Source organism: Onychostoma macrolepis, chromosome 14 (genome assembly GCF_012432095.1).
Source record: "Onychostoma macrolepis isolate SWU-2019 chromosome 14, ASM1243209v1, whole genome shotgun sequence".
NCBI lineage: Eukaryota > Metazoa > Chordata > Actinopteri > Cypriniformes > Cyprinidae > Onychostoma > Onychostoma macrolepis.
In genome coordinates, this window is record NC_081168.1 from 15,253,054 (window position 1) to 15,493,676 (window position 240,623).

Sequence of the window (240,623 nt, forward strand, 5' to 3'; positions counted from 1 at the left end):
AAATAACACTCTTCAGCTCAAGTACCAAACTACGATGTTGACTCTTTAAGACAGAAAAAAGGCTGACTACATCACTAATTTTCAAAACACTTCTTACAACATTACCGCAGAGGAGGTTTGAAGGAGGACCCCACCATGGCTGGCTCGACAGATTTGATTCAGTTCATCTTAGTCGAAGTTAAGTGGGAGAAATGTATGTCCCCTATACCTCACACAGTCCTGTGAAGACATCTGCAACTCTAGTGTGATAAATTACACCTGCATCCTTTAATGCCTTCTTGTGTCTTGATTTATTTATTTATTTATTTTACTTCAGGAGGCAGGATGCATGCCGGCCTACCTGCACATCCCTCATGGTGAGCTGCATTAGCATAAATCCATTATGCAAGCAAGGTGGTGTGGTTGGGAGTGCATCATAAGAGAGGAGCCCTATTTATCTATTTATAGCATGTACATGGCATCTGTTCGACCAGCCTGATCGCTGTCTGCCAATTAACACAGTAGTGAAGTCCGACTGCAGTTGCGGTGGAGTACAGAGTGCGTCCTACAAGGTAAAAGCGAGTTCTGAACTGCTTGAAGTGCTAATGACAAGTGCCTTCGCAGCCATTACTGATGTACATACTAAAAGTGGATGTACTCTGTCCATGCAGAAATGGGAGCTCCTGGTCACCATCAACCTTTAGTGCGTGGAAGACAGCAGTGTGAATCAAAACGTCCACTGAAAAAAGAAAGTCATATGGGTTTGTGGAAGCATGAGGGTGAGTAAATGACAGCAGAATTCAGTTCAGCCCCTCTATTCAAAGACCTTGAAAATGCATTTGATATTGGCTTTTTCAGTTTACTTTCCAGACTATATATGTTGAAAATTCAGTTCGTAAAATGGCACAGATTTCATATACTGTATATGTAAAGTATCTTTTTAACTAAAACAAATCAGTCAATTGAGCTTTTTTAATGATAGAACAAATTTTTAGTAATTAGAACTAAAACCTGGCACCCATGTGTGAATGCATATTTGTCATATTTAACAGGACTTAAAGAATTATGAACTGGTGGTACTTGAGGCATTATTGGTCATGCAGTGTTTCTGTAAAAAAAAAAAAACTAACAATAATACTGAAAAGATAATAATACTTCTACTATTAAAAATATAAAGTGCTTCAGAATACACTGCACATCCATGAATAGTTCACTGTAAAGATGGACTGTGAAACTCTCAAGTGCTCGGTGTTCAGGTGCAGGTGAAATATCTGTGCTAAACTTATTCTTAACCTCTAACTCAAACACTGGTGAGTGAAATCTAACAATTTAGTAGTCAATGGACGATAATAGACATTATTTAGTTGACTAGCACAACATTTTGTTGCAATTTAAAGGGTTGCCTTGGTAATTTCACGTTTTTACTGGTATTATCTAGTGCCGTTTCAAAGTGTTCAAAATGTTAAGTCAAGAGAAATTAAACAGAATACAAATAATACATTTTTCAGCTACTTAGACAAAAACTCAACCTCTGTGAAATGTGTTGTGGTTAATCGTAGGGGGAAAAAACAAATCACAGTCACCCATTTAATCATATGAGGACAATGAAGAGAAATAGCAATTTGGCTAAACATTCCAATTTTTTGCTACGCTTTAAAAAAAACAAGAAATGATTAAGAATTTCAAAATAAGACTGTATTGTACGGAAGCTATTCAGCAAACATTATGGGTGCAGAAAATGCTAAATGCATGTGCTGTGAAAACAACCAAAACAATGAGGTTGATTAAACCACAAATCAGAGAATCTGTGGCTAATCTCTAGCTAATGCTGGTCAGTCGGTGAACTGGCAGACAAACCATGGTAGAGGAAAATTAAAATCAGACTCGTAGTTGCTGTGTCCGTTTCATTGCATTCATTGGTTATTAAATTGATTGTCACAGTTAACAGAAGGTTGCTAGGCACTATTGTTGTGCTTTCCTTCACTGTTAATTTGAAACATTAGCTAATTATGCAGAAATAATGAATGCTCATAACTCAATAACTGTTGCTATATTCACTTGTCATGTTTAGTGAGCTTTTGACAGTTTGTGTTCATTAGATTGGGCTGAAAAAAAATATTATTTATTTATTTAGCTGAAATATATAAATTAAAAGTAATAAAATGTTTGATGATGATTTTGATGAAAATCTGATAATGAAAATATTTTTAGATTTTGCATTTTAAAAAGCCATGAAAAAATGTGTAACAGATCAATAATATTTTTTTAAAAATACAATTGAAATAAATCAGAATAATTTGTGTCACTGAATTTTGAGTTGCCCATCACAACACTAACTTGACTCAAACTTATTTACTGGAAAGGAAGAAGAAGAGGAAGTGGCATCATTTGTGTTTTCAGAGGAGCAAAAGATAAATTTAGTACTGCACTAATTAATTATTTGTTGCTTTTTCACATTTGATGAGATGCACAAAACTTAACATATCTACGCTGTCACATAGTTGATAGAGGAAAAAAGCAGTTTTAACATTTTTATTTTTTTTTACTATTTATAGAACAGTCAATATGGTGACTCTTAAATGCTAATGATAACAGAGCAGCAGCTATTTTGAAATATTTCACTTAAAATTTCAGCATATCTCAACAATAATTTTTATGAATTTCTTTTGAGATGTTAAAATGCAATTGAACGGCACTCAAAGACATTCCTTTTTATGTTTGCATGTGCTTTTATGATTTTCATATTTAAAATCACAGAGAAATGTACTTTAAAAACATGGAAAAGGAGCTCATTTATTGAATAACTCCTATGCGTTTTTTCGAGAAAAGTAGAGGGGCACAATGCATTCTCTCCAGAGGCCAGGGTACATTTGGCTTGCTCTACTGGTGACATTGGGACACTGGGCCTGGTGCACTCATTACATGCAGCGTGTGGTGTGCTCCACATCCTACTGAATATCCTTCTTTGCAATTTCAGGGGCGTCAGACAAGCTTTCCTGCATAAAGCAGAAGCAGCCTTTGACTGACGTTATCTGAGGCTAACACTGTTCCGCACTCTGCAAACCGCTATTGAATTCCAACACCACTCGGTACTCCTTGCCATTTCGTCTGGTTTGATGATGTATAGCCAGTGTTGTGGTGGCATTTGTAATCTTGAGCAAACAAACAATATCTCAGGTAATTGCATTTGGTGAGTTGTGGAAATTTTGTACTCGTATACCCAGAGGCGCAGTAGCCAGCTTATGACTATTTGCATAAAAGTGAGACATACGTTTGTTTCAGTTAGGTTTCTCTGTGCTCAAAGTGGTGTACAAGAGCAAACTGATATCTATCTGCATGATGGATTACTCTGTATGCCTGTGGTTAAGCTCCAGGAGCCAATGCCCGAGCGTTTGAGTGAAAGATCAGATAGGCACTTCAGCCGTCTAGTAATGGGAAGTCTGATTGAATGTGTAAAGTTTTTGGAAGTGACCAGTGATGGAAGGGAGTGGCAAAATGTGTCTTAGTGGAACTGGAAGTTCTAAAGCAGTAGTTGTAGACTGGTTTTACATTGGACATCACAAGTGGCAACCCAATATTAAAATAATTTACTGTGTAAAATGAAGATTTTTTTATGTTTTTAAAAGGAGTCTTTCATGCTCAACAAGGCTGAATTTATTTGATCAAAATACTGTAAAAATAGTAATACTGTGAAATATTACAATTTAAAAACGTTACTTTATATTTTAATATATTTTTTATTTATTCCTGTGATGGTAAAGCTGAATTTTCAGCAGCCATTGTCTTCAGTGTAACATGGTCCATCGGAAATCATTTTAATGTGCTGATTTGATGCTCAAGAACCTCATTATTAACATTGGTTGTGCTGCTTAATATATTTCATATTTTTAAATATATTTTCCTCTTTAAGAATTCTTAAATTAATAGAAAGTTCAAAAGAACAGCATTTATTTGCAATCTTTTGTAACATTATATGTCTTTACTGTGATCCATTTGCTTGCTGAATAAAAGTATTAATTTCTTAAAAAAAACAAAAAAACACTCACTATTTACCCCAAATGTTTGATTCCATGCACCCAAAATACGATGATCCCCTTTCATGCGACCCCTATAATAAAATATGAAGATCATATTTTATAGTTTTTACAATATATTATAGTATAGCATTGTACCCATTTACTGTATACTGTGGTATTATGAAAATTAAATAATTGGCTTTTATACTGTTACTGTACTGAAACCAAAACAAACTATTAAAATATTGTCTGTAAACATTTGAAATTAAGTGTTAATTGATTTAGGTTCTTTCTACATACTTTTATAAAATATTCAGTAATAAAATATTGCTCCAAAGTGTTGACCATCCTAAAAATACATTTTGTAAACCTTTTTTACCCTTTTTTCCCCACAGATCTCCAGAAGTCCAGTTTCCGTAATTTTTTTTGTGTGTTTATTTTATTAAATACACAAACTTTAATGATCTAAATTAAGCATCAGAAAGGTAAAGCATTTTATTCCGCGTTTTAAAACGATATATTTTTTCTACCCTAACCACACACAATTATATATTTCCATTTATCATTGCTTTTCCCTGCTGTCCAAGATCCTATTAAAAAATACCTCCGGCCCATTTTGGGTCACAACCCACCGGTTGTGAAACTATTCTCAAAGATTGCAAACGACCCTCGGGTGCTCTCACAGGAGCAGGCTTCCATTATCCATTTAATTCCAGATACAGAAAATGCTTCATGAATGTCTAAACTAATAAATAAACAATGTCAACCTATGCAGTTTTACTTGATACTCCATCCCTTATATTCGTTTGCATAATTGGGTTGTGTGACTGCGATATGCTCGCTGGAGGCTCAACTTCTATACATCCACATCAATATTATGCTGTTTAGCTTCATTTTTAACTGAAATTCACACAACTAGCACAACGGAATAAGAATCCAGCATGTAATGTGGCATTCTGTTCCCTGATGCCACCAAACATTCTGTTTGTAATTAAAGTCTAAATGGATGGCACTGCGGAACAACAAAGTCCTCATTTAAATCCTAACTAATGACATTGCAGTTAAGTGGACCCAGAGCCCCAAAGGTATCACAGCGGAAAAACCTCATTTTAAAAACGCATATACTTCTGATGCTCTTTTTCTGGCGCTCGCCATTGAAATGCTTCTTATCTTCCGCTGTGGTTGTAAGTGCATGCGGGGAACGGCAGACACACGTTTCGGAGACAAAGCACAGCAGGTGCATCTGCAGGGCTATGCAAATCGTTCCACAACAATGTGAAGACGAAAGAAGCGAGTTTACACACAAATGTGTGCATGTGCTGTTGGCTTTGAGGTATGAGCACTAAGCAGGCATCCTTTTGAGAATCCAATTACAGCTGAGACACTTAATGGCTTTCGGTAGTTAAAAGTAAACATCAGATTCTGTCTGAATCTTTGAGGCGTTGGGCATTTTATTACACACTGTGCTTCTCTTACACTGTTAGACATTTCTGTAATTTCCACAGTTATGGAGTACATCTGTACGTCAGAAATATACCGGGGCATCAGTTTACTGTCTGCATTCACTGTAGATAATTTATATAATGGGCTCTATATTGTTGTCTGTTGTTGAGTCGCGCCGTGCCACTCGCGTCCGAGGAAGACACGGAAGTAGCTAATGTAGTTAATGTTGGCCAGTAGCCTATTGAGAAAATAAAATCGTATGTTAGCTAGGTTAAACTAGTTTTATGGCTAGCTGCCTTTCAAGTTTCAGAATTAGTTTGTTATAGTTTTTAATGGAATTTAAGATTTACTGCATTTTTTGTATTTGTGTTTTAAAGGCATCTGCAATGAAGCATCAAGAAAGACATGAGCAGGCCAGCCACCCTGAGACTGATAATTCATGGTAAGAGAACAGCTATGGTTTTGAGAGATTTGTGTATTCTATATGAGGTTTGCCTTTTGAAAGTGTACTATTTCTACTTCTTGTTTTTCAGAGAGTGGATGGTGAGCAAAGATGGCCACGTTTTGGAGCAGCACCTGGGTTTTGCAGATGGCTATGTATTCTTTGGCTGATGGTCTTTTTTTCCCCATTATGTTTCTGTTGCCTAAAGATTCTTTGTGAGGATAAGTCCAGAGGACACAACATAATGCACTGCAAAACGTCCTAAGACAGATGCACTGTTCCAGCATTGGAAGTCTGTATTTTTAAGTGTTATACATGCAATATTTTAAATAAAGAATTTGATATTTTGTAATTATTGTGTCTGTTTTAATTGAATGCCAGTAGTACCTATGTAGAGTAAAAATAAAATGAATTCTATATAAAAATTATAAAATCTAATGAAATCTATATTAAAATGAATTACAGTAGTATACTGATTAATTGGATTTTACAGTTTTTTTTACAGTTTGTAACTGTAAATCAAATACAGTTTGCTACTGTAAATCTTAATTACAGTAACTTATTACAACAAAGTTACTGTAAAAACCCTTTGAAATGTCTAACAGTGTAGTACTAACTACGAATAATGAAACTGAGGCTGGTGTGGTTTTGAAGGGAGGAATTTTATCTTGTTTTTGTCTCTCCCATCCATAGTCTATAATTCATGAGTGAAATAAATGATTTATCGGGGTGGTCTGAAAATTTTTGTTTCAGCAGGGGCCAAACATTGATCCTTGGCATTGATCTTGCACCAAAGCTGTCCAATTCAATAGGGGGGATTCAGGCAGATGTCAGCTGGATTTTGCTCTCTGAACAGAAGTCTCTCATGAATGTAAAGTAATTGTTTTTTTAGACATTTACAACTGAACAGGGCTGTTTGAGGCCTGTTTAGCTTAATCACATGGGTTAATTTTGCTGCCAAAACAGAGTTATGGACTGAAATCAAGTCTTCTAGTAATACTTAAAACCAAAGCAGTGTCCAAACACTAGGCCTTTTGGGACATATTCACATTCTGAATTCTGAATGTTTGCTACACCAACAGTTCAGCTGTCTGTCGGCTATGTCTTCCCCATATAGGCAGCTTTTTTTCCCCCAGCTGGTCCAGGTTAGTCCAAGCTGGTGATGGACTAGCTAATAAACAAGCAAGAAAAACCAAGAAAATAAAGATGATCAACTAGCATTGTCTTCGTTTGGAAGTTAGCTGTCCAAGGGTAGCCTGCTAGATAAGCTAGATAAGAAGCCTGGTATGGTCACCAGCATCCAAAACCCAGCAATGCAACAATTCATGACAAATCACACTTTATGTTATTTAATATTTTAATACTTTTCCAGTGTATTGTGTACTGGCTTTTCTACTGAAGATCTTGTAGGATATCTATCTCTATTCCTCTCTCTGTTCTTTAGCACTTCTTTAACATTAACAAGGTGCTAAATAATAAATCAAATGCTGACTGAAGGGCTCAAAAGGAGATCCAGGCCAGAACTAATCGAACAGAGTTCATGTTCATGAAGCTTCACTGGAAGTGCATCAGGTTTGTTGTTGGACCCTGGAGGTTAAATTAGTTTATGTTTCAGTTAATGTCAACTATGACTTAGTGAATTTTCACAACCAGTGGCATCTTCATGAATAAACTGAATCATGTTTCTGTGCATTGCGCCAACAGAGCTGTATGATCTGTTGGGCCTTGAAATTACCATAAAGTTTGTCAATTTACAGAGAAATTGTGTGCATAATATTTAGTTGTGACAATTTCTAAGCCATAATCTAAATGGGATGCAAGGTTAGAGCAGCACTAAGATTAATGCAGAGTTCACTTTTTTCAAGGCCATACATCTATCTCGTGTAGTTTCACATTCAACTGTGATCTCAACCAAAATACTCCATTAATTACTACAAAGCCTATTAATATACCTGAAAAAGATGCACATCTTTCTATTAGCTTTCTCCGTGCTAAAACAAACATACAGGGCTGCATTTTCCACAATATAAATATGGTAAATGTAGAAATGGTCTCTACACTACGCTTAGGCTTTCATGACCAATGATTCATGAACATATTACTTTTATCAGTCAGTTATTCTTTTAACACACAGTTTAAACAGTCAGTCTCGTATTATTTACCGCATTATTAGAAAGATAATTTCTTTCTTTTTGTAAGAACATGGACATTATTGAAATATCTAAATAACCCAGAATCTAATCAAATGGAGTGCTTATTAATCAAATCGAATCGTGACAGGGAGGCCAGAGTGAATCATCAGAATAAATCATTTGATCTTGAATTGGGTACTATTTATAGCCACATATAAGCAGATTTTTATAGTCTAGAATACTTTGGATCAAAATTGCTTTAAGTCTTTCGCTTTAAACATATTATAAACGAACCAATTCACTTTAATAACTCAGCCCAGAAAATTATTTGGAATCATTAGTGAAATGTTGCCTTTGTTTGCATGTTGATCTGGCTTTGAGCTTCAGTTTCAGGCATCAATGGCGGTCATTTCGTGGAGTGGAAGTCTCAGTGTCGCTTGTGCTTGTGCTGATAATAATGTCATTAGCTTCTCTAACACACGCTGGAATAGCTTGTTGTATCATCTCCCCACTTCATGCCCATTCTAATATGTTTTTCTAAGAAAAGTGCTGATAGTCGGTCTTATTACAGCCATTCTTCTGATGTGACTGAATGGATGTCAGCACTCCCTCATCACAGCAGCCAGACAGACGTGCTTATTTTCCCAACACTCGAGGCGGAGGATGGCGAGTCTGTCCACGCTAGTCCAGAGGTATTAATGGCGTTCATTTTGTGACTGGTTGCGTACATGACAGTTCATTTTCTGCATGGGCTCACAAAAGTCGATACGATCTTGTAAAGACAAATACCAGATAGCACCTTCTCTAACTGATGCGGTTTTCAGAAGAAACATTAATCAAAGAGGTTGGATGTGGAGGTGCGCAGCCCGCCAAGTAAGTCTTTACGCATTAATAAAGGAAGCAGATGATCTATGAATGAATTCATAGCAGGTGCTGCCTTCATTATTGTTGCATGCTGCCAAGCGCCACAAGTGCCGGAGATGAAGGGGGAAACTCTGCTGAACCACTGTGGAGCTTATTCCTTTGGAGAATTCCTACTGGTCAGAGTAATAGCCCACCGCAGTGTTAATCTACAGTCACGCTCGCTCTTAAAATGGATGTGCTTTTCATTTTCTGTACTTGCGAATTCATTTGAAATCCTGCAAATTTAACGGCTAGAAGAAATACCTGACGTGTAGAATGGATAATCATTTTTACAGGGCAAAATACCTCTCTACAATTTAGACAGCCTCCATCTGTCTCGACTTGTATGGCTGTAGAAAGGCTAAATGAGATTTCCTATTTCAGGTAATCAACAACATGACATAGTTACTAATGACTAATGTTACACATCAAGATACGCTGTCTCCAAAACCTTAAGGCAGCATCCTAACTGAAATATCTCATTAATGACTGATTCAAGCATTGCTCTACATAGCCTGATTTGTGTGAGGAGCACTATTTGCATGATGGTGCTAAATGGTGCTAAAGTAATGATGTCTAAATATGCAGAAAAACACATAGTACAGTTACATATTGGGTAAACTGGTCAATTTAGAATAAGACTATTCTATTTCGATTACTTCATTTTCCATTGTTTGTTTATTTCTATCGATCTATCCATCCATTCATCCATCATCTGTTTGCATGTCTGTCGATTTGTCTATTGTATTGTTCCATCTATTGTTGAACAAGGTTGTTATATTACATTGTTTAAGGCAAAAATGTTTTGATGTAATTCCATTTTTGTACATTAGTTGAAACATGAGGCTCTTTAGGTAGCATATGTGCAAACTTTTTGTGCCGTGCCATGATGTAAACGTGTTACTAATGGTTTTTGTGTATCAGAACTTTAATTAATAACTAACAGAACTTACTAATTAATAGTTACACTACTATAAATTCCCTTGTTTTGGTTTTGGAAAACTGTTTTGTTTTGCTTCTGTAGTTCTGGAGATCTAGTTGTATGAACTTAAATTCAGAGTTTCTGGTAGATGTTTTTAAAGAACTGCATGTACAAAACAGCTTCGTACAAAACGTTTTATTAATGGAGAACACCATTAATAAAACGTTTTATTAATGGAGAACACCTCTCCTACATCTCTAGCATAACCTTTTGAAGCTGACATTCTCTTTTGTATTTGACTATCTACTGCACAATAGAGAAGAAACTGAACTAGAAAACAGACAGTGGATGTAAGTTCATATGGAGAAACATTTGCTGTGGTTTCATTCAAGCTCTACATGAAAACGTCATTAAACTATATCTAAGATTCTGCAGAGCAACTGACAGTCAAACGTACAATGTGGTAATCTTTGACACTTAAGTGTGATCCTCAACCAAGCTGGACACGAGGATTTAGCCAAACAGGATTGTAATAATTGTAATACTATTTTTTTTACATTTTACTGTAGTTTTGATCAAATCAGTGCAGCCTTGGTGAGCATAAGAGACTTATCCCAAACTTTTAACAGTGGTGTATGTGGATGTGAAAAAAAAAAAATGAAAGGCACTTGTTTTTGAATAAAAATCACCTGCTAACCGTTAACCAAATTGCATCTGTACATGCACACAAACACAAATCTTTCTCAAAGGCAAAATTGCAGCACCTTTCATAGTGTTGGTTGAAATGAAGTGAAAATGAAGATCCAGGTGAGAGGGGGGGGAAATATAGAGCTTTTCCAGGAGAAAAGCAGAGCTACAATAGAACTTTGATATTCTGGATCGATAGCTTGAAACAAGCTGGCATCTCAGCACCACTCTCGGCTAAAGCATAATGGGCAATTTAAGGATTTGTTATTTTTTAGTCTTCCTGTTTTTCTTGCCTTAAGTAAAAAGTATTTTTTCCCTGTGTAAAATGTCCGACATTATGTAGCTGTTTTCCTTGCTAAAGTTTTGAGTATGCTAATTTAAAGAAGATTCTTTTTTGATTTCCTGGAAATGGACAAAGACAGCTGCAGACATAGCATAAAAGAGACGTCGTTAACAGCATATGCACTGATCTACAATAACTGACAGGCACTTCATTTTCCACATCATCCATATACTCAAATACACTGACTATAACTAATGCAGCATCTGTTATTTACAAGCACATATTTTGTATTGCTAGCCAGCGAGTCAAATAAGAGAAAGATAGTGTGGTTTAATTTGTCTGTCATGCAGACGGTAATTCTTTGGGTCTTTCATCCTTACGATTAGTGTCTTGGCAATCTGCAAAGTAACAATCTTCCCGGGGTTCTGTAGAACAAGGACGTTTGAAAATGTCTATGATATGAATGAGTTTGAGCACACAGGAATGCATTCTGAATACTTACATTACCATGGCAATATAAAAGACATGCATATGCGTCTTTAGATCTTTCAAGAAGCCCACTGAGCAAAAAAGCTACGTATGACAGTATTATGATGACGATGAGTCATCAAAAGATTTAAAAGATGTCTGAGGACGTACTTTAAAGAAAGTAGAAGGTGACATCAAACAGCTTCGTAATCACCATTTTATTGAGCTTATTTGTCATCAAGACTGTCACTGATGTTTTCGCTTTGTGATAAGAATTGGTATTATAGTCTTAATGATTATTTTAAGTGGTATTACTGAAGTAAAAACTGAAGAATGTTTTTCAAACATCAAAAATCTAAACATTCTTTTCCATTTGAAAGTCTAAAATCCGAAATTTTCACAGGATATAGGACTTGCTTGCTTGAGGAAAAGAGTAACTTTGAATCTTGGCTAGAAAAAGCAGATGAATGGATAGATGGATGTCAATGGACAGAAGACGTCTCATCTCTACTGTATATGACCTATCCTGCTAAAGACAAACAATGCACAATACTCCTCCGACTATAATTGCTGTTGACGTGATACCCTCGGTGAACCAGCATCCGTGCCATTGAGTGACCAATCTCGCAGCTCTAACCTTATCACTCTGATAACCTGTAGTGTATCAGATCCAACCCCAGGCCACTATCTGTCCACAGCCATGGCCTAATATTACACGGCCCAATCTGTTATCCTGCAGCCGCTGACCGGGAGGCCTGATTTGGAACATAATGAAAAAGTGATAACAGTTCTTTATTATATCTCCACTGGCTGTTACCACTCAAAAGAGCCCTGGCATAATTAATGACAAGAGGAGAGATGAAAAAGAGGGGCAAGGAAAGGGAAAAAGAGAGTTTATCGGAAAGATGAGTATAGTTTTGCTAATCTTCCACAAACTGACAGTGAGTCACAATTGGCCTATCACCGAGAAAAGGGCGTAATCAGGAGACAGACAGCTTAATGTGTCGTGTCATTATTCTTTAGTTTTCTCCAATTTTCCTCTTGTGTACATGCTTGGCTTAGTTGATGATAGATCTTAGATTAAAGGAATGTTGCAGATTTGGTTTAAATTAAGCTCAATCGACAGCATTTGTGGCATAATGTTGATTACCACAAAAAATATAATTTAGACTCGTTCTGCTTTTTTCTTAAAAAAGCAAAATGTGACGCACTTACAATGGAAGTAAATGAGGCAAATTAGAGATTTAAAAGCAGAAATGTGAAGTATGTAATTTTATAAAAGCACTTTAATTCTTCCGATAAAATTTGTGTATTATTTGAAGCCGTTTAAAGAATCATTTTTACAGTTATTTTAGAGTTTATAGCCCTCCACTGTTGTGACAAAGTTGTCAAATTGAATAACTTCACACCTATAAGGTTAATTATTTTTTCCAAACTAAAATCATATTAACGTGCATATTGTTTGCGTCTTGTGGCTATACTATTGAAACTATTAGAAATAGTCCCCATTCATTTAAATTGTGAGTGCATCGCTGTTCCCAGACCTTTGCTTCTTTTAAGGAGAAGGAAGGGCATGTTGAAGTAAATTTTTGTGGTAATCAACATTATCCCATAAATGCTGTAGATTGAATTTAACTTGTACTAAACCCAGAATATTCCTATGAAAGAGAGGGCTAATACTGTCTTTTTTGTGTTAGTGTGTCGCTTTTAAGTGTCAAGTGGAATATTCTGTGGCACAATGAGAGCAAAATTTAGAGACAGCTGTCAGGAGAAAGCATTGTGCAAGCAGGAATTTTTTCTCAAATCTTTTGGGAGCTGTTTGAATATGACAGTTAGCCACAGGGCACGGCAAAACCTTACCCAAACCCTACAGAGAAGTAAACGCACACTAGTCACACCATGTTGTTTCCTCTCGTGATATTTTTGCATAAACATGTCCGCAGGCTGCTGGCTCTTTCAGAAGCCTGTGTTGATTCATACAACCGGTTATCATGACCCCTATCTTCCTCCTGTCCAGGCATGGGCATTTATATGGAGCCAGGTTAGCGTGTGACCAAGGACTTTTTGAACCCTCTGTTGACATGGCTCATATAGTCTTATCATCACTGAAGGGACTTAATGTCTGAATTATGGCTTATTGAGGGTGAAAATGTCTTCCCTGGGGAAAATTTCCACAAGGCCTCGCAAGATACTCACACAATCATGCAGAAAGTATCTCTTTTTGTGTCACACGCACCTTTGGGAAGCCTTTGGATACGTGTGATAACCGTTATCATATGCGACAAGCTGCCTCAAATGTGCTAGGAATACAAGTGAATCTTTACAAACCAGTTCTGGGGAGTATCAAAACAAACTTATAGCAACGGTAGTTGCTTAAAACCTTTTTTTTTTCTCTGTAATGTGATAATAGTTGTGCTATTTTTCAATGCACATTGTAATGCACATGCACATTTACAATTCAGTAAACGGAGGCAATAAACTGGCATTCTTCTCTCTTATATGTTCCACTAATAAGTCTGATTCATTCTAGTGAATGAGATGGTTCATGTAAACTAATTTATCTGTTTAGATTTTCACCTTAATTAAGATTAATGTTAAAAATAATATATATGTCGGTGCCAATAGCTCGTGGCTCGTGGTCCTTTGCCAATCCCGCTCCCCTCTCTGTTCACCCAATGCTTTCCTGTCTACTCTACACTGTCCTGTCCAAATAAAGGCATACAAAAGCCCATAAGTAAATCTTTAAAAAATAAAATAAATTATATATATATATATATATATATATATATATATATATATACACTCACACACACACACATATATATACACACTATCCTTCAAAGGTTTGGGGTCAGTATGTGTTTATGTTGTTATTCATGTATTAAATTGATCAAAAGTGACAGTAAAAACATTTATAATGTGTTACAAACAAATAATTGTTCTTTTAAACTTTCTATTAATGAAAAACATATAACAGTTTCTGCAAAAATATTAAAAAGCAACTGTTTTCACCAAATCAGCATATAAGAATGATTTCTGAAGGATCATGTGACACTGTTTAAATTGTGGTAATATTTCACAAAAGTACCTTTTTTTTTTTTTTTTATTCAGTAAATACAGCCATGGTGAGCATATGAGATTTGTTTCAAAAACATTAAAAAATCTTACAGACCCCACAATTTTGAACAGTAATTTGTACATAAAGTTAATGTAGTTGCGTTTTATTAGCTGTTTTTAGTGTAACTAACAATTTTTTTCAAAAGAGCAATTGAAAAGCTAGTGCTGTTTCAAAGTAAAGACTTCCTGTACAGTACAGTAATTATATGTCTAGATTAGCCCCACCCCTTTGCCCTTTCATTCCCAACCATATTCATCATCCCCTACCATCCAGCTCTTACCGTGTAGCAATCCATTCCCTGGCTAATGCACTGACTGGTTAAAAGATTCTGACTGTGACAGGATTTTCAGCAGGTGGCAGTTACACTGCATTTGTGCAGCAGTGCATGGAGGAGCTGCAGGGTCTTGGATAATGGCTGATGGCGAGTGCCAAACACTGCTAGTCTGGCACAGACGCGGTACCGGTGTGATCTCAATCATAGCACAGGACAGCTGGCTCTGACTAGACAAGCACAGATGCCTGTAAGCACTGATCTGATGTCACATCAGACTGAAGCTCTTACAGCTGGCCTCTGCATCGATGTGGAGCTCATTTCGGGCATTACCTCAACCTCATAACACCTCCATCATAGACAGGATAGACTTTTTATGATAGAAGTTTTATGTTGTCTCCATCAACTCCTGTGTGACATGCCAAATAAAACCTGCTTGCTAAATTAAAAGGTGATGTGTTAAAGGGTTAAAGTACCTTCTTGATATGCAGAGACAATTATATGCCATCTGTATGTTGATTTCCCAAAGTGTAAACACTGTGGCTTTATTTGTTTGATAATCCCGACCAACCTGACATAACAACACCGCCTCAGCCAATGGGGTGAGTTTTGGGCGGGGCTATCTGTTTGTCTAACCAATGGCAGAGGGAGGAATATTCAGCAATCAAGTTCGTCATTGCATGGCGAAAATGTTACAGGAGTACAGACAGATCTTTTAGATTATAATATCATTCACAGAAATATATTTAAAGTTGAATATAGTACATCCAACTTTACGTAAGTATATACTTAGGTATAGCTATATATACTAAATAGCAAATCATATACCAATCTATATATTTATCACACAGCTCTATATATAAAGTTGGATATATAAATATAACCAGCTTTATATGCATATAGCATACCCATGTAAAACAATATATCCTGTTTAGAAAATCGCCAGGGGCGGATCTACCGGGGTGGCACGGGGTGGCAACTGCCACCCTAAGAAAAAGCTGTGCCACCCCAGAATTATCACAGAATAAAAATATAAATGTAAGCAGTGTTTCATGTGCTACTATTCTGCCGCGGCGATAACAGCGTAACGGAAAATAATGGGGGACAAGTCTTTAACTAAACTGTGCATGTTGGTTGCACGCGCACGCAGCGCGCCCAGTGTAGTCAGCTTCATTAACAAAATGTCTATTATCAACCAGTTCTTTTTGAGACAAAACCACAAAGCGCAGCCTGTTCACTAACGAATTGTTTTTACATTTGTTCGTGAATCAGATACTGCTTCTCGGTTTATTCAGAAATCCTGATCCTGTCCGGATATGTCTGAGATTCATCCCGTAATTGTTTGGTGATCCGATTCTCCGACCGCTCGCTCCACTTTCATCATGGATATAGAGGCCTTTCTGCATATCGGACGAAACAATAACATGAAATCAATAAGAAGATGCCGATCACGAAAACTAATAGCAGAGTTAGGTAAGAATCTTGTATTGCAGTTATTTGTAATATAACTGATTTTAGTCGGCCCATTTTCCCAAATCTTTAATTCAGTTCTCAAAACAAAGACACATTTCTCAAAAAGTTTAACAATAAGTTAAACATTAGGTAGCAAAACTGATGACACCAATCAGAATCTCTGCATCCTAACAACAGAGAGAGGAGAGAGTTGAGCGAATAATATACATGGGTTTTATGCTTACAGTATAATTACAGTACAGTACCAGTACAGTAGATGACGGAGATTTCACTATTCTATACAGTAAACTGTAGCACATGTTGTACACCTTCAAACGCGTGACTGTCCAATTTTATTTGTAACCATTTTTTATGTGTACTGCATGTTTGCAGAACTGAGAAATGACTGCCTAGAGACATAGTCTTGTGTCAGGAGACCAGGAAACTGCTATAGTACTGTACACTGTAATGAAATTTGACCAAATGTGCAGAGGATGCGGAATTTACTTTTTTTTTTTTTTTTTTTTTAACTGTACTGTATTGTGGTGCATAAGTTCATACAATTCTTTGGTATTTGAACTTTTCTAGTGTTTTTCATCTACTGCAAGATTACTTTACAGTAGTAAAATGAAAAATGATCTGTTCCCAAAAGTTCACTGCGGAATTATTATTATTATCTGTAATTTAATTTATGTTGTATACTGTAATAGACACTGAGCTGCAAAAATAATTCCTGAATCCTAATAAGAGTTAAGTGTTTGTTAAGTGTTATTGATCTCATGAGTGTTCACTGGGCAGGAAAGTCATCGGTGTATTTGAATTGTAAGCATTTAAGAATACCTGTAATAACTAGATTGAAAAGTTTGAAAGACAATTTTATGCTGGCTTGTCTTAAAGTCTTGTTTAAGAAACATAAATAGTTTGGTCAGTTAGATGCTCTAGATGTTTGTAAAGTGTTGCTAGTTGGTTTCTAGGATATTCTGAGTGGTTGCTAGGCTCTTGCTATGCAGTTGCTGGGGTGTTGCTAGACTATTGATAGTGTTCTGGGTGATTACAGACATTCCCACCTCTGGAAAATGAAACATTGTTTTCAAAACTGATCCAGTTTCAATGCTTTGATATTATTGTCTTTTTTTCTTGATTTATACCATCTAAGTAGCCTATGTAATATTAATAGAACCACATGTCTTCTTTAATGATACAAGCTCAGAAACATTTATAACCTGTTGAAGTTTTTTATGTAGTATTGACTTGGTGCCGTGATGGATATTGAAATGTTGTTATTTATTTATTTATTATAACAGTATAGATGATTACTTAATGGTAAGGCAATATTTGTGAACACAACTGTGCATGTCAGACAATAAATCCCCAAAAACTATGCATGGGGGCTTGCTTTGGTGTTGCCACCCCTCGTAGACCCCATGCCACCCCTTTGCCACCCTAAAAATTATTTTCTAGATCCGCCCCTGATCCCAACTGATTGCTTGCTTGTATTGTTGTAAATGTAAACTGTATTTTCACCCAATTCTGCTAAATGTGACTAAAAAATTATAAACATTAACATTATAATTTTCTGTAAAGCCTCTTTGAAAGCATCATGTGTATTTTTTTTAAAGGTATACAAATAAAACTGACTTGAAATTGAAATTACTTTACATTTTCCATATTGTGAGTGATGAATAATATGCGAGTGAAACGGATTATTGGAAGTTGAAAAAAACTGGGTGAGAACTTTAGATGGAAGCAGATCTGAATGTGAGTTGTAGTTGGAAAAAAGGGTTTATCCGGAGTAAATGATTGAAGATAATTGAAAATTGATTGATGATTGAAAAATGTAATTTAAAAAGCGCATTTAATTGTTTTTAACATTAAACACATGCACGCTTGAATCGCACACAATAAGGTGTGAACTTATGAGAATATATAATGTTTTTATTCAATGCTAACTTTACAGTAGAGTATTACAGTACACTAGTAAGCAGAGCTGGGTAGAAACTTAATTACATGTAATCTGGACGTAATCAGATTCCAAAAATTAAGCTTCAACTACTGATGAAAACATTAATTTTTATTTGAATTATCACTCAGTTGTTATTTAACCATGTATTATTAACTTTGTATTATTAACAAAAGCTTTGGAAGGCTTTTGTCATTCACACATTAAAATGCACAAATCGAGGGGTGAGAACCAGAAGGGCGTAAGTGATATTTTTGGTGAAATGGAGATATATATATATCAAATGAAAGCTCTTAATGAGCTCTTTCTAATGGCAAAAGTACTGTCATCCATGAGTGTACAAATTTTTATTATAAACAACTGAAATCAGTACACAAAGTCAAGTAAGTGAAATATCACTTACGCCTTTCTGGTTCTCACCCCTCAAATTTCATGTTACATGTAACGCGTAATGCAGGCATTCCCATAATGTTTTGACATCTGAACATCTTTCACCAAATATATTTACTTGTTTTAAAAAAATATTTTAATAATATTACATTTGCATGCTCACAGTTTCTGTTGGTTAATGGTCACATGGCATGCAGGTAAACTAAATTTTTTTTTTTTAATAAGTTTTTTTATTTGGTAACACTTTATTTTGATAGTCTACTTTAAACATTCTACTAACAGTAAGTAACTTTGCAACTACATGCATAGCCGCGGGAACATATTTTATCTGGGGTGCTGAGGGGGGGCTTGATGAGGCAGGGCGGGGCCTTTGACAAAATCCTATAAACAGCCAAAACTCTTATAGATTAACATACAAATTAAGATGTAGCCTATATGCGAACCAATGTATTTGTGCTTTTGTGATTTTTATTTCAAGAATTTTTTCTTTAATATTTCTATTATTTAAAGGGATTTTATTAAATATTAACATCTCTGATATGCAAAAGTTTTGGTCAGTGCACTTTATCGAATTCTCTCATCAGAAACGCAGATGTAGCCTACCTACCTGCGATGTAAGAGATTAATTCATCATACACTGCAGACAACATCACTGATTATAGCTTATAGTTTTTATTTTTTTATTTTTTTAAAAGTGCTTACACTCAAGCTTCAGTATTCTTTGACAATGTAAATGTTCTTTGTTCGCTGTATCTGTTCGTTGTTTGAATAATAGTGGACATGCGCGTTATAATTAAACTTAAAATGTCTTTTTATTAAACTTGATCAGGTTAAATTCAAATTCAGTCTTATTAAAATATTTTGTCATAATATGGATAGCCTACTTGCCTAAAACGTTATGATGTGCGTAGTTAATAGATTACATTAGGCTACAGATTAGACTACAGTGGTTGAGCGCGTTTGACCAGAGACTAGAGCGCAATTAAAGAGCAGTGCTTATTGACGGTGGCCGTTTTGAGAAGCGAGAAAGCTTCGGAAAACAGCTAATAAAGGGAGAGATGTAGGGACGCGCGTCGCGAGGCGCGCAAGAAAAATACAGCTGCACTAGGCTATATATTTCTGGTCAGTTTAATAAATAATCACAACAATTAAGTATCTTGGGGATGATCGAGGGGCAAAAGGAAAATCTCAGACCCGGCCCTGCGGCGGGGGGTGCTGCAGCACCCTCAGCACCCCTAGTTCCCGCGGCCATGACTACATGTCAACTAGCAGTCATTAGAGTATTAGAAAACTGTCTGCTTAAAGGGGTCATATGATGTTGCTAAAAAGAACATTATTTGGTGTATTTGGTGTAATGCAATGTGTTTACGTGGTTCGAGGTTCAAAAAACACATTATTTTAAACACACTGTACATTATTGTTGCTCCTCTATGCTCCGCCTTTCTGAAACGCGCCACATAGTTGAGAAGCCAGGTGTGCTCTGATTGGTCAGCTATCCAGTGCGTTGTGAAGAATACCTTAAGTCCCTTACCATATTGTGATGGCGTGTCCCGTTGTTACAATAGGCCCTTTCGCACCGCAGGAACCTTTTCATAGTACCCGAACTAATTGTGGAACTACCCACTTTTTGGCGTGTTTGCACCGCGGGAACTAGGAACTGTTTTAGTTTCCGGAACTCCGTTTGGAGGAACTAAATTAGCTCCTACTTCAGAGTAGGGTCTAAAACAGTTCCATAGGAACTATCGTGACGTAAGTGTACACTGATTGGCTAAACACGTACGAGAACGCCCTCACCCGCCATGATTTAAAACACCGTGTAAACACATACTGTGAACATTTTGCATCAACTTATATTTCGCAAAAATGGAGACCAGCGATAGTTATCCTGATGAATATTCACGTTAGCGCCACCCAGTGGAACCAAATATGTCAGAAACTGAATATATTGTAACACCGTCACTTAGGCATGTGGGGGCGTGTTTAAATGAGCCGTTTTTGGAAGGAGTGTCAGAGTCTTAACTTTTATAAACAATATCTCTTTGTGTTTGAGACTTTAATCTTTGCAACTTTACAGACCTTATGCACAAACAGCTTGTAACACTCCAAAGACAAAGCAAAATATGAAATCGCATCATATGACCCCTATCTTCTAACACTTTATTTTGATGGGTCCACAACATACAACATACTGACTATGAGAAACTTTGCAAGTATATGTCAACTTATTCTACTAACCCTAAACCTACCCTAACAGTCTACTCTGAGAGTTAGTAGACATGTAGTTGCTAATTAATCAGAATTAATTGACATGTATTTGCAAAGTTACTTAGTTAGAATGTCTAAAGTGGACTATCAAAATAAAGTGTAATCTTTTATTTTGACTGATGTTATTGTTAAATGACTTATTTTAATTTTACATTTTTATGATTTAATTAATTATTAGCTTTTTATTAAACTCACGAACCCCAGTTTGGGAAACCTTGACGTAACGTAATGTTTAATGCACTTCATGTTAAGTACAACGAATGGAATATATTTAGTATATTTAGTCTTTGTATTTTTATATCAGTATGGTACATGATTATCCTATTTAAATCAATGTGACAAATGACTTATTTCAAAAGCAATCTAAAAGTAATCAGAAAGTAGTCTGATTACATTACCTAAAATGTGTAATGCAATGGATTCCATTGCTAACTACAATTTTGGTCATGTAATTTGGAATCAGTAATGGACTACAATTTCTAAGTAATGTACCCAGCTCTGCTAGTAAGAGAATCTGAATTCAGCTATTTAACCTTTAAATTACATGTTTGTGGCCTGAAGTAACACGTTCATATGACTACCATAAGTTTTAGTTCATACACTCCTTTTTATCACTGAGTTCAGGTTAAGGACAAAAAAAAATACAGAAATTGTTAGTATTCCCTTATGTGCAACCAAGTGCGAGCCCGCATTCTGAGAAACCATAAACGCATAATAGACGTATAAGCCATTATCATAATAATTGCCATTATCGCAATAGCAATATCCTCTTTAATGGAGTATTAGCTGGATAAATAGGCAGAGTTAAATTCAAAATGATTTACATCTTGATTTAACTAAACATATACCCACATCGAATGTTTAAGTGCAAAATCGTAGTTTGGTTGGTGACCACGTAGAAGCTTTTGAAATGAGCAAATCTCATCCCCACTAAACATGCTGACTCACTCTCTCAGGCGGTGATAAAGAGCTCATTTTCTCATCACCACACCAGCACTCGGTATCTGTCAGAGCCAACCAGGCCTCATTTAATCAGATTCTCAGTTAGAAAGGAAGAAACTCAGGGTTATGGCTGTCCAATGCCCCTCACCAGCTGAAACAGAGGATGAGAGAGCTCTAGCTGTCTATGACAGAAAGCTAAATGCTCTATCCTCACAGGAGGCACACAGGTGTCTGCTGTCTTTAATGAAGCGTGCGTACTACTTTAGTCCCACCTGAGAGGAGTTAGGGGCTGGAAAAAAATACCCTTTTTTGTGCTGGGTTTCAGTAGGGGAGTAGATATCCCCAACTTTTTGGTAGATATATAAAAGTGAAGTAAAATAAAAATTAGGTCAAGCTTGATAACATTAGATATACTTGTGTGGAGAGTTTCCTCTCAGAGACAATAACAACAACAAACAGGTGAAGGTGGTTTTTTTTTGTCTTTTATTTATATAGTGCAGTGTGTACTACAGGGTGCAAGGTGTCATACATGTGGTTTGATATCCAGACTTTGAATTTCATGTTTATATTAACCGCTGTGTTAAAGCATCATGGGAGATGGCTTGTGTTACGCTGCAGTCTAGTGTTCAAAGAGATGAACTACACCTGTTTAGACCATAATGTAAATCCAACTATCGTGAAAGCTTTTAAATTTGCATGTGTAAACACTACTCCCATTTTCTTTAGAAAATGTACAAATCTGGTTAATGTACTAGATAAAAAAATTATTATTTACATTATTTATAAATTATTTTTCTTAATATTACCTAGAATAATTATTACGTTAAATTGTTATGACAACAATGACATATAGAACATGCATTGACGGACATTTTAGATTGAATGGGTGATTGAAAGCCATTGTCAGTTCTATATCAAATAAAAATTCAACTTATTGACAAAGATTACAATTCCACTTAAAGTACATCTTAATTTTTAGCATTAATGGTGCTAAAATAGTGCACTATGTTCTTAGCTCCTAAAAGTAACAAATCAGTTAGACTGGTGCCAATAAGGTCCCTTTGCACCAAATTGCAAGTGAATCTTGGCTGCCAGCTGTGTTTATAACCCCTCTGTGAGCCATAATAACTGAAACACTCACCATCAGCCAGCTGCTTTTAACACGAATAGAGTTACTGTACTCTCAAAATTACCATTAAAGCTGAGCTGTTCTGCTAAAAGACTAATTTAAAACATTAATAGCCATTGTATGCACTGTATAATTTGATATAACGCAATTTTGAATGCCATTTTGAGTAATGAAGACTTAATTTACTTCTTTTTGAAAAAGGAATAATGGCTTATAATCTGTCTTGCATAAGATATTACCTCATGGAAAGTCATGAAGAACAAATAAATTGCAACCAGTTTCTCCACTCAATCTTATTTCTCCAGTCTGACAGCAGGCCTCTGACTCACAGGATCTACGTAATGAATGATCTATGGAGAGCTACCCGCTGAGACTGATGGAGGAGGGCGAGTGTGAACAGCCTTTAGACTGAACTGAAGTCTATACTTGAGCAAACTTTACCAAGGGCGAGCAATTTTGAGAGTAACGGAAGAATGATATTAGCCTCTTGCCCTTTCCAATTTCCAATTCAATTTTGTAACATTGCACCATTTTTAGATGCATAAACAGTGGGAGATGAGAAGGGAAGGGATACAGAGGAAGAATAGGACCAGAAAATGATTCACAATGGACTTAAAGGAATAGCTCACCAAAAATGGAAATTCACTTAAAATGTATTCACCCTCAGGCCATTCAAGATGAGTAAGTGGAGTTTGTTTCTTCATTGGAACAGATTTGGAGAAATTTAGTATTAAATCACTTGCTCACCAGTGGATCCTTTGCAATACATGGGTGCTGTCAGAACTAGAATCCAAACAGCTGAAAAAAACATTACAATAATACACAACATGACATGTAAAGGGAAAAGCTGTGTGTTTGTGAGAAACATCCATTATTAAGGGGTTCTAACTTTAAACTGTCACTTCCGGCCAAAATACCAGTCCGTAATCCATAATAACACTTCCTCCAGTGCTATTTTGGCTTGCAATCAGTGCTTGATCTGTGCTTATTTCTCTGCTGATTCAAAAGAGATGAGTTTTTCATTGGAGAAAGCAATATTATGGATAAAGAACACATATTTTAGTCGGAAGCAATGGTGTTTGAAGTTAAAAATGTCTTTTTGATGAATTTGTTTCTTACAAACACACAGCTTTAATTAAATGATGAACTGGAGTTATGTGGATTACTTGTGGATTGTTACATTTTTATCAAATTTTTTAACTCTCATTCTAACGGCACCCATTCACTGCAGATCAGCCATTGGTGAGCAAGTGATGGAATGCTAAATTTCTCCAAATCTGTTCTGATGAAGAAACAAACACATTTACATGCTTCACAAAATGTCAACAAAATTCGTTGTTAAAGAAACAGCAACAGATTGAATGGATTTACAGTTATTAGTCTTCCATTTTATTGTAAAAAAGAAAATATATAAAAAGTCACTAAAAGCAAAGCTTAACACATACAACAGCAACGTAGCAGTACAAACATTTTTAGAGTACAAATATAGTGCACAAAATCAGCAACAAGCTTGACAGGCATCTAAAATACAGTATTTTCATGTCATGTTTTGGTTCACAGCAATAACTGAGGCTGCGGGATCGCTTACAATAGTGTTTGTCATGCAAAACAAATCAGTATCCACATTTATGGAACATAATAACACTGCTTAACTATACACTTTTTAGATATCAAACATGGCTGATATCATTCATCGTTGACTCACTGTGAAAGTGCTGTAACAGCACAGAACAGAAATACACTGATGTGTCAAAGGCACAGCGGATCTTCAACTGATATCACAATATGTAAAATAATGTTTGTAACAAAGACATTGTAACAAGGAAGTGAAATGACTAGGCAACACTAAATAAAATAGTTTAGATGGCACTGTGTACTCAGAATCCTCAGAGACAATCAAGAGTGCTGATAACTTCCTGGAACACCTACAGAATAAACATGGAAAATACACATTTATGATAAGAAGACACAAACTGCCATACTTTAATGCATAGACAATTTTTTTATATATATTATTAAACAGTAAACTCACTTGTTCGTTTGTGAACAAGTAAGAAAGTGCAATGAAAAGCTTTCGCTCACGTTCACTATATCGCCAGCAATGGATCACTTGACCTGCATAATCAAAAATAGATTCCCTTATTAGTAGTTTTAATTACCCGATTACTAGAAAAGATGTCCGCAGGTAATGTAGACTTGAAATAACCAGGCTAATACTAATTCAAACCATCATATTGTTCAAACAAACTAATAAGGCCTACCTTGGACTTTCTGTTGAAATCCACCTGCTGCATTGCCAATGCAGAAGCAGCCCTGCTCAAAGCTGATCTGATCATATTTTTCGATGTTGGCTAACAAAGAGCCATTTACAGGCAGGTATAAAGTGCTGCCATTGGGCTCCCAGCTCTCAGAGTAGAACACACCTCTCTGGCCATCAATCAAGACAAAGCCACCTAGAAGTAATTCACAAGAGTCTAATGAATTACAATTTTGTCCTAATACAAATGGTAGCAATATAGTAAATACCCAAATCCTAACATCTTAATGTTTAACATTGTAGCCATAAACAAGGCAACTGGAACTGCTAAATGACAGTTTGGTTTAGGTTAATAATTGAAAATACTTCATGCATATTGTATTAGCAATTGTAGAAGATCAAAATGAGATTCATTGCAAGGTATACACAAACTATTAATTACACACAAGGAATTTGTTTTAGCTTCTGTGTAGCTTCTAGTACCCAGGAAAATTTTAAATAATACAAAAAGAAAATGAATATATAACAACACAATTATTGATAAAATGTTATGTATACAGATACAGTACAGCACGGAATGTGTATAAGAACAGAACAGGATATATTGAATTGTTGTCAATTTGTATTGTGTTTTTTGTTATTATTAGTAGTAGTAGTAGTACATTTACAAAATTTGATTTGTATTAAATCCTTCAACCTATTCTATGTCCCGAACCAAGTACCATACTTACGTTTCCTCAAACTCTCTTTGGAGGGAAACCCCTTCGGACCATCCTCTTCGTGGCCATTTGCAGTATTCACATCATTTCGTTTACGTTTACTGGGTAAACAGATAGGCGACGTCTCTGTGAATCCATTAACCCATTTCAGATGTGTCTGACAAGCGTTATTGGACAGCAGTCCATTGTGCTCCATGATTCACTAAATATACTAATGTGGACTTTTTTGTAGGTAAATTACATGCAGCTACAATATTTGTGCCTTTGAATAGGATTCAGTGCCACGGGATACTAAATAAACGCCAGGATAATGTCTGTATAAAATAATTAAAACCAATAAAGGTATTAGTTTTGTAGCCTATACACAGGTATTCATAACAAGCGCGCACCAAAAATCAAAACAATGAGCTGTGACACGAAGTGTTGTTTTTCATATTGCCTGACTAAAATGACACATTTCAAATGTATTTTTTCTAAAAATGTATATTAAAAACTCGTAGTATATATGCACCTTGAAATATCTTAATGTTATTAGGAACGCATTATTTTTAATTATGTATTGATCGTGATAATACCCGACTTAATATCAGGCGCCATGTAGTAGGCTAACAGCGTGGGTCCTAGAAGCAGGTCCAACGTGACGTATTTCTCTTCTCGCATGCCTTTTGGATTGAATGTGGCTTGGAGGAATCGTTTGAGGCACATATAATCCTTGATTCCATCTTAAACATGTTTAAAATCGAGGGACTTGGGCCGAAGATGGACCCGGAGGAGATGAAGAAAAAAATGCGCGAGGATGTCATTACATCTGTTCGCAACTTTTTGATTTATGTTGCGCTTCTGCGAGTCAGTGAGTATCCAGGCGCTTCATGCATGCAGTAGGTTAGATGATATGTGCACGTGTGATTGTTTTAAAATTGAAATTATCTCCGTTTTTTTAATTCGTTTCTCATGGCACATTGTGAGGTGTGTTCATTGATAATCTATTCAGTCTCTTATCATTTCAGTGGAGTTTCTATTGCTATAAACGATAGAGGTCACCTTTGAAGTACATTATAGTCAAACAACGTATAGTCAGAGCTTATTCAACTGTGTGTCAAACAGAGCAACGTTTCTTAATGTCAGTCAAACAGTTTATGATGGTTGAAATAAGTGGCTATTTGTTTTGCAGCTCCATATGTTTTGAAGAAGCTTGACAGCATATGAAACTTCACCAGATTCAGAAACATTCCCTGAGAGAAGAGCATGCAGGACCAGGATGATGCTGCACAGCGGTTAAAGAAGAGCTGGTGTAACTTTGTCATTTATTTTATTTAATACTTTTTACTGGATGCAGCGGAGTGCTTGATTTGTTTTCTTCCAATCTCAATTGAAAACTATGGCAAAGCAGAGATGTCTAACAGAATGTTATAACAATGGTCTAAGCAATAAATCTTTCATCAGTTACTCCCACTGAGTTGTCAAGACTTAAACTTGGATTGGATTCATAACATTTACTTTGCTTTAATGTAAACCAGTAGTTCCCATTTATACATTTGGATTCGTTATAAACTTGTTATTAGGGTAAAAACTAAACATGCTATGGACATTTCAAGTTTTCAACAAAATCAATGTAATGGCCATGTCATTTTACGTTACATTCAAATCCTAATGTTTAGAAAACGTTCATTTATTTCCCTACTATAAGCTGTGCTTCTCCAAGAGATGTCAAATACACAAGTTTCAATAAATCCTTTATTGTTACAAATTTAATACTTATAACATTGATTCTACTTTAGCTTGGAGGACATTTGAGTGTTGACTTTGAATGTGCAATATCACAGTAGAACAAATGTGCATGTTTAGCATATGAAATCGTGGCATCTTGTTCCATTCATGATTAAGATTATCCATGTGAGATGATTCTAATACATAATTTATCCCTTCTAATCTCATGTAGTTAATGCAGTGCATTTAATGGTTAGATTAACCCTACTGACTTTTCCATTCATATAAAATGGCATCTACATTTCAAAGCATTACAGTTTCAGCTCACTGGGCATTTCAGAGCCTGTCAGGCCTGTCAGCAAGTTGTTTGCTGTCAGTTCACTCATGATACCGCGTGTGGAGTAGGTGGCACTGCCGATATGAGGAAGAACCACTGTAAGAAAGAAAGACCGAGTTAGACAAGGTTTTTCTACTAATACATGGCAAAAATAACAGAATTGAAGTGGATTTACAAGAGCACTCACCACAGTTTTTAAGGGTCAGCAGTGGGTGGTTGGTGGGCAGAGGTTCAGGGGTTGTAACATCAAGCCCAGCTGCTGCAATCTGACCACTGCTGAGGGCTTTAAACAAGTCCTCTTGATTCACAACCGCCCCTCTAGAGAAGAGAGAAAACTGTATTTTTCAGTTTAGTACTGATTTGAGGAGAAATTGCTAACTGTAAAGTAGTTTAAAAGAAAAAGAGAAGAGCCAGTCTACAGAAGAACTGCAAATATAGAGGTAAAGAATCAAACATGTTCCACTGCCGCTCTGCTTTTACTAGTGTGTTTTACCTGCTGGTGTTGATAAAGATTGATGTTTTCTTCATCTTGCTGAAGAAGTTATTATTACAAAGGCCCTGAGTGTCAGGAGTCAAAGAACAGGACACCACCACAAAATCACTCTCTCTCACCAGAGTGTCTAAAGGCACTGAGTGAAGATAAAAGAAAAAAAGAGGCCATCGTACAATCTTCTCAACCCCTCTAAATATTTTTTTTTTTTCCCCATTTGTATTCATACATGGAATTGCAACAAGCATTTTCTTGTCTTGTTCTTACCATATTCCCCATCAACCTCTTGGGCCTGAGGTTTGGGTTGTCTGCCTGTATACAGCAGTCTCTTCACTCCAAAAGGCTTTAGTCGCCTTGCAATAGCCAAACCTACAAATTGACAATTAAACAAATCTATTTAGGCCTCGTTTACACTGTCAGTTAAATTTGACCCAATTCTGATTTTTTTTTTTGCTCATATGTGACCAAGATCAGAGGTGTTCTATGACCGTGTAAACAGGGAAAAAAACACATGCATTTGGACATTTCGAGATGGGTTTCAGACCTCATTCATATTTGGAAATAAATCAGATTTAAATCAGATATGTGCCAATGTGACTCATGTAAACAGGCAGATCGGACTTTGAGGCATTGTGTTCTGTACTTCATTAAAACTGTGACAATTTGGTACTTTAATGATGTGATATTAATCTCAGGAAGAAGCACGTGTGGAGATGGTAAATCACAACATCACAGGAAATATGGAAGAGATATGGCAAGTGTAAACGCATTTGAATACAATTGAAAGAACGTGTAAACGGACGGTAAAAAAAAAAGAAAACGGATATAGGCAACAAATCAAAATTAGGCATCAAGACCTGCAGTGTAAACGAGGCATTCAAGTTAATGTAACTCTCAGACTCAACTTTGTTCCGTAGGGAAACTAAGATTGCAGCAAAGTGCCAATACACTAACCATATCCATGCACACATAACCATTACCCCCATAAAAGCATACAATGTACATATACAATTTCCCAAACATTAAAATTCAACCAAGCGTTACTCAAGTTCATAAATTTTGGGTACCAATACATTCTCCTCCCCACCAGACTTATTCAATAAACAAATCAATCTTTAGTTATTTTCGTCCTGAAAACAGGAACTCTAAAATGACGGCCAGATGGCAACATCTGAAACTCAGTATGTAGTGGGTGGTCAATAGTACAGAGAATGACCTGAGCTTTCTTAACATCAGAATTTTGGTAAATTTCAGTAGGCACAGTTTGATTAACACCAATAATCTTGCCTGCCACCTTCACAAGGCTACCCAACCTATTCTTATTTGACAGACTCAAGTTACCATACCATGCTACAATGCAAAAGGAAAGGACAGATTCAATAAATTGTTTGGAAAACAGTGACATCGTAGAAGAGCAAACACTAAAAGATTTTAATTTCCTCAGAAATTTTCTGACAGTCAAGGAGTTGGGTTGGAAAGTCAACTTATAATCTATAACTACCCCCAAATATTTGTGTGCATCAACAATTTCAATGTCCAAACCTTTAATTGTTGTCATCCAGAGGCTAGGAGAAAACCTCCTGTAATCAATCACCATATCCTTTGTTTTATTAACATTCAACTGAAGAGAAAATTGGTCACACCACGAAATGAAGTCCTTCACGACAGGACCATGCCCCAAATCCTGTTCGTGGAGAAGACTCACAATCACTGAATCATCAGTGTATTTTATGATATTGCTATTCTCATGCATGCTCCGACAATCATTTGTATACATAATCAACAAGAGAGGTGAAAGACAACAGCCTTGAGGGGACCCAGTAGAACAGTACTGAAAGAACACCATTGACTCTAACACACTGAAGACGTCCTACTAAAAAAAATCCAAAATCCATCCAGAAATATTAAGATCCAAATTAAAATTCTCCCTATAATGATAAAGTCTGACGTATTCACCTTCATTGTTTCAACAACATAAACTGGGCAACATCTTCAATTATCCAGAGAGATCACACTACATGTGGTAACAAGCTGCTTAGGTGTAAAGTGACTTGTTTTCACTATGATTGTCACTGAATTTGTCACTGCATTAAAAGAACAGATGGTGTACATAATAGAGCAGATGCATAGGTAGCTTATTTTATGGTAGAGAGAGAAAAAAATGAATAATTCATACGGTACCTATGCGGCCCAAACCAATCACCCCAACAGTACTGCCTGAAAGACCGTAACCACACAACCACAGAGGCTTCCATGTACTCCAGCCACCACTGAGAGAGATGGAAAATATGCCAAAAAAAAAAAAACTGGGATATTACAGGGGTACTGACTTGTTTTTTTAAATCATGCTTTTTAAACATTAAAGGGGTAGTCCACCCAAAATTTTTATTTCTGGCATCATTTACTCGCCCTCATGTCTTTTTTTTCTTCTGAGGATCACCAAAGATGATATTTCAAGTAACATTGGCAACCAATCAGTTTTAGTTTCCATTGACTTTGTCCATATTTTGTCCAAACAATGGAAGTCAAGGGGAACCAAAACGGTTTAGTTACCAACATACTTCAGAATATCTTCTTCTGTGTAGGAGAAAGTGTACAAATGATCACAGAATTTTCCATTTTTGGATGGACTATCCCTTTAAGACTGCTGAACATTTGGAACTGTACACTACAAAGCTGTGATAGATGACAATGTATTAGAAAAGGTGTTGGACTGACTTTTTCACTTCCTCTACACCCTCGGGAAGACGTCGGGCGGTGGCCAAGAGCAGAGCCACCGTCAGCTCAGCAGTAGCATCCGTCAAAACATCAGGCGTGTAGCCTACTCGTATCCCTCTGGGGCGAAGAAAGATAGTACATGCGTTTAAATTGTATAAACACAGTTACTGTGATCCATCATCATCGATCCACTGTCCATTTTCAAATCTAATGGCTTACAGAAACACGAACTTACCGTTTCTTTATCTCATCTATAGCAAGATGGTCAAATCCCACAGAGAGAGTGCTGATCACTTTTAAGTTGGGTCCTGAGAGTATTTAATGTGTGTTATCAGTATTACCAGATCAGAATTTTCACCTGCAGTTGTTCTAAAGTGTAACTAGAGGTTTGTCTTACCAGCCGCATCCAAGACCTCAGCATCAATTTTGTCTGAGAGTAAACAGAGAAGCCCATGAGCACCTGCCACCCCCTTCAGGAGCTCTGCCCGGGGCACAGGCTCATCAGAGTCCCATACTGACAAATTACACCTGCACATAATGCATAACAACAATAAACTGCTCATATAACTTGCTCAAGTTGTTTCCAATCATTTAATCAAAGCATGCAATAAGGCACGTGTCCTAACAGTGTGACATTCACAATTAGATTGTAAGCATGCTACAAGGTCACTGGTGAAACTTTAAATGCAGGACTGAAGCCAAACTTATCTTCGGTTCACACATGCTGTTAATGAACACCGTGGCCACCATAGTTTTGACACGAGCTACTTCATCTCATTAAAACTGCAGGGAAAGCATCTCAGACATTTTATGTAAACTAAATTCGCATATAATGCATGCGTAAAAGATCAAATAAAGATTCGTACATCCCGGCTTTTTGGAGTATTTTCATGCCCTCCTGCGGAATGCGTCTCGTGACGAACACTTTCAGCATCTGCTGCGCGCTCATCCTGCACAGTTAAAGGCTAAACGGATATGTTCACTATGAAAATGATGAAGAACAGAACACCACGGACGCTTCCCTATTTACATGTGCTGGGCAGCACTAAAAAAGTACGTGACTGTGCACTGGCTAAAGTACCTCTTTCTGCAGGCTTTCGCGCCATCTAGTGGAGCGGATGGACAGCGCCACTGCGGTTGCGAACTTTTCTGAGGGCCTTTCAGACGAAGCTGACTGTTATTGGGATTGGAAATGTACTGTAAATTACGACAGGTACATTCAACATTGTGTTTTTAAAATCCCTAATGTGTTTTGTTTGTTTTATTTAAAGTTTATTATTCAGGGTTTACTTAGCTGTATTTGCGTTTGTCACCTAACGTTACTGAATTGACTATATGTCGCTCGCATGATTGTTTTGAACTTTATTTAACTGCAGGTTTTGAGGTGTTTATTGGCTTTAGTTCGTCTGGAGTGTGGTGAGTGTAAACGGTCAGGAGGTCTGATGGTTGTCATGCGAGCGCTGTCTGAATCTCCCGCGATTTTAACCGGTAACGTTAACGTTAAAACACAAACAAACTAAACTAATGCTGATTTACTCACTATTTAATTCTGTAAGCTTGATAAATGACTGACTCATTGCTTTGTGCATTTACAGTATCTGCTGCTGGTGCTTGGTGTAAGAAAATTTCTAAGTCTGCTTTGAAAGGTGAGTGTGTACTAGCCTAAAAACTATTGATTGTAAGTGTAAATATGTTCAGATTCACGTTGTTTCTTTTGTTTTTCTTTTTCAGAGGCTATAGACAGTCTTTCTTTAGAGGCCCCACCTTGTGAGTGTATTCATCAGGAAGAACTTAAGGGGTTTACTGACAATTTTGGATCTTTGTTTTTTACCTATTCTTTCCATGTGAGTGCCTCCTGACTGAATAATATACCAGGAAATTTGTGTTTGACAATTCTGATATTCTGCTAATATATTTAGTATGTTTTCACATATTTTGTATAATTTGTTTTATCTTCATTCCTTAAAGGTCATATGTGTTTAATTCTGATATCGTGATTATATATTTTGTATGTTTTCACATATTAATTATTAATTGTTATCTTAATTTCTAAAAGGTTGAAAAGGCTACTAGTCAGTCAGTGGATGCTGAACTGTCAAAGATCCAACAATTTCTGCACAGACTCGGTCTGGTTCATGCACAGGTGAGACCAGTGCAGTACATTCAAACTATTGTAACAACATTAATCATTTCCTGCAATTACATTGAAATGAACCAAAACATTTACCCTTAAGGTGATTTATGCAAATATGTATATTTGCAATAAAAAGGTTGCTTATTTAGAATTTTTAATTAACTGTGAGTTGAAGGTATTATTCTCTCTCCTCAATTGAAGGTCTGGTTCTGCCTTTTTATCTATTACAGGTGAAAATCATATCGGAGATTAGGACAGATTCAACGACACACAAGCAAATGTTCAGGTTGTTTAAAAAAAAAAATGTATTCAAATGTTTTGGGAAATTAATACTTCTATTCAGAAAGAATACCTTAAATTGTTAGGACATTTACAAAGCTACAAAAGATTGCTATTTCAAATAAATACTGTTCCTTTAGACCAGTGGTCTCAAACTCAATTCCTGGAGGGCCACAGCTCTGCAGAGTTTAGCTCCAACCAGCCCCAAATCACACCTGGGGCCCGTTCTTCGTATGTCGCTTACTCAGTTAGCTGGATTTGATTGTTGCCGATTTCACTTGATCTTGGATCATTTGGTTCTTCGAAGCTCATCCAGGGGCCCGTTCTTCGTATGTTGCTTATTACATCCGAGATCAAATGACACATCCAAGACGATATCGTAACGCTAATCGTGATCTGGCTAATTCGGTTCTTCGATCGTACCTGTTTTTGATGATTAGTATGGCTGGATTGAGTTATCCATAGATAACTGCATGTTCATGGGTTGGTTTAAAAGGGGCTATGTATCGATACTTGAAACCACGATCAGCAATGCAGCGATTGGCTGGCGGCAAGACAGCTACGTAATGACATCATATAATTAAAAAATGACACCTGATGAAAAACTTCACAAATTTCTGGACTTTTATAAGGAAACAGCCAAGCGAACAAAACTAAATAAGTGTCATAATAGATCAATAAAATGTGCACTGTTTTTATTTTATTTGTAATTTTTTTACATGATTCCCAATTATTTATATTCACGATTTCTGGTGTTTGTTCAGGCTTTACGTTTTATTTCAATGTTGTAATTAGCAATTCATTTAATTTTATCTTTGAAACAGATTTGTTACGTGACAGCATTAATTAAAGTTTCTTAAGGGTCAAGATCAAGTTATCTGCATCTCCTGCGCTCCATCAAGCCACTCCCATAACATCTGTCACCACTCAAATTAATGCACAGCTCAGATTAACTGTATAGCATGTGTGTAAGACTCCAATACAATTATAAAGTAATTATTTCATCACTAATAAATCTTTCGATGAGTAAAACTGGCTATGTCTATAGTATTATAGACTGCATTATTATATTATTTTAAATTATTGTCCCTGGATCAGTAGGGTACTCTTGTAATAAAGTAGTTTTCTGCTTAAAAAGATGCAATCTAATCCTGTTTACATGAAATAAGCCTGCTCCCGAGCAGGTTTAAGCTTACAGACAGCAAGCTATGACAGCAAGTCCAGGATGAGCTTCAAAGAACCAAATGATCCAAGAGGTCCGTAAGCTTAAACCTGCTCGGGAGCAGGTTTATTTCATGTAAACAGGATTAGATTGCATCTTTTTAAGCAGAATTGATACTTAAAATCTGCCCCAGCCACCGTTACTTTATTACAAGCCTACCCTACTGGTCCAGGGACAATTATTTAAAATGATAATTAAAAAAATAATTTGAAAATAATATAATAATGTTGTGTAGTCTATAATACTATAGACACAGCCAGTTTTACTCATTGAAAGATTTATTAGTGATGAAATAATTACTTTATAATTGTATTGGAGTCTTACACACATGCAGTACAGTTAATCTGAGCTGTGCATTAATTTGAGTGGTGACAGATATTACAGGAGTGGCTTGATGGAGCGCAGGAGATGCAGATAACTGGATCTCTAAGAAACTTTAATTAATGCTGTCACGTAACAAAAAAAGATAAAATTAAATGAATTGCTAATTACAACATTGAAATAAAAATGTAAAGCCTGTACAAATACTATAAATCATGAATATAAATAATTGGCAATCATGTAAAAAAAAATACAAATAAATTAAAAACAGTTCACATTTCATTTATCTATTTACATCCCATTTATCTATTTATATCTATATACATTTATGTAGTTTTGTTCGCTTGGCTGTTTCCTTACAAAAGTCCAGAAATTTGTCAAATTTTTCATCAGGTGTCTTTTTTAATTATATGATGTCATTACATTGCTGTCTTGCTGCCAGCCAATCGCTGCATTGCTGATCGTGGTTTCGAGGATCGATACATCTGCCCTTTTCGGGGAGCACGAGAACACAGTAATCTTAGACAACTCAATCGATATAATTTTAATCTAATATGCAAATTCGTTTGAAGAACCAAATTAGCCAGAGATCAGTTATCAGGATTAGAAGATCTGGCATCTTTCAAATCATCTCAGATGTATTAAGCGAGGTACGAAGAATTGACCCCAGCTTGGAAGTTTCTAGTGATCCTAAAGACCTTGATTAGCTGGATCAGGTGTGTTTGATTAGGGTTGTAGCTAAACTGTGCAGAGCTGTGGCCCTCCAGGAATTGAGTTTGAGACCAATGCTTTAGACGTTATGTTCATCAAAGAATCCTGAAATTTTTTTTATCATGGTTTCCACAAAAATATTAAGCAGCCAGAGGTGTAAAGAGTACCTGAAAATCATACTTGAGTAAAAGTACAGATACCTTACAGTGAAAATTACTCCACTACAGGTTACAAGTCACCAATTCCAAAACAACTTGAGTAAAAGTCTTAGAGTATCTGATTTTAACAGTACTTAAGTATTTTACTTATACTAAATATAGGCTCAAAGATGCACTAGTCAAAGAGACACTGCCAATGCCATATATCAGAGCACAAGAATATGTCTCATCATGTTAAACTTTGACATTTAAATATTCATCCCCCATATCTAAATCTGTCTTCATTGTTTATGCAAGATAGTATTTGCTAAGCATTTTCTAGTTATGTGACATTTCACATAAGAATATAAAATTAACATTATCCTACAAATATATATAGTCTTAAAAAAGTACACGTTAAAGGTGACCTTTGGTAAATGCATTGGTAATTGGTAGTGTCACAGGCTTGGATATTCAATTTTTTTTTTTTTCATGTCACTGAGAATTTCTCCTCCTGTGTGTGGTTCTTTAGTGTAGCTCTTGGTTTATATGTAATATTGTGTAACTGCAACACTCATTTCAAATGTAGTGGAGTAAAGAGTACAGATACTCATTCAAAAATGCAGTGATGTAGAGAGTGAAAGTTGCTAATGTCTTTGATACTCAGTAAAACTACAAAGTATCCGAAAAGATAAAGTACAGTAATTAGTTACATTTACTCAAGTACTTTACACCTCTGTAAGCAGCACAACTGTTTTTAACATTGATAACAGTAAGAAATGGTTCTTGAGCAGCAAATCAGCACATTAGAAGGATTTCTGCAGGATCACGTGACACTGAAGTAATTACTTATTTTCAAATTATATTTGAAAATATATTGTCCAAAATATAATAATATTTAGCAATATTACTGTTTTTACAGTATTTTTTTAATCAAATAAATGCAGACTTTGTGAGAATAAGAGACGTCTTTCAAAAGCATTACAAATCTAACTGACTCAAAACTTGTGTGTAGATGATAATAATAAAAAAGCTTGTTTTTATGCTTTTGTTGCTCTTATTCTTCTCTACAAGTGATGATGTGTTACATGACCTACTAATTAAACCCACTCTTTTTTTATTTTTAAAAACGTTTTGGGCGTAATTGTCCTTATTTGCCTTTTCATAGTGGAGGAGAGAAAGGAAGTAAAGTTTCAGCGATGGATCATCGCATTACTATGGACACTGCCGCATACGGACAGTCAGTTCCTGCTATTTTTTATTAAATAGAACAACTTACTAGCAAGCAGAATGAACACCTCAGACTGATCATTGAGTTTTAACATCCTAAAAATCTCTACTTGCATTTTGTTTGTCCTTGCACATTTTATTTCTATGATTTTATTTTGAAGGAGTCCATTCTCTGTACGTTGTCTCCCGTCCTGTTCACAAATGCACCCAGTATTTGGAAATACACTGAGCTGTGTGCTTCCCACTGACATGATAGAGGCTGGACTGTGTGGGGAAATGAGCATGGCTACCATGGCAACACTTGCTCCCTGTATGGCTCTGTATTCCAATTGGCCCGCTCGTCTCTCATGCATACGGATATCCTTTGTAATGTGCACATAAATATTGTTATTCAAATTTAAGAGTGTGCATATGATTTTAGTCTGCCTATCTATTCTTATTCATATTTATGAACAAAAAGATATATATATATATATATTTAAATAATGTTTTCCTTGACATTCATTGCACATGTTAGTGTACAGTCCATGCGGCATGCCTTTAATGCACACACAGACAAGTTTCCTCCAGAGTTTGGCTACTTCACTTTCTTGGGCAGATCTCGGCCTTTCTAGAGTCTGTTGTATGGAAACACAAAACATCCAGGGTAAATTACAGGCCTAAATGGGGAGAAATCGGGGATACTGAGATACTGAGTCCATAATTTTATGGACGGAAGCCTCGCTGCAAAGCATAAAAAGCACTGTGCTACAAATCACTGTTGGCTTTGAGGCTAGAGTTGTTCAGACAGTTTTCCAGCATGTCTATATATTATTAATTCTGTCTTTTCTCTTTATAGGATCTCTGTGTTCTGATGTAGAATTCTCTGTTGAGACTGACTACAGCCAGGAAACAAGATATAGTAGTGCTGTACAGCAGAACATTGAGTCAGAATGGAGCCGTGCTGTAGAACAGACTCTGACTGTCTTCATTTTCACTCAATACACTGACCCCTTCCGCTCCCAGATGTCCGACTTCATAAGTGAGTCACATTTGCTCTCCCTATCACAGACATATTGAGATGGGTCATAATATTTATAAATTCTGCTTTTAAATGTGTCAGGCAGTGAGGAGGTTTTTGAGAAACACTTGGATGCAGTTCTTTGGTACAACGGAGATAATGTGAGGGCGACGCTGCAAACTACCATGAAAAACACACTGAAAGGATTTCAGCAAAAATCTGCTGTAAGATTTATCTGTGAAGTTTATTTTTAAAGGAAGTTTACTTAAATTAGCATTCAAAAGTTTAGGAGTCAGTAAGATTGTTTTAATATATTTTTTTTATGCAGGACACATTAAACATGTGGTAGTTTGCAGCTTTCCTGTAGCTCAAATAGTAGAGCATGGCGCTAGCAACGCCAAGATCATGGGTTCGATTCCCAGGAAAGCAAGAGCTGATAAAATGTAAAAACTGTAACTTGAATGCAATGTAAGTCGCTTTGGATAAAAGCGTCTGCTAAATGCATAAATGTAAATGTAAATGTAAATGTAAACACAGTGAAGACTTTTACAGTGTTACAAAAGATTTCTATTTCAAATAGATGGTGATCTTTTGACTTTTCTATTCAGCAAAGAAATCTGAAAAAAATTGAAAAATCTTGTTTTTGTTTTCTTCAGATTTTGTTTTCAGCATTGATAATAATAAAAAATGTGCCTTGAGCACCAAATCAGCATATTAGAATGATTACTGAAGGATCGTGTGACACTGAAGAGTAATGGCTCCTGAAATTCAGTTTTGCCACCACAGGTATAAATTACATTTTAGAAATGAATTAAAAATATTAAAATACAAAAGAGTTATTTTACATTATAATAAAAGGTAACCAAACTTACTGTATCAAATAAAGGCAGCCTTGGTGAACATAAGAGACGTCTTTCAAAAACATTTAAAAAAAATCTTACCGACCCCAAACTTTTGAACACTCATATACATGAAACAATAATGACAGTATAGCTATTAGTCATTGTTTAGAGACCACCGAACCATACATCTTTTCTGTGTGTACTTCAGGCCAGGCAGAGGTTGGATTCTGCCATACCCACTGTGTTGAGCTCAATGAACAGTATAATTGCCAGCAGCAGCAGTGGAGAGTTTCGAAGAGCGTGTTTTGATAGCATGAAGGTATAATATATGGCTATAATTTATACTGGCTCTCAAAACTCCCTATTTTATGTGTCATTTCAGTTGTTCTTAAGAACAGTGCTTTCTAACTTGTGAAAGTTGTATAAAATGTTTTAAAACTGGGTTTGTTTTAGGTCAAGAGCACCAGCGAGTTACATGCCTCACTAAAGCAGTCTCTTCAAAGCATTGTGGATGGGCGCTTTACTCCAAGGCGCAGGTGTAATAAGGAAAAGGTGCTTTTGCAAAGCTTCTTTTAGATTATTTCATTTCTGCTTTCATGATTTTGCCTTTGAACGTTTGCGATTTTAATGTCCTCACAAGGTGGTGGAGGCTGTTAGTGCTGAACAGAGTAGTCTTGACGGCTGGGAGGAAGGCAAGTTTTTGAGTGAGGTTAATAGTCTTCATACAATACTACCTAGAATGTTGTCATTATAATTGTTCTCATTTCATGTCTTTTGGGGGTTATTGACTTTGAAGCGCCACAGAAATCATTAATAGATTTGGCTGAGATTGTTATATTTTGAAATGTCCTTTTTTTTTTTAGAGTTTGAAAATCCACCAGAACTGTCTTCAAAGAGGATTCACTCTGAACTTCAATACTCAAGCTTTACCCCTAAGAAGAGACAATGTTCAGAGATGATCTCTGAGAATTCAGACACCTTCATGAACAATGTCTTTGAGGCAGCAAACATCCAGAGAAATTCCCTGTCCACAATACAGCTTCCTCAAAGTCAGAAAACTAAAATGATCGTAGACAAACCCTCAGTGCTGAGCCTGACTAAACTGCAAAATGAACAGGTGGATAATTCTAAAATGATTGGAAATACTGTATGCCACTTCAAACCGATATGTAGACACAAAAAGATGTCTATACAGTACAGTTCATATCCTAACTGTTTTGTTATCTCTCTTTGTGAAGGTGGAGAAGCAGTGGCTTCAAGAGCTTGAAAACTTTTCTGAATGGGACTGAGGAAAATACAAATAATCTTTTCTGTCGTTATTTTGCTCATGTCATTCAAGACATGGTGAAACATATTTTTCCTTTATGTCTTTGTATTTTCAAATACTACTTTGTAAGTTTCCAAGATACAGTCCTTGTTGTAATTTAATAGTGTGTATTTTATTTATTAATTATTTTTATTCATAAATTTATTAATTAATTATTTTGTAGGCTACATTAAAATTTACAATGAATGTATCCTAATTTTTGTGTTAAATGTATATTCTGGACATTATTATATATGTTTCTCATCTTAAAACGTTTTGTTCTTGTACTTAAGTGTTTAAAAGGTTTAGAATTATTATTATTATTATTATAAAATATAAGTTGGGCTGACATGAACTTCCAAAACCAATTTTTTCATTTCCTATTTTTAAAGAATGATTTAGGCCAACCAGCAGAGGCTGTATAATTTTGTTAGTTTAAAACTTAACAAATTAAGAAAGTGATCAATTGTGACCCTGGACCACAAAACCAGTCATAAGTAGCACGGGTATATTTGTAGCAATAGCCAACAATACATTGTATAGGTTAAAATTATAAATTTTTCTTTTATGCCAAAAATCATTAGGATATTAAGTAAATTTCCTACCTTAAATATATCAAAACTTAATTTTTGATTAGTAATATGCATTGCTAAGAACTTAATTTGGACAACTTTAAAGGTGATTTTCTTAATATTTAGGTTTTTTTTGCACCTCAGATTCCAGATTTTCAAATAGTTGTATCTCAGCCAAATATTGTACTATCCTAACAAACTGTACATCGATGGAAAGTTTATTTATTCAGCTTTTAGATGATGTGTAAATCTCAATTTAAAAAAACTGACACTTGTGACTGGTTTTGTGGTCCAGGGTCACAATTATGGTTCTTTATAGATTTCTTAACAGCACTGCTCCCGTGACAGGCTCCTCCACTGTTAGACCTCTCTGCGAGACTGCAGCCGCAGTTTCAATACTAACGCTCTCTCGTTCAATGACTCACGATCTCGCGAGCTCTCCGTCTTCACTGCTTTCTGTGTTGGTACTAGTTTGTTATGGAGTGTGTTGAGTTAGCCGCCCACCACTGGTAAATAATGGACTGAGCTATATAAAGGTAAATAATACATAACGGGGTGTCTATTATTTCAGCTTCTGTGTGTAATATGTCTATAATTACCTCAGCAACTGTAGCACTTTGCTAAGATGCAGCTGTCATGCTAAGCTAACTGAAAGGCTCCGGCTGCAGTCAGGTTCAGTTAGCAGTGTGTATCGTTGTCAGAGCGGCAGTCTTCACTTAATCTGAAATTAAAGCAGTCGCACGTTCAGACATCTGCTGTTTGGCTCAGGGACGCGTTGAAGGGATATCTAGCCCGATACTGATATCATTGAGTGGTAATTCTAAGCTTATGCTGATCTAGAAAAGCATGCAAGTGTTAATACTAGCTTTAAATGTTTCCGAATTTTGACTTTTACTGAATTGAAAAGGTTTTATGTAACTATGGAAAAGTTCTCTTGGAAATCACTGTCACATTTAGCTAATTAGCTGACGTAGCGTTCAAGATGATAGATATAACTGTCGATATGATTGTGGACAGCATTTATTTATACAGGTTCTATTAAAATCCTGTGTAATGAGTTTTGTGCATAGAGATTTCATGTGGATGGTCACATGATCAATCACGTTGCTTTAATAGGCTTAATCTGATGTTTGTAGACAAGTCTACACTTCCCTTTTTTCTATATATGCTTCAGTGTTGTCAGATTATCACATACATCCAGAGATTTGTATTTACTAACATAACTTAATGTCAGTGTCCAGCAGGATTCAGCGTGTGTCTCCTGGACTTCCCACAGAGAGGATGTTCCCCTGCTTGGCCCACAGACCATGGCAAGTCCTCTGCCGGGTCTACCTGCAACAACGAGCCCCTTTATCTCAGAGACCCTCTAAAATAGCAAAGCCATGTTTTGGTAAGAGCATCACCACACAGTGTCATTTTCATTGTCAGTATAAGGACTGAGAGAGGATGTTTATTTAAATCTGTTTCTTATCTTGTCATTCAGCATTGGTAGTTCTAATAATTCTAGACTAGATCCAGAAATTATTCCGATTATGCAACTTGTGATTCTCTGTAGGTTGGAAAATTGGAGGAGGGGTGAACAAACTCTGGTTTAGCTTTCCTGATTCCAGAGTCACATCCTTAACGTGGACACGGGTCCAGTACTGTTCCACATCAGGCAGTGATAAAGACGGATCTCCAGCAGGTCCTGTAGAGCCAAAGGCCACTGAGAAAGAACAAGCTGCACAGTCCTCTGCAAAAACAGCTGGTAATGATTCTGCATTATTTTGTATTTGTTCACAGGCTTTTGAATTATGTCTAAAGTGTGTTACTTTATGCTCATTTCTATAAACCATTTGTTTCTTAGGTTTTTGTGAGTAAATATAAGCATATAGTGTTTTACATATTATGCATATTTATATATTATAAAATGTATGTTTAGTAACTATGATTTATTCTAACTTGTTTAGTTTTATTCAATTTGTATTTATTTTTATTTTTTATTTTTTTTTTGCATTTGAGGTTCCAAACCTCAAGGTCTGACGAAAGCAGAGAGCATTCAAGTGAAAGGTATTACAGCCTTGTTTTACGCACAGACACCTTTTGGTCCAATCAGAATGTATATCACAATTCTATTAATTTTAACTACCTTGCTTGTTTTTTTTGTGTTTTCAGTACGGGCTGTCCTGAAAAAAAGGGAATATGGCACCAAATACACCCAGAATAATTTCATTACTGCAGTTAGAGCTATGAACGAGTTCTGCCTCAAACCCAGGTACCTTTAGGAAGTGGAGCGTTGTAGTTTACTTTGTTGTAATCCAGTTTGCTACCATGTTCGCATGTGAATCTATGCATTTTTGTGTGTTCAAAGTGACCTTGAGCAGCTTAGGAAAATCCGTCGACGTAGTCCCCATGACGACACAGAAGCCTTCACCGTCTTCCTGCGATCAGATGTGGAGGCAAAGTATGTACAACTGTTACACTACCATATACAGTACTGCTTGAAAGTTTGTGAACCCCTTGCAGAAAATGTGAGTAATTTTAACAAAATGCATGTTATTTTTTCTTTAGTACTGTCCTGAGTAAGATATTTTACATAAAAGATGTTTACCTTTAGTCCACAAGACAAAACATAGCTGAATTTATTAAAATAACCCCATTCAAAAGTTTGGGAACCCTTGGTTCTTAATACTGTGTGTGGTTACCTGGATGATCCACGACTGTTTTTTGTTTTGTGATGGTTGTTCATGAGTTCCTTGTTTGTTTTGAACAGTTAAACTGCGCACTGTTCTTCAGAAAAATCCTCCATGTCCTGCGGAATCCTCAGTTCCCTTTCAAGCTTTCACGAGTCATCACGGAGAAATTCTCCGTTATGGGAACTCCTTCCCTTCCAACCTTTCCTGAAGTCCTATTGGCTCATGCCAGTCCAAATGACTGGCCAATTGTCGTGAAGTATGCAAATCACATGCAAATACTGACAAGCTGAGAGGTGATCTTCTCCTTCACTTTGCTGAACAACCTAGATTATGGCTTATAACTATTACAGCTCACAGTTGAGGTTCGCTCATCAGAGGGCGGTGCCTGTAGGGCCGCTTCTCTGCAGCGTTCAGGTGAGTATGACATTTTTCTTCAGATGAGTCCGTCTGCCCTCTATCAGTGGTGGACCTTAAGGATTCTGGTGATGAGCTCATGCCGACTAAATGTCCGCATTCCTCTCACCCATCGAACCTGCAGGACATCAGCCCGGCTTCTCACGTCCCCCTTCCATGGCGGAGTGGAGAGCTGAGTGCAGATACTGGAGCTAAGGGTGCCCATGTCGCCGCAGATGCTGTGCGGCCCACTGTCTAAGCATGCAGCCCCCGCCTCAGAGCAGCGTTCTGCCGTGTGTAAAGCACAATCGCTTGGCTCCTCACTCATTCACATGATACCAGTCCCACATCAGCGGCTGCCATGTTTGGAAGACACTGGTCTCTTATTCACACGGTACCAGCCCCGCATCAGCGGCTGCCGTGTGTAGAGGACTCGCTCTCTCACTCATTCAAGGCGATATGGAGCCCCTGCTTCAGTGCGGTGACCTGCTATGAAGCGCTTCAGTCGCTCACCCACTCGCTAGCAGTAAAGCTGCCCCTGCCTCAGAGCAGCAGTGAGTCACATTATGCCCCAATCAGAGGTTGCGTTAGACTTTAATATTATCTGTCATTTTGACGGACAGGGTTGTAAAAATTCTGTCATAATCTAATATTACCCGTCATTTTAATTTTCGTATTTTAATTATAATAACCCATTTAATTGCTTTTATTTTTGTTCACGTTTTCATTTTTAATAATGAACCTAAAGGACGAGCATATTGGCTTATGCATTTATTTCTTAATGAAGAGAACAGATGAACAGAGACTGCGTCAGTGACTTAAAACAACTTAAAACAACAAAATATGCTAGTGCTGGATAAAAAAATAAAATAAAACCGATTTCTCTGTTTTAATAGATTCTTATTTTTATGAACCAATATCGTTTCTTAACTCCCAATCGATGCTGTTTTCATTTGATGAATGCACAGTAACGTTAGAAAATCGGCTAAACTTTGTGCGTTGTTACTTTTGATATGAAATGCAGTCTCAGTTTCAAATTCTGTCCATTTTATTAGGAAATTCAAGCAATAAATACCGTTTTGGCTTTAATGTGGCGTGATAGATCGCTGTAGACACCTCAGATCAAGCGATTCGCTTTACTATACTCGCCTGTGAGTAATCAAAGACACAGCAAAAGACCTTTATTTTTGTTCTGGAGACGATCGCGCGCTCTGCTGCCTCACTGGAGCGCACTCGCCACCAACTGGACAGGGCTGGGAATTACAGTTATAAATTACAATAGATCACCCTCAGTGTGTGCAATCTGCCAAAGTGACGGACGGCCTTCAGATTTTTCCGTCACTGCTAAAAAAATTCCGTCAATGACGGAGAATTTTCGGTTAACGCGACCTCTGGCCCCAATGCATGAAGGTGAGGAGTCAGCTGTCTCAAATTGTTCAAATTGGTGTGATAGTGTATGTTCATTAAAATGCATACATTTGCGCAAAAGAGCTCTTTCCTCCTCACTCAGTCAATACAGCGCCGCTCGCCCTGCCTCAGAGCAGTACAGAGCCGCTGCCCACACGGGTTATAGCCGCACAGCACTCGCCGGCGCATCGACCGAGCCGCTAAAGCCGCTATGTCAGTTCCTGAGCACGTGGAAAACTATTCCGAGAATCCCATATGTGGGATATGCGTTCTCAATTATTTGGATGACTGGCTGATCTTAGCTCAGTCACGGGACACGCCAGCCAGCCATTTAGACAAACTGCTTCGTCACTTGGAATTCTTGAGGCTATGTGTGGATATGTGTAAGAGCATTCTCGGCCTGAGTCAGTCTATAATGTATCTGGGAGTGTGCTTTGACTAAAAGCGGTGGAGATGCGCGCTCGCCTCTCTCGGGAGCCTCCATTTTGTCTTCCCTGCGCCATTTCAGACTGGGCAGTTTGCTACATATGCGCCAGCTGCAGTTTTGGCTGAAATCTCGAGTTCCTTGGATGGAGTGGACTTCGGGCTGTTTGGTCTCCCGCAGGCGCATCGAAGCTCTGAGACTGTGGCACAAAGATCGCTTCAGCCGGGAGGTTCCCTTGGGCTTTGTGTCGTGGTCACGACGGACACATTGACTTGAAGCCGGGGAGCAGTGTGCGAGGTCATGCCGACTTCAGGGCTGTGGTCAGAACCTCAAGAGCCGGTGGCACATAAACAGCTTGGAGCTGGAAGCAGTGCTCTTAGCTCTAAAGGATTTTTGGCCGCAGCTGTAACATCGGCATGTACTGATTCGCACTGACAACATGTCTGTGGTTTCGTATATAAATCACCCAAGGAGGCGTATGATCCAAGGCTCTGTACAAGCATGCAGCGAATCTCCTGCTATGGGTGGACCATCACTTTCTCCCCATTAGAGCAGCGCACGTCCCCGGTCTCCTGAACTTGGGGCGGACATGCTTTTGAGGAAGGGTATTCCTCAAGGAGAGTGGAGGTTGCACCCCGAGTTGGTTTGGATGATTGAACTCGCCAAGGGAGAGCGGAGGTGGATCTGTTCACTACGAGTGAGAATGCGCATTGCCTGCTGTTCTTCTCCCAGTCTCACTCTCCGCTGAAGGGAGACGCGCTGACATCGCACTGGCCAGCAGCCAGGCTGTATGTGTTTCCTCCAATCAGTAGATTGCCACTGGTGTTATGCAAGATCAGGGAGGAGGGGGCTTCGGTGATACTCATCGCCCCAAACTGGCCGAACCATCTTTGGTTCCCGGACCTGACAGAGCTGCTGGTGGCGCCGCCCTGGCCGATCACTGTTAGGGAGGATCTGCTATCTCAGGTGAGCGGCTCGGTCTGGCACCCAAACCCGGAGTTGTGGAGCCTTCATTTGGCTGCTTCGGGGATATCAGAGGAGTCGAGCGCCCTGCATTCTCGTGTGTTTAACACGCTCTCGGAGGCGCGGGCACCCTCTACGAGGCATTTGTATGCTCTGAAATGGGGAGTGTTTGTGAAATGGTGCCATGATGTTCATATCAACCTGGGTGCTTGCTCCGTGTCAGATGTTCTCTGTTTTCTACAATACAGGCTGGATAGTGGATCTCTACCATCAACACTGAAAGTCTATGTGGCCGCGATTGCCTTGTTTCGTTCCCCGCTGGGCGGGCAATCGATCGGTAGGCACGCACTGGTGGTGAGTTTTCTTAAGGGAGCGAGGAGATTGTATCCCACGCCCGCCTTCAGCCCCACTCTGGGACCTAGAGGTGGTGTTTAGAGCTTTTTCACAGCTACCACTCAAGCCTTTAGTATCTGTTGATATGAAGGAGCTGTCTCTCAAAAGTGCACTTCTTCTTGCCTTCGCTTCGGCTAAGCGCATAGGGGATTTACACGCTTTCTGTGGACAGCAACTGTATTTGCTTCGGACCCGGTGACTGCGGCATCACTCTCCGACCGAGACCGGGTTACATGCCTAATCACTATTTACCCCCTTCAGAACGCAGACTGTTTCGCTGTCTGCCCTGTCTTCTGAGTCATCGTCCTCGCATGATGCGGATGCTCAGATTTCGGTGTGATTTGACCAGCTTTTCGTGTGCTACGGTGGTTGTGCGAAGGGCCGGGCCGTATCAAAACAGGGGCTTTCCCACTCTATCATGGCTGCTTATACGAGCCAAGGTTTGGAATGCCCCTTTCACATTAGGGCCCACTCAACAAGGGCTATCGCCGCCTCTTGGGCATGGTCGAGAGGTTTGTCTATTCAGGAAACTATATGCTTTGCAGCCGGCTGGTCTTCTTCCGAATACTTCGCCAGGTTTTACAAGCTGGACGTTCAGTCCTTGGCCTCCTAAGTGCCATCGGTGAGTGACTGATTCACGTTTATGCTACCTCTATTCATGTGAGTTTGCTGCCTCACACAGTAATTACTCTGCGCAGCCCTTTATGATATTGTTGTTGTTGTCTGCCCTGTACAGTTATTCAATGTCTAATTCGCTTGGTGTACCATCATGTTATGTGTTTTCTGCTGCTTAAGTTATCTCTATGCAGCCCCTCACAATGCTGTATTGTTTTGCTTCTGCCCTGTTTCTCAGCACAGCATACGTTATCACTGACCAGATATGCACATTTCGTATACCTGGGCTTTAGACGCTCATTGGCTTATCTCCACCTATCAGCTGCGAGCCCGCCTTCAAGCGTTGCTATTGGTGGGAATTGTGTGTGTTTGTGTGTTCTATCTTCGCTGAGTGGGTAACTTGTACAGGCTACTCGTAGCCTCTCTCACGGGATTGAATATCATTCCCATAATGGAGAATTTCTCCGTGATGTCTCGTGAAAGCTCTCCGGTTACTATCGTAAACTCGGTTCCCTGAGAGCGGGAACGAGACATCATGGAGGTCGCCGTGTTCGCTGCTCGAACAGCTAAGCGGCGTTCAGTATCCGATTCTGACGTAATTGCCATGTGCACCGCATTTTATACTGCCTCTCAGCTTGTCAGTAATTGCATGTGATTTGCATATTTCGCGACAATTTGCCAGTCATTTGGACTGGCGTGAGCCAATAGGACTTCAGGAAAGGTTGGAAGGGAAGGAGTTCCCATAACGGAGAATTTCTCCGTGATGTCTCGTTCCCGCTCTCAGGGAACCGAGGTTACGATAGTAACCGGAGACGTTTTCCAGCATCTTTTGCATATTTGAACCCTTTCCAGCAGTGACTATATGATTTTGAGATCCATCTTTTCACACCGAGGACAATTGAGGGACTCGAACACAACTATTAAAAAAAGGTTCAAACATTCACTGATGCTCCAGAAGAAAATAAGATGCATTAAGATCTGGGAGGTGAAAACGTTTTGAATTTGAAGATCAAGGTAAATTGTACTTAATTTGTCTTCCGGGAAACATGCAAGTAGCTTCCCTTCGGAAGCAACAGCAGTACTAAATGGAATTAAAATTATATTAAGATAATTATATAATAATAATAATAATTAATTATATTAATTATATAAATAAGAAAAAACTGGACATCTTCATCTTAATGCATTGTGTTTCCTTATGGAGCATCAGTGAATGTTTGAACCTTTTTTTTAATAGCTGTGTTTGAGTCCCCCAATTGTCCTTGGTGTGAAAAGATGGATATCAAAATCATACAGTCACTGCTGGAAAGGGTTCAAATATGCAAAAGATGCTGGAAAACTGAAGATTCCGCAGGACATGGAGGATTTTTCTGAAGAACAGTACACAGTTTAACTGTTCAGAACAAACAAGGGACTCATAAACAACCATCACGTGGATCATCCAGGTAACCACACACAGTATTAAGAACCAAGGGTTCCCAAACTTTTGAATGGGGTTATTTTAATAATTTCAGCTATATATATTTTTTTGTCTTGTCGACTAAATGTAAATATCTTTTATGTAAAATATCTTGCTCAGGTCAGTACTAAATAAAAAAAATAAAAATAACATGCATTTTGTATGATCTCTCTTATTTTGTTAAAATTACTCACATTTTCACAGATTCTGCAAGGGGTTCACAAACTTTCAAGCAGCATTGTATACTAAATATAAAAGTTTAGGTCAGTAAAATTCAGTTACATTTACACTTACAGTTATTACTAAGAATTAAAGAACAAAAATTGCTGATCCTTTCCACAAAAAATATTAAGCAAGAAATATTTTGCTGAATTTTTGATCAAATAATCGCAGCCTTAATGAGCATAAACAGTATAAAATCTTACTGACCTCAACCTTTTAAACTGCAGTGTACTGTATATACTTAATTTAGGCATCAGGTACAAGGATCTGAAATTATGAGTAGAAAGATCAATTGTCTTTATTTAGAGCGCTGGATGTATGGGGAAGTCAAGAGGCACTTGCTAGAGAGCGGAATCTCAGGAAAGAGGTGGAAAGGGAGTACCAAGAAAGTATGTCATTCTCTCCTCATTTACTGCATTCTACTGTTTTCATGTCATCTACTGTCTAAATAACCATTAGTCTTTCTCTTTCTCACCCATAAGACATATTTAGAAATCAGAAGCTGTTGAAGGAGTACAAAGACTTCTGGGGGAACACAAAGGTAAAAGTTCAAGTTCAAGCCTGTCACTATAATTTTATGATTTTATGTTTTGGTAGTACTGACTGATGCTTCTGTCTCTTTCTTCCATTGTCTCTTTCTTGACATTTTTTCAAACTCATACTGCTCCTCATTTAACCTCAAAGCAGAGCATATCGATGAGTACAGTACGTTTTTAGCTAACTGTTTTGGATTATTTTTGACTCCTATAGCCTCGGTCTAGGAAGAGAGCGACATTTCTACAAGGACCGGGAAAAGTGGTGATGGTGGCTATATGCATGTAAGCTTTACCAACCCCATGCTATCTAGTTATTAGATTAAGGATATTGAGTTAAAAGACATGTGCTTACACATGAGGTATGACCCACACTGACTGTTAGCTTTAAAACAACCAGATCTGTGTCTAGTACATTATACAACAAGCCAAATTATGTAATTATGTGTTGATTGAGGAATCGGTTACATTAAGACGTTGTTGTTTTTTTTCTGTGAACATTGCACTATTTATTTATTTTTTTCCCCTTAAGAAGTCTCTTATGCTTAACCAGGCTGCATTCATTTGATAAAAACAAACAAAACAAAACAAAAAAAACAGTGAAATAATTGAATAATATTGTGAAATACTGTTTTCTATTGTAATATGTTTTAAAATGTAATTTATTCCTGTGATGGCAAAGCTGAATTTTCAGCATCCGTTACTTCAGTCTTAAGTGTCACATAAGCTTAAGAAACATTTCTTATTATATTAAAAACAGTTGTGTTGCTTAATATTTTTTTAGTATTTACTATGATACACTTTTTTCAGGTTTCTTTGAATAAAAAGTTCACAAGAACAGCATTTATTTGAAATCCACTTTCAGAATCACTTTTGATCAGTTTAATGCACCCTTGCTGAATAAAAGTATTACCGTTTTGAACATCATTGTATTTGTGTATCAAGTGGAGATATAAATGTTTAATTTCACTTTTGTAATTTGCAGAAATGGACTGAACTTTTTCTTCAAGCTGCTGGCGTGGGTTTATACAGGATCTGCCAGTATGTTTTCAGAAGCCATCCACTCACTGGCTGATACCTGCAATCAGGTACGTTGGCATTCATGTCTGTATTACCACCTTTGACCTCCAGGACATGCCTACAAAAGATGGTGTATGATTTAAAAATAAATTACACTTGTTAATTCTTTCTATTCATCTCTTATACTCACTCTTTGACAGGCTCTTCTTGCACTAGGCATCAGCCAGTCTGTCCGGAACCCAGATGCCGTCCATCCGTACGTACAGCTCATATAGTCTGATTCGTCTGTTGTCCTCTGGTCATGTGGTCACATCTAAGCCAACTGTTCTCTGTTATTAAAGGTATGGCTTCTCCAACATGCGTTACATCGCCTCTCTCATCAGCGGAGTCGGCATCTTCATGATGGGCGCTGGCTTGTCCTGGTATCACGGCATTATGGGACTCCTGCACCCTCAGCCAATAGAATCACTGCTCTGGGTTAGAACTTGTAGATGTACAAAATTATATGAAGTCTGTGATGTCACATTACCTTTCGAAAGTTTGGTGTTTTTAAGATTTTTAAGGCTGAATTTATTTCATCAAAGATACAGGAAATCTTAATATTTTGAAACATTACAATTTTATACTGTTTCTATTTGAATGTATTTTAAGATCTAATTTAATCCTGTGAAGGCAAAGTTGAATTTTCAGCAACCATTACTCCAGTCTTCAGTGACACATGATCCGTCAGAAATCATTTTAATATGCTATTTTGTTGCTTAATAAACACCTTATTATCATTGTTGAAAACAGCTGTTCTGGTTGATATTTTTGTGGAAAGTATGCTACATCTTTTTAGGATTATTTGATGAATAGGAATTTAAAAGTAGCAGCATTTATTTGAAATGGAAATTTTTGTAGTATTATAAATGCCTTTAGTGTCACTTTTGATCAGTTCAAGCTGTCCTTGCTGAATAAAAATGGATTAAAAAAAAATCTTACTGACCTCAAAATTTGAACAATAGTGAATATAGCTGTTTTTTTAATTGTCTTTTGCAGGCTTATTGCATTTTAGCAGGATCTCTGGTATCTGAAGGAGGTGAGATGTGGTTTCCTCTTCCGTATTTTCATTAACATTCAGTAAGGCCTGACAGTAATTTTAATATCATCTGTCTGCTGATTCCCCATAAAGCTACACTATTGGTGGCCATTAACGAGATCAAGAGGAGTGCACATGAACAAAGCTTGTCCTTTTATGAGTACGGTGTGTACCTTTTAGTTAACTCTTCTATTATCCTTGTATGTTATGTGATTGTAATTGTAGTTTTGACACAGTTTGGAGATGATCAGTTTGATAATTCTTGTTTGTTTGTGTACGCAAAGTGATGCAAAGTCGAGACCCCAGCACTAACGTGGTCCTGTTGGAGGACGCTGCTGCTGTGATCGGGGTGGTGCTGGCAGCTGGATGTATGGGACTAACGTCTCTCACAGGTATTTCAAATAAACACAAGAATAGTGCCTGACCCTCCTGTTTCATGCTAACTGTGGTCTCTACCACAGGGTCAGGGTTAATAAGCACATGGGCCTGAGCTTTATCTCCTTTGTAAAGAGCAGTTGATGTTCTTTTAAGCTTTGTAAATCCAGCTCTAAATGCACTTCTGTGCGCACACAAAGTCAACACCTACGGCTGCCCAGAAGCTTGTTCCTCTTGCCCTGTGGTTTTCATGGCTTTGTGGAAAATTTGTGTAGAGATCTGGATAATGCTCTATTCAGTAAACCTGCTTTCATGCTTGAGAACAGCCCTGATGGCAGTTTCAGCTCAGTTTATTATCTGGCGCTTGCTACAGTTGTATGTTATTGAAGTGTAATCAACCATGAAACTAGCAATTTTATTTTACATAGCAGGGCTTTAAAAGGAAAAAAAAATAGCACTTTTCTTTGTACCACTAGAGGTCTCTATTGTGGCATTAAAGACTGCTGCATACATTTCATGTACACTATAGTTCATAAGTTAGCGGTCAGTAAGGTTTTTTCTTTTGAAATAAGAGTCTTATTGATATTTATTAAGTAAAAACAGTACAATTGTGAAATATTACAGTTTAAAAGAACTGTTTTCTGTTATACATTTACACATACGTTACTTAACCTTTATATGCATAAATGTAAAAATTTGCCATTTAGTTGCCATTTAGATATTGCTAATATTACACACACAACTCTCTTTTTATAATTCAGTGGGTTGTGGGTAACCTTATTCATGGTAGATGCTATATTCATTTGTCAGAATGTCATCCTGCACCATTGATGTGGATTGCCTCGCATATTATGAACTGTACATGACATTTAATGCATTTAATGCCTCTCTCTTTCTCCCCCTTCATAGGTAACCCCTACTATGACAGTCTGGGTTCTCTGGGTGTGGGCACCTTGTTAGGGGCGGTATCTGCATTCCTCATCTACACTAACACAGAGGCTCTGCTGGGTCGCTCCATCCAGGCCGAGCATGTGCAGAAGCTCACAGAGTTTCTGGAAAATGACCCTGCTGTCAGGTCAGTCCTCCATCCCTGCCTCTCTCCACTGTATGTGTCCACTACATGTACCCACAGTCTGCATAATAAGAGCTTTATCAGCACACAAGCTGCCACCTTACAGTTCATTACAGAACTTTAACAAGGAGGCAGAAGCAACCTGCTTCAAATGCTTTTCAAATTCAGGCAAGCATCACATTCTGAAATGTAAGCCTGCTCAGACAGAGTTACATCAGTGTACGTTCGTGCATTGATGAAATTAGATTTGATGTCCTCACTTCAGGTCATTTTGTCTCCAGGGCGATTCATGATGTCAAAGCCACAGATATAGGGCTGAGCAAAGTGCGCTTCAAGGCGGAGGTGGACTTTGATGGGCGGGTGGTGACACGCTCATACCTGGAGAAGCAAGACATTGAACAGATCCTCAACGTACGTGCTAAGAGACAAGGCTTCTGCTGTGATGTAGATCATCTGACATGACTTTAGCGTTTGTTTCAAGTCTATCCATGGTTTCATAGAAGTTACTTAACTATTAGCGCTCGAACAAATTCATGGTATTTTTGCTAAAGAATCATCTTTTTGTGAGCTCTGCATATTAATAGTGTAACTGTGTGTGCTTAACTGTGTGTGTTTGGCCTGCAGGAAATTCAGCAGGTGAAGACTCCAGAGGAGCTGGAGAACTTTATGTTGAAGCATGGGGAGAACATTATTGACACCTTAGGAGCAGAGGTGGACCGTCTAGAGAAAGAACTTAAGGTATCTGAGAAGACCACAAGTTCTTAATTGGCATCTATGGTTCTATGAAGAACCTATTGTACAAAAGGTTTTTAATAGTGGAAAAATATTCTTTTAAATATTTTCTACACTAAGAAAACAATGTTTTCTTAAGAACTGTTCACTGATAGGTTCTTTAGCAAACCATAAATGGTTCTTCTTTGGCAGTGCGGTGAAAAGCCCTTTTTGGAGCCTTTATTTTTAAAAATGTATGATTCAGATCCTTCAGTAAAATTGACCTACATGATGTATGGCTAGCTGTCAGAATAATTCAGCATTACATTCAGCAGACACCACACTCATTATTGCTCATAAAGGAAATCAGTTCAGCTATTTGGCCACCACTATTCAAATAACTTCCAGTTTCACTCTCCAGTGTTTCATTTTGGGAAAGGAAAATCAGATTTGATGTTTCACAGAGAACAACACTGTAATTGCTTTTTCACACTGTATATGACGTATTGGCAGATAGCGAGAAAGTTCAATGCAAATATTTGTGTGAAAATTGTGATTTTTCTTTTTGCTTTTCAATTTATTTATTTACGTTTTTTTATGTTCTGATATTTCTGAATTTACAAAAAGGAGATTTAATTCAAAATCAAATATGAATATTTAAAGATTTTAGCTTAAAAGATTTTTATGCATTTATTATTATCAACATTTAAAACAGTTGTTGCTGCTTAATATTTTGTGAAAACCGTGATACATTTTTTCAGGATTCTTTGGTGAAGAGAGTTTAAAATAGCAGCATTTTTTAAATACACTTTTGATCAATTTCTTTCTGAATAAAAGTGTCCATTTTTTTCTTTCTTTTAAAAAAAACAAACAAAAAAAAAAATCACTTTTGGATGGTAATGTTGAATCAAATGTTTTTAGAATGAGTTGGTACTTGCTAGTTCTCATTTTTCCTTGACTGACTCCTCCTCTGTATCTCCGACAGCAACGTAATCCTGAGGTGCGGCATGTGGATCTGGAGATTTTATAATGTCATGACACACTGCAGAATGGAGCGAAGGGACAACTAATCAAACCTTAAGCGACCATGAGCGCCCCATTCTCTCCAACCAGCCAATCAGCTGAGGTCTTATGTTACATCTGTCCCACATCAACCAAGCACTAACCTGTACATGGTTTCAGTAGCTGATAATATAGCAAAACCATAGCCAATACAGAGAGGACTCCAGCTGGATAGAGACAAGGCTAATAAATTATTATTTTACAGTCATTAGCTTTCAGAACTGTGGTAGATCGTACCATCAGAGCTTTGAAATCATGTCCATGGATTGTAAAAGGACCAGTCTTACTTAATTTCACAATTTCTATGCAAAGCAGCATAAACACTCATATTTTACAACAGTTCTCTCATAACTCCAAAGTATTAGTAAACAGGATATAACCTAGCCTGAAGGGTAAAGCGTCCATTCTGCTGTATGAAAGCACTGATTTAAATTATATGTAAAAATATATGGCATGTTCAATCGATGCCATTGTCTTTGAATGAAGTAAGCTGATTTATTGAATATTCCTGAGTGAGTTACAAAATTGAAGAGTAATTGTAATCTGCTTTTTTTAATCCAGTTTAAATTGATGTTTAAATCAGTTAAAAAAAAAAAATAAAATGTCAGATTCCTTCATAAATTACTTATTTAAAATAGTACTAATAACAGATGGAGAAAGTGTGTTCTAAACCATATTATATCCACATTTATCAGTAATGAGAGGACTATAGAACCAAATTTAATACAACGGGTATCCATGGCCTACCTCAGGCCCCTGAAGTGATGAAGACTACTCAGATCTTCACATCCTTCCTATACTAAAAGTACTAATGTCATTATGCTGCTTTCGGGACTATTCATCAGTTTACGCTGTAATTTAGTGTGACCGAATGAAGAAAGAAATTGTAGATGTCCAAAAACAGCTCTGTTTCTAAAGTCATTGGTGGCATTGTTGTGTTACCAACCTAGTTTTGAACACTAGCGCATGTGTTTTTCCATTGTAAATAATTCCTGACTGTGAAAATGCTACACTCTTATTTTGAAGCATTCAGTCCATTTACCCTCAAATACCCTCAGTACACATACAAACAGTATATTTTGTGGTAGTTACCTGCTCTCTTGCGTTGAAGTCTATGTAATGTTTTTAAACATTGTAAAATTTCCCCTTAGGAACAGTCAGACGTCTAATGCAGGTTGAATGAACACATTCAAGGTTAGCAAGGATGAAGTTAAAAAGTAGTTATGAAAAGGCTTTAAGACTATATATATTTTAAATATGTTTATTTGACAGATTACTATTTGGTTAGATCTTTGAGCTGTTTGGAACTACTGAAGAAAGAGGATGAATAAATTGCAATTAATTTATTAAACCACTGAATATTTGTTTTACTGTTTTGTTTTATGAAGAAAAAAATCTGAAAGATTCTTTTCCGTTTTTAAAGGAATTAATTATTTTATTGCACAAATGATGCATTAATCAAAAGTTACATAAAATACATTTAGAATGTTAAAATTATTATTGTAGTTATTATAATATTTTTTTAAAAATATTGTTTTACAGTATTTTTGGTCAAATAAATGCAGCCTTATTGAGCATAAGATACTTTCTCAAACACATTGTAAAAAAAAATATTTTCTATTCATATATACATTATGACGGCTCTTATTTAACATCGCTCTTCAAAAATGTCAATGTCATTGGCTAGTACACTTATCAGTAATCTTAGCCTTTCATGTTGATTGGCTCGGATGTATTTCTGGATATTTGAGCTGCAGCCTACAAATATAAAAGGCTTTCTCAAAATAATAGAACCATATAGATTTCGCATATCTAATATGCAGCATCATATAGGATTCTATATGGTCAATGGCAGCCGTGATTTCAGTTTGCGGTGTACAGGATGCATCTACAGCAGCAGGGACATTGTATATAGGCTGTGGCTCCAATTCTAGTGAGCAGCCTACCTAGACGACATTTGTGAGCGCGTTGTAGCATTCGACTGGATTGCGTCCGACGCGTCTCAAAACGCCGTCCGAGTAGGAAGCACATTGGGGTTTGAGACACCGCCGCGGAGGGACATGAGAAACGTGTGGCGCATCTGTGATGGTGATCATGAAGAAAGGTACGTTAGAGACGCCGCGGCTGAACATCGGATTTCTTCCCACGACTGAGGGTTTGATCTCTCTGTGAAGGTAAAGTGTGTTTTTCTTTTGATCTGATGACTAATATTTACTCGACAGATTGTAAAGAAATTGATATTTTCGTTGAGATGCTTATATATCAAAATAAATCACTGATTCATTTAAATCGGTCGATTTTATACATCGCGCGCTTTTTTAAATTAGCTATTTGTTTGTAAAAAGTCAAACACACGATAAATTTGTGTTTTGTTCACAATATATCAGATTTTTAATATCGGATTTTATCTAAAATGACTAAATATTGTATTAGTGTTGCTTTATTGCTGGAGTTTAACCGTAATATATACTTATATCCCCAGTCTGCATGCTAACGTTAGCCCGTTTGGATTGTTTATTGACTGTCGATATTTGATATTCGTGTGAATTTTCCTATTGTTATTGATGTTTGTCATAGCAAACACACCAATAGGGGGCGCTATCGGCCTTGTCTTGAATGCCACGTCCTCCAGCTCTATTAATTCAGCGATAATGGAAGCATTACGCTATATTTATCTGTTAATTTACCTTTCAGTGTTGTCATTTATCTAACCTTAATGTGACACTGGCTGCGTCTGGAAAACCTAACGAGCTGCCTAAGCATTATGAGGCATCTTACAATGATGTCCAAAAATGCTGCTGCTGCTCACTAGATTTTCAGAGACAGCCAGTGGTTTATTATGTACCCTCAGTAGACATCATGCACAGATGATTTACTCTGAGCTTTGAGCCTCTTTACAATGCTGCCTTGTAGACCCAGAATCAAGCAGCATTGTACAGGGCTATGAAAGCACAGAGACGCACTTCCATATCAGCCCGGCTGTTTGTGAAGGATTTCTGTCAACCTCAAGTATATTTATGTGGTTATTTTGTATCATTGCTATGCACTTGATTTACACCTCTTTTAATTATTAATAGATTTGACGCTTTGTTTAATCAACCCTGTAACTAAACTGAAAAGCGATATCATTTGTATACAGACATTAGGTCATCTTCTTTCAATGTCAAGCAATTTGATTCCTGCGAAAGTTTGAATAATTGAATATAGCGTACGTAACTATATCCCTAACTGGCTGGAAAATAATTAAACTTATATTTATTTATTTAATAATATTTAATTATTGTTTAATTTATTATATTAAAAATGACAACAATAATATTAAGTATTATTATTATAATTCTTAACTTGTTTGGGGTTTTGTCCTTTGTTTGTTTGTTTGTTTGTTTTTTCTGGGGGGGGGGGTCTCGGTAGGTCACCTGTTTTGATGTTCATCAGATAATGCTTTGAATTTTTTCTCATACTTTTCTCATAGGGTTCAGAAAGATGATATGTCTCTCTGAGCTACTAGTTAATTTACTTAATTACTATATTTATTTACAGTGACCGACAGTATCCATGCTGTCCGATTAGGTCATGTTGCCAGACATCTTTTGGCATGTTACAAAAAAAGCCTCATGCTGTAATAATTAATCATCAAATAGCAAATATGGTAAAAACTACATCTGTAGACATGTAATTGAGTTTTCTAAAAAAAAAAAAACGGTTTATTCACAAATAGCAGTTCTTTCTGCATCTCTTGTTTTATACATGGCTTATGGGGGTGGAGGTGGTGCTGGGAAGGGTTTTGCAGGCACTTGAAGAGGACCTTAGTGAGAACAGCTGGAGCAGGGCTGGAGACCGTTCTCGTTGCACGCTGTGCACTTCAGGGCTTTGAAGGAGTCGGTGAAGCAGTTGCGAAACACAGACATTTTGCTGCCATGGCACATAGGGCACGGGACAAAGGCAAATCCCCCACACGTCTGGCATGTGTTGGGGTGCTGAACCCTCTACCATCAGACAGAGAAACAGAGAGAAAAATGTCAGTGGATTTGAATGAAATACCTGACCCGTGTGTACATTCTCTTGGAGATACAATCTGAGTGATGCTTTATTTATTTAATAAAATAAGTCAAATGCAAGCTTGACTTTATATATATGTGACCCTGGACCACAAAACCAGTCATAAGTGTCAGTTTTTCGAAATTGAATAAATAAGCGTTCCATTGATGTACGGTTTGTTAGGATTGGACAATATTTGGCCGAGATACAACTGTTTGAAAATCTGGAATCTGAGGGTGCAAAAAAATCGAAATATTGAGAAAATTGCCTTTAAAGTTGTCCAAATGAATTCTTAGCAATGCATATTACTAATCAAAAACTACGTTTTGATATATTTACAGTAATAAATTTACAAAATATCTTCATGGAATATGGTCTTTACTTAATATACTAATGATTTTTGGCATAAAAGAAAAATCAATCATTTTGACCCAAACAGTGTATTTTTGGCTATTGCTACAAATATACCCCAGCGACTTAAGACTGGTTTTGTGGTCCAGGGTCACATATTATTTTGGGCTGTTCATTATGTAAATGCACAATAATATTTGCTATTGTTAGTACTTTTTATTTTAGACTTTATTTTATTTTTGAAAGCATTTGCAACTATTGATGGGACCCAATCTATAAATTATCAACCCAATCTCACAGGAAGATGTAACTATTTTACATAGTAGCGATTTCACATGAATGTATACAATGTGAATCATTGAAAAATGGACGATTTTTAGAAAAAAGTAAGCTTGAAGGTCCACTCCTAAACGGTATGAGATGGCATAAATTCATATGAGTTGTAGAATAGTTACAAATTTGCCACGAGATTGTGTTGAAATTGTTGACATTCACTATGTTTGAGAAACCACTGTATAATAAATTGTGCCTGCCAAATGCATAAATGTAATGTGAATAATATGAATCACTGATATATAATGTAGTCTATGTTTAAAGAGCTATAATGAACTGTAATAATAAACCTTTCTTGTCATAAGTGGTTCTGTTTTCTTTTACAGAATAAACTATGACAATAAGCCAGATTTGACTTTGACTTTACTTGAGCAATTGGAACGTTCTTTATTGACATTTATAGTTCCATGAAGAAACTTTAACATCCATGGAACCTTTTCAATCCACAAAAAGTTATTTTAGTGGAAAAGGGTTCTTATTATTAAAATGTTCTTCACACTAAGAAAAAAAAGTTCACCCAAAATGGTTCTTCTTTGGCATTGCTGCAAAAAGCCCCTTATGAAACCTTTATTTTAGTGGAAAATATCAATATTTACCTCTATTTTGGTGAGGAGATCCTGAAGCTCCCCTAATTCATTCATTGCAAGTATTTTCTCTGCACCCTGAATGTGCAAAACATATGCAAATCATTATTAGTAGTTCAAACATTAGCATAATGCCATTAAATATGGCGTGAATTTTGAAACAGGTGTGGAGCATGAGTGTGAACACTGACCCCTAGGTAGTGTCCATCAATGAAGACCACAGGCAGTGAGGGAGGTTCACCCACTCGCTTACAACGTGTCTCCAGTTCCTTCCCATATTCACTGTCCAAAGCGATGTTCTTCTCTATGAACTTCACCCTGTGGTTCTGAAAGATCTTTCGGACCAGCTCGCATCGCTCAAACGTAGTCCTGACCACTCGAAAACTGGTGGTGTAGATTACAATTCGCCCGAACTCTAGAGTCAGTTCTGGCTGAGAGAGCCAAAGAAAACATAGAAGTCTGGTGTTAGATGAGAGAGGCTCTCTTTCACAGTATTCAATCTAATCATGACACTTCTCACTTGTGTTCAAGAGTAAGCAAATGAATTTGCAACAAAACCTTCAGAAATAAGAACAAATCGGTTTAATATACTGCATGGTAACTGAAAATCATAAATATGTTTTGTTTTCTAAGTCTGTACAAGTCTTGCAGCAGCATTTGCAGGTAACATAAGGCAGCAGGCAGCATCTATTGATTTTGTGAGTCACTGTTCTTTAGATTGACCTTCAACATCCTTTCTTAGAAGAACAGCTCTCATGAAGTGTGAAGGTGTTTTTCTTAGCAAAGAACAAAAATAGACTCAAACTTCACACATTTTGAAGTGAGAGAGGATAGACTTGAAACTTTCTAATGCAACTGTAGCATTTAGTTACTACATTATGGTTTGGTTGATGTGGTATTACAAGCAACTTTGGGTCACACTTTATATTAGGTGGTCTTAACTGCTATGTACTTACATCAAAAACTAAGTACAATGTGCTTATTGTGTATATGTTGTATTGCAAAACACTTTTGCTGCTATTGAGGTGGGATATGGGTAAGGTTAGGAACAGGTTTGGTGGTATGGGTAGGTTTAAGGGTGGGTCAACAGTGTAATTATAAATGTAATTACAGAAATTAATTACAGATGTAACTAAATATAGGTATTTAAAAAAAATATATATATATATATATATATATATATATATATATATATATATACAGTGAGGAAAATAAGTATTTGAACACCCTGCTATTTTGCAAGTTCTCCCACTTAGAAATCATGGAGGGGTCTGAAATTGTCATCGTAGGTGCATGTCCACTGTGAGAGACATAATCTAAAAAAAAAAATCCAGAAATCACAATGTATGATTTTTTAACTATTTATTTGTATGATACAGCTGCAAATAAGTATTTGAACACCTGAGAAAATCAATGTTAATATTTGGTACAGTAGCCTTTGTTTGCAATTACAGAGGTCAAACGTTTCCTGTAGTTTTTCACCAGGTTTGCACACACTGCAGGAGGGATTTTGGCCCACTCCTCCACACAGATCTTCTCTAGATCAGTCAGGTTTCTGGCCTGTCGCTGAGAAACACGGAGTTTGAGCTCCTCCAAAGATTCTCTATTGGGTTTAGGTCTGAGACTGGCTAGGCCACGCCAGAACCTTGATATGCTTCTTACAGAGCCACTCCTTGGTTATCCTGGCTGTGTGCTTCGGTCATTGTCATGTTGGAAGACCCAGCCTCGACCCATCTTCAATGCTCTAACTGAGGGAAGGAGGTTGTTCCCCAAAATCTCGCAATACATGGCCCCGGTCATCCTCTCCTTAATACAGTGCAGTCGCCCTGTCCCATGTGCAGAAAAACACCCCAAAGCATGATGCTACCACCCCATGCTTCACAGTAGGGATGGTGTTCTTGGGATGGTACTCATCATTCTTCTTCCTCCAAACACGTTTAGTGGAATTATGACCAAAAGTTCTATTTTGGTCTCATCTGACCACATGACTTTCTCCCATGACTCCTCTGGATCATCCAAATGGTCATTGGCAAACTTAAGTCGGGCCTGGACATGTGCTGGTTTAAGCAGGGGAACCTTCCGTGCCATGCATGATTTCAAACCATGACGCCTTAGTGTATTACCAACAGTAACCTTGGAAACGGTGGTCCCAGCTCTTTTCAGGTCATTGACCAGCTCCTCCCGTGTAGTTCTGGGCTGATTTCTCACCTTTCTTAGGATCATTGAGACCCCACGAGGTGAGATCTTGCATGGAGCCCCAGTCCGAGGGAGATTGACAGTCATGTTTAGCTTCTTCCATTTTCTAATGATTGCTCCAACAGTGGACCTTTTTTCACCAAGCTGCTTGGCAATTTCCCGTAGCCCTTTCCAGCCTTGTGGAGGTGTACAATTTTGTCTCTAGTGTCTTTGGACAGCTCTTTGGTCTTGGCCATGTTAGTAGTTGGATTCTTACTGATTGTATGGGGTGGACAGGTGTCTTTATGCAGCTAACGACCTCAAACAGGTGCATCTAATTTAGGATAATAAATGGAGTGGAGGTGGACATTTTAAAGGCAGACTAACAGGTCTTTGAGGGTCAGAATTCTAGCTGATAGACAGGTGTTCAAATACTTATTTGCAGCTGTATCATACAAATAAATAGTTAAAAATCATACATTGTGATTTCTGGATTTTTTTTTTAGATTATGTCTCTCACAGTGGACATGCACCTACGATGACAATTTCAGACCCTCCATGATTTCTAAGTGGGAGAACTTGCAAAATAGCAGGGTGTTCAAATACTTATTTTCCTCACTGTATATATATATATATATATATATATATATATATATATATATATATATATATATATATATATAAAGTACAATGTAAAAACATGCATGTACACAATAAGTGCATTGTGTCAAATGATTAATTTAAATGTAAGTACATCGTAGTTAAGGCCACCTAATATAAAGTGGGACCAAAGATTGTACTAATCCTCAAATTCCAATAAGAACACAACTGCAAGCCTAGTGCAAATGCTGTAGCATTGTAACTTAAGCCAAGCATTAACATGAGTCAGCTGTTAAGATTAAAGTATGAAGTGCCAATAAACCTGCAGTAATGCAATTATTGTGCACTTATTGTCTGACTAATGATTCTCACCATCCTTATCTGACATCAAATAGCAGTTCATAAAAAGTTATAACTTGCTATATCGACATGCTGACAAAGATGGTGATGGCATTTCCTGTTTAGCCATCTTGGATAAAAAAATAAGTCAGTGTTGTGGGAGCAGAAAATACAGTGCTTTGGACAAAATATCAAACTAAAAGTGTCATCTCCAAAAGAATAATGCTAATAAACTCCTCTCAGAACTGACATTTGTGCAGCTACCCAGCTAACAGGTAATGGTGATTGCATTGACAGAACGTTGACTAACATTCAACATTGTTCATTCAACATGTTATGAACTAAGATTCTTTCAGTAACGTTAATAAAACGTTTGATCAAAGTTTTCTGGTCTTTAATAATTTCTCAAAATGTTAGCACAAAAAAATAATTCTATAATCATTCATGTAACGTTTTTTTTGTTTGTTTTTTTTTTCCTGAAATGTTTCATTTGGATGTTTGTCTAATGATGTTTCAAAGTTACTACTTGTTTCAGAACATTCAGAAAACGTTCATCAGTAACATTCCCATAATGTTTGCAAAATAATAAAATGGTATATTCCTTTAACGTTTGTATAATCAAGAAAAACTTTAAAAAAACTTCCAAAAAATGGAAATTCTGTCATTAATTATTCACCCTCATGTTGTTCCAAACCCGTAAGACCTTCGTTCATCTTCAGAAAACAAATTAAGATATTTTTGATGAAATCCAAGAGCTCTCTGACCCTCCATAGACAGCAAAGCAACTGAAATGTTCCCAGACCCAGAAAGATAGGACATCATTAAAATTGTCCATATCAGTGGTTCATCTGTAATTTTATGAAGCTACAAGAATACTTTTTGTGCACAAAGAAAACAAAAACAACAACTTTATTCAACAATTCTTCTTCTCCTCGTCCTGTCTACTGACCTTATTGAGAGTAACTTACCACGACGCATGCGCTTGCTTTTCTCTGCTCGTAAACAAGGCGATTACAGTTACCACTGATATCAGGTGGACTATTTTAACTAATGCTGCCTTCACGTGCTATCGGAATTATCGTAAATAAGAATTTCCTAATCGGATATTGGACATGAACGGCCTCTCAAGTCGTATTTACTGCTGGGAAATTCGGAAATAATTTTGATACCAGAGTTTCCGAGTTGGGCGGGTCATAAACTTTAAACATGGTGAAGGGGAAAACCATTGCCGCTGTCAATGCTGTTCTCACAACAACTACATTCCTTTGTCTTGTCGCTAAAGTAGTGTAATTATAGGCTAGATATGAACGATCATTTGAAGCATATTGTATGTTTTATAAGCAGTGAAATAAGCATGTATTTGACCAAAATTCCAGAATTGTCAGCAAACTGCATGTATAGCACGGTGAATGTTTATTTGATTGTCAACCAATGGGATGCTACATTTCATACTTTCCGACATTAAAGCATTTGAATACACGAGCTCGTAATCACGACTTCATAAGTGGGAAATAGGAAATTTCCAATAGCACGTGAAGGCAGCATATGTTTCTGGGCCTGGGAACATTTCAGTTGCATTGCTCTCTATGCAGGGTCTGAAAGGTCTCGGTTTCATCAAAAATATTTTAATTTGTGTTCCAAAGATGAACGAAGGTCTTACAGGTTTGGAACGACATAAAGGTGAGTAATTAATTTTTTATGAAAATTAACCCTTTAAAACTTTTTTTTTTTTTTAAAGGGGTGGTTGACTTTTTTATTTTTATTTATTTTTTAATTTTTTTTTCTAAGCTTGATTGTGTTTATGGGGTGCAATCTAACATTTGTTAATGCCTCGTTTAAAAAAAAAATGCATTATTTTTCACATAATTTACCTTTATACTACACCTCTCTGACCCTTCTCCTCTAAACGCACCGATCATTTCCTGCTTTTATGAAACCACTCCCTCAGAAATACAATGGACTCTGATTGGTTAGCTAATCCAGTGTGTTGTGATTGGCTAAACCGCCTCTAGTGCGCGTCTAAATGTCCCGCCCCTCAGCTCAGCAGCATGTGCTCTGGTTGTATTGTAAACAATGGCGTCCTCTAAATTGCTTATCAGTTTGAAGCGGCAGTCACACTAGACTTTGAGCATGCGAAATTCCCTAGGATGCTGCAACGGTCGTGATATGACGTCATGCTCTGCAGCATCTTTTTAAAAAAGTTAAATTCAACACATGACACACAATAATATATCAAATGTGAAAACATACAATCTACTACACTTTCCTGCCGTTTTAATTTTATGTTCTTTTAATTTAGCTACAAGGTCATGCTGTGACTTTAAATTGGGCTTTATCGATCTGCTGTTGGTCACACGGTGTCACGTGATGCGAATTCGCATGGCAGAATGAACTTGAATTTTGGAACGCAGCGAAATGCGAACTTTTCGCAGGGGCTTGCGTTTCCAGTCTGACGCATTCGCATGCGTATGAATGGAAGTCAATGGAACGAAAAGTGCAGTGTGACTGCCCCTTGAGACGCAGAGAACATTAGTGAAGAGGACCGCGCAGAACCTGTGCAAGTGCGGCGCTTAATGTTTTGTTTTTGTCTGATACTTTTAGATACTCTGTTATTTGTAAATGCTACTGCTTCTGTGAGCTTTTAATATACGGTTTTATCTTAATTAAAGCTTTAATACAGAATGGCAACGACACACGCTGTGTGAAAATAAGTGTATAAATGGAACAGTTCTTTGAGCTGAGCTGGTGATCTGATTGAGAGCGAGTGAGAGAGAGAGAGATGCAGAGCAGGGGGATGCTAGGAACAGTATTAAGAACCGCTGCTTTAGAACATTGGTTTTGAAACTTGTGAATCCATTAGAATCGTTAGAAGACTCGCGATTCATATATGAATAGATTTTTACGTGCACCCCTAGTTTTCTCTTCCTCTTCTCTAAAGCAGCACAACATGGCCTCGTCCCCTTCGTTACATATTCCCGGGGGCGGGACTTATCTGGGTTTGTGACGTATCAGACCCGGGAAGTAGCTCTTTTAGTCCCTATGAGTCTTTTTTGTAGGCATTAAGCTGCCAGAATTTTAAAAGACGATATCTCCGTTTGCATTGAACTTTCAGCGCTGCAACTTTGCAGATATTGTTTATGCTCAAACAGCATCATTACACACTAACTAACATTAAAAAAGTGAAATCGCAATCAACCACCCCTTTAAACTTGACTTTTTAAATGTTCAGAGAACATCAGAAATGATATTTTCACATACATTAGTAAAACGTATCTTTGTTTGCTGGGAAGAAACTTTGCATTTGCAAGTTTTGTGAGTGAACACAAAAGCATTGAAGTATAATTATTCTTCCTATCTCAGTCTCCTTGCCCCTTATGGGCTCTGTAGCCTAGTTGTTTGATAGACTGACATGTATTACATTATTTAAATAATGACCTTACATGTAGTAGTTTTTATTGGTCTGTCTAATCCCCTATTTACCCTCTGTTAAAAAAGATATAGAATTACATCTGATATCAGACAAAAGCTGTCAGCAACTTTTTCAGTGCTCAACTACAAAGCAGAGGCCCTGAGAATACATTAAGATGATTAGCTTAGCCAAAACACTTAAAGAAATGCATCATTAATCTTTAATCGTACAGTGATCTTGCTCAGCGGGACAGCTCGTTTGTCTGGCCAAAGCCTGAGAGAAGAGAACATGTTCTGTAACCAATAGCGGCTGAGGAAAGAGGCTCTGACCCTGTTAAGGACACACAGCAGCTGTCAATATTAAAGAAAGTCTAGTAATATTAATGTCAGTTTTTCATCAGAGCTAATGTGTACTGACATCCACTGTCAAGATTTTAGATGGAAAAACTGACCCTCAATGACTTACCCCATTGTTTTTAGCCAAGTTATCAAAGAGTATTTGGCCAGCATTGACTTTGTGCTTGACTCCCCGAACGGTCCCATTTTTGCTGAGGATATTCACTCGTTTGGTACTCAACACTTTGTCTCTTCCTCCTGCAAACATCAGCAAGTCATCAGGCTCGCTTCCACTGTCATCCAACTCCGACCCCAAGAATCCACACAGGTGGGCGTTCACCTCCCCGCTGGTGGATGGAGTGCTGGCCCGGTCCGCCTCGGAGCTGCTGGTGCAGTCTGAATCCAGGGAATCTGACGGCCCGTCATCCTTAAACATCTCTTTTAAAACCCGCCCGCTGTTCCCTGAGGCCACCCGGAATCTCACCCTCTTCTGCCTCTTTCCATCCTCCGGTGTCAACAAAGCCTCCTCCATTGCGTCGGCTTACATGGTCCACAAAGAAAAGGTGATTTTAATCCCTCAGCTTCATTGGTGGATGGAAATAATTATCCCCTGTTTTGCTCCATGATTCCCCTGGAGTCCAGACACAGTGAACAGACTCGGAAAGAGGTTGATCTGTGAGTTACCATAAGCCCCACCACCAGTGTTCCTGTACATGTTAATAATGCATGTGGCCTTGCCATGGTTACTGAGAAAACCAACCATGAAGAAACTGATAGTCTTTTTAATAATTCACCATGCCATAGATTTTTCTTTTTTTTCCTGTGAATAGCCTTGACTCATAGACAGAAAGTTTGTAAATGAAAGTTCTTATGTTTAAAAAAGAAAAAAAAAGACATTTCAGTCATCGTTCATTTATACTCGTTTTCCAAAACTGTATGAATAAAACATTATTGGCTTTCATTGTGTGGACAAATAATACACACAAAGTTTCTCAGGGTTAGTAAATAACTTTTTTTTGTGAACTGCCCCTTCAACATGTTAGTTAGCTAAGAGAGCATTTTACATATGCATATGATTTGAGAGGGACATTGATTTGCCCTGTAGAGCAGCTAGAAATTCTGGTAAATCTTTTATGATTTCTTGTCAGTAAGATGGAGAGACCTTTTCTATTTAATTAGCTGCTGTGGTTCACAATGTATCTTAGAACTTCTTAATGCACTGCAGTTTCATGCCACTTAGAAGATTGCGCTAGGTCTGCATGCATTCACCTGCTGTGCTTGAGCATGAGGGGAAATGGAGCTCTTCCGTCATTGGCTGGTATTTGCACCCATCTGCCCTCCAGTGGGGCTGCAGGTAGCACTGCAGCTGCTCTGTTACTACAATGGTACTGCAGAAGTGGACCGACCCATATTGTGTGCTGGCGAGCTCAATAGGCCGATACTCACATCTTGCATCACAGTTAATGGAAATGGAATACATTATACATTAACTGGAACAAAGCCATTTATAGGCATATTGTCACTTTCTGTCTGCACAGTCTGTACTAGAAAAGGGAAGTCTTTTTTTAAGTACAGAAAACTAAAATGACAGATATATTTCCCCTTTACAAAGATTTTGAAATATTTTTTTTGTTTTGTGTGTTTTCGTGCATGTTTGGTAGCTACGAATTCATATTTGTTAGTGTATGTGTCACGTGTATGTTCTGTTTAGTTGCCCTTATTTGGTCTTCCTGTTCCTGTCCTCATTATAGTTCATTAGTTTCCACCTGTGTTTGTTAATTATCCCATTAGTTCCTTTTGTTTGGTTCAATACTTATAGCTATAGCCCTGTCTTTCCCCTGTTTCTTTGTCCTGTCTTACGTTGTGTTTGCTTTTTCTGTGTGGATTTATTAAAAGACTGTTCATTTGACGACCTGACTCCTTCATGCTCCATTGAGCTTCTTGCCACAACAACCCGTGACAGTATGTTGACAAAAATTATTTATTTTACTTGCTACATAGAGGTAGACTACCATCAAAAGTCTGGGGTTGTTCCGATTTTTAAAAGTCTCTTATTCTCACCAAAGTTGTATTTATACAGTAAAAATAATATAAAATATTACAATTTAAAATAACTTTTCTATTTTAATATATTTTATAATTTAATTTATTCCTGTGATGGCAAAGCTGATTTCTTCAGTGTCACAAGATCCTTTAGAAATCATTTTAATATGCTGACTCTAATTGAAATGCTGTCACTTTTAATTAATTTAATGCTGAAAAGTATTCTTTAAAAAAAAAAAAAAAACTCTTACTGACCCCAGACTTTTGAAAAGTAGTGTTTGCGTGCAACTGACTAAATTATACGTGATGTATAAGGCTACTTCAAAGACAAAACATCCCACCCAAACTTACTCTTTCATCATGAAATACAACAACACAGGAAAGAAAACCGCACTCATGGATCTTAAGTGCTGATTACAGTTTTTTAATGCCATGTTCTTTCAGAAGCATCACTAGCACAAAATGACAAAATTTTGGCAAATAACAGACAAACAAACCTCTGGCGATAGCCTCTTTTGCCCTCTCATTTATCATGCTGATCTGTTGGTTCTTCTCTCTGCCACTCCCCTGAAGGAGTTATCTGAGTTACACACACAGTCACATCAGATGCTCTTTGCATTTCAAACAGTAGCATGAGAAGAACCAAACGGTTTAACACAAAGACTCAGCATAATTTTGAGGCTGTGAGTTGCTGCCTCTATATGCATCCAGTGATTTGCTGGAGCCTGATGAATATTGGACTACATTTCACTTTGAAGTCCAACAAATCATCCGTTTCCAGCCACATGCCGATATACCCATCTATTTAATTCCGGGACTTTTTCAATTTCCTCAAGATCACAAGACTGTGGTGAACCATGACCTGGAGAGCTCATCTAAAGCAGCTCTGCCAGTGATAATTTAAATCCACCCTCATAAATGCTATAATGTGTCTCTTATCGTTTTCATTTCAGGGTTTTTAAATCACACCCCTGCTTCTCTGTAAAGTCGGTGCCAGTTTTGAGTGCTCCGGCTGTCAGGCGGGTCTTTCACTAAATGATAGCACGTCAGAGCTTGTGAGTGTCAGTGTCAGTGATCGGTGCTCAAGGCTGATCGTATCTATTCTTAATGTTTCTGGATCAACATCCTTGTTGGCATGAAACAACTATGCAAATGAACCAGTCAGGCTGGTTATGGTTAGCATTCAGGTTTGCCATTATTATTACAAGATTATTTGATAGACTGACATAAGAACAAATACTTGACAAAATCATTTAGTTTCTAGTAAGGTGTCTTATTTATGGAAGATTCTTCAAATAGGGGAACTTTTTTCCTGAAAAACTGCTTTTATTTCATTTCTACATTTTTTGTGTGTGTGTCTCTTTAATTGTTTGAGAATGTGGAAGAGTTCACTTTGAGCTTTTACCTTTTTAAAACTCTCCTCTACAATATCTAAGTGTTGAAATGAAGGAAATTTCACTTTGCACATTTTCTAAAAATGCAAAATATGTCCGTTAATTTGGTAATTATGTCTACAATTTCTTAAATTCAGTTTTTTATAATGGTCTTTGTTATCTCCAAGAAAGCAATGTTTATATTAAGCCAAGGATCACCATGAGTCACGGAGATGATTGACCCAACCATCCCATCATATAAAGAACAATGCAGATTAATATAATTCCATGTTGTTTACAGTGACTTAAGGAATCAATTTGGCTTAAATCCCATAAATGGAGTATTTCAGGTGATTTATACTTATGGTTCAATGAATTAAATAAATGAACTTCAGCGCTTAACAGTGAAATTCATTACCTGTGGCTCGGCAATTTATAAGAGGATTATGGAGAATTGTATGACTGATAAAGAAGTGGTAAATATGGTTTAATATTATTTGTGTTCTCAGGCAATTCAAAATGCGAGGGTTTCACTGATAGTCCAACTCCAGCAGGGGGCAGAGTCTGATCTTACTGATCAATGAATTGCACCAATCCACAGATCAGGTTGTTTCTTCATTTAAAAGAGCACTTTTTTTCTCATAAAACGTTTTTGCACATAAATAAATCCATAATGCTTTGTAAAAATGCATTTTATAATCATGTAAAGTCACGTAAAATGAAACATCCATTTATATAGTCTAATAAACTGATTTAGTTAATATGATGCTTGGTTGATTCAATACATGGCATCTAAATTAAGTCAAAATGATTATTTAACATAACTGAATCAACCTAAATACACAACACTATGCTTAATCTTTTAAGGTAGAAATAGCTCTAGTAATTGCAGGTTACCACTTTTTTTTTTTATATATATATATATACAGGTATTCAGTTTAAGTCAGTAATATTGCCTAGGACATAAGCAATTTGATGACTGTACATTTATTATATAAATTATAATTATTTGCTTTATTTTATCCAGACAATCTCTTTAGGGCCCAAAAATTTTCATGTGCAATATATCTGTGTTCAGACAAACAGAGTTTATGAGTAAAATGAGCGTGCAGGGTGTCTCTACGCTTTAATTATATTCCTCAGTCAATATCTGTTAAGCCCGCTGTTTTTTTTTTACCCATGCTTTAGTATCCCAGAATCCTCAGCTATTGTTAGCAGATCCATCAATGCCTTTCTGATCGTATCGGCTGATAGGCTGGCAGCGCTGCCCAGGACAGATGGTGCCATCCGACTGTTGACTGACAGGTGTTGCTGTTGATACTCTTCATGACCCTTTCTGGCTGAGTCTTTCTGAAGCTCAACATCTTATTTTATTCTAGTCCAGTCCATTTTGAACTCATATTGATGTCATTGTTTAAACCTATAATCTTGTTCTCAGCACAAAAGAATCAACATACTATTTATAAATACATGCATGGGCACTGTTGAATATTTCATGGTCCCAACCACATGCAGTCTAATCTGTCAATAAGCGTAGATCACACTCATAGCCTGCAGTGAGTGCAGGTCTTATGTGACCTGAGAGTTCTTTTTTTTTTTTATTACGATTTATTTATTGAATTTTCAAAACAGCAAGACAGACAGAAAGTAATAAACACACAAACATTAAAGGAATAGAAGGAACAAACAAACCAACAAACAATTAAATTAGGTTAAAAAAATAAAAAAACGATTTGTATATAATAAATAAATAGCTTAATTACAAACATGTGCTACTAACATGGCAATACAAGTGCACAAACAGGATAAATGGAGTAATAATAGTACAGTGTAGATAATTAATCAAGAGAGACTGCATCCAGCTGCAGAGTTCTAACATGCTCAAGGAAGGGTAACCAAATTTTTGAGAATTTGACTATGCAGCCACGAAGACTGTGTTTAATTTTTTCTAATTTAATAAAAAATAAAGCATATTTTATCCACCGAGTGTGAGAGGGGGCATGAGGACCTTTCCAATGCATTAGAATACAACGTCTTGCTAGTAAAGTGAGAAAAGCTACCAGCTCAATGAAATGTGACCTGAGAGTTCTGATGGAGCGACCGGCTCAATTATCACAAAGATTCTAGGCCCTCTTTAGTGGAGAGTGATTTATTTATTTTTTTAATTGAATTACATGTACATAAAATATATATAACCACATATCGAGGGGTGAGAACCAGAAGGGCGTAAGTGACATTTCACCAACTTTACAGGAGAGCCAAAACAAAACTTCTACCATAGTTTGTGTACTATTTCAATTGTTTATAATACAAATTTGCACACTCATGGATGACAGTACTTGTGCCAGTAGAAAGAGCTTTCATTTGATGTACATATCTCCAATTCACCAAAAATGTCACTTACATGTCTGGTTCTCACCCCTCGATATATCGTTTTTAATTAATTAATTAATTAATTATTTTAACAAAAATAAGTAAATACATTTGCAAGGGGAATTAAAAAATAACAAACGCATTATTATTTAAGATTTAGTTTTGGCATTTTTTGCCTTTAATATGATAGGACGGATCAGACCTGACAGGAAGCGAAGTGGGAGAGAGAGGAGGGCGGGATCAGGTCAGGAAAGGTCTTGGAGTTCGGACTCGAACTCGGGATGCCCGTTGCTGTTTGTCGGCACATTGCCCTCAAGCCTACTTTATAGGCTATATCCCATAACTGTCCTACTGTTTAGCCTGAAGAATGTGTCACTCCAAAATGAATATTCTGTCATCGTTTACTCAAAAAGGATGTAAAATCATTCCAAATGTAAGTAATAAGAGTCGTATTCAGGTTAATTTTCAGGTGTAATATTAATTTAAAAAGAGAAATTTTGGGAAATTGCATTTGTTTTATTTTATATAATTTATATACATGTGCAGTGTTAATATACATTTTAGATATGCTATATTATATGCAGCGTTTATACCAAATGTTCATCTAATCAGCACAGATGGAGGGTGGGAACAAGGTCGGACGTCCATGTGTGTTGATACAGAATTCATATAAAAAGCTTGATCTATTTTTATCTGTCTGTGAATGAGAGAGCGCGTGTCTGTGTGTGTATTGAGAGGATGAGTCATTATTTAGACTGATATGTGCTCAAAGATAAAACCGCCGCGCATATAATCAAAGAGGCAGGCATCTTGTCACTGTTGCTAGGCAACCTCAGGAGCAATAGACCCAAATCCCTGTGCAGGCGGGTGGATGCCGACTAGATTGAGGAAAAAAAAAAAAAAACCTTTGGAAATAAGGCGTGTTATTATTTGTGGCTTGCAATTTCATAGATTTTATATTATTAGTACAATACAATGAAATATGTACAAAATTGATGTGTGCCTTATTCAATCTGTTACATAATAAAGGAAAATATGCCAATATGTTTATGAAAAAATTAAACTAATCATATGAGTGCTTTTCTTTGTTTGTTAATTAATTTTATCCGTTTGTCTAATTATGATAACAGTAATACTAATAGCAGTTGGCCAGAAGAAGAAGATGAAGAACGTGAAACTGGAATGGAGACTTCCGTCCATCAACATGTGGCTTGTTGAGAGCAAACCCTCAGCATATCAGCGAAGCCATAATGTTTTCCGGCTGAAGGGTAATATGAGAGGCAATTGCAGAGTCGTGATTGCTTCAGGGCCTAAAATAAAGAAATAGTTGGCTGTCATAGTCTCTGCAATCCCCTTCGAAACAATGAGAGTAACTGCAGCGAGGGAATCTCCAGCAGACCTTTTTAACACTGAGATCATATTAGGAGAAAATATTTTGGTTTAGTTTTTATTTAGCTCAGTACAAATCATAATTTGTATATCTTAAGACCTGGTTTTATTTTAGACTTAAATAGATACCGTTTCTATAAGAAATTGATGTTTTTCAGAGTGTGAATGATCACTCTATGCGATATATTGCGACTAGACCCCCCTCTGCGCTCTTAGTTGGTACGCTCCAATTTGTGAAGCGGCAGAGCTCGCTCACATTCAGTGTTTCAACCGTTTATCGATTCTTGCGCGTGCTGGAGAGATTTGGCGTTCAGCTCCGTGCGCTGATGCTGGAGTGTGTTGTTGAGGGCGGAACTGTCGGTGTTCATCATCATCAACAACATGAATCCTAACACAAAATAAATGGTTACCGGTCACGGGAGTCGGGGAAAGCTACTTTGGTGACGGTCACCGTCGCTTAAAATCTCTAGACGGGTGAAGAGAGAAACGCGACGCGGAGTTTTATGCGTTCAGTTGACAGGTGGACCGATGCCGCCCGTTCAGAGAAATATGTCGGATCTCCGGACCCGAGCTGAAGGTAAGGCACGTTTTTAGCGCGGATCTGTGTCAGTCTGTACCTGTCATCTTGAGTTTCGTGACATGTGTACATTTCTTGTGCTCGACAACTGTTGCGATTTGCGAGAGCACTTAAAGCAGATTGCATTGAGCTTCATTGCGTGATTCCTGCTTGCAAATAAGTTGTTTCAACAATTGCTTTCAAAGACTGTGGGCAGGATTTGATATTTATATGTGGGCATTTGTAAAGGTGAGATGCATAATGGTCCCATAGGACACTCATATAGTTAATTTCATATTAGGACCGTCATCAGCTTTCATTATTTATTCGCTTGTTACGTTTTTATTGACCACTTCCCCTCCTTAATGTCGAGAAGGAGGTGTTGAGGAAAAGTGAAAGCAGAAGGTGTGTGTGTAATTATGAAGTTATTATATTATGTAACGGTTTATTGTTTGTGTTTTATTTAGTCATAAGAAGTAGGCCAGGGCTCGTTTGTAACTAAACACTGCAGTGTTTCCATGTCGAATTAGGTTTTTTTTTTTTCTATTGCTGTCATGAAATTTCCTTGCTCTCCTAGTCATATAAACATAATTCACAAATAAATGTTAATAGCTCATATGCCTTTAAATAACAGGTGGTGGTGGTGGTGGGTTGAATTTTGATTCTTCTGAATGTTTCGAGTCTTTCGAGTCCTTAACTAAAAAGATTCATTCCGCTGATTCGATGCTTTTTTATCTCTTGTGACTCTTTCTGCAGGTTACGAACTGTTTTGTATAATGATCTGTATAATAGTCTTTATGTAAATCTGTGGGTTACGTCACGCCAGTAGATGGAGTTAAAGTTATGCTTTTGTGTATTGTAAGTGACTCACTGAATCATTCACTCAACCGATTTGTTATAAAACACAGACTGTTCACAAGCAACTCTTATTGTCATTTGCGTAAAATGTCATGCATATACATGTACTAAATCTGACTACAGAAATAGTGTTTATGCATCTCTACAAATGACAAAAAAAACACATCTATATTCTCCCTCCATTTTGACATGCTATTTATATTTTTATGTAGCTATACAAAATGCATCCATTATAAAATACGCGTTGTATGTAGCTCCGAGTCTTGTTCAGATACAAAACACCGTTCATTGAGGGGGCGTGTTCGTTCGGTAGCTCCTACCAATGAAATGCACATTCACAGCTTGCGCTCGAATGCTATTGGTTCGTGTTTTAACCCGTCTTTCGAGGCAGGACAGCGGTCTTTCACTTCGAAAGGGAAAGACTGAAGTGGACGGAATATGAATCGGCATCAGCAAGTTGCTTGCTCCGATGTGCTTCACCTGCAGTATTTGGGTATGGTGGGGACTTTCTCTCATGTATTTGTTTAATTTGTTTATTTAATTTTGTTTATTTATTTATTTTTTAAAATGTGTATAGATGTGTAAGGGCGTCTGCTCTGAGTCTGATGGATATTAATCAGACTTGCTCTGTCTCTCATGTTTGTCTGTATGCATCCTGGATAAAATGTCATGCTTCCAGTGACCTTCCTTGTTAAGAATCAGACTGTGTGCATGTATTTGAGTTTGATTTGCAGTCAAAAGGCTGACCAGAAATAGTTTTGACTGACTGAAATGTCAGCATATTTGAACAATTTTACTTCCTTGTGCCATTGACTTGTTGATACTGGAGGAAAATTAGGTTGGGAAAGAGTATGCATTTCTCTAATGCAGCCTGTGATGCGTCATAGTCACTATAGTTTGAAGGAGATTAAATGGAGGCCATACGTTTGACTTTAATAATTTAAGAGGCTCTAGCAACGGCCGGTTGCACTCATTTCACAAGCGCTTGTCCGTAAGACAGTAACCAGCTCTGTCGGCCCCGAGTCCTGCTCTCATCTTGCTGTTTTTCAGTTGAAAATGCGTCTGGCTGGTTTTAACCTTGGTTTTGGAGCACGCCATGCCTCCTGCCACCACATTTACCGTGTTTGTAAAGTATCCTGTTCGTCAGAGCAAGCACTTCCCAGCACTGAGCGATCAATAATTCTGCATGTACGATCAGGCCCATGACCTACACTGTACCAGTTTGAATGAAAGCAAGAGACCTGTTTTGAAATGCAGTATTTATTGCTGCTTGCACCGGTTTTACTTTCTGCACAGACCTTGGTGTGTGGCACAATGTGTTGTCTTTTTGCAATCCCTGCAATGCATCGTGGCAGGGCAGGGTGGGACCTTGGCAGAGTGTCAGCCTAATCCACTCATACCCTGTCTAACAACTTCCAGCTTCACCCTACCACCTACTCCAGCTTCAACTCCTCTTCAGTCCCCACGTGTCTCTTTGCTTTGGGTACGTTAGAACGCTCGCCAGGCCAGGCTGGGGTGGTTGCCAAAGCAGCCTTATCTGCGTGGCGGTTGGTAAGCGGAGGTGGCACGGTTCTCGGTTTGGAGGCAAAGATCACAGAGTGAAGCCCACACCATTGGGAGTGGGCAGGCCTGCTGGAGACCTCAGGGAAAAAAAAAAAAAACCTCTTTCCAGATAACTTTTTTTTTTTTTATGGTCCAACTCACAACCCAGCCAGTATCTGCAATGCAGCTGTAAATTTTTTTTTTTTTTTTCTCTTTTTCTTCTAGCTAGGCAAGTATGTAGCTAATTTCTTTGTCTCTATTAACACCAAATGGTTTTGGTAAGATTATGATCTCTTTCATGGAGCAGTTTCCAGAACAATCCCCTGATCTTCAGTTGATTGAACTTAGGCCATTAGTTCAGCTAATGTTATGTCATGCTGTTTTAACCCCTTAACTGCCACTCACAGTTTTGAACATAGACATCTAAACTTACATTTTTATAATTCATGAACGAAAACATTTTGTAAGATGATTTTGATGTACCATTTCCATGGTAAAAGTTTATCATGGCTGCTGGAAGTGCAGTCTTCAAGTATCAATTCAGCCGCATCTTCTTCTAATATGTTAAGGTAAATTCTTACTGCTTCTTACTGGATTTCTGCTTACTAAATGATTTGTATATATGCTTGCCTTTCTACACGGCCTGAAATTTGGTGTGAGGTTGCGGGTATTGCATACAGTGTTAACTCCCGCAAGTGGCAAGTTCCGTAAATTCCCACTCACTTATGAGACGCGCGATCTCAAAGTCTCTTTAAGACTTTTTTTTTTATATTCAATAGTCTTTGGCGATCTGCGCTGCCTTTCTCAAATTCAAATTCAAATGAGCTTTATTGGCATGACTTGCACAGTATTGCCAAAGCATTGTCCATTACATGAATAAGGAACAAACAATTATATAATACATAGAACAAGAATAGATCTGTAAAATAATTAAGTAAATACCGTATTGACCTGAATAAAAGACAACCCCCCCTTTTTTTTTTTAATTCTCTCTCTCTCTCTCTCTCTGTAATCACATTTTTTCTTATTTTCATATTGCATATTTTTCCTATTTAAATTTTTTTGTAAGCATGGTAAATACTGGTAAAATGTACCAACAATGACATTGAAAAATATACACTTTTTGATATACCATAAAAATAACAGGTAGCCCATCTGAATTATATAACATTTAGGCTATCCATCTCATAGTAGCCTACCAAAATTTAATTAACCGTAGAAGTGAAATCTTATTGTAGTCTTCAAATCTGGGTACTGGCTTATGTTTTAAAATCACTTACAGAGAAAGTTTGGTCCCATCAGGCTAACATGACAGTCACGACTCATGCCGCTGTAAGCTTTTCTTTTTCTTTTGTTTTCACTCGCGATCTTTACTACACATTACATTACATATTTCATGGCACAGTTATTTTAAGCATGTTTGGCACTACCTATTGTTGTGGGTGTATTATTGACATGTCAAAGTCTAGACCCTGAATATAAGACGTAAAAAAACATCGTCTTATATTCGGGTCAATACGGTATGTCATCTTTGTTAATTATTGTGTGTTCGGGGAGGACTTATAGACCAGAATATCAGCCTGATCTTGCATTATTACCTTATCACTTCTCATGTGCGTTTGGCTGTAGTTTTTTGGGCCAGACAAAGATGTCGGCGATTCTTCCTATTGTAAAGTCATCAGCGTGAAACCTCCTGTCGCCGCTTCATTGTGCAATGTGAACGCAGCAGCGACTGAATGCTACCCCAGATAATCGTGCAGTGTGAAAACAACGGTGATCTGATGACTTTGAAAATCGTGCAGTGTGAACTCGGCATTAGTGGAGCTATTAGTGTGATTCACAGTATTGTTATTGAACAACTATATTGACATACTCATAACACGCTCTCGTTCAAAAATTTTCGATACCGATACCTTGAGTTCGATATTGGTTCCTGAACGATACTTTTTTTCGATACCAATTTTATGAAATCAGTTTTAACAAGATTACATTATCTCAAAAAACTGGTTTTATTTTTTTCAGCTTGTTGACATTTATACAGACTCAAAGCCTCATCTCCTGAGCCACTGCACAAAGGAACAAAATATATCCAACACAATAAATCAGTGCAAATAGTTTTAATAAAGTTCAAATAGTTTTCAGTTTACACATGTTAGGCTACGTTTACACTAGTGCGTGTTCGTTTTAAAACGCATAACTCAGACAGAATCATCATTTCTATTCATTTATTCCAGGTTGTTATAAACTTCAAGAAATTAAAAATCTTTATCCACTTTCATAAGTGGGTGTAGGGGTGGGCGATATGGAAAAAAATATCATATCACGTTTTTTTTTTTTAGAAATATCACGATTCACGATTTTATCACGATTCTTTGTCATGTTGGTTTTACTATTTTGCAAGTTGTCTGAGCATTACAGCCAAACTAATTTCCCTATTATAAAGACAAAGCCTTTCAAGGTAACAACAACAAAAAAAAGAATGGCAGATATTTAGGCCAAAGTGGGTGAAGATAAAAATCTTTTGTCATTGTTCTTATTTTTTAATAAGAAAGATAAAATAAAGATACAAATAAAACAAACAGTGCTTTATTTTCAGGTACAATAGGTTATTTAGAGTGAATGAGCAAATATAAAAATAAAACGCTATGTAGACTGATTCCTAAAGCAACTGTAAAGTTTTTCAGTCAAGAGTAGTGAGTGATTTTTCTCTTTGCATTTTGTTGTTTTCCCTGCTAAAAAAACAATAGAAGCCAATAGAAACCATCACAGAAATTCCAGTGGTTTCCAATAAAATACCATTAGCTTTTTCCAATAAAACCATTACAAAATTCATTTTTGTAGTGTGTTTTCGGCATTTTTCCAATTTAATTTAACATCCCATCTAGTGCTGGACGGTATACCGGTTCATACCGAATACCGGTGTTTAATTTTCTTATGATATGAATTTTTAAAATACCGCAATACCGGTGTCATTTAAATAACGTTCAGAACGCGACACTGTTTGATAGGGGTCTCTTTTCACTATTGCATTGTGGCGAGGACACAGCTGTGTGTGTTACTAAGCGTGAAAGTTCTGAAGCTGTAGAACTAGTAGAACGTCGTGACACAGAAGAACTCATCCACAATATCCACCGCCCGCTGCAATCAGCTCCCGCGTCTCACACACGAGCGCGACTTTAGCACTATATTTAGCAACTTTCAAACCCTTTTAGAGGCTTTTTTCCATAGAATATACAAACTGACAAACCTAGCGACTTTTTTGGATAAACCTTAGCTATGGTTCAGTTGGAAGATGTCGCCAGTGCTGCCCCGCGAGCGTGAGATCTGACTCTCCCGGCGCAGTGTCGCGTCTCTCTGCGTCTGTTCTGTGCAGCGAGCGGCAGAGAAGCACCGCATTCAGCTGGCCGTACCACAGCAGACTCGTCAGTAAATGAGTACAAAACAGCGTTTCCAAGCACTTGCCGCTAACTGACTGTTTGGAATTATAAATAATGAGCATAGTTCGTCTGTTAATATTATGCACTTTTTTTTATTTTTATTTTTTTATTTAGTTTGTTACTCAGACGCAGGCAGTGCGCTGCATGAGACAAAAAAGTAATATAGCCAAAACCACAGCATAGCCGCTCTTTAGTGTAACGTTAGATGCATGTTGATTTTATCAGACGATGTCGTGATTATAAATGAGAGTGACTCCTGGTTAACATGTATTAATGAGTCGTGTTTAGTCACTATTTAGTGTGGAATTTTTGTACAATATTAGCACATCATGACAGTAAAATAGGGCATTCTAAGTCAATCTACTGCAGTTTTCTCTCTCAATCAGTAGAAAATGTGGTTAACACCCGGTCATGCATGAAAAAAATAAATACCGTCATATACCGTGAAACCGGTATAATTTTGAAAAATACCGTGATATAAATTTTTGGTCATACCGCCCAGCACTAATCCCACCAAAATAGAATCCATCACATACCAGTAGACACCATTATAGTTTCCATTAAAACCAATGCAATTCCCATTAAATCCATTACATTTTCCATTGTGTTTTGGGCAGGGTTCTATTGTTTTTTTCAGCAGGATTATTAACGTTAAAGGAATAGTTCACCCAAAAATAAAAATTCTGTCATCTGTCTGTCAATTCTGTCATAGTGTTTTATTTTTATACAATCATTTACTGAGTTTCTTTCTTCTGCTGAACATAAATGCTATTTTGAAGAACGTGGAAAACCAAACAGTTGCTGGTCCACAGTGACTTACATAGTATTTTTTCCTACTATCAAATTCAATGTGGACCAGCAACTGTTTGGTTACCCACATTCTTAGGGTGAACTATCCCTTTAATGACAGTCGGCTGCATGTTTAATACTGTCCCTTTAAGACCTGCACGCATCTAATATACAGGCACGCATCCGATTCTCTCTCATGTGTTTACTTTCATTTTAGACATAACCAACTGAGTCTATATGTAAATAGAAAAAGCAGATGCCAGACCAGCGCGTGAATGAAACGCTTTTTCCTCAGAAATTCTGTGTTCTGTATCTGGTTTTCAAATGAAGGCATAAAACATTAATTTCATTTATCTTTAAATGATTGAAAATCAAACTTTATTTAGGCAAACAAATGGGGTTCACTATTAAAATTAAAACATGGAAGAAATGTTGTGTGATCATTACTTAACAAAAAAAAATTAAGTTTTAATAATTTTAATAGTAGCCTAGTAGTAGCATTCTGCTGAACAATAGTAATATATTTCTGCCGCAGTGTCTTCCAAGTTAAACCGAACTTTTATTTTGACGGGTTGAATACCTTTACAGTTCTGTGTATATGATATGAAGCTAGTTTTACTCAAATCAAACGGTAAAATGCTAATGAAGTGACTCTCAGAGCAGTTCTGGAGATGTTTATGTCCTTATTTAGTGAGTCGGCAGACGCTGAAATCACCGTGAGCGTCAGTCGGTGTGTAGTAAACAAAACCGCGCGAGAGCAGACTGTACGCTTTCTGAATCGCTCTCGTGGATGTCAAACACTGATCGATCTGCGCCGTGTCGCTTCTAGTCGAACACACCTAATGCTGCAGGTAGGGGTGTGCGAAATGACGATTTTTGATCATGGACGATAAAAATGTCTCCACGATCTGCTTTTGAAGAAATATCGTAGTATCGTGCTACAGCGCACATTCTATCAGCTGCAGTTCTTATTCCTCCGTCTCAATATACTGTACATTATTCGGATCTGCTTTAAAGCCTTGCCGGTTAAATGTTTTATCACGCGTTGGTCTGACGTAGGGCTGGGCGATAAAACGATAACGATATGTATCGCGATAGACACGTGATCGATATCAATAAAAAATGTGTTCGATATTTTTTTATTCTTTGTCGGAAGAAAACAGAGGTTGCATTAACAAAGGCACTGCTCTCTGGTAACCTAGCAACGTAGGGATCGAGTGACACGCTAACAGCCAATCATGTAACAGTATCAGTTTGGTTGCGCCATATCGTTGTCTCGTGCTGGTCTGCTGGATTCCTTTTCATAAGCAGAAAATGAGTGCCGCAGCGGCGAGGAAATTGTAAATAAAGAGGAAAAGTCAGCTCGCCAGTATGGCAGTTTTTGGATATTATAAGTCTGACCGTAGTCAGACCAATGTAAATCTGCAAATTATGCAAGACCGTCGTCCCCGCCAAGACTGGTAATACCACGAACTTGATGTACCACCTTAGCCGTGCTCACCCTTTGGAGCACAGCCGTATTCAACCAACAACATCTGTAGCTGCAACACCGCACAAGCAGCAGACCACCAACTTCAAATATGATTAGTGTAAGAATAACTTGGAGTTACTTTTTCATATTTCTGCAGGTTTTATATTTCAAACAATGTTACTGTACTGTATCAGGTTTGTTTTTTTATATTACAGATGTATCTCAGTTTACCTCAGTTTTATTTATGTTTACAAAACACTGCACATATTTTAAAACACTTTATTCACCAGAAGGTGAATAGCTAGTGAACTTCCTAGCACTAAACTTGGGACAAAATTCTCAGGTTTCTCTGTTTATATTTAACACTTTGCACTATTTTATTACACTTTATTAAACATTTCTTACATTTTCTTTCATTTTGCACCTTAAATGTTAAGAGATAATTGTTAAGTGTTCATTGTGACTTTAGACTTATGTTTACATTTTAATTATTTGTTTTCCATGGTTGTTTACATTTCTGTCTTAATAACTGAGGGGATTATGATCAGAGGAAGGTTAAGTTTAAAATAAAAATGTTTCAATGTAATATATCTTTTTCCTGGTCCTTATTTATAAATATTTTATGACCCATTATTTTAAATGGGTCATAAAAAATATCAATAATTATCGATATCGACCGATATGAAACACTGATATCGTGATACAGTTTTCAGCCATATCCCCAGCCCTAGTCTGACGTGCGCTTTTTCTGAGCCCGTACACCTGAAGCGTGCGTGCTAAAGCCTGTCAAAAAGCACCTGATTACTGAACTAAGTTATCTTGTGCACTAATACTGTCAAAACACACAAGGTTTATGTATAGACTCCGTTGCTTATGTCTAAAATGAGTAAGTAAACAGCTGAGAGAAAACGGATGCTTGCAGGTCTTAAAGGGGCAGTACTGAACATGCTGCCGACTGTCATTAAAGGGATAGTTCACCTTAAAATACAAACCTGTATAAATTTTTTTCTTGTGCTGAACACAAAAGAAGATATTTTGAAGAATGTGGGTAACCAAATAGTATCTGGTCCATATTGACTTTTGATAGAAGGAAAAAAAAATACTATGGAATAAGTCACTGGGGACCAGCAACTGTTTGGTTTTCCATGTTCCTCAAAATAGCATTTATGTTTGGCAGAAGAAACTCATTCAGGTTTAAAGAAACTTTTGAGTGAGTAAATTATGGTATAAATATAAAACACTTTTTAATTTGGGGTTAATTATTCCTTCAATGTTAATAAAACGCCAAAACACAAAGAGAAAAATCACTCACTACTCTTGACTGAAAAACGTTAATACAGTTGATTTAATAGGAATCAATCTATATAGTGTTTTATTTTTATATTTGTTGATTCAATTTCTCGAATGCTCCTGCTAAATACACCTATTGTACCTGAAAATAAAACACTGTTTTATTTGTATAGTATGTGTATTTGTAATGTGTATCTTTGTTCTCATTTTTTTAATAACAAAGATAAAATAATGACAAAGATTTTTATCTTCACCCACTTTGGCCTAAATATCCGCCATTCTTTTTAAATATTTTTGTTACCTTGAAAGGTTTTGTCTTTTATAATAGGGAAATTAGTTTGGCTGTAATGCTCAGACAACTTGCAAAATAGTAAAACCAACATGACAAAGAATCGTGATTAAAACCGTGAATCGTGATTTTTCGTAAAAATATCGTGATATTACATTTTTGCCATATCGCCCACCCCTAGCTGCAGGCTTATTGACTCACTGACGTTGATGAGATTAATCCCTTAGGTATTTTGGTAATTTGGTACCAAATGACAAGACGTTTTTCGATACTCGATGGTATCGAGGCAATTCGGTCGGTGCCTAAAATATCAAACTTGATACCCAGCCCTATTCAAATGTAATAACTGCTCTTTTTTTTCTAATTTGAATGACCAGGTTTTTCATGACTATTTTTAAAAGATTTTTAAAAAATTTCTTCTGTCCCAGATTGATGCAATGACAAGCTGCAGAGATTACGCACTTTGCTTTTTATAATGATGCAAACATATGAAGATTGTTGAAACACAGCCTCTTTAGGCTTTGTGCTCATCATTTGTGATAATGGCTGTAGAGTTGGTGTCAGACAGTCTCATCTTCCACGCCCTGCAGACAGAGTGTTTCACGATGCCGCTGGTTTGCTATTTTTACCCTGACACTTTTGAAGATGGATGTGTCAGATCTGTCAGAACCTCTAGTGATTCTTCGTTCGAGAGGCCTGCAATAGCCACAGCGTATTGACAATTTACACTCGGCGTAATGAAAGCCGTCTGTCACCGTGTTTGAAATGGGCACACACTGTGATCACTGACTTAGTTGTCTCAAATGTGATGGCTTAATGGGCTTGCAAATCATTGGGGAGGATGCAGTGTTAAGTTTTTGTTAGCCACAGTTGGGTTGGTGCTGTGATGAACTGTGACGTAATGGAGAAGTTGGAAGTCACAATTAAGCCTGCGTACATTGCCAGTCGTGAGGTGTGTTAACCATTACCACCTACTGTGCTTTGACTTTCAAAAACAGTTGAAACGTAAAAACATATATTTTTTTAATAGGCCTATTTATTTTTTACATTTTCTTGTGCTGATTTTGTGGTAAATTATGTGGGATGGATTTAAATGTGGTAAGCCCACATATTGGCAAGAATAATCAAATTGGCTGAAATATTTATTAAATGAACTTGCAAATCTGTAGAGCTTTGATTATTTGTTAAATAATTTATTATTGGAAATGTATTACGATTATTTACTTAAATTTGGGGTGTTCAAATTAATAATGGCTAAGAGTGGAAGAGTCAGTTGGGATTGTCTGTGTGCACACACAATCCAGTCTATTGGGTTTTTATTTATGAACAAATCATACACATGGTGCATGAAATCTGCTTCATCATTCATGAATCCGTCCTAGTGTTTTTCCCTCTCTCTTTACTGATCACCCTGTTAATCCTTCATTTTTCCACCCCTCCTCCCGTCCCTCAGACGGTCCTAGTTAGTTTCAGCTCAGCCTCAAGGGAACAGAGAGAGCGAGGAGAGGGATTCTGGGTCTTAATCATTAGTTCGCCGCCTTGCTCTCGCTGGTCTAGGATGTATGTACAGTAGAAGCTGCATCTTCATTTCTGTTTTGACCCTAGTTAATTCAGCTGTGGATGCTCCTAATAGCGGTTACTATCTGATGTCGTCATATTATCCACTCTCTGTTCATGGAAGAGTTAAATCCTTTCAAGATGAGGTTGTGGCTTCATGAATACATATATAGTGTGTACTGAAATATTAATCCACCCTAGATGAATGATGCATGTGGTGGGAGATGCCTTATTTGAATCCGTCATATGAATTTAAATTTAATAATGTTATTAATGCTTAAAGTATGCACACACATGCACCTACTCATACCTATGACTTTTTAACCTATTCATCCACACATTGAGCAGAATACATCAAGACAGATTTGGAACTAATGCACATGGCTGGACCAAATGTCACTCATCGGGACTCATTAAAGCATCCCTGTTTCTTAGGAAAACACATCACAGTCTTTTTAACTAATTAAGCAGCCCTCAGTGTCCTCTACTCCGATTAACTTAAAGCCAGGGGCACCCCGGTATTACCAGGCATTAGCCGCGTATCTGCACTTCAACCCAGTGTTCAGTATAAGGACTGTTCCACCTGGTGTCCTGCTGCTCACCAATCTTTGAACATTACTGAAGCAGACCAGAAGATTAAAGGCTTCATACCAAGTCCAATGTGACTAAGGCCACGTACACACTACAGCTCAATATAGCCGTCACTCCTCTTCTGGGTGTTTACCTAAATGGCTTATTTAAAGTAGTGACAACCACATTTTACAACCAAATTCACTTTCTTAATAATGTTTTAAAATGCACAATAATTCAAAAGTTTTGGGTCAGTAATTGGTTTTACTTTTCTTTTTTTTTTAATGAACTCGAATTCAGCAAGGATGCATTAAATTTGTCAAAAGTGGCAGTAATGACTTTCACATTAATATAAAAAAATATATAATTGTATAAAATGCTTTTCCTTTGAACTTTCTATTCAAAGAATCCTAAAAATATTAAGCAACAGTTGTTTGTAAAATGTGTACAAAATGTTGCTTTGAACACCAAATCAAAATATTAGTTTGATTTCTGAAGTATCATGTGATGCTGAAGACTGGTGTAATAGCTGCTGAAAATTCAGCTTTGCCAGAATAAGGATTAATGTTAAACAATGTCAAACTTTGCATAAAGCATAAATATCAAAAACATAAAAACTGACACCCAAACTTTTGAATAGAAATGGATCTGGTGGCTCATATTTCTTGTCAAAATACAGACGGATTAAACGGTTGGTGTTCATGTTTCTTATTTAAAGCTAAATAATATTAGTACTTTGCCAATCATTCTAATTTTGAGTGACTCTATTTTGCACATAAATTAGATTGTCACCCCCATAATTTTGTAGTGTGCTAAATTTCTTTGTTTTCTGCAAAACCTCTCTGAAATACCCAAGTGTGGTGATGAAAGTTAAGAGTTCGGAGGCTAGGTCAATATTTTAATTTATTCAAATGAATTGCAAATCGTTTAAAGAATGTTTTAAATAAACAGTGAAATTTAAAACTTGAATTGGAATCAATAAACTGGAACTTGTTCTTGCACTTATGTCCAGTATGATGCCTGGAAGAAGTTTTGAAATGCCTGTTTGATAGTTTATTATTTGTTTATTTAGATGACTTGCCACTTTATATGTAATTCTGTGAATGGGTAAAAAAAAAAAAAAAAAGAATCATCATTTGTGAATTGATTATATGTTAGAATTGACACAGAATCAGACTTGGTAAAAATAAGCCTGTCATTTTGGAGGTTTGGCATGTCACATGATAGTAATCATTAAGACAGTAAGGCATTGTAGTTCTTTACCAGCTGAAAAACCCTTCAGTGCTGGTGTTCTGGGTGTATTTGTGATCTAGTAGCCCAATTTCAGAGCTGGTTACAAAAGCCCCTGAGACACAAAGCAGTGATTTCAGCCCATCACCCTTGAGAACTCAATCAATACATGCTGCCTTGCATCGAACCACTGACATCAAGCCATGGATTTGCTATTTTCCCCTCTGTCTCTCTTTCACTCTCATGTCAGTGTGTTTATGTGCAGGATGAGACGTGGCCTTGTGTCATTCATTTCAACAGATGCTGCCTCACCTCCCTGTCAGCTCCCTGGCCTGCCAGGATATGTCTTTTTTTATGCATTGAGTGATTAGAACGCCAAACTGGACATGTATGATAATGGCATTCTCTGTTGTTTCTGTCATAATGCCACTGCGTCCATTTAATATCACTAGTGGTGACAGCAACGCCTCTGTAATCCTTCAAAAGTCAACCCCCCTCTCCACAGACACATGCAAACAAGAGTCAAAGTTGCGATACTCTGTCGTAAATCCAAAGAGAGGCCTGAAGCAGTATGGAAGATACATTGAAATAGTGACTTATTATGAATCATTTTTAGAGACTGCTTTGTCTAAACAGCAATTGAGGTTGATGGTGGTCAGCGGATATGTATTAGGCCTACAAGAGAAATCTTTGCTCTCTAATTGCTCTATGCTTGAGTTAATCATGCCTGGACTACTTGAAAATCAGCTTTCATTGCAAGTCTATATGTTTCCATCACCCTCTTTATGTGCATTTTGAATTTTGAATATCGAATATCGCATCAGAAACGAGTGATGGAAATGCCAAATTTCGAAAAGAAATCCCTTAACTAGTAAAAAAGTTTTACGCTCGCTTGAGGTGGTTTTTGACTTGTGCGGAAAAGGGTTAATGCGAATAATGGGAGATGGAAATGCATTTTGCGAATAAATCCGCAAAATAAATGTAATAAATTAATGAAAGGAAACGGTGCTTATTCGTAAATGTTTTATGCGATATTCCAACTTTGCGCAAAAGTTGGGAATTTTTGGGTGAACTTTGCCTTTTAGAACATGATATTCACGTTTTGTATATTCATCTGAGAGTCAATTGCAAATGACCGTTTTCAGTAACGTTGTCATGTGGCAAACATGTGCCAATATCTAAATGCAGTATTTCATAAGAGTTTTGAAATCATTTGTGACAGATTGTCAAAATAAGGCATTGCCGTCAGGAAGTGATGCGATCAACATAATGTCTCCCTTTTGGAGAGAAATGTCTCCGTGTGCCAAAGGAAGAATGACACGCATTTTGTCTCCCTTTTGCCATCTTTCGTTCCCACTGCATTTGGCCAGTCTCTTACATGCACAAACAGTCTTTCAGGCCGTATCAGTGACTGCCAAGTCAAGAATAGGGCCTCTATGCCCCTCTTCCTCCAGCGGGCACCCCTCTGGATTGTGTGACCCCCGTGCCATTGTTCTGGCTGCCTGTCTGTTGGCTGACACAAGCAATAATCCTGAAATCTGGCCTCCCTCCAACCTCATTACAGCTCCTGCCACCATTGATCCTGCCCCCAGAGGCTTCCCCTCTGGTGACACTTCCCTCTCGCTCTCTCTTTTAACTCACTCTCTCTCTATTCCTCCCCATAAGCTTCCTTTTTCACTTGCTATTACTCTGTGTCTTTCACAGTTTTTTTTGTCATCTCTCTCTTTCTCCTGTTGTTTCTCCTTCCCTTTTCTTTCAGAGAAAGGTGACTCTCAGTCGGCACACCTGTTCTCATTCCCTCTTCCCTTTTGGATAAGTTCATGGCGTCCATAGGCTGTGACCTTCAAAGCAGACCTGTTTGTCAGTAGGCTGATGTAGGGGTAGATTATATAATGAATACTCATAATAATATCCATATTGATTTCATTGGTGATGTTGCACAACATTGTGCAAGTATTGTGGTGGTTAATTTTTAATTTTTTTTGGACATTAATTTTCCTAAAGAAGATAAGTTTCGTAATCCTTACATTGCAACTCAAGTTTGAGAGTGTTTTGATAGTATATGTGACCTGCCTGGACCACAAAACCAGTCTTAAGTAGCACGGGTATATTTGTAGCAATAGCCAACAATACATAAGGAAAAAACCATTATAAGTACATACCATGTTCCTTGAAGATATTTTGTAAATTTCCTACTGTAAATATATCAAAACTTAATTTCTGATTAGTAATATGCATTGCTAAGGACTTCATTTGGACAACTTTAAAGGCGATTTTCTCAGTATTTTGAAAGGTTTTAATTTTTAAAAAACAATTTATTTTTCGCCCGCAGATTCCAGATTGTCAAATTAGGTGTATCTCGGCCAAATATTGCCCTATCCATACATGCATCAATGGAAAGGGTATTTATTCAGCTTTCAGATGATGTATAAATCTCAATTTCTAAAATGTACTCTTATGACTGGTTTTGTGGTCCAGGGTCACATATGATTTAAACTTAAAACTTAAAAAAGCTGTTTATTTCAATAATTGAGAAGATTTTTTTTTTTTTCTCGCATTTTCACTCGTTCTTAGAAGATCCCTTGTGGTGGTAGTGTTTAAGCATTTACTATTTTAATTTTGTACATTTAAGTGATAAAATCTTTTTTTTTTCATTTACTGAAAATAGTGTGGAAATTGAAAACATGAAATATTAATGAAAGACAAAAATATGAAGAAACAATATGAAGGTCAAAGAGCAGAGAGGGTGACATGGAAAGCAAGGAAATTCAGTAAAACAAGAAGAAATGGCTAAAACAGGAAGAGTAAGAGGCATCAGGAGACTGATCTGGAGCTTGTTCATGTGTCTGTCTGGCTGACTGTTTGTTGGCATCTGTGTAGCCGAGGCGTGACTAGCCTGCGCTTAATGAAATTAGTGCAGAGGGAGGCAGTGCGTCAACGAGGGAATACTACGAGAAGATCACGTACAGAAATGTGTGTCAGACACTGAGCTTGAACGTCACTTTCTCTACAGGGAAAAAGATGAAAAATGGAAGGAGCACAATACAATGAAAGCCACTCTGCAATGTGAAATGCAAGATTACTTCAGATATAATAGGAAACTACTCTCTTGGAACCTGAGTAAGGGTTTCAACAAAAAGATTTTGATTCTGCTCAGTTGTGATTACTGTGCAGTATTAATAATACACAGATACAGAAAATTGCCAGTTTTTCCCCAATATGGCAGTTTTATTATTTTGTTTTGTATTACACAAGCAGATTTACAGCCAAAAAGCTGATGCCGAAAACATGCTTTCCTATAATGTCTAGGGTTGTTCCGATCCCGATACTAGTATCGGAAATTCCACCGATACCACAAAATATTCTGGCATCGGTATCGGCGAGTACTTGAACCCATGTACCGATCCGATACCATTTTCTTAGACAAGACCTATAGTTATGCGCGCTAGCTTTGCTTAACACTGCAAATAGGAAATCAATTCTTCGCTGCTCAGAATGCAAATACAGGAAGCTGTGCTGTGTTGCCACAAGCAACCACTATTTAGAGCAGCGAAGAAGTACAAACGTGCTAGCACATTGCCAGTAAATCACTTGCATATGCGACTAAATCTTCACCCTGGGCGACTAAATGATGTCTAATATTAGCCACTGGCTGATAAATAATCAGATTTTACACGCCAGTGTGTGAGTTGGAGGCTATGTATAAGTTTAGCACAGATATATTGTAACTCGCTGAACACTGACTGAGCGCTTCAGAGTTTCGCTCTCTGTCAAGCTATCTATTTTTCAGATCATCTGAATGAATGCACAGCGCACCTGTATTTGATGTACCGTAAGCTCTAGTGTGAAGCGGACAACTCGCCGTCACTTTGCTTTTTTTCTCACACGAGAGAGAGTCTTTTACATGTAGCGCGTCAATTCCAATGGTATGTAAACTATATTCTTTGTTGTATTTTTCTGTCAAAATAACGGAGCTCCTTTGGAATTCTTCAGTTTTACTGCCGGGTTCTCCAGTAGTAGGCGGAGCTAATGCGCAAACGACAATCTCATTGGCTGGCGCTCACCTATTATCATCCCTGTTTTGATTTCAGCAAATCAGTTCGAGCCAATGCAGACAACGTGATTAATATTCATGAATCCAGCAGCTCGTTAATCCTTAGTGCGTTTATATTGTTCTTAGCAGAATTCATAGTATGATTATTATCTTATCAGTATTATTGATAGTTTTTTCCCCATTTTTACAGAAACACTGAATGACCAAAAAAACACCACCACCAGTCCTAAGTTCAGTTAAAATGACTAATATGCATTCATACATGGTTACCAAGTTTTAATTCTAATTGCTAAAGTTCTATCAATAATACTTGATTATCATAATATATTTATAATGCTTGACTGACTGATGTTAACAGTGTACTTTTTTCCAAACATTATATATTATATTTTTTGTTTACTCGCCAGACTATCTATCTATGGTGAAGCGCACCATAAAATAATTGTATCAATTCATACAGGGCTAGTAAGTATAGCTGTATAACCAGATACACAGTATCGGATCAGTACTCGGTATCGGCCGATACCCTGAGTCTAGGTATTGGAATCGGTATCGGGAAGGGAAAAAGGGTATCGGAACATCTCTAATAATGTCCTCTTATATGTAGATATAGGATTGAAAGGGTTCAGAGCTAGGAAATGATCACTATTTCCACTTTGTTCTAGACTTAATGAACACTGTAGAATAATGTATCCCATAACACAATACACTGTAACATGTTAATAAATTGCACGCAAGACCTCAATCAACATTTTTGAGTGATAACAAACAAATTGAGTTTTGAGTTTCTTAAAACTCATCAAATGTGTAGAAATGTTTGCATTGTGTTGCAAATCTTTGACTTCTTACACCATTGAATTTACAACATCCTCTTTCAATTTTTGTTAAAGAGGAAGGATTTCTGGCTTATGAGAAAATAACTGCTGCACTGAGGTGCTTGGGCTTATTTAGGTTCATTTTAGTGGTGCATCCATGACATCATTGTCCTTTATTCATTCTCCAGTTTGTTTCTCAGTAGGGGTGTGAAAAACGGAGTACCGCATCAGTCTCTGTCTCCTCACTCTGAGCCTATGACCCTCCTTTCTGCCAGCTCCTACTGCAGTCATTAATTATCCAAGTTCTTGTCCTTAATGTGGTAGAGCATTGAATCAGACGGGAAGCCCACTTAATCTGCAGATTTTGGTGTTGGTTTTCCAGGCAAAGATGTTGAAATCCTCTTTAAATTTGTTCTGATCCTCTGTTTTAAAAAAAAATCAGGTCCATAATTACCCTGGACAAGAAACTTGTCAATCAATTTAAAGGTGACATAACACACAGTTTTTAATCTTGAGTAACTATATTGCATCCTTGACATCTTCGAACAGCTTTTAGTTTGATCACATTTATAAAAGAAAGATACAGCTTTACGATTCTCTCCAAAAACAACAGAGCTCCTGGAGGCGTGCCATGGGCGGAGCTAAAGAGTAGGGGTTTGCTATATCATACCGTCTGCGATTTAATACTGGTATAAATTTTTACATGATAAAGTGTCATATCACGATATCAATGATATAGCGACTTGATGACGTATTTACTAGGGATGCACCGATTGTTCGGCAGCCGAAATTATAAAAATGCTCTTTCGGTGTTCGGCCGAATAAGCAAAAAGACTGAATAAATTATACTGAACAATGACATGACACGATCAAACAGAGCAAATATTCTTGAAATATCATGATATAATTTTGAGGCTATATCGCCCACCCCTACTAAAGAGTCACGAGCCCTTGAGCACCAAATGCCAACAAAACATAGCAATTTGATGCAGTTTTACTTGCCGCCTGTGTTTCCGAATCATGACCAGGATCTTTTATCGCTGGGGCTGTTTTATCTTACAGTATCAAATGATGTGTAAATCCAAAATCAAACTGGGCCTTGTTTGTAAAACATTCGTCACTGAAATGGTGGGGGAAAAAATGAACACACCTTTGAAAAACTGCCCAGAAAAACAAACTGCATCCGCATACGTAACGCTGGGTTCTTTGGGAAGCTGAACAAGGAAATCTTTCCCTTACAACTAGTGCTGGGCGGTGTAGGGTAAACGTACCTATTAAGCTCACCAAAATCTACATTTGAGTAATTTTTAGTGCACAAAATATTAGTTTCAGTACAAGAAGTTATGTTAAAATAAAATATTAATCTCTCACACAAAAATATTTAACTTTTATTTTAAATGACAAAAGCATTTCAATTAAGATATACATCATTAAATGCAAAAGTCTGGCTGTGCTTAATGGGTACGTTTTTGTACCCTTTAAGCACACCCATGTTCCCATTAAGCTCACATCATGTTTTATTAAAAATTCTTGTTTATTTTAAACCTTTTTAAAGAATATTTGAAGAAAAAAAAAAAAATTATTTGTAGGTACGAAGTAGTGTTGTCAAAAGACCCGGTACTTCGGTACCAAGTCGGTACTAAAAAAGTGAAAACGTCACGGTACCAGGTTTTTTTTAAGTACCGGTGGTACCGTGTACCCGGTCAACCCGGTTCTTGACGCGTACGGCCCTATGATTCCCACGATGCAGAAAACGCGGACGGAATCTCGGAATCCAGTTATAAAAACGGAATTTACAGTTTAGCACGGAATGTCACGGAATTTGTCAAAGTTTGGATGAATTAATCAAAAGTAGGTCATTGCACTTAAATCAAATCGCGACGTGGACTAGTATCTGTAAATATTAAGCTGCAAAAGTCGATTCAAATATGAATCCCGCATGTTCTGCGAGTCTCTGTGTGAGTGAATGAATGGCAGAGACGCGCGGTTTTTTCTTTTTTTTTTTTACTACATACACTGAAGCGCGCCTGATGCTCGCGGTGATTCATCATCTGCCGTCTCAATGAGGACATAAATACATAAACAACATCTACAGAACTGCTCTGAGAGTCCCCTCGAGAGCATTTTACCGTTTCATTGAGTAAAACCAGCGTCATCATATAGCTACACACAGAAATGTAAAGGTATTCACGGCAACTCGTCAAAATAAAAGTTTATCTTAAAGACATTGTGCCAGAAATATAATTATATATATTATATTAATATGTACAACTATTATTAACAATATCTATGAAATTATACTTTTTCTTATTGATTTCACACTGAAGCTGTGTGATTTTCATAGTAGTTTACCCTTTAAGCTCACCTTACAATTATAGGAAATCTTTAAAGATTACAGCACTGTAAAACGACAGACCAGCAATAAACTGTCAAGTTATAATATTATGGATGTAAAAGTACAAGCCAGTAATGCCTGTGAAGTAATATATTAGCGTAGCACACAATCTTCTACAGCTAGTCAGCTAACTGCTCTGTAGCATCTGCGCTATGTTGCTAAAACTATTGTTTGGATCTCATGTAATTATTTCCAACATCCAAGTTCCAGGTTATAATATGCAAAAGTCGAAATATTAATCTCTTAATTTTACTGTAAGTAGTGAAACTTACCCAAAAATAAAGGCTTAAACATCTAAAAATGCACATTTTAAAGGGCTCCTGTTTTGGCAAAAGTTTTCAGACAGCTTTCAAAATGGCCGCCAGACAGTGTGAACACATGGATCATATCTCAGTGTGCAATGATCTGATTGACTTGAAATTACAGGAGGTATATAGTAACAAACACATCAATTGGTTAGGACGTCAAGTAGGAAAATAAATTATTTTTTTCTTTTATAATCTGAGCTCAAAAATGGAAGTGAGCTTAATGGGTATGTTTACCCTACCGGTTCATACCGATTACGGTGTTCATTTTTCTTATATGAATTTTTAAAATACAGCAATAAACAATAAACTCTGTCATTTAAACAACGTTTGGAACACGACACTGTTTGAGAGGGGTCTCTTTTGCACTGTGTTGAGGGAACAGCTATATGTGTTACCGAGCATGAAAGTTCTGAAACTGAAGCCACAAATATTCACCACTCGCTGCCATCAGCTCCCACGTCTCTCACACACGAGCGCAACTTTAGCAACTTTCAGACCCTTTTAGCGGCTTTTTTCCATAGAATATTCATACTGACAAACTTAGCGACTTTTTGGGATAAACCTTAGCTATGGTTCAGTTGGAAAATGTCGCCAGTGCTGCCCCGCGAGCGTGAGGTCTGACTCTCCCAGCGCAGTGTTGCCTATTTCGGCATCTCTCCTGTGCAGTGAGCGGCAGAGAAGCATCGCTTTCAGTTGACCGTACTGCAGCAGTACGTGCTGCATGAGATGAAAAAGTGATATAGCCAAAACCACCACATAGCCGCTCTTTATTGTAGATGCTAGGGCTGGGAATTGTGGGTACCTCACAATACGATATAATCATGATACATGGCTCACGATAACGATAATATCACGATACAGCGATTCTGCAATAATCAATATATTTCTAGAAAATCCTATAATGATACATCACGATATCTGATTAAAACAAAATGCCTGTGAAAAGATTAAGTGCAAGTTCTTTCTTTATTCAAGTACAAACTGTTAGAAAACAACAACAACAACAAAAAGTTATTTTTAAAAAAATTTAACGTTGAGTAGGCTAAATTAATCATTTTATTCTTGGACTTATTAAAAGCTTACACTTTTCTTTTTCTCTGTGTGTAAACAAACACATTTAACTGCTTATCAAACAGAAAATAATTCTTATAAATTGATATAATATAAACCTGGTACATTTCAAAATGTACCTGGAGTGCTTTCACAACCTTTCTACTCCTCTCATCATAAAAACGGAGCCCCACACGAAGAAATAGCCGTTCACATTGCGTCTTTTGCGCACTCAGGTTCGTTATATCAAATGTAGAGGCACGGCTATATAATAAATAAATACATACATACATACATACATACATACATACATACATACATATCAAAATTTCAGTATTCGGTACCGATACCAGTGAAAATCTACGGTTCTCGGTACCAATTTCGGTACCACATGCTAATTTAAAAAACACTTTATTTTTGTTTGACTTTATTATTAAAAATAGTATGTACAAAAATCAATGTCATTCTTTATACCTATTTAAATTGTTTCAAGTTTTTCCGCAAGTAATAAAAGTATGAAAAACAGTAAACAAGTTTCACCCAAATTTAATTTGTGAAGTGAAGTGACTCTCAGAGTTGTTCTGGAGACGTTGTTTATGTATTTATGTCCTCATTGAGACAGCAGATGATGAAATCACCGCGAGCGTCAGGCGCGCTTCAGTGTATGTAGTTAAAAAAAAAAAAAAAAAAACACGCGTCTCTGCCATTCACACAGAGACTCGCAGAACATGCGGGATTCATAGTTGAATCGACTTTTGTGGCTTAATATTTGCAGATATTGATTTACAGATTTGATTTAAGTGCTATGACCTACTTTTGGGTAATTCATCCAAACTTTGACAAATCCCGTGACATTCCATACTAAACTGTAAATTCCGTTTTTATAACTGGATTCCGGTCTGGATTCTGATTCTGGTCTGCGTTTTCTGCGTCGCGGAAATCATAGGGCCAAACACGTCAAGAACCGGGTTAACCGTACTCTGTACCACCGGTACTTAAAAAAAAACCTGCTACCGTGACGTTTTCATTTTTTTAGTACCGACTTGGTACCAAAGTACTGGGTCTTTTGACAACACTACTTGGTGTTACACAAATTAGTGCTGTAGAAACGTATAATATGTGTATAAGAATAAACTATAAGTGCTTCTTTTAGTATTTATTTATTTACTTATTTATTTACAATTATCGGTAAGCCCCGCCCCCCTTAGTTACTGTTGCTCCCTCGGACAAACAAACTGAGTTGCTCACTGTCTTACAATGACGGCTGCAGTGTGAAAACCTTGTCCCACAATGTGTTTGCACAATTTTGGACACAGAAGGCCACCGAATGGGAATTAAATATTCCATGGAGGGATTTATAAAATATTTAAAAATAAATATGGTGGGTAACTCGAAGCGAGGGTTTATAGATCACAATGCAAGCGGGAGAAGTCTCATATTACGGTCGGTCATCACGATCGCGGATGACAACATGCAGGATCAACACTGTTCATGTGTCGCAGGGTACGATTAAATTAATGTACATTAAACCAGTTTAATATGGAGAGGCACTGAAATGTAGACCTTCGTTTGTGTGTTTTTGACCTACACTGTACAAGATGCGAGAACAGTCCGCTATTTAGGTTTGTACGTTAGCATGGACTCACTAACTTTAACATTAGCTAGTTTTAGCCAGAGATACCTTGCTAAAGCGCAAGATAACATTAACGTTCTGCTTGAGCAGATGAAAATTGTAACTTAATGAGTGTATGACAACCAGAAAATGAATGTTTTTGTCTTCATTTGTATTGGGGTTGAATACTTGGGGATATTTTACTCTGTTTTGTTTGAATTCAGGAAATGTAAAAATAAACGATATTGCCCATCCTCTCAGGATACCTGGAATCCGTGTTTCAAGTACCACAGGCACATCGTTTTTCCATTTTTGAAGCATAAACCACATAAAACCGATGCAAGCTTCGGATCTTCCAATGTTTCTCTATGGCGCTGAAACCTAAAGATGTCCGAGTTCCGCTTCCCGTGCAACTGATACTCGACTGCCATTGGCTAGTCTGCATTCGAGGGGAGGGGCTTAATTGAATAGGTCAATTATGTCCCATGACGTGATGATTGCCCCCAGCACGCCGTTGTCGTGCCCTTCGTCTCACCTCCGGGTCCTGCTGTAGTATTTCCCCGGCCAGCTGTCTCTGCTTGGGTTCAGGCTGGGTCTTGACCCCAGCCGCTCTGCTCCTGCCAAGAGATGCCAAACATTTCCAGCTTATACATTTCCTCTGCACTGCATTAGCTTTCAGTTTTCTGCCTACGCAAACAAGGATGGCGATTGAAGTTTTTACTTTAATGATTGGACCTAATTTACACCCCTGCAGCACCTCATGGCTTATTTACAACTCGCATTGCCAAGAATAGACGGTAAAACAGGGGAAGCCCTTAAGACTTGCACGCAGATTCAGAGGACACCTGTTGAAGATGCCTGTGAAATTTATACAAGCCGTTGTAATGTTTGCTGTTATTGTTGTCATGGTGTCCATTAACTGTAGCCTTAATAGCAACAGTGTGTATCATTTGGTCCCGTTTCATTCCCACGGTTGGATTACATTAGCACTGTTGGAGCTAGCATCTGCTGCTGTTTACTGGCCAGTCATGCCTCATATAACCAGCACCTCTAGAGCACTAGCAGGATTAGCACCGGTATCACGCCAGATGAAGTTCAGGCTCCAGCTGGGTTACCTATATAAGCCTGTGCTATTGGAAAGTTCCTCCTGAGCCTCAGGGAATCCAATAAGCCTCTCATGTTGCGCCATCATTTGGGTGGCCCGTTGTGTAACTTGCCTGGGATGGCTGGACATGTAACGTGGTGGCTTGTTGATCAAAACATTTAAGGGGGAGGTTAGGAGAACTAATTTTAGTAACCTTCATCTTTAGCTGAGAACTAGCAAAAGGATAGTGTGACAGGAAGTGAGGAATACGAGCAGTGAAATAGGATGATTACATGAATTTTGACAGGGAAATTTGGGGGTATTTGCATATAATTAATTTTACCTTTAGAAAAGATATTCTGGTCAAGGAAAAATTAGTGAGGGGGTGGATGAAAGGGTCCCACAACATAACAGCTGGGCTATTTCTATGCTGGGTTCCTCTTAAAGCTTCTTGTGACACAGTTTTTTTTCTTGTTGTGGTTTTAATTACACAGCCACCCTGCCAGTGCTTTCCTGTTTTAGCATGGAGCTTCCTCTTGGTAATGTTTAGTCTGATTATTTCAATTTAATTTTAGTTTAACTTTTTTTTTTGTTTTGTTTTGTTTTTGTTTTTTTTTGGCTTTTGTGCCTTTTTTGTTTTGTTTTAAATCTTTCTATTTTGCTTTATTTTTGATTTCACTTTTAGTAATTTTAGTGCTTCAATTTAAACTCATTTTATTTCAATTAATTGTCAAGGCAATATTTCTAATTAGTTCTAGGTTTACATCTAATATTCATTTCTTTACTTAAAAATAACACTAACACTCAGCTGGGAAAAAAGATTCTTATCAAATTTCCATCTTTAGATTCTGCAATTAAGATGCAGGACAGTTGTTTCCTAACTGAACTGTACCACTGCAATATCTCGAGGTTGTGTTTGTGTAATATGAGAATTACATTTTCCGCTAGGGTAGGGCTGCTCGATTATGACACGCATCATAATCACGATTATTTTGTTCAATATCACTATTATGTAAAACGATTATTATTGGGCCATATGACCAAAACTTTATATGAAAGATTTATTTAAAGATTGTGATATATTACACTGTTACACATGTATTTTCATTCTCAACTCTTTAACGTTCATTTATTACATAACCGATGAGGGTTTACGTGAATAATCACAAAGTGCCGCATTTTGACACAGTTTTGCATGTATTTGACCGTTTAGGCACTAAAAGATGACTTTACATGTCCGTGTTGTGTTCCGTCTCTGAGTGCAAACACGGTAATCTTCCAGAGGAAGCGCAAGTTCTCTTTCACGCTTTTAAAAACATAAATATAATCAACTTAAATCAAGCACGTCCCATTTTGCAAAAGTCTCGTTACAGGATTTTACTGATTTGCACGTGAAATTGGGCTTTTATGGCAGTATGTAAGTGCACCGCTGGAAAGGGGGCAGAATGGGGCGCAATAATAATTTTATCTCGACTACTGTATTTTCATAATCGTTGGAGATCGAAACTGAATTTCGATTAATTGCACTAGGGTATGAGTGCCAAAGTACTCTGATAGAAATACAGGTGCATCTCAATAAATTAGAATGTCGTGGAAAAGTTAACGTTACGTCCCCTGGCGATATTAAGGGGTATAGGGAATAACATTAATTGCTGAGGTCTGGTCTCGACCCGATACCAGTGTAAGCAATAAAAACCAAAGCGCTAAAGGCAACAAACCAATGTTTAAAAACTACTTTTGCTTTAATTACTGCCTCAATTCGGCGTGGCATGGAGGTGATCAGTTTGTGGCACTGCTGAGGTGGTATGGAAGCCCAGGTTTCTTTGACAGTGGCCTTCAGCTCATCTGCATTTTTTTGGTCTCTTGTTTCTCATTTTCCTCTTGACAAAACGTTCAGGTCTGGTGAGTTTGCTGGCCAGTCAAGCACACCAACACCATGGTCATTTAACCAACTTTTGGTGCTTTTGGCAGTGTGGGCAGGTGCCAAATCCTGCTGGAAAATGAAATCAGCATCTTTAAAAAGCTGGTCAGCAGAAGGAAGCATGAAGTGCTCCAAAATTTCTTGGTAAACGGGTGCAGTGACTTTGGTTTCCAAAAAACACAATGGACCAACACCAGCAGATGACATTGCACCCCAAATCATCACAGACTGTGGAAACTTAACACTGGACTTCAAGCAACTTGGGCTATGAGCTTCTCCACCCTTCCTCCAGACTCTAGGACCTTGGTTTCCAAATGAAATACAGAACTTGCTCTCATCTGAAAAGAGGACTTTGGACCACTGGGCAACAGTCCAGTTCTTCTTCTCCTTAGCCCAGGTAAGACGCCTCTGACGTTGTCTGTGGTTCAGGAGTGGCTTAACAAAAGGAATACGACAACTGTAGCCAAATTCCTTGACACGTCTGTGTGTGTGTGACCCCAGCCTCAGTCCATTCCTTGTGAAGTTCACCCAAATTCTTGAATCGATTTTGCTTGACAATCCTCATAAGGCTGCGGTTCTCTCGGTTGGTTGTGCATCTTTTTCTTCCACACTTTTTCCTTCCACTCAACTTTCTGTTAACATGCTTGGATACAGCACTCTGTGAACAGCCAGCCTATTTGGCAATGAGTGTTTGTGGCTTAGCCTCCTTGTGAAGGGTGTCAATGATTTGTCTTCTGGACAACTGTCAGATCAGCAGTCTTCCCCATGATTGTGTAGCCTAGTGAACCAAACTGAGAGACCATTTTGAAGGCTCAGGAAACCTTTTCAGGTGTTTTGAGTTGATTAGCTGATTGGCATTTCACCATATTCTAATTTGTTGAGAGAGTGAATTGGTGGGTTTTTGTTAAATGTGAGCCAAGTTTCTGAAATTACTGAAATGAACTTTTCCACGACATTCTAATTTGAGATGCACCTGTATATCAGTAATATTTCAGCTTTAAAAAAAGATTATGTAAACACAATTTTCAACGTTTCAGTTTTTTTAATTTGGGGATTAATTGATTGCATATCTTGTGGGTGGGTTGATTGGATTGAATCAGATGTTGAATCAGTAACCATTCTGACAGATTCAAGGGTTTAGTAAATTTAGTCAGGGCAGGATTCTTAAGACTCATTTAAACCAGTGTGCATGAATTTGTCTTTTTAAATCATTGTAAATTTCCTGTGGTGAAAAATTCCCCACACATTTCAGTTGCGTTCAAGTTGGTCACATGAATTTGCCACGTTGACCAACAGAAAGCTGTTTAGTTTGAATGTTAATACTGTAGCCGATGTATGAAGCTCACAGAATTCACTAAGGACCTTTATTTGGACTAATTTTGACTTATTTTCTGTTAATGTGTCTGCATCTTAAGAGTCATTTAGTCATTTGATGTGAACTACCGTATTGCCCCCAATATAAGACGACCCTGATTATAAGACGACCCCCTTTTTCCAGATGTACCTTTTGGAAAAAGGCTTTTTGAAAACCAAATCTTGTTTTGTTTTTTGTTTTTCTGTAAAATAAATTTTTTCTTAAATTTATTTTCATATTGCATATTTTTCCCATTTTAATTTTTTGTTTTGAAAGCATGGTAAATACTGGTAAAATGTACCAACAATGACATTGAAAAATATACACTTTTTGATATACCATAAAAATAATAGGTAGCCCATCTGAATTATATAACTTTTAGGCTATCCATCTCATAATAGCCTACCAAAATTTTATTAACAGTAGAAGTGAAATCTTATTGTAGTCTTCAAATCTGGGTACTGTTTTATGTTTTAAAATCACTTACAGAGAAAGTTTGGTCCCATCAGGCTAACATGACAGTCACGACTCATGCCGCTGTAAGCATTTTCTTTTTCTTTTGTTTTCACTCGCGATCTTTACTACACATTACATTACATATTTCATGGCACACTTGTTTTATGGGTTTTTGGCGCCACCTATTGTATTATTGACATGTCAAAGTCTAGACCCTGAATATAAGACGACCGCGTTTTTTCAGATGCATTTCCAAGAAAAAAACATTGTCTTATATTCGGGTCAATACGGTAGTTGCACTGTCTTTAAGAGTGGCATGCAAGTATGTCTTCGAAGAACTTTCTTTTGCCACTATTTTGCAGTGCAGATTCATTAGTGGGTCAAGTATTTTTTAAATTGAACTCCCTCACAATGATAGTTTTTGCATGCAAAAAAATCCAGACATAATAGTGTGAATTCTTGCCCTTATTCTCTAATTGTCAGTTTGACCAAAATGTGCATCCTCTCACATTCTCTTAGACTTGGGCCTCCCTCCTCACTTAACTCTGTAACATCAACCTCCAAATGTTGAGATCAGAGCCTCTGGTCACCCGTTAGCCTCCTGACTCATAGCCCACGTGTGTCCGTGCCATCCGGAATTCCTCTTTTCACGTTTTCCTCTCTGCCGCTGTGTGTCATGTATCTCCTCAGCTCTCCATCCTTTCCGCCCCACTGCCCACTGTACTACGCCTACAGAGAGCACCCTTCGTCTCAGCAGGGAAATCCCTCCTGTTTGAACCGGACTCTTTCAGCCCTAAAGAGCAAACAGTTTTTTTTAAACTCATGTTTATAATCCCTTAAGTACTCGCGCTTAATTGAAAACCCTCGGTCTTGATCACTACAGCCTCCCCCCTCAGCTGCTGCCCTCAGCACACGTCATTACACATATTGTGAATCACGGCTCTTAGATTAATGATTCATGTCTGTTTTTTTTTTTTTTTTCTCTCGCTCTCTTACTATCTGTGTTATTTTTATTCATCACCACGGCTAGATAGATGACAGAAAGGAGTGGATGTAACAGTTGACTCACATCGCAGAACAACAAGGGATGCGCAAAAGCATGTGGATGAATGTTTTCGTATCATTTGAGTCTTGCATGTCTCTACTAAACAGGGTAAACGTGTGCAGTAACCCCCCCAAAAGCATGTCTCTAGGAGTCCGCATGACACGGTTGCATTTTTTTGTGGTTGTTTATTTCTGTGGCGCCTGCTGCCCTTGTTGTCTGAGCAGCCATGAGGGCGGTGCCGGTGAGCCGATTGATCTCTGCTGTTTTCAGTCTGGAGCTCAGCCAAAGTGACCCAAATTTACAGCTCGATTAGAATGATGTGCTGTTAGGGCTGGGGCAGCTGTAGCTTTCCAAAACCACAATGGATTCATTCTTTTAAAAGTAAAAAAAAAAAAAAAAAGTGAGAATGTCACAGAATTTACCAAATTTTGGATGAATAAATGCAAAGTTGGGTTGCACAGTAAGTCAAATTGCTTGTCTTTTGCTCTGACAGTTCACTTACCATTTTACAGTAGAATGTAATTATCAAAGTAACAACAAAAACAATACAACTTATTAAAATGTTTTTAAAGAATATCGCAATTTTCCATCCATGTTTTGGCATCACATTGGAATTATTACAAGAAATTATTAAATTGTACATTTAAAAGTTTAGTTAAATTGTTAAAGATTTATAAATTGATTTGATTACCATAATTTTTGCTAATACATTTGTGTATGGCATTACACTTTTTATTTTTTTTTTACAGTCTGTGTGTACTCCATGACAGTAAAATAAGCCACTATAAACCTATATTACAAGTCTAGTTATGCAAAGAAAAAATATACTGTGAAATCATTATCTTAAATACTGTGAATTTTAGGATTTTTGGTCATTACACATGTAAAGGAGAACTGATGTTAACTAGTGGAGAATTCAAACCACCATGACTGTTTTGTGGGTACACTTGTTCCTGAAAACTTGTTTTGTTTTGTCTTGTCATGTGTCTCTTTTTGTGCATGCTTACTTCTTGTAACGTCTCATCAGCTGCACTGCATCACTGCACATGGTTGCACACAACAACACAAACTTGTTTTCCAAAAGACAAGTATTTTCTGCACCAATAGCATCAACATGAAATTGCAAACATTTTTCTTCTAACACTCACCTTGTATTGCATTGCTTGGTCAAACAGAGTCCCGTGACTCTCACACCATTGATTGAGCCAGGATGCTCAAACAAACAGAGCAATATTTTGCCTATAAAGGGAGTGAAGGTTAACTCCCCAAATTCATTAAATTGCACACTGATGATGAACATGCGCTCATGTCACACCTCCGGCTGTTAAAAACAAACAGTGCATTCATGATTTTGGGTTCTGCATCCACAGGCTTGTAAATTGGATTTAGGTTGAACAACAGTGTTTTCTGGTCATGTTTGATTTTAATTGAGGTCAAGAGGTCAGAAGTAAAGTGTGGTATGACAGCACACCATTTTCTGTTTGGTGCTCCAGGTCAAATGTGTTTAATCTTATGTTGCTCTCATTCTCATATTGCTTCCCGCTGTTGTTTTAATAACCGTGATCCTCAGATGAGCATAGCCAATTTACTGGGTGCCATCTGCATTATTTATCAGTGCAACTATTAATTATTTATTGAGCACTGTCATGAATGGGGCTGTTGTGTTTACACACGGAGAGTCGTTTCACTGAGAAGGGCATTGTGTGGTTCTTGATGCAGTCAAGAACCACACAAGATTTTCATATCAAAAATAGTTTCACAAATAGCTCTGTAAACCCACCCGCTATCACACATACAGCTACGCTTGCAGGTCTCACTTCCTCAGTGTGTCTTCATGACTTAGCTTAGACGTTTTATAAATTATTATTAAATGGTCTATTGTCTACATCTTACTTCCTCTTTCACTTTTTTTTTGCTCCATCACACACAAACAAACACCTTCGAAAATGTTCAAGCATTTAGCCTTAACCTCTTAGTCTAGTTGTCTGTTGTCAAGCTATGTTTTGACTTTACACGCCCTTCATTGATGAGGATTTTACACGATGTACTCACCTTGCCCAGATTGTTCTGATAAAACAAGCAGGTATAAGGGCGTTTCTGCTGTGTTGGTTTTTCTTGTCTCTGCCATTGCTGGTAAAATGGATCCACAATTTTTTTATTAATTTTCCAAATTGTTGGACTATCGACTTTTTCCAGTCATGGTTATTAAACGGTTAGTTCACCCAAAAATGAAAATTAGTCCATGTTTTATTCGCCCTCAAGTCATCCTAGGTGTATATGACTTTCAGACAAATCTAGTCGGAGTTATATTAAAAAAAACTCTCTTGCTCTTCCAAGCTTTATAATGGCTTGGGCGGGTGTTTTTGTTCAACAGTCCAAAAGTAGTCAAATAAAGTGCATCCATCCATAATAAAACGTGCCTCACGCGGCTCCGGGGGTGAATAAAGGCCTCCTGTAGCAAATCTAAGTGTTTTTAAGAAAAATATCCATATTTAAAATGATATAAACATCTTTTTCTCACTTCTCCTAACTGTTGTGGGTGGAAGCCATTCTGGCGGATGACGTAGGTGTAGCGCACGCACCGGTGATTAATGACGAACACGGAAGCACAACGGAGAAGGAAGAAAACTAAATACCGGTCATGAATTAGAAGTACAAATGAGGATTTGTAAAGGAAAAATGTGGATTTTGATAAAAGCCAAGAGGAGACTGGTTTTCCTGTGGTAAAGTAAGGAAATGATGCTTCCTTTGCTCCTGTAAACAAACATTGGTTTTCGCGAGGTTCACACTCGCATGTGCTACACCTACGTCTGGTGGCATCCGCCAGAAAGGCAGTCTATCGTGAACGTGTATGACAGTTACACAAAACTGTTAATATCGTTTAAATATGGATTGATTTTATTTTTATTTTTTTTAAACAAAAACTCATCGATTTTCTACAGGAGGCCTTTTTTCACACCCATAGCCGTGAGAGGCATGTTTTAATATGGATTGATGCGCTTTATTTGACCACTTTTGGACTGTTGAACAAGAACACCCGTCCATGCCATTATAAAGCTTGGAAGAGCGAGGACAATCTTTAATATAACTGATTGGATTTGTCTGAAAGAAGAAAGTCATATACACCTAGGATGCCTTGCGGGTGAGTAAACCATGGACTAATTTTCATTTTTGGGTGAACTAACCTTTTAACTTTGACTCATTTGATATGAATAAGAATTTGGTGAACGTTTGTAAGTTGTATTGGCACCATGAAAGTTTTATTTTTTCTTCCATGCTCTAAATTAATTGCAAACTGTATTAACTTAAGCCAGTTAAAGTGTGGCCTTTAATAGACTGAGCTAGTATTATCACTGCTCTGTCTGTGTGTGTGTGTGTGTTGGGGGTGTGAGTGTGGATGCCTGCAGGCGAGTCTGTTTGAACTGCCCTTCTTTCACTCATCTGTTCCCTTGGGCTCAGTGTGCCTGTAATATCTCACATTCCTTTTTCCAATGGCTGTCACCACACCAGCCCTAATAATGACTTAATCTATCTGGAGATCTGAATTCTAGAGACCAGGACATATAATCATTTATATTCACAAGATTTATGTGTTTTATTTACGTAGTAAAATACATATTTTTTTATTTAGTTATACATTGTTTATTTATAAATGTATTTAATTGTTTATCTTTATTTTGAGTGATTTAGGACCCTCTTAATGTCATCAGCTAAGCTACTCTATAGGAGTCACACGCTGCAGAAAAGCTTCTAGCGGTTATAGGTCAAGTCTTTAGCTCCTCGGAGTCTGACACTTGTTAAAGATGTAATGTTGTTAAAGGTGATTTGTTTTCAGTGGCTGGGAGATCTGATCTGTTATGGTATAAATAGCCATTACTTTAAAAAAACAAAGGCTGATATTTCCTAGTAGCTAAATGCTCCTTTTTGCATGCTTTTATATTACATTTTGTTTTATTCCTCTCTGTCTCTCTCTTTTTTTCTTGCCTCAGGTTATGAAAAGACAGAAGACACGTCAGAAAAGACTTCTTTAGCAGACAAGGAAGATTCCAGACTAATTTTTATCAATCAGCCCCAGTTTACCAAGTTCTGCAGTAATCGTGTCAGGTACGTGTGCTTCCATGTGTATTGTGCAAACATCGGTTTCCTCAAACAAATGCTGAACAGGCCTTCATAGTGACCACGGGGGTTGATGAACTTGATGATGATATTATTATTATTATTAGTATTATTTTGCAGTTTTGCTATTTTTATCAAACAATTGCAGCTTTGGTGAGCAGAGACTTCTTTCATAAAAACTTTTTTTTTTTTTTTTTAAATCTTGCTGTACCCAAACTTTTTGACCAGTTGTGTAGGCAGCGAGGCAACTCAGTTGATTTCAGAACAGAACTCATATCTAATGTCACTAAAACAAAAGTGTTGAACAGACCGTACTGCCATGAATGGATGGGTGGATGAAGATGGTTTTGAAAAAGATTTGACTGGGAAGGAACTGTACGAATAAAGTGCCACATTAAAACTAGTGAGCTGCTATTTGACAGACAAAAAAAAAAAGCGTTGCTGTGTTCAAGCCGCCACGGTGGCTCTCAGTGTCCAAGTTACATATAGACTCATAGTGATGTATGGCAGGCAGAGAGAAGGTAAGAGCAGGTGCTGCGGTTAACATCTGATATCTGCTCAATCACACTCTGAATTACCTTTTTAAGGAGCAGTTCATCAAAAAATAAAAATTGTGTAATTATTTACTCACCCTCAAAAGATCAGCCTGAGTCAGTGAAATGAACTAATGTGAAATGACAAATATTTCAGAATTTGTGACGTGTAAGATGCTTTGGTTTTTTCTTCCACCCTGCAGTGAGAGAGAGCATTCATCCAGACGTCATGTCACTCAGACTGCAGACCTTCAATATTGAAACCCAAAAGCATCTATTTGATAGTTCCATCTAGTGATCATAACGGCCACTGCAGTCTGACAAGAGCATAATTGCTCTCTAATAATGCCATACTTTGATTAACGCAGTGAAGAACAATTTGTTGTCTCATGTCTGGACTGTTTATCTGTGCTTTTAGGTATATAGAGAGAGAGCTGACTCTCGTGCAACAGATAAATCAGTAGTTTTAAACGGTCTGCTCCTCTGTCAGACCAGGTTAATGTTTGCAATGCATTCCTACAGTTTGAGAGACTAGGGAGTGATGCTTGCTTATGTGTATGTATTTTATGTAAACTGCCGTGAGAAGAAAACAGGCTTTAGTTGTAATGGGTTACTGTCACATTTTGCTGACAATCAGTAGGTGCTCATTTAGAAAGATCACACGCTAGGGTCAAGATATAATTTTCATTTCCTTGTGCATTTGTTCTCCTAGAAACAGTAACACTTAATATAGCATACAAATGTTTGTTGTGTTCCTTAAGTAAAACAAGAAGTCAGAAATTCAAAACAAACTGTATTTTGTATTTTCATAGCTTTTTTTTTATTTTTATTTTTTTTTATGAATCTCCATTCCGATTCTAAAGTTAAAGTTTATTGCATCAAAAATCTATTTATTTATATTTGTACGAGAATTTCCCACCCTCTGTCTGACTCCTTTTGCTAGACATCTGTATGTAAATTACCTCCTTTGTGGCTGGATAACCTCCACATACTGCATTACTTGACATTTGTCATTCACCAGGCCTATATGGTTAATACCAACTGCAACGGTGACCACCTATTTCTCTGTAGCCTTGCATCTGGAAGTTTTTCAATTTCATTTTTTTCGTAAGGCATTTAGAAATGATGATTAAAAAGCCTTGAACCAGAGCATACAGCTTCAGAATGAATCCCTACATTACAACATTTGACTCAAAAAAAGAAAAAAAATTGAAATAGAAAAACTGGAAAAATAAATTCTGTAAACTTGGAAGTATTTACTCATCCATAAAGACACACTACTATTCAAAAGTTTGGGTTAGTAAAGTGTGTTTTTTTTTTTTTTCTCCCAGCAAGGGCACATTCAATTGAACATGACAGTGTAGACATATGTAATCAAATTAATGCTGTTCTTTTGAACTTTCTATCAGCGTGTTCAGAGAACAGCTTTTTTGGGAACTTGATTGTATTCAAATATATTATATAAGTAGGAGAGAAGCAAATATGACACAATAATGATGGCATGAATATGCTTATTAACTATGGATCATGTGAAAAGTTCAGCTTTGCCTTTTCAGGAATACATTTCTCTTTAAAATATATTAAAAACAGAAATATTGCAATTAACAATAACTGTTTTATGTCAAATAAATGCAACTTTGGTGAGAATATAAAACGTCTTTCAAAAACTTATTGCAATGGTTACAGTGGTAAAAGTCACCACTGTTATGGACACTACATGCTGTTGTGGTATTGATATGTAAACATCAGTTGTACTGGAAGTTCATGTGCTTATGGTTGTGACATTAAGCAGCCAAAACAGGTCACCAGCATCGACTGTAGTTTTCATAAGTGTCCTGGCTTTGTGTAATGAATGCTAATGTCTACATTGTCCATTTAACTTGTTTATTGCAAAAGAGTACTTTGTCATTGACCACTTTGAGAGCTGTGTTTGCTAGATTAAGCCTTTATATACATAGTACATTGCGTGGCTGATGTGAACTGTAGGTCAAGTTCAGGTTGTTAGCCTCAGTAGATCTTTACTATCAGAGCTGATCGGCCAAACTGCTACCCATAGCGTTCATGTTCAGGGCTCGCAAAATTTTTAAATCCCTGGTAGCCCTTCAGGCAGGTACTCTTCAGATTTTGGTAGCCCGAAAATTAATTTAACTAGCCCGAATTAAAAAAATTACTTTTTTATTTTTTTTAAATATAGAAAATCAGATAGGAGTTTAAATGTCAATCAAAAATATTTTCAATACACAAATATCAACAAATATGAAGGAAGGAATTTTATTTAACTATTTACAGGGTATCTGCAGAATTTTTAAAAATATATTTAAGGCAATTTATGACCCATTTTAAAGGGTTAGTTCGCCCATTTAAGACATGAAGTTGTATGCAATCCTTACCAGCACTATAGTGTAGAGGTCTGCACGGGACTGTTTTTTAAGTCCCGCTCCCGCGAGGTTATATCCCGCACCCGCCCGCTCCCGCGATATATTTACTCTTTGTTCACCCGCTGTCCGCTTTGAATAATTTTCTTCCCGACCCGACCGTTCCCGCTAAATTTAGATCTCGTTTCCAGAATCACACATTTAAATTTCCTCTACTGAAAGAAAGACAAATAGGCTAACAAATAAAAGTGTAGTCTGCACAAAATTGTATTTGTTATTTTATTCGTCGTCAAGAGTCTTTTATTGACAGCACGAAAGACATGAAATTCGTTTAACATTTTGCTGCCAACACAGTAGGGAAAAAAAGTGTCACAGAGAAAATAAAAATGTACAAAAATTGTATTCCTTATTTTTATTCGTCTTGTCAAGATACAGTTCGTTTAACCTTTACAACAGGAACAAGTGTCGCATTTAAAAAAAATGTAGGTTGTACAAAAATGGCCTATTATAATTTTATTCGTCTTGTCAAAATACTAAATTAGTTTAACATCTTGCTGTACACACAGTAGCTAGCCTAGGAAAAGTGCCGCGGAAGAAAAATAAATAAATTGGACATGTGTCATTTAAAATTATAGGCTAAGCAAAATATAAACAAAACCGAGTTGAGCGTTCTTCAAGGAGAGCGCATCCACACTTTGCTCCATCTTTATTCTGCTCTGTCACTCATCGACAACCTGCCTGTTCTGTCTGTGGGCCGTATATTCACTGGTAGGCTACAGCCTGCTCTGAGCATCGTTATACACATGCTGCGCACAGACACTCGCAAATAAAACGAAGCACTGTTTCATGCATGCTGCGCATGCATAACAGTCCCGTGCAGGCTGTACCGGTGCTTGAATAAAGCGCAGATATGTTGTTCTGAAAAGACGTCGGGAACGGCATATTGTTAGACCGCCCGCTCCTGTTCAAATTGCACCAGAGTTACCGACCGCAACCGCGTTTTATTCTGGAATTTAATCCCGCGTCGCAAGAAATCTGGTCGGGTCCCGCGGTTCCCGCGGGAATGCAGACCTCTACTATAGTGCATACACACTGACCCACCCTTTAGTCACCTCCCTGGTCAGAGTTCTGGCCGCTGGAAGTTTTTCAAGATAGTACTCCCGGTTAGTTTCCGGGGCCTCAAAACTGTGCGTTTTTACGTGAAAAAATTATTTGCGTTTCAAAGCTTGATTAATTTACATCACAAAAAACACGCCTGACAAAATTCATACCTCAGTTTTAATCGGCACTATTTTCTTTCCATTTCTATCAATCCGCGCTGCTGTCAACGTCAACAGTGCGCACGTTCAGATCAGCTGTTGATAGCGCGACTCGCTGACAACATGTCTGACTACGAAACTTCTGATGACGAAACCAATTTTAGCACAATGTCAGACGGAACAGATGATGATGAAAGTAATTTTCAGCTTGTTTACCGTACAGTTTAGACATTGGATCATAAAGTTAGTAAATAGAGCTTACCCGTGGTACTGGTACAGCAAAACTCTTTAAAATCATTTTTTTTCTTTTTCCTCCTTGGTTGGGGATGTAATCGTCTTCGCTGAAGTGAGCACTGCACACACAGAAATCCTTGATTCTCGATATTTTAGCTCCCGCAGAATAGCCGATGGCAACCAGCCAAAGCTGTCTCGTAGCTATATCCGAAACTGGAAAACGATGGAATCTGAACGGTGATCCCGGCACATTCTTGTGAGATCTGTATTTAAGGAGCCCGTCGGGCAGGCGGTGATGCATTTTGGTAGCCCGACTGGAAAACACAATAGCCCCGGGACGTCGGGCTAGCGATTTTGCGAGCCCTGATGTTGTACTGTACAATCAAGACTAGCAAACCAGTCTACAAGGAAGAGGGATCACATTGCATTTCTCTTGAACAAAATACTAACATAAGCTTTACCTAAACAAACACGGCATTCTGGAGTTGGGAATAGAGTGCATTCTAAGCTGTATTAAATTACACAATTTGACACCTCAAACATTATTAACATTAGGGCTGCACGATTATGACAAATCATAATTGTCGATTTATTCCCTTGATTGTAATTGCGATTTATTAATAACGATTATTTTGAACAGATTTGTTTTACCTTTTTATATTTTAAAAAAGGCTGACAACACTCTTCCAGAACTTTTATTGTTTTTCTATAACATTGAGCCTCAAATGTCAACTATTCATTGGTTTGGTTTCTTTAAACAAAAAAAGGTAAAATTATGCATGGTATAATAATGTTATACTAAAACTAAAAGAAAAAAGAAAAAATGGTTTACTAAAGCAATGTATTTCATTTACAATTAAACAGACGAAATATCAAATTACAGTAACATTTTACAGTACAATTTATATTATCAGGGCTCCAGACTAACATTCGAGAGCAGTGGCACCAGCACCTGATTTGGTAGCACTGAACATGTAACAATAATATTACAAGTTTTGTCTCTTAGAAATGCACGTTAGAAGAGGAACTTGAGTTCAGCGTAGCAGGAGCTTGAGTTGGGATGCAGATGTACATTTAACAGTACCATTGTGAAAACTGTAACAGCCTCATATTTTATAACCAAAAGTACAGCATCTCATTACCATGGTAAAAAAGTAGCCTAACTATATGGTTTCTATGGGGTTTGCATTGAAAAACAGTAGCCTAAAGACATTGTTAATTACAAATCCACATCAACTAGAATAATTAACAAAATAATGCAATTATATTCCATTACTCCTTTAACATATTTAGTATATTAATAATATAATAATACTCAATATGAATATCCCACTTTTCTGCCACCGTACCATTGTTCCCGTTAGTGTTACTACAGTAAAACTATGGTAAATGTGGATGATTTGTGGATTGAAACGTCTTCTAACTGGATCGTTGTTGCACTGTTTCTGCTGCTTTCTGCATCAGTGTTGATGAATAACAGCTCCGATTTATTTGGCTTTAAACTAGTTTAAATTAAAGAGACGTGATTTGTACTGGAGAACTCTGCGCTGAACTCGAGTGCTTCTTACTGGATTTCACAGCGTTGTTTAGTGCGTGATCGCGATGGTCACTGTAATAAACGCATACGCTCTAAGCTCGGGCTGTGCTGTTTTCTTTTGAGGTGAGCGGATAAAAGGACAGTGTGGTGCGCAGTTCAAACGAATACCGCTATTTTGTTCAGCTTTTGACACATTTGGCGTTTAACATATCTATCATGCACAACAGAGTGACAACGACTGTCAGCTAGACAAAATGTCTTTTATCCAGTGTGTTTGAGTTTGTTAAACCCTGCGCTGCAAACACCTCTTAAGCACACAGAATAATGCAAGTGGGCATGAACGATTGAACGATTAACGGTGTAATCGTGGCATCCGTAATCGTAATCACGATTAGAAATTCGATTAATTGTGCAGCCCTAATTAACATATCTCCTGACACTAAAACCAAAAAAGTATGATTGCTCCTCACACTATAGACAAAACGGCTGTTGATGCATTTGTAAATACACCACCGCCAACAATGCCACGATCTTCTCTCCGTTAAAATGATTAACAGCACGTGGTTAAACCCTGAGGTGCATCTTGATGTGCGGTTACACTAGTCACCCCAGTGACTGCCTGATGAGCCAGCATCCCGAAGCCCTCGTGTGCGATACATGTTTGTTTAAAAGCATGATGACGCTAAGTAGTGCTAAACAAGCAGAGCGTGTGGGTTAAGCAGCCGGCTGAGGTCTAGAAGCAGACCTAGATCTGGTTTCTGGGGTCGTGTAGAGGAAATGGGAGGAGAGACGCAGGTCAGCTCTCTCTGCAACGCCGTGAGAAAGCTGTCTGCTAAAACGTCATGTTGAGTTCACAGTGTCCATCATTATTATTGTTAAATTAACTTTGCATTAGCAACCACTTTTGATAAAATGTTTAAAATGTTCTGAAGAGCTTCATATATTGTTTGGCGGTTATTCATTTGATTTTGCAATAGTAACTATAGCCAATATTTAAATAATATTTATTACATTTCTCACTTAGATATTCTTTTTTTGTAAAGATGTTTTTTGCACCCATTTTATTGAATTTTAGTAAAAAGGTCTAATATGTGCTAAACGATGATTATGAGGACAGATGGAGATGTCATTTTCCCCTCTTGCTCTCCTCCATGAATTTGAGTTGCCCAGCCACATGGAAATGTGTTTCTTTATCTGAAGAACAGTAAGAGCAGCTGCTAGCTGCTGTTAGCCACCTGACGTAGCTACACTGAGCAAAAGCTGAAAACTAGCCAAGAGAAAGTGGAGAAAAGAGAGAACGACAGGCCCCTGACAGAACTTTCCATCTCGTATGGTGCTGCTAATTGCTGTGCTACGGTGTGCCATGTGCCGTGGTCTGATAAGGATCTCTGTGAAGACTGGATCAGTGAAACGTTGAGACAGTGAGAGGACTTGTATCGCTTTCCATGTTAGAAACATTCACTGTCTCAGTCTCTCCAATGTGGCTGTATTGTTTTAAATTACAGTCATTAATAAATAGCAAAATGCTAATATTCTGATTGAAAAGTATGTCTTGGTGGGCTGACAACTTTTTGGTGGTTGTTGTTTATTATTATTATTATTATTATTATTATTATTATTATTATTATTATTATATTTTTTATTTTATTATTCTGGTTGAAATGCTTTTAGGTGGCTGAGAATATTGAATTGTATTTTTAATTTTTTATTGTATACAGTATTATCTTATCTTTATTATATTATATGAAACATTAATAATAATTCTGACTGTTTCTTGGTGGACTGAGAATATTTTTTTTTTTATTATTATTTACATTATTTTTTTAAGGTATTGTATCAGTTTGTATTATATTACTTTGTATATGTATTTTATTTTATTACATTTTACCCTGGTGGAATAACCTTCCCAACTCAATCCGAGCAGCTGAGTCCTTAGCCATCTTTAAGAATAGACTAAAAACACATCTCTTCCATCTTTATTTGACCCTCTAACTCTAGCACTCTTTATCCTAATTCTATTCTTGCCCCCTTATTTTGCACTTGCACTCTATTCATTTACTAACTGCTGGTTTTCTTTAAAATAACTAACACTAGCTTCTCTATTCGTTTTGCATTCTGTCGGTTTTCTTTTTATTTATTATATAATTTAAAAAAAAACCTTGCTACGTGTATTGCGTTGGGCTAACTGAGACTTGTCATAACACTTGCATATTGCTCTTTTGTTGATTTTGATTGCTTCCATTGTCCTCATTTGTAAGTCACATGGATAAGTGTCTGCTAAATGACTAAATGTAAATGTAATATGAATCACAGAAATACTGTATTTTATTGTATTTTGTATTTTATCTTTTTATGTTTCATATTGTTTTATATTTTATTATATGAATCATTTGTGAATAAAAAAAAAATACATAGGACCTAAATACCAGCATTCTTATTGAAACAAGTGTTTTTTTTGGTTGGCTGTTCTTTTGGTAAGTGGGTGGATAAAGAGGCAGGTGTCAGGGTTCAGAGTGGGATGTTTATCTCAGTCTAAAGTGGCCTCGCTGTCTTGGGCCTAATGTGAGCGTAAATCAGTCAGCAGTCTGAGAGATGGAGGCTCTGGCAAGCTCCAACCGTAGTTCACTCAAATTCAGAGATCTTTACAGCCCATTCTCTCTCCTCCTCAAACTTAGCCATTCTTTATGGTCATTAATTGCCTCTCTAAATCACTCACTGTGTGTTTGTGCTCATGTCTCAGGCTGGCACTGAAACTGACACTGAGTGTGGCAAAGGGGAGAGAGTTTGATTCATGATGGGGGGTCATGGTTATGAGTCCTGTTTAATCAATATCACTTTTTTGGTATAATAGTGACCAACCAATAATTGCAAACTGTGAGAAATTAATGAATAATAAACAAACTGTCAGCCCAGTCTGCAGATGCTGTCAGGTGGTTTTCATACTGTGATCATTGTTAGGATGTAACCACATTTCTAACATCCTCTCTTCTTTTTTCTCCAGCACTGCAAAGTACAATGTCCTCACATTCCTGCCTCGGTTCCTGTACTCTCAGTTCAGAAGAGCAGCAAACTCCTTTTTCCTGTTCATCGCACTTCTGCAGGTAAGACTTCAGTGTTAGTCTTCAACTTTCCTCCGCCAGGGCAGGAATACTGATGACAAGCTGGAGAGATTAAGGCTGTCAGCTCTCACGGTCACAGATAAACATCTGTCTGCGGATTCCCTGACCCTCTGTGATCAGATACCGTGTTTCTTAAGTAAACAGGACTGATTGAACAGCAGGGTGGAATCGAACTCTGGTTCAGACCGATCAATCAAACCAAGTGTGAAAACCTCAGTGATATAGTGCATTACATTACAACGTCCTCAAAACATAATCTCCACAAGTATGTGAACATAGAAGTTACTTTGCTACACAAGGTCAGTTGCGTTGGGAGTTTTCAGATTTCAGTTCATAATGCCCTGCCTGCCACAAGGGGCGCTCCTGTCATGGCTGAGTATCTGCTTAAAGAGAATCTTATGGCTCGTTTCCACTGAGCGGTACGGTTCGGTACAGTGCGGTACGGTATGCAATTATTTCCATTTCCACTGTCAGAAGTTGTGAATGGTACCAAAATAGCGTACCGTACCACTTTTTTGGTTCCCTTCCGTTGGGGTACCTAGCACAGCAAAGGGTACCAAAAGGGTGGAGCTAAACTCACTGCAGAACATTGATTTGTTGACTAGAATCGTCACTTTTGCTTTTCGCTTGTCCGCTTGTCCGGGACAAGTGAATGTTTTGGACGGGCAAGTGAATACTACAAATATCAGTATTCAACGTTTTATGTATCAAAACATTATTTATTCATTTGTAACTGCAGGTTAAAGCATTCCATGTCCCTCAGAGCTGCATTAAACAGTGGGTAAATACAGTGGGTAGGAAAAGTATTCAGACCCCCTTAAATTTTTCACTCTGTTATATTGCAGCCATTTGCTAAAATCATTTAAGTTCATTTTTTTTCCCTCAATGTACACACAGCACCCCATATTGACAGAAAAACACAGAATTGTTGACATTTTTGCAGATTTATTAAAAAAGAAAAACTGAAATATCACATGGTCCTAAGTATTCAGACCCTTTGCTCAGTATTTAGTAGAAGCACCCTTTTGATCTAATACAGCCATGAGTCTTTTTGGGAAAGATGCAACAAGTTTTTCACACCTGGATTTGGGGATCCTCTGCCTTTCCTCCTTGCAGATCCTCTCCAGTTCTGTCAGGTTGGATGGTAAACGTTGGTGGACAGCCATTTTTAGGTCTCTCCAGAGATGCTCAATTGGGTTTAAGTCAGGGCTCTGGCTGGGCCATTCAAGAACAGTCACAGAGTTGTTGTGAAGCCACTGCTTCGTTATTTTAGCGGTGTGCTTAGGGTCATTGTCTTGTTGGAAGGTAAACCTTCGGCCCAGTCTGAGGTCCTGAGCACTCTGGAGAAGGTTTTCGTCCAGGATATCCCTGTACTTGGCCGCATTCATCTTTCCCTCGATTGCAACCAGTCGTCCTGTCCCTGCAGCTGAAAAACACCCCACAGCATGATGCTGCCACCACCATGCTTCACTGTTGGGACTGTATTGGACAGGTGATGAGCAGTGCCTGGTTTTCCACACATACCGCTTAGAATTAAGGCCAAAAAGTTCTATCTTGGTCTCATCAGACCAGAAAATCTTATTCAGGTGTTTTTTAGCAAACTCCATGCGGGCTTTCATGTGTCTTGCACTGAAGAGAGGCTTCCGTCGGGCCACTCTGCCATAAAGCCCCGACTGGTGGAGGGCTGCAGTGATGGTTGACTTTCTACAACTTTCTCCCGTCTCCCGACTGCATCTCTGGAGCTCAGCCACAGTGATCTTTGGGTTCTTCTTTACCTCTCTCACCAAGGCTCTTCTCCCCCGATAGCTCAGTTTGGCCGGACGGCCAGCTCTAGGAAGGGTTCTTTGACCTCATGATTCTCATTTGCTCTGACATGCACTGTGAGCTGTAAGGTCTTATATAGACAGGTGTGTGGCTTTCCTAATCAAGTCCAATCAGTATAATCAAACACAGCTGGACTCAAATGAAGGTGTAGAACCATCTCAAGGATGATCAGAAGAAATGGACAGCACCTGAGTTAAATATATAAGTGTCACAGCAAAGGGTCTGAATACTTAGGACCATGTGATATTTCAGTTTTTCTTTTTTAATAAATCTGCAAAAATGTCAACAATTCTGTGTTTTTCTGTCAATATGGGGTGCTGTGTGTACATTGAGGAAAAAAAATGAACTTTTAGCAAATGGCTGCAATATAACAAAGAGTGAAAAATTTAAGGGGGTCTGAATACTTTCCGTACCCACTGTATATCCCACTTCAGATGCAGCTTCTGTTTCTTCTGCATTGCAAAGATGAATTTTGTTGATACTGATTTCATTTGTTTGGTAACAGCCCAAATGTCTTATTATACTAATTGACTGATTAAATTTAACTAATTAAAACTTTTTAAATTTAAGTTTGAAAATGATATAAATTTTATATATATGTTAGTGGTGGGCCGTTATCGGCGTTAACGTGCTGCGTTAACGTGAGACTCTTATCGGGCGATTAAAAAAATATATCGCCGTTAATCTATTCTCAAAGTTGGGTTGGGAGCTGGGTCTATACTACGCAAGCTATGAAGACTTTCACCTCGATATTTTAGCGCGGATGTATACCTAGCGAATTGCACTGTAGGGGCGAGCAGGTCTTGAACCTGTGTGTATATGTGCTAACATGGTTGCAGCTATAAAGCCGCCGGGTTTGCTTCAGGGAAAATTTATTTTTAAGAAGCTTCCCAATGGAAATCGGCAAGTCATTTCTGTCTCTACGTTACATGGTCGCGCTCTCTGTATCGCGTTCCGCCCCGGTTCGCACACACACACACACACACAAACAAACGTAAGCGCACACACAAGTGAGCACACTCCCACTCCTATTTGTAAATATTAAGCCGCAAAACGTCTATTTAAATATGACTTCTGTGTGTCTCTGTGTTAATGTATGGCGCAGATGCACGGGTTTGTTCACTACTCATACAGAAGCGCGCGACGCTTGCGGCGATATTAACGTCTGTCGTCTCACTATGAACATCTCCAGAACTGCTCTGAGAGTCACTTCATGAGTATTCGAGCGTTTCATTTGAGAAAAACTATCCTCACGGCGACCCGTCAAAATAAAAGTTCGCTTTCACTTGAAGACATTGGGCAGAACGTAATAGGCTACTACTACTAAAACTATTAAAACCTTATCTTTAAGGAATAATCATACAATGTCTTCAATATTATTATCAATTTTAAATTCTTGATGACTGCTAGTTGTTTACTACTAGTAGTAAACTTATTCTGATCTAGTTGGCAGAATTCAAATGAGCCATTTTAATCTAGATTTAAAAAATTAATCTATGCCCACCACTAATATATATATATATATATATATATATATATAGTAAATATTCGCATTTTATCTTTAGGTTTACTATAAAATAATTGTATTTGTATTTAATTCTAACTTTTTATTTTAAAATATAATAGTATTATCACACTTTATTTTGTTCATTATTTCATTTAAAAAGAAAAATCTAAATAAACTAAATGTGTTTTGTATAACTACGATAAGTGTACTGTACCGTACCACTCAGTGGAAACGAGCCATTACTGACTGTTGAAAAATTAAAGGGATAGTTCACCCAAAAATGTTTGTCATTAATTACTCGCTCTCGTGTCGTTCCAAACCCATTAGACTTTCGTTCATCTTCAAAACACAAATTAAGATATTTTGATTAAATTCGAGAGCTTTCTGACTTTGCATAGATAGCAATGCAGCTAAAATTTTCTCAGGCCCAGAAAGGTAACAAGGACATTGTTAAAATAGGCCATGTAATATCAGTGGTTCAACCATAAATTTACGAAGCTACGAGAATACTTTTTGTGCGCAAAGAGAACAAAAATAAAGACTTTATTCAACAATTCTTCTGCGTCAGTGCCCTCCGCCATTCACAAAAGTACCACAACACGTGTGAATTTCTCTGCTTGTAAACAAGGCATGAATGTCATGAGGGTGAGTTATTAATGACAAAATTTTATTTTTTTAGTGAAATATGCCTTTAATTGCTAGTTACCTGAATTACAACATGTCTGTTTAGATGGCACATCCATTTAAAGGTAATTATATTGCTCCTTGAGTACTGAAGTTTCAAAGGTTTGGAGTCTTTTGAAAGAAATGAATGCTTTTTAAACTAAGGATGGATTAAATTGATCAAAATGGGCAGTGAAGACATTAATGTTACAAAAGATTTCTATTTCCAATAAATGCTGTTCTTTTGAACTTTATTCATCAAAGTATCCTGGAAAATGTATCATGGTTTCCACAAAAATGTTAAGCAGCATAACGGTTTTCAACAATATTAATAAGACATGAATTCTGAAGGATCATTTGACGCCGAAGACTGAAGGAATGGCAGTTGAAAATTCAGCTTTGCCATCACAGGAATAAATTATATTTGATTAATGTTAAAATAGAAATAGTCATTTTAAATTACAATAATATTCCACAGTATTTCTGTCTTTGTTCAAATAAATGCAGCCTTTGTGAGCTTAAGAGGCTTCTTTCAGAAATATTTAAAAAATCTTACTGACTCCAAACTTTTGAACAGTTGTGTATTGTATATATTGGTTTTGAAACCTAAACAGATTTTGGCTGCAACTGCTTCAGCAACTGTGTAATTACCAGACGCTGCAGTCACCGAGAGCTCCAGAGTGCTATAAACATGCTGTTCTTTTAGAGACAGGAGGTATGATGAATCCACCATCGAGCAACCTGGCATGACCCTGTGGATGCGTTGCACATTAAATTAGAGCCTCTGTTTTAATGTAGCTCAATCGATGACTGGGGGAAGAGAGATGAAGAAAGAAAAGAAACTGTGAGTTACAAGAGGAAAACCGAGGGAGTCAGGTGGCTTCGAAGCACAGGTTCTGTGTATCTTCATTACACCGCTGTCAATGCAGTGACCTTGAAATGCACAGGCATGTTGTGAATGAGAAAAACAGGAGGGATGGGTTTGCTGAGGCAACAAGGGGGCCAAGGCGACCATCTGATTTTTATAGATGCTGTTTCATTTAAAACCGCTCAAAAACTGCTTCTGGACATGCCATCATAATCAACAAAATATTTTGATCCTGACACCTAGGTTCCACGATGATCGACTGCTCTGGTTTTCTACGCCACTGTGGTCTGGTTGTGAGCGTACTCTCCTGTTTAAGTGAAACGTAACACAGAAGGGAAAGTGTTGGCATCAGGTTAAAAGGAATCTGTTTCAGGTTTCCAATTGTATGTCTTTGCATTGTTGGCCTCTGTCTGAACCTGTCACAGCTCTGACACTTTATCTGATAGGGACACGTTCCAAAGACGATCCACTTCTTGATATTATGTAAGCTCTGTGAGTTTTGCCAGAATCAGGAGAGAAACTGTAGAAGTTTAATCAAGTTCTAATGGTGTGAATTATATATAAGCTTGAGGGCACTTTCCCAACTGCCTAACCAGCCTAGACCAGTCTGAAAATTTATGCTAGTCTAAGCTGATCTCTTCAGCAGGGTAGACAGATATGTCACATGGTGACTTCTAAACATCCATCAGAGTCGCTGCTGCTGCCATGCTGATGGTTATTGCCATTCCCTTAGGTTGCTTGCTTGACCTCCTGGTGATAAATACTAACACCACCAGGGACGTAGACCCTCAGGCTGTGTTATGATTGCTGGGAAACAAAATGGAGCAGTTTATCATTCCCCCCTGAGTGTTTTTCATGAGGTCATACATTTAAATTCTCTGCTGGACTTTAATTAGTGTTTGTATGCATGCCCTGTAGGTGAAGAGGTTAGTGTGCCGTTTGGATGTTCATGTTTTGATTTTGCTCATGTGGCCATTTTTTTTTTCTTTTTTTCAACAGCAAATCCCTGATGTGTCACCAACAGGGAGGTGGACAACGCTGGTGCCGTTACTCTTCATTCTGGTGGTGGCAGCAGTGAAGGAGTTTATAGAAGACCTGGTGAGAGCATTCAATTATATTTGTGATTTTAGTTAAGTAGCTTACTGAATAAATTAGTGTTGCACAATATACCAGTACTAAAAAGGTATTGCAATACCCTGCTTTTAAAAATGGTATGATTCCTCATTATACTAGTACTGGTACTTTAAAAATGTGTTTTATTAAGAGCCATATTTCCTGAGTTGCGTCCACAGGCGACAGCAGGACAGTGTGCGTGCAGCACTCTGCGGCATGAACACTGGCCTTGCCACACTTTATATAACCTCACAGCGCAGGACTGTTTAAACATTTTAAGCCATTTAAGAGTGGATAAGAAACAGGCATGAATGAGAAAGTTAAGCGCGGGAGAAGATGTTAAAATGAGTTAAGCGCAATAAACCTTGAAAAAGAAATTGTGCGTTACTCACACACCCAATGTGCATGCACTGAAAGCACATCGAGAAAGCGCGTGATTGCAAATTCAGATCTCTTTCACATGTTATTGCACTTCTACAGTCAAATACGCACACAATTACATTAGAATGGTCATTTCGTCTTATGATTTAAGTGAATGTAAAAAGATGAGAAAGAAAACGTGTGTATCAATAAATTGGATCCGCAGCTCTTAAAGTGACAGCAGCCTAACATTCTTGCTGCTGTCTGTATCTATAATGTTAATTAAACAACAAAAGAAAAATCACTCGCTGATCTTGACTAACTTTAGTAGCTTTAATAAGGATCAATGTATTTAATTCATAGTTAAGACTATGCAGTACTATATTTTTACATTTTAGTTACTTTATTCAATTTCTGTAACTCTTGCTTTTATACTGCTGTCAAATAGACCTACTTGGACTAAAACACTGTTTATTTAATTTGTGTCTTTGTTTTATTGTATTTATCCTTTTGTTTGGTTCTAGCCTCTATATTATTATTATTATTATTATTATTATTAATAATCTTTTAATTCCATCTTTTAACAACCGTCTAATTTGGCTTTATCCTTTTAGCTAACTTACCAATGTTGCAAAGATATAAATACCTGTAGGCTCGGTACCTTAGTCCTGTGTAGTGACACTAGCATGTGATTTTTTTTATTTTTTTATTTATTTATTTATTTATTTATTTTAAAGAGGGATGAAATGCTTGAAAAGCAGGGCAGGCACACACTGGTCAAGTAAAATATTCATATTTTTAAATTAATAGATAAAATAACTATAAGCTCCATGTGAATCATCTACTATTCAATTACCTTTCCTGTTGTTTTATGTTTTTGGCGTAGTATCGGTTCAGTAGTAGTATCAAGAGATTTTAGACAAGTTAAAATTTTGGTATCGTGAGTGACAACACTAGAGTAAATGCATGTGAACTTTATGCAGATAGCTCACTTTTTCAGTGTAGCTTAATCACTTTATCATTGGCAGTTGGAATGATTTGGTTAATGAGTGGTTAATGAAGGAGAAACTGTGCACTTCTTGGTGTCTGGAGTGCAGTCGTGCTTGCTGTGGGTTTTATTCTCTCTTGCCCTTCACAGCTGTTATATTATCTGAGTCAGTTTTTAGGCTGCGTTCACGTTTACCTCTTTTACGCTTCCTGATAATTCAATCTCACTCTCTGGTGATCACGTACACGGCAGAATGCATATCACTCCCATTAGCCAACACTTTTTTTCCTGACCTGAACTATCGTCTTATTTGCCATGTAAATGAATTCCAAGACCTTTTTTACATAGAAATTTACATAGAGGAGTGAACACTGAGATAAAACCACCAGCCCAAGTGGATCCACCATAGTGCTGTGACCCTGAAATCAGAGCCTGCTCTCCTGGATCCCTCTGGACAGCCATCCGATCACATCACGCTGGATGCTGTGGTTGGAATGACCGGCTCAGCACTTTATATGGGTTTCTGATGTGTGAGAGGTCAAAACTAGCTCTGGATGTGAAGGTCATATGATAAATTCACCTCCCCGCTGTCATGTACTGCTCTGCTGTGAGTGTAGGTCACATGGCCTTTGCTTTCATAAGGCGAGAGAAAGGCTTCTCTTGCTACTTTGAGTGCTAGCTTTTGTTTGTTAGACTTGGATGGCTTGTTTTTGTATTTAAAGAAATAGTTTACCAGAAAAATAACTCCTTTAATTAACTTTCTCAAACTCATGTTGTTCCAAACCTCAAGGACTGGCTCTTGAACACAAAAGAAGATATTTTGCTGTGAATTTAGTTTTTTAAACTGGGGGGGAATTCCCCCCTTACATGGGTCACATGGGAGGGTGATGAATTGACATCGGGGCTAAATTAATCGTCTTCATTTATTTATGTCTACAAATTTTAATGTATGGTTTTTAAAACAGCTTAGCAAGTTTTGATGCTCTCCTCCAAATTGACATTAGGAACTGTTTTAAAACTATTTATGAATGCCTTTCAGAATCAGTGTATTTCATATATTCCAGTTCAATTACTTCTTACAGTTTTTTTTTTTTTTTTTTTTTTTAATTCTTTTTTAAATTTTTATTTTATTTTATACAAAACACATGATCTCCTTCAAACTGACATTAAGAACTCAACTAATATATGTCACTTAATGTTTCATTATTTTGAGTTGCTTTCAGTTTTATGCCTTCTGAATGAAGGAATGTCTCAGCTTTCTAAGATATGGGCTAATTATTTTTTTCTAATGTTTAATCAAAAATTACGATCAAAAATTAGCCATCCCATTACAGGGTGATATTTGACTCCTTAAAGTGATTTACAGGGGAATTTTATTTTTATGGCATTTTTCTAACTTTATTAAAAGTATGTCATCTTTTTTGTTAAATTTTTAAAAATACATATTTATAAGCTTTTAAAATTTCTAATTAGAATAAGACTAATAAGATATCAATCAAATTAATCAGTATTAACAAAATTAATTTGTACAGAGGTGGAGCAGAAAAACACAAAAGTGGCTTGTAGGTGTATTTTCAGACGTTTAATGAGCCTCAGAGTTGGTATGAGTGCAATTAAATTTATAAATTCATGTTGAGATTAATATTTTAAATATACAATTTGAATAGGTTATAGAAATATTAAATTATTTGAATAACTGAAAGATACGTCAAAATTTAAACAAACTGCCAGCAGGTGGCGACAAGTCACTGGTTTGATCACTGAATCATTCATTAAATTGATTCGTTCGAACAGCTGATTCATTCAGTAATCAAGGAAGTGACTGTCTTTATAAATGGGTAATTGAATCATTGACTCACTAGATTCGTTTAAAAACGCCTGTTCATTCATAAAGGAGACGCCGCTGTGTTTTAATGGAGATGCGCAGCGGCTCAGCTGTGGCTATGATTCAAACTATTTTCATCGAGGAAATAGAGCAAAATCAGGCAACAGTGTTATAGTCAGACAATGTAAGTCACTTAATATTAACTTCTTGTTTACTGAACTGTTGTATTAAATCAATATCACATTTACAAATTCCCTACCTAATCATTAAATCGGTCACTCTCCTTAGTTCATCGCGATCTCACAAAGTTCCATTATAATCAACGAAGCTCTCTACACTGCATAATGAATCTCTTATTTACATTGTGTCTACTTTCTTCGTTTATGAAAGGATTCATGAGATATGTCTGTGACATTACTCAACTCTGCAAATCTAAAATAAATATTTTTTTCATAGTCGCACGCAGTAGTTTTCAGTCGCATTTGCGTGCGGCTCAGAATATAAGAGCGCGTCACACAGCCTTGTGTGAATAAGATCAGAGCGACGCAGGCCGCGGAGAGCACGCCGATGCTGCAGGACTCAGCCACAGTCAGAGAACACCGGTGCAGCGCTGTTTGTGGAATTAAATTCTAAATTATAGACGGACTGTTTGAACCGGTGATTTCTTTTTTCGCTGCTGTGGATGTATTTCATAATTTGATCTGAGATTAAGCAAATATTGTGCAGGAATTTCTCGCATTATAAAAGTTAAATTTGCGGGAATGGTTTAAATTATGCGCAATCCCGCGCCGAAGTTCAAAGCATTATGAATGTCTTTACTGTCACTTAAATCATTTTAATGCATCCTTGCTGAATAAAAATATTAATATTTAAAAAAAAATTTAAATCTTACTGACCCCAAACATTTGAACAGTTGTGTGGTTTAGAATCACACTTTTTGTTTGTTGCGTTCTTACTGTGTCTTCATATACGAGTTTCAAAAGAAGCCAGCAGGCTCTGTATAATCCATAACTCGTCATAATCCGGCATCTCTAACAAAGACCGAGTCTAACAAAGAGGTGACGCGCCAGTGCTTTCCACACAGTGGCCTGCTTATCAGCTGCACCCCACTGTACTCCACTAATCCTTCTGGGATTTGGTGCTGCATCTTACCACAAGCCCAAACCACTGTCTCCTCTTCCCTTTGGGGCCCTCTTGTATTGTTAAATATCCTCTTGCTCCCATGTTCACTGCAGACAAGCCATCAGTTAGATTAGATGCGTAATCAAATCATCACTTCCCTCCGCAGAGCCTGATCTATGCTCCATGTTGAGCTGAAGGAAAATGTGAGGGAAATGGAAACAGAGGAGATAGGAGAGAGTAAGGAGAAAGAGAGAGAATGAGTTATCCAACACTGCACCAGAGCTGATTTGGATGATAAATGGGATCTGAGACCAGTCTAACTTTTTCCTTCCCCTGCAGAGGTCATGTGACATGGGCTGCTCAGTAATCTCTCCAGTAATATGAACGTTGCTGTTTGTCACAGTTAATGTTATTTTAATATAATATCAGTTTTTGAGAGATGGGGAGGAAGGGAAGTAAAATATAGAAAGGCTGTCTGCAATTATTTATCTATGCATTTATTTATTTATTTATTTTTTGATGCGGAGTATATACAGAAAGCAACAGAGATTTTTTAACTGTGTATTATATTTTGATAAATTGTCTCTATATAAACAAATTTCATTTGGACATTTTCTTAGTAGTCAGTAGTAGCTTTACACTAAACTTTGTCAGAGAAGGTTTTGGAAACAAAGGAATGGCTTCATTTTATAGAAATGATCTGCATTTACGTAACTGGCGCTCGTGGAACTTTAAAGGGATAGTTCACCCAAAAATGAAAATTCTGTCATTTACTCACCCTGAAGTAGTTCCAAACCTGTATGAATGTCTTTGTTCTGCTGAACACAAAGGAAGATATTCTGAAGAATGTGGGAAACAGAGCAGTTCTGGGGCACCATTGACTTCCATGGTATTCCATGGTATTTTTTTTTCCTACTATGGAAGTCAATGGTGCCCCAAAACAGCCTGGTTACAAACTTTCTTAAAAATATCTTCCTTTGTGTTCGGCAGAACAAAGAAATTCATACAGGTTTGGAAATACTTGAGGGTGAGTAAATGATGACAGAATTTTCATTTTTGGGTGAACTATCCCTTTAAGCATAATACCATCATTTTAACTTATTCAGGTTTCTCTCATGTTGTCTTCCTAACAGCATAAACCAGTCGTCCTGCTTCATCCAGTTTACCAGTGTTAACCAGGAGGATAATTAGGCAGTCAGACAGCATTGGAGGCAAGAGCACAAATGTATATGTAGAGCTTTCAGAGGCTAATCAGTGTTTTCAGATCACTCTGGCTCATTCACATTCGCTCTCTGAGATAGAAAAGCTCAAAGTGGTTCTCGATTAGAGCAGATCAAACGGCTCTTGTAATCTGGGACAGAAAAGAGTGCTTCAATGGACACAGATCTCTCCACTTCTTGATTAGCAGTTTTATTGATCACTAAACATGTAAAACATCACTCTTTCTCTCTCTATAAAGAATGTTTGTTTTATCTTCTAAGAGTTTTAGTCTTTTCTAAATACTTTGTGTTGAATGCATGCTGTATTTATATGTCTGTAATAATTATGTGTGGATATCTGTCCTATATTCTTTTATAGTGCAGAAGAAAGTAATAAAATCTATAAAATGAAGTCTGTCCATCTAAAAGTATTAGAAGCTTTGATTTGGCTCATTTGATTAATAACTTTTTCTTTTTTTCTCAGAAACGCCATAATGCTGATAGTGTTGTTAACAAGAAAGAGACACAAGGTAAGACATTTGTTTGCTCAACGTTTGTCTTTAAATACCCCATACATCTGCCTAATTAGAGCAGTTTTCCTCCCTGTTTTGGAGTATTTTCTATTGAAACAGTTTATGTGGGACGTAAATGACAACAAATGACAACCCTTCTAATGAGAAATTAGATTGGCCAAAAAATTTGACACAGACATACAGGATGAGTCAGCATTTAGTAATTAGAAATGTTCATCTCTTTTTCCTACAAGAAGACGACAGTCAACTTAAAGTGTGTGTGTGTATAAATGCATGTTTATATCATCTGTGTTAGGGATCTTTTTTTTTTTACTTTTCTTTTATGGTGATCTTTCTTTCTCTTTCTCTCTCTTTTGTAGTATTGAGGAACGGCGCTTGGGAGATTGTACATTGGGAGAAGGTACTGCAGCAGATGGTGTTTCTCATGCCACTTGCCTCACTGAGTTCCAGCTTGAAAATTAGTTGACATACTCTTAGAAACAAAGTGAGAAATGAGTATGCATATAAAGCTGCCCGATGGTGTAAACCAGAGCAGGTTTGGTTTGAAAACAGATACTTTGGTGTTTTCTGAAAAGGGTACTTCCCTCTCTGCTCTTTTTCTTTTGTTCATCTTGAGCTAAAGAGTCGAGAATCCAGGAGTAGACTCTAACCAGGCCACAGCTTACGTGCGGTCTCTATAGAGATCCTAATGTAGCCAGACACAGAGCAGCTTTTCAATGTGTTAATAGAGAGTCAAGCTAATTACCCTGACAGAAACGCACAGTCCATAATTATAAGGTGAAAGCAAAAGGAAATGGCTGGAGATATAATTACCTGAGGACTGGCCATTCATTACTGTTTGCTATATTAGTGCACATCTATGAGAGTGCATTAACTTGTGCCCTGGTGACCTCACTGTGGCACAGAATAGAATGTGATGTCAGCTATGACTGCTTACAGTTGTTTCATTTTAGTATAATATTTTTTGAAGCTGCAATTCTGCTAAGTGCTGCTAGAATGGACAGTGAAGTACAATTTGATTCTGCTTCAGCTCATTAAACCTAGTTTTATTTTTATTGCCATCTCATCAATATTCAGTTTTGTGGAGCCAGGCTTCTTGTCGGCCATCCTTTTATTAAGCTACACTGTGACACACTTTGAATTACAGTGCAAAGTATGAATAATGTATTTTTAATATAGGCCTACTTCTAAATCGTATATCAACTCATGCATATTTAAGTAGCTCTCCACTTTGATTCAAAATACAGTAGCAGCTATGAGGCAACGTACCCCACTTCTACTGGATTATGGCTAATAAGATGATGATAAATGCATATCCGAAAAAAATTAATTGTTTATTTGTGCATTTTACAGAGAATATTTTTGATTAAATGGCCTCATTTTAAATGCTAGTCTCAAGTGAAGGCTTATGTTTGGATCTAAGTACCTCCTGAATGAAACAAGTGAAATGAATGCTTCTTATTTCTTTACTCCCGCCAGTGGCTGCTAGTTTGCTATAAAGTTTTTGAATTGATAACTAGTTTGTGTTTTACAGGTTGTGGTTGGAGACATAGTTAAAGTTAATGGCAAAGATTTCGTACCAGCAGATGCTATACTGCTGTCGTCCAGGTAGACGAGTCTACGTCATCAGAAAGGAACTTGTCCATCCTTATGCCCCTGTCTCACACTCAACATCCAAAGGAAGTGATGATTAACAGGCTAATAACAAATAACCCTTAGACAAAGCAGTGTCATTACATATGGTATCAGTTGATGGTAACATAACATAATAACATAAATATAATATATTATCCACAAAGGATGAAGGGTTAAATGACTAGTTCACCCAAAATTGAAAATTCTGCCATTGTTTACTTGCTAAGTTTACATTGTTAACTAAACCGTTTATTAAGAACTGAGGGGCACAAATGGCAGAGTTTTATTTTTAGCGGAGTTATTCTTTAATAAAATGAGTGAAAAGTTAAAATCAACACTTCCTTTAGTGGATGTTTGCTAATTGATTAATACTGACTTGATGAAGTTGTCCTCTTCACTGTCAAAATCCATTTGTCAGCCAGGCCTTAAGTTGTCCCAAAGTTCTGGAGTGTTAGACATTTATATCAGCCACAGATAACAGTAAAATAAAAGTTGTTCTCCCACTTTACTAGTGGTTTAGCCTGGCCTGGGTGGGTTTTGAGCAGTGGACATTGTGTTTTTTCCTCTGTGAAGATTAAATGTGTGTGTTTGTGTCTCTCTCCCTGTCTTATGTGTGCTCTTCCTCCTCTCCCCATCTTATGTCCTTTCCCTCCTCTCATCTCCACCTTTCACCCTCCCCTCTCAACCTCATGTGATGAACAACCTTCTCCTGACTTCACTTGCGTCATTCCCCTTGCGCCGGGGCTGCTGGGTAAATTAAGGTGTCGGTAGGGGAGGTAGTCCGAGCAGCCAATGGAGATCACCTCCCGGCCGACCTCATCATTCTGTCGTCCAGGTCAGGAACAGCTCCGGTTTGCATGCGGGCTGGGTGGGAAGGGAGCAGGGGGTGCACAGGTGGAGAGAATCTGTTACCTTTAATATTTCTCTCTTTCCAAATTTTTTTTCTTTTTTTCTTCTTTTTTTCTTCTTTTGGCCTGATGGTGTTTTGTCAGCTTTTAATGCTATTCTTGGTTATGCCATTTTTATTTATTTTTATTTTTATTTTGTATTTTTTTTTAACCAATGATCTGATTTGATATTGCTGGGTACCGCTGGGTGGTATACATTTTTCTGTATGCATTCAAAAATTATATTATTATAATATTAAACAATAAGGTTATAATATATAGATGTAAAGACCGTCAGATATATTTTTAGCAGATTTTAGAGTATTTTGGGAATATAACCTTCATTTGTTTTTACTAAAAGAAAAATGCATGTTTTGAAACTGATTCAGTGAAACACAAATTTTAAATTGAGTTTAAATCAGTGATGAAATCAAACCTAAAGGCTCATACTTAAAAATAGTTTCCAGAAACTTTGTCTGAATAAAGTGCATTAAAATTATTAATTTATTCTCAGTGGTGTTTTATTTCGTCACCAGCTATATGGTCCTAAATATACCTTGTTTTATATTCAATATATTTCTCAGCCACACTGTGTTTGATAATTGTGCAATTAAAGGGCCTATTGGCTATCACGACTCAATATCACAACTCACACCTTCCCATGCATCATTGTTGGACCTTTTGTCGTGAGATTCTTAAATTTAAGCACCAAAAATGGGCTGACTAGGCGCACATTTCTCAGAGGAAGACTGTTCAACTCCCAGCAGAAAATACTGATGAAGCCCTGTCCATAACCGTAGAGACGTGGATTACAGATCTCTGCTTTGTGCTGAAGATGCTTAAGCATGTGCACACAGGAAAAACAAAGCGCTTCTCTAACACAACTGGAGAAAAGACCCATTGAGTGACTGTAAATGTCACAGCTGTTGGCACAATGCGTGGCTTCAGCAGGAGCTCCGACTCTGATGTGACTCTCTGCATGCGGTCACATCACCACAATGTACAGTATTGTCATGAGCCTTTATGGTAAACTAAATTGTCCGTATACTGAATCTACAGAAGAAATGAGTAATGACATCTATTTTTGTTTTATACAGACCCAAAGCAGAGCAAACTTTTCTGATAACTTTTCATTTTAAGCATGAGGACCATCTTTTCTGTTCACGCCTGCTATCATTTATTAAAGGAGAGATGTGTAACAGCTTTGGCCCTGTGTACTCGCTATCCTGCTTTTGCTCTTCTCAGTATTAACACTGAATGTTCATTTGTCTGGTGTGCTGCATCTTTCCTTTGTTGCATGTGGAGGATGTAACTAAAAATAAAAACAGCACAATGCATGGCCATAAACAAAGATGCATCGAGTGAAAGTTTCCTAATGGCTGAGTACAAAATGAAGGATTTGGATCTAAGGGAGTCCCATTAGAGCGATATGCTTTCATTTTCAGTCCAAGTACTAAAATGCCTTGTGCAGTTTGGGGAAAATATGCTGCCCAGTGGACTTTCCTTATTGAAATGAATAATATCATTTTAACAGAAAACTGTACTAGCTCTGGAAAACAAGGCATCTTTGATTATGGGGGTTCATTTTGCTCTGTGGTTTTGATTGATGTGAACAACACTTCTTTAGTTATTAATTATATATGAAATAGTTACATATTTTAGCCAATGCCATTTAGCTGTTTTACGTGATATTTTGATATTTTATTAAAATAGCTAGGCTGTACCAATTTCTTTTAAGATACACTATTGTTCAAAAGTTTGGGCTTAGTACCACTTTTTTTAATGTTTTTAAAAGTTTCTTGTACTCGCCATTGGGCTGCATTTATTTAATCAAAAATATAGTCCAAATAGTAATATCAATATTACAACTCAAAATAACTTTTTTATATATTTTAAAATATATTTCAAAATGTAAGTTATTCCTGTGATGGCAAAGCTGAATTTTCAGCAGGCATTACTCCAGTCTTTAGTGTCACATGATCTTTCAGAAATCATTCTAATCTGCTGCTCAATAAACATGTATTATCACTAGGGATGCACGATATGAAAAATTTTATCCAATACTGATAACCGATAATTAAGTCCTTCTCATGGCCGATACCGATAAGTTCACATTTTTATATTATAATTTTCATGTAATCTGCAGTTTGTGAACCAAGGAGAATACAAAATCTAAGATGAACTGATGAAACTGATATTTTAGTAGCTCTGGCCTAACTATAATAGCAAACATCAGTCCTGACTCTTCAAATGTTTTTGAAAACAGTTGTGCTTCTTGATATTTTTGTAAAAACCTTGGTATATTTTTTCAGAATACTTTGAATAGAGAATAGCATTTATTTGAAATGGAAATCTTTTGTAGTGTTATTAATGCCTTTACTGTCACATTTGATCAGTTTATTAGGTCCTTGCTCAATTGTTAAAAGCAAAAATCTTACTGACCCCAAACCTTTGAACATTATAAATGTAATATTATTGTATTTATTACATATTTCAGTAAACTGCAAAGTATTCTACTGGTGTCACCATATATCTTCACGATGTATTAAAAATGTATATATTTTTTTCATAATGGTGCTGTTCATTGTAGTGAACCTCAAGGAATGTGCTACATTGAGACCTCTAATCTAGATGGAGAAACAAATCTTAAGATCAGACAGGTGATTCCCCCTTCCCCCCACCCATATATCATACCTACTGTTATTTATTAATACTGTACAATTCAGCTAATTGTTTACTGGTGTGAATTGTATTACTTAGTGTTTTTCGTTATACTCAGGGTCTGCAGATCACTGCAGACATCAAGGACATTGACAGTCTAATGCGTATCTCTGGACGGATGGAATGTGAGAGTCCCAACAGACACCTGTATGAGTTTGTGGGCAATATTCGCCTGGATGGACACAGGTATGAGAAAATCGACAGACAGAGTGTGAGTGATGAAAGGTACAATTTGGCTTGAGGTGAATGAAAGAAAAACAGAAGGCTGCCATTTCATTAGTCTGAGTGTGAGAGCATCAAGTTAATTTCAGCAAGAAGGGTTCGATCGAATTTGAAGAATGAAAATGTCTCACTGATACTCGAAGGCAGGTTTAATTGCGTATTGATATCTAGGAAGGAACAAATCTATACTTTATAAAATACCAAATTTGTTGTGTTTTCTCTAAACTTTTTTTTTGTTTTGTTTTTTGTTATCTAAAATCTACTGAGCCCCTAAAGGGAACTGTATTTAACGAAAATAAAGGCATTTATTTATCAAGAAAGAAAGAAAAATGTCAAAGAAATAAAAAACAAAAATGAAACGAAACTAACAGCAGTTACTGAAAACCAAACTGAAGTAATAATTATAAAAAATACATAATCGCTTTCGATTTATATACATATTTGACTGGCTTTTAAAGTTTTGTGTGGGACAATAGGCTATTGCCGTATTAAAATCTAAAATTTGAGCTTTTATACTGTAGCTACCAATCCTTCTAGACCTCAAAATGCGTTTTAAATGTCAGAATCAGAAAGAGCTTTATTGTCAAGTAAAGTTTTGTTTACACACAAAAACACAAGAAATTTGTCTTGGTGACAGGAGCATGCATATAATTTAAGGTAATAGAATGAAATATAAGTCTAATAATAAACAGAATAGACAATGCATTAAAAAACAATAACTATGGTAATAAAAATATAGATCAAATAGAATTATAAATGTGCAAATGTTTTAGGAGGTTATGTACAACATATAGAGAAAATAGAAAGAATTATGAATGTGCTATTTTACAGATGAAAAGTTTTGAGAAGTTATGTACAGATGGACAGTTTCTCGTGCACACGCGAAAGTCTTCTTTTTTTTTTTTTTTTTGCCAATGTCCCTTTAGGGGCTCCATAAAAAATCACATTCTCCTGCTGTTATGCTTTATTTTTTTGGTAGGGATTTATTTTTTTAAATGTTCATCAATTGTTGGGTTTGCTCCATATTTAGCACTGTACCACTCGGTCCTGATCAGATCTTGCTGAGAGGAGCACAACTCAGGAACACACAGTGGATCCACGGTATCGTGGTCTACACAGGACACGACACCAAACTCATGCAGGTAATTCATCTGCTTCAGTCCACTTCAGTCGTATCCCAAATCCAGCTTCAATCTGAGAAATCTGAGTTTTGTGTCTCCAGAACTCTACGTCCCCTCCTCTGAAGCTTTCCAACGTGGAGCGCATCACCAACTTTCAGATCCTTGTGCTTTTTGGCTGTCTCTTGGCTATTTCATTGGTCTGCTCCATAGGCCAGACCATCTGGAAGTACCAGTACGGCAATGAGGCCTGGTACATGGACCTCAACTGTAAGAACCAGACACCCTTTCCTTCTGTCATGCTAGACCGCTTGCGTGTCTATGTGTGCTTTCATTTTTTTTTTATTTTTTTTTTTTTTATCGTCAGTAATTTTCGTCTTCCCTCTATGTAAACAAATATGCATTGCATATGTGAATATTTGTCAATAAAAAGGGAAAGGAGAACTTTTCCCTTTTAGTTGTAATATGCATAGACACATGAATGTATAAATGGTTGAATATCACGAACGCTGCTGTACTTCTTTTTTCGTTCGTTTTGTTATCAGCTTCCTTTCTAACATTCTGTTTGGTTTGTGTTTTTTGTTTCTTTGTTGTTGTCATTTTCTTAACAGCTCCAGGTAACAACCATTTAAAACCCTTGGCCATCTGTGAATGACCCCTCCTTACTAACCCCTAACTGAAGCTCAGCTTTTGCTGAGCTACCGAAGCCACTTATATGGTTGCCCTACTTTGAGAGGGTAATTGCAGAGGACCGCACACACACCAGGAATCCAGTGATAGGTTTTTCCCTTCCAGCTCTACACTGTGTAGACCCTCTTAATGCCTGATGTCAAAAACGTGCCTTCCCTTTCTTTATTTTGGTGACACGTTAAACACTTCGCAAGCTCTGGCTTCGGCCATGCCAGCGTCCTTTCGCTTGTGCCTAACAAATGAGCCACGACAGTAAGCCTTGGACCCAAAGAAACACACGTGGAGAGGAGCGAGTTGCCCACGGGCGCTGTCAGAGCAAGAGTTAGAAACGTGTTCCTGTGCAGAAGCAGAAGACCCTGGAGGTCAAACCGTGGCATTTTCTAAATGCCCCCCTTTTCCTCTCACCCACCTCCTCGTTCAGCTGTGTTTGTTATACTGGTGCTGACAGACGAGGTAGAAAAGGCCCAGCTCTGGAGAAGATGAGCAAATCCATGCTATTAGGCTTAATGCTTGGGTTGTAAAAGTACGATATTAAGAACTACAACGCTGCCTTTCATTTTTAATGAGCCGTGATGGGGAGCACATCTGTTGCGTGCCTTGAGCATTGCAGGTAATTGAAAAAGAGAAAAATAAACAATTTTGTGCACCAACAAGAGGCGAAAATGTATTAAATTTGTGGCAGGAGATGCTTGCAAATTGATTAACGTGTCACCACCATCATTACTCTTGATTTAAATAGGAGGGGCTGTTTGTGTCCAAATCGATCGCAGCTTGTTTTATGGCCTACACAGTTCCCTTCTTGGTATGCTCTGAGAGTTCATTGAAAATGTCGTCAAATCCTGAGATGCACCACCATGAATGCTGGGTTCCATCTGTAATCATTCACATCCAGCGCAGTCATTTGGAAAGGAAATAACAGTGGTGTTGGGTGCCATGTGAGGGAACAGTGAGGTTATAAAGCAGGTATCCATCATGAAATTGATTATTCCTCTAAAGGAGGGAGACTCTGTCTCATGTTTGTTGTTTGCCCTCCTAGTGGAGCTGTAAAAGAGAGACGTGGCATTGATTTGTCGTTTACATGCTTTTGTAGGTTATACTTACTTTATAAACCAAGGACACTTCCTGCTTTTTCAGTCAGTGGTATAATCATATAATCAAGGATTCATGATAAAACAATTAGGGTTAATAATACCTGGAGGGAGCTACATTACCATTCAGACTTTTATTATTTTTAAAATAAAGTAATACTTACATTTAGTAAGGATGTATTGAAAGTAAAGAGACTTGTAATTGTAATGTTACAAAAGATTTCTATTTCAAATAAACACTTTCTATTAATAAAACATATTTTTTTTAAAGTATCACGTTTCCACAGAAATATTGCGCAGAAACTGTTTATAAATAAAATTAAAACATTTTAAAATAACTGTTTTCCATTTTAATTGTAATATGGAACAATATTAATGTTAATGTAAATCTGGAACAATATGTGCAATATTAATGTAATGTGGATCAATATTACTGATTTTAATTATGTACATATGTATTTATGCAAGTAATTTTTTTTTTTTTTTTTTTAACAAATAAATGCAGCCTTGATGAGCATAAGAGACTTCTTTCAAAAACACTCTTAATGACACCCAATTTTTTAATGGTATTGTAACCGTTTTGCATTTCTATTCATTGAAATAGCAGTTGCACAAGAACAGAATTTGAAAACTTTAATTAGTCAGAATACAGACTTCATCTGAATGGCTGTCAACGGAGAAAAATGCAACCAGATGGTGTAGTTATGACATCTGCAAGCTAACTGGGTCACGCTAACCAGCCGACTCGTGACCTCTTGGGCATTATTGGATCTATTTGGTTTTGTGCTGCTGGATGTCAGATTATGATTCATCCCCACAGATAAAAACAATGCAATAGCTGTGCTTGAAGGTTTCCAGATTGGGTTAGCAGGAGTACGCTGAGGGCGACGGATACACACCTTCCACTCATTAGTCTGAGCGTTGCACACTTCAGGCAGATGAGTAATTATTCATCATAAATAATTCATTTGACTTTGAACCCCTGTGATATTTTACTCTGCTTCTGTCCCAGTATATATCCAAACAAACGCATGTGCTTCTATGCAGATGGGCCTCCAGAGCACTTGAGCAGCAGTCATTTGTTATGCATTCATGCCACCTGCAACAACAGTCACCCATGTTGAACTCCTGACCATGAAATAACAGGTAGCAGGTTTTGTGCTGCACATATGCTGACGGGTGTCTTGAGAAGTGCTGACCCTGCAGCGCGACTCCTTGCTGCACTGATGTCAGTGGACCTGCAGTAGCTGAAAGAGATGGTGCTGCATCTTCCTGCATGCTTCAGAATGTCATGCGAGCATGTGCAGGGTTAGCGATTAGAGATGCATTTGTTTACTGTAGCTTGTTGAATGCAGAGAAGTTGTCTTTATTGCCAACTTGGTGTTTGTTGGGTGTAGTTTTTTAACTAGACTATTCAATAGTCAGGAAATAAGTTTTAAGTAGTTTCCGATGCAGCCAAAAATCTTCCACCAGGAAAGGTCTTCTTCAGCCGACATGCAAGAGACAGTCAAGCTGTGTTCAGTATTACTTGTACCATGTTTCGGATCTTCCAAATAATTGAAATATCTCTAAATGTCACATCTCTCTGTTTGGCTCCATGTGATGGGAAGGTACTTTAGACTGGTCTCCCTCCTTTACACTGAAACATCCAAACTGATTGTCTTCCTTCCCACCACTAGCTAAATCCTCTTCCTCTCTCCGTGAGTCAGTTCCAATAGCGGTTGTATGATTGCCCAGCCTCTCTAGTTCTATGACTCTGTATGAGAAAAGCGCTCCCTCTCCTAACTGCTCAGAAAAAGAATTATTGCATTCTGCGGATCCCCAGGTAAAGCTTTTTATTCATGCTTAAAGTCAACATGAAGTCAAAAAGAACCCATTTACTTAAAAAACGTTCTTGGTCTCGCTGTGAAAAGTTCTTTTGTGTTTAATGTTAACAGACTTGGGTAAAATACAATTTATGGCTCATATATTATATTATATTATATTAGAATTAGATTTTTTTTTTTTTTTTAAGGCTACTGTAATGTTTTTTTTTTTTTTTATCTTGCTAATCGTAATGCTGTAATTTTAATGTATTTCTCTCTTTAAATATCCTTTTAAACATGGTCATGTCAAAGTAAAATGGGTTGTGAATATTGTTTCATGTTGATTTTAACACTATGTGTGAGCTGTCTTGTGTCTGTGGTCTTATTTTTATTGATTTACATTTTTCTTTCTCTTTGTGCTGCTCTCTCTGTTAAATTTGGTGTTTGATTAAGATTGGAAATCATGATTACCCACCCCCAGTGCATTGTGGGATAATGTGTTGCTTTGAATCTTGCCCATATTGCCAAGGCTGCCGCTATGATGTCAAAGAATTTTTGAGTTTAGCTACTAATTAATGGAGACATAATTAAAGAATTAAATGTGAATTTGTAGTTTAGAGGCTTACTGGAGAGATTGAGTGGAAGAGTTTTATAGTGTTTGCACAACGCTCACACAGCGCTAGTGGAGCATTGTGGAAACGTTGCAAGTTAGATCAGATGAGCTTGTGGCATTATTATCCTTCCATCATTTCTCCTCAGTCCACCCCATCCCATCATGCCTTTCATAGCTCAGAAAACCTTGTCAGCTTACTACCTCTCTCTCCTTCCTCCCCTCGCTCTTCTTTTTCCAGATGGTGGAGCAGCCAACTTCGGCCTGAACTTCCTCACCTTCATCATCCTCTTCAACAACCTGATTCCCATCAGTCTTCTGGTGACTCTAGAGGTCATCAAGTTCGTCCAGGCTTTCTTCATCAACTGGGTGAGTGTGAGGCTCAGCTGCGGGAGCTCTGTCTGTGTGATGAATCTGCTGTCTTTGAAATGGAGACTGCCTAAACCTCCAGGGCCAATCCCAGAAAACTTCACAGCCCAAACGAAAGTGGAGCTTTATCAAAATAACCCATTTGAAGATGCCAAAATTGGATTTGGGGCAAGGCGCTTACAGCAAACAAGACACCGCTTTTAGATGCAGTGGAGTTTTGTGAATTCCCATCGAGTGTCAAGACTTTTGAGCGGTTGTTTCATTCCTTATGTTTTGATTGACAGAGTATGAAATGAGCGGCATATGTTTTGGAGTCCAGATGGCAAGGTATTAATAGAAAATTGTGATTTATTAATTCTGCCTGGTGATTTTAGGACACTGACATGCTGTATGAAGTCACCAACACACCAGCTATGGCCCGGACATCAAACCTGAATGAGGAGTTGGGACAGGTACTGCTTGCCCTTGTGTTCAGAAATGAGCAAAATAATGATCAAAAATGAAAAAAAAAAATTACATTTGATTTATATTTGTAAACAATAATTTAGTGCAGTTATGCATAATATATATACTGCTGTTCAGATGAAATTAATATTTTTATTCAGCAGTGTTTCTTGAGCGCCAAGTCAGCATATTAGAATGATTTTTGAGACTAAGCCTGGAGAAATGGCTGCTTTAAAAATTTATTAAACTAGAAAACAGTTCTTATATATTGTTGTAATATTTTGCAGTATTACTATTTTTTTTTTTTTTTTGTGTGTGTGTGTTTTTCATCAACAAAATTGTCTTTGCTGGTATAATCGTATTGACCACAAACGTTTGAACTGTACCATAGTGTATTGATTCCATATGATTTACAATTTTATTTATCAAATATTGGATAGTTAATTGTTCTATTTTAATTTTCCCTGTTTTTGTCTTGTAGATCACCTTTGCTATCATGTAATGCTCATTTTATTTAAATTCATCTTTGAGAACACTGATCAAATAACACTGTTGAATGTAATCTGTAGCAGATCACAACATTTTTATTTATTTATTTTTTATTTTTTATTTATAGATTTTTAATATCAGCCATTCATCAACTATCAGCCATAACACAATTTATCAGTTTAGCTGTAATGCTTAGAATTTTATTAGGGAATACAGCCTAATGCCAGTTAATATAATAAAGGCCCACTTTTCACAATCTAGTTTATTCCTGATGCATTAAATCAAGTCCCTCCTTGCGTTTTTGTGTAAAATATTCTGTTTCGTGCAGAATAAGTTGCATTACGGAAGTAAAATGGGTTGAAAAATATTTACCTTATGTGAAACTACTTCATTAACACTAGTTTATTGCTCTCTCTTGAAACCAGGTGAAGTACATCTTTTCGGACAAGACAGGCACCCTGACCTGCAACGTCATGCAGTTTAAGAAGTGCACAATTGCAGGCATGGCCTACGGGTAAGGCTCCGTTTCACATTGCTTTCATAATCAGTAGAGTGTACATCTGGCTCTAGCTGTCTTGTCCTCAGCTCCCTTGTTAGCAGCTGCCTCGACGCTTCCCTGCACAGCCAGAGCGATTCTATAAATATCAGAAAAGGGGACTCGCAGATTTTCTTCCTTTTTTTTTTTATTTAATTTTTTTTACATGCTTTGATAGGAACACTCTGTTTCTGGTTGCCTATTTGTCTAACTTTGGACAATTTTATGGGGTATGCGCATATATATATATATATATATATATATATATATATTCACTGTGCTGCAGCTGATACCATGTGAGTGTGTTTTTGAAGAAATGTTCATCAGCGTGCTCAGCATGTGGCAGATGAGACAATGTAAGATGGCATAGCTCTTCCGTATCCGTTTTCCCTTCTCACTGGATAGATTTTATGACCACAGTGATGTTTATGGTAAGCAGTCTACGAAAAATGAGGCATATTGGACGAGTTCGCGTCGAGGCCATGGCTATTTATTGGTGTCTCTTTATGTTCTGCATTTGGAGAATAAAGCACATGGCGGAAATATCAGAGCTGGATCTAAATGATCTTTTCTCCTGCATTAGGAGCAACATTAATCCTATTAGCTCAATTAAAACTCTTCTGAGATGAGGAGATTCAAGAGGCATTTCCTCTGTGACACTTAAAGGAAGACACTCACTGGAAATGTTAAAGTCATTATGTTGAACAAGATTTGCATTTCCAATGCTAGTGCTTCCAAGGCAGCAAAATAATAGCGTTAAAGTTTGGCTAGTCGTTTGTTTTTTGGAAGGGGTGGCTGTATTACACCCGCCTCAGGTCACATTAGAGTTTGAGCTTGCACTAAAGGATCCAGCTGAATTCAGTTGATATTCTTTGAGACGAGATCAGTCTTTGATGTTTTTTCCTCCGTTAGTAATATGTCATTTGCTTTGTGAATTCACAGGTTATACTTCACCAAGCATGACCTTTTGGTACCGAGTAAAACACAAGACAAACTTGTGAGCTGTGTATGAGAATCAACATGCAAACAGTTATACTTCATAATTTATACTGCCATTCATCACATATCACTACTATTGATATTTTAACTGTAAGATATTTTAAAGGGGTCATCGGATGCAAAATTCACTTTACAAGTTGTTTGAACATTAATGTGTGTTTGAAGTGTGTGTACACATCCATCCTATAATGATAATCCACCCAGTGTTTTTTTTTGTTTGTTTTTTTAAATCCCTATTTTAAAATCAGGCTGTTCTGAGATTCCTGTCAGAATGACGTAGTTCTGTACAGGCCGCTCCCACGATAGTTGATTAACAAGGCTGTCTTACCTGCCCTGAGTGAGCTGAGAGCTGTCCGCCATTGTGTCGACTCCGGCACAGGGGAAGACAAGATGTCTCCGATTAAACGATTGAGGCGTTTTGTTGTTGGATGTAATAATGAATATAGCAGTCGTCATTTACTCCCGACATCTGAGCAGCTGAAGATGCAGAGGATTAACGTTACTTTCGTTTTGAAGGGAATGCAACGATCCCTGATCTGCCTAAATGCGTTTATGTTCACGCGAATCATTCATGATCCAGCTTCATCTACAGAAGAAGTGAGTATAAAGGTTTTTTATGAATCTTTGCAAATCGCCTTTCCTTAAAACGTGCTAGTTAGCCAGTTTCACAGCTAAAATAAACGGTACTGCTCGTCACCCCACGGAAGAGGGGCGGGGTCAGCAGAGCTCATTAGCATTTAAAGCAACATGGACTAGAATGGCTTGATGAAAACAGATCTAATTTACACTACCATTGAGAAATTTTAACTAAAGAATGTTATAGACTTTTCAGACCCTAAAGAATCATATCAACTTATATCAAATGGGCATCCGATGACCCCTTTAAAAAAAATTTTTTAAATTAAAAAAAATGAATGGTAGCGTACAAATTAAGTATGGATGGAATCTGTACATTAAGAAGTTTAAACTGAATTAAGAAAATAAAGATAGGGATGAAGGTCAGAGTTTTTATTTTTTTTCCTTTGTTTTTTTCCAAGACCCTCTGTGTTCCACCACAGAGAATATAACCAGCAAATCAAAGCAAGATCATATGAAGCTCTTACATTTTTACTCTCTAATCCTATAGCCTTGACTTTTACACCAGCTAAATTACAAAGCTGACGCCTTCTGAGTAGGGTTGCCAAGTCCTTGGTTTTACAGTGGAATTGGGATACTTTTACGCTGTTGCCGCAGGTTGTTTTTTAGTCCACGGGTTAAAGCAACCCCCCACCCACCCACCCGGAACATGATTTTGACAGAGCAGACCCCTAACAGAGAGAAAAACTGCAGAAAAAATGTGATTGAGCTAGTTTTGAATAGCAGTTGGGATGGTTTTGTTTCGCAAACCTGGCAACCTGCTTCTGGGCCAGCATTATGGCAGCTCAATTCAGTTCCTCAAGACTTTTCTTTGTGTCTATGTAGAGGAGGAATCCCTCATTTGGTCAAGTCAGCGCAGTACCTGTTTAATCTCTCACAATTATGTCCATGGCTCTTTGATGCTTGCAAACTGGCCTGTATTTCAGAAGCAAATCCTTGTCCTCCACCTCATGAATATGAATGCCATCTTTTATCAGCTTCAAATAAACTTGGTCCTGTTTGATGATGCATCCCTCTTCCTTTCCTCTCTCTGGGAGTCGGAGCGAGTACAGCCACCGCACCAAGTTATTGATGTTTTGAAGCGTGACATCTTTTCTTACAGTGAGTGGGGAAACTTGGTGCAAGCCCAAAGGAAGAGTTTGATGTGAAATATAGCCTAGTTTTTTGACTTGACATGTTTGTTGGACTGGAAAAACCAACATGCTGCTAGTGTAGCATGCTGGAGTCCTGGTGTTAATGCTGAGACGAGCTGACGTCTTTCCACTAGACCTTGTCTTTTACGTCTTTCTTTTGTGTTATGTCGGAGTTGAATTTCTTGAAGCTCTTCGATTTTATTTCCACATGTCTTAATTTTAAGTTCTCTTCACTGACCCAAATAAAACTCGAGGCATCTCCTAAATCCACAGCGACTACTGTAGACTCCAGCACATCATTTATTTATTTATTTATTTATTTATTTTTTCAAACTTTCAAATCTTGTCAACTCTTGTAAACAAAGGAGTGGGGTTATTTTAGTATCATTTATATGTTATTATAGTAATTATTAATATTTTTATTTGGCTTCCATATTTTTATTTTATTAATTTACTTTTTGGTAATTTAGTTAATTAGTAATACTTGTTTGTTTTCTTCTAAAATGTATGTTTTATTTTTTTCACTTTTGTTTCAATTAACAAAGATTTTAATAGTTTTAGTTTAAATCATCAATAACAATGCCGTACAATGGACTTGAATGCTGTACAATGGACTGTTTTCTGTCCTCATAGTCTTAATTTCAGACATTTATAGCCATATGTCTAATGTAAAACAAAGATCTGAAATTCTCAAAAAAGGGTGTGATGTGTTTTGTTTTCCTTGACCTGCTCTGCCATGTCTTTTGTCCCCTCCACTTGTGTTACGTTGCACAGCTAATTAAATAGAACAGTAGTTAATGAAAAAAACCCTTTGGGTGAAGATGTTAATTAATTTGATGAGCTTTCATGGAGACACGATGGCCAAAGTGCTCTTTAGCCATCAGCACTAGAGAAATTATTGTGTCTGATCATATGTTTTCCTTATTTCTTTTGCTTTTAGTATTAAAAGTTTTGGACTGTGCATGGCTTGTGAAGCTGTGCAGTTTTTTATGGATGGTAATTTGTGCTTCCTTTTCTTTGCCAAATCCTCATCTTTTGCTCAGCTTATTTTTAGGCCTACATCAGGGTCTCCACTGGCCCCATCTCCTTTACAACTTGTTAAAAACACACAAACGTGTGTAGCTTGGATCTAGCTTGGCATACTACTCAACATCGTGTATAGTCTCAGGCAGAACCATTGGGTGATTGACAAACAAGATGATTATGTGGTGCAGCAAGAGTGCTGTTTACGCCGTTTTTGTTGCTTGTTTGTCAATTATTGTGTGTAAATGTCCAGCTGTACTCACTCCACCCCCAAATGTCTCATGGGTTAGATGTGGTCTCATCTGTGCACATGGTACAGTAGCTAATGAATGTGATAAACATTACCTATTTAGGTCAGCTGGTAGTTGGGGGGTCTGATTCCATATTGTCAGAATTCCTGTGAACTATTTGCATGCAAGACTATTTCATAAGATTATACTATTGAGTTGCCAGGTAGTCATTTGGCACTTTTCTCCAAAATGACTTAAAGTATAAAGAAAATAAAGTACGCATGTTTTTCTGAAGCAAATTGTGATTTAAACCAGAGTTAATGCCCTTGGTCTGTCTCAATACTTTTTAAATGAAGTATTAATTTGAAATGCTGCAATAATTTAAGCATTTTCATTATTTCAGTTATTAACCCTGTAAAACTTGACATATGAAATGATATGCAGTATGTTAGAGTATTGGAGGTCATAGACATTAAAAAAAAAAAAAAACACCCCAGTTTTATTCAGACCTATGAAACGGTGTAAAATATATGCAATTTGGTGCAGATATTTATATGATATTTATTTGACCGTAACCTAAGATATAATTCTGATAGCTTGTGTGGGTCAAAACATGCAATGTAAAATGATGGTTGAAAAGACAAAGATATAGAAGTTATGGAAACTTATGGAGCTAGATATAGGCTTCAAGATATCTATTTTGGGTCTGGTCTTGACTCCAACTCTGCAACTTATTTAAATCTTCAGCATGAACAGCCATGATCTTTACCAACTAGGCTGCACCACCCTTTTAACAAGTACTTTTGAGAGTGTCTCTTTGAAGTGAGCTGAGGTAGTGCAGTTCTGCAGGGATCCTTTCATGCAAGTGTCTCAGGAGCCCTACTGCGATTTCTCTTCTTTTCTCTCTCTACCTTGTTGCTCAAAGCTCTTTTTCTCGGTAACAACCCACAGGGCCTGACACGGCTAGCATTTGTCGTTTTTAAAACATGTTTGTTTTAAAAGACCAAGTACCACCCGTCTGCAGAAATCTTTTTTGTTTGGATGGTGAAGAAGTCATAGAGTCTAATACCTGCAGGACTTGTGTTGGCCTATATTAGCGTAAATGCACTGTTCCCCCCTGCTGAAATGCAGTTCTTTTGTTTCGGCGTACTAAACAATTCTCTTCCCCCTGAGGCTGATGGTACAGAGTCAGATATGTGCATGGCCAGTCAACCTGCCTTTTGTTTTTTTTTTAGTTTCTCTCAAGTCATAATTTGGATTTGAAATACTCCACGTGAAGCAATAGCAATGTTTTGAAGCAAAAGCAATGTAAGATCATGTCACATTGGACATTATATAGATTTCTCTCTTTTATTTTTCCTATTGCTTTTTTTCTGTTTTTATTTTTATTTTCCTTGCCTCCTTCCTTCCTTCCAAATATTTTCTACAGATATTTTGTTTCAACTTGTATGCCAAACCCTATTCAAAAAGTACTATGGCTGTGCCATGATAGTGATGGTATACCGTATATTTTGTGTATACCATGACATTGAATGATTTCCACATTGATGTACCATGGTATTTTCATGTAAAGGGGAATTCAAAGAATGGTTGTGTCATGTGCTCAATGCTTTTTCAAAATGCTTTCTACAATACTTCATGTAGTGCTCTTTTATTCTCCCTTTGTGTCATAATATACACATTGCTTATTCTGTATAACTCCTTCTCTCACCAGTGTCTGGTCCTTAAACACTCGGTCAGGCCAGTGTCCACTCGTATTACAATTAACAAAGCCCTCAACGCCCAAATCTGTTGACCGGAGCAAAGACGCGAGAATAATTTGCTGCTGTCAAGCCGGCAGCAGTGGCTGTGTTGCCATATCCCAGCAGACAGAGTTTAGCAGCCAACAGTTCATCCTCTGCCCCTATGCTAACACTGGCTTGTCTCACTAGTCTTTATATTGGCTAGTAGATAATGTAGCTATTTGCCTGATTATTTGTCTTAGAGTACCTTGGATTTGTGCTATTTAATTAGATATAATCATGCTGTTTATTGACTGATCATACTCCCTACCCTTCAAGCTCATGTGTGAAATTTGTTGTATAAAATCTGCTACACTGTTGGATGATTACTATATGGATAAATATTCACATAGCTTTTCCTTACAGTGAATGCATTTTTAATTACTTCATTTGGATCAGCACTCTTACATCACTCAAAAATCCCTTTCTTATTTTCTACTTTCCTTAACATGTTTGCCTCTGCAGAATTTTAGATTGGATTTTTTGAGTTCCATCTCTTCATGTTTATTATTTAAGAATTAAATAATAAATATTAGGCCTGTATAGATATCATAATAAATTAGTACCACTTCCTATTCAAAGTATATTGGTGTAAACCGGTTTCTATATATCTGATTGACTTGCAGTGGCAGACATGCAGGGTAAAGATGGTCATTTCTGTTTTGTTCTGTATGTAACTCTCTTCACTCCACCCAACAGTCATGCAGCTGAAGTTGAGGATGGTAGTTTTGCGGAGGAGGACTGGTAAGGAACAACACCATTGGCTGTTTGTCTTATGTTTCTGTGATTGTGTTCTTGCCGTGACGCCTTGTGAGAAATGTGGTTTGAGCCCTTTTCTTGTGATGTGGTTGTGTTTAGTGGAAACCCTAAACTGGCGTGAAGGCAGATGAATGTTGAATGTGAATTAATGATGAGCCGTTGTCTTCCGTGCTGTGCTTGTTTGATTAAATCTGATTAATCTCTTTCCGTCTGTTGTTTTGGGCTGTACTGTATGGAACAGCATCAGGTTTATTCATTATTTTCTGTTGTAGAGAGAGGCCAGATGCAGTTTCCCTTTGATTTCTCAGCACAAACTTGTTTACTGTATATTAAAGTAATTTTCATATAATTTAGCACAATTTTAGCAGACTTTTTCAGATTTTTCAGATTTCAGTCTACTGCTAGTTGCAGGGCAAGTCCCTCTGTGTAACCTGAAGTTAAAAGTTTGTGGTGATTCAAGTGTATTTGTGATCAGCCTCCAACTCATGAGTCAGTTTTGCATGGGATTGAACCAAAGACTATAGAAATACAAATACAGTTCACTCCTATATTTATGAATGGGAGAGAGTGCAGTGTGCAATGTGGCGGGATAGTCCCGCCTTCTAAATGAAAGAGCCAATTGTTGATTGGTAAAGTCATTGCATCACTGTTAAAAGCTCCAGTTCCCATAGAAAGATTTTTTGAGATTTCAGGATTCCCCCATTCATTTAGATAGGACTTGGTCTCGTCTGAGCTGCCCGGAGGCATTGCCGAGTGAAACGACTTTTCTTAAAAGGGACTTTGATTGAACTTACAGGCTTTGAGCAGCCGAGATCCTGAACCATTAAGCTACAACACCATCTGTGTCATGTCATGACACACTTCACAATTTGTAACTAGAACAGCCAAACTTAAGACACATTAATTTTAGACAACACTAATAAATGATGAATGGGACACCAACTTGAAAGTTTGACTTCCCACTTGGATATTACTGAAGTATTTCTGAGAGCAGATGTTATCCCCAGAGTATATGAGAGGTGGAAACTCTTACTGATATCTGGGTGAATCTGTCTGGATCAAATTTCACTCCAAATAAGAAGCTAATTGATATAAATTAGAAGCTAATAGATGATAATTAAAATGTATTGTGCTGCAGTACTGTTTTACTGAAATATTATACAATTATTGCAGTAATGTAGTAATGAGTAGTGTCAGTTAAAAAAATGAATAATGCTAAAATAGGTTTAATTTTCTTAATGCTAAATATATTTCCTTTTTTAAAGGTGCACCAAGCAAATTTTGCTAAACGATGTTGATATACAGGTGCTGGTCATATAATTAGAATATCATCAAAAAGTTGATTTATTTCACTAATTCCATTCAAAAAGTGAAACTTGTATATTATATTATATTCATTCATTACACACAGACTGATATATTTCAAATGTTTATTTCTTTTAATTTTGATGATTATAACTGACAACTAAGGAAAATCCCAAATTCAGTATCTCAGAAAATTAGAATATTGTGAAAAGGTTCAATATTGAAGACACCTGGTGCCACACTCTAATCAGCTAATTAACTCAAAACACCTGCAAAGACCTCCCTTAAATGGTCTCTCAGTCTAGTTCTGTAGGCTACGCAATCATGGGGAAGACTGCTGACTTGACAGTTGTCCAAAAGATGACCATTTACACGTTGCACAAGGAGGGCAAGACACAAAAGGTCATTGCAAAAGAGGCTGGCTGTTCACAGAGCTCTGTGTCCAAGCACGTTAATAGAGAGGCGAAGGGAAGGAAAAGATGTGGTAGAAAAGTGTACAAGCAATAGGGATAACCGCACCCTGGAGAGGATTGTGAAACAAAACCCATTCAAAAATGTGGGGGAGATTCACAAAGAGTGGACTGCAGCTGGAGTCAGTGCTTCAAGAACCACTACGCACAGACGTATGCAAGACATGGGTTTCAGCTGTCGCATTCCTTGTGTCTCGCCTGGGCTAAATACAAAAAGGACTGGACTGCTGCTGAGTGGTCCAAAGTTATGTTCTCTGATGAAAGTAAATTTTGCATTTCCTTTGGAAATCAGGGTCCCAGAGTCTGGAGGAAGAGAGGAGAGGCACACAATACACGTTGCTTGAGGTCCAGTGTAAAGTTTCCACAGTCAGTGATGGTTTGGGGTGCCATGTCATCTGCTGGTGTTGGTTCACTGTGTTTTCTGAGGTCCAGAGCAAGTTTTAGAGCACTTCATGCTTCCTGCTGCTGACCAACTTTATGGAGATGCAGATTTAATTTTCCAACAGGACTTGGCACCTGCACACAGTGCCAAAGCAACCAGTATCTGGTTTAAGGACCATGGTATCCCTGTTCTTAATTGGCCAGCAAACTCACCTCACCTGACCTTAACCTGACCTTTGTGAAGAGGAAGATGAGAGACACCAGACCCAACAATGCAGATGAGCTGAAGGCCACTATCAGAGCAACCTGGGTTCTCATAACACCTGAGCAGTGCCACAGACTGATCGACTCCATGCCACGCCGCATTGCTGCAGTAATTCAGGCAAAAGGAGCCCCAACTACGTATTGAGTGCTGTGCATGCTCATACTTTTCATGTTCATACTTTTCAGTTGGCGACGATTTCTAAAAATCCTTTCTTTTGTATTGGTCTTAAGTAATATTCTAATTTTCTGAGATGCTGAATTTGGGATTTTCCTTAGTTGTCAGTTATAATCATCAAAATTAAAAGAAATAAACATTTGAAATATATCAGTCTGTGTGTAATGAATGAATATAATATACAGGTTTCACTTTTTGAATGGAATTAGTGAAATAAATCAACTTTTTGATGATATTCTAATTATATGACCAGCACTTGTATGAAAGCACCAAAACAAAACACGCCCATACCCCAACAGGACCTTTTTGACCCCATTTTGAAATCTCCGTCCCACACTTACGTACACAACCATGGCAATGACGATCGCGGAAACAAGTGAAGATGACACACAAGCATATTCAAACAAAAGCCAACATAAGTTGTGTGAAACAAAGCAAAATTAACGTTACTCACCAATCAAGAAGAAACAACGCAACCTCGGTGTCCGTTTCCAGGCCTTCCTGCTCCTTGAGTTCTCTCCACCGCTGGGAAGCTACTCCGATATTTACACAGGTCCTACCTCTTGCCTGATCGTAACCCTTCTTTTTAATGTTTTGTTCCTCTGATATTTTCCTTTTTTTTTTTTTCTTCTTTTTTTTTATCTGCCATCTCTCTCTATCTATAGTCAATCTGCTAATATCCGTCCTGTGCACTCAAATTGAGCGTTCTCTTCTCTCTCTATCATTACAAGACATGCCCTCTTACTGCTGATTGGTCCGACACTGGTCAAAAGCATTTTTCAAATATTGCTTAGCGCACCTTTAAATTTGTCCTGTCCTTGTGAGATCTGTTGAATATATATGTAAAATACATGAATTATTAGCTTTTGTATTACGTTGTTGTTGTTGTTGTTGTTGTTGTTGTTGTTGTTGTTGTTGTTGTTGTTGTTTTTCTAGCAATGGTTTACTGGGCTGTTTATCTTTTTTTTTTTTTTTTTTAATTCTTTATGCTCAGAAATGTTCTAAAAATTCTGCTTTTAAAATTACATTATTTCCAAAGGAGGTCCATTATTAATTAAATCAATCTTTTACATGGACCCCATGAGAACAGACGTGGTCTCAATTTGCACTCTGTGAAGAGGGGCTCGCTTGAGATCTCTGGTGTCTCTAGAGGAGCAGGATTCCTGTTGAGAGAATGGAGAATCTCAGTGGTGTCCATTTAGATTGAATATCTTCATACCTCAAATACATTTAATAAGCCCATCTGATATTGATAGTAAAATCTATCTTTATAAGTCTGTCAAGCTTATTTAATAAGGCCAAGTAGGGATTTTGTTAAACTCAAAATATAACCTAATTCAGGATAGTGGTTCCACAAATTGGAAATGGGTTTTTGTAAAAATTAAATTAAACTGTGAATTTTAACCCAGATACTTTCTCAATAAAATTTTACATGTGGAAGTTACCCAAAAGAATCTCTTAAGAGTCAAAGACAGTTCACCCAAAATGAAAAATTTCACCTTTTGTCGTTCCAAACCTGTAGGACTGATGATGGGGCAAATTCATTTTCATTGTATGGACACTTGACGAAAAAACAACACATTTTTGCAAAATATCTTTTTGTGTTTGCAGAAGTCACACACAAATTGAAAGTGACATTTTTCATTTTGGTGAAAATCATCCCTGTGAATATTAGTGAGCAGTACATGAATGCTATGTTAACTGCAAGAAATTATGTGTGAAAAAATTATCTGAATGCAGATGGTTTAAGTAAACTTAGGTTTTGCAAATTTATATGAATTGCAGTTTTGATTGAACTGCATATGCTATGCAGTTTTGATTTAAAACATTTTATGAGTGTAAGCAGAAGTTGTGTGTGTCAAGCAAGAATAAAAGCATACATAATGATTGCCGGAAGGACTGGGTTCCTTGTTATGACAAAATATGAGAACTATTGTCTGTTATTTCCAGATAAAAGCTTTCTGAAAATATCATCATTAACGAATGCACTGAAAAATATATGCAGTTGCTGTCTTTGTCTGAGCTGTGAGCATTGAGTCCTCAGGACAGGATTGTAACTTCATTTGAGCAGTGGAGCTTCATGTGCAGGGGAACAATGGAAACGTGTGTGTTGTGTAAGCAACACACTGACATATGCCTCCTGCCCCTCCACCTCTGCTGTTTACTCTGTTTAATCCCCCTCATAAACATGCACACATTTAAACAATGGCGAACTGCTTGCCTCTCAGTGGAGCTGTAATAGGATATGCTGCAATGGCCATTGTGGTGTGCGTGATCGAGAGAGAAATAATGTTGTTTATCTGTTATAGACCATTATAGTTCAATACTGCAGTAGATTGTGGGAGGGATATGAATGAATGAGCAAAATCGGGCCATCAAGGTCCAATAACTACAGTGCCGCATTCTGTTTCCATGGAGACGATTGCCCCGCTGGTCTTTCGATCACCAATAACAGGCTGTGTTTAGAATGGAATACTAGCGTGCTGCTTACTGCGCATTATACACTGAATACTGCTTACTGTTTCTATAAATAGCATGTGAAGCAATGTTCCTTATGCAGCGTTAACAACCTCATTGCTACATGACCTTATTGCTTACACATTTAACTCAGCCAGAGGTCTCTCTGAAATAAATTTGTTCTTAATTTTGTTTTTGTTTTTTGTTCTGCATTTATTTATTTTTTTCATAATTATATGCAATTTTTGTTTTAAAAGGCTTATGTTTTTTGTTCTGTATTTTTTGTTTTTCCCATAATTATATGCTAATTTTGTTTTAAAAGGCTTACAAGTTGGCGATCATATTTAAAAAAAAAAAAAAAGAGTAAAGATGTTAAAAACTGCATTTAGTTGTTTATTATTGTGGTTCATTCAGGTTCACTACCGTTCAAAGGTTTACGGTAGAAGATTTAAAAAAAAAAAAAAAAAAAAAAGGTTTTAAGTGACATCTCTTATGCTCACCAAGGCTGCAAAAAAAAAAATTAAACTGTTTTTTGTTTTAGAAACTGTTTTTAAATATATTTTAAAATGCAGTTTATTACTGTGATGGCAAAGCTGAATTTTCAGCAGTCATTACTCCAGTCTTCAGAGTCACATGATCCTTCATAAATCATTCTAATTTGCTGATTTGTTGTTCATTTGTTGTTAATAATAATAATAATATTATCATTATTAACATTGATGAAAAAAGGATCTGATTAATATTTTTGTAGAAACACTCAAAATAATAGTTTTATATAGAAATCATTTGTAACGTTACTTTTGATCAGTTCAATGCATCTTGTTGAATAAAAGTAAGAATTTCTTTAAAAAAAACAAAACAAAGTTCTAATATGAAAAGCTGTAAAGATGTGCATTTATTTATTGATGATAATTGGTAAATGTGCTGTATCACTATATCTCTGTATATGCAACCTAGCATTTGCTTGAAGTGCTCTGTCAGCACGGCAGCAGTGATCCGAGTGTTCATGTTGCATGAAACGCTGCTTTTTTGCGTTCGGAAGCTTCCTTTTCTGCTTGTTGCACATTGAAACTAATGTTCGACCAGTGCATTTTAACGTGTTTATAAACCTGTATCTTTGTGTGAGTGAGAGGAGCATGTCTGCACGTATCCCTGCACGTATTGAGGTGCTGAGAGACAGGAAATTGGATTTTGCTGGTGCCGGCAGAGTTTCATAATGCGCCCCTCTTAGTGTGATAGATTTGATTTTCATCCTCCTCCTTTCCCCGTCTGTGATTTTTGTCCTTACCTCAACATGACATCCTCAGTCTTAAGAGACAAATCTCACCAACCACTGTTTGAATAAGCTGCGACATGTTAAATGCAACAGTGAGGCGAACAATGCTGTGACGAAACCCTGAAATTTCCCCCCCGCACTCCCTTGCCAGAAGCCTAAAAACTACACTAACCTTTTCATTGTCAGATTTATATGGTGCTGATTTCTGAGATTGCTGCTGCAGTGAGATGCTCTGATCAAGTTTTCCAAACAGGCTTGGCGCAGTGCTTGCATATAGTATTTAGATTGGTTCTTTAAAAATGTCATGTTCAGCATACGACCATAGATATGTCCACTACTGTGCTGTTGATTGGCCCATATATCACAGAGCTGCTAATCAATATCCTTCCTAAAAGTGCTGTAGTCTGCAAGGTGTAAATTCAGTGTACCTCTCTATTGGAGAAAGTGTCAATGGGCGGTCACATGATGCTTGTATCTACTCTAAAGCAATGCATCATGAATAGTAAGAGGAGATGATTTTTTTTTTATGTATAATGCAAGAGTGTCTGGTAATGTGGTTCTACTGTGGAAGTAGGATTTGGGGTGCTTTGGGTCAAAGTAGGGCTGGGCGATATGAGCAAAAATTCATATCTCTGTATTTTTTGGCTGATGTGCGGTGTACGGTATATATCTCGGTATTTTGTATTTGGATTAAACAAATAAAGTGAATGTAAGCATGAAGGCATATATTATGTGCAAAAAGGGTTCAAATCATATTACATTCTAACATCGCAATCTAAAAACAAAAATAATGTTTTTAAAGCAGAAGTTAAATTTACTAAACTAAAATTTAAAATAATAGAAAATCACAGACTAATTGAGTAAAAAGGCTATTTTGATTACCCCATTACACTTTACAGTTAGTGCTATCATACAAATACACTTACTTGTCGGTTTAAAATTCTACATGTCATTTATTTTCCAACTACAAAAATTTCAGCAAAATGTATATTTTAGTCAGAGTTATTGCACTCCTATTTTATTATTATTGCGCTCTGTCTGTTTGTCGCGCATGCGCGCGGTGGCGGCGCTCGTTCTAAATGAAGTCTGTGAAGTTTAGCGGAGAATCGCAAAGCAAAAGCTCACGCACTTCTGACTGCAAAATGGAAATATTTCCATGGCTTTCTAACATTTACAGATGGAGAATATACCTGTGAAATGTAAGTTATGCGTTAAGGAAAACAGCACGCAGCCTTTCTGTCAGAGCCGCTTTAAACTGAAACTATAAACTATAGGCTAATATATCTTACGAAGCCTGGTACACGTAGAACAAATTGTATTATGCACTTTCTCTGCAGCAATTCAGTCTGTGTCCTCCCTAGATATTTTTTCAGATGCGCTCGTATCAAACTATTTATATCGATATTAACAGTATTGCTTCATACCGTATCGCTTATAAAGAAAATATTGATATATCGTACAAACTCGATATACCGCCCAGTCCTAGGTCAAAGGTAAGGAGCATGACATGAGAGGGAATTAATATTAATGTTTTGCAATGATGAGGTTTCCCTGATGAAGGGGCTCTTTTGCATAATGTTAATATTGCTGAGACCTTTTTGGGTCACCTCTTGTGGTTACTTTGCCTTAAGTTTGATTAATAGCAAAACATTATTCTCTTAATGATGAAAATAAATAACTGCCCTTGCCATTTTTTTTAGAATTGGATATTATTGTTGTTCCAGTTAATTTTTTAATGAATGTTATGTAACATTTCTAGTTTGATTTTTAAATTGCAATTCCATTATAAGTAAACATACATTTTCGTAAATAATAATTAATCATTTGCTATACTTGTTAATTAAAATGTTATGTACATGCATGAAACTCTTTAACTTCTTAATTGTGGCTTTTGTTAGCATTAATTTGGTTTAATATATGATTGATTTTCTTTTTTTCCTGAAAGTTGAAATCAAACAATGACAGACCCCCTACAGTGCCACTGGAGACCCCCTAGGGCTCAAATGTGTAAATGGAACTTTATGAACAAACAGACTGATGCTTAGCGATTCAAGACGGACTGTTTTCCACAGTTTCATTACAGATGGAGAATTCTTTTTTGTTTTTTTCAGTAAAGGGAGAAAAATGTCCCTTTTGTTTATAAATGAGAGCACCTGTTTGTGTATTTATCTCTGTCTTCCTTCATATCTCTCTCTCTGTATGCAGTCACAGCTCTCAGTCCACAGAGGAAACTGGATTTAATGACCCCAGCTTACTGGAAAACCTCCAAAGTAATCATGTAAGTACTGTAATGGCATCACAGCTGCTCAGTCATGCCCAGCCAGCCAGAAATTTACACACAGGCCCTGATATCCACACGCTCACACCTCCTTTCTTCCCTCACGGCTCTTTTTTGGCTCATATTAGCTCTGTTCTGCCCACCCGGCTGTTTATGAATAGTCTACAGTCACAAAACGTATTCTCTAATGACATGAGACTTTTACCCGTTTTTTTATATAAAAATAAGACCCCATATGCAGGTACTCAAGATTAAGATATTTATTTGAACATTGTTGGTTTGTATGCGTGCGTTTTATTGATTCTTTCAGCCTGGTGACTCAAGAATTTGTGTCCGTCAGTCACAAGCGTTGACAGGGGTTAGTCAGAGAACCTCAGCAGAATGCTTTCGTTTCTCTGTCACTCTGAATCAGACATGAACTCAGGGGTTGCTTTCGTGACGGCATTGTACAGCTCCTCATGGCCACCTGAGCTTCTCTTGCCTTTCCAACCAAACAGGCTTCGATTCCACACTTCATGAGGCATTTGTTCTCTCGCATGAGTTCATCAATGAAAAATCTAATCATATTCAATCATTGCTCATTCAAATAATTAATTACGAGGCTTTTCTGAGCAGATTCACAGTGCAAAAACTTTTAAGTGTGTGAATATATATTTGAGCTTATGTCTCGGTTTATACTTTGAAGTAGTGCTGTCAAACCATTAATCGCATCCAAAATAAGTTTTTTGTTTACATGATGTGTGTGTACTGTTTATATTTATGTATATAAATACACACACATGCATGTACATATTTAAGAATAAATGTTATGTTTATATATTGAATATATCATATATGCATATATAATATAAATTATATGGATATAAATATGCATATAAATATTTTCAAAATATATACTGCATGTATGTATTTGTATATACATAATAAATAAATAAATACACACAGTACACACACACACATTATGTAAACAAAAACTTTTTTGGATGCAATTAATTGCAATTAATAATTTGACAGGACTACTTTGAAGGAAATATAAATCCACATGATGCATGGATGTTGTGGGTCGTTGCTATGCAAAAGCAATACAGCATTCTGAGATTGGTTCTTTAAGGCTGCCAGGGTGAAAATTACAAGTTTGATCGGTTCGAAAACTAACCACAGACGACATCTCAACCAGTTGCATGATTTGAGGTGTCATGTTTTTTTATACTTTGTCTTACGTTTGTTTTTTCCACACAGCCCACTGCTTCGGTCATCCAGGAATTCATGACCATGATGGCTATCTGTCACACGGCCGTTCCTGAGCACACTGACAACAAGATCACCTACCAGGCTGCATCCCCAGGTCAGCAATAAATGTTCACATTAGGTTTACTTTGAGAGCCTTTATCATTACACAACCCTTCAAAAGTTCAGTTTTTTTTTAATTTTTTTGTACCTTTTTTAAATGACTTTAATCAGCCAGGATGCACATAATATGAATCAAAAATGCTAGTAAAGAAATGTCTTGAAAAATCCTTTTCTGTTCATCAAAACGACCATCACAGGAATAAATTACATTTTAAAATATATTAAAATACAAAACAGTTATTTTAAATTAGCATGTTTGCAACATTACTGTTTTAGTGCTTTTGTACCAAATAATGCAGCTTTTATAAGCATAAGAGACTTCTTTCAGCAACATTAAAAAAATCTTTTGGACAGTAGTGTATGTATTCAGTAGATAAAGCTATAAATACATCAGTTAAATCTATAGATGTAGTTCTACAAACAGGTGCACAAATAGATCATTGAACTAATTTTAGCATTCCACACATCAGGTAAACAGGCTCTCAGACAAGATAGGCAGCTGGTTGAGTTTGAAAAGGGGGCACAGGAAGTGAAGAGGGAAGTCACAGCATGCACTGAATTTCCTGTTCCTCTTTCTATTGGTTCTGAAACTCTAATAGACATCAGTGTTGAGCTGAGACTGAGAGCAGTGGATCTGTTTGAATGCATTTAATCAATTTGCCTCAGATATGATTTGTTTGTGTAAGACAAGTGAAATAATGCAGATGAAGAAACAGATGAGTTAATGCTGGTTCACTCTCTGCTATTTTGCATTTGACACTTCATGGTTATGCATAATCTATCTTTTTAGCATTTGTCAGAAGTTATCCCCGGCTTTGAGGCTTAGCGAGATGGGTTTATGCGACCCATTTTAATTTCACATCAGTGCAGCGGTGCATTGAATATTAGCAAGACCTGTGGTTGAGAAAATTGGAAGGCTAGGGCAGCGTAATGTGATAAGTGATGATTGTAGAGACAGATCGGAGGACAAAAGCTAGCAGCAGGTTTTAATAGTGCCACCTCATCGCAAACAGTTTGTCTACTTAGTGTCGTGAACAAGTAGTCATATACCAGACGCTTTTATCCAATGCAACTTAACCGCCACCTGCCCTGACCACATGCTGTCTTGTTCCACAGATGAAGGTGCTCTGGTTCGGGCGGCACAAAACCTGGGCTTCGTGTTCTCTGGGAGAACTCCAGACTGTGTTATTGTGGAGTCGGTAAGTAGAGACGTCCTGGGAATAGATGATGAGTTGCACTGGGAACATGACTCACCCTCTGTCATGCTGCATAGCTCACTCACACTTTACACTCTGGAGAACTATTACAAGCAATTTGTACGGCACAGTCCCACTTCAACAGATCCATTATTTCCTTATTATAGTGTATGATAGAGAGGAAGCCATCATGGACCTGTGGCAACTTCATTTCATATACTGAGTCAATGAGTAGTGAACATTCTTTCTTTCTGAAACAAGTAACTTCTGACGATCGGTAATAGTGTTTTCTGCACTGCTATTCAGCAGTGACGCTGTTGAAACTTCACAGCAAAAATTCATGAATGAATTAGTAACGAGTTACAATAAAATTAAATTTGTTAATTAGTAATTGCATTAGGTGTCGTGAACAATCATTTTTACTAATTTTTTTTGCTAATTCATTCAACTTATACACTACCGCTTAAAAGTTAATACTTTTATTAAGCATGGATGCATTAAATTGAAAAAGAGACACTAAAGACATTTACATTGCTACAAAAAATATACTTCCAATAAATTCTGGCCTTTTTAACTTTCCATTCATCAAAGATTCCTGAAGAAAAAAAAAAAAGTTTATTAACTAGATTAATAAACTTAGTAATTTAGAATTTAACGTAATGGCTGCTGAAAATAGCTTTACCATTACAGAAATAAATTACATTTTTTAAACAGTAGTCTATTAGTAAATTGTTGTCTATTAGTAAAGTTGTAAGTTTGCAGACTGAATTGAATCTGATTAACAAAGAAGCTATTATTATGAGTTGGTTCTTTTACTGAAATGCCCCAGATTGCTCATAATATCCCTTTAAATCAGACTAACAAATTTTTAAGAATTTTAAATGGGGGGGAAATATCATTATGAAATGTTTTTCTCTAACACACATTGGCCACAATTAATGGCACCCTTTTATTCAATACTTTTTGAAGCCTCCATTTGCCAGTTTAACCGCTCTAAATGTTCTCCTATAATGCCTGATGAGGTTAGAGAACACCTGACAAGAGATCAGAGACCATTCCTTCATCCAGAATCACTCCAGACCCTTTAGATTCACAGCTCCATGTTAGTGCTTCTTCTCTTCAGTTCACCCCACTCATTTTCTGCAAGGTTCATGTCAGAGGACTGGAATGGCCAGCAGAAGCTTGGTTTTGTGCTCAGTCACCTATTTTTGTGTTTGTTTTTGGATTATTGTACGGTTGGAAGATCCAAACATGGCCCATTAGAAGATTTCTAACAGTCAGTCACTTATTGATTTTTATTTTTTTTAATCTGTTGGTATTTGATAGAATCAGTGATGCCATGCGTATAAACAAGATGTCCAGGACCTCCAGCAGAAATATAGGCCCACATCAAATACAGCAGTATATCTCATTGTACGCATGGGGTCCCTGTGTTCACCAAACCCATCTTGAGTGTTTGCTGCTAAAAAGCTTATTTTTTAGTTTCATCTGACCATAGAAGCCAGTCCCATTTGAAGTTCCAGTCGTGTCTGATAACTGAATATGCTGGAGATTGTTTTTGGATGAGAGCATTTTCTTTTCTTTTCTTTTTTTCTTTTATATATTTTTTTTCTTGAAACCCTCCCAGACAACATGTGGTGATGTAGTTGTTGTTTGATATATTTTTTTAGGTTTTATAGGTTTTCTGATCCTGAGACTCAACTATTTTCTGCAATTCTCCAGCTGTGGTCATTGGAGAGTCTTTAGCCACTCAAACTCTCCTGCTCACCGTGCATTAGGACGATATAGAGACACGTCCTCTTCCAGGCAGTTTCATAATATTTTATGTTAATTGGAAATTCTTAATTATTGCCCTGATGGTGGAAATGGGGATTTTCACTGCTCTAGCTTTTTTCTTAAAGCCACTTTCTAATTTGTGAAGCTCAATTATCTTTTGCTGCACATCAGAAATATATTATTTGTTTTTTCTCATTGTGATGGATGATTAAGGGAATTTGGCCTTTGTTTTCCCTTCTATTTATATTCCTGTGAAACAGGAAGCCATGGTTGGATAATTTCATGTTCATAATCACTCTGTTGTGCTCAATTATAAATATGAATGGGAATATACCTCAAGAATTTCTAGGGGTGCCAATAATTGTGCCCAACGTGTATTTGAGAAAAACATTTATTTTCTTAATGAGATTTTCTCCCATTTTCAATTGTTTTAGTTCAATGAAAGGTTTGATTTTTGTGATTTGTTTTAAATAAAAGATCAAAAGGATTAATAATGCAGGTTTATTTTCAAAACCTTCTTTTGATCCTATTTACCATGGGTACCAACAGTTCTGACCACGTGTGTGTGTGTGTGTGTGTGTGTGTACACTGTAAAAAGTGATGTCGACTTAACTTAAAAAAAATTGAGGAAACCCGTTGCCTTAATTTTTAAGTAAATGATAATTAAAAAAATAAGTTAATTGAATTGTCAAGTTCACTTAACTTTTTTTTTTAAATGATGTACTTAAAAAAATTGAGGAAACCTGTTGCCTTAAAATTATTAAGTTTCACTTTTTACAGTGTATATTAGTGCTGTCAATAGATTCAGAAAAAAATTGTGATTAATTAGTTAATTTTTTTTAAATTAATCACGATTACGATTAATCCCACCTAACATTTAAAGTTTTTAAATTTACTTTCATATTGCAACAATTTCACATTAAATCTTTAAATTAATGTATAAACAACATAAAGGTATAAACATATTTTTAATATTTGTTTAATGGAATCTTTTTTTATGACTCAATTTTAACATTTATTAGACTTTAAAAAAATTACTTCTAATTTAAGTGAATTTAAAACAATCTTCACATAAACCCATTAAAATAAATGACATATTTACTTGTGCCCTTCAGCAGAAATATACAGAAATTGAAGTTATCAAACACTAAATTCTAAATTACATATAGGGTAAACGTACCTATTAAGCTCACCAAAATGTACATTGAGACATTTTTAGTGCACAAGATAATGGTTTCGTTATGTTAAAGTTATGTTAAAATAAAATATTAATCTCTCTCACAAAAAATATTAAATTTTATTTTAAATGACAAAAGCATTTCAATTAAGATATACATCATTAAATTCAAAAAGTCTGGCTGAGCTTAATGGGTACATTTTTTTTGTACCCTTTAGGCATACCCCTGTTCCCAATAAGCTCACATCATGTTTTATTAAAAATTCTTGTTTATTTGAAGGAATTTTTTTTTTAAGAATAATTGTTTAAAAAAAAAAAAAAAAATATATATATATATATATATATAGCAGCAACAATTTTTAATACATTTCATGTAATATTTATTAAAATGACAGGATTTGTGCTAAATAGTCCAGTGGTTCTCAACCGGTGGGACACGCCCCCCCCCAGTAGGCTATAGGATGGGAGGGAAAAAAACCTGAAAAAAAAAATAATTTGCAAATTTTTTTTTATCACTAAACTACTGTCATAAAAAGTTATAGTTTTGTATATATATAACTCCTGAATAAAAATTAAAATGTGTTTGGACTGATTAAAAAAAAAAAAAAAAAAGAGTTTTGAACAAATTTGATTGGTTTGTCGATAGTGAGCGCAAATGCAGGTGATAAGCGGTTTTGTTAAGCAAGTCACTGAGTCGTTCATTCAAACGATTCGTTCAAACGGCCGATTCATCAAGAATGAGATGTTTGTGCATGGGTCATTGAATCTTTGACTCAACCGATTCGTTCAAAACACTGAATCATTCAAAACACGATTGAGTGTTGCTGTGAGATGCACTATGCTGTGATCTTTGTTTGGATTCAACGGATCTATTTTCGCTGCTAAAATAGACCAAAACAGTCATTATTTCGTCTAAAATGTAAGTGACTTAATATTATTAACTTGTTTGTTGGACTGTCATATGAAATCAGTGTCACATTTTCAATCGTGAGGTGATGGTGAATTAAGTGATGGTCAATTGTCAGCTCTCTTGGTCGTCAGGTCGTGTGACGTATGTTGCTGAACTGTATTCAAATGTTATAAATATAAAAACACCACATTTTGAAATTTAACTGCAGTATGTCAATTTAGTTTATTTGTGTGTGCTGCGCTCATAGACTTTAGAAAACGGCGCTCATTTGTTTGATTTCTCCTCGAGAAGCTGCGCAAGCCTCAAAGGTTTAAGGTCCTTGCACCCTGACTGAGTCCGAAACTGTCGTATTCGTTTTTTCATATTCGTCATTTGGTGGCTCTCAATTGTCATAAACACCCCTCAAAATATTTGCTACGGATGCGAAAAATCCGTGAAAATGGTTTGGCTTGGGACCGATGCGTTGGCCTATGCACGGATGGTGCGCAGGCAATGACGGGGCGTGAGCGTGGCCTAGCTGCTCGCGTTCAGCAAGTAGCTCCACTTGTGAAATGGACACATTGCATGGTCCATCGCGAAGCACTAGCTCAGGGGTGGGCAAACTTTTTGACTCGTGGGCCACATCAAGTTTTCCGCACCAAGTGAGGGGCCGCATTATATGTTTGACAAATGAAGCTTTGATTTTTTTTATTTTTTTTTTTTTATTAAATTGACACTCACTACTGTACTGTATGTATACTTTTACATATATGGCAGTTCTATTCTTGTACCATCTCTGCCTTTTTTATGAGCACTTTGACACAGATAAGTTGCATTGGGGTACAAGTCGATTGATGTGTAAGACACATTTTATCATTTCATTCATAAATAATGTAAAATAAACTAAACGTTTACAAACATTAGAAACATGTATTTATATTCCCTTCATTCCAAAAAAAATCCTGTAAATTTAGCAGTGTTAATAACAGAAAACGGAATGAAAATAAGTAAAAAACAAACACAAATTACAGTGGCATTCACTATAAACATTTATTATAAATGCCCAGACTGAAACTAGCGGCGTGGTAGTTACAGTTCCCTTGAGCAGGAGGCAACACTGGCATTTCTTCTCCTACTGGAAAGTGGGTTGTTGTCCCCCTCCGTACAGATCACGTTCCGGTAGAATCCCCCTCGGTCGAAATCGCGATCGCGTTATACTGTTTCAGCTATTAAAATAGTTCAGTTTTGTATGTAATGGCGAATTTTCGAAATTTTGTTTGGTTTTTTTAAGTTAATTTGGAAAAACGTTTGGAGCATTTTTTTTGTTCGTTAGATAAGTTTATTCTTTCTTAAAGTAACGACCAAGTGGCCAGCGGCAGACCAGCAGGCTGATCATAGCCATGTTTGATCAATTTAGCCTTCTCAAATCATCACGACTTGCCTAAAATACAATCTATAGATATACTAAAACAGTTCAAGCATATAACAATGTTTAAACGTTAAACCTAGATAAATGCGCGCTGCATCCAGTAGTTTGTGCGGAAAGTGCAAGCTAAAGTGCAGGACATGGAGGCGCCAGCGCAATCAATTGCATTTTTTTCAATGAAAACAACTTACACCGTAATTTTTGCTCATAAAGGTAAGAGTAATACATCATTCGGAATTGTAAAGGGTCTACTTTTATTTGTGTGCACTCACAATATTAAAAAAACCTTTTTATAAAAAAAACAAAACAACGATGCTCCTTCTCGTCTTGAACAGGAGCGCTTCGCAAAAATGAACCGAAAGTCAGCGAATACATGCCTCACATGCATGATAAATATATCTATAGAAAGCTTTAAATTACCACTTAACGAAATAAATCAAATCTATAACAAAAACTTTCATTATAATCAGTGAAGATTCACTTCTCTCTAAAGGCGCGTCTAATGAGGAGATGGCGAGTCAGGATCTTCATCTTTGCGACACTGACACAGAAAACACTAGTTTATTAGTAAATAATTCAAATATCTCCTTACTATTTCCCCCCTGACGCATTCATGGTAATTACTTTTGCTGGGGCTTTGCAGCAAGCTTCAGCCTATTGCATGTATTTGAAGCAGAACTCTCCAACTGCAATGAACCAGCTTTGGGGGGGCCCAGCTTGCAAAAGGTTGAGAACCCCTGGTCTAGGTCATGTATTAAGTTCATACATATTTTAATATGAACAACTATTGTTAACAATATCTATTAAATTATACTTTTTCTTATTGATGTCACACTGAAGCTGTGTGATTTTCATAGTAGTGCACCCTTTAAGATCAACATAAAATGTTGAGTTCATCATGGGTCTCAAACATGAAATCTTTAAAAATTACAGCAATGTAAAACGACAGACCAGCAATAAACTGTCAATTTATAATATTATGGATGTAAAAGTACAAGCCAGTAATGCCTGTGAAGTAATATATTAGCGTAGCACACAATCTTATACAGCTAGTCAGCTAACTGCTCTGTAGCATCTGCGCTATGTTGCTAAAACTATTTTTTGGATCTAATGTAATTATTTCCCACATCCAAGTTCCAGGTTATAATATGCAAAAGTCTGAACATTAATCTCTTAATTTTACAATAAGTAGTGAAACTTACCCAAAATAAAGGCTTAAACATCCAAAAAATGCACATTTAATGGGCTTCTCTTTTGGTGAAAGTTTTCAGACAGCTTTCAAAATGGCCGCCGGACAGTGTGAACACATGGAGACTCATGTGCAATGATCTGATATATATCATATCATATATCATATCATAGGGATGCGCGGTATACTGGAAAATACCGGTGTGTATATACATTTCAAACGGCACGATATCATTTTGCTCAATTCAGTATTTCATATGCTGCTGTTGCGAAGTGCACCTGTAGGTGGCAGTGCTTCCCAAATTGCTGCACAATCTGTAAATGTGTCAACAGAACAACGCTATTTTATTTTATTTTATTTTAATAAAATTGTTTTCAATTCACTTATCTTTTGAGGCTGGATATTTGTCACCTATGGTATCGATTTAGTATCGATACCGAGGTATTACATTCTGGTATCATACCGAAGCCAAAATTATGGTATCAAGCCATCCCTAATAAAAATTTTTTAAAAGATAGATAGGTAGATAGGTAGATAGATAGATAGATAGATAGATATGTAGATCGATAGATAGATATGTAGATCGATAGATAGATATGTAGATCGATAGATAGATAGATAAATAGATAGATAGATATAGTGCAATAGCTTCCCACATAATTATAATTTTGCAGTATATAATGAGTCCTAAATGCATACTAAAGCCATTCGTTCTTTGTATAAGTGTGTGTGCTTGCTTGCGTGCATGCATACACACACACACACACACACACACACACACACACACTTATTAAGAGCTGGCTTTAGTATGTATTTAGGACTCATTATATACTGCAAAATTAGAATTATGTGGGAAGCTGCTGTACTATATCATTAAAGCTCAGCTTGTCTTCAGATTCTTTTTTTATTAAAAATTAGTGCTTCTGTTGATTTTAAAATAAGGAAGAGTTCACTTAGGAGAGATGCTGTATAGATATTTCAGGCTGGGTTTCACAGTATCGGATGTGATTTTTCTCACCCTACATAATGTCTCAATGGAGAAGTGCTGGGGAACGTGATGGTTTGATGCAGTTTCATGCAGTGCCTCCCCCCACCCCTCTGTTTCTCACTCTTTCTTTAGTTGCAAAGAAAAAAAGTGAGAAATTTTGCAGCACTGGAGGGGATAGTGAGAGATCTGGCCGATGTGCTGCAGATATCTGCACAGAGCTCTTAATAGAAACTTGCTGAGTGAAGATTAGAGAAAATTTAATTAGTGAGACAGAAAGCGCTGCTGTTTTCTTAGACCTGGGAGCCAGGAGTCACACTCTGCAGCTGTAATTGGTTAATCTGATGGCAGCGCCAGGGGAAGAGAGCGAGTCTTGTGCTCCCCGGCCTGTAACGCACTCTAATTTTGGCCCTTCAGTGCAAGACATCTCCCACCATTTGCCCCATCATCATACTCGCTCGCTTCTAAAAGTCACGGGGGCCAAAAAAAGCAATTAAAAGTTTTAATTTCCTGCTCCCTGGTGTCAAGATGAGTTCAGTCTTTCAAAATAAGCTTAGAGAACATTAGAGATCTTAAACTCTGGGCTAATACAGTGTCCTAACCAAGTGTGACGTGACGAGATTTCAGTGACAAGTCATTTTGTTGTAATCATGCCTGAAGCAACAAAGCCACTGCCAATCAGTGCGTTTCCTGGTGAAATTTGACACATTTCCAATTATTCTCAGGTTCCATAGCAGTTTCTCTTAATCCATGATGGCATTAATATACATTAGTAAATGTATTCATAGAATGATGTAATATATTATCAAATCTATTATGTTTCTATGTTTCAGTAGGCATTTGGTATTTATTAGTATTAACTATATATTACAAATAAATCATTTTATATGCGTGTATGTGTGTGTGATTTTTGTATACGTTTCATGTAGGTTATACAGCACAAACAATAGTAAAACATCTATTATAATATAGTAAACATGTTTTCTTACAGCATGGAGAGGAGGAGAAATATGAATTGCTGCATGTTTTGGAGTTCACAAGGTAAATTTTTGCAGCACAAGTAGATTTTTCTTTTTCTTTTCTATTTTCATTGTCATTTGTTCAACTCTGCCCGTTCTTTTTGCTGGAGAGAAAACAAAAAGAACTTGATGGTGTTGCTGTATTACAGCACCATATTTACTCATAGTGGTGAAGATGATGATGATGATGTCAGTGATTACGGTAGTAATGATGATGGATGATGGTGTTGTTCTGTGTTCCCCCCTTCCCCCACCCAACAGCGCCAGGAAGAGGATGTCAGTCATCATGCGCACTCCATCAGGAAAGATCCGCCTTTATTGCAAAGGAGCTGTGAGTATCTGTCTGTTGCTATGGAAACTGAGCCATCAGACGCTTGCAACTAAAGCCTCACCACTCTAGAGTGTTCTCTTTTGTGAACAAGTGAAAAACCAGACAAATACACAAAGCACACTGCCTTTGTGCAGAATGTATTTTTTTGGTAACTGAGTAATCTTATACAAATGTAAATGTAGGCTGTTTTTTATATATATATATATATATATATATATGTATATATATGTGTGTGTGTGTGTGTGTGTGTATATATAATGTATGTACTGTGTATATATATCTACAAGACATCAGTTTATATATCAATTAGTCATTTTAGTCATGTTGTACAGTAATCTTGAGTGTGCATATACTGTAAGAAATGTTAGTGTATGTAATATAAGCTGGCAGCGCTCTTTAGTGCTCAGACAGAGAATGATGGGAAAGAGATGTTTTTCCTCCCATATCACATAAATAAAATATTATATTATTAACGCGATAAAATATTAACAGGTTACTATAAATGTGTTCTGAGAAGGAAAGAAAGAATGTAGAGTTAGTCAAACATATGTTATGTCTCTATTGTCCTCCGTGTTGACTTAATGGATCGCACAAAATGCAGAGTAGCAAAATTACACCCCATGTTTTTTTGTCTCCCAGGACACAGCGATCTATGAGCGATTAGCAGACAGCTCCAGATTCAAGGACATCACCCTGAAACACCTGGAACAGTTTGCCACAGAGGGTGAGAGACACACACACCTGCTTAGTATCTGCTGTCTCTCTTCTGTTCATCCGTAATCAAATGTTAGTCTGTTCTGCACCCACAAGCCAATCAAATCACTGTAGGTGTTGATGATGGTTGCCAGATCCTCTCCTAGCGAGAATGAGAACAGAGTATTAGGAGAGACTGATGTGGAATGTTTGTGCTTGAATGGACTGGCATACTGCAGTACTTCACTCTCTTGAGGATAGCGCCCCCTGGTGGAAAAACATGGATATATCGGCCTAACAGGACCCTCAAGCAATCAATTGCTTTGTCTTTTAAACATCCTGCATGAATAATTCATATTGAGCAGAGATCATCCACTCAGCTGTATTAGCATCAGTCTAAAAACAGATGATGGCTTTCTTCTTGAAGGAGATTAGGAGAAAGGGTTTTTTTGAGAATTAGCATATCTTAGAGAAGCTTGTGTATTCATCTTTGTGCATTTTTGCAGGACTCCGCACATTGTGTTTTGCTGTGGTGGACATCTCAGAGTCATCCTATCAGCAGTGGCTGGAGGTTTATCATCGTGCTTCGACATCTCTCCAAAACAGGGCACTCAAGATGGAAGAAAGCTATGAACTGATTGAAAAGGTGAGGCATCCTGATAGCTTTTCTAGTGTGCACAAATGAGGTGGTCTGCATCCAAGGATCACAGAACCTACCAGAACAGTATATGTTCTCCTTGCTGCACCAAAACTAAGCCCCAGAGTAACTGCAAGGGAAGGCAATATATCATCTTGTTTATTATTTTGCTGTGTATATATAACATTATTTTTGTTTGTTTTTTTTACAAAAACAAAAAGTACCACAAGGTATCATGGTGTTACCATCAACAGTATCATCATGTGACTCTGAAGACTGGAGTAATGGCTGCTGAAAACTCAGCTTTGCAATCACAACAATAAATTGCAAAAAAACTACAAGAAAAAAAATAACAAGACAACTTTTTTTTTAATTGTAATATTTCACAATAATATTTAGCATCATGGGTCTCAATGAGCAAAAGAGACTTTCAAAAAGCATAGAAAAATATCACCAACCCCAGACTTTTGGATGGTTATATATATATATATATATATATATATATACCTTCTTGAATGTGGTTATTATTCAGTACCATGGTATTACCACAATTGTCCTCCTACAAAAATCTGTAACAAAGTCCATGTTATGTTAAGTTGGACTTCTCATCCTCAGATTTCATAAGGTAATTTGTCTTCATGAGAGGGAGGGTGTGAGGAAACGTCAACACAGCCATATTTCACAAATGACATGTGCTTCTGAGAGCGCTCGGGATTTTGAGGACAGTCTGCAGGTTATACAGCAGTCCCTCTTCTCCTGTAGGAAGTTTACTTTGGCGAGTCCCAGAACAGTTCCATAGCTTCGGTTTGATCATTGAGTGCTGGGTTTTCTCTGCGCACATGGCATCCGAAAAAGTATAAACGATTAGGCTCAAACCGCAAGGAAAGCACAGTGGTGGACCTGTGGATAGCTGGGCTCTGGAAGTGTTCGTCAAACATGGCCGACCACCATCGTTAATCACTGGCTGAAGCAGCCCTGCCAACTTTTCTGAGAAAATGGATCTAATCAATCATTTCACATAAAAGCTGCTCGTTTGACAGATGTAATTACAACACTCTATCAGCAGGGGGCAACGGTGGCACCTGATGTTCCAGCAACCTAGTGTATCCAAGTAGGAATAGTAGTTAAACTTCAGAAATATCTCATTTCTGCTCTGAGCATAATCAGAAATGTTTTACATGATTGAAGTAATACTATTGAAATTTAATTTTTTGTTATTAAGGTAATAGGTAAAATATTAGGTTAAAAAAAAACAACAAAAAACATTGCCTTGTAGGGCACATCAAATGTTAAAAGAAACTCCTTATTAATAGGCGATTGGATTACATATTCACTGCAAACTCTAAATATTTGGTTTAATGTTTTTAAGTAAGTTTCTTATGCTCTCGAAGTCTGCATTTATTTGATCAAAAATACAGTAAAAACAAATAAATTATGAAATATTATTACAGTTTTAGTCATTTTAAATGTGTATTAAAATAGAAATAGTTGTTCAATTTATATTTTTATTTAATGTTATGCCAAAGCTGAATTTTCATCAGTCATTATTCCAGTCTTCAGTGTCACATGATCCTTCAAAAATCATTGTAATATGCTGATTTGTTGCTCAAGAAACATGTCTTCTTATTGTTAGTGTTGAAAACAGTTTTGCTTACTTTTTAATATTTTGTGGAAACCATGATACACCCCCCCCCCAGGATTCTTTGATGAAAAGACAATTCAAACGAACAGCATTCATTCAAAACAGAAATATTCTGCATTTTGCATAACATTGATCAAAAGTGAAAGTTAAAACCTTTACAATTTAATCCATCCTTGCTGAATAAAAGTAATAATTTTTCAAAAATAACAAAATTTTGATCTCTAATTCTCCTTGAATTCACATCTGTAATAAAATTATTTTAAAGATGTTGGAGGGTCTTGAACTAACAATAATTTAGTTTTTGAGTATAACGAAGCGCACAGAATCCTGTAGAAAATTTTGTAGAGTTTTTGGTCATTATTCCCAAAATTCTGCACTTGTCTTGCCCTTTAAATCATTAATTAATTATTCAGATTCATGTGATGTTTTCAATTACAAAAAAAAGTGTCAGTTCTCATTTTACATTAAATTCTGTCAGATTTTTCAGATTTGTGCCTTTAAAAGATAAAGAAATTACGCATGATTTTAAGTAAAGGTTGTATCACACCCGAGCCCCTGCTCACCACATTACTGATCAGCTTACAGGAGGCCATTTGCTCTCACTCGCTCTTTTTTTTTTTTTTTTTTTTTTAATTTATTATTTTCTTTTTTTCTCTCTCTCTTTGGTGCAGCTGACTTTCCTCTACGGGGTCCTGTCATAATCCTGTCCGCTCCAAATAGGATCATGGCTGGTCAAAGGGCCAGGGGCTTCCTGAGAAAAACACATTAACAGTCCACGCGCTCGCTCTTTCTCTCTGTCTCCTCTCTCTTTCTCATACACGCATAACTGAGTCTTTGTAATCCAAGAATGAGATGGTTTTTCTCAAATGCTCCTCTGGTCCTGCATTAGCATCTAACTGTAAGGGTAGTCAACTGACTAGGAAAACACCAGCAAGAATTACTAATGCAGCAGTGCAGCACACTTATTTTTTAATGTATAGTTTCATGTATAATAGAATATAAGGGATTGCCTAGAGCTGTATTAGTCCCCCTGTATCACTTCAAAGCCTTTCTCAGCTCACTGTTTGAAATATATGTATATTAACAGTTTCGTGCTCATATGTGTTTATTTGTGAAAAGTAGCTGTAAAGAAAGGAATACTGTAAAATCAGCTGATCATTATCCCAAAATAAACCCCAAAAGGGAGATACAAGATCCTGATCACCACGTCTAGCTGTTTATACGTTATATCTTTCTTTAATCTGCTTACAAACAGGAATCACTTGGGGAAAAGACTGTCCTCATTTATCAGTGCTTTCTAATTTATTTATTTATTTTTTATTAGTAATATATTTTTTGTTTGTTTCTCTGCAGAACTTGCAGTTGCTGGGGGCCACAGCAATTGAAGACAAACTTCAAGACAAAGTGCCCGAAACCATCGAGACCCTCATGAAAGCCGACATTAAGATCTGGATCCTGACTGGAGACAAACAGGAGACCGCCATCAACATAGGTGAGAGTTAAACATATGCAGGTTGTTTGTATGAACACGCACTTTGATTGACAGTTGAGACCGGACAGGAAATGATGTGGAGATGAAGGGGAAGTGGTCAGATTGTGGACATCCACATGAGCGACGTATAAGAACGTGGTCATGTTATTGAATTTTTACCTTCATTTTTCTAACTTTAGTGATATTTAGTTCTTACAGATTAGATGCATCAGGTTTTTTTCCTTATATATTGACATTAACCAGTGAGAATTTCTCTGACTAATTTAAATGATCAAAAATATACACAATCCTTCCCCAGACCTCTCTCGCTCTTTCACTCAAACGAACATAGCTCTTCCTGACCGACTGTCGCACAAGTATAAGGTGTTTGGTTTCTTTCCTCATCCAAAAGCTGATGTAACACGCGTGTCCTCGACCTGCTCGGTAATCTGTCCCTGCAACCACCACCAGCTCTCAAAACAGACCGCGGGCCCCCTCCTATTTCCCTGTGATGTGGCGTCTCGTATTAGTCCGACAGCTGCGCGACTACCAATGTGGCCTTCGAACAGGCCTCGTGTTAAATGCTACGGTCAGAAAAACAGATCCTAACAGAGCACAGTCTGTGGCCACCTACCAACACTGATCCTGAATCAGCCCATTGTGCCCACCGACCAGCTGTGCCACGGCTTGAAAACGTACACGCTCAGAGAGGAAGGGATTTTTACTGGACCTCCACTTGGCTGGCATGCACTCTAAAATAAAGACACCCATGTCTGTGTTTACTTTGTATTTTTTTGCTTTTTGTAATTCATCATTTGAAGAGTTGGAGGATGACAAGAGACAAGAGTCTTCCAGCTAGTATAGGTTCCCAGAATCCTTTGCCAGTATGGTTAAAAGGTGTCTGAGGTGATATGACCTGCTGTTTTCAAACTTAAATTAAAGACAGTATGAGGAAAAAATAAGTATTTAATGAGAGAAATATTTCTCAAATTATTTAAATATTAAAATGCGATATATACAATATAGTATGTAGACTACAAAATTGAATAATTGTTTCTGAACTTAATTGACTAACTTTATCATTGTACTTAATCAAATTTGTTTAAATGTCTGGAAAGCATTAACCTTTTATTAAGGTTATGTGTATCCTAGATTTAACTCTTTTTTTTTTTTTTTTCTTCTTTTTTTTTAATTGAACAAAATTGGAAAAAAAAAATCAATTAAATGTAGTTTCATTTAATGCATGCACTTTACCAGCCTTAAAAACACATTTTAATAATATATTTATTATTATCATACTATATTTATTAAGGACCCCTGGACTAGACAGCACTTAACTATGTAATTCTCAAATTGAATTAAAGTTTTACATTTATAGAATGTGAATGTAAAAAAAAAAAAAAAATCTTATTTTATTTATTTGTTTATTTATTTTTATCACAGGCTTGAATTGCAGTTTGAAATCCCCTGAGCTAGACAGTACTTCAGTATGCCATTTCTCTTTCCATTTTTTACCGCTTATACCATTTTTTAAAACGGTAACATAAAGGAAACTAATGAAGGTTTTTTTATCACTTGAAAACATGCGTGCATGTATCTAAACCACGACGTGCTTAAAAATTCAAGATTCTCCATTTCCCACACTTGCACTCTACAAAAACATGAAAAACTCTCAGAAGTGAAGTGAACCCCAGGACTGTGAAGTCAAGCGCAGTTTAATCTTGGGTTAGCGGGCACTTAGAGCTGTTTGGCCGCCTGTTGCACATAGTACATGAAACCGTTCCAGTTCTTCTATCCACACTAGCCCTCTGACGGCCTTATTAATGTATCAGACCATTAAGCAGAGAGTTGGAGCGAGGACAGGTGAGCTATCCACACTGTGCTGCTACCGCTGAGATGTTGCTCCTGGCCACTGGGTGCCACTGTAAAGCCTCAGAGATTAAAGCCCAAACAAACAGCATGTGGCCAACGCAAGCAACTCAACATGCCCTCTTCTAACCCACAGCCTCTGCCAATGGTCCAATTGAAAACCCACCCTGCAGTAGCACGGAGCCAATGCAACCGCTGAGTGTAACCTCAATGCCTCCTTTCCAGATTCATACAGAATTATGCTGCGTCATGCAGGTGTCTCAATGTAAATCTATCGTTTCTACCAAAGGTGTTTTAGTTTAACCATGTTGAAGAGGGATGAGGTGACATTACTGCCAGTGGTCAGGATGAAGCTCGGAAATATGTCAAGGTTTGAGTCACTGTCAGGAAACCAAATCTGTTTTCCACACAGACAGGATATTTTGTTGAATATGCAAGTTTGAAATCAACAGAAACACTCTAAACAGCAATGACAGGACAGGACACCGGCATCCAAATACATACTCATTCATGCTCTTGTTGAATTTGGTCACAGTTTTGTAAATGCACAGTCACATTTCCTTAAAGGTGAAGTGCGTCATCTTGTTTTAGATGTCATCTTGTTTTTTTCAGTTAGCTACAAGGCTACTATTCATAAGTTCCCGATTGGTCCTTCTACTAGCTCAGCCAAGTGCTTGAATTTGGGACCTTAGGGTTTAAGAAACCTGTTTTGGAAATGATTACTTTTGCAATATTGTATGATGCATTATCCTTTTATACTAACTATTGTTATTGGATCTAATGAGAATGAGTATATAATTATAATTTATTTCTTTTTAATTGATTTATTTAAAAAATATATATATTTTTATCGCGATTAATCACATGATTGTCATAAGTTAATCGCACATTTATATTTGTTCTAAATGTACCTTAAATTTTTATACTTTTAATACTCTAATCAACTTGGGCATGGACACAATATGGATGCTTTATGCAAATATGTTTATTATTATTGAAACCATAGTCAACATAGAGCATGAAGACTAGACATGTTTCAAAGGTCATAGATGTTTTTCAAAGAGCTTGTTCATGTCTATTAGACACATGAAGAAATAAATTCCAGGTTCCCATTACTTCTCTTTCTTTGCACTGAACAATTTACTTGCACAAACCTGTTTACATTTTTGCAGGACAGGGCAGCTCACTTCTTCTGAACATGCAAAATGTACATTTACTATTTATTATTAGATTAGTTTGCATCTCTGTGCCCACATACTGTATTTTGATGCGGCTAAATTCTCAATAAAACTGTTTTCATTGGTATATTTTACTGTTTCTGTTGACAGACAACGGAATGAATATGAAATAGTGACTGAAACGTGATCCATTAAGACTAGGCTACATAACCAGCTCTCCTTTCCAAGATGTTAATCTGCACAAAAATCCTGATAATCGAGCTGTCGTCTGATAAGTCGCTCAAGGGGTCTGCAAAGTCGCTAATTTGGCAACACTGTGCATCTCCATTTCTCCAACTACGGGTTAGGCCACAGGTCAAACAGAAAATGTGCGCTGCGTTAATCGCACGTTAATAAAATTAGTGCTGTTAAAATGAATTTGTATATATGTATGTATACGAGACGAGAGAGCAACAATATACAGGTGCATCTCAATAAATTAGAATGTCGTGAAAAAGTTCATTTTTTTCTCGTAAGTTATTTCAAAAAGTGAAACTTTCATATTTTAGATTCATTGCATGTAAAGTAAAACATTTCAAAAGTGTTTGTTTTAATTTTGATGATTAGAGCTTACAGCTCATGAAAGTCAAAAATCAGTATCTCAAAATATTAGAATATTTACATTTGAGTTTCAATTAATGACCATCCCTACAGTATAAATTCCGAGTATCTCTTGTTCTTTGAAACCACAATAATGGAGAAGACCGCTGACTTGGCAATGATCCAGAAGATGAATATTGACGCCCTCCACAAAGAGGGTAAGTCACAGAGGGTCATTACTGAAAGGTGTGGCTGTTTACAGAGTGCTGTATCAAAGCATATTAAATGCAAAGTTGACTAGAAGGAAGAATTTGGGTAGGAAAAGGTGCACAAGCAACAGGGATGACTGCAAGCTTGAAAATACTGTCAAGCAAAGCTGATTCAAACACTTGTGAGAGCTTCACAAGGAGAGAACTGAAGCTGGAGTCAGTGCATCAAGAGTCACCACGCTCAGACGTCTTTAGGAAAAGGGCTACCAAGCCACTTCTGAACCAGAGACAACGTCAGAAGCATCTTACCTGGGCTGTGGAGAAAAAGAACTGGACTGTTGCTCAGTGGTCCAAAGTCCTCTTTTCAGATGAAAGTAAATTTTACATTTCATTTGGAAATCAAGGTCCCAGAGTCTGGAGGAAGAGTGGAGAGGCACAGAATCCATGTTGCTTGGAGTCCAGTGTGAAGTTTCCACAGTCAGTGATGATTTGGGCTGCCATGTCATCTGCTGGTGTTGGTTTTCTGATGTCCACAGTCAACGCAGCCATCTACCTTAATTTTTTTTTTTTTTTTTTTATCTTTACTTATTCCTTCCTTTGGTAGTTTGTATTTATTTGAACAATGTCTGAGACTTGGTGTTGCAAGCACTTCGTATGTCTGATTGCCTCTTCAAGATTAATCGCTCGATGTATTCCCCAATTGTAAGTCGCTTTGGATAAAAGCGTCTGCTAAATGACTAAATGTAAAATGTAAATGTACCAGGACATTTTAGAGCACTTCATGCTTCCTTCTGCTGACAAGCTTTATGGAGATGCTGATTTCATTTTACAGCAGGACTTGGCACCTGCCCACACTGCCAAAGGTACCAAAAACTGGTTCAATGACCATGGTGTTACTGTGCTTGATTGGCCAGCAAACTCGCCTGACCTGTATTGTCAAGAGGAAGATGAGACACCAGACCCAACAATGCAGATGACCTGAAGGCCGCTATCAAAGCAACCTGGGCTTCCATACCACCTCAGCAGTGCCACAAACTGATCACCTCCATGCCACGCCGAATTGAGGCAGTAATTAAAGCAAAAGGAGCCCCTACCAAGTATTGAGTACATATACAGTACATATACAGTTTATTGGTCTTATGAAGAATTATAATTTGTTGAGATAGTGAATTGGTGGGTTTTTGTTAAATGTGAGCCTAAGACTTAAACTACTTCAGTCTGTGTGCATTGAATTCATTTAATACACGAGTTTCACAATTTGAGTTGAATTACTGAAATAAATGAACTTTTCCATGACATTCTAATTTGAGATGCACCTGTACAGTACTGTACAAGTGCTATGACAAGTCACACTTAGTCTAGCACAGTGCACATAGCAAGGATTTAGTTTTTTATAAATTAGACCAAAACGAATAGAATAGAAGTGCTAGTTTTAATTGGTCAGGTGATGGGGGGGAAAAGATGCTTATTATTATTATTATTATTATTATTATTATTATTATTATTATTATTATTATTATTATTTATTTTTATTCAATAACAGTAGTTAGTATAAAAGGATAATAATTTACACTTTAATGTATAGCTTATGGTTAGGGACCCATGATTTTTACAATGTGTGATGCAGAATCCAGTCATAAAAATGGAATTTACTGTATAACTCGGAATGTCATGGAATTTGCCAATTTTTGGATTAATAAATCAAAAGTAGGTCAGTACACTTGAATCAAAACGCGATATGGACAAGTGACTGAATATTAAGCCGCAAAAAGACCATTTATTTAGCAGAAAATGTAACAACACAGTATTTCTGGGAAAACAAATAAATAAAAAAGTCAATTCATGCTTTTGATTATGAAAATCTAAATAAACCATTAAAATGCAATCCAGAAAAGCACTGGAAAACAGAATTTGGTAAAAATAAATTAGAGGGGGGGAACATTTTATAAGGCCTTAATGTAATTTTTGTAAAAATTTTAATAAATTGCTGTTAAATTGTGTAAGTCCGTTGCATTTTTTTCCCCAAATTCCAACCCCTCCCCCCATAAAAGCTCCAACAATTATAGATGTTTGAAATATTGTTGCTAGGATAAATATAGCAGGTCTATCTTTTGGGCAATTCTTATCCTTTACAGTAACTTTTATTTAAAACTAGTGTCCAATTGATTCTTTCCAGCACACACACACGCACAAACTGTTCCCCACGGACATCACTCCTCAAATACTGAGGTGTCGGTAACCTATTAAACAGCAAATGGACTTGTTCCACCCTTTATGTTGTTTAGACACATCCTGATGGATGATGGGATGTCGTGCTTTTTTTATCGGGTTGAGAGAGAGCCCGCTGTCAAGCTTCCAGTTGTGATCTCATATGAACACTGGAAATGCACGTTAAAACCAATGCGGCGTGGGAGTTTTAAACTCAGGTCTGCTGTAAACTTTAATCACAAAATGTGCTTTTCACTCCTCAATTAGTCATTTCTTTCATCCGTTGCTGTGGTTACACGAAGCATATCTTTGTAATGTTGATCTATTGCTAAAATACTAAGTTGCAGCAAACCATTCGTCATTTGTTCAAATGCCAAGAAAGGTGTTTTTTTCCACACAAATATACCATATGTTTTCAGGCTTAATAGTGATAGGTTTAAGTAATGAGTTTTCTTTTTTTCCCTGAAGGACACTCCTGCAAACTGCTCACAAAGAACATGGGCCTGCTGGTGATAAACGAGGACACCCTGGATGTGAGTATTGAGATGGAGGTGTATGTTTATTTGAAAAACCAGTTACATGTCATCATTTGTAATGCAAGCTCAGAGAAGAGATGAAAAGACACGACAACTGACGAATCACTTCAGCCCCCCCGATACATGAAAGCATGTGACATAATTCCCAATGTGACTGTCTTCCAGAACAGATATAGGTTTTGTTTTGTGTTTTCATCCAAACCATTCCCCTCTGGTTTCTCTCATATTTCTTTGAACGCAAGCAATAAAGTGGTACAGTGGGGCCCAAAAATAATTATTAAAAAGTTTCTATTTTGTATTTTTTTATAATTCAACTATTTTATTATTATTATTATTATTATTATTAAATATTTATTGTTTGATGTTACACTACTGTTCAAAAGTTAGGGTCGGTAGCTTTTTTTTTTTTTTTTTTTTTTTAAAGAAATTGATTATTTTCTTTGGTAAGAAAGAACAGATTAAATTGATCAAATATGACCGTAATGAATGTTGAGAAAAATTCTCAGTTTCCACAACATTAAGCAACACAACTGTTTTCAACATTGCTAATAAATTACAAAATTGGTTTCTCAATGATTATATAGAAAATGACAAACATCAGGTGATCATAAAATGTTCTTAATAAACATTGTATCCACAAAAAAGTTGCTGAAAATTCTATCAAATTCCTTTGCTATCGAAAGAATAAAATGCATTAAAAAAGAAAGAAAAACAGACATATAGAAAATATTATGAAATATTACAATTTAAAATAACTTTTACAATTTTATTTATATATATATATATATATATATATATATATATATATATATATATATATATATATATATATATATATATATATATATATATATATATATATATATATATATATATATATATATATACATATATATATATATATACATATATATATATATACATATATATATATACACACACACACACATATGTGTATAAAATTTTAAAAGTTATTTTAAATTGTAATATTTCATAATATTTTCACTTAAATAACTGCAGCCTTGGTAAACATAACAGACTTATAAAAACATTAAAAATCCTACCCACCACAAACCTTTGAAAAGTAGTGTGTGTGTATATATACATAAATAAAAGAACAACAAAAAAAAGTAAAAATATGAATTAAAATATTAACATCATTTATATTTTTTAGTACTGGATTTGTCCCCATTTTGCTTTAATGTTTCCAGCATGAATTGAGATGATCCAAAGTGTGTCTTGATCGTCAATGGAAGCAGGAACATCTGATCATCTATACAAAAGAGTCGCATGTCTTTCCTTTTTTTTTTTTTTTTGATAAGTGGCCTAGAAATACTGCAGAATCTTTCAAATTGATTTTATATCATACATATATCGATACCTTTCTTTGTTTTGAAATGTTCAGCTTTCTGAAACATTGTTTATTTCCAGGTCATGTAAATCATGTATTTTGAAATGTGGTCTCAGACTTTGGGATCCCACTGTATGTGTTGGTCAAATAGAGCTTATAGGAAAGAGAGGATGTGGTTGCACCGCATGGAGCCGTTTAAAAGACTGGAAGGGGTTGTGGACTTAGAACAGGGGTTTAGGACCCTATTTCATATACACACATGCACCAAGGTACAGGCCAATAACTCCCTGATGGGAGAATCTATTCTGTTGACGATGAAACTGAAAGCCATCCGCTTTCAAAGAAGGAAACCATTTGAAACGTGCGCACACACACAGCCTACAGGTCAGCTGGCCCCTGCAGGGAGGGTCTTGTCTGTTGTCTGTGGAAGTTAAGGGCTCTAGAAACCATTTTGCGCAGCTTGTGCACATGCAGCGGAAGCCCTGGTCGGGTGGGGCCCGTCCTGTTGTGAAGGGGGTGGGGTTTAGGCGATGAAGGACGGCTCTCAGTCTGTCAAACAGTCGTTTAGCGTGATAGATGGAGCCAAAGAAAAAGAGGAGAGAAATAAGAGGAGCGTTCCATAAAGCAGACAGCCGCCATTTGAAATGTCAGCGCCTGGTCTCCCATGCATATGCACATGCTTAAACAACACGAGAAAAGAAAACAAGGAGGAATTCTCTGGGCGCTCTGAGGTCCGGCAGTGGTGGGATTTGCCGTGCTCTCACATTGCAGGAGAAAACACTGGAACAGTGCGCCTCCCTTCCCCTCGGTCCTTCTCTTGTTTTTTGCGTTTAACACATTCAGCGTATTAAGGAAAACAAGATGGATGAAGGAGCCCACTCATCCGGCCTGGAGAGAGGGGTTGAGGTCTTCACCGGACGTCTGAGGGGGTTTCATTATCTCAGTGGAGGAAAATGCAAGGCTCTGTGGGACGGGTCAGAGAACAGTAACTCAATAATCACATTAAATATGTGGCGGACCGCAGTGCCTTCTGCTGCTCGCAGATGAAAAAGAGCTATAGTGTTCACATAAGCTGAGAGAATGGAGAGATTGTGGAAGAGTACAAAGGAGGAAAGAAATGGGGCCAAAAATAGAGATTCTGCAAAGCACAGAGCGCTCTGTCTTTTAATTTAATTTTGTTTTCTTGACTGTAGCATTTATTTTTTTCCCCTTGAGGTCCATTTTGTAATGTTAGTGAGTTTCATTAACAAATACAGTTTGTAATTTAGAATGCTATAGGTTGAAAGCAGTATTTTTCTGTTTTTGATTTTCTTTCATTCTTGGCACTATAAAAGTTGTTCGAAAATCGAAGAATTTTCATTTAAAATTTAAAAACGTTTTTCTCGAACATAAATGTGTTCTCAGTGATTTTGTTAACATAACTAAAGTTGGTCTTGAGATCTTCATTTTCATTTTTCTCAAGAGCACAAGAAAATTGAGTTGAATGAAGAAAAAAAAAAAAAACTTTGTTTTCTTGTGATCACAACATCATAAAAGTTTTCTTGTTATCTGAACATAAGTTGTTTTCTCAAAATCATTCTTGTGATCTTGACAAGGTTTTGTTTCTTAAGATTTCAAATTAAAAGTTGTTTCTAGTATTTTATTTATTTTTTTCTTTTCTGTTTTTCAAAAGCTGTTGATAGGCATTTGTTTGTTGTTAGTGACAGCCTAAAGCCTCGTTCAGACTGTCAGCCCAAATCCGATTTTGTGCATATCCGGATGGAATCTGATTTAAATAACAGACTATCCACGCAGTGTATAGCAACTGTTCCTATCCGATTTGTGTGTCCATGAGCGCTCTTTCGTTTTTACTGAATGTGCATTGGTTTCTAATGTCGTTGTTATGCCTACGCTAAAAACAACAGTAACAGCAATTGCAATACAGATGTTGTCTTGGCATCTTGTGAGGCAGTGGCAGAAACGCAGGAAGCTTGAATATGCGACTTTATTCTGTGCTGCCATCTCCGCTACTTAGCCTTTTTTTTTTTTTTTTTTGTCTCCGCTACTTTCAAAACACGAAGATGTATGTATACCAGTATATTGTTGTTGTTTTTTTCCCGCTTGACTTACACTTCACAAAGACACAAGCTTGCTTCTGCAAGATGTTCAGGATGTTTTCTGCAAAAACGTCTGAAGTGTTTACGTTTTACGTGGCGTGAGGACGTGAAAAAGCTACGCTAAATCCGATCTGCCAGTTCAGACTGAAACTGATTTCCAGAAATGCGATTTGAATAGGATTCCAAATCACATACGAATGTAGCTCGAAACGTAGTTGCACAAATTGGATTTCATGTAGTCCGTTGCCATTCAGACTATCTAAATATGATCGGATTTCAATCAGATTTGCACAAAAATTGGATTTGGGCTGACAGTTTGAACGAGGCTTTATACTGATTTTGGAGGTGATTTATGTTGTGATCAATTTAAAGCAATACAAAAAAAATAATAAAATGCATGGCATCCTCTTAGCCATGAGTAATAGGGCTGGGTAAAGATAAATTTCTCAATTTTAATTGATTCAAATTTTTACGAAACAATATTGATTCTTAAATTCCAAGAATCAATTAGTCTAGCCTGTTTTCAGTTAATGAACGCAACATTTTAGCGCACATCCCATCCACTAAATCGCAATAAGCTTTGTGCTTTGATACTTTTGAAGTCTCAAATTTCAAAGTCTTACCGTTTTATGACCGTATTCAAACAATAAATGCTGTTTTGGCACCGTTTCATGAGGGGGGACAAATCGCTGTAGCGCCTCAGTTCAAGAGAAGCGCCAACGCATGTGAACCGATCATTTCCTCCGCTTTAATACCAGTTTCAGCATGAAATAAACATGTGAAGGTATGTTAAAAGAAAGATTACAACTTACCAAAATCCGTATCCTGTCTCTCGTAATCGTTCAATCAGTGTTTCAACTGTGCAAAGATGTTACGTGACATGGTTAACAATCTGTTGTATTGACGTCACATTTACTCCAGAAAAAACATATTCGGTCAGCTAGAGAAATGAACACTAGAGAAGAGCATTTTGCTAGATATATAGCACCATGTAACACATTCATTATCATTTTTATTTATTTCATTTTTTATTTTTTACTGTTCTTCAATATTTAATTTATGCTTAAATAAATCCATCAAGTTTTTATTACAGCCAACATTTAAATGTTTATATTTCAAAACACTGATTGGAGTAGAAATATAATTAGCCTGTGTAATTGTAACTTTATTATTATAAAAACTTAATTGAGTGTAATTTAAGCATTTGTATACAAATCAGTTCATTTTAACCTTCAACATTCAACAACAATGTAGCACTAACTGACTCTCATTTATATTTTACAGCATTAGTTGAGATTTTGTTCCTTGAGAAAATTTGTCATGTACTGTACCTAATATGCATCCAAAATAATCGATATTGAATCGAATCGGCAAACGAATTGAATCGAAAACTGAGTCAGAATCAAATCGAGTTGTGAAATTTGTGTTAAAACCCATCTAATAAGCAAAGCCATAACTGATTCCTCGATTCCCAGTTTCTGCTATTTGTGTTCCTTTGATTTGTTAGTTTTTTCCTATATATGTTGCATGAAAAGAGTTGACCAACAATTGAGTTTCTTGTTTGTATGAAATAACCATATTCTCTCTTTCTTTCATAGCCAGTTGATTCTGTCAGGCAGTAGTGTGCAAGTGGGTGTCCGTCTAGGCATATTTATATACATTTGTGAGTGTATGTATGCACTTGCAGGCTTCTATCTGTCATTACTTCATTGCATGACACATGTAACCTGGCCTTTATGTCCTTCCGCTCCTTGATAATGTCCGATATCACATGCTTGAGTCCAGGCATCTCAGTAAAAGGATTTCCAAAGCGCCTAAATCAGCCGTTATCTGCTGGATCTTGGCCATGTGTGGAAGCGCTGATGTACTGTATATCCCACTGATGCCTTCTGCCCACTTGCAAAGCAAACACTTTTGAGTCATCACGGTCCGGTTTGCTCGCACAGCCATAACACAGAGGCCTGTTTGGACGACTGAGAGTGTTTGAGCCGAGCTTCCTAAATGGAGACTGGGAAATGGCGATGACTTGTGAGGAAATGGAGACATTGTCCTCTCATTAGTCTTCATAAGCAGTCTTATCATCTGATCTTATACTGTCTGTGGTAGACTTGTGTATTATATACACCTATTACACGCGTGGACACCTACAGAATGGACTCCACATATTAGAGAAGCTCTTACAGCTGCACTTCTCTCTCTTTCTCTGAAACCTGAGGCTTCTCTCTCTAAATATTTCCTTTGAGCTTGGGTTTCAGAGTCTGTTGTGCCAGGAGAATGTTGGTTGGTCCCCAAGGTGTAATCTCACTACCCTTAGGCATCTGCCTTCCTCAACACACACACACACACACACACACACACACACACACACACACACATATTCAGTATCAGATTTAGTAGTGATCATCTGCATAGATCTCATTGAAGCTTTTTGGTGTAAGACAGCTGTAATGATTATAATGTGCCATGTAACTTTTTTTTTTTCTTTCTTTTTTGGGTTAGGTTTTTTTTTTTTTACTTTTCTTATTGTTTTTTTTATTTTGTCCATTGTCATGTATCGGCTGATATAAGGTTTAGATCATTGGCATTGGACCACTTTAAAAATGTAGCAATTTGTTTTTGACAAATGTAATTAACTTGTTTAAAACAAGTTGTATTTATTTAGTATGTATGTATGTGTGTGTGTGTATGTATATGTGTATATGTGGGCTTGTTTAGCTATACTTGTGAGGACCAGATGTCCCCACAAGGATAGTAAAACCTAACATTTTTGACTTTGTGAGGACATTTGGCCGGTCCTCACAAGGGAAATAAATTATTAAAAATACTGAATGAAGTTTATCTCAAAATGTAAAAATGCAAAAAGATTTCTGTAAGGGGTAGGTTTAGGGGTAGGGTTGGTGTAGGGCAATAGAAAATATTGTTAGGTCAGTATAAAAACAATAGAAGTCTATGAAAGTCCTCACAAGTATAGAAAAACAAATGTGTGTGTGTGTGTGTATATATATATATATATATATATGTGTATATGTGTTTATGTGTGTGTGTATGTATGTGTGTGTGTGTGTGTATGTATGTTGCTGTTTTGTTTCAATGATGATACTAATAGTTAAAACATTAAAAACAGCAATAACTATGGATTAATAATTAAAACAATATCATAACTTTGTATTATTCTTATTACATAGGATATTATATTATATTCTCAGCTTATTGGTATTGGTCAGATTTTTGGCAAATTTATTAAATGTCTATTGTTAAGCAAAATGATGTTATTTATATAGCTAGGTTTAAAAAATGTCAACAGTTTAATTAACGTTAACACACTTGTTGAGAGATTCTCTTTTAGTATTTTTTTTCTCCACTATGAGAGTAGTTGACCTAAAAGAGAAATCTAACCGTAAAAGGCCCTAACGCTGACAGTTCTGCTGTTTTTGAGACATTTTGAATACTTTGGAATTCTTCAGCGTTCGATCCTGTCTGCTCTGCATAAACTTGCTTTTATTAGTCATTATTTCACTCCTCGGATATAGAAGGGCTTGTTTGTGTCATGGTCTTCACCATGTTGGAATGTGAAGCCAAGAACATGCTGGACAGCTGCGGAACATGAGCTGCAGATAGAGACATGCACTGGTTTGTTTACCCACAATGCTCAGGGATTTAAAGCTATGAAGACCAGCTTCTTTGAGGAAAGAGGAATTTCTGTGATGATTCACATTCACTCTCAGACCTATTGAGAGGTTATGTAGTGAGACCACTGACTCTCTTTCTTATGATTATTTTTTTAAATTTATTTTTTTTAAGTAGTTGTTTGCAGAACCGTGAGCTGGTGTGTGGTGTTTCCTCTACTACCAAGATTTGGATCATTTTATGAGCAGGAGCTGTGTGATTTTTATAGGAAACTTTTATGGAGTACAGCAGCATTCCTAATCCAAACACAGAAGCATCCTCCCACACGTCCCAAATTCTTACAATAACAGCCTCTTATTACGAGGTGCATTTTCTGCTGAAAGTACAGTTTTCACCATTAAACTCAGTTTAAAACAACAGTCAGGTTAAGTCAAAGATCCCAATTTTTCTCTGGCCCAGTCAGTGTTGATTAAGTTCTTACAGGTTTAATCAACACACAGAAATATTCCTGGCTCCCGGTTTAAGCCCATACAGCTGGGACAGGACATTCCTCCGAAATAACCCATAAACCCAGACGTATGCTCACTCCGATTGTGTGAACACAATGAGAGAGGGAGAAGACTGAGGTCTGCAGCTTTTCTAGTGCTCAGGGTAAATTCCCATGCCTTTGTGTTTCCTGGTCAGGGCCATTGAAAGGCCTTGTTCTAACAAACGAACCATCACACCCAGCTTCGGCTTTGCACTCTCTGTAATGAAGCGTGCCATATGTATGTTCTCACTTTGATGCTCTGTGCATTGACAATAAACAGACGTAAACCCCATGTGCAAAAGTGTCTGGTGCTCTGCATGTGAAATCCTATGTTATTCTTGGGACTGATTGCATTGGCATTGAAGGAAAAGGGGGAAATTATCCCGGTGTTCATGTGTGGTGTCTCATCAGACGTCTGTGAACAGTTTTATGATTTATTGCATTACAAATCCCTATCATAATGAATTCAGTCTTTTGAGTTGCACGTTTCTCAAAGAAATATCTACATACCAGCTGATTTAGTCTGTTACGCAACTGTAATAATGTAATTTTGTATGAAATGTTTATCAATATCTTAGGTTATTCTATACATGTTTGTGTGCAGGGTACCAGGGAGATGCTCAGCCATCACTGCGGCTTGCTGGGAGAAGCTCTGCACAAGGAGAACGACTTCGCTCTCATCATAGATGGAAAGACACTGAAGTATGCCCTCACTTTCGGGGCACGCCAGTATTTCCTGGACTTGGCTCTTTCCTGCAAGGCTGTGATATGCTGCAGGTATGTAACTATTTGCTGAATTTGCTGAAAATCAGAGAGAGTAACTTAACAACAGTAACATAAACCCTTACAAAGTATTACAACAAAGATTCACAGTATCAGGGGTTTTTAAAATGTGTCACAAGGGGGCATTTGAAAGTAAATATTATCCAGATAATATTTCAGTTTATTTTGGCTGTAGTACAAAGACAACTAAGTCAATCATTTAATTTGGGAGACAAAAAGGATGACGATTTTTTTTTTTTTTTTTTTTTTTTTTTTTTTTTAATGGTTAATTTTCACACACAATCCAAATTGGTCTGTCAGCATGAAAATATCAAACTGAAACTTTATGAAGAGAGACCATCACAAGGGAATCATCGTATTTGGTGGTCTTTTGCCATCAGAAAGTTTAAAAAACCCACAATAATTAAAAGAAAGTTTCCAGTTTTCAATTGCTACAAATTAGGGGTGGGAAATATGACCAATATTTTATATAAGCCATTTTATTTCACGGTATGATGTATATCACAATATAGTTTAGACGTCACATTTTTTATGTAACCGTGGTAGAGACGATAGTCAAAAATTTCTACTGGTTGACAAATCCGATATATCGCACACCCCTACTAAAAATGAAGTGTCTTTTTTTTTTTTTCTTCTTCTTTTTTTTTTCTTCTCAGTGTCCAGGCCTGGGATGTTTGTTTTTTCAATGAGAATAAAAGAGTCCAATTATTACAAATTGTCACTGTAATCAGGTGCAGTTTTAAATTTATTTCTGTTGTTAAACCAAAGTACACGGGAAGTTGTACTGTCATGCTCTGCTTAAATGTTTACTGTTTCACAGGTGGATGTAAATATGTCTTTGCGGGTTAATAACCCTTTTTGCCCTCCAGGGAACTGACGCCATCAGTGGACATTTTTCTGCACTCACAAAAACATCAAGTGACTGGCAGACAATTACAGGGAAATGCCGCTGTGCTGTTTAAAGAACAAATGACCTTCCCTGTAGGTCGCAACCCTCCAAATAAACATAATTATACTAGCTCTCAAAGCAGTAATTTACTAATGAGTGTTATTTTTTATAATAGTAGATTGTAGTCAGAATGTCTGTCAGTTATACACAAAGTTAAACTGTGTTAGCAGACTAGTGTGTACCGTTCCAAAAAATGCTACACAGCGAAAGAAACATATGAGGAACCAATTGAGCGTGACAAGGAACTGCCAAAAATCAGTGTCAATTTCCAGAAACAACGCACACCACAGGTGCCACAGCCATTATGCAATGCTTGATGTAATCTATCCGATCTGCTTTCGCTCGCTACACACACACACACATACGAACAGCCACACGGTGTCCTGAGGAGAGCAGCTTTGTGCCTGCAGATGAGTAAATGTTAAACTGACTCTAGAGGTCTCCTGCTATATCGGCAGCAATCTCCGGTTCACTGGAGAGCCTTACATCACTCTACGTCCATTGCTTACAGGATGACCTGTGAACGTTAAACCGGGGTTAAACCCCAGAGGAGTTTTTCTAGCCGAAAGCGAGACCTTAATTTCATTTGCTGACACAGATGATGCAGTACTGTAATGTGCTGCAAGCTTTTGTATATGTTTTTTTAAAGGTCAGGGATCCTGGGCTCAGGTCGGGCTTCATCAGGAACACAAATTTGCCCGGTTCTAAATGTAATGGGTTTCCAACATTCGTGAAAAACCATTGAACTTTCTGTAGTAAATTATATATTTGTCAGGTTTGGTTTGGTGGTGTTTTTCGCTTTTTTCAGAACTTGTGTAAAACTGGCTTGCCAGCTGCAGTGATGCTTCAGCGATTTGTCAGCCATTTATTCTTTTGAGTTTTTTTTTTTTTTTTTTAATGAATCAGTCGAACAAGTTCACAAAATGATCAGTAATAAATTGAATCGGTGTCAATCAGAGTGATATTTTTAAACATCTATACTCATTACTCATAATTAACTAATAGGACATATAATAACATATTTACTTGAGAGATATATATATATATTTTTTTTTTTTAATAAAATTTTGCATCCTTGCTGAATAAGTCTATTTCAAATAAAAGTTTCTTTTGAGCTTTAAATTCATCAAAGATTCCTGAAAAATGTATTGTTTCCACAAAAGTAGCACAACTGTTTTTAACACTGATAATAAAAGGAAATGTTTCTTGAGCAGCAAGTCAGCATATTAGATTGATTTCTGAAGTATCATGTGACATTTAAGACAGGATAAAGTACTGCTGAAAATTCAGCTTTGCCGTTACAGAAATATCTTTGATTAAAATGTGTGTGTGTGTGTGTGCGTATATATGTATATATAAATTGTAATAATATTTCACAATATTCTTATGTAAATTTTGCCATGGTGAGTCTTATTTGAAAAACATTAAGAAAAATGACTGTTCCCAAAACTGAACAGTTTTTAGTTTTAGTTTTTAGATGTTATTTGGTGATGAATTTGGTGGTGAAGACACAATTATAGATAAGTTTCTAAATGGTAATTAGAAGCAATAGTTAAAGGTGCCAGTAATTTAAATTTTTTCTATTTGAGCAGTGAATTTCTGTGTGAGAGTTTGAAGTCCTCTTTTAACCTCTCTTTTTGAAGAGACACATTCATCATGTGAAGCTGAGATGTGACCGCAGCTGTTGAGGTCACAACAGACGGCCAAGAAATCAAATGGTTGTCAACACTAATAATTGGCAACAAGAAAAATAGCCTCAGATCCCTCTATAAAGGTGCCATTGCAAATCTGCAATTATGTTGTAAATCTCTAATCTCTTTCCTTGAGGAAAGAAATGAAATGTCAGTTTCAAACGTGGAGTTTCAACAGTGTTCCACATCAGAGATATTACTTGTCAAATTGTAATATTTATTTATTTTCCAGGGTTTCACCTCTGCAGAAGTCTGAGGTGGTTGAGATGGTGAAAAAGCAGGTGAAAGTGATCACACTGGCCATTGGCGATGGAGCCAACGATGTGGGCATGATCCAGACTGCCCATGTGGGTGTTGGTATCTCTGGCAATGAAGGGCTGCAGGCTGCCAACTCATCAGACTACTCTATTGCACAGGTGAGAAACTATCAAATTGCACATGCCTGCAGGAAGAAAGAATAAGTTAAGTTATCTATTATAATGACATGGGGAAATTTAAATTAATGAAAAATCATGCATTATTATACAAATAAAATGTAATCTCTGCTTCTAAACCTGAAGCACATATCAGTTCCCAATGTAAACTAACACTTTTGTCTTGTCACTACAGTGTGACTCCCAGAAAATAAATCTGGTTCTAGATTATGTATCTAGGGTGAAGGGTTAAAATCTGTTGCTCATAGATTCTGCAGTCTGAGATATCAAAACGGGTCGGTCAGGTCAGTTTACACAGCTTGAGTGTTCACTTACTCAAACCCCTGCTGATGGTGAAACTGGATCTGTCCCTCTTATGTAAACTTAATTAAGATGTTGTTTTGTAATTCACAGATTTTGATATAGCATAATCTTCATTGTGTGTTTTAACAAAAGAAGAGCTCAAGTGTCGCTGATCGCTGTCAACATTGCTCTCCATCTCTGTCCCAAGTTTCTTTTCACCTTTCATGCAGTTCGTGGAAACATCCCTCTTCACACTTGTTTTTCTATACTGCCTCAAGCAGTCTGTTCACTGGCCTCATGCATCAGATTACCCAAGAAAGCATCTTGTCTTTTCTTAAGTGCCCTCATCGTATTGTAGGTGGAGGCGGGTGGAGGTGGCAGGGAATGCAGGCAGGTTCATAGAAAGTCACCCAAACTGCCTTCTAGCAAAATGGCTTGTATGATATGTGCTGGATCAGACGGCAAACTTCAATGTGCAGTGCTGGCAGCTAGTATGCATTCATCATCCTGAACCAGTGTCATGTTGATTTGTACTATAAGGCTTCTCATCAACTGTTAAACTAGATGAAAATGTTATACATACTGTATGATTCCATATATTAGTATTAAATTAACTAAAACTCTATAATATGTAACTCTTTTTATATATATATATATATATATATATATATATATATATATATATATATATATATATATATATATATATATATATATATATATATATATATATATATATATATATATAGGAGATGTTACCACAGTTCTTCTGGATTTAGTCTGTCTCGGTTTGTTTCTTCATGTCATTACAGACAGATTGGATGATGATGAGATCAGATTTCTGTGTGGAGCTGGCTGTTGTCAGGCTCCTTGTGCAAATATAAATCTCACTGAATTATTAAAATTAATGGCAAAATGTTTAGAAATGTAAACTGATATTTCCTACTGGCACACTACTGCAAAAGATAGAAATAACTGACTTTAAAAGCATTTTTTAGCTGTGAAAATACTAGTGTTGTACTAATTTTGGCCACCACTGTAATTATACAATGTATAATAAATATATTATTATATATTGGGAGATACTTAGTAATGTTAGTCTGATATACTGTCATAAAGGCCATACAAGCTGTCAGAATTTCATCTTTTTTGGCCATAGACATATCAACAACTGCACCAAATTGCATATTTTTGCTGAGTTTTTGCCTAGTATGAACACTATATTATCCTTAAGAGCCATTAACGTTTGATGCGTGAAATATGATACTCACCAAATTTTAGATTTTCTTGTTTTGTCTAAAGATTTAATAAACTGTTCCATTCCATCAGGTTTTACAGGGTTAAAGCACATCCATATAATATATAATATTAAGTGATGGTACAGTATATTAGTTATAATTTTATATTTGTTAATAATTATATATTTAATTCTAAATTAGTATGCGTTACTGTTGGTAGCAGATCTTATGGTATAGCATTTTGTGTGTGTGTGTGTGTGTGTGTGTGTGTGTGTGTGGCTAGATGTATCTGACCCATGTGCTGCCCAAGTGTGAAATTCATTTAAAGCTAATCTCACAACAGGGCTCTCACAGAATGCTGTTAATTTGTGTTAAACCCAGGGTCTTTAGTTTTGTTTGGGGCCTGTTTTGAAGATGTGATTAAATTGTTTACGTGAAGGGATAAATCAGTGTGAGCTGGAATGCTGCTGTGCCTCAGCCTCACACTAGGTCCTCCACAGATCAGCAGATTTTAAGACGGGGGCTCCATATCCAGACTCCACTCTAGTCTCTCTGTCATCAACTCGCTCTCCTCACATCCAGAGGTCAAACAGCCCCTGAGCCCCTCAAAGGCCTTCCGTACCCCTTACATCCCACCCTGCTGTTCTTGCCTTCATAGAAGTGACTGGCTGTTTGTTTTAGAGGAATGATGTTTATAACGCTGTCACATTGAGGGTGCTCTGTAGGAAATAAAACATGGCATCCCTAAATCATCCTTTGACCATGTTTACATATAACACACATTACTTGTTTACACTGTCATGGAGGGTCACTGTAAGCCACTAATCTTGAGCACCTGTACAAGTTCAGCTGTTAGCATATTATATTTATTTCAGCGGCCATATAAATGGGTTACAGTGAAACAAACAACTTGCATCTGTTTTGCTTTGTAACCAATAACATGTAAGGTCATGTCAGTTGTATTTTCTTTAGTTTAATTTCATAAACTGTTTAAAGAAAACAATCCATGTAGATTTATCTCTGGTATCCTGATTTTGATCTGCACGTAAACACCTTCATCAGCATTTTGGGGCTTATTTAGTGCGCAAAGCACATCTCTGTTTACATTTTGATGTCTAAGCCAGACGAAAACACAATTTTATGAATTATCAGCGAATTGTTGTGCATGTGAAATCACTCAAGTGTTCACTCGGTCCGCCTAAGTGTTGTAAATCAGAAGTAGAGTTCTGGTGCTGAGCCTGTTTTTGATGTGTAGTGTGCTGAACTCGGCAGAAAATATGGTGAAAATATTTAGTAAATATATTTATCTACTCAATCTTTTGTAATATACATGTGTATGAAGCAACATAATAAATTGGAGTGAACTACTCATCGACTGTTTGAAAAAAGACATCTGTCTGACTTGATGAAGGTTAAACACACAGTGACAGCGGCACAAACAGCACTTTATATTCAGTAAATCTGACAGAATCCAGATGATTCAAGCAGTTTATATCTACAGTTTGGGTGTTGAGTGAGTAGATTTAAGTACCATTTGGATCTAAATCATATTTTAGGACAATCAGGTTTAAACTAATTCTAAGTGACCAACTGATAAACCTGATAAACTTTTCATAATATAAGGCAGTTGTTAAAAGCCAAACTTAATGTGTTAACCAAAAAATGACTTTATTGTTTTTGCACAGCTGCAAAAAGTTTCTTCCCTTCCTCTGCTTTTCAACAAAATAAGATAGATTGTAGCTGGAATTCTCAGGAATATGGGTGAGACAGTGTTTGTCTTGTCCCTGCAACTCCGGGCTTCCTGTTGCCCAGAATGGATAAGATTGTCTCTTTATTTTCAAATCCAAAACCGCTTTCTGTGTTGGCTGGGGAACTGTAGATCTTGTGTAAACGATAGGCTTTAATGAACTTATCTCTGTCCTCCCTTCTCTCTCACAGTTCAAGTACTTGAAGAATCTTCTGTTGGTTCACGGCGCTTGGAATTACAACCGTGTTGCCAAGTGCATCCTGTATTGCTTCTACAAGAACATTGTGCTTTACATTATTGAGGTAAGAAAGTCTACTCACGGTCATGTCTTATCAAACTCATGGGACGTACGAAATGGATGACGGGGCACCAAGCCTTTTATCGCATTAACTATTAATGGCCTTTTCACGGAGATTGAATGACCACTCCTTAACGAAATTAACTGGCATTGCATGCATGTCTCCATCCTGCTGTAGGAATGCAGGTCTGTCGACGTGAAGCCCACAAGCCATCCATCTGTGATGGTATTTGACAGTTTCCAGGCCTGGTGCTGATAGTCGGTTCAGAGACCTGACCTGACAAGTTAAAGGGCTGCTATCAGCACCAGCTTTATCATGAGGGGCGTTTGGTCGTTTTGATCTGCAGCACGCTTGGTTTAGGAGACGTTACACCTCGGGGACAAGCTTTAGGTTTCCTCGAGAGCTGAAAGAAGAGTTAGTAGCAGACTAATGGTCCGAAAGCAACATTAAGCCATTATAAGTCTCTTTATTTAACGTCTAAGGTCTTTGAAATCCATGAAATGGACCTTTGGTCACACTAGCCTTATAGTGTAAAGTATGTGTCCAAATGTAAACATAATATGTTGCGTATTTCGGTGATGTTTTGATTTATTGTTATTTGGAAATCATAATTACGATGTAATTTTGGTTTATAATGGACTCTTTTTCACTTCCTGACAAAGACAAGAAGCCTTTTAATCTCTAATGCATCCAAGTAAGCATGCACATTAGCTTGGTAATTCATGTTGTATCCATTTTATCTCTCCTGTGTAAAATGCTCCCTCTGTATGCAGCTCACTACGATTTGAAACAGACCAACACCAGTATTCATGAGCTGTACAACCCCAGCAGAAACATGAGCACTTCAAAAATCCATCTTTTTTCCCCTCGGCCCTCTTGCTCTTGTGTGCCACTTGACCCGTGAACTCTTTTTTTTTTTTTTTTTTTCCTTCATCTTGATTTTGTTTTATGTGCTGTGGTAAATCTCTGAAAAGCCCCTTAGATTTCCCTCTGTTGGCATCCAGTGCTGCAGTAGATTGTGAGAGCAAGGATAAGGAGATGAATCAGGACTTCAAATGACCGTTGTTTTCTTCTGCCCTCACTAAATGTACAGCATGGCTTGGTTTGTGAGTTAGTTCGGCCCATTTCATGGACATTTCTGTTTACATGCTTCTGTGCTGTTTAGATGTGGGAAGGTGCTGTGGTCGTGTTCGTAAATGTAGTGAAGTCATGATGATTTTTTCCCCTCTGTTTTAAAATTCAGTAGATTAAATCCATGGGAATCTCAGAGCCCTGTAGCTGTGAGCAATTATCGCTCAATGAATTTGATATTTTAAACATTTTCGGTACTATGCCGGGTGGCTTTCATGTTTTGTTTTTTTTCTTTTGGATTTTGCCGTGGGGTTGTCGTATTTTGTTCCACAGTGAAAGTTCCCCTTCAATACAAACATTTCTGACTGTGATCACATTTCACACTTTCTCATCAATCAAGGAACAAGCATCTCTCCTTTTTTTTCCTCCTCCTTTTGCATAAGAGGTGGCACTGGAACAACTACGTCCAGTAAATGGCCTTACCCGAACACGCCCTCCGAATATTTCTAGCCACTTTTCATTTTTGTCCTTTTCTCTTTAAGCTCTGCTTTTGAATCTCCAAGAGAACAGAAAGCACCCAGCGCACCCCAGTTCCTAGAGGTGAATGTATCTGCTCCTCTGCCCATCTTTTGTTATGAGCAGAAAATGAATTCCCCCTTTCTGTTAGGGGCCTTTCGAATATAATAGGGCAAAGCTTTACTGTTTCCTTGCCTCACACCAAAAACACCTCTGTTTTGTAAAAGCTTGACATTCGAGACACTTGCTTCCCAAGGGTCGGTTAAAGGGATACATTTGTCGCCCTAATAGGTTTACCTTTGAGTCCGTGAAGGCTTTTCTTCATCTCATTTTTCCAGACATTAACCTCAAGGAAGTGGAATAAGGATGTTAGTGGCCGTTTTAGTCTTCTCAGCGTGTGGTTAGCAATGGATATGTGCACATCTTAGACCAGTGTTGTATCCTGTATATCATAGTAGCTTTAGAGTGGTTTCTATTGTTTCAGACTTTTTTTCCAGTTTTAACCACACAATAGCACATGATCTTCCATACATTGTGAGACAAATAAGTTTGGGTTAACCTAAACATTTGTCATGCTGGTTTATTTAGTCTTTGGTTTGTGGTCTTGCATTCTTTTGACATGAGCAAAAATTAACCGGGGAAAAAGAACTTTTCAGAAACTTAGTTGGATTAGCTGCTTTGAGACATGCAGAAAGCCCCTCTTACAACCAAATTGCTGTGCTTGCTGTCATTATCCTGCTGGGCTCTTGAGAGCTTGATTGACAGCTCTTCAGCAGGCACCAGAAGGGCTGACGGACGAGTAGCATTTCTGAGGTAATTACAAGGGCCTCATTCAGACAGAGCAGCAGGCTTAAAGAAAGACTGCAGGCCTGAGTGGAGGCCCTGGGCCCTGCAGTCTCTCTGGTGCCATCATTTGAAAAACACTCAACTAGTTCTTTTGGTTCTTCTCCCACTCACACTTGCAATTCAAAGGCCCTGCCTTATTGTCTTGCCAGCATTTTGTAGGTTTTCTGGATATTTGGGTTTTACAGTACTGTTAAACATTGTAGGGTTTATATAATATTTATATATATCATAATTTTTTTTTGAAAGCCGCCACTAGTGCTCACCGAGGCTGCATTAATCTAAAATAACAGTAATGTTGTGAAATATTATTGCATTTTAAAATAACTTTTTCTATTTTAATATACTTTAAAATATAATTTATTCCTGTGATGGCAAAGCTGAATTTCAGCAGCCTCTACACCAGTCTTCATTGTCACATGATCCTTCAGAAATCATGTTAGAAAGAAGCATTTCTTATTATTATCAAGGTTAAAAACAGTTGTGCTGCTTAACATTTTTGTAGAAATCATAAAGCATCTTTTCTGGGTTCTTTGTTGAATAGAATATAATATTAAAAATAAAATGTCAAATCCCAACCCTTTGAACAGTAGTGTACATGACAAAAAAAAAGTGCAAAATGTGTAGTCAAAATTAACATGCTCTTACATTCAGTGATTTTGATATTGCCATTTTTTTTATTTAACTTTTAAAAGACAGATATTATGTATTTTTTTGTGATTTTATTTTTATTTTATTTCAAAATTTGTAGGGTGTTTTTCTCGTTTTTTCCCCACAAATTTACTATGTTTTCCAAATAACAGTTTGCTTTACATCAGTTGCAATATATTGTATATGCTTTTTTTTTACTTTGGTGGAAGCAGTGATTTAATTTTGTTGTCTTTTTATAATAAACATATTGTATACAAATATACTTTTTAAAAAAAGTAAATATAAAAATAATACATATTTTCCTTGCACTGTATGAAATGTTTCTATTTAGAAATATGTAGCTGCCTTTTATATTTCACAAAGCTTTGATTTGAATTATTGGAGTTGGTTTCTAGCCTGTTGGACTAACAGCTAGTGTGGATTTGGGTGAGCTACCAGACCATCCCGATCAAGGACCCTACTGGAAAAATGAAATAATACCAGTTTAAGGTGGTCAAGCTGTTTTTTACGACTAGTTTAGTAGCTAGTTTATTGCTGTTCCAAGGTCAGCCAGATTTTGACCAGTTGGCCACATAAAGTAGCTTGGACCAGCTGCCATCTTCTAGTACACAGCTAAGCTAGTTGTAAATTCTAAAGCAGAGACATAGAGCAAAGATGTGCCGTCTTTCTATTTTTCTCTTTCCCTTTGGGTCCTTCCCACCCAACATGGAGACAGAGGATGGAGGTGGAATCACAGATTTCAAAATTCTCTGAAAATACGCTAAGAGCCCCCAGGACGAGTCTGATGGGGACACACTCTCGCTCTCTCTCACACACACACACACACTCCTCGCTTTTTCAGATTGTGCAGCGGAGGGTAGAGGGCAGTCACACCTCCACGCCGAACGGCTCTGAATGAGCCAGAAGAGGAGAAGAAAGAGAGAGCCCTCCACACTATGTCCTCAGTCCCTAATGAGCAAATCAATGAATCTGTCTCATTGAAGGAAGCGGGAGAGAGGGGCACTCACAGGACCCAGAGGACCAGGCCAAAACGCTCTCTCATATGCATGTACTGCTGCTCATGAATAGAGGCTTTATTTTGACTTAGCACAACAATATCCTGCAGCCCGTAGCCCCTCAATGAGGCAGACTCGCATTAATTCAGCTCTGACCCACCTGTTTGACTACCAGCATGCCGCTGGCCACGACTATTCGTTTTTTTTTATGGGGCTTTTGATCAAAATGTGGTCATAAGGGAATTCTCTGAGTCTGGAATTTGTTTGCAAGGAAGAAAACAACATAACATGTGATGTGAAATTGGTAATTTATTCATGTTTGTGTGCGAATGTGTTTCAGAACCAGCAGACCTCTTTTAAAAACAATATCACGGTAGAGTGCACCTGATGCAAAAGAAAATGGGAGTTGGAACGGGTGGGCGTGGCTGCGGGGGGGGGGCATCGGGGGAGTGCGGCCAATCCTCCTCGCTTTCTTTCTTTCTCTATGGCGAGGCCAGAGGGGAGGGGTGACAGACATTTGTTTTGGGAACATTTTCACGCATTGGCTTGCTCTATTGAATGAGAGGTGCTGGTGGATGTGCTCTGTGTGTGTGTGTGTGTGTGAGAGAGAGGACTGGCGGGGGCCGTAGTCAGAGGGGGTTCTGTCAAAACCCCAAAAATTTGTAGCAATTCACGCTTTCATAATGGAGTTAAATGAAGCAAGGAAATGTTCGCCTGGCCATGGCACTGCACAGTAACCTGGGCGCTGCTTAACAGTCGAGCCTCTCACATACACGCATACTCGAGACTGGTTGAACTTCTCAGACGTTTTCACTATAATTGTGGTCGAAATACAGCATTTGAGTCTAGCAAAAATTTACCAGCCCTGAACTTTGACTCCAAGTATGTGTTATTCAAGAAATTGTTTCATTGATTACTCAGTCATATTATTCCAAACCTGTTTTTTTTTTTGTTTTGTTTTTTGTGTTTTTGTCCATAGACCACAAAAAAGATGTTTGGTTGTATGTTCTCACTGCCCTTTTCTATACAGTCTAAGTGAACAGTGACCAGGGGCTCACAAGTTGCATAAAAAGCACTATAAAAGTATTGTAAAAATTGCTCCATATGACTTGTGCACTGTATTCCATCTGAAGCTGTGTGATCAAATTGTGAGGGAGGAAAAATAGTCATTGTTCTGTAAAAATATTCTTAATCTCATCAAAAATGAGAGCTGAAAAACTGTATTATGGGTTCTACAAACATATTAAGCTGCACTACTTTCAGCATTTTTTGAGCACTAAATCAGCATATTAGAATAATTTCTGAAAGATCATGTGACACTGAAGACTAGAGTAATGAGTGACTGCTGAAAATTCAGCTTTGCATCACATGGATAAATTACATTTTATAAATTTATTCAAGTAGAAAACTTTTTTTGTATTAATATTTCACAATATTACTGTTTTTGCTGTGTTTTTGAATAAGTAAATTCAGCTTTGATGAGAATGAGAGACTTCCTTCAAAAACAAATCTCACCGGCCCAAACTTTGAACAGTGTAGATCGCAAATTTTGAAAGACCTATCTGTTTCAATTTTGGTGTCACATGATCCTGTTTTGCCATATTTAAATTGTCTTCCTTTTCATTCTCTCATCCCATTTGTGATTACAGATTTTTCCCCTCTTAAAAACAGCTGCTGTGAGATATTATCACATTCTCAGATTTCTAGATGACTATGACAGAGTTGTGTGCCAGACTAGTCAAACTAATAGAGATATTAAGTGATGAACTCCATCTCCATGGCATATGGTTTAGATACACATTCTTCTCTCTTCTCTTTTTCATTTGTGGTCTTTTCCCTTGTCTCCGCCCTTAAGCCCAATAACTCACATCTTTCAGTTCTTTAAATAGTTAAATGTAGTCCTTTTGCACTGATCTGTTTTTTTTTTTAAACATTTTGTGTAATAGAAAGTCTGATCTGTGATCAGTTGTTTCTGCTATGAGACACTGGGGGTTGATCAAGGTGGGAAACAGAGGGTCTGGTTTACAAGCCGTTCTGGCTGAAGTCATGGGAACTGTTGAAGTCTCTCTTACCTCCAGCACTAACGCCCTTCCTCTCTCATTCCTGCCTGGGGTTGTTCTCTGAGTAATGATGTGTTAAGCCCAGGTTGTGGCTTCGCATGACAAGATAGTGGGGCTTCTCTGTTTGGATGTTTTGAAAACCTTGGCCGTATGTTTGCTAAAACAGGGGCTTAACTGTTTTTACATGCACTCATTTCACAGCTGTTCTTATTGATAGTAGGCTATTCATCTTTTTATCAAAATGTACTATAATCTAAAACAGCGTTTTTTAGCTGGTGGGCAGGTCTAGATGAAAGAGAAAATGTTTCCATTATCTTAAAATGTAAAATATTGAATACAATTTTTAATATAATTTTTATTTGTTTGATTTATTTTTATAAAATCAATAAAATGTCAACATTTTTGTGTTTTATCGTGAATATTTTTAACTAAACATTTAATAAAAAATTCCATTATACATTTAGTGTAGGTTTGCTTGCTAATTATTTAAGAATAGTATTATATAATAAAAATACACAATAAGTAGAATTTTCAATAGCTTCTCTGACTTTTGGACCCCACTATGTGTATGGAAAAAGTGACCCAAAGCTGGCTTATTTATTCTCCAAGACTGATCTTGGAACAAACCATTTGCAGTGATCCAGTGTATGAGACTGTAGAAAGGACTGATGGGGTCAGTTCACTGCTGCTTTCATGAGAGATCGCTCTCTCTCGGGTAATTTCAAGCACTGAGAGGCCCCACAGAAAACAACAGCCATCGATCAACCTAAATTAAAATCCGCTAGGAGCAGAGTTAAGAGCACACAAAGTGGGGAATATATGATTAATGATGGTATATATTTACCTTTTAGTTACACATTTATGTAGTAATGATTATCATATGGCCTGTCATTGCCCTTTTAATATGTTACCATTTGCTTTAGGACGACTTGGGAAGCATATAGTTACTTTTTTTTTTTTTTTTTTTTTACTATTTAAAAGACTGGTTTGGGTTTTGTTTCTTGTTTTTTTTAATAATAATAATGATTAAATTTCATTTAATAATTGAATTGTATTTTTTGTTTATGTATTTATAAATCTTAATTAAACATTATTATTATTATTATTATTGTATTTAAATTGTGTTTATTTTAATAATGTGCTTTACATAATAGAGTAAAATATTCACATGTATGAGTTGTTTACCATTGCATTGTCTTTTTGTCTTTCAGATCTGGTTTGCATTTGTGAACGGCTTCTCCGGTCAGATTCTGTTCGAGCGCTGGTGCATCGGCCTGTACAACGTGGTAAGAGTGTTTGCATTCACACATCTGTCTGGGTATGTGATTTACTCTCCCCTCTTCATTACTGTGAGAGGGAATGTGTTAAAACGCCTCCCCTGTCGCGCTCAGGCAAGAAACTCATTAGCCGCGGCACCCCAGACGGCTCCTATACTGTGGCCAGTGTCAGCACCATCCTGAAAAATCTCCCTCTTATTTATGACCGCTTGTCAAGTCCGTATTCCCTCCGTGCCCAGAACTATGTCCTGAATGTGCTGCAACAACAGACACTCATGCTCCAAAGAGCTGCGTTAAACAGGTCAGCGGTGGATGATAAAGGAACAGGTTGAATCCAGACACATTAAAAATACACACACGGCCGTTTGGGTGGAGTCCTGTGAACTGGGCTGCCTTAGGGCTTGGTGATAGGAATTGATGCTGTTAATTAACATGTTTTCAACAGGAAGGAAAGTTATTCAGGGAAAAAATGCTCCGGGTGGAGTACGTTTTTCCATTTTGCATAAACAAACGAAGATACGAAGAAAAAATGACTTAGCCACCCGACTCGCTGATTGTCCTGAGAAATTATTTCTTTACGCCTGAACAAAGAACAAAATTTGAACACTGCTTCCCATCAGCCCTGTGTAATGGATCATTGGTGTTGTGAGGCCAGTAACAACTCGGCCCGGTGCATTCTCTCTTTATCTGAGAGAGGAGGAATTCCATCACATCAGAGGGGGTCTGTTGGATGCAACGGGCCGAAACCACCCCTGAATGGAAAAGGCCAGCCGACCATGTCAGCCGCTCCAGCTGGGCCAGTGAGAGACACTTACGACTGACCCCGCAACCCTCTCTGGACCATAATACCACCCCTCTCACTTTCAACAGCTGCTGCACAGAGAAACGTTAGAGCTCCGCGGAAAAATGAAAGCATCCAGGAGATCTGCTAACAAGCTGCAGGCACAGTGGCAGATGTTCATTTGGAATAATTTTTGCACACGGAGGGAGAGAGTGCAAATATGATAAATGCCAGAAAGTTACATGCTCATTGAGCTGCACCAAGCAAGCAAATGAAAACGGCAGAAGAGGGAGCACGTCTGGTGCTCAGGATAGAAAGTAGTTGTTTAGACTATGTATTTTTAGGTATTGGTTTATATGTAGGTACTCAACTGAAGATTTTTCTGGTTGACTAGTAGTCATTTATTTTAAACGTTAATCGACTAATCGCATGTTTATTAATAAACCATTTAAATCATAATAATGAGCCTTTAATTGCCTACATACCCTAATAAGCACTCAAGCACATGCATAAAGCTTGCCACAGCACACTGGCAGAAGTAATAATTATGAATGTGTCAGCCAGGGTAAAACAGTAAGGAGGCTGATAAACTAGTGCTTTATATGTTTACGGCTTAAGAGATGAAGTCGGCGACACTGACTCGTCTTCTCCGCAGTGGTGGATGCTCCAGTATGTTTCATACAGATTACATAATCTGACAACATTTTGTTTTTGATTTGAGTTCATTTGAAAGTGAACATTTCACTTTCTATAGATATATTTTACATGTCTATAAGACAAGTATACACAGAGCTATAAGGCAAGTTCACAGAGACCAAGACGGCAAAAGGTGCATCCTGTTTTGTTTATTCTGTATTTTACAAAAGTGCAATGTTTTGTAGTTATTGTGAGTGCACACAAATAAACGCAGAGTCTTTACAGATTTGAAAGATGTATTACTCTTATCTATATGAGCAAAAATGAGCCTCTGTCTGTCCTGCAGTGAGCGCACTACTATTCAGCTTCCACACTCCACACAGACACTTCAGTAGCGCACATTTTTATATGTTAACATTAAATTGAGCAGGCATGTAAAGTTTCAGATGATAAGCCATATTTGAGGTCGATGAACGATAGGCGAGCATTTGGATGTCCTGCCCGATGTGCTGTATTACCACAAAGACCAGCCGTTAAAGGGTTACTCCACCCCAAAATGAAAATTTTGTCATTAATCATTTTTCCCATGTCGTTCCAAACCCGTAAAAGCTTTGTTCATCTTCGGAACACCATTTAAGATATTTTGGATGAAAACCGGGAGGCTTGTGACTGTCCCATAAGCTGTTTGCGTCCAGCGGATACTCTCCGAAATGGCGCTATGGTGACGCAGAGGAGACGAATTGTTGAATAAAGTCGTTATTTTTGCTTTCTTTGCATGCAAAAAGTATTCTCGTCGCTTCATAACATTACGGTTGAACCACTGATGGCAGATGGACTATTTTGGCGATGTCTTTCAGACTTTTCTGTGCCTTGACTGTTCCTTCTGTGCCTTTGGATGAAAACCTCCCAGTTTTCATCCAAAATATCTTAAATTTTGTTCCAAAGACAAATTAAGCTTTTACGGGTTTGGAACGACATGGACAAGTGATTTAATGACAATTTTCATTTTGGGGTGGAGTAACCCTTTAATGATCACGGACTACGTTTTTTTTTGTTTTGTTTTTTTTGTTTTCTTTCCTTCTGCGACTAAGCAACTAATAAAGTTTAACATTTCAGTTCATCACAAAGTAGTTGATGTAATGAGAACTAGGGTAATATCTCAGAATAATATCTCTGAGGGAAAAAACATTCAAAACATTGATGTAGGGCCCCAATATCTGAAACTACTAGTGAAGTACTAGTGCTTCTGTTTTGCATTTTTATAATTTAGTATGATTTTTCATTATAAATTATATCATCTGTATAACAGTTTGACTTTTAGTTTAATTTTCTGTGATTTTTGTTTTTCCTTTTCCGTTTATTAGATCTTCACTGCTTTGCCTCCTCTGACTCTGGGTATCTTCGAACGCTCCTGCAGGAAAGAGAACATGCTCAAATACCCTGAACTCTACAAAACCTCCCAGAATGCAATGGGCTTCAACACCAAGGTAAATAGACTCAAACATGCAGTATAAATCTAAGTTTAGCTGAATCTCCATCAGTGTTTGCGGTGCAGAGATGAGCAGCCCATTGACTGAGGAATGATGTAAATAGCAGATGAAACACATATTTATAAAACGTATTATATTCTTAAATCTTGTGACATAAGATAATGAATCTCTTGTAAATAAATGTATAAATAATAAACTAGCGATTTAGTTCATTTCTATTGATGATGATGATGATGACCCTGTAGACAGATCATGCTGTGTACACTTTACTGACCTGTGTTTGGTGAACAGTTTGGCACCCAGGCTAAAAACCCCACTGAACAAACAGAACCGGTTACGACTCCCTACACCGTAAAAAAAGCCAACAGCAAGACCTTGTTGGTTTAGCCGTCCATTAAACTGTCCCTCTCTGTCAGCCTCTCTGCTTATCTGAGATGTCTTTGAGTGTTCATCTCCCTTTTTAGAAGGTCATAAACTAATATGTATACATATAAACCACTCCTAATTTAGGCTTTCAAAATTGTGCACTCAGTCTAATATATGAACGTTTATATGAAGTTTTTTGACTTTCCTACTTTTTGTATGTAAACTTACTTGGTTTTTAAAGCATTATTTAAAATAATAATGTTTGTTAATGTTATTAATCAAGTTTGTCTTTAATCTTAAGGACATATACCCAGTTTGTGATGCTGCGATGCTAGATATGTCCTAGTAAAATTATGATCCTCCTTCGCTTTCAGATAGTATCTAGATAGGACAAACATATTTCCATCCTCTCTAGGTGTCTGTGACTGCTAGCTTTACGTCTCTCTGTGTTAATAAAGCTGTCTCGTCTCCAGCTCCGGCGTGTCTGAGCTGGTGTCACCTCACAGCCCTGCTCCACAGCCGTGGAGACCCATTTACCACCACACTGACACGGATTACAGACAACACAACCCCTGGGGTCAGGAGAAAGAGAGAGGGAGAGACAGATTTATTGGCCATTTGTAACACAAACACCATAATTCTTACTTTAATTGTTCAATGCAAAAAAAAAAAAAAGCTTAGAGGAAGAGGAAGACTATAATATACAATAAAATTAAGCGTGGAAGTAGGGAAATACAGTAGAATAATCAGTAACAGAATAGTATTTTATTGGAAAAGGGTGAATTGTATATTATTAGAAATCATAATAGGCTGCTTTCTGTTATTTGCTTATATTAGTTATATTTGCTTGGAACAAAGAAACAGACTAATGTGTATATATAGAGGAAGGTAATGAGAGCATCTGTTGAATACTGTAGCATTTGTGAACCCAAGTTTCCTTTGAGTCAGAACTTTTTTTTTTTTTTTTTTTTTAAAGAATTGGTTAAATTGATTCACAGAACCCTTAAACGATCTTAATGACTTGGTTAAACTCATTTACAAAAATCAAAGGTGGAAAGAGTACAAAAATATTCTACTCAAGTAAAAGTATCATTACATTAATTAAATTTTACTTAAGTACAAGTAAAAGTACCAGTCTAAAAATCTACTCAAGTAAAAAGTAGCTCATTTAAAATTTACTCAGAGTAAAATTACTTGGTTACATTTTTAACAGTGAGAGGGAGGCAAAAAATGGAATAGGCCAAGGGTGTCAAACTCAGTTCCTGGAGGGCCACATGCAGCCCTGCACAGTTTAGATATAACCCTAATTAAACACATCTGATCCAGCTAATCTAATCATTTAGGCTTATTTGAAAACTACATGGTATGTGTGTTGGAGCAGGGTTTCCACAGAAGCTTCATCTGAAGTGGCAATTTGTTGTATTTACACAGTTTAATGCAGTTTAATGCAATTTAACCTGCAGTTACAAATGCAGAAAAAAATGTTTTGATATGCAAGACATAAAATGTTGAATACTCATACATATACATACACACATAAAATAAAAATATAATAAAATAAAATAAAGATACTTTTAAATGAGTAAAAGTAGGTGTAGGTGTCAGCAAGTCACTGTTAATAAGTGAGTCATTGCGATTGAACCAAATCATTTAAATGGTTGATTCATTCAGGAACGAAACACCGTCATTGCTCAGAGACCCAAAAATGTGCTATGGTGGCTGTTTGGAATCATTTTTGTTGTCGAAATAAAGCAAAAACAGGTAATATGGTGTCTAAAAGGCAAGTCTATTAATTAACTACTTGTTTATTGAACTGTTGTAAAAAATCTATATGTAGGCTAAGCATGCTGATTTTTGGAGGGGGAAAAAATGGTACTCTTCGTCTGATATTGATTTACTATATGAAATTATATAAATATACACATTTTATGCCCTATATTTTAAATTTTGTGATCATTCTAAATGCATTTTAACAGACTGAATCACGCAGTGAAAGAACGTGCACGCACTAGTCTAATCTACTAGACTTCACTGCACTCTGTAGGAGTGTTTTGTTTGGTTTTTGCAAAATACTGATAATGTCAAATCGCACATCGTTAAAACAACAATTAGGATATTATCACAGACGATATATATCGCACACCCTGCACCACTGTCTTTTTGGCTAATTTGTGCAAAACCTTTTGCTAAACTGTCATAGCTTCATTTTAACCAACAATGCAAGTCTTTACTTCCACCTCTACATGCTTGCGAAGGGTTGATGTCCTGATTTTGTAAGCTGTTAGTTTGGTCTCCCTAGGCAAACACACCTTACTCTGCATAATAGAGCATAAATATGGCCAGGGGTTCACTTCATTTCCTTCGAGTTCAACTTCAGCAGAATATGACGGGGTTTGGTTTTCAGCTGGGTCTGCACCCTTAACTCCTGTCTTGTCCTTCTGCATCTTTCTTGTGATTTTGGCGCCAGTTTGTTCTCCTGCCCATTATTTATTGCAGTAGTTTCCAGGGAGTGACTTTTTTTTGTTTGTTTTTTTAATTCAGTAATTAATGTTTTAAAATGTGGCAAACTTCAAACAAAATATACTTGAGTAAAAGTACACAAAAAAGCTACTCAATTACAGTAACGCGAGTAAATGTAATTCGTTACTTTCCACCTCTGACAAAAATAGTCTAAAATATTTGCATGCAACCCTCATCCCTGTTTCAGACTACTACACGTCATCTGTGTACAGAATAGACACTTTATTTGTAAATAAAGCCTGTGGAAGCAGAGAGAAAGATCATGCATTGGATTGGGGAGAAGCAAAGAGTGTGAAATATTTAGGTCTTTACCCACCATGTCCCCTTTCACATTTAATTACATAGCTGACACTAAAGTCTCCCTAATAACGACAAAGCCCCTCGTAGACCCCAGGATAGCAGTTATTGCACTCATTCAGCACACTGCAGCCTCCATCCCTCCCTCCTTCTGCCTCTTTCTCTCTTTCATTCTCTCCCTCTCTGGCTTTATTTGTAGCCCAACATAGTTGGAGAAGGCTTATTAGAGCGTCTGGCAATAGTTGGCACAAAATAAAGTTTATCCTTTCATGCTAGTTTAAGCAATTAAGCTGTCACACAGAATGCAGTGCTTTGCTTCAGGCAGGACAGACGGCCATTCACACCTACATTCTTAGCAACCTGCTTAGAAACGGAGGAGTTCAGGGCCTCCCTGTGACAAATGATTATGAACGTTTATTGATTTCATTAGCATTCATTGCAGGACTGTGCGTGGAAAGCACCAGGCGAGGGTGAGAGCAGGTTGTTTCACGTGGCACTTGGATGTTTTGTTTTGGGTGGTTGTTTTATTGCCTACTATGTGAAAATCTCAAGTCCAATCACTGTAGAATGGATTCCTGTCCATAGCTTAGTGCGGGATATGTTATGAAAATTTTTAATACTTTAATAATGTAATACTTGTACACAATTTTTGTGTACTTAGGCTTATAAATTTGAATAAACCCCAAACCTTAAGTATGAATTTAATTCCAAAGATTAGGAGGGGTGAGCTATAGTGCCCTTCTGAGGTGTGTTTTGTGGGTGTAGGATGAGCCGGCTGTCTGAGGGCCGGAGCCCTGAGCTTTGTTTTGCTTTGCCAATAGCAGAGGTGAGAGGGTCAGGGCAGAGAGGCCGAGAGGTCGTACAGGGCCTCTGTGAAACAACACAGAACAAGACAATCTCAGGGTATTCCTCTTTTCTCCCACTCTCTCATTCTCCTCTCATTTCTCTGCATCCCATCCCCCTCAAGAGATTTCATGGCTGCCACTTGGTTGGATTTGGAAAAACTTGTGCCAGTTATATTGGTGAAAACAACTGAGTGTTTCAACATTTATGGATTCAGGATCATTTATCCACCTTTTTCCTAACTAGCCTACTGCATTTAAAATTATTGGTAGGCACTTCCGGTTTGGGGAAGTTCCTCTCAAAAAGACTGCAACAAATCATAAGATGGTGCTTCTAATGCTTATCCGTCATTTTGACTGAATTGGCTATAAATTTTCATAATTTTTTTATTTTCAGATGTCAGGAGAATAACGTTACATTTGGTATATTAATGTTATGTGATATAATAACAGTATCTATAGAAAATCTTTTCAGCTCGCTGCATTATTTTCCTCCTCTTTTTTTATTTTCTATTTTTATATGTTTCCTTTGTATTCCACTGTAAGTAAATGAAAAAAGACAACACATACTGTGCATTTGTGGTGTGCTCTCCTGATTTAATTTACGATATAAACCATGAATAATTCCCTGCAATGCACTAAGAAACTTTTATTTTCCTCATGTCTCTCTCCAGGTTTTTCACACGGATGCTGAAAAATGTAATTGTTACAAAATATAGACATGCATTACTATAATATCTAACACGTTCGTAATATTGCTGCAGATAGAAGCAGGATCTTTAGGAGTTATTCATGTTATGTTGAAATTAATTTAATGCTTTTACAATTTTAAATTTCCTTTTAATGATCGATGGTTGAAGGGTGAGTAAAATGTCACATTGTACCCAGTTTTTGAAAATGCTGCTTATTGCATTCATAGAGCGAACCTTTTGCTGTTTACAGTGTAAACAGAAGTTACTCCCATAATTTGCAAAAAGCATCATGGGGCGTAGGAAAAAGGTGGAAAGATTTTTGCCCTTTGTCAAATGCCAGCATTGGAAAGTTATTCATTTTTGGGTCAGTAAGATTTTTATTTATTTAAAAAGCATTTATCCAGGTAGGATGCATTAAATTGATCAAAAGTGAAACTGAAAACTGGAGTTTCACTTCCAGTTTTGCCATAGCGGGAATAAATTGCATTTAAAAATGTGTTGTTAAAGTTAAAACAGTTTTAAATTGTAGTAATAATTCACAATATTACTGACCCCAAACTTTTGAACAGAAGTGTGTATGTGATAATTTATTCATTGCATGACTTGTAAGCATTCCCGTACATTCCACTTTTCTTTTAACATTTGTAAAATACATATTTTATTAAATACTGCTAACTTACAGTAATTTTAAAAAGAAAATTTAAATTTTTCGATAATTGAATAATAAGTCTTTTTCCTCACATGAAACTGTTATATGAATTTATTGCAATTAAATTTTTATTGATAGAAATAAAGCAGGTTTTGAGGGAAATCAACATAGAAGCTGACAATTACATTTCTGGGGTGATCTAGTACTTTAAGCACTTTGTGAATCCATTTGAATTGAATGACTCATTAAAAATAACCATTACAAAAGAATGATTCATTCACAAAATGGACCTCTAGCAGACACTCCAAAAATGGTTCATTCCAATAACATTTTTGTTCAAATGGAGAAATTTGTATTTATTTATTTTAGTGAATAAATTTTTAAAAGAAAAAAGTGACATTTTAATACTGTTGACTGCCTCTCAGCACAAATATTATGCTGTTTTACTTATAAATATGGAAATAATCTGTTGTGTCTGTGAACAGTGAACAGGGCAGTGAACAGTTTCAGACTTTGCAGAGGTGAAAAGAGCAACACCAAAAAAAAAAAAAAGCAGGGTTTGGAAACTGGACCTGTGACGGACCTGATTTCATTTCACGGCTGTTTCATGCTACATCGCCCATTAGTGTTTTGATTGGCCATGTCCGTGCATAATGTAAATTCAAAACAAGGTGGTTTTGGAGGAGGATATTTGTTTAAATGGCACATCCAAAGTCCACATGCCCATGTATACAGTCGCAGACACTCAAAGACTTTATCCCGTACCTGTGTAAGCGATAGTTTTTCCATGCTCCCAAATAACCATGCACTGTAGCGACAGACTCATACATCTTAATTTCTTAAACTTGTCTGTGTTTGTACTAAAAGTATCCATGAAGGATTTGGGGTTTTTTCACAACTCACAAAGGAGCGATTGGGGAAATTCGATGAGGCAACTAACTGCAGGGAAAAGAGAAGGGATGGCGGAAAAACACCCCTTACTGACATCTCTCATATAGTTGGCGCGCCTCCCCTCTCCCTCTTTCTTGCTCTCTCCTCACTCACAGGATATACAAAGTGTCTGTCAGCGGGGTGGCCATTGAGCAGGGAGGCCTGACAAACCTTCCACTTAGCCTAGCGCTGAGAACGTACAAAGGCCCGGGGTCAGGGGTCACCGGCAGGGTTAGGGTGGCCACCATCTTTCTCATGCCTCTCTTCTCTCTCTCTTTTTTTCCCTCCACCCCGCCTCCACTCTGCTGCAGGTCTTCTGGGCTCATTGTCTGAACGGCCTGTTTCACTCAGTCATCCTCTTCTGGTTTCCCCTCAAGGCCTTCCAGCACGGTAAGCACACATAAACACGCTCTCACACACTACGTTCAGTTTTGTTTTTTGAGGTCAGTGGGTGTCATATTGAAAGACGGGTCTGCTCTCCCTTCAGCTTAATTGCTTCTTATTGGCCACCATGAATATCTGCAGATCACTCACTCATATTCACACACGTGCACACACATTCTCTCCTTTTCTCCATTTCGGCATACTCCTTTAAAGCAGTAGTTCATGCAAAAGTGAAAATTGTCGTCATTTATCACGCCATTCCAATCCTTTATGACTTCCTTCCATTAAACACGAAAACAGTAGTTCAGAAAAATATCCTTTTTACTTTTTTAATATATTGTAATAAAAGCGAATGATTACTGTGTCAAGCTGTCAAGCTGCAAAATATATACTTTTGGTGCAACAGTAAAGGCATTAAAAAAAATATACGACTTATGTACTGAGTCTCAAGTCATATGATTTCTTTGTTTGACGAAATGGGCCTAATTTTAATTTAATATTTGATTAATTTAATGGTTCACTGCTAATCTCTCACTGGTAATGGATTATTTGGATTTAGAGAGTTAAACATTATAAATGAATCATTCATACAGGTTTTGTGAACGTGATCCACTGATTCATAAAGATTGAGCTCAAAATGATTCACAAATCACTTTTTCTTAATTAGACAATAAATTTTATAACTAATTTTAGTCAATAACGACTTCAATTTTAGGCTTTTCCTCACACATATCTTATCAGCAGATCTACACTCCCATGGTGTTTTTTGTAGCTTGACACTAAATAATTACACAATTTTCATTCTTAGGTTAACATTTTGGGGTAATTTAATAAATTGCTCTGTGGTCTATAAGTTGCTTGTTCGTAAGTGTTAGCATGTACAAAGGAGTGTGTCAAGCATGTGAACAGATTTCGTGTGTGTGTGTGTGTCAGCACAAATATCTGGCTGACTGCAGGACCACACATTCAGAATCAGACCTGCTTTTTAAACAAAGCGCTGGAGACTCTCTCTGACTGACAGCCTGTCAGCGCGCACACACACACACACACACACACACACACACACAGAAGCACACATACCTTCCTGATCCACATGTGGTGTCCGTTGTGTTTCGCCGTGCCAGAGCGCTGATGGTTTTGGATCATCCGCTCTCACGTACAATCGGAGAATGACTAATACTCCTCCACTAAACCACACTGCCATGTGTGCACTTTTGTATGTGGCTTTCCCAGATTTTAAGCCAGAACTTTTACTATTTAATCGGAGATGTTTACTGAAGCAATTAGCACAAGCCAGTAGCTATCATCCTGAAAAGAATACCTAGATTGTCTCAACGGTCAGTTTATCCTCAATGATTTGGGGAGATCTTTCTTCCAAACCTCTCTGTACAGCTGTCAATAGCTCCTTTAACGCCCACTGTTACCTTTTAATCTCATGACCACTGGAGCACAGGTGTATCATAAGAGGAGAATAAGATCATTACAAGCTTGTTGGTACAGATTAAACAGGCATAAAAGCTTTTTTGGCCTTTTTCCACTTTGAGGATGGGAAATAGTAAGAAAAGGTAGAAATCCATAAAGAGGTCAGATTCGAACTTGCATAACCCACATGAGCACCACAACTCCACTAAGCCATGGCTCTGTCCCTAACAGGACATCCTAGAGAATGTTTAAACACTTTTGAAAACAGCCATGTTAACAGCATTTGTGGAATATTTTTGATTTAATGCCTAATTTTGTCCCTCTAATAAAAACACAATCAAGTTGCAGATGTTAAATATCCTGAATTTAAATATCCAAAGCAGAAACATATTAAATTGTCTAAATAGTCATTTTTGCAGCGAGACTGCATTTTACCATCATGTATGTAAAACAGTCCTTTTCTGGTATTCTTGTCTGTTTAATGTGAGCATTAGATCCCTCTTGAGCTCAACATTCTAATGGAGTATCTACAACCATTCCACTGACCTGTGTTTGCATGGAAATGTGTGCGTTAGCATGTGATCCTTCACTCTAAAAGCCTTCTTGTTGATTCTCCTCACAGATACTGTCTTTGGAAACGGAAAGACACCAGACTATCTCCTCTTAGGCAACATGGTTTATACAGTAAGTGCATTTGGGCCCTTAGATCCTCACAAAGCGTCTCTGTGTCCTCCCCGTCGCCTGACACTTTGTCCCGGTTGTCCTGCTGTGAAATGTTCCTTCTGTGCCGAGTCTGGTCTCACTGAGGATTTTCGCTCCCTTTTTTTGCCAACTTTTTAGGCACTGAAATGAAAATGAAGCTGACCTGCTCTATTTCAAACTGTACTTCAAACAGAAACTGTTTGGAAGTTCCTGTCTGCCGAGCGTCTCCCATTAGATCTTACGTCTGTATGATCTAATCTGTTTATGTGTACATGCGACCTCAGATAAGAACCTGTCTCTCTCACAGTTTGTGGTGATCACGGTGTGTCTGAAGGCTGGGCTGGAGACGTCGTCCTGGACCATGGTGAGCATTTGGATCTCTTTTCTCTCCCATTTCACTGTGTCCTCCCATTTCCTTTTGACTTTATTGTCCCTCTATCAGTAGAAACACGCTCCTCCACCCCCTCTCACTCCTCTCACTTACCCTTTTCTTCTGCCGCTGATGTCATGGAAAATTTCAGAGCATTCAAAGATGATGTCATGGTTGCATCGCTAATCAAAGCACTCATTCACACAATTATTCACACGATTATAGTGCACTGTTGCTTACTTTTTATTACTGTTAGAAATTGTATTACTATTATGGTGATTTCAAGGCAAATGCTCAGCATTTAAAATGTAATCAACAGTTATGTCAGTGTAATTTGATCAAAATGCAATAAAAATAGTAATATTGTGAAATATTTTTTTCTCTTTGAAGTGTGAATTTTAAAATGTAATATTTTAAAAGTCTGGGGTTATGACTGCTAAAAATTTGGCTTAGCCATCACAGGAATAAACTACATTAAAAAAAAAAAAATTAAACAGGAAACAGTTATTTTTAAACTGTAATAATATTTCTTGGTGAGCATAAGAAACTTCTTTCAAAAACATTAACATCTTAATTATTCCAAATTTTGACTTGTTGTGTATGCTACTGTATTTACTTATGCCATAATAAAATTTGACCACATGCATATTAAAAATTCAGTCTTTTTTCATTGCACTGTATTTTGCAATTGCAATTTTCACAAAATCACATGATTTTCATGTGGTTTTGGAACATTCACATGTGGTTCCAATGTTTCACATGTGCAAATTTCAAGCCTCAAATGCTTGATGATCATGTGATTAAACAAAAACACATGGGTGTAACATGCTCCCATATGTGCGCACTTGTGATTTAGCATGTGTTCATGTAAAATTCATGTGCGTTAAGGGTTGTTGTTATGAATGTCACAGAGAGAGCAAGCAACAGCACGCACATCTATCTCAAATGGGTGCTCGACTAAAAAACAAGTAGAAGCATATTAAAAATGCAAAGTCGGCAACACCGAAGCTCCAAAAGTATCAAAGAAAAATTTAGTGTTACGTTTCGAGCACGCAGGCTCTTCATCAGACAAATGAACGACACTAATATGCCTCTCTTTATACAACCAGGTGATCAAAAGGTCACATGACCTAACACAATATAACCATAATAATAATGACCCAACAAATAAACCAAAATAACCTCAGTCAAGACAAGAAAAACAAAACATAAAACTATGCAAAATAAAAAAATACAATTCTCAATCTACAATTCAACAGCATTAATTAATACCTGCCAACGTACATAAATTCAACCAATACCATCAAATGTAACTAAATTATCTTTCAGATGAGGTTTTGTGCTGTTTGAGTGTCAGGCTGCCAGTATTATCAGCAGAATGACGACTCTCCTCTACTCACTGTGTGTTTTCTCTAATCTTTTCTGGCTTATAGTTCAGCCACATTGCCATCTGGGGCAGCATTGGATTGTGGGTAGTCTTCTTTGGCATCTACTCCTCACTATGGCCTCTGATTCCTCTGGCCCCGGATATGTCAGGAGAGGTAAGACATACAGTACAAACAAGTTTTGGGTTTTTTCCTGAGTAAATAAGTTTTGCTTATTTACACTACTGTTTTTTGCTTTTTTTAAGAATTTATTAAATTGATCAGAAGTGACAGCAGAGACATTTGTGTTACAAAGAATGTTCTTTCTCTCTTAACTTTCTTTCTATCAAAGAATCCTGGGGGGAAAAAAAATGTATCACGGTTTACACCAAAATAATAAGCTGCACAACAGTTTTTGACAATTTTTTTTTTTTTTTAGCCCTAAATCTGTGTGTTAGTCTATGTTCACACTCTCAGTGTTTGAGATTTTGACAGGCCTCAAAATGCCTTATTCACAAAGCAGCTTACAATAGCGGCTCAAATACTAGCGACAGTGACTAAAGTAAAAACATTCATAAAACCGAAGAGTATTATCACATTTGACTCAAGTGAGAATGGAGAATTTGTCATGCATAAACCACACATGAAAACCCGCAACACTTGCTAGACACACCTATGTGCAGTACATAGTGACTCGTCTATACCATATTCTGCTGAATAATGGCTGCTGAAAATTCAGCTTTGCATCACAGGAATAAATGACATTTTAAAATGTATTTAAATAGAAAGTGGCTCTTATAAATTGTAATAATATTTCACAAATTACTGTTTTTCAGTGTTTTTGATTAAATAAATTCTGCCTTGCAGAGCACAAGACATTTAAGAACCAAAAAAAATCTTAATTCATTAAATTAATTATTTACTTATATTTCACGAACTTTTTAACTAGATTTATGAATCAGATTTGTCGTCAAACTATACTAAGCTAAAAACACACACTTCCCATCCTTATCCCTGGGGCTCTGGATGTGTCAGGTGATATAAAGCACACACAGACCACCCTTTTTCTCGCCTGGGGCTCTACACTATCTATGCCATAATCTGAGCGTTAAGAGTTTGTGTGTGTTCATTAGGGTGAGCAGTGGGCTGGAAACTCTACACCTCCATGAGGCCTTGGGGCACCACAGGTCTCTGCTCTTTTCTCACCTCATAATCTCCTAATGGGGCCTAATAGGCCCTATTTGTGTCGCCTGTGAAGAAGAGCGATTTAAAAACATCTACAACTGCTTGTTTGAGCAGAGAGTTCAAAAGTCCTGGTGTCCAGGCAGAATGCTTGTTTATAATAGTTTGGTGTGGTTTCAATCAAAGATAATAAAAGTTTGTGTGTTTTTGCTGTTTTGCTATTTATTTATATAATGTCTGGACACCAATATGAGAACGCTCTGTTCACACACATTGTTGGCGTTGTCTAAATACTCTCAAAAGCATCCAAGGTTTTTATCCCAGCATCTGGCGTTGTGTAACAGTAGCCTCTTCCTCTCATGTGTGTCCTGCACACCCGTCCTGAATGGCCAGTCAAGTGGGCTCTTTTATCAGCTCTTTCCCTCTACATGTAGGGTTGTAGAGTAGATCAGACCCCAGAGGCTCAGGGTAACCCAATGCCGAGGGGAGCCATAGCAACGGCACTACATCAGAGCACGGGGGACGCCTCAGAGAGAGCGTACCTGAACACACCTGAACTCTGGGCCACCTCACACTGATCTCTGACTGCTGCCACAGCTGCCTGAAGGGCAGAGAAAGGGGAAAACCATTATGATGGAAAGAGTTAAAAGACATGCCACACAATTAAATCTATTTAGCTGAATTGTTACTCTAACGTATCACACAATGCATCATTATTTTGACATTTTCATGGTACTCCAAGGCACTTCAGAAGAATAGCATGGTAGGTGTTCTTTTGAAGTGCCTTGGAGTACCATGAAAATAGTCATATGAATGTGTTAATCATTGGTAAGATTTTTTTAATGTTTTTTTGAAAGAGGTTTCTTATGCTCATCGTGGCTTAATTTATTTGATCAAAAACATAATTTGTAAATTATTCCTGTGATGGCAAAGCTGAATTTTCAGCAGACCTTACTCTAGTCTTTAGTGTCACATGATCCTTCAGAAATCATTCTAATATGCTGATTTGGTGTTAAAGAAACATATCGGTAACACTTTATTTTAGTATAAAGGTAACACTTAACTAGTTGCTTATTAGCATGCATATTACTAGAATATTAGCCATTTATTAGTAGTAATTAAGCACATATTAATGCCCAGAGGTGGGTAGTAACGAGTTACATTTACTTCGTTACATTTACTTGAGTACATTTTTTGGGTAACTAATACTTTGAGTATATTTAAAAATGGGTACTTTTACTCTTACTCAAGTACATTTTTAGTGAAAAAACGGTACTTTTACTTCGTTACTGTGGGCGACGCTCCTCTCGTTACTTTATCTTAATGCAATACAAGTTAAAAATCCTTCAATTTATTCCAAACGTGCCGTCTACTTTTTTTCTGGGCACTGAGCGATGCCCGTTCTTTTGAGTCAATTCTGTTCGAAGGCTTGATCAAACCAGTTGGCAGACCAGTGAATCGGTTCGTGAATCAATTTGAATGATTCGTTCAGTTCCCTGCTGCACGCGCTGAGTCGTCTGAAGCGGTTCTCACTCAGAGTTGTAACATCAGGAGCGTTGAAGACGTGGCTTTGGATCTACAGTCAGTTGAAAGCAAATCTGCAAAGGCTATTGTTTGCTAGCTATGAAGATCTTTATTAGATGAACGCGTGTGCTGTCGGTTCCACAGGTATAGATTCGATTACAGTACACGATACCACTATGACATTACCAGTTTGTTGTACATGTACCTTACACATTAAATACATTGTATAATTTATTCATTAAATAAGCTGTCACAGAGTATGAAATAAACACCCGCCAAACCCGCGTTAGTTCCAGGAGGAATGCCTTGCCTAGACACAATTAATATTGATATTTCCACAATCTTTACGCTTGCAGAAATAAAGGCTACATTTGTTTACATTTTGCAGAACAGACGGAAGAAGTGCATTTGTTTCGTTATGTTCAGATGTTCTGTAGCGGTAATGTGAGGAGTTTTCACTCTTCTCCGTGTCAGAGGTTATATACATTTATAATACATAATTAAACTTTAAAATATAATTTATATAATTTAATTTAAATATGTATCAGCTGTTACTCCAGTTTTCAGAGACCCCCCACATGATTGTAAAGCGCTTTGGGTGTATTGCAATACACATTAAAGCGCTATATAAATGCCTCATTCATTCATTCATTCATTCATTCATATTATCTTCAGAAATCATTCAAATATATTGATTTATTACCAGTGTTGTTGAAAAAAAAAAAAAAAAAACAGCATATATGCTGGTTAGGTATGTTTTGAAGCTGGGATGCTGGTTTATGCTGGTCGGACCATTTTAGGACCAGCACAGGACCAGCTTAAACCAGTTTAAATCAGCTCAAACCATACCAGCATGTGCTGGTTTTTTCAACAGGGAACCGTTTTGCTGCTTAATATTTTTTGGAACCTGAGACATTTTGTTCAGGTTTCTTTTATGAATAGAAAGCTAATAAAGATCAGCACTGATAATAAATCAGGCTGATAAAAATTCTGATTTGCATCACTGAAATAAATTACATTAAAAAAAAAAAATTAAAAGTATTTTGAACAGCAGTGTGTGTATGTATATACAATTTTATCTAAATATCTGTTTATCTAAATAAAAATAGACTATATTCAGTATATGATCCAAAGTAACTAGTAACTAACTACTTGAGTAGTTTTTTTATCCGATACTTTTTTTACTCTTACTCAAGTAACTATTCAGACTATTACTTTTACTTGAGTACAGTTTTTGGGTACTCTACCCACCTCTGTTAATGCCTTATTCTACATGATCTTATTCTACATCCCTAATCCTTCCCAATACCTAAACTAAACAACTAGCTTAGTAACTATTAATAAGCAGCAAATTAGGAATTTATTGAGGGAAAAGTCGTAGTTAACAGTGAATAAGTGTTCCCTATTCTAAAGTGTTACCAACATTTCTTATTATTAGCGGTTGTGCTGCTCAATATTTTGTCCAGGTTTTTTTTTTTTCTGGATTTCTTTCGATTTTAAAAAATTTCAGGATTCTTTGAATAGAACGTTTTTTTAAACAGTATTTATTTTAAATAATTATTTTGTTACATTATAAATGTGTCTATAAATGTCACTTCTCATAAATTGAATGCATCCCTGCTGATTGAAAGTGTTAAGTTGTTTAGAAAGTTGAGTAAAGGAACTTGAACTGCAAATTCCATATTTATTTATTTATTTATTTATTGTAAAATTGTACTGCCAAATGGTTTGGAGCACTGAGGAATGTGTTAAATATGCAAGTTTTTACTTAAACAGTGGACAATTTTCAGAAACAACTACTAGTTGATTACTTTAGTTTTAGGGCTTGTCGACTAGTTGTAAATCACATACATTTTTTTTCACATCCTTGTGTAGCTGTGTGGTTTAGCTTTATATGGTAACCTGTGCCTGCTACATTTTTTTATTTGTAGTGTCACACAGATGTGAAACATTGAACCTTAAATTTACAATGTCATAAAAGAATAAAAGCACAGACGTTTGAGATGGTCTGAACTGCTCTAAAAACCTCTCAAATGAACCAAGGGCTGCCCAGAGGCAGACAGAAACCATGAGAACGTCTGTTTTTTGCACCATTCATGACATCATTGGCTTCATCTTACGTGTGCGGGATTCACTCTGTAGTAATTTACACAAGCTAAACATTGACTCATTGACTAGTCAGCTACTTTTTTAAAACAACTACTCAATTAATAATGTTGAGTTGCTATGCACTGTCAAATAATGAATGTTAACAATATACTTTTGATCTACTTCACTAGTTCAGACAGTCTTATCACAACATGTCACACTCAAGGCAACTTGAGATACTGTGCTCGACATTACGAGCCTGCCGTTTACCCAGCTATCACCTCACCTGCCATTACAAAGCCCTCCTCATCTCACACACCTGTTTAAAGACATGCACATTCACATACACACATTCAGCCAGTCATGACATGAATGCACCTTTGAACAGACACACATCACATATTGCATCCAAAGGCATGTAGAATTTCGATAACACTCTAAAGGAAGTCACAGCGGATAAAACAAGCGCTGCAGCAATGCAAAAAAGATCTTTAGATGTCAGAGGCGTGATGTAACGGTTAGCTGTAGCCGCATTGAAAGTGTTCATTCCTCTCCATTCTTCCATTGAATGCAGCAGACAGGTCTGTTTTATTCAAGTGCACCTGGTATCTGTGTGAGACAGACCATTCATCTTGTTCCACTCTCTTTGATGTACAAGATTTCACCTTTAGAGCCTCACTCACTCTATCAGCAGATAAAACTACAGCCTGCTGCTCTTGTAACACTACATACTGGAAACTGTGTGTGTGTGATCTGCTCTATTTCAAAAAAATTTAAACAGAACCTGTTAGGGAATTCCTGTCCAACATCTTAGTCAAGTAACTTAGCTCATTATATTGTAATGTGTACAGTGCCACTTAAAGTCTGTTGAAAAGCTACCATTATTATTATATTTACAAAATGTATTATATAACTTTTTTTTTTTTTCATTTCAATTCATTTAAAGTGAAAAAATTAACATCAACTTCAAAATGTCTTTTGCTTTATTGGCAGCAGCACTTGAGCTGCATGAATTCCACAAGTTTGTGTAAAACCTGATGATCGTGTTCGGTAGCATAAATTGGAATAATCCAAATAGCACCTTGTGCTCAATGGAAGCAAGAACATCTGATCATAGGAGTTCACATGATCTTTTGCTTTTTTGATTAGTGACCTAGAAATAGAGCACTATCTAAAATATGATTCCTAATATTTCCTGGAAGTTGCTATTTGTAATCTGATTTTGAATTCCAGATTTTCAATGTTGTCTCAGGCTTTTGTACCTCACTCTATAAAGAATGTGTGGGATGTTTCTTTGAAAGTTTCTCTATTTGTGGCACTTTGAGTAAAGTAAAGGTATTTGTCTTACTAGTTATGGAGGTTTGACTTATAACTCCAGAAATCAGTAAAACCTGAGCAGCCTATGTTCCTCACGGTATGAGAAATGAAGATGAAGTTTGGAATGTTTTTAAGTAATATTTTCCAGTACATTAGTGTGTGATGTGCTCTGATTAAATTGTGTTAATCCTCCAACTGAGTGACTAATTTTCTACACACTCAGAATGCATGCCAACGTTTGTTTATTTGAGTTCTTTGTGTTTTCAGATAGTCTTTCCTAAATTTCCCTCAGTCCATGGAGATGTTCCATGCTGAGAGTGAAACACAGGGATGATGGGATATTAGAGTGTGTGTGTTCCATACTCGAAGGCCTTGTGAATACCTCCATTCCTCATGCCTTGAGACAAACTGAGAATTGCTGTTTTTGCAGGCCCTGTTGGAATTGGATGTCTCTCTTGCTTTTTTCTCCTTCTATTTTTCTCCTTCTATTTTTCTCTCTCTTTCAAAACAACAGGCATTAGATGGGACTCCAGCTGTATATGGTCCACTGGGACTTTGAATCTCTATGCTCTACACATTCAAACCACAAACTGACTAGAGGAACTTTGATAGAGCGTTTACAATTAGGTTGTTTATATACACAAGTTGACATTAGACTTTTTGAGTGACTGGCTTGGCTTATAATAAAAGCATATTTGAATTAATTGCAAGTGGAATATTTAGTTTTTGGGAGAAAAGGCAAAAGCATTATTTATTCTTCTTGCACATGACTTTGTGTGTGTGTGAACGTGGATAAAGTCGGCTTGGCTCAGGCGTTAGTATGTAGTCCCTAAAGCCAAAGGGCCAGGCCGAGGGTGAATGACCATGTCTGAATTGTTCTCATCTCATATTTACCATCACAATGGATGGTATTAACATTCTTGGGCCAACATTATCACTGGCAGGCATGAGCAGCCAAACTCTGCTGTTTCACAGCACCGCTGATTAGTGCACCCAGGCATAGTTAATCCATCCTGTCAATCACCAGAGGAAGTTACCACGTGGGATTGAATGATAAACACTCAAGACTCAGTTTGCCTGGTTTAAGCGCTAATAGAATCTGTCAACATTTGCTCTCAGGTTTTGAAAGACCTGATTGAAGATTTTAAATGGTGTGTGCTTCTGACAGAGCAACATAGTAATTTTGATTAATTACGGTTTGTGCATGAAGGTTTGTGTATGTCAACTTATTGTGGTTTAAAGTGTGTGCTTATATAGAGTTTGTTTTTGTCAGATTTCCATTTATCATCAGCTTTTGTCTAAGTTGCATGTACAATGTGGCCAAATCCAATAGGGTAATGTGATCGTCTAACCCCCTATTCAGTGGTAACTTTAGTTTAGCTTTAGTGAAGAGCCCTTCAAACCGCACACATGCCAGCCCTGGAGAGCACATTCAATGCTTTGATTGCTTATGACAAAGGATGGGATGCTTTGTGTACAGTATGTGTGCATATCTTTGCACAATTACCTTTCCAAGTATTTGTATACTTAATATTTAGCATGCATGATGTTTTTAAGGCCGAGAGAGGTGTCCAACTAGAAAAATCAGCTTTAGCTGTTAATTTTGTTTGTAGACCATTGGTATACCATCTAGGACCATAAACAAATCCAAAGTCCTACCAGTTTAAGCTGGTTTATGGAACATGGTGCTGGCTACTAGCTTACCTGGGGTTTTCCAGCAGGAAAGTTGCATAATGCGTGTGTATATTTGTTGGAGAATGTGTCCAGCAGAGACTGAGGGAGTTGATGTCCTGTCTAAACAGTGGATGCGGACACCCTTGATTTCCAGCCGAGACGAGGCCATAGTGGTTTATTATTCTGCCTCAAATACACCTATGGCCTGCGTGCTTTCAAAAGCCAACTAGATTTGTGTTTTTACCAGAACTATCCATAGAAATGTTTGAAAAAACATACTGTTTGAAACTGTTTGTAAGTTCACTTTATAATTTTAAATTGTACAGTTCATAGCAAAGTAACCCACTTACTGATTTTTAAGAGTATTTATAACATACAACTTGGCAGGAAAATATTAATGAATTTTGACATTGTACTTTTTTAGTTATTGACTCCAATTTAACATTCCCACCACTAGTTTTATTCATACTTAATGTCTTTGAGCCCCTCTGGTCCTGTCTGATTGTTCAGTACATTGGCCCCCAATGAAAATGATTAAACTGCCATTATCAAAGAGAAAATTACATGTTACCTCGGGGACTGTCGAATTCCAGCACATCATGAATATCTTTTCACCAATGTACAATTTTCTCTAATTCCACTTCGCAATACAGAACACTTGTTTCATTCAGGGTCAAAGATGACATTAGTAGGGTGGAGGAAGCCATTTTGATTTCCAGTCATTTGGGATTTCCTGCCTCCCTGATGTTTTGTTAGACATCAAAGTCTATTTTCCTTTAATTGTGAATAGATTAGCTAATTTGGGAACACCTGAAACCTTTGGTAGATTGCTGCAGGCAGGTGTGCCTCTCGGCTTTGTGCTGGGGCCTTTACTGGTTTCGATTACAGGAAGTTGATTTGTCTCGGAGTGCCGAGTTTAGACAAGTGGCGCAAGCATGTATGTTGAATGGCATTGCAAGGGGGTGGATTGGTGCTCTTTGACATTTAATGACAGGTATTTTCAACGCAGCTGGGCCAAAGCAAACAGGATAAGCACAGACGACTGCATCTCACACCCCACTAGCCCACGCTAGATTATTCCGTCTTGTGAATCAGACCCTGTGGAACCACAGAGCACCCTTTCTTGTACTCTTTTTCTCTCTCCTTTTCTCTTTCTGTCTCTCTCAAAGTTCCTCGCTTCCTCACAGGCTTTTGCACTCTTCACTTTGGATGTGCCTGTTACGATTAAGATATTTTACACTGAAAGGACAAACTGTTATAATTATCTGAGAGATTGTCTCTGATTGTCTGAGTATCACCCAGTTCAAGACAGATGAATCTTTTCGCTGCTTGTTTAATTAATGAGTGTATTTTGGCTGATGGATGTTCTGATACTGGCCTTGCTTTGCCTCTCAGTTAGGAATCGTCTGTTTTGGTTGTGGAAATTTTTGAGATAACGAGTTTATTTTGTTCCAAATTGGAATTGCAGGAAATTTATGAACTACTACAGTTATGAACTGATTCATTAAAGTAATGAAGACTTATGTGTCTGAGTTTTGCACTTGGTACCATGCAGTGCTTTCTAAGAGTGATTGGTGGTAACATCCAGTAATCTTGACACTGATAACAGATAGCGCTGTTTATGCATACCTAACTTCATCCATTTTAAAATATGACCCAAATAATGGCCATCACAGCTTTTTCTTAATCTCAGCCCAGGTTGAAGTAGTTTGGCAAAAAATTTACTTTTTTTGTACTTTAAGGCACTTTTTGGGTTGATGTCTATGGAGTGATTGCAGTGGCTAGTATTCCTTTACTTTCCATATGCATTTCATATTTTCAAACACATGGGGGAGTGTGTGCTTTTTTTTTATATATTTTTTTTATTTTACTTTAATTAGACTAAAATGCCTGATGCTTTATCTATCTATCCATCTATCATCTATCATCTATCTATCTATCTTTGTCCTTTTTTGTGTGTATGCTTCTGACAGGCACAGACAGCTGTGTAATGATGGACCCTTTTTTTTTTTTTAAATATGGTGACATCTTACCCCACTGTCTCCCATGTATCATATAAAGCAGGCATTTTGATAGGTCAGGGTCATCATTTGGGATCAAGGTTTTAGAGAGGTGATCTGGGAAGTACCATTAGCAGTTAACAGTTGGGATCTGTACTCTAGCCGACTGCTTCTCTCATCTGTCTCTCATTTCACCTTTTCTTGTCTGTCTGGCTTCTCATCTGTCACACACACATTTAAAATGTACCAGGATGAGACACATTCCAGCCCCCCTTAACTAGATTACACCTTTTAAGTTTTGGTCAGATTGGTGATTTAAAGCTAAGCTCTTTGTAGTACTGATGTTGTGAGAGTCCAGCTAAATGGTTTGGTTAAGTTTGGAAATCAGTTGCAGATTCTCTTTGGTACTCTGTCTCATCTGTGTGTGCGTGTGTCTGTTTTCCAGGCGGACATGATGTTCAGTTCAGGAGTCTTCTGGGTGGGTCTGATCTTCATTCCCATCACCTCTCTGGTGTTTGATGTGGCCTACAAAGTGTAAGTTGAGATTCTTCAGTACCAGACATTAAACCTTGCACATATCTTTCTCTGTGGTCACCAGAGATTTGTGTCATGTATACAATTTTAAAAGTATTGACTTATATTTTAAATTGCTTGCTACACTCAAAAAATAACTTTTTGACTGGACATGATTCAATCATGGAGAGTTGTTCTACACAGTTGAATCACATTATTTGGATACAAACGAATCAAGTTATTTGGACATGTCTAATTTTATTTGAGTTTACTCTGTTCACTTTAGTTATCACATTTAGTATTACATAACATGCTTCCATCATGTGGAACCACTGTCCATGATTAAATTAAGTTCAGCCAAAGTGTTACAATAACAGCAAATTAAATCTAACTTTTCTTGATACATATGATGTTAGATTTTGGCAGTTTGAAGTTTGCTTTTTTAATTAAATCAGCATAAATTCTTTTTAGCAAGTCATTATTACCCAAGCACACGCTTGATACCAAAGTGACAGAAACTTAAATAGCAACATTATAGAACATTAAACATTAACAAATCTCCTTATATTCTCATCTTGCTAAAAAAAAAAATCATAAAATATGCATAAAATAACATTTTATTTTAAAAAAAATTCTTTCCCTATCCTGCTACTTGAACATGTTCTTTCAAAATGAACATTGTTTTAAGCCAAAGAATAACCATTTCAAGTCAGTTTGATCTGATGCAATTGTTTGAACAAGAAACCTGAAACCCAAAAAATCCAAATGAATTGTTTAAAGTGAATAAAAAAGGCAAATACTGTAATGCAGAAAATAAATAATCATGCATACATAGGAGACAAAAATAATTTTTATAAGAATTTTTTTAATGAAAGCTTTAATTAATAAAACAATAATAATTTATTTAATTATAAATTATAAAAATCATAATAAAGAAAAATATATTAAATACTTTGTATTAAATATATAATTTTGTTTTGGAAAATACATATTTATTATTATTATTTTAAATATTTATCATTTGTAACAGTCTTTTTGTTTACTTTTGTGTAACAAACACTTATTACTGTAAGCTGTAACTTCTAAATATCCAGCTTTTGTATGTATTTATCACATTTTGTTAAACATTTATTTAAAAAAAAATTTGTGGGTTTTTTTTTTTTTTCCTTTTATGGAACAATATGGGATGTTCTGTTATAGTCTTGCATTCTTATATACATTTTGTTCCACCTTGAGGGAGTTTTCTTTGTCATAGTTCCATCTTTGTCATAGTTTTGACTTTTTTTGTTTGTTTGTTTGTTTTTTACCCCTGTGTTTCAGAATGAAAAGGGTGTGCTTTAAGACCCTGGTTGATGAGGTGCAAGAGTTGGAGGCGCTGTCGAAAGATCCAGGAGCTGTGGTGCATGGGAAGAGGTGAGGGCCGTTCCTCGTAAATTCATAATAAAACAGAACAAGCAAAAACAGTGGATAAGCAGGGATCACCTCCAAGTGTAAACGATCCTACTGGCTGCTCTCCCGGCTCCGGTCTCATTCTGTCTCCTCAACCTCTCACTGGAGACACATCTGTCCAGCAGGAAGTTTGTCTTTAATTCGATCGCTCTTCTGTGGGAAGAGAAAAGAGACGTCCGTTATGCACATAATGATGTCTGTGTCTCAGTACTGTTCCTCTTTGTGTCCTTCCCTGTAGTTTGACCGAGAGAGCCCAGCTCCTGAAGAACGTCTTTAAGAAGAGCACCGTCAGTCTGTACCGTTCCGACTCCATGCAGCAGAATCTACTCCGTACGTCAGCGACACACATGTGCTTCGCCACCCACAGGCACACGGATGCAGACACACCTACATGTTCTCCACAGCGCAGACATCACAGACAGACTCATTCAGAATCACTGATGCACACACACCCTACCATCCCCATCTGCAGCATCAAAATGCAGATTCACTCTCAAACGCAAGGGCTTATGGATATGCAACTGCAGACACTCACAGATATACAAATTTGAACCAAAACCAATGAAAATTAGGTGAGGATGGTTGTTCTTGACAGCTGCGGATAGTAACTAATGTAGTCATAATATCACTCGAAAGCAACAGCTGCATTAACAAAGCTCAAGTTAGACTGAGATGGCACCGGTCATAGGGTTCCTTCTCAGGCAGCTGTTTTTTGGGCACGGGGACTCAAATCTCAGGTTTATCAGGGAATAACTTGGCCTTCCGTGTTAAATCTGGAGAATTTTGTTGAGGATATTGCAGTCCAAAACTGACTTATTAAAGCTCATTCATGAGGTCATAATATGTACAGACACAGATTTCACACACGCACATGCACACAGTCTTATCAAATTACTAACATTTCCTTCCTGGATATGCTGTTATACTACACTTCCAGTTTTCATGTGCTTCCTTTCAGTGGTCTTCAACTGGTGAGCTATAATTGTATATTATATATAAATTATTTATATTTAAAAAAAATAATTTATATAAAATTCATTATATACAATTTCATTATAAAATTATAAACTATTTAAAAATCCCATTAATTAAAAAAAATATATATATAATATTTATTAAATATATTTTATTAAATAATCGTGTTTTTGTAGAGAAAATATTTTTATAATTATATTTTGGATATCATTTAGATATCAACTGTAAAATCTGGCTCCTGAAGCATTACCAGTTGAGAACCATTGTCTTTTCATTTCTTTATAGTTTAACATTTACATTTTTTTTTTTTTTTTTTTACTTTCTGTTCGTTACCTCTCTTTATTTGCTCTATTTTTTTGTGTTTGCTTTTAGGTGAGGATGGGGGACGTTCAGTGATAGTCTGATGTTATATGCATTCTTACCCCTTAGCTCATACCGCTAGATATTAATGCAGTTGCCTTACAAACACAATACATATTAACACCATAATTAAACCTGCATTGTCCATCACATCCTTCCCATTCCCCACCTGTGCATGTGCTACTATGCTGCTGTGTTTTGATTGACAGGCAGAGTCATGTTTAATCATTTCAATGTCCCGCTATCATTCCCACCATGCATTGCCCTCCTCGGCCTCTTGCATGTGCCCCCTCAGGCCAGCAGGTAGAGGTCGAGTCGGTTGAGACATAAGGTGAGTCATAGATCAAAGGGCCAATCCCAGTGTGCCGTGCTGTAGAGACCATAGCGCCAGTATGAGCGAGATCTTTAATATTAAAATAACTAGGATTTGAATAGACTTAAGGTCCTTGCACACTGAGTCTGAGTTTTTACATATTCAACATCCTTTCCTATCAAAATGCTTGCTACGGATGTGAAAACGCAGAAAATCTAACCTGATCCGAATTTTTTTATGATGGATGCTGTGTGCAGTGACCTTTAGAGTCCAAATCAAAGGATAAGACCTTCTTTTCTAGAAGACTTCAATAGCTATATTTGATGGAATGAGCCACGTTGTTTCTTGTTTTCTTTTTTAGAAAGAGTAGTTGATTTTTCCAGGTAGAATCAATAATCTGACATGACAACACTCACAGTGTTTTATTTCCTGCCAGCTTCCATTTAGAGTCTGCCAAGATAATTACTATTGACTACCCCCGATCGTCCCAGCCAGCCCACCTACACTGCCACAGCTGGCTTATCAAGGTCCCCTCTGAGACCGATTTGAATTTTTTTGTTTATTTCTGGAAGCAGGCAGTCAGGATGTTGTGCATACTGATGTCTTTTTGCAGACAAAAAACCTCTTTAATTTGGACCACTACAAATATTTTCAGACATTTTGGTCCCATTAGTGTATGTAGGTCATTTGTAAGGGCTTATTAAACTCCCAATTAGACTCCCAACAATAGAATAATACAGACAGTCTTTGAATCCTCTTTTGAGTTTACAGACAATATTCCCAATTTATCTTTGGTCACACTTTATATTAGGTGGCCTTAACTACTATGTACTTGCATCAAAAAATAAGTACAATGTACTTATTGTGTTCATATTGTATTGCAAAACACTATTGCTGCTACTGAGGTGGGATACGTGTAAGGTTAGGGAGTGGATTAAGGTGTAAGGGATGGGTCAACAGTGTAATTATAAATGTAATTACAGAAATTAATTACAGATGTAACTACATATAGGTATTTTTAAAATAAAAGTACAATGTAAACACATGAATGTACACAATAAGTGCATTGTACCAAATAATTAATTTAAATGTAAGTACACAGTAGTTAAGGCCACCTAATATAAAGTGGGACCAAATCTTTTATTTATTTTTCAAAGTGTGCACCCTGGTGATGATTTAAGAAAAGGCTTGTTCTAGACAAACACAAAATTAGCATTTTTTTCCCTATCTCATTGCATGTTGTTTATTTTGTTTGCTTTGTGTTTTTATATGATTTAATTTGTAAGTGTGCCAGCAGATTTAGTTGAGTGTATTTATCTGATGCGTGTTTTCTGGGTCCTGTTTACAGACGGCTACGCATTCTCACAGGATGAGAACGGAGTGGTCTCCCAGTCTGACGTCATCAGAGCCTATGACACCACCAAGCAACGGACCAGTGAGTGGTGAGATCCGGCTCGCTGGGCCCCGCCCCCTCTCAGCGGTCACTCAACTTTTTAAAGGCTGACAGAGAGCTGAAGCCTGTCAGTTTAACTTTGGCCAGCCTAGGGCACCCTGGGCAACAATGGATACGAAAAATGAAGCATGAGAGAGAGAGCGAGAGAGAGGGGGGGAAAAAAATCAAGTTCTGCTGTGCTGTAGTTGTATGTTCAACAGCAGAAACAAGCACTGTGCTAGCATATTTTTGCCCAGCCTGCGGTCAGTATGGTTTCTGATCTGTCAAACAGAGGAGAACAGCAAAAAGAATTAACTCTCCTCTCTCCTTCGCCATTCCTTTGGCTATGAGTGTTACAGCCAAAAATGTGTTGTTGAGGGTGGTGATAAAGGTGTTGAGAAACATTTGTGGTAATGGTCTTTGACTGTGACTTCCTAATCATTAATGGCACATGAAACACTCCCTTTTGTTTTTGTCTCACGTATGTATTTTATTTGCGTCATAAAACAGGACGTATGCCAGATAACCAGAAATGAAGTTCCAAAGAATATTAGAAATGCAGTCCCTATTTTTAAAAACAATATTCAGAAATTACAATTAGGTGTTTTTACACTCCTCAGATGCTTTCTGCATCTGTTTGACAACTTTACCCTTGATTTTTATTTGATCATTGTTCATGTTAAATTCTAAGCTATCAAAGCCTTATATTTGTTGTTGCCTTCAGCCATTACGGGGTATGTTTTTTGTTTTGTTTAGTTGTGTTTTGAATTTAGTTTGTTGTATTTTCTTTTTTCTATTTAGTTTTAAGTTTTTTTTTTTTTGGTTCCTGGTTCTTCAGATCTTAGCTTGTAGCATGTATCTACCTTTTTTTTTTTTAACAATTTGGCAATGTTTCAACAGCTTTCTTGAACACGTTTCTGCATTCCACGTCTTACACGGCTGCAATGATCACAAAGGTGCCTAACAGGAATTTTTTTTCCCAGTGAGTCTCTAGCTAGGCAGCGTTACTGCACGCTTACACGTTAGACCAAAATAATGGTGTATCAGGCTGCTACACGGGCAAAATGAGAGCTTCTTAAGCCACACATTGAACCTCGGCCCCGTTTATGCGTTCGGCTCATCGTAAGGGGCTCGTGCGAAACTCTTTTAGACGATCAGATGTTCACCATAATGTTTATTTGACTTGGAACGGAGTGTTAATCCCTCAAACATAAGTGCCATTAGCATAGGGGAGGAACGGAGGATTTTGCCAGACCCACACAGTATCGATACAACTTTGTCTCCTATAGTTATTTAGTGAATTTGTATTTTTATATTGGACTAAGTGTGACTTTTTGGACTGATCTGCTTTGTAATGAAAACGTCGTTCCTCTTTTTTGTGGTTCCCCTTCAGAAACTGGTCGTGGTTCATGAGCTTAAGTGACTACAACTGTCTTATTAACGCTTGTTTATTTGATGGTGGAGTTTGTGCGTTGGTTTTCTTCTCCCTGTGGGAGAGCACGTTTTGTATAGTGCGTCTGCGCAGTGTGTGTCGTCTGCATGTGCATGTGAGCTACGTTTCGGATGCGTTGCGTGACTGCGTGAGTGTTCGTGATCCCGTCGGTATGCATGTCTGTTTAACTATATTAAAGCAGCCTGAGAGACTCGAATAAGGATGCGTGTGTGACGTCCTCTGTGTTGTCTGGTTGTGTGCCGCTGCTTGTTTCGTTCGTCTGCACGACTCCAGGTATACTAACGGTGAGCTATATGCCGATGCATGGCCCTGTACGTCAGCAGGTGTGTGCAGGTGTAAGTGTGTGAGCGCATGTGTGTGTCACACGTGTCTGTGTGTCTCGGTTTGTATGAAGCTCTGCTAAAGCTTGACCAGAGATGTTGCACAATGCACTCTTTTAACTTTTATGTGATGAATATTCTCTTATCTAGTTCATATCAGTTGCAATATTATTTATCTGGATGGATGTACCGTACATGTTCTTCATTTAGTTTCAGATCTCACTGTAACTCTTCTTCCAGCTGAAAAGTCTTTTATTTAACGTGGAAAGAATACGTTTATAGCTACTGTGCATTTCGTTCCTTAAGCTGTGCTTTTGACCGATCCTTGGCGCTGTGGGTCGTCATTCGACTCGAACACTGGAAATATGAAGTGATGTTGGTTAAAGGCTTGGACTGTTGCTTTCTAAAACCATGTCTGTCAAAGTGACTGATTGCATGAATGGAAAAGTCGTTCTTGGTTTAGCCTAAATGTTAATTGTACGCTGAATCTCCCTCTAGTGTTGGTCATTTTAAAGAATGAAAATGCACTTTTATATGGTTTCAAATTCTCTATTGGGTGTTTTATTTTTTTCTTTCCTTTGTCTTTCTGTTAAATGATTGTTTAGCATGTTGGAACTGCAAACATTTAAGTGTTTTGTCTTAACTGCCATGAAGGACTACTGAAATAAACTTTACAACTGAAGCTCTCCTTTGGTGGTTTCTCTCATTTTATTTGTTGCATTCTGATAATTATATCCTGATGAAGCCTCAAGGTTGTCCAAGATATACACTGTTAGTGTTAGAACAGTATTGTAGCTGGCATCAGGAGAATCGCTGATCGTTTGTATTGTGTGGAGACTCTCCATTGGGGATTCAGTGAACACAGTCATGATTTGCCAATAATCTGTTTTGTTTCCATACCATAAACTTCCAAGAGCTCATTTCCTGTCTAGACTAATGCATTTCTAGCTTTTCTTTACACAAGCATTAAATTATACTTTAGCAAAAACTTCCCTGAATGTATAAATCTCTGTTTCTGGCCGTTATAATGTTTATGACTTAAAAAGACAGTTAACACGTTAATGCATTGGATTTCATGTCTTCTTTTAAAACTCCTTTTAGTGTTTCACCGCCTGCACAGCACTTGCTAATATGTGTACTGCTGATCCTCTTTAAAGGGCAGTTAGGGTGTTAAAACTTATATTGATGTCTTGTTTACAGCCACCAAAATCTGTTTATACGGTTTAATCATGAGCAAACTCAATGTATTCCACAAACTTTTGAAAAAAAATATTTTTTTTTTATGGCTTGGTTTCTGTGGATATTGTGAAATCTTCAGTGTCCACTGTGAAATATATTTCATGCCGTAAAGATCATTCTTGTGAAACTTTGTCGTCTTAATATTTTTGTGGAAACCCTGATACATTTCTCAGAATTCTTTAAATAATAGAAATTTAAAAAAACAGCATATATTTAAAAAAAATAAATAAATGTAGCATTATAAATGTCTTGCCTGATCACTTTTGATCAAATTAAAGTGTCCTTACTGAATAAAAGTGTTTATTTCTTTCAGAAACTGTTTTTACCCCAAACTGAACAGTAGTGTATGTATATTAAGCATAGAGTATTTTCTGTGATTGTTGCAATTTATAGAATTTTGCTTTCATTGTGGAAAGACAAATGATGTTGAAGCTGGTCATCGTGTGTGGCATTAAACAGGATGCGATATCAATCTAAACAGGAAAAGGTGGGGAGACGTCACATAGATGACATCCCCTGTAGTTTAGATTTATCATTCTGACTGCTCTGTTGGTCAGTGACATTAATAGAGTTGTTATGTGTTCCATATTTTAATAACAGCCATTTATTTATGTTGGCCATACTTGATGTAAATGTATCCACGGCTCTGTCCCTAGAAAGAATTAGTCCATAGGTTACAACAAGCTTTCCCTTCTTAGGTAACGGGACTCTGGAATATCACACACTCAGTCAGCCTGTTCTAAAATGGAACCTGATGCCATACAGTTTCTTCAATGTTCTTTCATTCTTATATCTGATCGTCGTTCACGAGTGATGAGACCAACTAAGATAAGTGGAAGATAAAACGATTTAATTTAGCTGAAAAACACTGTTGGTTAGAGACTGTAATACTTATTTGAAGACGGTCTCGTCACATGATGTGCTTCCAGCTGCTCTGTACATTTAGACACACCTGATCATTTACAAAACGTCTCATATCAAATACAACAAACTGTGTTGCCAATGTAATCTGAATCTAAGCCAATAATGGCTTTCAGATTGCTACAGATTATACAAAATTGAAGAATGAATGCTCTCCAAACATTAAAAACGGAGGTTTTCTCAAAGGTAGCTGTACATTCGTATGATGTTAACCTGTTCCTTATGTGACTGATACTCTGAGCAAGAATAATGCATGATGAATGCCTGTTTTAAACATGAACAATTTTTGTCTCAATCTGGCAACTAAACCTTCAATCTCTGACCCATTGGAAAAATAAGATAATTTCTATAAAACCCTCATTCATACATGGCACCGTTTGTGTGCAGGACCCCTAAAATGGGATTGAGATTGTCATGTGATATTGTCTATCTATATATCAAATTATCTCGAATACAGAGGCTAAATGTTCAGTTGAGTGTCATTGAAAGTCTTTCATCAAATAAGCAGATTGAAAGTGCATATGAGATGCGATCAGTTGTAGATTTAGGCTTCCATGTTGTATCCAGCACTTGAGTGTCTGTCAGATTGAAAGTTCACTATCTCACCAGCTTTAGCGGCCCACATGGCTCTTAAATTCCAGCTGCGGTCTCACAAGTGCCAATCGAGCTTGCTGAAAGCTTCCTTGAACGGGAGCCCCTGTAATATGACTCTACAACAACGACATTGTGAATGACAGATTCTTTGGTGTCCGTTTCCTTTTGAGCAGGGAGCCCCAGGTCAGCTCTGGCTGAAGTCAGCAAAGCCCTTGTTTGTAGAGAACTGTTCCTGCGGCAGGGGAAAGAAGTACTGTTGTGGCAGGAGGAAGCCGGAGCTTTGCAGGGTCTGGTGGTGCAGCTGTAACTGGCTGTGAGCGTGCGTGTGCTGGAGAGAGTTGCTGCACTGCAGGCCCTGCTGGGAGGTGTAGGGTGGTGGAGGAGGTGGAGGCAATAGTGGCTGCGCCGGAGCCACAGGCACAGGAGTGGAGGCCGTGGAAGATGAGACCATCAGGAGCTGCTGCTGCGAACACTGTCCCAGCCCCTCACCCCGGCCCAGGGAGAAGCGCCGGACGGAGCTGCCTCCACCCGCCGAGCTGGAGCTGGTGGTGGCCGTGCTGGACTGGCGTGACGGCGTGCGCAGGCTGGGAGGGGCTGTGGTGAGGATCATGGGAATGGTTTCGCCCTGACTGCGCAGTGAGAAGCGGATGGGCTGCTGTGTGGGCTGCTTGGGTCGCAGGCAGGTGCAGCAGTACACAGCCACCAGAGAACCCACCACCACAAACGCCACAAAGATGGAGCCCACCATCAGGAAGGGCACGTAGATGGGCTCTGTGAAAGAGAGAGATGGCACGGGTGGTTAGAGAAACTCTAATCTTCCTCAGTTTACTTTCTTAAAAATAAAGGGTCCAAAAGCGATGCCATAGAAGAACAACTGGTGGTCCTCCAAAGAATCTTTAAGTGAACAGTTCTTTAAAGAATCATTTTTGAAGAACCTTTATTCACTGAAGAACCTTTTGTGTAATGGAAAGGTTTCCATGGATGTTTAACATCAACTTTCTTCCATGGTTCTTCCTGGAAGCATATCCGCCAATAAAGAACCTTTATTTTTAAGAGTGTACTAGTAGGTTTAAAATATTTCACAACATTAACTGTTCTTAATATTTAGATAGTCTTATTACAGTCTTGTAAATTATTGTTTCCTTTTAACTTAATTTACTGATAATGTGCAAGTTATTTCATTAATTAATTAAAAGGTTATTTAATAGGAAATATTCATTTAGAAAGCACAAAGAACATCACAATAATACTATACATTTTAACTTTTTTCCTTAACCTCTACTGCTTATTTGACATTGTAATTAATTCATAATATCTTTTCAATATCTAAGTTGGCGTAAGCTGTGTTTTGAATCCTGTGTAAACTGAATGCATAATTATATTAAGACAAAGAAATTGTTTTGATGATCAGTAACCAACATAAATGATTTCACATTAAACGCAACTGCTTAACTTATCCTATATACTTATATAGCTGAGATCAGTATATTAGAGTCCTATATAAAACTATTCTGATTTAAGAATATTTAGTTTGTGCTTGAAGGTACTTAGACTTAGTGGTGACCTACTGTACATTTCCAGCATCAGGATTTCATCGTAAAACATCACCTGCTATTATGGTACTAAACTATATGTTGAGATTGACTTCATTAAGATTAAATGAAATGAGACTAACTACACTTAATTTAAGGAAACAAGAAAATCTGGCAACTTGTAGAAATGACAAATTGTTGTAACAAGTTCTAATAATGAGACCATTTTCTCCAGTGACTGTGCAGGTGTGTCAGGTTAACCTCTGCTCTGCCAGATATTATAACAGGTGCTGGCCTACTGAAATAACTTTATTGCTGTTTGTATTTTATCTGTGTAATACACTTCATGACTAAAACCTAAAATATCACATAATCCTGTAATTCAACCAGATGTCATTATGGCTTAATTTGTTATCCCTGTTATCGTGTAGTTTATTTAGCATACTGCTTATCATAAAATAGTGTTATCTATAGCCTAGTAAGAGGATAAAACTACTTTCATTACTTGACTTTGCAGGTAACATTTTTTCTAGAACAGAAACTTTATAGCATATTTGTTGAGTTCGTTTTCTGAATCATACACGTGTCGGCTAATGAATCTTTTTTTTTAATAAAAAGTTGGTTACTTTTTTTTTTATCTGAATGTTTTTACATAATGCAACTGCTTCTTTTGTCTGAGATATTTTTATTAGTGAGTTAATCTGTGTCTTACGGGCAGCATATTGCGTGTTGTTCTCCACCTCTCTGTCGTTTGTGCAGGTCCCCTGGTCGAGACGCGCGTCGGGGGCCGCGCAGCAGTAGCGCAACGAGCAGCTCCCGCAGCACACCGTCGCGTCCGCCGTATCGAAGTCCTCCGGACACTGGAAGCCCTCATGGTAATTTCCACTGCTGTCTAGCCAGCCGTGACAGTACTCTCCTCGGGCATCAGATATACGCAGATTCCATGTCAAATACCCCAAGACCAGGCAATTCAGCAGGCGCACCATACCGGCGAGATGCGCTTTAATTCAGTTCCTCTCAAACAGAGCGCGCCTGATAAACTGCCCGTTTTCGGGTTAAGCGAGCGATAAACGAACTTGAATTGATTTATGAAAATACTCCATCAGCTCATAAGATTTAAAAGTCACTGGACTTAAATTCAGGGATTGTTGTCCAAATCCAAAATTAAGAGTCATCCAGCGTCGGTCTTGGGTTGTTTTAAAATATCACTTCCAGAAATTCCATGATTTTATCCGCGTTTCATCCGCGCCTGCTGTTTGCTGTCATTTTACTCTCGTTTTAAACTACACATCGAATGCTTTTGATATCCATTTGGATATAAAATAATATATTGTCACCTATATGTTACTGGTAAAGAACTTTTCTATCCTGCAGTTCTCCCCGAAGAAGTTGTGAGTGCACAGAGACGCGCGCGTCTGCACTGAAGCCAAATGTGCTGCAATGTGCTGCTCTGCTCCAGTAAGTTTGTTTTAGACTCGCGCCCGCTCCGTTTCAATGACGCGCACGCAGTTGGCCAGCCTGACGTGCGCATTCATGCTGCGGTCAAGCCAGCCGCCACTCCGAAATGCATGGTCAATCTAGCCGCCGCGCTGTTTTGGAATGCGCGCATATACAGTGCATTACGGCGATCTTCCGCTTGTCTTTCGCCTGCGTTCACTCAGCCAATTTTTTTTCTTCTTCTTTTTTACTGCTTAACTTCTACATACAAACAAGGAAATAAGAGTAAGGGTAGTATATATTAAGAAAATGAACTATAATAATTAATAAAGTAATATCAGATTAACTGTCTGTAATATTATTATAATAATCTCTAAAAAATGTATTTTAAATGAGCCTTATAAAATTAAATTGTCTAAAAGTGTTAAGTAACAGCCTAATAATTATGGTTCAAACAAAATGATATCAAAATAACTGATGTTGAATTACAAAATAAAAGCCCTCCAAAATCTTATATAAGGGGTGTTTTACTTGGCATTTCAGATAGCTCTAAAAAACTAAACACTCTGGTTTCACAGACCAGTTTCAATTCAGATTAACATTTCACTGCCCCAGGGTGTATCTCAACCAGTTTCAGGACTGTCTGATGTTGCATTACAAAAACTCATATTCTACCTGTTCTGCCTGTGATTTCAGATAGCTCTAAAAAGGAAAGGCCCTGTTACCACAGACTAGTTTCACTTCAGATTGATAGTAGACCTTCTCAGGTTGTCACTCACCCAAAATCATTACATTACAAAATAAAAGCCCTCCAAAATCTCTAAAAATCTCTGAAACTAGTCTGTGGTAACAGGGACTTTCCTTTTTAGAGCTGTCTAAAATGCCCAGCAAAATAACCTTTATATCAGACTTGCCTTATTTTGGGTGAGTAATAACCTGAGAAGGTCTACTATCAATCTGAAGTGAAACTATTCTGTGGTAACAGGGACTTTCCTTTTCAGAGCTATCTGAAATGCCAAGCAAAACAGGTTGGATATGATAATTTTGGAGGGCTTTTATTTTGTAATGCAACATCGGACTTACCTGATTTAGGGTGAGTGACAACCTGAGAAGGTCTACTATCAATCTGAAGTGAAACTATTTTGTGGTAACAGGGACTTTCCTTTTTAGAGCTATCTGAAATGCCAAGTAAAACACCCCTTATATGAGATTTTGGAGGGCTTTTATTTTGTAATTCAACATCAGTTATTTTGATATAATTTTGTTTGAACCATAATTATTAGGCTGTTACTTAACACTTTTAGACAATTTAATTTTATAAGGCTTATTTAAAATACATTTTTTAGAGATTGTTATAATAATATTACAGACAGTTAATCTGATATTATTTATTAATTAGTATAGTTCATTTTCTTAATATATATTACCCTTACTCTAATTTCCCTGTTCTTGTTTGTATGTAGAAGTTAAGCAGTAAAAAAGAAAAAGAAAATGAGTGAACGCAGGCGAAAGACCAGCGGAAGATCGCCGTAATGCACTGTATATGCGCGCACAACAAAACAGCGCGGCGGCTAGATTGACCATGCATTTCGGAGTGGCGGCTGGCTTGACCGTAGTGCATTCATGTACCTGGTGTCCGCGTCCTGTTGCCCTGGGAACGCAAGATGGACAGCAGAATTTTATCTGGACCTGACTGTATTCTGTGTCCAAGGTCTTTAATAGAAAAATCTGTTTCTTTCCTTTTATTTATTGCTATTTTTAACAGTTTCCTTTTGGATTGCTTAAAACCAAACTTTTTTGATAGCATGGAGTCTTTCAAATTTAAGTGGTCCATTTCATTGCATTTGGTCAGTTAATTCATTTATATTTATATTCGCAGAATTGTCCTTGGCGTATTCATTCAGTCGTTTGGAAAGGGGTGAGGACGCTTTGCGTTAAAATTAGTGTCGTCATGTCGCCCTCTTCTGGCTATTATTGCTTTATGTAAAACTGGTACAACCCTGGCGTGATGGCTGCTTAGTGGTGCAGGCTTATTTGTATTACTAATGAATACATCTGAAACGAGTCAGCATTTTTGTTTTTTTAAATAAACAGCCAGTGTTCTTCCACAGTGCCCCCCTCCTCCCCTGTGGACTCAAATGGTCATTATCATGTTTACAAATAGTTTTGCATGTGTGACAGGTCCATAGATATCTATGTATGTGACACCATCACACAGTTAGGTTTAAAGACCATCTTTTGACAGTGTATTTATTATTTCCCCTTTTCAACACTGCTTCACCGGATGTTATGCTAATATTCAGCACCAAAGCTATATATGAAAAAAGTGGAAGTATTTAATATAGAGTGACTTATGTTTTAGACAACAAAAAAAAAGAGCAATTTTTGTATATATATGAGCAATATCACAGAAGTAGGATTGCGAAATATCTACAAAATACCCATTTTGGCAAGCATCCTCAAAAACATTCCGTTAGAAAGGAGTTAGATTTATGTAATTACATTGGACTCGTGCATTATGTCTTAAAGTGACCTCAGCCTAATTTAACAGCTGCTGTATGTCTTTATTGTTAACCAAAAAAAAAAGAAAGACAAAATGAGCACTGAATGCCCGCTGAGACGAAAACCGAAAACGTTGAAGCAAATTTTGAAATAGGTGCTGTATTTTTAAATAAACCACATATTTAAAGTTTTAACAACTACATTCTCACCTTAAAACTGCATTGCCATTGACACTTACTCTTCAGCTGAGTTTAGGCCACAAACGGTGAAACTGTTCACACGGTGATCTGAGGACCAGAAGTAACTGTTGTATGAATATATATCCCACAACTGCTTTGCTTCCATCCAGTGCGGCAGGAGTGATACACTAAACACAGGAACTTTATTT

At 37.2% G+C, this 240,623-nt stretch overlaps 7 protein-coding genes across 12 annotated transcripts; 3 read left to right on the top strand and 4 right to left on the bottom strand.

The window, feature by feature from the left end:
* Positions 1-24,164: 24,164 nt before the first annotated feature.
* On the bottom strand, positions 24,165-26,257 carry si:dkey-109l4.3 (uncharacterized protein LOC559137 homolog). 2 transcript variants are annotated; one of them, XM_058797507.1, is made up of 4 exons: positions 25,791-26,257; positions 25,064-25,255; positions 24,885-24,917; positions 24,165-24,727 (listed from the first exon to the last, which is right to left on the bottom strand). In XM_058797507.1, exons 1-4 carry the CDS (start codon positions 25,972-25,974, stop codon positions 24,699-24,701), a joined length of 438 nt encoding a protein of 145 aa, XP_058653490.1. In that variant the 5' UTR covers positions 25,975-26,257; the 3' UTR covers positions 24,165-24,698. The 2 variants fall into 2 exon arrangements, with proteins under 2 accessions (XP_058653490.1, XP_058653489.1); XM_058797506.1 differs by having other exon boundaries at positions 24,835-24,917.
* A 129-nt stretch (positions 26,258-26,386) lies between these two features.
* Positions 26,387-27,230, top strand: tomm5 (translocase of outer mitochondrial membrane 5 homolog (yeast)). Its single transcript, XM_058797508.1, has 2 exons — positions 26,387-26,628; positions 26,950-27,230. The coding sequence occupies exons 1-2, from the start codon at positions 26,508-26,510 to the stop codon at positions 26,982-26,984; spliced, it is 156 nt and encodes a 51-aa protein (XP_058653491.1). The 5' UTR covers positions 26,387-26,507; the 3' UTR covers positions 26,985-27,230.
* A 268-nt stretch (positions 27,231-27,498) lies between these two features.
* On the bottom strand, positions 27,499-32,107 carry grhpra (glyoxylate reductase/hydroxypyruvate reductase a). Its single transcript, XM_058797505.1, has 9 exons — positions 31,897-32,107; positions 31,428-31,558; positions 31,266-31,338; positions 31,031-31,147; positions 30,494-30,582; positions 28,580-28,681; positions 28,316-28,451; positions 28,010-28,140; positions 27,499-27,918 (listed from the first exon to the last, which is right to left on the bottom strand). Exons 1-9 carry the CDS (start codon positions 31,977-31,979, stop codon positions 27,797-27,799), a joined length of 984 nt encoding a protein of 327 aa, XP_058653488.1. The 5' UTR covers positions 31,980-32,107; the 3' UTR covers positions 27,499-27,796.
* Positions 32,092-56,545, top strand: slc30a9 (solute carrier family 30 member 9). The gene is given in 33 exon segments (XM_058797510.1): positions 32,092-32,243; positions 32,407-32,518; positions 32,626-32,676; positions 32,762-32,874; positions 33,087-33,173; positions 33,395-33,450; positions 37,003-37,074; positions 37,226-37,421; positions 37,575-37,710; positions 37,903-38,085; positions 38,167-38,288; positions 39,115-39,225; positions 39,360-39,458; positions 39,547-39,598; positions 39,770-40,023; positions 42,230-42,330; positions 42,332-42,531; positions 42,786-42,833; positions 42,939-43,038; positions 43,135-43,227; positions 49,642-49,724; positions 49,818-49,876; positions 50,086-50,153; positions 50,854-50,956; positions 51,089-51,144; positions 51,230-51,365; positions 51,927-51,966; positions 52,060-52,131; positions 52,251-52,358; positions 53,251-53,416; positions 53,695-53,824; positions 54,038-54,151; positions 55,110-56,545. Coding segments are annotated over 33 exon segments (3,387 nt in total). The 5' UTR covers positions 32,092-32,222; the 3' UTR covers positions 55,155-56,545.
* Positions 56,546-58,979: 2,434 nt separating this feature from the next.
* On the bottom strand, positions 58,980-67,882 carry grxcr1a (glutaredoxin and cysteine rich domain containing 1 a). Its single transcript, XM_058798217.1, has 4 exons — positions 67,477-67,882; positions 60,684-60,919; positions 60,505-60,570; positions 58,980-59,172 (listed from the first exon to the last, which is right to left on the bottom strand). The coding sequence occupies exons 1-4, from the start codon at positions 67,880-67,882 to the stop codon at positions 58,993-58,995; spliced, it is 888 nt and encodes a 295-aa protein (XP_058654200.1). The 3' UTR covers positions 58,980-58,992.
* A 6,876-nt stretch (positions 67,883-74,758) lies between these two features.
* On the top strand, positions 74,759-232,698 carry atp8a1 (ATPase phospholipid transporting 8A1). 5 transcript variants are annotated; one of them, XM_058797390.1, is made up of 37 exons: positions 74,759-75,105; positions 108,201-108,315; positions 117,267-117,366; positions 123,246-123,344; positions 129,338-129,383; positions 129,746-129,786; positions 131,783-131,856; positions 134,499-134,568; positions 134,688-134,815; positions 135,882-135,993; positions 136,074-136,239; positions 140,404-140,531; positions 140,906-140,983; positions 141,890-141,978; positions 148,501-148,545; positions 157,094-157,166; positions 158,406-158,511; positions 159,633-159,715; positions 168,146-168,195; positions 168,435-168,504; positions 169,144-169,228; positions 169,704-169,843; positions 172,830-172,968; positions 179,459-179,523; positions 187,734-187,906; positions 190,785-190,968; positions 194,445-194,555; positions 201,900-201,974; positions 204,747-204,869; positions 211,480-211,558; positions 213,597-213,658; positions 213,984-214,040; positions 215,480-215,587; positions 225,641-225,729; positions 227,029-227,121; positions 227,396-227,487; positions 230,154-232,698. In XM_058797390.1, exons 1-37 carry the CDS (start codon positions 75,057-75,059, stop codon positions 230,249-230,251), a joined length of 3,495 nt encoding a protein of 1,164 aa, XP_058653373.1. In that variant the 5' UTR covers positions 74,759-75,056; the 3' UTR covers positions 230,252-232,698. The 5 variants fall into 5 exon arrangements, with proteins under 5 accessions (XP_058653373.1, XP_058653372.1, XP_058653371.1 ...); XM_058797389.1 differs by lacking the exons at positions 74,759-75,105; positions 131,783-131,856 and adding exons at positions 76,359-76,435; positions 130,921-130,994; XM_058797388.1 differs by lacking the exon at positions 74,759-75,105 and adding an exon at positions 76,359-76,435.
* A 1,322-nt stretch (positions 232,699-234,020) lies between these two features.
* Positions 234,021-237,836, bottom strand: shisa3 (shisa family member 3). Its single transcript, XM_058797882.1, has 2 exons — positions 237,009-237,836; positions 234,021-235,535 (listed from the first exon to the last, which is right to left on the bottom strand). Exons 1-2 carry the CDS (start codon positions 237,280-237,282, stop codon positions 234,949-234,951), a joined length of 861 nt encoding a protein of 286 aa, XP_058653865.1. The 5' UTR covers positions 237,283-237,836; the 3' UTR covers positions 234,021-234,948.
* Positions 237,837-240,623: the final 2,787 nt, after the last annotated feature.

Excerpts from the sequence above, each read along its gene's own strand:
- atp8a1 (XM_058797389.1), top strand. The coding sequence starts at position 76,381 with ATGAATCGGCATCAGCAAGTTGCTTGCTCCGATGTGCTTCACCTGCAG. Across the intron at positions 168,196-168,434 it reads CATGTTTTGGAGTTCACAAG|CGCCAGGAAGAGGATGTCAG; the intron begins GTAAATTTTTGC and ends CCCACCCAACAG. Across the intron at positions 225,730-227,028 it reads TTTGATGTGGCCTACAAAGT|AATGAAAAGGGTGTGCTTTA; the intron begins GTAAGTTGAGAT and ends CCTGTGTTTCAG.
- si:dkey-109l4.3 (XM_058797506.1), bottom strand. The coding sequence starts at position 25,974 with ATGGAGCACAATGGACTGCTGTCCAATAACGCTTGTCAGACACATCTG. Across the intron at positions 24,918-25,063 it reads ATTTCAACAGAAAGTCCAAG|GTCAAGTGATCCATTGCTGG; the intron begins GTAGGCCTTATT and ends TTGATTATGCAG. Across the intron at positions 24,728-24,834 it reads ACTTGTTCACAAACGAACAA|GTGTTCCAGGAAGTTATCAG; the intron begins GTGAGTTTACTG and ends TTTATTCTGTAG.
- grhpra (XM_058797505.1), bottom strand. The coding sequence starts at position 31,979 with ATGAGCGCGCAGCAGATGCTGAAAGTGTTCGTCACGAGACGCATTCCG. Across the intron at positions 30,583-31,030 it reads GGTGTAGAGGAAGTGAAAAA|TGGTGGCTGGAGTACATGGA; the intron begins GTCAGTCCAACA and ends CATCTCTCTCAG. Across the intron at positions 28,682-30,493 it reads GATTGGTTTGGGCCGCATAG|GTTTGGCTATTGCAAGGCGA; the intron begins GTACCGTATGAA and ends GTCAATTTGTAG.
- tomm5 (XM_058797508.1), top strand. The coding sequence starts at position 26,508 with ATGTTTAAAATCGAGGGACTTGGGCCGAAGATGGACCCGGAGGAGATG. Across the intron at positions 26,629-26,949 it reads TGTTGCGCTTCTGCGAGTCA|CTCCATATGTTTTGAAGAAG; the intron begins GTGAGTATCCAG and ends TTTGTTTTGCAG.
- grxcr1a (XM_058798217.1), bottom strand. The coding sequence starts at position 67,882 with ATGGAGGAGGCTTTGTTGACACCGGAGGATGGAAAGAGGCAGAAGAGG. Across the intron at positions 60,571-60,683 it reads TTGATGGACACTACCTAGGG|GGTGCAGAGAAAATACTTGC; the intron begins GTCAGTGTTCAC and ends TTGCACATTCAG. Across the intron at positions 59,173-60,504 it reads ATCTCCTCACCAAAATAGAG|AGGGTTCAGCACCCCAACAC; the intron begins GTAAATATTGAT and ends GTCTGATGGTAG.
- shisa3 (XM_058797882.1), bottom strand. The coding sequence starts at position 237,282 with ATGGTGCGCCTGCTGAATTGCCTGGTCTTGGGGTATTTGACATGGAAT. Across the intron at positions 235,536-237,008 it reads CAACACGCAATATGCTGCCC|AGCCCATCTACGTGCCCTTC; the intron begins GTAAGACACAGA and ends TCTCTTTCACAG.